The sequence below is a fragment of the Erigeron canadensis genome, chromosome 8 (assembly GCF_010389155.1).
Source record: "Erigeron canadensis isolate Cc75 chromosome 8, C_canadensis_v1, whole genome shotgun sequence".
Classification (NCBI taxonomy): Eukaryota; Viridiplantae; Streptophyta; class Magnoliopsida; order Asterales; family Asteraceae; genus Erigeron; species Erigeron canadensis.
Window position 1 is genome coordinate 24,651,755 of NC_057768.1, and position 288,358 is coordinate 24,940,112.

At 33.8% G+C, this 288,358-nt stretch overlaps 20 protein-coding genes, 1 long non-coding RNA gene and 6 pseudogenes across 25 annotated transcripts; 18 read left to right on the plus strand and 9 right to left on the minus strand.

Annotated features, from left to right (window-relative positions):
• Positions 1 to 8,701: 8,701 nt before the first annotated feature.
• Positions 8,702 to 15,657, minus strand: LOC122610006 (DEAD-box ATP-dependent RNA helicase 14-like). Its single transcript, XM_043782972.1, has 8 exons — positions 15,430 to 15,657; positions 13,732 to 14,554; positions 13,361 to 13,567; positions 12,663 to 12,731; positions 11,927 to 12,196; positions 11,268 to 11,618; positions 10,015 to 10,292; positions 8,702 to 9,931 (listed from the first exon to the last, which is right to left on the minus strand). Exons 2-8 carry the CDS (start codon positions 14,533 to 14,535, stop codon positions 8,875 to 8,877), a joined length of 3,036 nt encoding a protein of 1,011 aa, XP_043638907.1. The 5' UTR covers positions 14,536 to 14,554; positions 15,430 to 15,657; the 3' UTR covers positions 8,702 to 8,874.
• A 1,962-nt stretch (positions 15,658 to 17,619) lies between these two features.
• LOC122579922 (ADP-ribosylation factor 2-like) lies at positions 17,620 to 22,334 on the plus strand. The gene is made up of 7 exons (XM_043752186.1): positions 17,620 to 17,718; positions 18,054 to 18,201; positions 19,076 to 19,146; positions 20,548 to 20,667; positions 20,765 to 20,883; positions 21,676 to 21,757; positions 22,067 to 22,334. The coding sequence occupies exons 2-7, from the start codon at positions 18,054 to 18,056 to the stop codon at positions 22,070 to 22,072; spliced, it is 546 nt and encodes a 181-aa protein (XP_043608121.1). The 5' UTR covers positions 17,620 to 17,718; the 3' UTR covers positions 22,073 to 22,334.
• An 867-nt stretch (positions 22,335 to 23,201) lies between these two features.
• LOC122579919 lies at positions 23,202 to 26,559 on the minus strand (annotated as a pseudogene).
• A 12,125-nt stretch (positions 26,560 to 38,684) lies between these two features.
• On the plus strand, positions 38,685 to 42,103 carry LOC122579921 (pentatricopeptide repeat-containing protein At4g18975, chloroplastic-like). 2 transcript variants are annotated; one of them, XM_043752185.1, is made up of 6 exons: positions 38,685 to 38,882; positions 39,375 to 39,451; positions 40,055 to 40,151; positions 40,322 to 40,465; positions 40,891 to 41,103; positions 41,524 to 41,636. In XM_043752185.1, the coding sequence occupies exons 1-6, from the start codon at positions 38,817 to 38,819 to the stop codon at positions 41,536 to 41,538; spliced, it is 612 nt and encodes a 203-aa protein (XP_043608120.1). In that variant the 5' UTR covers positions 38,685 to 38,816; the 3' UTR covers positions 41,539 to 41,636. The 2 variants fall into 2 exon arrangements, with proteins under 2 accessions (XP_043608120.1, XP_043608119.1); XM_043752184.1 differs by having other exon boundaries at positions 38,694 to 38,882; positions 41,514 to 42,103.
• A 9,057-nt stretch (positions 42,104 to 51,160) lies between these two features.
• LOC122579923 lies at positions 51,161 to 52,108 on the plus strand (annotated as a pseudogene).
• Positions 52,109 to 54,433: 2,325 nt separating this feature from the next.
• LOC122580585 lies at positions 54,434 to 58,957 on the minus strand (annotated as a pseudogene).
• Positions 58,958 to 70,993: 12,036 nt separating this feature from the next.
• On the plus strand, positions 70,994 to 73,284 carry LOC122610476 (annotated as a pseudogene).
• An 11,633-nt stretch (positions 73,285 to 84,917) lies between these two features.
• Positions 84,918 to 85,941, plus strand: LOC122611058 (ADP-ribosylation factor-like). Its single transcript, XM_043784014.1, has 4 exons — positions 84,918 to 85,065; positions 85,230 to 85,300; positions 85,581 to 85,703; positions 85,819 to 85,941. The coding sequence occupies exons 1-4, from the start codon at positions 84,918 to 84,920 to the stop codon at positions 85,939 to 85,941; spliced, it is 465 nt and encodes a 154-aa protein (XP_043639949.1).
• Positions 85,942 to 87,146: 1,205 nt separating this feature from the next.
• Positions 87,147 to 89,501, plus strand: LOC122611059 (ADP-ribosylation factor 2-like). The gene is made up of 7 exons (XM_043784015.1): positions 87,147 to 87,169; positions 88,164 to 88,315; positions 88,484 to 88,554; positions 88,685 to 88,807; positions 88,922 to 89,040; positions 89,129 to 89,210; positions 89,332 to 89,501. Exons 2-7 carry the CDS (start codon positions 88,168 to 88,170, stop codon positions 89,335 to 89,337), a joined length of 549 nt encoding a protein of 182 aa, XP_043639950.1. The 5' UTR covers positions 87,147 to 87,169; positions 88,164 to 88,167; the 3' UTR covers positions 89,338 to 89,501.
• A 1,242-nt stretch (positions 89,502 to 90,743) lies between these two features.
• Positions 90,744 to 93,419, plus strand: LOC122579333 (monothiol glutaredoxin-S15, mitochondrial-like). The gene is made up of 7 exons (XM_043751487.1): positions 90,744 to 90,912; positions 91,226 to 91,325; positions 91,799 to 91,933; positions 92,053 to 92,152; positions 92,820 to 92,886; positions 92,973 to 93,051; positions 93,142 to 93,419. The coding sequence occupies exons 2-7, from the start codon at positions 91,254 to 91,256 to the stop codon at positions 93,196 to 93,198; spliced, it is 510 nt and encodes a 169-aa protein (XP_043607422.1). The 5' UTR covers positions 90,744 to 90,912; positions 91,226 to 91,253; the 3' UTR covers positions 93,199 to 93,419.
• A 1,755-nt stretch (positions 93,420 to 95,174) lies between these two features.
• On the minus strand, positions 95,175 to 97,836 carry LOC122579331. Of its 2 annotated transcripts, XM_043751486.1 has the most exons (5): positions 97,670 to 97,836; positions 96,478 to 97,445; positions 96,288 to 96,360; positions 96,049 to 96,202; positions 95,175 to 95,327 (listed from the first exon to the last, which is right to left on the minus strand). In XM_043751486.1, the coding sequence occupies exons 2-4, from the start codon at positions 97,392 to 97,394 to the stop codon at positions 96,059 to 96,061; spliced, it is 1,134 nt and encodes a 377-aa protein (XP_043607421.1). In that variant the 5' UTR covers positions 97,395 to 97,445; positions 97,670 to 97,836; the 3' UTR covers positions 95,175 to 95,327; positions 96,049 to 96,058. The 2 variants fall into 2 exon arrangements, with proteins under 2 accessions (XP_043607421.1, XP_043607419.1); XM_043751484.1 differs by lacking the exon at positions 95,175 to 95,327 and having other exon boundaries at positions 95,807 to 96,202.
• A 3,092-nt stretch (positions 97,837 to 100,928) lies between these two features.
• Positions 100,929 to 105,490, minus strand: LOC122578824 (replication protein A 70 kDa DNA-binding subunit A). Its single transcript, XM_043750870.1, has 2 exons — positions 105,066 to 105,490; positions 100,929 to 102,702 (listed from the first exon to the last, which is right to left on the minus strand). Exons 1-2 carry the CDS (start codon positions 105,329 to 105,331, stop codon positions 101,082 to 101,084), a joined length of 1,887 nt encoding a protein of 628 aa, XP_043606805.1. The 5' UTR covers positions 105,332 to 105,490; the 3' UTR covers positions 100,929 to 101,081.
• A 1,124-nt stretch (positions 105,491 to 106,614) lies between these two features.
• Positions 106,615 to 107,310, minus strand: LOC122610477 (protein ALP1-like). The gene has a single exon (XM_043783465.1). It carries the CDS (start codon positions 107,308 to 107,310, stop codon positions 106,615 to 106,617), a length of 696 nt encoding a protein of 231 aa, XP_043639400.1.
• Positions 107,311 to 107,379: 69 nt separating this feature from the next.
• LOC122610478 lies at positions 107,380 to 107,799 on the minus strand. The gene has a single exon (XM_043783466.1). The coding sequence runs from the start codon at positions 107,797 to 107,799 to the stop codon at positions 107,380 to 107,382; it is 420 nt and encodes a 139-aa protein (XP_043639401.1).
• Positions 107,800 to 115,549: 7,750 nt separating this feature from the next.
• On the plus strand, positions 115,550 to 126,314 carry LOC122579162 (kinesin-like protein KIN-12C). Its single transcript, XM_043751275.1, has 28 exons — positions 115,550 to 116,029; positions 116,885 to 117,040; positions 117,190 to 117,273; positions 117,360 to 117,479; positions 117,568 to 117,681; positions 117,775 to 117,867; positions 117,975 to 118,135; positions 118,226 to 118,297; positions 119,431 to 119,518; positions 119,597 to 119,655; positions 119,752 to 119,815; positions 119,891 to 119,956; positions 120,043 to 120,126; positions 120,274 to 120,333; positions 120,418 to 120,476; positions 120,609 to 120,675; positions 120,840 to 122,234; positions 122,306 to 123,541; positions 123,634 to 123,741; positions 123,823 to 123,980; positions 124,079 to 124,166; positions 124,264 to 124,338; positions 124,413 to 124,652; positions 124,956 to 125,054; positions 125,135 to 125,209; positions 125,288 to 125,346; positions 125,477 to 125,588; positions 125,661 to 126,314. Exons 1-28 carry the CDS (start codon positions 115,607 to 115,609, stop codon positions 126,012 to 126,014), a joined length of 5,769 nt encoding a protein of 1,922 aa, XP_043607210.1. The 5' UTR covers positions 115,550 to 115,606; the 3' UTR covers positions 126,015 to 126,314.
• Positions 126,315 to 135,561: 9,247 nt separating this feature from the next.
• LOC122609737 lies at positions 135,562 to 135,882 on the minus strand. Of its 2 annotated transcripts, none has more exons than XR_006325378.1 (2): positions 135,747 to 135,882; positions 135,562 to 135,620 (listed from the first exon to the last, which is right to left on the minus strand). It is a non-coding gene; the product is annotated as an uncharacterized LOC122609737 (long non-coding RNA). The 2 variants fall into 2 exon arrangements; XR_006325377.1 differs by having other exon boundaries at positions 135,740 to 135,882.
• Positions 135,883 to 138,568: 2,686 nt separating this feature from the next.
• On the plus strand, positions 138,569 to 141,233 carry LOC122610479 (receptor-like kinase TMK4). The gene is made up of 2 exons (XM_043783467.1): positions 138,569 to 140,612; positions 140,760 to 141,233. The coding sequence occupies exons 1-2, from the start codon at positions 138,569 to 138,571 to the stop codon at positions 141,206 to 141,208; spliced, it is 2,493 nt and encodes an 830-aa protein (XP_043639402.1). The 3' UTR covers positions 141,209 to 141,233.
• Positions 141,234 to 160,223: 18,990 nt separating this feature from the next.
• Positions 160,224 to 162,977, plus strand: LOC122610480 (annotated as a pseudogene).
• Positions 162,978 to 169,074: 6,097 nt separating this feature from the next.
• LOC122610481 (receptor-like kinase TMK4) lies at positions 169,075 to 171,997 on the plus strand. The gene is made up of 2 exons (XM_043783468.1): positions 169,075 to 171,427; positions 171,552 to 171,997. Exons 1-2 carry the CDS (start codon positions 169,075 to 169,077, stop codon positions 171,995 to 171,997), a joined length of 2,799 nt encoding a protein of 932 aa, XP_043639403.1.
• Positions 171,998 to 172,472: 475 nt separating this feature from the next.
• Positions 172,473 to 174,077, plus strand: LOC122610483 (annotated as a pseudogene).
• A 20,155-nt stretch (positions 174,078 to 194,232) lies between these two features.
• On the plus strand, positions 194,233 to 197,165 carry LOC122610484 (receptor-like kinase TMK4). The gene is made up of 3 exons (XM_043783469.1): positions 194,233 to 194,978; positions 195,126 to 196,600; positions 196,720 to 197,165. The coding sequence occupies exons 1-3, from the start codon at positions 194,233 to 194,235 to the stop codon at positions 197,163 to 197,165; spliced, it is 2,667 nt and encodes an 888-aa protein (XP_043639404.1).
• A 7,646-nt stretch (positions 197,166 to 204,811) lies between these two features.
• On the plus strand, positions 204,812 to 218,533 carry LOC122578108 (protein GFS12). Of its 2 annotated transcripts, XM_043749990.1 has the most exons (16): positions 204,824 to 205,044; positions 205,176 to 205,270; positions 206,263 to 208,233; positions 208,311 to 208,638; positions 209,091 to 209,306; positions 209,405 to 209,477; positions 209,559 to 209,764; positions 209,854 to 209,916; positions 209,997 to 210,196; positions 210,295 to 210,406; positions 214,400 to 214,924; positions 214,997 to 215,307; positions 216,033 to 216,276; positions 216,590 to 216,663; positions 216,765 to 216,891; positions 218,237 to 218,533. In XM_043749990.1, exons 1-16 carry the CDS (start codon positions 204,916 to 204,918, stop codon positions 218,384 to 218,386), a joined length of 4,824 nt encoding a protein of 1,607 aa, XP_043605925.1. In that variant the 5' UTR covers positions 204,824 to 204,915; the 3' UTR covers positions 218,387 to 218,533. The 2 variants fall into 2 exon arrangements, 1 of the variants encoding a protein (XP_043605925.1); XR_006320480.1 differs by lacking the exons at positions 216,765 to 216,891; positions 218,237 to 218,533 and having other exon boundaries at positions 204,812 to 205,044; positions 214,997 to 215,285.
• Positions 218,534 to 228,064: 9,531 nt separating this feature from the next.
• Positions 228,065 to 230,248, plus strand: LOC122610094 (S-adenosylmethionine synthase 2). Its single transcript, XM_043783086.1, has 2 exons — positions 228,065 to 228,191; positions 228,817 to 230,248. The coding sequence occupies exon 2, from the start codon at positions 228,826 to 228,828 to the stop codon at positions 229,999 to 230,001; it is 1,176 nt and encodes a 391-aa protein (XP_043639021.1). The 5' UTR covers positions 228,065 to 228,191; positions 228,817 to 228,825; the 3' UTR covers positions 230,002 to 230,248.
• Positions 230,249 to 236,246: 5,998 nt separating this feature from the next.
• On the minus strand, positions 236,247 to 242,360 carry LOC122609854 (squamosa promoter-binding-like protein 1). Its single transcript, XM_043782799.1, has 12 exons — positions 242,100 to 242,360; positions 241,146 to 241,975; positions 240,894 to 241,075; positions 240,649 to 240,803; positions 239,913 to 240,257; positions 239,707 to 239,781; positions 239,506 to 239,613; positions 239,245 to 239,362; positions 239,022 to 239,163; positions 238,306 to 238,456; positions 237,606 to 238,214; positions 236,247 to 236,895 (listed from the first exon to the last, which is right to left on the minus strand). The coding sequence occupies exons 2-12, from the start codon at positions 241,718 to 241,720 to the stop codon at positions 236,461 to 236,463; spliced, it is 2,895 nt and encodes a 964-aa protein (XP_043638734.1). The 5' UTR covers positions 241,721 to 241,975; positions 242,100 to 242,360; the 3' UTR covers positions 236,247 to 236,460.
• Positions 242,361 to 246,085: 3,725 nt separating this feature from the next.
• Positions 246,086 to 246,940, plus strand: LOC122610485. The gene has a single exon (XM_043783470.1). The coding sequence runs from the start codon at positions 246,086 to 246,088 to the stop codon at positions 246,938 to 246,940; it is 855 nt and encodes a 284-aa protein (XP_043639405.1).
• Positions 246,941 to 250,572: 3,632 nt separating this feature from the next.
• LOC122580520 lies at positions 250,573 to 256,783 on the plus strand. The gene is made up of 6 exons (XM_043752794.1): positions 250,573 to 250,670; positions 251,916 to 252,187; positions 253,100 to 253,751; positions 254,378 to 254,577; positions 254,754 to 254,998; positions 255,712 to 256,783. The coding sequence occupies exons 2-6, from the start codon at positions 251,919 to 251,921 to the stop codon at positions 256,506 to 256,508; spliced, it is 2,163 nt and encodes a 720-aa protein (XP_043608729.1). The 5' UTR covers positions 250,573 to 250,670; positions 251,916 to 251,918; the 3' UTR covers positions 256,509 to 256,783.
• Positions 256,784 to 281,635: 24,852 nt separating this feature from the next.
• LOC122578190 (pto-interacting protein 1) lies at positions 281,636 to 287,186 on the plus strand. The gene is made up of 8 exons (XM_043750096.1): positions 281,636 to 281,823; positions 282,678 to 282,783; positions 283,236 to 283,486; positions 283,932 to 284,058; positions 284,224 to 284,497; positions 286,384 to 286,516; positions 286,600 to 286,686; positions 286,806 to 287,186. The coding sequence occupies exons 2-8, from the start codon at positions 282,702 to 282,704 to the stop codon at positions 286,935 to 286,937; spliced, it is 1,086 nt and encodes a 361-aa protein (XP_043606031.1). The 5' UTR covers positions 281,636 to 281,823; positions 282,678 to 282,701; the 3' UTR covers positions 286,938 to 287,186.
• The last annotated feature ends 1,172 nt before the right edge of the window (positions 287,187 to 288,358 follow it).

Below are 288,358 nucleotides of genomic sequence, written 5' to 3' on the forward strand. Positions count from 1 at the left end.
TAACACCAAATTTGACTTCCTACTTTCAATCTTGGCATTTTTTAATTTTTTTTTTTTTGTAAAGTAAGAATATGGCAATATAATATTAATAATAGTATTATAATACTATTTAATATCGATAATCTATAGAACATTTTATTTTAAATGTATAATACTACGGAGTATTTAACTATGAGTAATAACTATTTACTAATAAAAGCAACTCGTTCAGACGGGTAAATTACTGATTTGTTTAGGTAATAAAACCAACTCGTTTAGATATTAGAGGAGAATTCCCTCTGTGAAATAACCAATCAAGAAATACAACACCATACTTAGATTACACTTGCAACATTTCTCCCTTACAAGAACTCTCGATCAACGATTGTGGATCGTAAAGTGGCGTTGTCGTACGAGTTGGGAATCGCCACCGAATCATTTTATCCCTCTGAAAACACCCAAAAAGAGTCCACAACGGAGTCTCCTTTCTAGACGCGGTTTTTGTGTATAATCACTAATTCTGTTAGATCTATATAATTATTAAAACAGTAAGAAACCGAATGATTCTAGAGTATCTTTAACTTAAAACTATCTTATAATATTGCCACATAAGATTAATCCTATGTGTCATCTCCATATTTTTCTCTACAATATTAATCTTTATATTGGAATTAAATATAGAAAAAAAAGTGAAATAAATTTAAAATCATTATAAAACATCATATCTTTTTTATAATTGATTCTACCTTACGACAAAGTTTAGAAAATTAAACTATGAAATTCATTTGATTTGTTAATATACTCCATATTCTTTAATTTGAATGATTTAGATATTTTTAATTACTATATAGATATAGAGGATATATAAATAAAGAAACTAATTAAACATTCAACAAAAACCTAAATTACTTTAATAACAGAATCTTAAATTTATAGGAAATATATATAAATTTCTTACCCAATTCTTAAATCATCTGTCCTAACATATAGATTTTTTCATATATAAATAGATGAATGAATGTAAACAACGTAAATTTTTGTATTGCTTTCTTACGACTCAAAGTGAATGTAGTTATGATTTTTAGGTTTTATATTTTCATGCAAATTAGTTTATTATATTAATATGAATTGGTTGTTTATATAAACAGATTTCAAGCTGGATGTTTTTTTTGGATGTTTTTTAAACCATTGAAATACTATTAAGTTGTTCCTTGAAATCGATGGTTTTTTGTGTATGTTATTTTCGTTAGATTTTCGTTAACTAGACATAGAGGTTGCAGATTCTTGGTGAATAATAATTTTTTAAAACATCATTATACAAAAGAACTAGATATATTCATTTTTGTGAGTAATAAATGTGATTTTTTTTTAAAGTCGATTATTTTATTTTTTAACTTTGTAAACTGTAACAGTTAGATTCTATTTTTTAAAATTTCTATTTACATAGCTAGCAAAATAAACAACACAATAAAATTACGATAACTAGATCACATTTTATTGATTGTCAATGTTAAAAGTTTTGAAAAATAAATTCAACATCCACGCATCACATAACCTAGTACTATATATAACAATTGCAAACGGATAAGAGAAAATAGCTTAGGGCTAATGTGACATATTTTTTTTTGCCACCTCAGCATCTACATCTTAATTAGGTTTAATTGGTTAAGTTAAATGTACGTATATACAGGTGTATAATAAATAGCTTGATTTAAAGGAACTAAAACATAACTAAAAACGTATTAATGTTTCGAAACTTGCTGTATCGGTAAAAAGGAAGGGACATGTATAACTAACATGTGAGATGATTTGTGTTATAATATTGAAAACAAATAATAATAGAGTGACATTTAACTTTCATTATTATCTACGATATACTATTAAAAAACTTAATTATTATATATATTCATAGTTCCTATCTTATAAATTTCCATTATCAATGTAGTAATTTAAAATCTATGACATATTATTATATTTGTCTTCCTATATAATTAGAGGATATGTTTTTTCTTATATGACATTTTTAGTTTTCAGACACATTAGAATTGTTTAATGAGTTTTCATATTTTTCTATTAAATTGTTATATTTATGTTGCCATGTATAATCTTAATCATTAATTTTAATATTAATCATTCATATCTATTTTTCAATTTTCTATATGAGTACAAAGATATTTATACACATTTATACTATGTTTTTTTTATTAATTCAATGATAATTAGTATTTCTTATTATAGCCCAGTGGTTGAGCACCAGCTTTACAATGCTGTAAGTCTCGAGTTCAAAACATGGGAAAGACATTTCAAGAAATTTTACAAATTAAGTCGTGCCTTCGGGCGGTTTAGTTAGAAGTTTCGTCTCTTACTAGTTATTGAGGGTGAGGGGCTCTTTAGCGCAAACCCGGTTAAGACAACATATGTTAGATTTCTTGTTGCAAGCAAATGATCCACAACTTAAAAAAAAAAAATTTATATATTTTTTCAAATGAGATTGTTTAGTATATTATGTTTAATATTTTGAAAAGTATTTATTATATTATATATAATAAATATATATCATAATTTTTTTTATGATTTAAAAATATTTATGTTTCATTAGTCATGCTTAAACATATTTGACGTATCTACCAATAAATTAAAACATGATTGACATGTTCTTGAAACGATACGTGGCGTACTCATTGATCGACACGTGTCCTTTTAATTTATTTAATTTATAAAATTAGCTTTTTTAGTTGTATATACATTCAATTTTCTTATTAGACTTAGAATTAAACTCTAACTTTTGGCTTATTAATACAAAAGACATTATAACCTTATTTGATTGATTGTTTTCTCATTAATAACTTATTAATCATAATAATTTATTAACATGAAAACTTCAAAAATTTGAGTTTACGATTCGTAATTATAAGGCTATTTGTAATCGTCAACTATGCTTACAAGTTCTAATTTTGATGTGGTTCTAAAAATTTAAGGTAAATCCAAAATTCTAACTAAACATATATTATATTTATCAAAACTGTTTATTATAATTTAGCTTCAATCATCGATTTATTTTAACCATAATTTATTTCATCATCATAAATCATGTATGAGGCAAATTCGAATTTTTTTTTTATACAATCTATATAGTTACCATACAATGTACGGGTATTAGGACTAGTATCATATATATTCATAGACTATGATTTTATTGTTTGTATCAGTCGTAATTTGATAGTTTTTTATATTATCATAAATTGTGAATGAAAATATAATTATCAGTTATTCTTTTTTATTTTTTATCTATGTTCTCAGTTAGTCCCACACTACTATGCTCCTATCTTATTTATTTTTCTTCTTCGTTGCACTTCTAGTTTTGTTTTTTAGCTTTTTTAAAATAAAACTTTTAAATAAAGTCAATACACTTTCATTTGTTTCTTGCATTTTATAATTGACGGGTAAATTATACGTGCAATTTACGACGATCTTCCCCATCATTAATAAATTATTATATATTAAGTTGGTACATGATATTGGGGATATACAGTCGATAACGAACAATAATAGGATATGTAATTCAATCTCTGAAGGTGTGTAACACTATCAGATTGAATCAATTCGGTAATTCACTCCAAATTACTCAATCGGATACAATCAGAGATTAAAGAACGTTTTGTATGTTAGTGTTTGACAGAATGTGTGTGAAAAACGAGAGAGAATTCTATGAATTCGTGTTTTTCAGAATGATCAAAAATTCAAGCCCATAACTGCCTTTAAGCAGTTTAAAATCTAAGTTTGCAGGAATGGCAAAATCAATCTCTCAAGTTCTGAAAATTAATTTTCTGAGACGTTTTGTAAGTTTGCCATAGCTCGACCCCAGCTAGGGGCTCTGTCCCTTGGACCTACTACCAGGGGCGCTGCCCCCGTAAATTCATATAAGCGTGCACTCCGCACCACCATACTTATATGATGTATTCTTATGACTAAAAGTACCAATTAACCCAATTACATTAAAATATCCAACATATGATAGTATGTACAAAAAGTTAAGAGAAGGTGATGCAAATTTTGCCGCAAATGAGGCCAATCGAAACGGCAGATGCAACAATTATAGTAAAGTTTTTTTTTCCTGAGTTATATAATAAAAGATTCTCTCATATACAACAATTATTCTTACGTTTCATATTTTTATTTATTTGTATTTTGTTATATGATTATAGTTTTAAAACTAATAGTAAAGGTTTAGGGTAGATAGTTACCCTTTTGGGGGATTAAAGAGGTAATCGTCTTGCTAGCTAAGCAACCTTAACTACTTTGTAGCATATCATATTTGGGTTTATTAGACATTTGTTAGGCCTTCTACGTTATTACATGTATATATGTATGTATGTCTTGCATGATACATATTCTTATCTATTTCTATAACTTTCAAAAGAGAGATAGGAGAGTTTCCTTAATTGGTTTATGGACGTAGTTATATTTACTATGCTCTTATGTAGTTGTTAATATGTTCAAATGGATACTTATATGTTATACTTTGTTAGATATTATCCAAGATTCTAAGGCCGATACTTATACCTGTGTCCTCTCCGCGTCCGACACCTAGGAGCGGGAGGACGCCATTAACACTTCTGCGTCTAAGCTTGTGTCCAACCATTTCTTCTAACAATAGACGTGCGGCTTATGTGTAGTGGGGCCCGATTTGAAGTGTACCGATGCCAAAATAAAATAAAAAAACATTTTTCAAACCCCAAATTCAAAACCAACGGCTACTTTGAAATTTTTCTTTTTTTTCCCCTATTTCTATTTTTTTTTTTTTGAAAAGTAAATTTTATTCATCACTCGCCAACTCCCAAAATTAAGGAGTGGCTAACAATATACATCGACTATTTACACATTTACATCAAACGAAACCCAATCTTGCCAACTAAGTGAATAACATCTAGGCTTATTCTTGTACCATAGGTAACTTGTACTCATGATATCTTGGATAATTTCCTCCACTTTTACCGGTTTACCTTCAAATTTCTTCTCAATCCTCGCCTTCCACAAGCACCAACACGTGACAAATACCACGCCTTTAAACACTTTCCTTGTTCTTCTATCTAGTCCCACGTTCTTGCTAATATCAAAGATATCTTTTATAGAGAAAAAGAAAAGAGGGTTAACCTTACACCACATGCTAATTCTATACCATATATCCATCGCCACCCAGCACGAGCACAGCAAATGCTCGATGGATTCGTCTGCCTCTTGACACAAACCACATGCTAAGCTTCCATATTGACACTTCCTCTCTTTTAAAGCAAGTAACGTTGGAACCCGATTAATCGAAACCCTCCACATGAATACATTACACTTCTTCATCACCCATTTCGACCACTTGAACACAAAATTATTATTTTGAATAGCCTCACTTCTAAGAAATTCTTTCACTCCTTTGACAGAGAATTCCAAATCTTTACTTCCTAATCATTTCCATCTATCTCTTTGTTGATTCAACACGATGCCATCGAGCAAATTTTTTAGACTCTCCCATTCATCCAAAGATTACTTCTATCTATACCACTTACACACTACCATTTCAAATCACAACAATCTAAATATACATATTTCTATCACTTTCAAAGCATTTTATCTTTCTCAAACCATTCCATAAACCATGCATTTTCCATAAACCATTCCATTAACAATGTCTCTACGAGGGTGGACTCAAACAGAAGATCTTTGTTTGTTGAGGTGTTGGATGTTAAGGCGACCGGACCCTGTTACCACAAGGTGCAAAATGGATAATCCCGACGAATCCTTTTGGAACGACGATACTGAGATGTTCAACCCCTACCACTGAACGACCACGAAGTAAGGATCAACTAAGAGGTCACTGGAGCATAATTCGGAAGGAATGTAAGCAATTTGAGGCAATTTGGTCGCACTTGAATGCAAAGCAAAGGCCCAGCTCTGATGAGCAATATTATGCAACGGCGCATCAGCTATACCGGGAGAAGCATGGGAAGGGATTCAGATACGAGCACTGCTTCAGGGAGCTTATCATGGTTTCTTTTTAATTGTTCTGAATTATGAAGTGTTTTTTAGTAGTTTAATTAAGTGTGTTTTAGTAGTTTGAATCATGTTTTGTCTTTTTAGTATTGTAATATCTTTATATCTTTAAGTATTTTAATAAAATACGAGGGAAAGTGCCCGCACATTGCGGCGGTGAGATGGTAGGGGTGATAGGTCATAGGAGATGATAAGTCATAAAGTGTGATAGTCAAATGTTTATCTGTACGGGCTCCGCCCTTGCATTTAAAAATTCGTCGAAAGTATATCGAATGACATCTCTAATGAATGAGCATGAAATTTTAAGAAAACCCATACAATTTTTATAATTTATCTATATACGATTTTTGAGATAAAAGATTTTGAATGAATTATATGAATATAATGATTTATAAAGCAAAGAGAAAAAAATAAGTGGTTAAGATATGAAGAGAGAAAAAAAATCAGTGGTTGAGATTGAAGAGTATTATAGATATATTAGCTAAGGATGTTTAAATTATTGAATAAAGAAGAGTGGTATTTTAGGTACTTCAAGTCATGAATTGAGATTTTCAAAAAGGGCAAAATGCTTTATAAAATAGTATAGATATCTATTTGATAATTAAACAAGAACAGAAGTTTATTCATAATTTTAAAACATTACAAACTTAATAAAGAGAAACATACAATATTTTAGTTCATAGAACACATTATTAAAAGACAAACTTATTTCTTCATCTCATAAACTGCTTTGGCAGTTATGATCAAATGGTCCAAGGGTATGACCGCACAAGCAAGTTGCTCCACAGCAATTTGAATGTTGTCGATCTTCTTCACATTTAGTTTTCGACCAACTACAACAAGTTCCTTTTTGAACAACTGGTGGTCGAGGATATCAGCCATGATACTGTCATCCTTTTGATCGACAATCATTGGTTGTTTTCGGTTAGGGACATTTGATGAAGAAGCCATTGCAGATGTATAAAAGTTTGAGTTTTGATAAGAAAATATCTGATAAGGAGCTAGTATTTATAGCTAAACTAAAAGACGCTCCTACAACGTTCAAAATTCAAAATATTTACACAATTAGTCCCTCCAACGTTTGAATTCAAAATATTTACAATTTCAGTCCCTCAAACGGCCAAGATTTTCAAAAATATTTACACTTCCAGTCCCTTAACGGCTAGCAGGATTTTCACTCTATAAATACCAACCCAGAGCACAATTCAGTTTCATCACCATTACAAATTTCATTATTCTACAAACTCACTCACTCTTTCTAACCAAATGGCGTCCTCATCATTAAAGAAGAATGTTCACCGACTTCGTCTGACCGAAGATGAGATGAAAACATGAATAATGACTGATATCAAAGAGGACACCCTCCTTCAAACTGAAGTCTCTGGGGTCATGGGTTACCTACAGGAGAAAAGGCGACAATGCGAGCAACAGGTTGAGGCAATACAAGCACTAGACCGCAAGGTCTCGAAGCACGAAGAGACATATTCTTTGTTTATGCAAGATGAGATCAAGAGAATAAAGAGGGTGGTCGATAAAGTTTTTAACGTCGGTCACACGTTGGGTGACCAATGCACTTGTGACGAATCGTACCACGACAATTGCGGGGAAGACAAAACAACGGATGAAGTCAAATGCCCGCAATACGACAAGTGGTGCTTGACGAAAGCGCTTACCGTGGCTTAGGAAAAATGTTAATAAAAGATGATGAAGGTGAAAAGTAATCATATCATTATTATGTATTGCGTGTTTTTATTAAGTACTGTTTTTTTTTAATTTGTGTTTTTTTTTCAAGTAATGTAACGTGTTTTAATTATAATAAAATGTGTTTGTTAAATTTTGTGAAAAAAAAAAGAAAATATTAAAATAATGGATGAATAGTGAAAAAAGTGAAGAAGAAGATGGTAGTATAAAGAGGGGGTGTTCTTACAGAAGATAAAACTGATGAATAGTGGGAAAAAAAATGAGAAAGAAGTGAGGAAAAAGTTAATGGTATAAGGAGAGGCCTAAGGTATACTAGGTTGTATGTTTTGCTATTCTAATATATTTCTTAATGTAACTATCCGGTATTCTTGCTTTATTCGTCTCACAAGTATTGGTTACTTTCTTAATCCCTTGTTGGAATATATCAAAGTCGTAACAAAATAAGTAAAAATCTTGCGACATTATTATCGTCTTTGCGTAAATGTGAAGATTGAAATTACTTCGTTATTTAATTCGTTAGTGCACATTGATTTGATAGATAACGCGTCCAAGTAAAACAACCTATTTCCTAGAAATTACACCCCCCAAACAAAAACAATTAAAGGACCAGAATCTTATCCGTTTCTACTTTCTTCATGAAAAAACACGCTTCAATTCCATATGAAAATTACATATACAAAAGATGTTACTTCATTAATACTCACATGCATGTATGAATATGAATATTCGTAAAATACATTTTTGAATAAATAACAGTTTTGTTATAATTACTATAAGAGACGAGTTATATTGTGTTATTTATTCACAGCCGTGGTGGTTACCATCACTTCTATTAGAAAAAGAAAGGAAAAGAAAAATTACCACCCATCAAAGGTTCATAATTTGCGATACTAAATTGCACAACTTGTTGCGTCAAAATATTTTAAGTTAACAAAAATATACGACCTATATGTAAATGACAGACTTCATAACAGAAAACTGCATAAAGAACCAGTCAGTTGATCAGCATTTAGGATCAAAATTGACACCGCAAACATACTCAGATGTATCCAAACAAACATTAACCTTTCTTAGCCATACCTCTAAATGAATGATGTTTAAGCTTCGAACACAACATAAACTGAAAAAATAAACGCAATTACCGTGTACTGTTTAGGATTCAGTAATTTGATTGACAGATTCCGGAGGCGGCAAAGATGGATTGACACTACTGTCGGGCCCTGAGAAGGCAATGTCTTTTTGCATGCCTGGAGACATAAGAGACATCCCCGGTTCAGATTTTAGAGGGGGGACACCAACTACAGGCAAATCAGCTTCTTTCTGATCAAATTTGGACTCACGGCGCCTCACACGCCTTACAGGAGTGCGGCTGCGGCTGCGACTTCGGCTACGCCTAGGGCTACGGCTGCGTGACCAACTACGGCTCCTACTGCGACTCCAGCTACGGCTGCGGCTACGGCTACGGCTACGGCTTCGACTATAACTTCTACCCCTGCTACGATCAGTATCTCTTCTGTTATCAAATCGTCCCCGGCCACGCCCACGACCAGCGCCACGAGAATCCATGAATCTCTCATTCCTATCCCAGCCACCATCTGGACCACCAAATCCAACACCTCTGGGACCACCACGACCACCAAAATTTCCATCTCTCCCTCCACGGTTACCAAAGCCACCGCCATCTCTCATTCCACGACCACCAAAACCACCATCCCTGGGGCCACCACGACCTCCAAAACCTTCATCCCTTGGAGCACCTCTTCCCCCAAAGCCACTACCAAAACCACCGTCCCTTGGGTCACCACGTCCACCAAATCTTCCATCTCTCATGTCAACTCCACCGGGACCACCACGGCCACCAAAGACTCCATCCCTTGAGTCGATACCACGACCCCTAAAACCACCATCTCTACTGCTACCACGGCCACCACCAGAATCCCAACGGCCACCACTACCACCAGAATCAAAGCGGTTTATTCCCCCCCTGTCCTTGCCAAAACCTGGCCCACCACGCGTGGCAATTTCCCGCACCTCATTGGGTACAATCTGATTGGCTCCCTCAAGAACTTTAATTAGATCAGGTGCATGTTTCCAGTCCTGTTCAGAAAAGAAGGTGTAAGCAACCCCTTTAGCCCCTGCCCTCCCGGTCCGACCGATTCTATGTACATAGTCCTCCACACCATTTGGAAAATCATAGTTAATCACCACTCTGCATTTACCATGTGATATATTGAGTCAATAAATTCATGAGAATTTACTAAAAAGATTTCTATTATAATTATTCCATTTTACCTCACGTCCTTAACATCAAGGCCTCGTGCAGCAACATCTGTAGCAACTAATATCGGAGACTTTCCAGAGCGGAATTGATTCAAAACCCAGTCTCTCTCACCCTGAGATTTATCTCCATGAATGGCTGCAGCTCCAAAATTACGACCAATACTACGTGTAAGCTGATCACATAATTTTTTTGTTGAACAGAAAATAATGATTTTAGAGCCCCGCTCTTCAGATCTCAGAATCTGCTCCACACGCCTTTGCTTCTCCAAATGAGGAACCACTTCCACATACTAGAAATCACAAACAACCTTCATGTTAATATGAATCACAAGCGCTACCAAACACTAATAGCATCAATCCATTCAGTGTAAAGTTATACCATCAAATTAAACTATACGTGTATAAAAGATCTAAACAACATTTGTAAAAAGTTCACACTTTACTAAAAAAAACTTGCACAGAATAAACTATGTCATTTAAGGTGTAACTACTAAAAGTTAGCACAGATAAAAATGTAAACAAGAAACAACGATTACTTGTACCTATAACATAGGCTTATTTGTGGTGAGTCACATTGCTGGCACCCTTCATATTTCAGAACAACAGCCTTGGTGAAAGCCAAGTACTATCCTACTATTTTGATAACCATGGTTTTGCATTAGGAATAGTTCTTTTATTCTTCAAGATCTTTAGTTAAAGCTTCACATACAATTTCAGTTGGCATCCCAATCCATTAACCCTTGTTAGCAGAGGTGGAGCTTCACCCATTTGCTTAAAAATTAAGAACATGGTTTAAAAAGCAACTATCTAATAAGACTATCAGATTAAGTTTACATGTAGTTCCAATATCCACAAAAAAAACCTAAGAAAATAGCTCAAGCAGCAATGATAATATTCAAAAAGAATAACTAATATTCAAATAATATAAAGACATAAAGTTAGATCCATATTTCACAGATTAATTATTTATAAGTTGGAAGGTTTCCGACAGAAGTGTAGCAGGCCAATCCAGCCCATTTTGCAGTCTCTATTGATTAAGAAGAAGAAACAGAAAATAAAATAATAAACAAAATAAGGCTTCAATTTTTGAAATTCAGTGCATTTAACTCCATCTACTAGTACATAGTGCATGACGAAATCTAGAGCATAACCTTCTCATCATTCTATGAATTCTATATTCCCTAAAATGATGCCGATCTATGCATACTGCTAGCAGTAAAAAGAATGACATATTATAAAATAGGTCATATGCAACATTGTTATACCTGTGTAATAGACTTGTTTGCAGCAAGCTCATCTGAATTGCCAATATTGACTTGGGCTGGACTTACAAGAAGATCACCAGCTATTTTCCTAACTTCTTTGGGCCAAGTCGCAGTAAACATCAGAGTTTGCCTGCGAGGAGGTATTTCATTGACAATCTTCCTTATTTGAGGTTCAAACCCCATATCAAGCATCCTATCAGCCTCATCAAGCACAAGAAGAGAAACTTGACGAAAGTCAATCTTCTTCATATCAAGGATATCATTAAGCCGCCCGGGAGTAGCTACAACAATATCCGCCCCTCGTTCCAATTCCTTCAATTGTGGGCCCTTAGGTGCGCCACCATACAAACACTGAATGACATCACAAAAGCCAGCTTATCAGCTAATATATATATCCAACCATTAGCTTAAACCCTAGTGGCCAGGGGTATTTTCTAAATCCACTATGTGGGCCCCGGGGGTGAGTTTACCCAAGGTCTCAGGTTCAAGTCTTGGGGTTCTCATCTCAAAGGAATTTTCCATGAGGGGGTTGGAGGTCCAGAATCTCTGGTTAAAATTGCCTCCAACACGTCTGAATCGAAACTCACTTTACAAAAAAAAAGCTAATATATATCCAACACAAGATACAAAAATATAAGATACTGTAACAAAAGACTCACTGTGCAAGAGATTCTAATGGATCGGCCAAACTTGATAGCTTCATCTTGTATTTGTGTAGCAAGTTCTCTGGTGGGAGCTAAAACAACTACTGTAGGTCCATTCAGAGGATTGTGGCGACAGCTTCTGAGCAGCATGAAAGCTGGAATCAGATATCCTAATGTTTTACCAGAACCTGTCTTCGCAATTGCCACTATGTCTCTGTTTTGCATGGCAATAGGCCATGTTTGCGCCTGAATAGGTGTTGGAGACGCAAAACCAGCAGCGTATATCTGAAATAGAATAGAATTGTATTAACAAAACCTCCAGATTTAATAGACGATTTAAAGTATTGTTAAGCATTTTGGTGCAATATTAAAAGGGAAGCCCGACAATCTAATGGATGTTTGAAGTGGAAAAAAAAGTATTTGTTAAATGAAGGCCTATAGATAGAGTTGCTTACTGAAGCAACTCGAGGCAAGAAAAGAGTGCAATTAAGACAAAAGAGGCGGAGCCAACGTCAGAATTTGCAGCCTAACTCAGAATTAATGTTCCATAAATGTGTGAATAGCAGGGCAGCGTACGACATGTGCTCCGTTTCTGGAACAGATATCGCACCTGCGACATGTCACAACTGTTAATCTAAAAAGGTAAAAAATTATGAAAAAGTCGAAAAAGTGCCATGCATACATGATATAGAATACAATGCACAATTAAGAATTGATAAAGGACTTAAAACCGCCCAGGAGAATGACTTACCTCTCTCAATAATTCTGGGGGGAATCCAGTAGACTCAAATGTCATGAACGGAGCAGGAACATTATCACCCTGTGAAATCAAATCCGAGATCAGTAATATACTACAGTATTTAAATTACCAATATCAAAGCAAACTCCAAATCCTGGCTTAAGACACTGTTAGAACAATAACAAGATGCCCAGCCAGGAATCAATCAGCAAATATATACTCTTTTGCATCATTTTAGTAACCAACAATAGATGGATTATTATCTCACAGTACCAATATATATTATACATTTGACTTTTGCACATAAGTTGTGTACCTTCTAGATTATGCATGTCGGTGATATAGTAAACAATATAATAAGTTTGTAATGTTTGGATGACAACATACCACTTTTGAGAATATATAATCAGAAGCATAAGTAATACTGTACCAAATTGTAAATATTATAGCACCATGAGTTGTTCACCATGGTGTTCCAATCAACGATTCCTACCAAAAACTCTTAAACCAACCACTGTTACTCGATCTCATTACCAATATGAATAATTAATTAAGGCTTCCTAATCGATCACCCAATTTTAATACATATATATTCATTTTGATTTTTGAACATGAAAAATGGATAAAACAACTTCTATCAAAGTTATCCGATTACGATAAATGGGTACTAACAGACATTATCATCCATATAGTAGAGACAGTAGACGAACCGTTGTTGTTACATCATGTTTCTGACGGTACATGTCTACAGATGATAGATTATCTGGAGAGGCCATAACTGCTGGATTTGGCCTCATCATAGCATTGTTCATATATGGTGGGCCACCCATAGGTTGTCCATACATGTTATGTGATGGGGGTCCCCCATGGAGACTAGAAGAAGCATTTTGAAGTGGAGGACCGCCAGATTTCATCTCCTGAAACAACACAAACACAAATGAAATTGGGAATCACAAAGCATAGTGGGTTTGCACGCATGCATATAAAAATTTACAAGAACAATACGAATAACAATAACAAGATTTCGCAAAGCACAAATTCTCATGTATAGTTAAAAAAAATTAAAAGGTACAATACTTACCGGCTGGGTTCTTGCCATTGGAATGGCTGCAAGCTTAGGTTGATGAGGGACCATACCGGGGCTGGGGCCAGGACCACCATTTTTAGCATTATAATAATGATCATTCCCAACTCTTCCAGGTGGATTATCTTCAAATCCCATTTTTGATCCAACTGATTGAACATTTGGCTGCTGACCGTGTATCAAAGGTTGACCCATTTGATTCTGGAACTTTGGTCCATGTTGCTGATAATCTATACCACCCTGCTGCATTTGACCAAAAGACGTAGGAGGTTGTTGCATGCTGAACTGAGGGCCACCGTATAGTGGAGCTTTACCAGGTGGACCACCTATATGTGACGTCTGAACGGGATTCAGATTAACATCTGAAGGCGGTCTCTGTTGAGGCATGTTTGGCTGATAGCCCATGTACGGCATCTGTTGATGTGGATACTGGTAGCCTTGTTGCTCCATATTATAACCCTGGTATGACTGGGGCATGTTATTTCCTTGTTGAGGCGGCATTTGTTGTTCTTGGGACGAGAACATTTGATGTGTTTGTTGACCAGGAATACCGTTAGGCTGTTCTACCCTTGTATTTGGTACAGATGCGGGTTTAGGTACAGAAGGTACAGGAGGTGGACCCGATGGAATTGGAGGTGCCACAGCAGCAGGCTTCTCATACTGAGTGACATTAGTTTCCGGGTTCCAATAGTACATTACACCCGTGCTTCCATCAATTAAACCCTTCCAGGGTTCAGGCAAAGTAGGATCAGGTGGGGCATAACGCGGACCCATAGCATCGGTAGCTCCCTCAGCAGCCATAGTTGATAGGAGCTTAAACCTGAAGGTTGATGTAATTATGTGTTAGCTCGTTCCCTTTTACAACGCAACATACATCACTAGTGGTAATTATATCATATTTGTTTAACTTGATTATACGGCTATTCTAAGTATAAGATGTTTGCCATTAAAAAAGAAAGTATAAGATGTTTGGTTGAAGTCAACGGCCACATATAACAAAGGGTGATATTCCAAATGCATACAACTGCTAGTGCAAACTTACATAATACTGTTTACATCACGGTTTGATCAGCTGTAATCGAATAGATAAAGTTGCCAAATTGTAAAATATGAAACACTTTCCAATTCAGGTTCAGCTTTAACTTCGGATGAGGAGTTGTATATAAAATAAGGACATAGCAGAAACCAAAGTAGCATGGAATATTAGCAAATAAAGAAAAAAAACATATGTTTAGCAGATACCGAGCTAAATACATCATCCGAATCACATACAAATAATTACGCGGAAAACTAACTTAATGTGATCCCTCTAGTCATTGATTAACAAACTACCTAAACGGCTACAACTAACCGAAAGTTGTAAATCTATGGCAAAACATGTACCATATCAACTAAATAATTAGTCACATATACTTATGCATACCGAATCATAATCTAGTTAAGTATTTTGATATAACCGGATTCGTTTTCGGTACAGCAGCAGATCCAAACATTATCTCAAGCTACAAATTTATACATATATATATATACACACCCAAGCAAACAACATAAATTCACCTTATAAATCTAAGCGAATAAATATTTAATACAAACTTTAGGTTATAAATCTGGCAAAAAATAAATTAAAAGGAAACAAAACATATGATGAATCAGGTAATAATGGAATATTAGTGATGAGTGTAAATTAGGGTATACCTTTATTTGAATCGATCGAATAATAATTAGAAGTCGACTTATATCTCCAGGACTGGATGGATGTATAGATGTGTATATATAGATATAGATATATTAATTATAATTATAATTTGTTTAGAATTTATTTATAATTATAATTATTATAAGAATCTAGGGTTCAGGAGGAGCAATGAAGGAAGGAGGGAGGGCTGGTTGGTTGGTAACAAACCCTCGGATATTTTTTGCTATGTGGGCGGTTGAGAGGAAGAGTATATGTATACGATGAGTAGTTGGTAGTTATTCACAATTTCTATTTTCTAGTGCCCCGGTTAGGGTTGGAGACAATGTGGTTTGTATGGTCTCCACCCTAGGTCCGATACCGATAATATCGGTCCAGAAAAACTCCAAAATTTGGTACCAATTTCGGTTTCATATGTGTGACGGTACCGGTACTAGTATTGAACTGGGAAAAGATCGAGATATCTGGATTCCAAATCATCTTGATTAAAACCAATGGCTAATACAATAGTTTAAATATATGATATAGACATTATAACACTATTGTTGTAATGGTGTTAATGTTGACAATGGATTGCATAAAAAAAAAATACTACTCCGTATATCTATATTTAAAAATATGTCATATAATACTAGATAATAATGAAGAAAGACATTTCAGATACAATAAAGTGGACCCAAGAGAATCAAGTTACCAATTTTGCTAAGCCTTAACAAAAGTAAGCGCATGTAGACTTTGTTTTTAATTCATTATCATTATCATCCAAACCGCAATCATTTCTATAAACCTCATTAAAAATGTCTTCAAGTCAATTATAATCATCATCAATAAGTCATATGTTTACAACGTTGTATTTTAACTACCAGCATCAAACTTGGAGTGACATGGGTTTGCAAAACACTAGCATTATATATATATAATTATATATTATATATATAGGGAAAAAAGGAATATAAGGTTGTCCGACACCTAAGCTTAGATATGAAACCACCCACATGTTAATATTTTATTATTTCTTGTTTAATGAATAAATGCATAGGCCTCCATGATTTTTATGGATTAAAAAAATAACATGTGAGTGTTCCACACCTAAGCTTAGATATCCGACATCCTTATATTTCCTTTTATAAACGGTCCTGAGGTTTTATAAACACAATCACGCATATACATATGAATAGCAAATAACAAAAGATAAAAATAACAATTCTCTTTACTATTAATCACCTCCATTACAAATTCAACGCATGAATCCGTTTACAATACATCTCAATAATTCTGTTTACAATACATCTCAATAATTCCGAATTATAATCAATTGAGCCGACTTTTGATAATGAATTACATGATAGAGGCGGGGCATAAATTTCTACCCTGGATCCTACAAACAACTTTATGTTACAACTAGAAGCATCAGCTTAAAACCTAAACATATGAAACATATATTTAGCTGACAACATATATGAACTGGGACTGGACAATTTTAAGGGCTTCAAGGTCGTATAAGCAATGTTATATTGACGACGTCGTAATGTAATATACACAACGTAATGTAGACAATTTTCTTTTGTATTATATGGAACTACCCTAATTTTCAATTGATTTACATTTATTGATATGACATTCATCTAACCTATCTATATTAACCTTAAATGCAATTTAGTCTTCAAAAAAATTAAATTTCCACCACATACTTAATATTTAATCTAAACCTAAATGTAAGACATTTATTTTAACCTCTTTGAATCAATGTTATCTATATCATTTTGACTATACTATGTTAACTAAATATGAATCGTATTTACATAGTAATTATATTTCCTTAATTTAGTGTAGTATAAACAATGTATTGTAGATTTTGTATATTGATTTAATGTCACAATTATCATGTATCGCCTATTACCATGAATTATATTGTAATAAAACGTGCACTAACACTATTATTATTAAAGGATAAATATACACCGATACAAATTTTGATTCGGAGATCGATTTCGGAAATGAAAAGGATTGACAATGATGATATGGATGTTAAGAAAAAATTGTTAAAATTAGTGATGACTTCATCTTCGAATGTCTAGTTTTATATATTGATAAGGATAAGGATATTGCTGTTACAATTTGAATAGTTAAAGGGAATTGGTTGCAACAAAATGAAAGTTGAAGGACTCATTCGGGGCCTGGGGGTTTATTTTATTCTAAAATATCAGCCTCTTAAATATTCCTATTGTCTGTCCACTTTGATCGCCTTTCACATTTTGCTGATCCAATCAAAACTTTCCCGTCCGGCTATCGTAAGTCTCATACACACATCTATATCTATATATATATATATTATATGTGTATTTCTATTTAATAAGATTATTACTTGTTAGATTAAAATTGCCATTATAGACCAGATCAGATCCGGATCTACTGTTATTAATATAATTCGTGCTATTATTATTTGCAAGATTTAGTTATAGCAAATATACTAAATATTAAATTTAAAATGTAATGATTACGTTTTTTTAAACTGTGTGTATGTGTGATTTTGTTTAGTGACAATTATTTCGAGACGAGTAGAAAAGTTAATATTTAAATTGTGTTTTTTTTTTTTTGTTTTGTTTTGTTGTTGTTATATTGGTAGATGGGGTTGTCATTTACGAAGTTATTCAGTCGGTTGTTCGCTAAGAGGGAGATGCGAATATTGATGGTCGGTCTCGATGCAGCTGGTAAAACTACGATTTTGTACAAGCTTAAGTTGGGAGAAATTGTCACCACTATTCCTACTATTGGTATGCTTCTATTGTTATTTAAATTTGTTCAAATGTATATGTTTTATGCTAAAGAGTGCTAGTTGTGAATGACCGAATTTTAAACGGAAGAAAGTGGTGTTCTTGGAACGTCGCAAAGTTTATATTTTTATTGATGTGGCCAGTGACATTTAGTAGCCGTTTTGTGATTCTTTCGTATGTGTTAGTTTATTTTCCACTAAGGATGAGTCTGGCAAGAGCTTTTTGGAGCTTCTTTTAGCTTAAAGCTCGTGGCTCTAAAAAGAAAACTTTTTTGAAAAAAAAAGATCTGTTTGGATGTGGCTTTTAGAAGAAAAACTGCAGCTTATAAGAGCCCATAAAAGCTATTGAAAGTAATTTGTTTAAAAGTTCAAGCCCCTTGTGGCTTCTAGTTTCAGCCCCCAGTCGTAGCTCCAATTCCATGTGAACTCTGGCTACTTTTGCCAAACATACCTTATCAATATTTTAGTCACGATAATGGGCACTTTTTACTTGAAATGTTAATTTGACCATTTCAGTTAAAATTGTGTGACAATGTTAATTTTATATTTTATTCTAGAAGTTTGGTAAAAAGTTGTAAGCTTTAGTTAAATAAAATTTAACTTACGAATTTATTTAGTAGTTAACTTACGAATTTATTTAGTAATAGTACTCTTAGTTCTGTACTAATTTAATCAGCATCACATTTCTTCTTAAGAGCCTCGTTTCTTTCCCCATGCATACATCGATGTATTAATCGTAGATTAAGTTCTGGTCCGGCGGCCCGTTAGGCTGTTATACCAGTAGAGATTTTAGTTTATAGACGCATTTTGCAGATTTGACAGAAAATTTTCCATCTTTATGTTATTCATGTTCTTGAACTCATTTATGTATCCAGGATTTAATGTTGAAACCGTTGAATACAAGAACATCAGCTTCACTGTGTGGGATGTTGGGGGTCAAGACAAGGTAAAGCTGTCACCAATTAGTATTTGAATTTGGATCATCCATTGACTTGCATTACTGACCTTATATTAGAAGAGACTGATATATTGGCTATCTGTTGGCTGTCACCCCCAAAAATGAGTAATTTCTAAAACTCTTACGAGTAATTATTAGAAAGTTATAGAATCAAGATAATTCTTCGTGGTGTACTTTTCGTCCCTAAAAAAACATATTCCAAATTAGGTCATTTAAACAAAGAACTTGGTTCTATTTGATCTCTTATTCTGTTACTGCTAGCTTCTGTCTGCTTATTCTGTCATGTATTCATGTGTGATACAAGTGACAAGAGTTTTCCTATTTCTTACTTTTAACCCCTCCATTTGTTTCATGTGCAACTATTAACTTTGAGTGTCCTGGACTAAGGTGGTTTCAGACCTGGGGTATTCGACTCCATAATCGGCCTATCCCACTCAAAAACCGCTCAACCATATCTGCTTATAATCTGTATCCACGTTTGGACCATTTAATCGATAGTGGGTCTAGTTAACAGCTAAACTTAAATTTGAGACGATGAAAAAAAAATAAAAAATGAAAGGAATAAAGGAGCAGAGTTCATAATTTCTTGTAGTCATCAAATTATAAAGGAGTCCATATACTGCGTTCTTTAGTAGCCATGCACAGTCACACGATCCTTTTTAATATAAAGCAGCCACTTTTTACACGAGTACAGAATTGATTGGACTAGATTCTTCTTGTAATCACAGATCTGCTAAAGTGTTTGTTTAAAGACAAAGCCTATAGGATTAAGCAATATTTGTGGATGATTTTTGTGATCCACTGTAGAACTTCTTTCACTAAAAATTCAGTTATTTGGGATAAATATATGTTTATGTCTTTCTTGACTTCTTTCACAATATGTGATGGGTGTATTTTGTTGATATTCTTCATGAGGAAGAGAAGTAGTTTCTACCAAAGGTAGAATACTTATGCAAACAAATTTCCACCTATAGATTTAGCCATTTTACTAATTGTGCTTGTTGACGGTCCGGTGCTGATTAAATTTGCTGTATCAGCCCCTAACATTATCACAAGCTAGATCAAGTTGAGCCCATCATGGTTTTGTCGCAGTCTTTCTTTATTGTGGGTCAAGGCTGGTTATGTTGGTGCTCATATTTTTTGCATTCTTGTAAAGACGATTTCATGATTCTCGTTATATTGGTTAACACGACTAGTGGTATGATAAAACTAGTGATAAGTATGATAAACTGGTGATATATATGTATCCATCATACTTAAACTGGCTTTACAAAGTCGAACTAGTGTTATGATAAATTAGTGATAAATATGATAAGTTGGTGATATATATGTATCCATCTTACTTAAGCTGGGTTTACAAAGTTGAATGCTAATTATAGTTGTTTTCAGATTCGACCTTTGTGGAGGCACTACTTCCAGAACACACAGGGTCTAATCTTCGTGGTTGACAGCAACGATCGTGATCGTGTGGTTGAGGCCAGAGATGAGCTACACAGGATGCTTAATGAGGTATTATAAGGCTCTGAACTTTTATCTTTTGCCAAGCAATTACCAGTGGAAATTGTTTTTCTTTTCTGCATTGTGATTTAGTTTGATTTTGTTACAGGACGAGTTGAGAGATGCAGTGCTACTCGTTTTTGCCAACAAGCAAGATCTTCCAAACGCTATGAATGCTGCTGAGATCACTGACAAGCTTGGTCTGCAATCTCTCCGACAACGACATTGGTAATTGTCTCCAACAATACCACTTTGTCACATGTGTATAAAAATATGCTAGAGGTAATAGCCGGGTTGGGTAACTAGATTTTGTACTGGTCAAAATGGGTCACGTAAGCTTGTGTTGCCATTAACTCTTTACCCAACATCTCTCATTGTGTATAAACAATCTGCTAGTTGAGAATGATTTGAAAAGTTTTTATTTTTTTTCTTTCTAGTAAAATGATTAAGTTGTTATATTTGCTTTAAAAACACACTTTGGGTGATTTTGATCTGTATGCTCGATTCTGTTTCCTCGCTATTTTTTACAAAAAGTTTTCACCTATCGTACGATTAGAAGTAAAACATACCCTGGAGCGACTCCTTCATAAGTGGAGGTGAACTATTGTAAAAAGCATCAAATTCGTGACGGGGCCATTAGATCGAATTCTAATTGTGCATCTTAAATTCGAGCTGTACATCAGAAAAAATGAGTTTTTTGTATCAGAAAACCCTTTGTTTACATAAAAAATTGTTTTGTTCATCACATATGTTGAAAATGTAATGCACGTTAAGATGTTTGGCCAAAAATATGAATTCAGTGAAATGTAGAAAATTACACTGGATTTTTATATATATTGTTTTATCGTGTGAAAACCTTATACAGTCTCTTTTTAAAGAGTTCGCTATCGTTTATCCAAGTGGGAAATTGCCTTCTCAACCTTATAAAATTTGAACTTTTATAGTTTTATTTTTCTACTCTCTCTAAGGAAATGTGTAAATTGCCACCTCTAAGATGTTGTATTGAATGGTATGTATCAGGTATATCCAGAGCACATGTGCCACCTCTGGGGAAGGTCTATATGAGGGGCTTGATTGGCTTTCCAGCAACATTGCCAACAAGGTAAACCATTGGATATACTTTAAGTCTTAACAATGTATTTATTTTTGCGGGTTGAGATAAAAAAATGTTTCAGTATTGGAGGAAATGAAATAATGGTGTTGATTGTTTTTGAGTTGTGAACGAAGTTGTGTCTAAAGTTGGTCTAATTTCCTAAAAGTTGCTACAAAAAGGAAATTATCCAAGTTTTATGTCAATTTTGACTTAATTGGCTTGTAAACCTCTGTTCTGGCTTAAAAGGAGGACTGAAAAAGACCTTTTCCTTTTATAAGTTTATTTCTGAACTGATGTTTCATATGGCTCATATTTCAGGCTTAAGAAGGGACTCATATGAATATGGGGTATACAGCTTAAAACAAGTATTGTTGGCCTTTCATTTATGTTGAGAAGGAATATGTGAAACCTATCAGCTTTCCTAGACAATATACTTCATCACATGTAGAATTTGTATGTCTTTATTTCTGTAATACACTGCTTTGTAATATGCAGACCGGAACATTTGCCTTTGAGTTGACGGAGACTATTTTAATCTATAGTTCTTGCAAGTAGAATTAATATATTATTTTTTTTTTTTGGTAAACCTGCTTTAGATGCTTTTGCTGTTCTGTATGTAGTATACTGCCTCTACCAGATAATTGATATGGTCATTAATAGTTAGGGAACACTGTCTGACTAGTTTGAAGCTGTAATAGAAAAGGGTTTACTTGTTGACAGTTTCGACTTACTGACTAGTGAGGTGATAGCTCGATGACCCTTGTATTTTAATAATTAGTTTTTCCGGGTAAGTGAATCATAGATAGCTATCCTAGTCATAAGAACTCACCATCTAGTTTCCAAAACTAAATTGCACGCTTGAACTGGTGACATATCTTCTTGATAGCTTTAACCACTTCCTTAGTCGCCAAAGCAGGTTTTTTTTTGTTTTTTGTTTTGAACGGAAAGTGTTAGATGTTAATGGTTCGAACCCCAACAATGACATCCAAAGTGAGCAAGCACGCTTGAAGTTGGAACCTGCGCACTCCTGCAGAACAGGAATGATAAAATGTATGTTCATACACTCAAAAGGTAAATGCCTGAAACCACAGAGAATCAAGATTCGATCCTGGGTCTCCAAGTCATTATCCCCTCCGCTAGTTCCTGAGGGCCCCGGGCCACTTGATAAACTATTGAGTGTCGAAAACCAAATGGCATTGTTGAAACAGTGGATCATCGGTTTGATAGCTTTAACTATTGACTCGATGGTCGACTTTCTGAGTTAAGATGGTTTAGAAAAGGGTAATCATATTCTACATATGAAAGTACAGGTACACAAACACAACTCATTTTTGGGTACTCATGTTTTTAACGTCAAAGCTGGTACATCTTATTAAGAACATACAAATTACACATCTTATTAAGACTTTTGCTCATTCCTAGAATCCTAGTATATAGAATAGAATACAACCAATGCAGCAAACTCATATTATTGTACTGACTACATCTTATTAAGAACATACAAATTACACATCTACTTGACCAATTTTATTGGAACACAAAACACTGACTTGATCAATTAGTTCGTTTTCAAGATCTTACTCATTGTTATGGCTACCACAATCAAACATTATAAAGAAGATGGATGGATGATTTTAAGTGTGTCAAAGCGCTACACCACACGACAAGTTGAACTAACGATGCTTGAGGATCATAGAATAGGATGAACGAACAAATAATATCTTTCAACTCTTCTCCAACGTGTGTAAAATGATCTTTATGTTTATATAGAACATCTATCACACGTCCTAAGTTGATGACGCAATTTATTAGACGTATTGGAATATCTTCACACACAAGTGACTCTTTGGATATATTCTTCCATGTATCTTCTATTTGCTTGTTTATTAACCCCTGTGCATGCTCCTCTGTGACATATTCTTTCATATAAGTTTCAACACTAGATGCCACATGCTGCCTTTCTTGTTCATCCTGCAAGTTTGAAGTTTGTTACACAATCCTATATATATATAAACCTTTCATAACCATGCGCGAGGAGCTACATATGTTTGTTACACATGTGTTTGTTATAGTTGCAAGTATAAATTTATATTATGTAGGTTTGTTTAGTACACCCAATTTTTCAATTACAGAACCCATATTTACATACATACAGTATATTTTATGTTTTGAGGCATGTGAACCAACATGATTTACCTTGTGGGTGACAATATCATCCATGAGCCTTGAAATCGCACAAGCATCTTTGCAAAGAAAGGGTTCAGTATTAGCCCATTTGAACGAATCGTCAGTGACTATATCACCCATGCCAACAAAAGCTGTTGTCGTAAGCATGATATTTCCACTCGTTAGAAACCCAATTTTGTTGTGCTCATCCATTGTGGGTTCATACCCTTCGTTTGCCCATTTTGCTTCTATCAAGTAACCTTGAATAAACTCTTTCATCTGTAGGTAACAATATGCATAATCTCAAGAACATTGAGTAACTAGCTACATTCATTACAAATGAAAGGTTTCCAATAATTCAATGATTAAGTAAATCTCCACACTACAAGAATTTGTAAATTTTAAGATGTGGTGTTTTTGAGGCGACAGACTTTTTATCTCATAACGACAAAAAATAGATTATTAGAGGCGACTCTCTGACACTTCAAATAAAAAACCTTTTTTTATTTTTAGTGCCAATACAGCTTAGCGAAAGACCTCTAAAAACTTTAAATGGGTTGACACAAGACAAGCTATCAAAGACATGGGTCAATAAAAAATAAGTGCAAATATAGTGGTTGAAAAAGCTTTTGGCTGTTAAAATAGTACTGTAATATGTAAGGAAAAAAAAGTCTTGGAAAGACTCTAGTCATTAGGGATGCTCTTACATGCTCTTTTGTGTAGTTAAGTAGTTAACATGATTTGCTTTCCCCTCCTTTTCCATGATTTCTTCCATTTCTTGGTAAATATCCAAGAGTGCTTGGTATATTAGTTTCATGTACTCTGGAAGTACATCCAAGCATTCTATAGACCACCTATATATGATTGATAATATATGAGAGTCATATATCTTTTTCTTTATATTCATAAACATAAATGGTGGTTAGTCTGGATACCTTTGAATAGCTTCCGTAAAAATGACAAGCTCTTCATAAGTACCATAAGCATCATAAGTGTCATCAAGAACTGTTCCCATCGAAATCACCTTTGCAAAGAAAATCCTCGAACGAGAATATTGAGGCTCAGAGAATACAGCCAGCAACCAAAAGTAGCATTCAATCACCCTATCTCTTGCGTAAGGCAGATTGTTTGTGTCATCTAGACCTTCCCACCACCTATGATAAAGATAATCAAATACACATGTTTGATAGTAAAAACCATAAAATTTCCAAATTCGATCATATTGATATAAATGTAACTAGAAACGAAATTAAGGAGTCATGAGCATACTTGCAAACTTCACTAAGCTCCTTCTTGTGCAGTGACTGAAGTAAGTTGAACCCTAACTTGGCAAGTTCAACCAAAGACTCGTTACGAGAAGCAAGTTGTTGGTAGAATGGAATGTAGCGTAACGTCTCAAGCCTTTGCAACCTTCTCTGTATAGGCCGCTTTAGTGCCTCCTCTATATGTATAGAAAGTGGAGTAGACTTGTTTTGAAGAGGATCCCTAGCAATATTTTCAAGGCATGATTTTGCATAAACAAGAGCATCATCTAGTACAGTTTCCCCTTCCACCCTCATATAAGTTGCCTCATATAACTCAAGCAAGCCCTCAACGTCGTCGTTTAATGGTTCCTTGAAAGCCCCATTTTGGTCCTTATAGGTATTGGAAAATACCTATAGGTTTCATACACATAAAAGACCATTTCATTTGTAATTAAGAATGTATATAACATATTTATGAATGCATATATATATAAATATATAGACTTTTCTTATTTTGAGAAATATTTTTTTTGTAAAAACTATGAGAACTTTCAAATTATGTATTGGATGACGTGTTTTTTTGTTCATTCACATGTAAAATGATATAAAAAAGTTTGTTGTAGAAGAAACTTTTTTAAAAAACCTTCAAAATAGCCTTTTATGAACTTGTGAATGAATATGTTCATGTTTTCGTTTACATGTTAACAACTAGGTATATATAAGGTTTTGAAAAAAACTTTGTTCTACAACATGTATTTTTATAACGTTTCACGTATGAATGAACAAAAAAAAATGTGATCAAATACATAGTTTAAGAGTTCTCAAGGTTCTTACAAAAAAATGGTTTATATATATATATACTAACCACATGAGATGTAAAAGCCTTGTTGACGCATGAGCCGAAACCAAAGGGAAGAGCTACCACCATTCCAGTATCACCATATGTATCAAATATGTGTTGCAACGCTTTCTCAATCTCTTTTTCGAAATAATAGGCTATGCCAAGACGTTGAATTGCATCTATCAGTTTTAATAGATTAACATGTTCCTTTGGCACATCTAACGCGTTCATCATATCTTTGCTCACTTCTTTTCTTAAAATTTCGACTCTTTGTTCTGCCCCGACTTGCTCTTCTTCCTGCATTATTCACTCTTGGATCATTACCCGATGTCGTTCTAAGCGCGTACACAATTTTAACAACATAGACGTACTAGCATTAATAATGTGTTAGAACTCCACTTTTTAATTTGCTTTGCACAGCCACGTAAGTTTTGAAGTGCCATTTGAGTTTGACTAAGATTGAAAATAAAAGGAAAACAAAGATCATAATTCATAGTAATATTATTACGAGTATTTTGCTATTTGATAATTTGTGGGTTTTAAAAATTGGATTTATAGAAAAGGGTGTTAGGAAATGAAGGTACTTGGATATGAAGAATGAAGAACATGAGGTTGAAGATTTGGAAAGTGACTTTAGATCTGAAAAAGGAAAACAACAAGTAAAAAGAGTTGTTTAGAGGTAAAAAGACCGATGTACCCTCATGTGCATAAACGGAACCATACTAATGTCTGTTAGGGTTAGGGGTGTGTAGTGATACAAAAAGTCATCTTAGGGTGATGTAATGATAAAAAAAAAAGCACGGGGGCGAAAATTGATAAAATGACAAACCACAGGGTGATGTAATAAAATTTTCTCTAGAATTGATTATCTAGCTTTCAAAATATAACCTTCGGGTCCATCCGAAAGACTGTTCAAGTCTTAATTTATATATATATACATACTCCTTCTGTCTTAATTTATATATCTAAAGTTGACTGTTCAAGTCTTTTTATCTCAACTTTGACAATAAATATTAGTGTTTTTGTTTTATAATACTAGATGAAAGTTATGTCATTGTAAACTACATTTAAAACTCAATTGATTCAATATCTTACATCAAGTATTACATAACACAAATGAAAATCGAGACTGTCAAAGTTAAACAACTAAGACGCAAATATCAAAATATGACATTTAAATTAGAACTAAGGGAGTATATCAAATGTAAATATCAAAATAATAAATAACAAATAAACCCTTTTGTAATAAAAGAAGAAGCCATAATCAAACTACAATTTAATATCAAATAGTAATAAATAAATAAACACGAACAAAATTCCAAATATACAATTAAAATGATATAAAAAAACCGTATGTTTTTTTGTTGAGAAATTTACTGAACTTGATTTGTTTACTAAAGATAGGAAGGAGAGGAATAATATGAATGTGACTAATTAATAAAAAGTTAGGTTGTATATATAATAATTTATTAGGAGAGTTTTAAGGATATTATATATTTTTAAAATTTAAATAGATTTCTTTTGATAAAAAAAAAGAGTTATGATAAAGTTTTAAATATAATTATCTATTTAATAAGCAAATAAAATATAAAAAAATATATAAAAAGGAGAGGGTTCTAGAATAATTTAGGGAGGGTTTTAGGTAAAAAAAAAAGGTTTTTAAGTAGTGTCAAGTATACCCTCAATATTTTCTTTTAGTTATATGATAATGATAAATAATAATAACGTGTCATTATCAGTGGATACTTTACTTTCAAAGAAAAGTATAAAAATAAACTTGCGCTATACCCGATTGTTGGTCGGGATAATAAATGTTAACTCTTTTTTATTTGTAGAAAACATTTAGAAAAATCAATACAAATTAATTTACTAATAAATGAAAAACCGAACATCTTATCTTAATATATACTATAAGACAGTTGAACTAATGACTAATTAACCAATCACATCGTTCGATTTCATCAAATTGACTTTTGATGATGTCATCATTTAGATAAACTACAAATTAAAAATCCTAATAATCATTATCCAAATATATTATTATATTAATATTTATATTAATTTGTAGAAAAAGTCTCATTAATTTACACTTTTTTGTTTTCCATCAATAATTTACACTTTTTAACCCTGAATACTTAATTTATATTTATTTTTAGTCATCAACTTAAGAAACTTTTTTAAAACTTACAATCATTTAATTAAATAAAATTTTTTTAACATATATATGAAATATTTTCTACAAAAATATATTTATTTGAAAACCTAATGACTTATTAACAAATATTAGAAGAGTCCTAATTGTTATCAAAAAATATAAAAACAATATTAATTGTTATCATATTATCATAGAACAAGTGATTGAAAATAAACATATGCGTGTTATGAACGCGCATCATGATTAAATACATATACTTGAATGTCAAGTTCGGGATCACAAATATGTTTATATTTCAATTCTTAATTATTTTCCTAATAATATCACATTATGAGTACACCTGTTTCAAAATATATTATAATGGAGAAATTATTATATATAGCATGTGCTTTGTGAAATGACTACGGCAAACAATTCCATCAATATGTCTAGGCTAATAATGACAGTGAGGAACCTATGATTATTGTACTACAACTTGCAAAATATAACACTTAAAACCGTTTTTTTTAAATTGTAAACTTTTGTGACTTAAATGTATGAAGATCTAATATTGTTAATATCGTAAATCCCGTGTCCAGTGTTGGACACGGGTCTAAAATCTAGTATTTATACTTTGTTGTATTGTATAAATGTTTTATTCTATATAAAATAATTTTACTGTAAAATATTGTATAATTTATTTTAACACCATCACATATTTAAACGAAAGCTATGATATGAAATTTAATATCGTCCATCGATTGGGGATTAAGACTAACATATGTCTATCTGTCTATCTCTTTCTCTGCCCCCCTCTTTTCTCTCTCTCTCTTTCTCTCTCTCTCTCTCTCTATATATATATATATATTGTTGAGTCTTGGATTCGCTGACCAGACTTGATTGCTGACGTTTGTCGTCAGCGAGTCCAGTGACTCTTATCAACGGATAATTTCTTTCCAAATTGTAAGTCAAGGCGGGGAGATTTCAAACAAGAAGAAGACAAGAGTCACATGGTGGTTCTTCCAACTGAATATTACCTTGTATGGCAAAGGTACAGTTGGGACCAAATGAAAAGTTTTCTCTTTCATACCCGTTTTGGTAAAGAAGACAAAGGCTCCTTGATCCAAGTACGATGAGCCAATGGGACGTCGACAACCACCATTCACATTTGTGTTTGTCACCACAAGTGTGTGTCACTTTCTTTCCCTTATAAGTGTTTAAGTTTTTAGTTGGTCTAGACTTAGCAATTATTTAGTTCATTTGTATTCTTGTAAGTCAAGTTGTAATATCGATCATGTATTCATCGTTTAATCAATGATACATATATTTAGACTTGCTTAGATCTTTTGCATTTGAACTTGTTCTTGTTCATGTTCTTTACTTTATATTCTTTACTTTCTCGTCTATATTAATTTAACATAAGTATGCAAATTGTGGACTGTTATACACACACACACACACAAGGATTGGGTATGGTTAACTTGATGCACAAAGATTTACGAAGCAATTGATGCACAAATAGGACAAAATCTTGACCCTTAGATTATGGTTAAATTAATGCACAAAGATTTACGAAACAATTGATGAATGATAGTTTTCATGATGCACAATGATTTTCAGTAAAGAAAAACATATTGTTTTATTTGTTTTACTTTAATAATTATTTTATTTTACCAATAACCTATATATATAATTGGTAAAACAGTAATTATTCGAGTATTCTAAGCCTTCCTCTTTAATTTAAAACTATCCTTAAACATTGCTACATAATTTTCCCCCATAAATATCATATATTTGTATTTAGGGAAAATCCATAAAAAAATAACCTTTTTATACAAATTCCCTTATTTAAACTTTCTATATATATTATATATGTCTTATTATAATGTATACCTACCAATAAATTAAAAAAGAATTGTAACCTCCATGTGACGGTATATTAAAATGACATGTGTCATTTCAGTCCTATCATTAAAAAAAAACCTTTTTTAATAAATATGTTATCTTAATCTCATCTATCCATATCATTACTTAAATTAGCATATTTATAAGTTAATAAGTTTACTATTTAAACTAAGATAATCCTGTTTTGATAAGTTTCCTAAAATTTTCGAAGTTCTTAATGTTTCCTGTTGTAGATAAAGTGCATACGTGATTATTTGTTATTATAATTAGGGATGTGCGTGGTCCGGTTTGATCGGTTTTTGCTAAAAATTTCAACCAAACCAATGTAAACGGTTTGACGATTTTTAAAGCCAACTCGTCCAAATTGTTATGTCAAACCAAACCGACCAAAACCAATTAACCGGTTTGGTTTGGTCTGGATAAACGGTTATCATACTTTTGACATTCAATATATAAAAGCTTTTAAAAATACCAAATTGCAAATGTTTCACAAATACTTGAAACACAAAGTATTTTTAAAATAATAATTGGAAATAAATAACTGAAAATAAAATGTGTATATTCAAACAGCAACAAACTTTTGAATCCTTCTTATTAACATCAATCTTTCACAGAGTATCTTGAAAAAGTTAAGATTAGCATTTGAATATTTTCAAGTTAACTAATAATATATTAATTATAATTTCTAATATTTATATATATATATATACATATATTAAACATACTATTAATATAATTAAATGGTCCGGCTTGGTTAAATCGGTTTGATAAAAGTCTAAAACCACTAACCAAACCATAATGGCGGTTTATGAAAAAGGCAAACCGATGGTCTAAGTTTTTTATTTTAACCCGGCCAATCCATCCAATTATTTTGGTTTAAACGGTTTAGCCGGTTTAGACCAAACCGTGCATATCCCTAATTATAATTATAAAGTCTATTCATGCCACTTATCAATACATATGTTATTATTATTATCATTATTATTATTGTTATTGTTGTTAAGTGTACTTTAAGTTAATTGATTTGAGGTTTAAACGAAATTAGTCTTTCGCGTGTTGTTTTTACATATTCCAAACAATTTTTTACTTTATACTAGTCTCAATGCTAGTACGATGTACAGATTATATAATATATGATGATACATTTATATTTATATAGGGAATAGACATATGTGGTTGTTAGATATCAAAATTTAGATATAGATCCCTTTACATATTAGATATGAAACCTCATGAATTGTATATTATATTTGTTTAATTCGATGTTTAAAACTTAGCATATATCTTATGATATATATTATCTTTTAAGATAGTTGTATTAAGTATTGATGTATTAGTTGTTAACATTATTACTTTTTTTTTTATATAAATCATATATATGAAAACTTAGTATAATAATAATAATAATAATAATGAAAATATATATAAAAAATCTAAAGATTAGTATTTGATTACAATTAGGTAATTAAGAATTAAAAAAAAATTTAGTTACACCAAAGTGACACATATAGTGTAAGGAATGGTTCAAGTGTCGATGAAAAACCTTTTTATGCTAAAACTAAAAGTTAGTATTTGATTAAAATTAGGTAATTATGAATTAAAATCTTATTTTAATAACACCAAAAGTGACACAAGTCGTGTAAGGAATTCACCAAGTGTCGATTGAATAAACACACAATCCTGTTTTAGTATATTGGTAGATATCTTTACATATATAATAGTTTTTTTTATATTTCATTAACGATACTTTAAATAATTAATATTCAAATAACTTCATATCGTGTGGGTAAATACGAGTATTTATATATATATAACTCTTATAAAAAAGTAGTTAACCAAGCTTTTTAAAGCTCTCTTGCAATCTAAAACTATATTGAAAAAATGCCACATAAGATTTTATCCATATTTATCCTATGTGTCAACTCCATATTTTTTTCAAAAATAAACTATATATTTAAGAAAAAAATGAACTTATATATATATTAATTAATTATTAATTAATAAATAAATAAATATATTGTAGAAATCTAAGATTTTCTCATTAGATAAAATGATATCTTCTCTTTAACTAAAAAATCACGTCTATACCTAATGATATTTCATTATCTTTTTTATTCAACATTACATAAAGTTCTTTTCCTTTTTTTCTTATGATGATTATATGGAAGTTTTCAAAACTATATGAATATACAAAAATAAAACAAATAAAAAAAGTAGTTAACCAAGCTTTTTAAAACCTTCTTGCAATCTAAAACTATATTGAAAAAATGTCACATAGAATTTTATCCTATGTGTCAACTCCATATTTTTTTCAAAAATAAACTATATATTTAAGAAAAAAATGAACTTATATATAAATTAATTAATTATTAATTAATAAATAAATAAATATATTGTAGAAATCTAAGATCTTCTCATTAGATAAAATGATATATTCTCTTTAACTAAAAAATCACGTCTATACCTAATGATATTTCATTATCTTTTTTATTCAACATTAAATAAAGTTCTTTTCCTTTTTTTCTTATGAAGATAATATGGAAGTTTTCAAAACTATATGAATATACAAAAATAAAACAAATTAAGTGTAAAAAATAGATTTAATTAGTTAAAAGATAACATCAATAAACTATATATTTAGAAAAAAAAATGAACTTATATATATATTAATTAATTATTAATTAATAAATAAATAAATATATTGTAGAAATCTAAGATCTTCTCATTAGATAAAATGATATCTTCTCTTTAACTAAAAAATCACGTCTATACCTAATGATATTTCATTATCTTTTTTTATTCAACATTACATAAAGTTTTTTTCCTTTTTTTCTTATGATGATAATATGGAAGTTTTCAAAACTATATGAATATACAAAAATAAAACAAATAAATAAAACAAATTAAGTGTAAAAAATAGATTTAATTAGTTCAAAGATAACATCGAAACTCATAAATCTTAACATTATATTAACTACACCTTGAATATATGTTCCAAATTTAAACTTTTTGTTTTAATAAACAATATCCTCTTTTAAGTATAAAAACTACCTTGGTGTATACCTTCTTCTTTGCCAATAGCCGGTAAGTACAAATAAGATGGGTTTTATAGTAAACGTACAACTAATTAATACATTTTAACAAAAACCCAAAAAAAATTGAGTCATATAAATTCAAGTAATTGTAAATCACCCGGAGTCCGAGACCTACCCCACCCTTAAACCAAATTCTACATCCTAATTAAGACATAGTCAAATTATACTCTTTGAATTATATATCCAGTCAATTAAAATTTTTCATGTGACTTTTAACTTTTTTGGAGAGAAATGTAGTGAAATTATCATTCTACATTAAGGATCAAATTGTATGTCTTTGAGTTCTGTTGTAACAAAACGACTACATGATACATGTTCTAGATGTAAATCATTTAGTGGCAACAAAAGGCAATTACTAGAATTACTAGAAGAAAAACATATTACTAAATTCTTAATGATAATTTAAAATATAGCTTAATAGCTTAAGTCCTTCTATCTCTTTAAGTTCATATTTTGTCAAGCTTTTGGTTGAATCTATTTCTGTTCAACCATATGTTTATATGTTACTAAACTATCTATATAGTTCACATCACGTAATTCTAATGAAATATGTTCGCTATCGTTTCTTCATATATAAAGTGTATTATATAGTTTTTTATATAGCTCGCGCATTGCACGAATCAAAAACCTAGTATACATATAAAAAAATATAAAAATCCAAATTGGACCCATAACCGGTTACAATGAAGGTGTATTAATGCTTGGGGATAAGTCTAATTATGGGGTCTAAAGGCATCGATGTTTTGACTTTAATATACCTTCATCATTTCTAAAAATAGTAAAGACCCTAAATAGTAAATACCAATATGTCGTCCCAAATCGACTTTATATGACATTTCCTATAACTAAGAGATAATGGTTTTAGACTTATTTGACATAGTATTTTACTGTCACATCATACTTTTTTTTTATTTGTCACATTCTCTTTATTTTATACGTTTTTTAATGATTTAATTAAATAAAATTATTGATTTATTTTTAATGATTTAATTAAATAAATTTTTTGATAGTGTATCTTCATCTTTAATTTAATTTAATTTTTCAATATTTTTTCTTTTCATTAACGACATTTATCAATATTTTATTTTACAACTAGAATAGTCTATTTTTAAAACTTTTTATTATACTCCATCATAAACACATTTTTTTTGTGTTTTTTTTTATAGTAACTTAATCCTTAAATTTACATAATCATCATAAGGCTATCATAATTTATTAAAAGAAACTAAAAGTTTGATTTTTCAGTTTCTTCTATTATCCACTAGAACGGTACTCGCACGATGCGGTGGTGATGCGGTGACAGATGGTGGTGGCGATGTAACGGCGGCGACGGTAGCAGTAACGAATGTTGGCGTGCGGCGGTAGCGTCGACGATGCGGTGACGACGACGATTGGTGGTGGTGGCGGCAGCAAGTAGTGTAAGTTATTGATGTAATGTGATTTTGATGAATTGTGGAATATTAAAACTTAAAATTCAACAAAATGAGTTATGTTTTATAATATAATATAGATGAGATTGATAATTAGATTAGAGTTTGACCGTAGATTTGTGTGGGTTGAAATTGTTAGGGGTATCTTAGGTACATTCAATGGATGAATGAGAAAAATGTTGAATTTGTGGGGGTAAGTTAGATATTTCAAAATCTTAGTTAATTAAGGAGAGGGTTGAGTTTGTTTTATTAGGTATTATCGATAATGTAAATTGTTAGGTCGAAAATCGACCAAGTATAATTTGTTCAGAAATATTGAAGCTCAGAGAAAACACTTGTACGTAAATTATGAGACATCCCTCAGAATTAGTTCTCTGAAGCTTCACCTCAGATCAAGATCAACATATCTGAAGACGTTCATTCTGAAGTCGAAGACTGAAGACGTTCATTCTGAAGTCGAAGGCTGAAGACTGAAGAAGGGAAACTTCTAAGGAGCAGAACTCTGAGAAGATTCCACTTGATTGAAGATCTGAAGGCCCTCAGTGAAAAAGTATTTACAACACTTTTTCACTGATTACGAGGAAGTCTTTTTGCAACCTTTAACTTTCTTTACCCGGTTAATTTCTTTATACCTGGTATTGTGACAGTTTTGGCAAAAGGTTGGGAATAAAGTATGTCAAGTCACCTCAAAGAAACTTACATACTTTACTGATGTGCAAAATCGAGCTTTAAATTTATAATCTAGATTCACCTACAAACTCACTACTACGCACTCACGGGCAGTGGACCCGATCGTTTGTAATATAGTTATAAGGTAAGTCCGTGTTCGTTCGCAGGGATTAGATATGACTAGTTGCTCTATGAAATGGTTTGGAAAACGGGTATTACTTCGAAAATCCTTTTTGCCAAAAAAATAAAAATTGATTTGCAAGACAAATTGCATAAAATTAAAAAGAACTTTAGACAATATAATTTAAAGTCATCAACCTTGACTTCCTTCGACTTCAAATGTGATTGCCATTAATTAAGAACAAATTCTCTAGAGTTTAAAGATAATCGTGACAAGATTAAGGTGCTCACGTGGTACCACAAACCGTGAACAAAATACCAAATCACCTAATTGCTAGTTAAATTACCCAAGCCGGTACCACCAAAACAAAGACAACTCTTCCAACAATTAGTTTTATTGACTATCGAATTATCAATTGCACCTATGTGACAGTAATGTGGTACCACCAACCGCTATCAATCACGTTGACAAAATAATCTTTTCTTAAAATGATATTCACTATCATACCATGAACTAGTGATAATTACTCATAGACAAGTGACCGTTTTAAAATCACATACACATTCAACTGGTACCACCAACGAAGAATTATATGCAACCAATATCAAAATTAATTAATAAAAAGAATTAAAATCATCAAGATCACAGAACAACAATAATTAAATAAACTCTTTTGAATTAAAAATGTTGCAATCACATTATCCGTCTCGTTTCATCCAGGTGGATGATTAAACGTTTAGCCACTCATGATCAATCCACAATAATAATTAAAATAGAAGAGAAACATGATGTACCAATCGTTTGAGAAATAGAAATTGCAAGACAGTAAAAGTAGATACGATCTAGATGGGTGCTCGTGAATCTTCAACGAATCCGCCTAAGAAATTATCTTGATTGAAGATTGAAGAACCCTTGTATAACAGCTCCTAGAAAGATTTTTGATAAGTTTGGAACTAGGGTTTTTTTTTCTATTTATATTCTTCCAAATTCTGATGCAGAAACGATCCAAACCTTCAGCCCCCGTGCACTCACTGCGGCGCAGTGAGGTAGGTTTGACTTTGACTTCTAGCTGACTGCGGTGCAGTGGCTTGTGAAGGCCACCACTGCGGCGCAACTTGTTTCCACGTCTTGGTTACTTGCTTCCTTGACTGCGGCGCAGTCAGACTTGGGTAGCCCCACTGCGGCGCAGTGGGCTTCCATCAATTAACTGGATCCGGACTGCGGCGCAGTGGGCATGCCTAATCCTCCACTGCGGCGCAGTCACTATTATATGAACAAACTCTTTATCGAACTCGAATACTTGCTGAGCTCCGTCGTCTTTTCACTTAAAAACAACTCTCGATTATGAGAACTCACTTCTTGACCATAAGATCACCCGAAAATGTGCCACATGAACGCGTAACCTGTTTAAAGCTTGAAAACACTAACAAACACCATAAACGCGCCATATGCACAATAAATCGACTTAAAACACTTAAATAAATGGTCAATAACGATGTGGGTAATGGGTATAAATTAGTCACATCATTTACCTTAAACAAACATGTTATGGATTTGTCCTACAAATCCATAAATGCACCCAACCATATTTGTACGACATTTGCCATGTCATCAAGACATGTTTGCCTATAAATATAAGACTTCTCACACTTGCTAAAATGCTTGGAACTTTGGCATTGCAACGTGTGATATATACTCTAAGTATTCTTATGAGTATTTCCTTGTTGTTTAGATCATTTGTATTTCTAGGTTGTTTAGATATTTTCACAAGTGTGATTATCTTTGTTCCACAACAACCTTTGTATTTTGTTTATAGCAATAAATAAAATACTTGGAAAAATACATCTTGACTCTTTGCCATAATACTTGATTATACATAGTATTTATATAGTTTCAAGCACTTGTTCTTATTTGTTCATATCCATATCTGGATCGTAATCTAAACTAGTCTTTATCTAGATTAGTATTACTTGCCAGTCGGGTTACTTGATATAACTATTATTATTATTTACACTTATTATATCCTGTATTCAAATAACATCTTGTGTAGGTGGGCTCACATAAATGATTGAAATTAACATTTTTCCCTTTTAAGTTTACCGGTGATAACAACAAAGTATTTAATTAATAAATACAAAATATTATAAGATAAATTGATTATTTTATAGTGTGAGTCCCAAATAAGATGTAGAACAAGTAAACCCGACTGACAAACAATTCTGAACTAGGAAGGTGACCAGTTCAGAATGCGATACAGATATGAATATTAACAAGAAAGTAAATAACTGAAAGTAATTTGCGATAAACTAAAGTGCTGAAACTATATAAATAATATATATAATCAAGTATGTGACATTGAGACACGATGTACTTTTCAATGTATTTGATTTATTGATATAAACAAATACAAAGGTTGTTGCGGAATAAAGATAATCACAAGTGTGAAAATATCTAAACAACCTTGAAATACAAGTGATCTAAATAACTTGGAAATACTCGTAAGAATGACTTAGAGTATATCTCACAAGTTGCAATGTCAAAAGTTCCAACATTTTGCAAGTTTTGAGAAGCCTTGTATTTATAGACAAAGTCAATGCTGATGTGGACTTGGGCGTACAATACTTGGTTGTGATACATTTTAAGGATTTCAAATTGATTCCTTAAAAGTGAGTGTTAAGGTTAAGTGTGAAAGTCATTTGGAGCGGGGTCCAAGGGGAAATTTATGTATTTCCATTAAAATTGCTATGACAAAAACGTCTCAGAAAATTTATTTTCAGAACTTGAGGGACTAATTTTGCCAACTTTACAAAGTTGAATTTAACTGTCATAAAGGCAGTTAATGACCCCGTTTTCACACACAAACCCCGTTTTCACACACAAAACTCAAACACTAATCATACAGAAAATTTTTAATCACTAATTGTATCCAATTGAATAATTTGGGGTGAACCACCGAATTGATTCAATCTAAAAACGTATCGCGCCTTCAGTGATTGCATATTATCCGGTTTTGTTCGTTATTGATTGCATATCCCCAACATCACATGTAACACAAGTATACCTCTTTTACTACCAATACATTGAACAAATCTCTAAGACATTTAATTTGAAACTACCCGTCTATCGGACGAGGTTGAATAGTTTATTGTTCTTATAAAATTAAAAAATAAAAATCATTTTGAAACAAATCCTATTTAGAGGCGAGGGAGCAATTTTTTTCTCGAACTAAGTCGTTAAATATTCTGCAGTAAAACTATATCTTATCTTAAAAAGTTTAAAAAGCACCTAAAAAAGATACAGTAAAATCATTCCAACCTAAGGTGCAACGTTTTTGTCTTGTACCTTATCCCCATTTTCTTCCTAAATTCATTCTACATACGATTACAAAATAATAATAATAATAATCAATTATAATTCTTGAGAAAAATTTTCATTATTATCAGGGTAATGAAATTGAAAGCTGATGACAACTAATCAAATGTTATATTTCCCATTTTCACCTCTTAAACTAACTAATCATCATCATCAGGTCAATCACAACCCTCTCTTCTCTGTTTTTCTATTTTATATTTTTTGCAGCTTAAATCCCTACCTGAATTACCCAAATTAAACACAATATATATATATATCTTGTATGTATTACTTCTATTATTTCCCTGCTCTCAAGTTTTACAGTATAATCAATTGAAAGCTATGCCCCAAATGTGATTTTTTTTAAAAAAAAATGTAGTATATATTGTTTGGAATATATAGCCTTAGGAGTATAATTATATATATATATATATAGGGGGAAGGGAATATGAGGCTGTTAGGCACCCAAGTTGGGTGAAAACCCCTCACATACCTTTTTTTAAAAGGTAAAAATCATGGGGGGCCATGTATTTATTTAAAATATTAAAATATTAGTATGTGAGGGGTTTTTCACCCAAGTTGGGTGCATAACAGCTTCATACTCACTTTTCTCATATATATATATATTGTTATGTTTGTATATATCATCAATACATTCTATTTTTGATAGGTGATATGGCGGCACGTTGTTAAATGTGCTGCCAATCGAACTTCTCGACGATTAATCAAGTTAAACCCCGCTGAAGGGTAAGTGTCATTAATCCCTTTTTCTTGTTCTGAAACATATTATCTTAGACTAGTTTTGACAGGATGTTAAGATAATAGTGTTAAGCAATAAAAAATAAGGTATATAGACTGTGGTATTCGGATTTTAGTTTATTTGTATGTGGTTATGCTTTTTAAGGAGAAAATAAGGTATATACATTATGAGCAGTTGTTAAAAGCTTCCATTAAGATGATACGTTGTTCAGGTGAAAAACAAGCTTAAACACAATAGGCTTATAAGCATCTTTAATGCGCTTAGCGAAACTATATGTTAGAATTGGATAGAGGATAGAGTTTAGAATACTTGTTTTGTTCATATAATTTATTCAGTAATGAGTAATGTATGCATAACGCTTTCTGCTGAAAGAAAAAGTGTACATTGTAGTTTTACTGCAGATTAGGCGTTCTAATAGAAACCACCAAAAGGGTCGATGTTGATTAAATGGTTGTGAAAATAATATAATTTTATTTAATATGAGACATAACAAAAATTCAAAAGGCCCTTTTGTGCCATATAGATCTTAGCTTAGCTTGCCTGTTATAAAGCCTTTTTTTTGGCCATAAGTTTAAGGACGAGTATTGCAGGAAAATTGCTAAAAAGCCAAGTAAGACTGAACATCACTTATGGACTAAGAGAGATTCGGCTGCATCTGGCCAAAAGGCACTTAATCTTGTTCAAATTGTAAGTGCACCTCTAAATTCCCTCAAAATATATTAGGGGTTTCTTTAGTTGGATTGAAATGATATTGGAATGATTTTTGCTCAATTATGACTAATATTTTTTTTTCTTTTCAACTTATCTATTACTTATTGTATGCTTATAGCATGTTGCTTGAAATTACTAACTTTCAGGTTTGTGGATTGCCAAATGAGAAAGAGGTTGTGTATGGGGAACTTGATAAGTGGACAGCATGGGAGTCGGAATTTCCGGTCATAGCAGTAGCCAAGGCTCTTAATATCCTAAAGCAGCGGAAACAATGGAAACGAGTCATTCAAGTATGATAATATATTTTCAGATTTTTTAAAGCTTTTGATTTTAGGGATAAATGTTTGAGCAGTATTCAACTTTAGTGCACCTATACTATCAGCTATCCTACTTATAACATCTTTTTTTGTATGTATTCAAGTATCGAATATTGCTATTGTATGTATACAGTGGTACGGTTTTTGAAGTGACATCTATATAAGTTGTCACCCCAAAAGCACCATCAGGTACATACAATTACAACATTTGAATTTGGATACATAATAAATTTTGGGCTTGATATCATTACAAATTTACAATGCTTCGAATGGATGCTACTGATCCCCTTATAGAGCACATATTGTCAGTCCACGTATTAAATGTGTATGTGTTATACGAATTAATGAATAATATGATGCTGTGGCCATATAGTTTACTATCCATCGATGTTACACAGGTGGCCAAATGGATGTTTGGTAAAGGCCAAGGAATGACAATGGGATCATTTGACACTCTCTTACTTGCATTTGATATGGACCAAAGGGTAGATGAAGCACAATCATTTTGGAACATGATTTTACATACGCATGAAAGATCCATTTCAAGAAGGTTGTTTTCAAGAATGATATCCATTTATGCTCATCATAACATGCCTGAAAATATTATAGAGGTACCTCCAGAACTATCCATAGCTACTTTGATCCATTTACTTAAAAATGGGTTGGGTATTATCTCAAACGGGTTAATTTAAAGATTTAGGTAGTAATGGAATGAAAAGCTGCCCAAAGTCTACTTATAGTGGGATGAAAGCTGCCCAAAGTCTACTTATAGTGGATATGATCTCTAAATTTTTTTCTTTGATTAATTTTAGATTGTTATAATTCTTTGTAAGAAATGGAATGAAAAGTGTATTTGGGTGTTTCAATCCAACTCGTCTCTACTCTGAACTGTAGTAAAGATGATTGGTTTCAACCTGACTCATTAGACCATCCATCTTGCCATCTCATTTTTTCAGGAATATATTCTGTGTAGATGGTAGTAATTAGTAAACTGTAAGTCTGTAACCTTCTAAATGATCAGGTGTTTGCAGACATGGAGGAACTAGGAGTAAAACCAGATGAGGACACTGCACGGAAAGTTGCTCGTGCTTTTGAAAAAGTCGGTGAAATGGAGAAACAAAAGCTAGTCCTTAAGAAATATTTGAGTGAATGGAAATACATCCATTTTAAGGGAGAACGAGTAAGGGTTAAAAGATTTGCATGGAGTGAATAGATTCATTTGAACAAAGTTAGTTTTGGTTCCGGACTATGTTGACCAATTACACAAACCGACTTCGCACCCATCTTGCTCTAAACTGATTACTCAGCACTTTGAAGGGAAATGGGCCGGTCCTTAATGAGAAGTTGAAACTTTACCCCAAGGTAACCTGACACCATCAAACTCATATTAGTGCTTTCTACCTCGGTTCTACGTCACTTGGCTAGTTCTTGTGAGAGACCAACAAAACTGCAACTTTATCCATGTGCTGCACAGTGAAATAGTGCTATAACTATAAATCTTGAATCTGCAATCTTTTATAGGTGACTTCACTTCACTATATGTAGTCTTCATACATTGTATTGTTCTGTATATATCTCATATCAATCGAGGGTCGGTTGATCTATTTATGATGGTTTTGGTACCTGGCACCTTCCCTCTGACTCACCCTTGTCCAGTGGCCTAACCTCTGCACCTAAGTACTAGTATTTTATCAAAATCTTACTTTGTGTCTGCATTCTATTGAAATTTATTTGAGTTATATATTTTTCCTTTAATGCTTCCATGTTTGTCATCTGATTTGGCAAATGCACGAATATTTTACTAGGAGATAAGGCTTTTATGTTTTGTGAGATGGACGTATAACCTCAATAGATGAAATGTGGCAAAGATTCACATAACAGAAGTTATGTCAAGATTCTTAGTCTAAGGTTCTAAGCGTTAGTAGTTCAGGAGATAAGGCTTTTACGTTTTGTGAGATGGACGTATAACCTCAATAGATGAAATGTGGCAAAGATTCACATAACAGAAGTTATGTCAAGATGCTTAGTCTAAGGTTCTAAGCATTAGTAGTTCATATGCTTCATAACTTATGCAATTATCAAGCTGGCTCGGCTTTATTTGATGCTACAACGCAGCTTCTTAAACTATGTTACTCAATATGGCAAGTCATATAGATGCTTTACTCTTTTGTAGGTAAAGACTTTTTCCTTTGGGACATTCGAACAATGAGTCGTTCCTATGAATGCAAGAATGTGACAACCGTTATAAGAAGCATATGTAATTATCCATCCAGGATCTGTGGGGTTTTCTCTATTTCCCCCTTGTCTTTTGGGCACATTAATCAAATGTATATTGCAAGTCCTTTATGCTATGTTAGTATGTTAGGAATTGGAGTGGGTTTGCACTGATGCATTAAGCTCCTTTCTGATCATTAATCATGTTGGCAACCACCTGAACACGTTAAATATTAGGATCAATGCTTTATTATACCAAAGTAGCGGACCATTTAGCCATACTGCTCCGATCTACGTCCAGGAACCGGGATGTTCAACTTATCTTGTTTTTCCCAAGTCCCAACACAGGCCACAACCCAAGAGTGATGCTTGCGATTGTGATGATCATGATAATATCTGAATGCATGTTCTTTGAGGATTTTTAACACATTGGTAAGTGTGGTAAACTGGTAATCTCAACTTAATTACTGTATAATGGGTTATATAGGGTTAGAGATACCTAAAAATGAAGGGAGGTGATTGGTACACCATTTTTATTAAGAACACTTTGAACATGTCTGAAGTTGCCCAACATGTTATTTGAATGATGTCAATAGCTGCATTAACCAAAAAAAATGATGTCAATAGCTGAGTACTACTTTTAGAACCGTAGTCGATAAAAAATGAGTACAACAAGTGCTATGTGGGCTACTCCTACCCACAAAGCACTTTTTGTACTCGCTTTTTAGCCATATTGGTTTGTCATGTCGTATCCATTCATCCTCTCTACAATCTACACACCAGGATTTGCTATCAAATCCTTGTTGGTGAACATACTCTTTGGTTAGAAGAAGATTATATTTCCCACCCCTTTCATATATATGCACAAAAAATAAGTAAAGCTTATCAAGTGTCGCCGTCCTTTCAGACAATTAGCCCTCCTGAGCTCCTCATTTAAGAACGTGTCTTTAACAAAATCCAATCCTGGAGTCTTTGTTGTTACAAGGACTCGTTACCATATTCTACAGATAACCTCTGTATAGAATTCTTGATACCATATTCTACAGGATAACCTGTGTAATTCTCTATATTAAAGATTGTCAGTCGGATTCATTGTAGCTTCCGTTTGTGTGAAAGGAAAATCTGCAGGAACATTAGTTATTAAAACTCATGCTTATAATATAATTGACTTTTAAAAAATGATAATATAGATGTTAAGAAGATTGGTGTAAAGCATGTTACTTATAGCGATATCACATTTTATGGTTTGAAGTTGGGTTGCTGCATAAACACATAACTTTGGACTCAATTTATTACTTCATATGTTATAACATATTCTGAAACCAAAAATCCACAGAACATAATTAATCTAAACAGGCAGATGCTGATGGTTTTTGGTAGTTTCCTCCAGCAGTTTCTAACAGTTAGCCAGCAATCATGTGTGGTTTACGTTGTCGGTTCGAAGTGTTTGACACTAACTAGATGTCACTATAGTAGCATATATTAGGGATAACAAGTGTGATTTATATCATGGATATATAAAAATACTGTGCTTAGACCCCGTGCGATGCACGGACAACCCTAAATAATTTTTCTTAAACTTTATTTTAAGATTGTATCAATGAATAAATATAACTAAGTTGGACATAATAAAACTATTATTATGAGTTGATTAATTTAAAGAAGAAGAATGCTAGATATACCTTGGGATTTATTAATGATACACGAGGGCTTAAAACGCGTACATTGCACGCCAGAGAGAAATTATAAAATGGATTGCCCATAGTAGGCGCATATAAGAAGGATTATGTTGGTTACCTGGATGTGATAGGTATTATGAATTTTCTCCCACTTTGATATATAGACCCACGTGGATGCGCTATAACCTTAAATAATTTCTTTAACATCAGTTCAAGCATGCATGTAGCGAAGTAAATGTACTCCTATTACAACTAATGACCATTTTTAAAAAAATTAATGACTTAAAATGCATAGAAAAGTCTTATTTAGCACTAAAATAAACCAAATATTGTTAGAACCAGTTTCAACCAAACTGGCTAGTCTCCAGTTGCATCTGGAGACCAGAAGATTTGTCCAGAAATATATTGAAGTCTAGTTGCAACGTACAGTTAATGCAACTGAAGATTTCCTCCAGTTGAGATCCGATCAGAACTGAAGACATTCCAATTGACGTCGAAGACAACAAATGGAAGATAGAGAATGACAATGGCAGTGAAGCCCAGTTGGCATTCTACACAGATTAAAACTGGAGAATATCAGTTTAAAGCCTTTACAATGCTTTACACTGTTTACAAGGAAGACCTTTTTGCTTTATGCAGTTTTATACATACAATATCATTTGTCTATGATTAAAGTACAAAAGTGCATAAAGCAGGTTAGATAAAGTAATGTCTTGACTTACCTTATCAAGCATTTCAAAGGAACTCACCTAGTTTCCTTAAATGCTGTCAACCATATCTATACGACAAAGTTGGATTCCCAATGCCAACTTTGTCTATAAATAGAGGTCTTTGCACAACAAGAATACAACTTTTCATATTCAGACCTTTGCAATATTCTTGGTGTACTTGTGCAATATTCTCTCAATCGTAAAAGGGAACAATTCACAACTTTAAGTGTTTCGATTGTTAAAGAGAATTTCCAAGTATAGATCATTTGTATTTCATAGGTTGTTAGGATATTTACATTTATGTATTATCTTGGTTCCTCAACAACCTTGTATTTTATTTAGCATCAATAAATAAAATACATTTGAAAATTACAACTTGGTCTCACCATTTTACTTTGTTATACTTACTTATTGCATTGTCTTTCTTTTTGTCACCTGCTAAGTAATCTATCCAAGGACTTGGTATACAATCACTGTAACTGGTCGTCTCCAGTTCAATGTTTATATTGCAAAGAACTCTCACCATTGACATAGAGGTGTCTTCAGTTAGTACCATCTCTTAAGTTGGGACTTATAAATATACCTCATAATTTTCATCACAAATTTGAGAGGCTGTTCTTTGTATAAGATTTGAAATTTGTTGATCATTCATTTTAACTCCAATAGCACCAGTGGCATCTACAATCCTAACTTGCACATTAAACCTACCAAAAAAAAAAACAGAGATACAATTTTACCACACAACTTAATGATTATAGAGTTTTAATATGAAATATAAATATATACCTAGGATTGATGAGAACTCCTTCCTTGTTACATGAACAACATATCCACATTTTTGTTGTCCCTTAAAGCATCAATAATGTCGACTGCATCCATGTAGAGATCGGTCAACTTAACTTCTTGAGAATAGTTCACACATTCCATTGAATACCATAACTGGTCGGTTGGAATAGAACCGATTGTTGCAACAACAACAACCACTTTATCAAACTGTCAAAATGAAAATGTTTATACATTAGAATGTTAAAAAGCTAGTTATAAATTCGAAAGAAAGTTATGTTAAAAAGTAATATAATCAAAAAAGAAAAATTCACAAACAATGAATACTTACATGTTCGTCCATCAGGATCATCTCAATACTACCTATGTTATTAACATCTCCATATAGAGGTTGCTTCCATAGCCGCAAAATTCTAGCCGTTATCGTACATGGCTTATTATTTGGACGCAAATTTCTAATTGAAACATGGTTTAGTGAAGCCATGCTAAAGTTAATCTGTTATGTGTTTACGTTTTGAAATGCCTTAAAACTGAATGGAAGTGGCCTTATATAGACATAGACATGCAAGGAAGTAACCGCCACAAGCAATACACGAACCGTTACACATTCAAATTTTCGAAAATTTGAACTTCTTGAAAGCATAACTAATCCGTTTTCGAAATTTTGAACTTCTTATAAAAGTAACTAATCCGTAGACCTTCCAAGGAGCAATATTGTAATGATTTTTGGGCTTTCTTGCATTTTTAAGCATGCCACATAGGCAATAACTAACAAATTTTGAAGTGAGATTTATATAATGCAGGGATGACAGACTAGCAATCTAGCATGAATATAAAAAAAACTAGTATCGTGTCTTGTATAATGCCAGCGGCCGGGGTAATTTTTTTCTATTGACGGTGTAGAAATTTTTTGATGATGGTAATCTACCAATATATATATAACAAGGTCCTACATTCATTCCTAAACAAATAAGAACCATTGGATTAATTCCATTTTTGATTTATGACCATTAGATCAAATATAATTATTTCAACTTTCTTAAATGACAATATTAATACTTTTACTTTATATGATTTGTCAAAATATACCCTTTTTAATTAGAGAAACTAGCCTCAATACCCAAATATGGATAAAAATATATCAATTTACCCAACAATTTATGAATTTTCAAAAAATACTTATAAGAATCGCAATAATATGAGATAATCGCAATAAGATTCAGACGATCACAATAAGATTCAGAAGATCGCAACGAGATTTACTATTATCGCAATGAGAGAATGATAATCGCAATGAGATTATCATAATCGCAAGATCTTAATGCGATTATATGTTCTTTACGAGATCTTAGGTTCTTTACGAGATCTTAGGTTCTTTACGAGATCATATGTTCTTTATGAGATCATAGGTTCTTTATGCGATCATAGGTTCTTTATGCGATCATAGGTTCTTTATGCGATCCTTGGTTCTCATTGCGATTCTTCGTTCTCATTGAGATTCTTCTTTCTTATTGCGATTATTTGTCTTTATTGCGATCTTATCAAATTAGGAATTAGAAGTAATCAAGTCAATTCATCAACCCGCGTTTATGGAGATCACAATGTACAACAAGATACCTATTATCATCATCAAAATTTCATGATTCCTTCACAATTAAATCACCAACAATTCTTCGTTCCACCACATGTTTAAACACATACAACTCATATCCAACCTCTTTAATTGTGAAACGGGGTTGAAAAATCAGAAACATCTGATTCATGGACATGGTTTATAGGGCATCTTAGAGGTGGTCGAATTGGATAAGATCGCAATAAAGATAAATAATCACAATAAGAAAAAAGAATCGCAATGAGAACGAAGAATCGCATACAAAACCAAGGATCGCATAAAGAACCTATGATCGCATAAAGAACCTGTGATCTCATAAAGAACCTATGATCTCATAAAGAACCTAAGATCTCGTAAAGAACATATAATCGCATAAAGATCTTGCTATTATGATAATCTCATTGCGATTATCATTCTCTCATTGCGATTAAAGTAAATCTCGTTGCGATCTTATGAATCTTATTGCGATTATCTCATATTATTGCGATTCTTATGGGTATTTTGTGAAAATTCAAAAATTGTTGGGTAAATTGATATATTTTTATCCATATTTGGGTATTGAGGCTCTTTTCTCTTTTAATTATTAGAATATACCATAAATAATAATAATAATAATAATAATAATAATAATAATAATAATAATAATAATAATAATAATTAAACTTCTATATAAAAATTAAGATAATGATACGATCACTTTTACTTTTTTTTTGTAAAGTTAGTTTCGATTCAGACGTGTGGGAGGCGATTTTAACCAACAATTCGCTGGACTTCCAACCCCCTCCTCATGGAAAATACCTTGAGATGAGAAACCCAAGACTCGAACCTGAGACCTTGGGGAAAACTCACCTCCGGGGCCCACATAGTGGATTTAGAAGATACCCCTGGCCAACCCAGCTTAGTGGAGTTGGTTCACATATCATGTTTAAAAACTATTATAAAATTAATATACTTATAATGATACTTGCATTACGTAATTAGATATCGGATTCTTCGAGCTCTTACATTCCCTCTTTTACAAATCAAAATATTATATTATTTACTTTATTATTTACTTTATTATTTTATAAATTACAAGATATCATATATAGATTACTAGATTAAACTCGCGCATTGTACGAGATTAACTGAGAATATAAATAAAAAAAATACAATACCTGATAGTACATTATTATTCATAAGTTATTATAATATAAAAAGTATCAAATTACGATTGATATAAAAAATAAATTTATAAATATATGATATACGTCAAATATGTTAATACATGACTAATGAAACATAAATATTTATAAATAATAAAAATCTTTTTTATGATATATATTTATTAAATATTAATTATTTTCCAATAATTATAAAGAGCCGTGAAAAATGTCATAATGGATCTGAAATTGATAAAAGCAACTTAGGATCTTTACACAATCATATCTCCCAGGTTGTTCATCCTTACCGATTAGTCTAAGTTGACTTCTGATGATATACCCTATACGGAGCTTTAGCTCCGTATCTGAAGCCGATACGAAGATACTTTCGTACATATGAAAATTACTTATTTATATACCCAGGACGGAGCCCAACCTCCGTTCAACATAATCATTCCGGAGCTCTTACGGTAAAAAATACCCAGCTCCGAAATAAAATATATAACAAAGACCGGATATAAATCCTTTCCATTATTATCCGAATAAAATACATATCAAAGTCCGAATAACTCGGACATGGTTTATTAAGAGATTACCACAAATCTCCTCAAAAGGAAATAAGATATTCTCAAAAGAGAAAGAGATTTACCCTAATTCTCTTACCCTCTTCTCCAAGTTTATACCCTCTATATAAATAGTGGAGGAAGCCATACGGCACATCATCATATATATCACATACATTTCTCTCCGAATAAACAATATACATTCGACCCCGAAATTATCACAAACCCTAAACCACTCCATAAACCCTAAGTCGCACGAAACGACTTAAGGACCAACAACAATAGGCGTAAAGCGGTCTTCGACCCTCTGACCGGAAGGGAATCGCCAACAAAACACCTCCAACCCACTCACACCTTCGGTTGAGTCATAGTGCGATTATTTGATCAAACAACTTCTATACCCAACTTTGTCTTCTATCTTTGTTCTTCATCATTAACTTAAATCAAATGCTATAATCTTTATTAATGCATTTTGAAGAATCATTTCTTAAGGTTATTACATCAATACATGTGAATTACGGTTCAACTTAAACATCTAAGTTGATCTAATTTTAGTGAACATAACCTAACTCAACTTACAACTAAAGATTTAAACATTCTTTTACACTGTTTGTTATCAATAAACTTAATTAATTATATTATGACTCGACATGTATATCCTACTAAACAACTTCAATACATTTTAAATATTAATATCATCATATTTCAACATGTCTTATTTAAAACTGCTAATTATATTATTTATGAAAATTTTATATGTTTAACTCGCGTATTACGCGGGAAAATAATCGAGTTACACAGAAGAAAAGCCAAACATTATATTCCTTAAAATGTTAATATTATTAAGGATAACTTATATTATAAATAATTTTAATTTCATATAGGTTATTAATTTTTATAAAGCATATTTATATGTGATTTTCATAACTGGATTGAAAAACATAAACACAAATAAAATAAGTGGGTAAGTAAATGTGTTAATTATCACTATTTGAGTTAAAATATAGACGCAAAGGTTTGGTTGTAAATTTGTAATTATATTTATACTCAACAGTTGTTTATCTCATACTCCCTGATAAAGCAAATCCCCCCCAATTAAATATTTATATCTTTTACGTAACTACCCAAAATCCCTAATAAAGCAGACCGCCTTTCCTATTACTGCCGCCGCATTGCGCTTGTACGATGCTCGTCTATTAAGCAAGTCAACGCCTCGTTTAGGCAGGCATCGCTGTTTTTTTAAATGATATACTCTGCCCACTTTGATTGCTTCCACATTTTGGTGGTGGTGATCGACAAAACTTGGTTTCGGCAACCTTTGTTAACGTTCTGGTTGCCTTTACATGTAAGTCTCGTATATATATGTATGTTTCTTTGTGTTTTTTTTTTAAGTGACAAAATGTTAGTTGTTAGTAAGGTAGTTTTCTTTAAGTTAAGTAATGAAACGTCAATGTCTGGGTTTTAACTTGGACCAGACGAAGCTTCCCCCACTAGACCAAAATCTCATTGGCGTATCTTTCTTTGCGAAGTTGCCATTATCAAAATCAGTATTGTAGCTAGTGTACTACATGATCCACATTTCATTAAGTTGATTTCATTTCAATGTATCATTTTCTCAGTTGGGTTAGAGTTTGTATCGAGTTTTGTTTTCAAGAGAGACAGGGAGTATGCCTGTAAAACTTAGTTTCTTATTTACGTGCCATTTACGAGATGACACTTTTTAAGTAACTAGTTCTGCACACAGCCTGATAACACAAAGGCATGGTCATTGGCGTAACGTGACCAATATGTTTGGGGAGGGATCCTCTCCCATGTGTGTTGTCCCTTGTTTTTTTTAGTTGATAGTGATAATTTTAGCTTTTTCCTCATGAGTTTACTATATGTTTTTCCCGAGGATGATCAATATATACATATATAAATCGCTATAAATCTTTACGAATTGGTGTTTATGCTATAGATACAAACATGGGACAGTCTTTCACCAAGTTAATCAGTGTCTTGTTCGGCAAGAAGGAGATGCGTATTGTGATGGTTGGTCTCGATGCAGCTGGTAAAACCACCATTTTGTACAAGCTCAAATTGGGGAAAATTGTCACCACTATAATCCAGTACTAATTTTACTAATTGTTTTCAGCGGCGGCAAATTATGTGGAGACACTATTTTCAAAACACAAAAGGTCTTATCTATGTGGTTGACAGCAATGATCGTGATCGTATAGATGAGGCCAGAGATGAGCTACACAAGATGCTTAAAGAGGTATAAATGTATATCGAGGCTTTGCTATGCTACACAAAAGAAATTAGCCCTGCAATTTGCAGTGCAAATATGTTTATTATGTTTGTCAATATGATGTATAAATTGTGTTACAGGATCAAGCTAAAGATGTGGAGTTGCTTGTTTTTGCCAACAAGCAAGATCTTCCAAAAGCTATGAATTCGGCTGAGATCACTGACAAGCTTGGCTTGCATTCTCTCCAACACCGAAACTGGTAAAAATCTCAACACTGCACCACATGGATGTATCTATGATGATGTTTCAAATGGGTCATGTATTGGGTATATTGAGAGCACGTCTGCCACATCTGGAGAAGGTCTATATGAAGGACTGGATAGGCTTTCCAACAACCTTTCTAGCAGGGTAAACAAACCATTTGGTGGATAATCGAAGTCGTAAACTGTGTGTGTGTTACCCAGTCTTAGCATAATTTTAATTTTGGTTTTTGGAAAGGCGATTTTGGTCAACTTTGAGCAAATTACCTCTGCTCATTTTCAGAATTAAACTTTTCTTTGACCAAATTCCAGGCTTAAATGGGACTTGTGCAGAAACGGGATATACTTCTTATGAGAAGTTTGTGAGAGTTTTCAGTCCACATTGTCGACATTTTGTTTATGTTGAGAAGGAACTGGTGATACTTCTTGGCAAACACTTGTTTCCATTACATATATAATCTGTATCTATGTATCTCAGCAAATATAATGTTATGTAACTTGTAGATTTGCAAGCCAAAACTTCTTCCATGACTTGGTATATCCTCTTGGGTTTACTGGGACTTCCCAAACCAAGTTTCAACATGTACTAGATAAGTTGTAGTATTCCTTTTTCATTACACTTGCTTATATGCTTTTGTATGCATTCGATTTGGTACATTGTCTCTATCAGGTAAGATGTAGGTTAATGACAAAGTCCGTTTAAACCCATATAAAAGATAATAAGCCATTTGGTATGTATGTCATGATGTATCCATTCATCCTCTCTACAGTCTTTGGTTACAAGAGCATTATATTTCTTATATACTGCCCTTTCTTATACACAAAAATAAGTAAAACTTAACAAGTTTCAAGTAATGAACTAGGACCACCACCCTTTCAAACACTCGCCCTTTTGAGCTCCTCATTTTCAAACATGCCTTTACACATTCCTGGAGTCTTTGCTGTACCAAGGACACGGTGATGTCTTTTTAGCCGACTCCTTGCATATTTTACAATTAAACTATGTATAGAATTCTCGATATTAAAGGTTGTCAGTCGGATTCATTGTAGCTTCCATTTGTATGAAAGGAAAAGCTACAGGAACATTAGTTATAAAACTTATGCTTATTAGATAATTGACTTTGTAAAATGCTAGTGACATACATGGTAAGAAGATTGTTGTAAAGTCTGCTACCGATGATATCAGGTAGTATGGATAAAATTGCTATGAAATATTCAAGTAGAAGAAATTAACAAATGGATTCCATTAGAAAACTTTCTTCAATAACTTAAGCAATGTTTGGATCAAAAGCACAGAAAATATAAACTCATATAAATAGCGATCAGGGGATAAATCTAACTTTAAATAATTGTACGTATATAAATAGTGGTCTATTCATGAAGAAATATCTTATTAAAGGGAGACAAGTTGATCCAAATATATTATCATTTCCTTAGTAAAATACTACGAGTAGTAAATACAGTAATATTATTTCTTTAATATTTCCCCTTTGATTTTGGTTTAACAGGAACACAGGATGATCTTTTATTGATAGTAGTGAGTTATAAGTCTACATTCATATTATGCCTCAAATACATATATTTTCCAATAAAGCTCTGAAAGAAACTCACTTTCTTCATTACAATAAATCGTTAAAAGGTTAGATAGCATATGTGCAAGCTTTACTGCATTCTCCTAAATGTTACACTGCTAAAATCTGGCCAGACTTTTGTTGAAAACTCAAAGTTCAGACCTTCCTCTGTTGTCGCCATCAACACACAATGAACCCATTTTGAACACAATAATATGCCCCGTTATCCAACCTGTCATTCTTCCAACTCTAAAAGAATACATCGGCTTAACGTTAAATCATCTTGTCGCTTGTTCAATTGTCAGTCTTGGTCTCGACCAGCTTATAAGCGAACCCATCAACCAATTTAACTATGCCTCTGTCCGGATGTTATAAAAAGAAATTTGTTTAAAAAACAAAAATTATAAGAATCTAAACTGAAAAAAAATATTGATGTAGTACTTAGTTAAGGTATAAAAGCATAAACAGTAGTTAATTGCTCAGCATGTCTAACAATGATACTCGAATGATTTCAAACAATATCGCGCTGCTAGAGGGAGGTGAGGTAAGAGAAGTAAGAGTTGAATGAAAATAATGAGGCAATTCACTCAAATTACTCCTTTCCCATTACTAGTTCCTTACAATCTTCAATTTAAAGTTAAACCTAAATACAAGAAATTGCTACTTATTTGAGTTTGCATACCATTGAAACTGCAAGAAAGAGTCTGAGCGTTTTCGTCAAAGGTGCATGAAGATCCATGCCATTGATCTGCAGAAACCTTGATAGATTGTTGTCCTCCTTATCTGTAATTGTCATTATTTAGAGGTTAAAATATACGTGTTGACATGATGACATTTGTGATCAAACACAAATCTTTTCTTTTTCTAAAGAAGAAGAATGAAACCCAATAACTTATAAATGGGTCATTCGTGTTATACTTTTCAAGCATCAATTCACATGCATTATTGAAACCATTACTAAATATTACACCTTCACTTGAACCACTCATCCTAAGAAGATCATTTCGAAAAGCAACCCTTGAATATGGAATTCTTTGTTGCTTTCATAAATAATGCCCATATATATACATTACATGAATGCCAATAATTTAAACATTGTTCATATGGGGTTATTGCACATTTTCGAGTGAAAAGGACTTACATTCACATGGAGACTTCAACTGTTATTAGCTGCGTCAGATAATATATGTGCAAGCTTTACTGCATTCTTGTGAATATTACACTGCTAAAATCCTTTTGTTGACAACTCATAGATTGAGACCTTCCTCTGTCCTCGCCATCAAGAGAAAATCAACCCGTTTTGAACCCAACAATATTCTCCTTTTGACCCGTTATCCAACCCGTGATTCTGCCACCTCTTAAAGAGTGCATTGGATTAACTTTAAATCACCTGTGTGATTGTTTGATCTTGGTCTCCCCCAGCTTTTAAGTGGACCCATCAACCCAACTTGACTTTGCTTCTGTCCTGATATTATAAAAATAAAACAGTTAGAAAACAAAAAAATATCTGATGTAGTTACATAATCAAGTTATAAAGCATAAACAGTACTTAGTTGTCCAGCATGTGCAACGATAATACTCGAATGCTTTCAAAGAAAACAGCAGAAAAGCAAGTAATGAAAAGTGTAGGTGTAACAAATAATGAAGTTAGAAAAATGCATTGAGACATTTTGTCAAACTGGAGTGCAATAAACATATATATACATTACAAAAGAAGAGGAGTAAATTCAAATTTAACATTTTTAAAAGATAAAATTCTATATTATAAAATATTCAAGTAAAAATGTAAAAGAATGTCAAAAGAGGAGAGAGAGAGAGAGAGAGACAGAGAGCGCGACCTTTATACATACATATCAATTTTGTAATTCACCGTCAATCTCAATGCGGGGAATGTGGGAGATTTTGGGCCAGTAGGAGCTCTTGAAAGAGAACCCTTCTCTTTTACTTGTCTTTTCTTTCAGTTTTGGGCATTTCTCGATTTCTAAACTCAAGAGTGAAGACAACAGCTTCTCTGGTAGATCTTTTAAGTTTGGGCAATTCCAAAACTGCAAATGTTTGAGGTAGGTGAGGTGTTGGAGTCCCACTGAAACTGTTTCCAATTTCTCAAATCCCCCTAATTTAAGCCAAGTAAGATTTGAAGGAAAAAGATGACGAGGAGACAATTGACTCAAATCCCTTACCTCATTATCATTTGCTCCGCCGATTAATCGTAGTTTAACAAGGGAGGTTGGAAAATTCTGAGGAACCCACTCTGATGTGGGCTTCTTCAATTGAAGAATTGTCAATTTTGGAGGCCAATTCCCACGTGGAAAACAAGCATCTATAATTGGACAATACCCAATTCTAAGATCTGTTAATGAGGTGAGATTTGGCAGATCAAGCTTAGGGAATGACTCCATGTTCTGACAATTCCATATTGCCAAGAAGGTGAGGTGAATGGAGTTCATTGATACATTCATTGATTTCAAATTTGGGCAACCTAATATTTTTACCCATTCAAGCATTGATTTGTTCTTGGCATTTGCTTCCCCATCCAATAACCCGTTCTTTCCAATTACAACTAGTTCTTTACAATATTCAATTGTAAGTGCCTTGAGCTTCTCCATTCCTCCTCCTTTTTCTTCTCTTGCGGGGAAGGAGACACTTGTAATTGAACTACATTTAATTATATTCAATTTCTCAATGCTACTTGGACAACTACAATCCTTCAACTTATCACAGTTTATTAGTCTCAAAAACCTAAGTGATGTTAGCAGATTGCTCCTACAATCCTCATCTTTCTCTCCTAATCTCACAAGTTCTGAACAACCATTCACATCCAACTCTCTTAAATTCACAAGAGCCTTACTTGCCTCTTTCTCTGATTCCCACATGTATCTTATTTCATTACAACACTTGACCCATATATTTTCGACTGCCGCAAGATTCTTTATAACACCTCTCCACACCTCATCACTAAGCCCTGCAATATTATTTATTCCCAAATAATTGACCGATGAAGCTACACGAACCATACTTCTCAACACACCATCACCACATGCATGTATCACTAGCATTCTCAATGAGGGTAGTGATTCAAGTGAGATGTCAACCAATTCAGGACAATCACAAATATAAAGTCTCTTAAGGCGTGGAAGTACAACAACGTCCTCGCTATTGGTCGACCATACAGACCACCCAAACATAGAGTAAAAACCTAGAACTTCAAGAGAAGGAAATGCAACACTACCCGTCCCAAGTAACTCCAAACCTATGACTTTAATTGCATCCATACCTTTGATAAACAACTCCTTTAGTGAGGGTAGCATCCCAAGTGCTGGTAAAGACTTACAGTTGCTACATTCATGTATCCAAACATATACCAACTTGTGAAATGAGGGATCACCTATCCAGTTCGAAAACTTTGTTCCCGGGTATGACTCGATTATGAGATCCTTCAAAGCATCATTCGAAAGCTTGAGTTCACTAAGGACCTCATTTTCAAGTGTTTCATTTCGAGAATCATTAGATGTATCATCCCATACCAGCCCGACCTCAGTAAGCCTTTTTGTCGATAAGTTTGCGTCCCGTGCATGCCCCGCATCTTTCACTTTGTCTAACCCTACAATGTGAATCTTCCCCTCTAGATTCTTTAACTCTTTAAGCTTAGTTATTGTAAATCCATCATCTCCTTCAATGATGATCTTGCTAAGCGTTTGTAAGTTTTTCAACTCACCAATACCCAAGGGCATCTTCTTCAATAATGGAGTGTACCTAATGTCAAGATGTCGTAAATTTTTAAGCTTTGAAAAGCTTTTGGGCAACTTACATAGTTTATCACAACTAAAAACAATAAGTGATTGCAAATTATAAAGATTGCCCACATTTTCTGGTAGTTCTTTGATCTGGGTTTGCGATAAGTTAAGATACCTCAAGAGCTTCAAGTCACCAATGGACTCAGGTACCTCACTTATCTGAAAATCGCTTAAGCAAAGAACCCTCAATAGTGGTAACTTAGGAAGTAGGTCAACCAAAATCTTATTTGATAAATAGAAGTAATTAGAACTTTCTTTCACTCCAGCAGACACTGCCAAACAAGATCTCAAACTCTTGGCATTTTTCAATGCCTCCAGCTTCTGGTAAGCAACATATTCCTCACGAATAAATGACATATGGCGGTATTTTGACAAAGTTTCCGTCTTCATCTCCATCTGAGGAGTCAACTTGAGAAAAAAGTCTTCGGAAACTAATGTAGCCAAGTCATTCAAGAGGTCATGCATTACAAACAATGATTCATCATTAGGTGCATGCTGGAAAAATGACCTCGATAACAGCTCTTCAAAGTAGCCCAAGGATTCTTCTTCTTCGGTTAACACGCTTCCCGTTGATTGTTTAATGAAACCTTCTGCCACCCACAACAGAACCAACTCTCTTTTGTCAAACAAAAAGTCCTTGGGGAAAAAGGAACAATATGCGAACAGTTGTTTCAAACATCCTGAAAGCTCTAGGTAGCTTAGCCTAAGGCCTGGAACAATATTATCACCGGTTTGCCATATCTTGCTGTTTAACATATGTTGCCAATATTGCTCATTTTTCTTTGTATTCAATAGCCTTCCAACCACTTTTAAAGCTAAAGGCAAATACCCACACTTTTTCACGATACCTTCAGCATGAGGTTTCAGATCGGTATGTGAATCAAAGTTATCAACACTCAATGCATGTCGGGCTAGTAAAGACATAGCATCAACATTTGACAAACTTTCTAGCTTATTTAGATCATCAAGACCTATTTGGGTGAGCAATCCCTCCTTTCGGGTAGTGATGATTATCTTACTTCCAGGGGCTCCCGAATGTAACGGCTTTACTAGGTTCTCCCAATCGACATAGTTTTCACTCCAAATGTCATCTAACACTAGTAAAAATCGTTTCTCCTTGAGTTGATCTGAAAGAGCCATTTGAAGCCCATTTAAATCTTTAAACTCCTTGTTTTCACTTGCCATCTCTTTAAAGATGGTTTGAGTTATTTTAAAAACATCAAAATCATCAGAAACACAAACCCATGCATGGAGTTTAAAGTGATCTTTCACCGTTGTTTCATTGTACAAACTTCTAGCTAAAAAGGTCTTACCAACCCCACCCATACCAACTATAGGTACAACACTAAAGTTTTCTTTACATGCCCATCTCCAAACAACTTATGGAGTAATTCCTTTTTTTCTCCTACTCGTCCTATGACTTCAGATGAATCTGGAAAAGCGGTTTCGATTCTTCTACTAGTCATAGTACTTCTGGGCCTTTCATCTTTCACAACCAATCCTAGAAGTTGTGCATCCTTTTCTAGTTGTTGTAACCTAGTGGCAATACTATCTAACTGGTGATGCAGTTTTTTACTTAGTTTGAAAGTAGGGATGAGTTTTCTTACCTTGCTAGTTGTAAACTCACGATGCATGGCTTTGGTTGCCAAACTATCAAGTACATCATCAATATCATAAGCCAGATGTTGGAGTCTGTTGAGCCATTTTTTAACACTTTTATCAGCAATTTCTTTGTCAGAGGCATCAGTAAGGAGATCTTGGATCATGGACAATTTATTGCCTAAATCATCGAGCTCGGACCCAATTCCTTTGGCCCGGACGATGTACTTCACTCCTTCATCTACCAGCTTACCTAAAACAACATTGATGAGTTCAGAAGCAACGATTTCAGCCATACTTTATGTGTATTGTTGCCCTTATCTGTGATATCGTTGTTATAGTTTACACTTTACAGTGAAGATTTAATATGAGAAGGAGCAATTGTTATATGTGTGTATGATAGATGATGATAAACAACGATTCAGTCATAGTTTATAGAGTGATTTCACCCAAATCTCTTGGTCAACCATATTAGTTTATTTAGTTGGCCGGCACTTGACATTTTGACAATACTATATCACATATCTTAGCTGGTAACGTGATTATTGGTATACTATTTTATTGAATTGAATATTCTAGCTGGCAAGCAGGTGTTAACTTGTAGAAAAACCACCTACTACTATTATTATAATTTTCAAGATCTAATTAATCTCAATTTTACAAAGTAATTTATCCGTAAACTTCGGTTTAAGTTGTGTCAATTCAAACCTGTACTTTAGGATGTCACTCTCAAAGTTGTTACAAGTTATTCTGTGTTCCGTTTATCACCGTGTAAAGTTCCGTGAAGTTCCATCGCAGTTCGTAAACCTCGGCCGGGTACACAAAATTGACTCGGAGATTGGTTTCATCAATAAACATGCATGTAATAGTGAAGCATGTGATATACATCATATAACCAACTCACTAAAGATATCTTTCTTTTATATATAATATATACTAAAAGTCAATTGAAACGACCTCAATTGACTAATTGTAAACTTTGATTTCTTAAAATTAATTAAATCAATACATGTCTAAATTAATTTACAATTTTTGGTTTCTTATCACCAATTTTACACTTTAACCAAATTTAAAAATACTTAATTTACATTTTTTGGTTTTTTATAACCAATTTATACTTTAACCCAATTTAAAAATAATATTAATTTAATATTATTGTTATTAGTAATTGTTTCAGACTATAATTATGATAACCATTTGATTTTTTATTACCAATTTACAGTTTGACCCAATTTAAAATATTATTAATTTAATATTATTGTTATTAGTAACTGTAATCGAACTATAAATAGGATAATCATTATTGTTATTATTATTATTATTATTATAAATTGGAATCAAACTATATTTAGGATACAAATTCTTCATATATAAACAGAACCCTATAAATAAAATTATAACACATGAAATCATTGAAAACTCTTGAACCAACTGTTACTTTTATTGTTCTTAACAACCATGACTAACGAAAATAAAAATACTTTTTTTTGCAAGATATCAATGAAAACTCGGCCAATTATGTAATCAAATTTAAGATATTGTTTATCTGGAAGAGTTTGTATTAAGGAAACCCTGCTATATCATCCATCCTTGATATGATTTAGCATTTATTTACATTTAAATATCTAAAAAAAAAAAAAATTAAGTATATTTTTACATTTTAAGGTGCAAGTATTATTTTTTCTTCCATATACTAATTCTTATATTGATAATGTTATAGTACCCGTGTATTTGATACAGGCCTAAAACTTAGTATTATCTATATCTAAAACTAAGAAATAATATAAATATGCATGACAACTTTTTTTAGAAGTATAATTGTCAAACGGTTACTAACATTTTTTTCCAATTAAGTACTTGACAACCTTCAAATGCCTTATATTTTATTTACTATTTTAAAAATTTTCACTTCAAGTATCAATAAAATCTAATTGAAAAATTAACCTATAATACTTTTAGTGAAATTAATTTACAATATATACCCTTAAATTCTAAAATCTTGTAACTACATTATATTTTTTACGTCAATAACTTACACTACGTGTCGCAACCACCGTCTCCATCACTACAGTGTCGCATCACGTGGGTATATAACTAATATTATATCTGTTAATAACATATATATTGGTACCAGCATTAACATCATCTATCACTATACTAAATCTAGGCTTCTTAACCTCTTTTGATAGAGCTTGTCTTTCTATTCAACTTACTTCCAAAATTCCTCCTTTTATTTCAACTATAAACTCTTCAAATTTAGTTTAGACATTTCATGAAACATTTTGAAGGTAATATCCAATAAATTATTACCACTGCTACTTCAGTTTTGACATTTCATGAAACATTTTGAAGGTAATATCCAATAAATTATTACCACTGCTACTTCAGTTTTTGATTATGCCTTATGTGAATCGAAAAGATGAGAGATGGAACGAGCACTATTTTAATATGATTATCAAAATACCATAATACCCCTCTTTTAGTTTATTATAATTTTAATTATGACCATAGATTGTAAATAGATCTAGACTCGTGTCAAATATATGGGTTTTACAACATTATCAATATAAAAATTTATATATGGAATAAAAAAAATACTTAAACATTAAACATAAAATATACTTAAAAAAGAATTAAGATCCTCAAATGTAAATACTGAATGTATTTATTTGTTGGGTTCAAAAAAGTAGCCATTTAAAAAGAAATTGAGATATTTAAGTCATTATCGTAGTTTTCAATTCAAAAAAGAATTTGTAAAAAATTTATTTTCGTTAAGTTGTTGAAAACAACAAAAGTAGAGTTGGTTCGTGGGATTTTGGATTATTTCGTGTTTTGTGATTTTATTTGTAAGATATAGTTATATAAGAAGAATTTGTATCCTAAATATAATTTGATTCTATTTACAATAACAACAATGATTATCTTAATTATAGTTTGATTACAATTACTAATAACAACGATATTAATTACAATTAATAATATAAAATGAATATTGATATAAATATTCCAAATGTTGTAACCTCTCTAACTTTTAGCTATATTTTATTATTAGATAGACATTATGCAATAAAGTAATAATTATTTTTTAATTGGGTTAAAGTGTAAATTGGTGATGAAAAATCAAAAAGTGTAAATTAATTTAGACATGTATTGATTTAATTAATTTTGAGTAATTGAGAGTTGTGGTTGGTCAATTGAGATTAGGTCAGTTGCCTTTTAGTAGAGGTGTAAGAAGCGGTTAACCGATTTCGGTTATTAATTTTAATAATCGGTTTCGGTTATTTTTTGAAACAGTAATAATCGATTACGGTTAACTTGTACCGGTTAATAACCGGTTTTCTAGGTTTTAAAACTGGTACCTATCTAACTGATTTCGATTAATAATAACCGGTTAACCTATTCGGTTTTTTTAACCGCCTATTATAATATTGAGAAAGTGGTGAACAATGTGAAAAAACAATCGTTTCCGACAAGCCTAAGCGACAAACCCATATTCCGAAAAAACTTATATTCCAAATAAACATCATTTTCTAAGCACAACAAATTTCATCATCCCAAATCTCAAAAACAACCAAAATTGATGTTGGATCGGATGAAATAAGCATTAATCTATATATAGTATAGATATATTGAAAGCAAATGAAATAATCTGATGGTGCAATCTTTCTGATTATATATAAGTGTATGTATATAGTATGATTGATATTGATATATATATATATATATATATATATATTTAATTAATAATATGTATATAATATGTGATTAACCGGTTAACCGGTTATTATTTGGAATAATTAACCGGTTATAGGTTAACCGATTAATAATCGGTTTTGGTTTTGAAAAGAGTAATCGGTTAGTAACCTACGGTTTCTGGTAACCTATAATCGGTTTTTACTATTCCGGTTATTAACCGATTTCGGTTACCGGTTACAAATCGATTCGGTTCGGTTAATCGGTTTTTTCTTGTACCTCTACCTTTTAGTATATATTAAGATAAGACTAAGATAAGATTTAAATTAAGATTAAGATTGATTGAAAGGTCCATTACAAGTGCAACCCTCTTAAATAGAATATTTTGAGTTCAAAACCCTTTTCCTAGGGTTCAATAAAGATAATGTTCAGAATCCCGTCATTTAATTATGAGAAATACATTATACATATCTATATCTATATTATCTTATAAAGCATTTTGTCTTTTTTACAAATTTCAATTCATGATTTGAAGTACCTAACATACCTCTCTTTTTTATTCACTAATTTAAACATCCTTAACTAATATACCTATAATACCCTTTAATCCCAACCAATCATTTTCTTCTCTCTCCTCATATCTCAATCACTCATATTTTTCTTCTCTCCTCCATAAATCATTTTATTCATCTAATTCATTCAAACTCTTTTATCTCAAAATTCGTATATCGATAAATTATAAAAATTGTATGGGTGTTCTTAAAATTTCATGCTCTTTCATTAGAGATGTCGTTCGATATACTTTCGATGAATTTTTAAATGCGAGAGCGGAGCCCGTACGGATAAAGCATTTGGCTATCACACTCTATCACTTATCACCTTTTATGACCTATCATCCCTACCATCTCACCAACGCAATGCGCGAACATTTTCCCTCGTGTAAATATAAACAAATATACTCGTTTTAAATCAGTTTATCTGTCTAATATATTTCATCTTCATCATTATTTACATGTAGAAAGAACTTTTATTTCATAACAAATTTATTAGCTTTCATATATCACTCAATTTCAGGGTAAATTATCTTGAAAAATCCCGTCTTAAGTTGTGATAGCAATTTTTTCTCGAACTAAGTCGTTGAATATTTTGCAGTAAACTCCTTCGGATTTAGCCCAACTGGACATTTAATGCCCCTTATGTCTTTCAACCAAATGTTGGCAACGGGTTCAAAACCTTTGAAAGACATATTGGAAGTCTTTGCCAATGAGGTGGAGCATGGGGGTTTTCTCTAGCATTAGCTAGTTTCCTCCATAACGGTAGTGGGACTTCCACAGCCAGTCATGCCCTCGGTTTGACTGTGCTGGTGACGTGGTCAATCTCTACCGGACGATGAAGAGGCATGCCGCTGAGTCCAATCACCACTGCTGTTCAAATATATATATATATATATATATATATATATATATATATATATATATTGCAGTAAAACTATATCTTAAAAAGTTAAAAAGGACCTAAAAAGGATAATCATTTTCTTCCTTATATATTTTGTCTTGTACTTTATCCACCCCTAATCCCCAATTATATATATACTAAAAACGTATGTAAATGTAGAAGTACTTTATGCGTGAAATGTACAAGTATTTAAAACACATACTAATTTTAACCAAATTTCGTTTTAACCCCTAAATTTTAACGAAATTTCATTTTAACCATTAAAATTTCTATAATATACTAAAAACTTATGCAAATGTACAAGTACTTTATGCGTAAAATGTACAAGCATTTAAAGCACATACTAATTTTAACCCCTTAAATTTTAACCAAATTTCGTTTTAACCCTTAAATTTTTCTATTTTTTTAACTTTTATCACACATCAAAGTTTTCGCTTTCATTTTTGTGACACTAAACTTTTAGGTTCTCATGTTTTTATTAAACAACTTTCACACAGTTACGAGTTTACTTTTAAACATTTGGTCTTTGATTATTTTCATTTAAGTACTTTATGCGTGGAATGTACAAGCTTTAACGTTATGCGTAGAATGTACAAGTTCTTATAGCACATAATAATTTTTACCATTTTTCATTTTAACCTCCTAAACTTTCTATCTTTTTAGTTTTTGCCTCATATTAAAGTTTTCGTTTTTATTTTCTTGACATTAAATTTTTGGGTTCTCATGTTTTCATCAACTAACTTTCACTATTTGGTTTTGACTATTTTTATTCGTCTTTTTATATACATAACGTATTTTAATTTGCCCCACATCAAAGTTTCTGTTTTTTCTTTTCTTGACACTGATTTTTTGGGTTCTCATGTTTTCATCAAATAACTTTCACATAATTACGATTTTACTTTTTAAACATTTAGTTTGACTATTTTCATCCATTTTTCTTATATATAACGTTTATAAATTTTCCCCACATCAAAGTTTTCATTTTTAACTTTTGCCCCACATTAAAGTTTTCGATTTTATTTTCTTGACACTAAATTTTTGGGTTCTCATGTTTTCATCAAATAACTTTCACCTGATTACGATTTTACTTTTAAATATTTGGTTTTGACTATTTTTATTCTCTTTTTATATACATAGAGTTTTACATTTGCCCCACATCAAAGTTTTCGTTTTTATTTTCTTGCCACTGAATTTTTGAGTTCTCATGTTTTCATTAAATAACTTTCACATGGTTACAATTTTTCTTTTTTCGTATAAATGTGTATCCCGCGACAACGTACGGGTATTATAACTAGTTTCTTGACTTTCTTCCTAAATTCATTTATATACGATTACAAAAAATAATAATAATCAATTATAATTGTTGAATAACTTTTCATTATTATAAGGGTAATGATATTGAAAGCTGATGACAACTAATCAAATATTATATTTCCCATTTTCACCTCTTAAGCTAACAAATCATCATCATCAGGTATTCAGGTCAATCACAACCCTCTCTTCTCTGTTTTTATATATATATTTTTTGCAGCTTAATTCTTATCCTGAACTACCCGGATTAAATACAATTTATATATATATATATATATATATATAGGAAAGTTATTTTTAGTACAAGGGTTTGAAAAAATACAAAAAGTACAACGTATTTCCTTCTTCTTCTTCCTTCTTCCTTCTATATCCGAACACCACCACCACCACCACCATGATCATCTCCGACCACCACCATGATCCTCCGGCGACGGCGACCATCTCTGGCGAGAGTTACACATGTGTAAGTACAACTTTTTTTTAGCATTTTAGGGTTTAAAATTTCTAGGTTTTTTCCTTCGCGAGACAATCACCACCAACCACCATCATCTCCGACTACCCAGCGACGGCGCCGGCGCCGGCAGCAAGGGCGGAGCCCGTACCGTAGCACACCGCCACCATCTCTTGGATCGCCGCCCATCAAATCCATACGACTCCCATATGCGTCCCTTGACGGTTAAGTTTAGAACGGATGAGAGCCTCTGGCCCGTACCGTATCCACCCGAAAACGAACCTAATTCTCGCCGGAAAGTTAACTAACACATGTGTAAGTTGTAGTTACACATGTGTAACTCTCGCCGGAGATGGTCGCTATCGCCGGAGGATCATGGTGGTGATCGGAAATGGAAGGAAGAAGGAAGAAGAAGTGTGTAAGTTAAGTTACACATGTGTAACATGTACTATAAAAAGTACATGTATTATAAATAACCCACCCATATATATATATATATATATAGTGTTAGGTTATTACGAGAACTAATTTTTTGTCGAGAACTGCGATAACTATTTAGAACCATTGATGATGTTGATCAATGGCTATAAATAGGCAATATTTTAACTAATTATTATATGATTAATGATTAATTTAATAATTAAAGAGGGGCAAAAGGGGAATTAAGATTTAAACAAGGAGACAAAAACGCATATATTTATGGAGTTATGAATCCTTTGACTTTTTAAGGATTCAATATAATTATATTTACTTATTATGATTACGATATAAATTAAACCCATACAATTTATTTAAAAGAGAAATTATCACAAATCGTCCCTGTGGTTTGCTCGATTCGCATTTTCATCCCTGTACTTTTTTTTTATCACTAAGTGTCCCTGAGCTTTTCCAATTCATTGCCAGACGTCCCTACTACAAACGTCCGTCCCTTTTTAGCCGTTATGCCCCTCACGTGCTTGCCACGTGAGGGTAAAATCGTCCACCTACACTAAAAACAAATCACATGGACTATTTCTTGATAGGTTACATTCTTTATAAAAATTAAATACATTCTTTATAAATAAATGATTTCTATTTTCTTCCCTACATTACTTTTTAAATTCACATAACCCTATCCCATTCAATCTAAATATCTATTTCTATCCATACTACCATACTACTATTCTAAAGCTTTAATCACCATCAATATCGCCGTTTTTGTTTTTATGTTCTTTTTCTCAACACATAGATTTGTGTTTTTGTATTGCTTATTTTTCTTCATCTGTTGATTAGAGCTTTAATCATCATCGTCATCTTGTTTTTCTTCTTCTTTTATTTTGGATCTGAGATGTATATATATACGGTGAAGATGATGAAGTGCGGTGGTGGATCTCAGTTTCCGGCGACTTTTCCGGTGGTGCAAGATACCCGACCCGATTCATAACCCATTCCCATATACCTTATTAAACAACCCCTTTATTCCTTTACATGGGAATATGTTTTACTCGTCGGGAAAATACGGTAACCAGGATAGATACATACGTCGGCAGATTGACTTGCCGGGTTTTGGCTCGATATAGCATGGTGTGTTAGTTTAATTTTCACTTGTGGGTCGTTTATGGGTCCGTTTTTTTCTTTCAAAACAAAACGAGTCAGTTGTATACTCGTATAAATTAGTATTTGAGTTTATATAATTGGAAACGTTAGGTAATTGATCGAATTATGGATCATACTTTTTATCCTTAGGTAGGTTTAGTGTTTTATTTCTTTTATAGTTCTCACGTAATGGTGCATACAATATACCTGCTTGAGCCTCATATAATCAATTATTACACCACTGTAAAGTGTAACTTGTGTTTCCAAATATGTATGTGTATTCATTTAATCATTTATTCATTAGTGATGAATCGCTTTATAAGAAATATATGTATATCTGTATGATATAACTGGTGGATTTGTTATCGTATTTGGAAGAAAAGAAAGAATGGTGATGGTGATGGTGGTGGTTGAAAAAAGGGAGAAGAAAGAGGAGGAAGAAGGGTATTTTATATCATTATCACAAATAGTCCCTGTGGTTTGTTTTTAATGTAGGTGGACAATTTTACCCTCACGTGGCAAGCACGTGAGGGACTTAACGGCTAAAAAGGGACGGACGTTTGTAGTAGGGATGTTTGGCAATGAATTGGAAAAGCCTAGGGACACTTAGTGATAAAAAAAAAGTACAGGGACGAAAATGCGAATCGAGCAAACCACAGGGACGATTTGTGATAATTTCTCTATTTAAAATTAAACCCATACATTCATCAGCCAACTACTAGTCTTTTTAAATTAAACCTATACAATTTATTTAAAATTAGCGAATGACGTTTTTATCACCCATAACCATTTCATACATTAACTTTTGCTATTCTGCGAACACATGTATTTTTATAACAATTATATATGAATTGCGTACACACGTAAATATATATTTTATCACATGAAATTGTATATGCATAAGTGTAAATAGATACAAAGACAAAATAGACTTAAACTCGTGAAATCTTAATCTTTTTAGGGTCTACATATTTGTATGCATAGGTGTACACAAATATACATATTTGTATGCATGGATGGACACAAGTGTACATACGTCTACATATTTGCATGCATAGGTGTACACATGTATACATATTTGTATGCATAGGTGTACACAGGTGCATATATTTTATGCATGGGTGTACACAAGTGCACATCTTTTTATGCATATGTATGCAAATTAATATGTGTAGGCGCTTTGTTTACATGTGAATCATCAACGCTCAAAATATAAAAGATTAAACACAACATGGGATGATCGTAAAGATACATGCTCATTAACTAATAAATGAAATAAATGGCGAAATAATTAATTTTGAAAAGACCAACAAAGTAAGCAAATACTATTGAAAATTGAAGAATATGATTCCGAGTATATGTTAATATGGATTTAAGATTAAACATGATTTTCTCCATTATTTCTTAATTAAATACAAAAGTAGATAATGACTAAGGATGACCATGATGTTCGTTATTTTAAAAAAATGATAACCGCTTGTTTTAGTCTATTACATTATGAGAGAAATATGGATTTAATTTAATAAATTTATTAATCAAAAAGCATAAAATATAAAACTACAATAATACCCTTGATGATAAATGGTTCTCGCAGTTCTCGACAAAAATGTAGTTCTCATAATATCTTTTTACTATATATATATATTATATATCTATATATACACTAGATTTTAGACCTTTGTCCGACACTGGACATGGGGTTTATGATATTATCAATATTAGATCTTAATACATTTAATTCATAAAAGCTTATAATTTTGAAAAAAAATTGGTTCTAAGTGTTATACTTTGCAAGTTGTAGTACAATAATCATAGGTTCGTCACTGTCATTATTAGCTGAGCCATATTGATAAAATTGTTTGTAGTAGTCATTCCACCAGGCATGTGCTACAATAATTTCTCTATTATATAATTTTTTGAAACCAAATGTACTCATAATGTCATATTATTATCAAATAAATTAAGAATTACTCGTAAAATATAAACATACTTGTGATTTTATATTTGACATTCAAGTATATGTATTTGATCATGATGTGACCCATAACATGAATATGTTTATTTTCAATCAATGTCTTATGATAATTAGATAACAATTAAGATTGTTTTCATATTCTTTTATAACAATTAGAACTCTTTATTTTAGTGACAATTGTTGTAAGTCCCAACTCAATAGATGGTACTCTACTGGAGACACCTCTTTGTCGATAGTGAAGTTTCTTTGCAATACGTTCACTGAATCTGGACGAGACCAGTTACAGTGAGCAGTATACCAGGTTAATCTGGAAGGTTTACTTATTAAGGTGACAAGTGTAAATAAGTAAATACAATGCAATAAGTAAATAACTTGTAAAGTAAAGGTGAGAATGTATTTTTCACGTGTATTTTATTTATTTCCAAAATGTAAAATGAGATCTTATTACATATTAGCACACTTTGGAACCAGACAACACATGCATGTTGACAATATATTTTTTCATATGTTATAGCAACAAATGTAATAAATAAGTATATAAAACTCTGGATATATGCATGCACAGAGAAGATTGGCCCAAAATGGCAATAAGCCATAAAATTCGCTCAAAAGCGAAGTATCTTTCGGACCTAAAGGCCGCACACCCATAGACATCGAACCAATAGGTTATAAATGGGTGATCGAAATAAAAAGATTGAGATTATATAAGGCACGATTAGTTGCATAAAGTTTCTCTCAAATCCCGGGTAATGAGGAAACATATTCTCCCGTAATATATGCAACAATAAATAGATTTTAATCGGCCTTACAATATCCGAAGGACTTCATATGAAACTACTTGATGTCATTACTACATATTTATACGGGAATGTAGAAAATGACAATTATATAACATGTGTTGGAAGTGCATAGATTCATACTTTGATCCAGTTCGAACCTGTCTTCTAAACTGACAGTAGTATGACTGTTTTGAGCGTGAGTTGAAACATGAAAGAGGTGCATGTGATCAATATAAAGCTTTTATATTATTATGGGACACAAGACTTAGGTCTACTCTATCAAAATAACAAGTCCCAAGTAATCTAATATAACACATATTCGATAAGTGTTTGATGATAAATCACATATTCGATACATGCGAAATTGAATCAATCAAGAAGACCCCGAAGACCATTTATGAAGACAACGTTGCTGGTAGCACGAATCATATTAGAGAAAGCTACATCAAAGGAGAAAGAACAAAATCTAGCAAGCTACATCAAATGAGGGACAAATATACAACTTATCAAGTCAAGTGAGAACCTGACTGGCTATTAACAAAGTCAATAGCTACAAGCAGTTTCAAGCAGTTGTCACACATGATCGGGCTTCGAAGATTCGAAGACCTTTGCTGAATTGAGGGGGAGCATTATACACGTTGCACTTTTTTTCCCTTAACTAAGTTTTATCCCACTAGGTTTCCTTAGTAAGGTTTTTAATGAGGCAACAAAACAACTAGTGTATAATATGTGCTAATATATATTTGAAGGGAGTGTTATCTACAAATATATATTATGCAATTACCATTATACCCTTAGCTTATTCTATAAGTTTTGTATGCACTGTATAAAGGGTGAAACCCTATTGTATAGAAACACAGATTATACAATACTCAATTATTCTCTCTATCTTTTTCCTTTTATCATCTTCTATTATTATTATTGTTATTGTTGATTGTTGTTATCATTGTTGGATCACTCGATTCCTATCATTAATATATGCATAATGCTTTGTGTTTGGTAAATTACCCCGACTAGTTATCTCTGACCTACCACTGAAAGAAAAAAAAGTGTACATTGTAGTACTACGTATTAGGCATTTTAAAAGAAACCACCAAAAGAGACGATGTCGATTGCATGGTTGTTAAAATGAAATAATTTAATTTAATACCAGACATAATGAAAATTTAAAAGGCCCCTTTGTGCCAGATAGATCTTACCTTAGCTTGCTGTTATAAAGCCTTTTTTTTTTTTTTTGTCGTAAATCTAAAGTCAATTATTGCAGGAAAATTGCTAAAAAGTCAAGCAAGACTGAACATCACTTATGGACTAAGAGAGATTCTGCTGGATCTGGCCAAAAGGCACTTAATCTAGGTCAAATCGTAAGTGCACCCCTTAATTTCCTCGAAACAAATTAGGGGTTTCTTTAGTTGGATTAAAATGATATTAGAATGATTTTTAATCATTTATAACTAATATTTCCTTTTTCTTTTCAACTTATCTATTAAATTTTCAAAGTCAAAATATAAATATTTTTATCTATGTTATATAATATTTGATGAAAGTTATATGAATTGATTGTGTTTTAAATGTGTTTTTTATTGGTATAACTTTCATAAACGGTTAATATAACACAAATAAAAATATTTATGGTCAAAGTGAGTTAAATTTGACATTGAAATTTTAAAAGTGGACAAGTTTAGTGGAACAAGAGAGTATTATCAAATACAAATTTTACTTTGCTTGAAATTGCTAACTTGCAGGTTTGTGGATTGCCAAATGAGAAAGAGGTTGTGTATGGAGAATTAGATAAGTGGACTGCATGGGAGTCGGAATTTCCAGTCATAGCGGTAGCCATGGCTCTTGATATCCTAAAGCAGCGGAAACAAATCAAACAATGGAAACGAGTGATTCAAGTATGAAAAAATATTCAACTGTAGTGCAAAATATATTTTTTAATTATCTTATTTATAACACTTCTATTGTATGTATTCAACTTTCAAGTATTGCTATTGTATGTATCCGGTGGTACATTTGTTGAAGTGACATCTGTATAAGTTTTCACCCAAAAAAAGCACCATCAGCTACATACAACTAGTCAACTACAGCATTTCATAATAAATTTTGGGCTCGATTTCATTACAAATTTACAATACTTAGATTGAATGCTACTGAGCCCCTTATAGAGCACATTATTGTCAGCCACATATTATACGTGAATGAATTATAATAATCAATGAATAATATGGTGCCGTGGCCATGTAGTTAACTATCTATCGATGTTACACAGGTGGCCAAATGGATGTTTGGTAAAGGCTAAGGGATGACAATGGGATCATTTGACACTCTCTTACTTGCATTTGATATGGACCAAAGGGTAGATGAAGCACAATCATTTTGGAACATGATTTTGCATACGCATGAAAGATCCATTTCAAGAAGCTTGTTTTCAAGGATGATATCCATTTATGCTCATCATAACATGCCTGAAAATATTATAGAGGTACCTTCAGAATTATCTTTCTTGCAACTATAGCTACTTTGATCCATTTACTTAAGAATGGGTCAGTATGGATTGGGTATTTATCTCATGAGGGTCAAATTAAAGAATTTAGCTAGAAACAGAACTTGTCAAATGGGATGAAAGCTGCCCAAAGTCTACTTATAGTGGATACGATCTCCAAATTATTTTCTTTGATTAATTTCAGATTATTATGATTCTTTGAAAGACATGGAACGAAAAGTGTTCTTGGGTGTTTCAATCCAACTCGTCTCTACTTTGAACTGTAGTAAAGATGATTGGTTTTAACCTGAACTCATTAGACCATCCATCTTGCCATCTATTTTTTTATAAAAGTATTCTGTGTAGATGATAGTAAACTATAACGACCTTTTAAATAATCAGGTTTTTGCAGACATGGAGGAACTGGGAGTAAAACCAGATGAGGACACTGCACGGAAAGTTGCTCGTGCTTTTGAAAAAGTCGGTGAAAAGGAGAAACAAAAGCTAGTCCTTAAGAAATATTTTAGTGAATGGAAAACATCCATTTTAAGGGAGAACGTGTAAGGGTTAAAAGATTTGCATGGAGTGAATGGAACATTTGTACAAAATTAGCTTGGGTTCTGGACTATGTTGACCAATTACACAAACCGACTTTGCACCCAGCTTGCACTAAACTGATTACTTATCACTTTGAAGGGAAATGGGCCGGTCCTTAATGAGAAGTTGAAACTTTACCCCAAGGTAACTCTGACACCATCAAACTCATATTAGTGCTTTCTACCTCGGTTTTACATCACTTGGCCGGTTCTTGTGAGAGACCAACAAAACTGCAACTTTACATGTGCTGTACATTGAAAATTGAAATAGTGCTATAACCATAAGTCTTGAATCTGCAATATCTTTTATAGGTGACTCCCACCTCACTATATATAGACTTCATACATTGTATTGCTCTGTATATATCTCATATCACTCGTGTTGGGTTATATAACAATTTATCAAATCAAATCACAAAGCACGCAGCGGAAGATAAATCTATGTAGTTAATTAATTAACCAAGAAAGAAAACGTGTACCTTAAATTGAAGAGAATAAAGCAAGAAACTTTATAATAAGGTTTAAAATAAAACCTCTCTACGATCGCACACACAACGTTATAATGTATGTATGCTAGTACCTTGATCACGAACTCACAAACCCGTTGTGTATCTCCCTTAATTCGAAACCCCAACACTTCAATCACCAAAACTCCTTGGTATTTGTTGAATACAAGTTGGAAACAAATAAATTTGTTTCTGCCGAACTAAAGATTCCAAACCAATCACAATTAAAGTTAGCAATTGATTATTTAGTTCCATGTGAGAATTCGAAAGACACAAACCGAATACCCTTAAAGGGTTCGGTCGAATGGAAAAGGAAGGGTTCGGTCGAATGGAAAAGGGAAAAGAGAAAGAGAAGGTTTTCTTAGGTTAAGGTATATCAAACCCTTACATTATAATCCTTAATATATAGGGATATATTTAGGGTTTAATAACTTGGTGACCAAGTTTAATCAAAGCCCTAAAAGGCTTCTCAAAACCGCCCCCCTTTAGGGAATTAGGGTCCAACACTAATTTTCTAATTTCACATTTAATCCTCCTTCTAATTAATTTAAATACAATTAATCCTTTAACTTATTTAAATTAATTATTTCGTGATCAAACTAATTAATAAATTACATTTAATATATTAATTAATTATAGTTACATTCTTGTAGAACGTGTGACCCCGTAGGCTTAAATACTTTTCGGACATACGTTCATTTTACGTGATCATATACCTACAGCTCCCACTTGAGCTCGTAATGAATAAAGGTAATAACATTGGTTAACGTCTAGCAACACGCCAATGCTCCCGAAAAAATTTAAGTATAGTTTCTTAAAGTATATTTAAACGGTTAAGACATTTATTATCCCTTTGTTCAAATACCTTGTTAAATATGAATATGGATCAAGGTCATTTCATAATTTAGCGATTATGTTTCTCATTCAATAACTAATTAATGATTACCAAATATAATCGAGAACAATCTGGATCTATTTGGGCACGGCCATGCAAACATCTTAATTAGTCAAATGAGGGCGCCAATGGTATCATGCTTCAACTTTTAAATTGAAGGAACAAATCCCATATTGACTACTCGTGTCAGTCATCATACTTCACGACGCTTTCTGAAAATAGCCCTTTTTTTGTACCCCCTTATTCAGGTGAGTTAGAACTACATCTAGTAAGTGCGATTCATACATGCTGACCTACTTGCATCTCAAGTCAAAGGATCAATAAAAGTAACCATTTACGAATTTCACTTAATGACGTCGATCCATAAAGTGATAATTCGTTAGTGGGGTAGTCCGATATGCATCCGCTATGAATATCATGTGAGTTTGGTGGGAACTATCCATTACATATTCCAAGAATATAACCAATCACTCACATTTGTCTTAGTTTAATTATATTCCCATATAATTAACCGACAATGGACAATTTAGAATATTTAGTAAAATATTTTATATTTAACAAAATATTCAAGGATTAAACATGCAAATATAGGACACAATTTAATATTAAATGAAATCAAACATATCAAGTACTTTATTTCATTATGAAAAATATAAATTGTTTAATATCCCTTATCCAAATACTGAAACAACAGATTTACATGAAATAACTAGCTAATTTAAGTCCTATGCCCTCGGCATGCCTTTCAAGCTTGGGCCTAGACAAAGCTTTTGTGAAAGGATCAGCTAAGTTAAAATCTGTGTGAACTTTGAGTAAATTGATCTCCCCTAGTTCGATCTGCTCACGAACATAGTGATATCGTCTAGCATAATGTCTGACACCTTTCTGAACTCCGGGTTCGTTGGCAATGATTAATGTACCAGTATTATCACAGTACATATCATTGGGTAAGTCATTTGAGGGGATCACGTTTAGCCCGCTAATGAACTTCCTTATCCAGACTGCTTCCATTGTAGCTTCTGAGGCGGCAATGTACTCAGATTCTGTTGTAGACACGGCAACTGTGGTTTTTAGCTCATAGCATTCCACCGTGCCTTCATTTAAATAATGAAGACGTATCCCGACTGATATTTTGAATAATATTTATCAGTCTGAAGTCCAACATCACAAATTCTATTACCATTTGAATTTTTGATCAGGATTTCAACCATACACCAAGAATAATTCTTTAGTAGCACACATGTACTTAAGAATATTCTTTATAGCAATTCAATGATCCTCTACAGAATTTTGCTGATAGTGGCTAACTATATTTTGCGCGAACGCAATATCAGGTCTAGTGCATCTTATCGCATACATAATAGATCCCAAAGCATAAGGGATTTTTTGCATACGCTCCACCTCATTAGGTGTAGAAGCACTGTTCTTGCTAGATAAGTTAAGTCCCTGCATGAGTGTAAACCCACACTTAGAATGCTTCAAGATTCTTATCAATATAAGCACTTTGACTTAATCTAAACAACCGCTTTGATCTATCTCGGTAAATCTTGATTCCAAGAATAAATGTCGCTTCTCCTAAATCTTTCATGGTAAAACACTTTCCAAGATGGGATTTAACATCTTGCAACATTGGAAATGTGTTTTCCTATGATCAATATGTCATTGACATACAAGACAAGGAAAGTAACATTACTCCCACTAGCTTTGCGATATACACATGGCTCATCGGGATTTTGAACAAAACCAAACTTTTTGATTTCTTCATCAAACCGTTTATTCCAACTTCTTGATGCTTGCTTTAGTCCATAAATGGACCTTTGAAGCTTGCATACTTTGTTGGGATGTTTTGGATCAATAAAACCTTCCGGTTGATCCATATAGACTTCTTCATCCAAGTAACCATTTAAGAAGGCAGTCTTAACATCCATTTGCCATATCTCAAAGTCATAGTACGCTGCTATAGCTAAGAGAATCCTAATAGCTCTAATGTCCACAATTGGAGAAAAGGTCTTATCATAATCAACACCGAAACGTTGAGTATAACCTTTCGCTACGAGACGAGCTTTATAGGTGTGTACATTTCCATCCATGTCCGTCTTCTTTTTGAAGATCCACTTACACCCAACAGTTTGAGTATTTTGTGGAAGATCAACCAAACTCCAGACTTGATTGTCTTTCATGGATTTCATTTCCACCTTCGTAGCTTCAAGCCATTTGTCAGATTCCGGATCTGATAATGCAGCTTTGAAATTCAAAGGCTCATCGAGATCTCCAACAACGTCTTCTTCTACCATCAGACATAGTCTTTGAGTAGGACGTCTTGTCCTTTCGGACCTACGAAGTGGAATTGCTTCATTATTATCGACTTGAGGTTCATCACTTTGAACATTTTTCCCCCTAAGTTGATGATTGCTAGTATCTTCAGAAGGTGACACATCTTCCTCTTGAGTCTCATCAAGTTCTACAACCCTCCCATTGTTCTCTTGAACTATTTTCTTTTCAAAGAATTCAGCATATCGAGCAACACGAACAGTGTTTTTGGCGGGATCATAGAAGTCGTAACCCATCATTTCCTTAGGGTATCCGACAAAGATGCACTTAGTAGTTCTGGGTTCAAGTTTGCCAGGCGTATCGCGCTTCACAAGTGCCTCACATCCCCAGACTCTTAAGTAAGACAAATTAGGGACATCTCCATGCCATAATTCGTACGGTGTCTTGTTAACCTTCTTGGTTGGAACCATATTGAGAATGCGTACAGCAGTCTCTAGAGCATAATCCCAAAACGAAAATGGGAGAGTTGTACGGGTCATCATTGATCTTGCCATGTCTAGAAAGGTTCGATTTCTCCTTTCAGATACTCCATTATGCTGAGGAGTATATGGAGGAGTAAGTTGTTGGACAATTCCACATGCTTTAAGATAATCCTTAAACTCTTGGCTTAAGTATTCACCACCTCGATCCAAACGAAGAATCTTGATGGTTTTACCGAGTTGATTTTCTACTTCATTTTTAAACTCTTTGAATGTTTCAAAGACTTCATGTTTATGTTTAAGCAAGTAAACATAACCATAACGACTGAAATCATCCGTAAAAGTTATGAAGTAGCTAACATTTTTCCTTGACATATGTCTAAAAGGGCTACATACATCGATATGTATTAGTCCAAGTAGTTCCTTGGCCCTCTCCGGTTTTATGCGGAAAGGGTATTCTTGTCATCTTGCTGAAAACACAAGACATGCATTTGTCAAATGATTAATCATTTGATTGTAAGATCCCTTCACGTTGAAGTTTTTCAATGCTTTTCTTGCTAATTCGAAAGACACACGTTTATCAAACGATTCATCATTTGATTTGTAAGATCTCTTCACATTGAAGACTTTTAATGCGTTTCTAGCTAATGATAATGTCGAAGACACACATTTATCAAATGATTCATCATTTGATTTGTAAGATATCTTCACATGGAAGTCTTTAAATGCATTTCTTGACAAAAATTAAATAAGATGACCATGTCAAAGATAAAGTCCAAGTTAACTTGACTCTTTTGCTATTGAATTATCATTTGAATCTCATCAACACTTATAATTCACTTAAGAAGATACTTGAAGAACTGGTTAAACCAACTTACTTCTTCTTCTTGTTCAACTCAGCTAGATACTTAGGACAATTCCTCTTCCAGTGTCTCACTTTAGCATAGTGATGACAAGATTGGTCTTTAGCCGTATGCTCCTTTTTCCAAAGGGTCTTTTAAGGTTTTGAGACTAAACACTTTGTTTTCTCTTACCTAAGTTCTTGCCTTTAGCTTTATGGTTGTTTTGCTTTCTAAACCATTCCCCCCTTGATCATAAGATCTTGGGGTATCTCAGATTTCTTGAAAGGTTTTCTTCATACTCAATCAACTTGATATGAAGTCCAACTATGTTATGCATATATGCAATTATCTCTTATGCCAATAAGAATCGGCAGAAGATACGCATAGTTTAAACCTTTCCATAATGCTTAAAGTGACTCTTCATCTTAAGTACATGAGCACTCACCGGTTTCCCATACTCGTGTTCAAGTTATAGAGTGACTCAATTAGCTCAAGTAATTTCATCTTCAACTTGTTTTCCGTACATAGACTTGAGTTATTTGATCATATCACACGGATTTTGCAATCCGAATTGCTTTTTGAAGCTCAGGAGACATGCTTCTAGCATCAAATAAGCAACCTCAATATGTCTATTGTACCGAGTATTTTATGCTTCCAACTGCAAAGTAGTGGCATTCGCATCAGGAATAGCGGTATCTGAGTTTCAATGACATCGGTTTTCTTTTCAACTCTTAGAACAATTCTCTATTGACAAAACAGTCATTGAAATTGGTTTCAGAAAGTTTCTCTTTCTAGCATCGACCTGAAAGTCGATTGGTGTATGTTTTGTGAAGGATTTGTTGCCTTTTACAAAACAGATTCAAGTTCAATTATCGGTATTTTTGATAATAAATCCTTAAGAAATTAATTACCCAATGTTTATAAAATAAACAATTAATTTCATTAAGGCTAGGATCCAATTAACATACAACCATTTCATCAGTTGATCTGCTAGAAATAATTGCACTCAAAAGGTAAGTGACGAGCAATAATTGCATTACAAGTGCAATTCCTAGAAAGTATGGGACCTACGTAAGACACTCGATTCATCAAGTGTTCTTTTGTAGTCATGTTTTGTCCCATCTTTTGCCACGGGTCATGGTCTCACCGCTTAACTCACTTTAAGTCGTCCAACTAAGAACGCGCAAAATTGACCACCACTGTGTACCAATGAATGGGTTTCGCCATGCAATCGTCATTTCACCACTGTGTACCAGTGAGTAAAACAACGACCCCATGTATCCTTGACAAATTGGATGGCAAATGACTTAAGTTTATTGGGTCATTCAATTTGATATGTGATCAAAAAGTTATGTTTCGAAGATTCATGCATATCTTCTAAACATAATATTTAATAAAATCATTTTTATAGTCTTAACAACACAAGAGAGCTCGGTATCTCCATTTGAACGCACAAAGATAAGCAAGGGCAAAGGTTTGCGATGAACGCAATTAAAAACCTGCCCTTTTAGAAGGCTAGCGCACTCTGACTTATACCTCTCTTAGAGTTTGTTCAAATGGGTGAGCCGGTGTATCTCAAGGTTGTAAGACTCCAATTTTATTAAAAAATCTCTATTTCGATATTGCTTAGTCAAGTTTATATTTTCTCAAAAACAATTTTACATCACAATTTATATCATGATAAATATGCAAAATTATAAACTATAACTATTAAGTATGCAACGAGTTATGGTAGGCCACCTAAACATGTCAGTATGGTTTATTCATGTCTAAATCGGCTCCCCCTTCAAAGAAGAGGACCACATACATCAAGTCGCCTTGATTGCGTAAGCCTTAAACACATACAAAATAATTAAGTATCATATAAGCACATAGTTGCTCACTGGAAATTCCAGTAGCTTCACGACCTGTTTAGACCTGTTTCTGGTCCGATTCAGATTTCGACCAGAACTACAAAGTTTTAGCCCTATGTGTTGAGCATCTACAGTTCAAAGCATGACCTCTAACTCATTACGGATTAAAAGATATGAATTTTTTAGTAAATTGTCGAAAAACAGAAAATTTACACGAAAAATTCACATAGTCACACAATTAATTATCCAATTATCTAGCATAATTAACCCTAATGATCAAGATTTCATATCAATATATCTAAGTAAGAATCATGAATGATTTGCATGATAAATTCATGATTTTTACTTCTTTTTAACCATTAAAAATAAAAGGTACACATATGATCACATGCAATTTATCACATAAGCATGCAATTAATCAAAACTTGGATTAGGAACCCTAAAAAAAACTTTTTTTTATTTTCTGGAAATTCGAACCATATATATATATATATATATATATATATTTAAATAAAACCTTTTTCTTATTTAAATAATGTAATTAAATTACAAAATCAATTTAACTATATTCGAAATTTATAAAAATCAAGAACCTTAACCCCCCTTCAAGTTTTGATTTATTGGTAATCAAAAAACATACATAGTAGGCTCGTGATACCACTGTTGGGTTATATAACAATTTATCAAATCAAATCACAAAGCACGCAGCGGAAGATAAATCTATGTAGTGAATTAATTAACCAAGAAATAAAACGTGTACCTTAAATTGAAGAGAATAAAGCAAGAAACTTTATAATAAGGTTTAAAATAAAACCTCTCTCCGATCGCACACACAACGTTATAATGTATGTATGCTAGTACCTTGATCACGAACTCACAAACCCGTTGTGTATCTCCCTTAATTCGAAACCCCAACACTTAAATCACCAAAACTCCTTGGTATTTGTTGAATACAAGTTGGAAACAGATAAATTTGTTTCTGCCGAACTAAAGATTCCAAACCAATCACAATTAAAGTTAGCAATTGATTATTTAGTTCCATGTGAGAATTCGAAAGACACAAACCGAATACCCTTAAAGGGTTCGGTCGAATGGAAAAGGGAAAAGAGAAAGAGAAGGTTTTCTTAGGTGAAGGTATATCAAACCTTTAGATTATAATCCTCAATATATAGGGATATATTTAAGGTTTAATAACTTGGTGACCAAGTTTAATCAAAGCCCTAAAAGGCTTCTCAAAACCGCCCCCCTTTAGGGAATTAGGATCCAACACTAATTTCCTAATTTCACATTTAATCCTCCTTCTAATTAATTTAAATACAATTAATCCTTTAACTTATTTAAATTAATTATTTCGTGATCAAACTAATTAATAAATTACATTTAATATATTAATTAATTATAGTTACATTCGTGTTGAACGTGTGACCCCGTAGGCTTAAATACTTTTCGGACATACGTTCATTTTACGTGATCATATACTTACAACTCGAGGGTCAGTTGATCTTTTCATGATTGTTGTGGTACCTGGCAGTCTGGCACCTTCACTCTGACGCACCCTCGTCTAGTGGCCCAACATCTGCTTCCAACTACTAGTTATTTTTTTTATTCTTCTATCAAAACTTACTTTCTGTCGTTGAAATATATTTGAGTTGTTATATGTTACCCTTTAATGCTTCCGTGTTTGTCATCTGATTTGGCAAATGCACGAGTATTTTACTGTTAGATAAGGCTTCTATGTTTTGTGAGATCATGGACGTGTAACCTCAATAGATGGAAATGTGGGAAAGATTCACATACAGAAGTTATGTCAAGATGCTTAGTCTAAGGTTATAAGGGTTAGTAGTTTATATGTTGCATAACTATGCAAGTATCAAGCTGGCTCGGCTCTATTGATGCTGCAATGCAGCTTCTTAAACTATGTTACGCAACATGGCAAGTCATATAGATGTTTTACTCTTTTACAGGTAAACACTTTTTGTTTTTGGGACATTCGAACAGTCGTTCCTATGAATGCAAGAATCCGACAACCGTTATAAGAAGCATCATTGATTATCCATCCAGGATTCGTGTGGTGTTCTTTTTCCCCCTTATCTTTTGGGCATATTTATCAAATATATATTGCAAAGTTCTATAATTGGAGTGGGTTTGCATGTTCATATAATGCATCAAGCTCCTTGTCATTAATCATGTTGTTAACCACCTGAACATGCTAAATATTAGAATCAATGCTTTATTTTACCCAGTCGCAGACCATTTGGCCATACTGATCTGCTTCCTGGAGCCTGGATGTTCAACTAGTTCCCAACACAGGCGACAAGCCAAGAGCGATGTCTGCGACTGTGAAGATCATGACAATATCTGAATGCTTGTTCTTTGAGGATTTTTAACATATTGGTAAGTGTGATCATAATCTGAACTCAATTACTCTATAATGGGTTTATATAGGGTAAGAGATACCTAAAAAGGAAGAGAGGTGATTGGTACGCCTATTCTATTAAGAACACTCTGAACATGTCGGAAGTTGCCCAACATTGTTATTTGAATGATCTCAATAGCTGATTACCACTACTTTTAGAACCCTAGTTGATAAATTGATCAACTCAAAAAATAAGTACAAGAAGTGCTATGTGGGCTACTATAACCAACAAAGCATTTTTTGTAGCCATTTTGGTCCGTCATGCTGTATCCATTCATCGTCTCTGCAGTCTACACACCAGGATTTGCTATCAAATCCTTGTTGAACATACTATTTGGTTAGAAGGTTATATTTCCCACCCCTTCATACAAGTATTTCCGTCCTTCAGACAATCAGCCCTTCTGAGGTCCTCATTTGTGAACATATCTTTAACACAACCCTGGAGTTTTTGTTGTTCCAAGGACATGATGATGTCTTTTCTTAGCCAACTCGTTACATATTCTACAAATAACCTATGTATGGAATTTTTGTTATTATTGGTTGTCAGTCGGATTTATTGTGGCTTCCATTTGTATGAAAGGAAAATCTGCAGGAACTTTAGTCATATAAATGTATTCTTATTCTATAATTAATTGACTTTAGAAAATGCTAAAATAGATGTTAAGAAGATTAATGTAAAGTATGTTTCATATAACAACTGATGATATCACATTTTATCGATGGAAGATGGATTGCTACATAAACGCGCGTGTACCACTTTGGACTCGATTTATTACCTCATATGTTTATGTTACGATCAAGTTACAACACATTCTGAAACCAAAAATTCACAAAACAAAACTAAACCAAAATGGCAGATGCCTAGATTTTGGTAGTTTCCTTCAGCAGCTTCTAACAGTTATCCAGCAATCATGTGTGGTTTACGTTGTCGGTTCGAAGTGTTTGACAGTAACTAGATGTCACATATAAGAGGGATAACAAGTGTGGTGTATATCAGAGATATATACAATAATGACAGGCACATGATGTTTGATAGCATGAATATGAAAGAAACTAGTATAGCGTCTTGTATAATGCAGCGGCCTAGGCGGACTTACATAGAACCTAGGGGAAACCCGGGATACGGGTCCGCTAGAACTATGTAGTGTAAATTTTTTTGGAAAACGATGTATTATTTATTGGTATTACGGGTCAAACAAATATGAGATACCCTTCAATGTAACTAAATCAAAACTTTCAAAAGATTATCTTAATAATAAAACTCATATAGACGTACTTGGAAACTACCAAAGTGCCAAAAACTATTAACAATCAATAAAAATAGCCAAAAATCTTAAAAAGTCGTAACAATTTAGTCGGTATCGTTATTTTACGTCGATATAAGGCCAATAATAAAATTTGTGCTATACTTCTTCTATACTATAAAAAGAATAGCCTCGTGTTAAAAGTATTGGAAATGTCTAAAATACCCTATATCCTTTAAAATATCTTCATTAACCATTTACATCAATTACTTTTACATCAATTATCTACACCGTTCAACGCCGTCACCACCGCCAACAGTCGTTCCCACCACCACACTGTCGCCGCCACGAATACCGCCGCATTTGCGTGGGTATCGTGCTACTTTTTATAAAACATATTTATGTGATTATCATAACTCGATCGAAAAACATAAGCAAAAATAAAATAAGTGGCTAAGTTAATGTGTTAATTATCACTATGTGAGTTAGCATATAAATAGAAAGGTTAGGTTGTAATAAGATTTATTTAATATAGTCAACGATTGTTTATCTATTAAGCAAGTCAACGCCTCGTTTAGGCGTCGCTGTTTTTTTAAATAATGATTTACTCTGCCCACTTTGATTGTTTCTACATTTTGGTGGTGGTGATCGACAAAACCCGGTTTCAGCAATCTTTGTTAACATTCTGGTTGCCTGTACATGTAGGTCTCGTATATATATATGCATCTTTCTTTGCTTTTTTTCTTTAAATGACAAAATGCTACTGTAGTTGTTAGTAGGTAGTTATCTTTAAGTTAGTAATTAATTAAACGTCAATGTCTGAATTTTAACCCGGGGCCTCCAAGCAAAGCCTCCCTTTCCCTCTAGAACAACAAGACCAAAAGATCATTGGCATATCTTTCATTGCATAGTTGACATTAATCCATTATCGAAACCGGTATTGTAGCTTGTGTACTACATGATCCACATTTCATTCGAGTTGATTTCATTTCAAATGTATTGTTTTCTCAGCTGGGTTGGAATTTGTATTGGGTTTTAAGCAAATAAATATATAATCATTTACTTTTGTTTTCATAACAATGTTTTTTGTATCTCTTTTACGAGTAATATCAAGGGAGTATGCCTGTAATACTTAGTTTCTTACTTACGTGTAGCCATTTACGAGATGGGACTTTTTAAGTAATTAGTTCTGCACGCAGCCTGAAAATACAAAGGCATGGCCATTGGCGGAACGTGACCAATATGTTTGTCGGGCTAGGTCAAAACGTGACCAATATGTTTGTGGTGGGATCCTCTCCCATGGGAGTGGTTGTTTTTTTAGTTAATAGCGATAATTTTAGCTTTTTCCTCGTGAGATTACTAAATATTTTTCCTGAGAATGATCAATACATATATAAATCACTATAAAATCTGTACGAATTCGTGTTTATGCTATAGATACAAACATGGGACAGTCTTTTACCAAGCTATTCAGTGTCTTGTTCGGTAAGAAGGAGATGTGTGTTGTGATGGTTGGTCTCGATGCAGCTGGTAAAACCACCATTTTGTACAAGCTCAAGTTGGGAAAAATTGTCACCACTATCCCTACTATCGGTATGGTTCATTGTCAACAAAGCTTACTTTGTTATGCATAACATCTATACTAGATGCATTCAGTTATCTTGAATCCTAATAGTACAAGTACATAATTTGACATTTTGTAGAATATGTGGGGTTTTATCTTTATCTTTTCATGCCCTTGAACTCATATTTTGCAGGATTTAATATTGAAACTGTTGAATACAACAACATTAACTTTGTTGTATGGGATGTTGGTGCTTATGATATGGTATGTTGTCGATGATTAGTATGTAGATATTGATGCCTTGACTTGTTGTCTGCATAACCAAACCATGTAGTTACGTAAAAAACTAATATTGTAGCATTAACGTAGTGGTATAAGACTATGATTTTGTTTGGTGAGTCTTCTATATATGCTCATATATAGAGACGACAAGGAAACGTATAGTAGAACTTACTTTTACATGATTTTACCACAGAGTAGTCCAGCTTTTAACAAAACTTTAGTAGCCATATAATCCAGTACTAATTTTACTAATTGTTTTCAGCGGCGGCAAATTATGTGGAGACACTATTTTCAAAACACAAAAGGTCTTATCTATGTGGTTGACAGCAATGATCGTGATCGTATAGATGAGGCCAGAGATGAGCTACACAAGATGCTTAAAGAGGTATAAATGTATATTGAGGCTTTGCTATGCTACACAAAAGAAATTAGCCCTGCAATTTGCAGTGCAAATATGTTTATTATGTTTGTCAATGTGATGTAATTTGATTATGTTCAAGGATCAAATTAAAGATGCCGAGTTGCTTGTTTTTGCCAACAAGCAAGATCTTCCAAATGCTATGAATTCGGCTGAGATAACTGACAAGCTTGGCCTGCATTCTCTCCAACACCGAAACTGGTAAAATTCTCAACACTGCACACACATATATATATGCACACAAACATGGATGTATCCATTATGATGACGATGATGATGTTTTAAATGGGTCGTGTATTAGGTATATCCAAAGCACGTCTGCCACCTCTGGGGAAGGTCTCTACGAGGGACTGGATTGGCTTTCCAACAACCTCTCTAACAAGGTAAACCATTTGATGGATAATTAAATTCGTAAACTGTGTTTGTATTGCATAGTTCTAGCATAAACTTAAATTTTGGTTTTTGGAATGGGTGATTTGGGTCAGCAAATAACCTCTGCTCATTTCCGTAGTTGATTTTTTCTTTGACAAAATTTCAGGCTTAAGGGACTTGTACAGAAACCGGATATACTTCTTATACCAAGTTTGTTAGAGTTTTCAATCCTCATTTTTGAAATTTTGCATATGTTAAATAGGAACCGGTGATACTTCCTGGCAAACACTTGTTTCATTACATATATAATCTGTATCTATATATGTATCTAAGCAACACAATGTTTTGTAAATTGTAAATTCGCAAGCCAAAACTTCTTCCCTATCTTGGTGCTTGTGGGGTAATCCTTACCACAAAGTCCGTTTTAACCCGTATAAACGCTAATAAGCCATTTTGGTCTGTCATGTTGTATCCGTTCAACCTCTCTACAGTCTTTGGTTAAAGGAACATTGTATTTATTATTTCATGCCCTTCATATACACAAAAATAAGCAAAATTTAACATGTGATGTCGAGTCATGGACTAGGAACACCATCCTTTCAGACACTCGGCCCTTTTGAGCTCCTCATTTTTGAACATGCATTTACACAGTTATCCAGCAAACATATGTGGATTACATTGTTCGTCCGAAGTGTTTGACAGTAACTAGAAGTCTACAGTGACATATGAGAGGGGTAACAAGTGTGGTTTAAATCATAGCATGTTTACATCTCACCTTCTTCATAAATCTTGGAAGACGGTATTGGGCCTCATAACCGATGAGAAACAATATTGGGTGTTACTTTATTTTACTTTTGAAAATGTCTGATAAAATGTATATAAAGAAATTAGTATAGTGTCCCGTGCAATGCAGCGGGACAAATTTTTTCCGTTGTTGTAACTTAACTCTTGATCTTAAGAAAAATATACATTGTCCAAGCACTTTTAAAAGAAAATACAAGATTAATTAGATTCAGATAACTATAAAATAATACACATAACATAAGCATTCTTTCGTAAATATATGAAAACTGTTGTGCATCATATTCGGTACCTATAAATCATGAAATACATCATTGATTAACAAGTTGTATCCATGATATATCCGTTTTATATATGCTTGTGGTCTGCGGATGTCCAAGTATCAGTTTTATTTATTTTGATGATCATGATTCAATGGTCAAGAACTTTTTTATTTTAATAGTTGTTTTATAATAACTAATCTCATATAATACATTATTTATAGCTATGTGAGTTAAAATATTTATATAAGATCTAGTTGTAATAAAATGAAGGTAAAGTACGTGTTCAATAGTCAACGTTTGTTTCCTTATTAAGCAAGTAAACGCCTTGTTTAGACATCGCTGTTTTTAAAATGATACTCTGCCCGCTTTGACCGCCTCCACATTTTGGTGGTGGTGATTGACAACTCCCTGTTTCAGCAATCTGGTACCTCTAACTGTAAGTCTCTCGTGTGTGTATATATATATATATATATGGGAAAAGGGAATATAAGGCTGTCCGGCACCTAAGCTGTGGAACCCCACATACTAATATTTTATTATTTCTTGTCTAATGAATAAATGTATGGGCCCCATGATTTTGATGGATTAAAAAAACAATATGTGAGTGTTCCACACCTAAGCTTAGATACCCGACAGCCTTATATTCTCATCCCTTATATATATATATATGAAAAAGTTCATGTGAGAACCATTTGAATTGGAGGAACCATAAGAACCTTTATATTATAATTTGATGTTCATATGTGAATGCTCTTTGTGAACATATTCATGCATATATGAATAGATCAAATTATACCTAATATTAACTATGTTCATATGTGAATAGTCCTCGAATGAACCTTACCCTATATATATATTATTTATATGTATCTTTCTTTGCATATATGGTTGACATTATCAAAACCGGTTTGATAGCTAGTGTACTTACTTTATGATCCACATTTCTTTTCTTTTTTTTTTTTTTTTCTGGATGATCAGTACATATATACACAAAGATGGGACTGTCTTTTAGCAAGCTATTCAGTGTCTTGTTCAGTAAGAAGGAGATGCGTATTTTGATGTTTGGTCTCGATGCAGCTGGTAAAACCACCATTCTATACAAACTCAAGTTGGGCAAAATCGTCACCACTATCCCTACTATCGGTATGCTTCATTGTCAACAAGGCTTTACTTTGTACTTTTTCCCCCTCTTATGCATAACATTTATACTAGATATACATTTATTATACATAATTTAATTTAATATTTGTTGGATATGTGGGGTGCTATCTATATATTTTTTTTCATGTCCTTGAACTCATATTTTTGCAGGATTTAATATCGAAACAGTTGAATACAACAAAGTTAACTTCATTGTGTGGGATGCTGGTGCTTCTGATAGGGTATGTTGTCAATGATTAGTAATATATGCATATTGATACCGATATGCCATGAATAGTTGTATAAGAGTAAGAATTTGTTTTGCAAGTCTTCAGTCTTATAAGTAATACTACTAATTTTAGTTGTTTTCAGTGTATTCGGCAATATATGAGCCGCTATTTTCAAAACACAGAAGCTCTTATCTATGTGGTTGACAGCAATGATCGTGCACGTATAGATGAGGCCAGAGATGAGCTACAACAGATGCTTAATCAGGTATATCAAGGCTTTGCTATGTTACTCAAAGAAATTATTAGTCATGCAATTTGCAGTGCAAATATGTTCAATATCTTAATTTGTCAATGTGATGTAATTTAATTGTGTTAAAAGGAATATTCAAGAGATTCAGAGTTGCTTGTTTTTGCCAACAAGCAAGATCTTCCAAATGCTATGAATTCAGCTGAGATCACTGACAAGCTTGGTCTGCATTCTCTCCAACACCGAAACTGGTAACGTTCTCAACATTGCACCACATATATATGCACACGTACAAACATGGATGTATCCATTATGATGTTTCAAATGGTCATGTATTAGGCATATCCAGAGCACATCTGCCACCACTGGGGAAGGTCTATACGAGGGACTGGATTGGCTTTCCAACAACCTCTCTAACAAGGTAAACCAATTGTTGGATAATCGAAGTCGTAAATCTAAGGTTTGGTTTTTGGAAGGACGAATTTTGAGCAAATAACCTCTGCTCATTTTGAGAATTAATTTTTTCTTTGACCAATTTTCAGGCTTAAAGGGGACTTGTACAGAACCCGGATATACTTCTTATGAGAAGTTTGCCAGAGTTTTCAATCTGTTTTCAGCATTTTGTTTTTGTTGAGAAGGAACTGCTGAAATCTTCTTAAAAAAACACTCGTTTCCGTTACATATATAACTTGTATTTATGTATCTTTGTAAAATCACAACCCAAAACTTCTTCCCCAACTTAGTATAATTGCATTGGTTGCCAAGACTTTGCTAACCATGTTTCGACATGTACTACATAACTTACAGTATTCTTTTTTCATTACAATTGTTTACATGCTTTTGTATGCATTTGGTTTAGCACGTTGTCTCTATCAAGTTATTGATGCTGCGGGTTCAAAATTTTGATTCCTTCCAAAGTAAAAAAAAACTTTGAAATAGAAAAGGGTAGAAAGTCCATGTAGTTAGCGGCAATTATATTAGAGATATATTTGTTTATAACTTGTTAAAGATTCTATTTTTTATCGTGTCATCACAACACCAACACCAGTAAAGATGAAACAAAATACCTATTAACTTTGTATTGTATCAACAGATTTCGTGTCAATTTTGTTTGCTCTGATTTATATAGATTGTTTTATAAATTGCAAACTAATAATAATAATAATACCCCTGGAAAATATTTTCGATGAAATGGAAGAAGCATTAGTTCAACGTTTTGCAGATAAATAAGAATCTTCGACAATATCAAACAAGAGATAAAGATTACAAATATACTAGACAAAATTAGATGTTAAAAAACAATAGTCATCAATGAAGATGACGCATTATCAAAAAGAACAAATGACGCCCTCCAACAATAGTCATCTATGTTTGCATGAAACAAGCATGTTATCTTCAAGTTTCAAGAGCTTTTACTAAAAAAATAAAATAACATGATGATAATAATAATAATAATAATAAATTTTAAAAAATATATATCTACAATCTTAAGGTCAATTTCTCATTTTCTTATATCAGGCATCATTATAGCCGTGCAATGCGATAGTGTAATGACGATGACGGATGGTGATGGTGGTGACGACATCAAATTGTGTTAGTAATTGATGTAAAGTGTTTGATTTAAATGAAAAGTAGAAATATTTTATGGAAAAGACTAATTCTCCTAACAAAATAGCCTAAAAATCCTCCTAATACTATAAAAATGTGACATGTGGTATTCATTAATTTTCTTTCTTAATCTTATAATTTTTTCACATGTCATTATACAATAGTTAGGAAGATTTTTTGGTAATTTTTTTAAGAGGATTAATCATTTCCCATATTTTATATGACAAGAAACTAATATAGTATAATATAATATTAGTATTATGGTAATTTATAATTCATTAAAGGAAATTCGTGAACTTTTATTAAAGGTATAGATCATTAAATTCTGATTGACTAAAAGCCAAAGGGACTGTACCCAAGAAAATACCCAATAATAATATAATATTAATAGAAAGAAGAAAATAAGGAAAAGAAAAAGAAACATCTAGCAGAGTTAGAGTAGCAGGTCCGTTGTCGTTGGTTGGAAGAAGAGTCCTTACTACGATCCTCCTCCTTCGGCTGTTTCCATTGTTTTGGTATTATTCATTCACCGCCTTTTAAATCTTCTTTTTCTTATTAAATTAAATCCTTATTTTATTTTATTTATTATTTGTGTGTCCATTTTTATTTGGGTATGTGTTTTGATATCTGCTCATAAAAGCCCCTGATAATTCATTTTACAAGAATAATTCTATTAAAAAAAAATTAATTTCTTATTTTACATGTACTCTGAATTCAAAAAGGTCTGATATATGTACACTTTTAATTAAGTCTATAATAATATAATTAAGACCAATATAACATTTAATCTGCAATAACAGTACACTCTTTTGTATATATTTATTGTAGGTTGTTCTATATAGATTTTGTCTCGAAAATGGCTAAGGCGTTATCGAATATGCTCTTAAAAGGGATCGGATCGTTTAATTCCACTCGTACAACTGCACTGGTATGCCATCATCTTATAATATGATGATATGTTAGTGTAACATTTTCTTTTTATTTCATTTTATTGGTAACTTGTTGGAACAATGAAGAATTATGAGGTTCGGCAAACTTAAAGTGTTTCATATATATGGTTTATGCAAATCCTTTGTCATATGTATCGGAAAATTGCATGTTTGATTAAAAACTTAGAGTATGAAACTTCTAAAAGTTGCCGAGCAGGCAGAATGGTTTGCTCAGTATTTATATAGAAACTTGTTTTAACACTGCAGTTAGTTGGATAATTAGTTATAGAAGTTAAAGGTTTTACTGTCAAAACTGAATTACCATTGGCTTAAAATAATGCTTTTATATTTTAAGAATTGAAATCGTTGGAGGACAAAGTAGTACTCATTGTATCCTAACTATAAAATCATTGCAGCCATGTAAATTTTCTAGTCATCCCAATATTAAAGTTTGTATTTGTTCAATCTGCAGGCTTCTGGATCATCGTATCAACATTTGATGCGTTTCTCAACTACTGCATCCAATGATTCTGATACACATGATGATTTTAAGCCGACAGATAAGCTTGAGAATACAGGAGTTACTCTGAAAGACATCATTGAGCAGGTGGGGTGTTACTCAAAGTCATGCTCCCGTTATCATTTCTTAATTAGTTGTAGTGTACAAGTTATCTAGTTAGTGTGGATATGTTTTCATTTGATTGATTTGCATAATGTGGTGCTAAGGATGTGAAAGAAAACCCCGTGATGCTTTACATGAAAGGGGATCCTAATCGTCCTCTATGTGGGTTCAGCTCTCTGGCAGTTAAAATCTTGCAAGAATACAGTAAGTACTCTGATCATGATATCTTTACCTTTTGTTTTAATATGACCACACATTGATCTGAAATCTTTGTGGATATCCCATTCCAATCTAAATATTACACTTGCTTGATAGGAAGACAAGCTCCCTTCCAAACATACAACTGACTACTTAGAGCGAACGTTAATCGTTTAATGTTAGGCATGTGAACACTTTGCTAATCTGGGTAACAATGGAAATGCTAATGATTTTGATAGCTATATGACTCTTTCAATAGCTTCTATGTATGCAGTCTAGCTTTGCTCATGTCTCTTTATTATACGTTCATTTTTTTGTATTGTTTTTTGAGTGCATAGTAGGATAGAAACTACTGTGTGACTATCATCTTAGCTCTATACTATTGGAACATACTCCTAGAGAAAATATTTCGGAGTCACGTTATAATATTTTATCAGTCTCTTTTAGTTTTCAGCTTGGAGATCTGTTGCATGCATAGGTAAACATTTTACAAAAACGCAAGAATGTTGATTGTTGAATTATTAAAAAAAAAAAAAAAAAAAGTTGAAACTTGTTATGTTTTTTAATGCTGATGCTTGTTGAAATGAAATTTTGGTTCTTCTCCCTGCTTTGTTGAACATTAAACTTGTAATGCCTCTATCGTATGTGAATCTTTTGCCTTCGTTTTCATCAGGAGTTCCTATAAGTTCCAGGAACATATTGGAAGATATTGAGCTTAAGAATGCCGTTAAAGCTTTCAGGTATACTGACCTCGTTCACCAGTCTTGATGTTTATATATTTGGATGAAACCACCAAAACTTTTCTCATATATTACTTGTATTGCAGCACTTGGCCGACGTTTCCCCAGATATTCATAAATGGGGAATTCATTGGAGGGTCAGACATTATCCTTGACATGCATAAGGTAAGCTACCTTCCCTGCGTGACTCTTTCATGTCCCAGTATTAACATTCCTTTCCCGAGAAAGTTACTCAAATTGTTAAACCCTTTGCAGAAGGGTGAACTCGAGGAAAAGCTAAAAGCAGCAGCAGCTGCTGCATCAAGGCAGTGACTGGTCTAGTTAGTGCTCGTAGAGTAGATGTTAAAGTTGTTAGGTTTTGGGTATATACTATCAAATAATAAAGTGCAAGCATGTGGTGTCTGCTATAGATATGGAATTTGTTGGCTATGTATCCGCACTATTACTAAAGCATCCATATTAGCCAGTTTATAAATACAAAATAATGTACTGTCAAAAACCAAAAAGCTAAAACCAGCAACTTGTTCAGTTTTTTTCAAGGTTCCATTTACATTTCTGTAGACATCAAGTAGCTGGAGCAGTTTTGATCAATATGTCAACTTATGTGTGCCTGGTATATGTCGACTGCAGTTACCAAAACTCTGCTGTTTCGTAAAAAGTAAATACATATGAATGGGTCTGGAGATATTCAAATTTGGGTCTTATGTTGGCTGCGAAGAGGTGTAATGAGCTTGATGGTAAATTGGTAATTGTGAAATTTGATGCGATAATCGGGCGGAGTCTGTTGTGGGGTTTGTTTTGTGGATATTTTGCCAACAGTTATGTTCAATTATCGTCTCTGATGGTTGCTTTGATTATTTATTTTTGTCTTGTTGGTTTTGGTTCACCATTATTGTGAATTTCTTAAATTTTTAGTGTTGCAAGTTGCTTGGGTCCCCATATGCTTGTTGTTTGATCTTTGTGTAGCTCTTGATATGGGACTTGCAGATATGTTTATAGGGTGGAGGGTGACGAATACGAGGTTGGGGTGGAACTTTTATAAGTGAATCACTGAAAAACAACACAGTATGTAGAGGGAAAACGCATTAGTGACACAAGGTATCACTAATTGAGGAAAATGCTTCAAGACCTAGGCCGAGAGGGCGTTAGGATATCTTAGACACTCGTCGTCGCCAATCATGCCAGCAAGCACTTGTTGCTATCGCTACTAGTTATCCCTGTCGTTGTCTTCCCTATCATTAAGACGTTTAGTTAACCATTGAATGGCAATTGATTGGGTGTCGATGAGTAGGAGCCACATTCACTATCTATTTACCTTTAATTGATTGCTTTAGATAATTACTGATGATTTAAGAGGGTCTCTAGTGAGGGGCTGAGTTAAATGAACAAATTATAAGCTTGAGATAACCAATGTGATATAGGCCTATAGCTGATGAAAATGAAATTATTGCCATAAAATCACGTCAGGTAATGGCGTTCATGAAAAAAGTTTCAAGCATTCAGTTTATGTTAGCATTTTGGCAAGGGGCTGAGTTATATGAACAAATTATAAGCTTGAGATAACCGATGTTTGCTTACATCTCTTGTTAAAAACTCAACCACTGAATATATCTTATGTTTCACAATTGATACAGGAGCAAGAGATTCTCAGACTGAAGCGACAAATCAATGATTTACATATAGAAAGTGACGGGTGATTCGCTTTCTTATCATTTTAGGATTTTTTGACCAAACTTTGATTCTATGCAAGCACATTCAACAATACATATGAGAATTTAAAATTTGCAAAAGCACATTATGGAAAGAAATTCGAAGGAAGCCTAAATACTTGCTTGTAAGATGAAAAAAGAGCGGTTACAAGGACGGGATCATATGCTGACAGCACAAAACGAAACGCTGAAGGTACAACTATTCTTATAAATCATCAATTAAATAATATCCCCCAGTTTTTTACATCTTTGTTTTTGTGTTCGTGCAGTCAGCTAGATAACATGATCATGAAGCTTCTTGGATAACAACCTACTCAGTCACAATAAGTATCTGAACTGAAGTACCTATGGCTCATATTTCAGGCTTCAGAAGGAAGTCGTACGAATATGGCGTATACAGCTTACAACAAGTATAGTATTGCTGGCATTTTCATCTATGTTGAGAAGGAATATGTGAAATCTATCATCTTTCCTAGCAATATACTTCATCATATGCAGAATTTGTATTTTTCTATTTCTGTAATACACTGCTTTGTAATATGCAGACTGGAACATTTGCCCTTGAGTTGAAAAAGACTATTTTAACCTAGTTCTTGCAAGTAGAGAGCTAATATTCATTTTTTTGGTACATCTGCTTTATATGCTTTTGGGGTTCTGTATGCAGTACACTGCCCCTACCAGATAATAGATGTGGTCATTAATTGGTTGGGAACACCCTCGGCTAGTTTGAAGCTGCAAATACAAAAGGGTTTACTATCAAGATAAGCATATCATATATTTTGAAAGAAACTTTTTTACATAACCCATCTAGATTATTTCTCTGCAACGGGCAATCACAGATGGTCTAAAGACTGTTTAATTAGGGGATACAGAGTTATTCAACAAAAGCTTCTTTGCTGCAATTGTTTTTGACCTCCTCTTTAACGACCATTGTGAACTGCCACATACTTAAACCTCAATTCCCTACACCTATAAATGGAACTTTACAAACCCCCTCTTTGTTTTGAGAATCTACACAACCAATTTGACCTGTTTACAATCTACCCTAGTGCAGCCTAAAGCATGCATCCCATTTAGCATTATTTCTCCTCCTAAAAAGCTGTATATAAGTTAATCTAACACTAACACGGATAAGATGAAAGTGGCAGAATGTATTCCAAATGAAGCAAGTAGCCGATTTCACGAGGATCTAAATAAAACCAACATAAATGTGCGTACAACTAATTAATTACTCGTAGCATAAAACCATCCTTACAAAAATATGTTTGGCTGATATAGTATCCAAAGCAAAACAGAAAAAAAAACCAAATCACCAACTTTATCAACCGAGAAAAGAACAGAGAAGACAAAGCCTTTAACTTAATGTTGTTACAGATTGTCCCCTAAAACCAAAATATACCATATGTGAATCCTAACTAATCATGTTCAAACTATACCAACTAATCTAAATTACCGGTTGTGGCTTATGTGCGTTTTGCAATTTTCCTCCATTTGTCCTTTAGATCAGAAGGGTTGCGACATGGGTCAAATACATGACGCCCAAAGTCCAATATTTTCTTCCAGGGGAGGTTTTTGCCTTTTGATGATGTGAATTTTTGAACTCCTTCCTGCAGGATTCATAGTACTGTTAGCAAAATTTGGGTCAAATCTTTTAATGATTTAAGAGTTCTTGAATGAATAAGAATATCAAACCTTAAGCATATCTTCTTCTTGTTCACTCCATAGTATTCTACGTTTTCCATGTTGCAATAGGTGTCCAACACTCCTATAGATGAACCAATTATACACGAATCAAAACATACAGAGTTGTACTCTACTTAGATACAATAACATACTTAACTTCAATTTAAACCTCCTAGGATAAAACAGAATCAATTCGAACCTGCCAACGGAAGAATCTTTAGATTCTCCTGCATTGTTGATGCTGATATCTTTTGTTGTTGGTGATTCCTTTCTTGCACCATTTGGATCAATCTTGCCATTTGGGTTTGATTGTAATTGGGACCCATTTTGTAAAGATATCAAATTTTCTGCAGCATTTTCATTCACGCACTGTTTTCTCCTTTTGCTTGTTTCATTATCATTGAATGCTACTGAATTGTTTCGTTTTTTGCCAGTAACTTGTTTTCTTACGGGTGGCAAAAGATCTGCACTTTTCAGCTGCACTGCTTCTTCTTCTTCTTCTTCAATAGAAGTAGCATTCTGTTGATTAGCTTTTCGCGTTCCATTGCCAACTTTCACCCTTTTATTAACCACTGAACCACCACGTTGGTCCGCTTTCACCACGTCCCTTTCATCAACTGGATGTGAATTGGGTTTAAAAAGAACCATTATCCGACAAGTATTAACATCAGCTCGTTCTTCATCAACAGATACAAATGTGTCACACGGTAGAGTCGTTTTAGACTGTCGATGTCTCTCTAAACCGACACCACGGTTTTCAACATCACAACCGGAAACAGTTTTATTCACACCCACAACTTTTTGTCTAGACGAAACCCCTTTCAATTTTTTATCAACCAACTCACCCTCTTTCGGTTCTTTTTCCTCTTCCAAAAAATTCGACAACGCTTGCTTTGTCAACAAAACCATTTCCTTTATTTTACGAAACTCTGATACGGATTTCTTATAACGACAATACGGACAGTGAAAGTTGCCGGCATCGTCGAAACGAGCCTTACAACCGATGCAAGTTTGATGTACGGATATAGGGCAACAGCCATCATCATCATCAGCTTTACAAACCAAGAGATGGTTTCCACCTTTGTCACATACTATACACTTTTTTCTCAAATCCATTATAATGATTTTTTTATGCAGCAAAAAGGACTTGTAAATTACTAAAGCTAGCTGACAAGTGACAAATATATGAAAAACAGTCGATTATTATACATACAACTCATATAAAATAATAATAATAAAGATTATATGACTGACATTAATGTATACATATAACAACAACTAAAAGGAAAAAAATTTATCACATTCAGATTCAAAATAAGTCAGATTAATTAATTCGTACTAATATATTAATAATTAATTTTACTCTATTAAGAAGAAGAAGAAGAAGTTACCAGAAGAATCCGGTGGTGATTATACGGAGGAGAATAGAAGAAGCGCTGCCGTAGGTAGGGTAGGGTAGGGTGGGTTATTTGGGGGGTTTCGAGTTGAACCGCCACATATAGTCACACTCACTCAGACTGTTTTGTTCAAAGGTTTTCTTTTTTTGAACATTTTTGGTTTCCAGATCGTCATAATTAATTAATCATCATATAATATTCCGTATAACTGGATAATATCGTCAATTTGGGATTAATTCATTTAGAGGGAATTCTCGATTTTTTTTTAAAAGATAAAAAAAAAAAAACTGGAAAAGTTCTCTATTTTGCATTCTTGAGATTTTTTTTTTAAAAGAAAGGAAATAGGAAGAAAAGAAAACATGGATGATTTTGAAGTAAAAACTTTCCTCCCATTTTTGGGAGAATTTGGATGGAAAACTTTTAAGCTATGTGTATAATTACTAATTTACCCCTATTAATTAATAACAAATTTATAAGAAAAAGGACATAATTGTAAAATTATAACTTTTTTCTTTTTCTTTTCTTTTCTTTCTATCTCAAGAACACTATTAATTTTGTGTTTTCTTTTCTTTTCTTTAGTTTTTCATGTAACTCGAGAATGCCTTTTTGATATATAAATTTTTTTCTTTTCTTTCCTTATCCAATCTTTTCCTTTCATATCATTTAAAAAAAACTCGAGAATACAGTGTTAGGATGGTGTGTCCCAACCAAAGTTTTTGTTATCTCGACCATATCGCTCCAAAATAGTGCGGGCCCCTATGTTTATAATGGCAAATCTGATATAGTAAAAGCGGACCCCCTGTCATTAATAATCTGGTCGGGTTACCAAAAATATGGTCGGGATACCAGGCGTCATTCATTTGATACGAGTATAATTTGGTGAGGTTTTGTCTGACCAGATTTAAAAAAAAATAATAAAACATAAAAAAATTAATTTTTTTAAAACGGCATGTTAGTTGTTTAGTGATTCAAACCCTAGCAGTGACATCCAAGCGGATAGTATGCTAGCGGTTGGAACCCGAATGCACCCTGGAGACCAAGGTTGCGATATCAGCTCGCACGCGTTTGAAGAGGTAAATGCCCGAAATCATAGGGAACTGAGATTCGATCCTTGGTTTTCAAGTCAACATCCCCTCCCAAAACCCTCAAAAAGGACCCCATGTGGCCAATTGATCTAAGACCAAGTGGTCATTACTCATTAATCATCAAATTTAAAACAAGGATGTTTATTGATGTATTTAAATAGATTAATAATAGTTGACAATCTATCTACTATATAAATAAAGAAAAAATGTAATGATATAAGATTTTTTATAAATTGTCTTATGTGATACTTTAACACATCTATTTCAATTTAATTATGATATCATAATACTTTATTAATTTAAAATTCAAAAGATTTCAAAATATCTTTTCTCTTTTTAAATATATATCATTAATATAGAATTTTATTAAATGCTCATAAGATTTTAATCACCTTAATTTTTCGTTATAATAGGTCGAAAACTATGGCGTCTTTCATGATACGATTTTAATTTTTTGTTTTCACCAATTGTATGTGTTTCAATGTGTGTCACAAGTATACAACTTTTGTTTCCGTTTAATTTTGTTTTTTACATAATAACTTATCATAACTTTTCAATTTATTTAACGTTCTTTTTATACATTTTAATATGACAACATTTTTTAAAGCAACCCGGGTATTATTCGGTTTATTTACAAAGCATTTATAAGTTAACCCAGGTTGATTAACTAGTTTTTTATTTAAAAAAAAGATTTATAATAGTTTAGATTTATATGTTCCAAAAAAAAAAAATTTATAATCATGTTTAAGTAAATTAATAAGTGGACTATAGTTAAAAAAAGATATTAGTAATAAAATAAAAATTATTCGTAATTGAATACCCCAATAATTTTATATAACAACATAATCAATCAGAAGAACATGAAAAAGCTTCACACTATTTCATATATATGACAGGCCATATATGTGTTTAATAGCTATTACCAATTATTTAAAATGACAAGTTTGTGAGTTATAATTTTTATATTTATTTCAATAATAATAATAGTAGAATTTTTGTTTTAAAAAGAACCGAACATCTATAAGTAATTAAGTATTAATTCTTCCGCAACCAGATCCATAATCATCAACATATGCATCCGAGAGTACACATCTGTAATTGGGAAGCTAATGGTAGCTGCTGTAGCGTATTTCATATGGCAAGAAAGAAATAACAGGTTGTTTTCCAATAAAAGAACAGTTGATCAGATTTATGAATTAGTAGCACATACAGTTCGCTTAAAGTGGATTACGCTTCGATTCAAGAACACTGCCCAAGTGCAACGTTTTATTGAAGCTTGGAAGCTGCCCAGTCATTTGGTTATTCATGGTTGATCGATGATATTTTTTTGTTGTTACTCATATTAAAATTTGTCTAGATAAAATCTAATATGTAGTAGTAGTGATTGTTTGCTATGTGTCTTGTAGCTTGCTTACATATGTATGGCATGTCATACATATGAACTAGTATGGTACTACAACCATGCTATTTGTTTTGTAATGTTTTAGTGATGGTATATAATTTACAGAGATATACCCATTAACTAAAAAAAGAGAAGATTAGAATTTAGAAACATGTAGTTTGGTAAATAAAATATATACATAGCATGAAAAATACTATAATAACTAAAGAAATTACTAACAATAAATGCAATATATATATAATTTTACATTAATATTGTCCAAATTGTATGAAATATCTTGACAAAACTATATAACCACTCTCTATATAACTAAGAGAAGATATTTTAGGGCTTAGTTGTTTATGTTAGTTAATTGCCACATAAGCTTTTAGCTTAGTTGTCAATTTTTTGACAATTTTTTATTTTATTTCATACCATGTAGGATTTGATTTAAATTTTTGTTGCATGTCCTTATTATCTATAGAAATTATATCTTAATATGCTTGGTTTATTTTAAGAAGTTGTGAGGTTTATTATTATTTATTTTTTTAACATAATATCTAACATGCAACAACTGAACATAAAATGTGCAGCTTCCTTGCTAATATGTGTGCAACTGTGCAATCCTTCTTGGACTGGGCCAACAGTTGGACTTGTACGTCTTCTGGGCTTGTTGGTGGGTCGAGTCACAGACATAGTTGGGCAGTACTTTTCTTTTTCCCTTCATTTATAATTTTGATCAACATAATAACATAATACATATGAAATATGTGCGACTCTCAATCTATTAATAACCTCTTGTAAATGAAAACATAAGAAAAAGTGTATGCAACAATGCATATTATAATAGCCACATTCCAATTAAACTTAAAGTTTTAAATGCAAAAACCTAAATCTAAGAATCAGAAGGTACTTCACTGGCTTTACTGATCAAATAATTTTACCTTGGAAGCTGGTTAGACTTTGGGATTAAATCCAACAGAAATTTGGTGTCAGAAGAGTAATTAACCTTATCAACCTTCATGACAGTTATTTTAACCTTTTGTTCTTCGCCATATAACTCTTCTTTGATTTTCAGCTTCAGTAGTACCTCTGCAAATAGACGGCCTTTGATTACACTTGCAAAACGGTCATCATCATGAGCTTCGTATTTCATCATGTAGAGTTCTTTTGCAGGGCAGCCCAAGATTTCTTCTCCGGTTTCTTGAAAAGCAGTCACTGTTGTCATTCCAGTGTGATCTTGGACTTGACATTGAAGAATATATCTATAATCACATTCCTCAAATTCTTGGTTACAGCGGTCACATTGCCATTTTGAGTTCCCTGACTTTGTTACTTTCTTGTTGCACTGTTTATTATCTCCAATCATCAATGGGCAGGCAGTGTAACAAAAGTTATCCGTTTTGATAAAAGTTACAGTCGCTTTAACAGTGATCCAGTCGGGTTTATCTGATCTCCCAAGCCCTTCATCCTTGATCTGAGAGATGGTTTTACGCATCTCATTTTTCGGGCCGCTTGAAAAATCTCGGGTGATGGACTGAGAATTAATGTCTCTACCCTCTCTATCGAACCATGATCTAAGATTTTTGGCCTCGAATGAATCTGGATCTATGAAAAGTTGAGTGGATGAAACAGTTCCAATGGATTTTCCACTGAAGTCACTAACTTTTGCAGCTTTCACAGCTAAGACAGGAAAATAACCAGAATCAACCATTCCTTGAAGTGTTTGACCTTCCCTATTGCAAAACTCACCCCAAAGTGTAAGCTCTACACTTCTACCAGATTGATCCTTTAGGTTTATAGTCCTTCTTTGGGTTTCCATTCCGTTCTTCCTTAAAATAGGCACAGAAGGCTTGACTGCTATTACAACACCAATGACATCTAGGATTGAATTATTCTCAGCAGTCTCAATCTCACTGATAGGTCTGAAAGAAAATTGCTGTTGTGGTATCGAAGCATCTTCATCGGGGCAAAGATCTATTGTGGAAGACGCCTCCAGGAAAATCTCCCATTCGTTATTCAGATGATTGAAGTTTTTCTTGGCTGGTTTTAAACTGCCTTTCGATATCATGTAAACTTTCCCAACCTCAATGGTATCATAGAAGCGGTCAACAACAGCATTAAAACAGGTCACACGTATTTCCCCTCCATCCGAATCAAGAAGGTCAAATGAGAAGACTTTTCCATCTCCCTTTGCATTGTTGTAGCGACGAAGATCTCCTTTTGCAGTAACTCTTGCCTTAACAGCCCATCTACCTTGGTATGGGTTAAGAGCAGCAATTGGGATAATACGTGCTGGTGCCTCGTTTTTCATGATTGCCCCATGGCTTTTGTACACTGGAGGTGGTTGGTATGCAGGTTGAACAGTTGGTCGGCAAGTTTGAATGTTATTATTCACAGCTGTGGCATTCAAACGATTAGCAGGGGGTATTGCTGCCTCCTGAGAAATCCCATTAGAAACTGGATTGTGAGCCACTGTTTCGGATTCAGCATACATCTTTGGGTTCCCAATTTTTTCACATTCAGGGATAATGATTTCCATATTCAGTATAACTATAACCCTGCAAAGAAAGTACAATGCAATATTGATCAAAAACAGATAATACATTTGCTTATACAATTTCAAAAACTTGCTACCACGGATTCAGCACCCCTGTGTATTTAGAACAATTAAGTTAATGCTTCAGCCAACAGATGATCAGAATACGCTTCTGATTGCGAAATACTATAAACATAAGGATCAATAGGGTGGTGGTGGTCCATGTACAGGCGTACAGCAATACTAGTGAGATATTGTTACTTATATGCATCACTCATAACAAGGAAGGAAACGAATGATAGTTAAACAGTAAACAGCGTTAACGAAAAAAGTTATACAGTAAACTTTACCTATAGAGTATTTGATAATGTAAGTGCTTAATTCTTGGTAAAGAAAGATGATGTGTGACTATTTCAGCTAAAAATAATAACAGATACATATTGCATACATCCCCAACCAAAAACTTGCTGCTAAAAGCCAAGATATACTGAAATAGGAGACACTACTGTTAATGTGCCAATGCTCAGTGCAATATAATTAATTGAGGTTTTTCTAGAAGATCCAACAAAACCTCCCATGTTTGAGCGGGAACAATGAAAAACGCATCTTTCTTGTGTCCTCCTTGTTTCCTTATCAACTTGTATTCAATAAAAGAAATATTGTTCAACTTACTGGAGATATAAAGACATCCAAAAAGCAAAAACCAACTCTGATTGTTGCTAAACCCCCCATCTTACATGCAATGGCCCTTAGAATACATCATTTAGCTTCTTGGTTCTAAACATAAAACACACTCATCCGAACCTAGTGAAATTTTTTTTCAATGTGCTTTATAAAACGTTATCAAATGCTAACTAACGTTGATATTAAGAAAACCAAAATCTATAACGTTAGCTGCTTGTGCATAAGTATCTGGACAGAGTCAACATTTTAGTAGTGGATTGGTTGAATGCTGAGGAATGAGACAAGCTCGGCATTTAATTATTATATTTCAGAAATTCAGGACTAATAGCTTTGACAAACACATGTAACTAAGAGACAATAAACGACATTGACACATATATTATAAAGTTTCAAAGCTATCAAGTGGTTCTGCATCCATTTGAGTGATCAAACTACAGCGAATTTAATAAGAAACACAGACACATATACGGGCTGAACTACAATAAATACATTAGCAGTGTAAATTCATGATATACTGAGGATATAACACAGGTATTAATTTTTTTTTAGCTTCATACACCAAAACACTTATGTGACCAGTAATGTATAGCCAGTTAGCCACATGGCCTAATGGTCATAGATCAGTAACTTCACACAAATACTTCGGTTTACACGGCTAATCGGTCCAACTATATAAATCTAGACCAAAATAGCACATAGAAACAAACACACAGACCAAAATGCTTCTGGACGTCTAATGAGGACTTGATACAATCAACGGCCACTACCATCTTATGTAGGCAAAAAACACAAAGCACATTCAACAGTTACATCATTTAGCTTCTTGGTTCTAGACAAAAAAACATACTCATCCCAACTTAATGATTTTTTTTTCCAATGTGCTATATAAGACGTTATCAAATGCATAACTAAATATTTACAGATTAAATCATACAAACAGTTATATGTAGATCTTATCATTGTTGTTCTTAACTCTTAAAAAAATCAAAAACTATAACATCAGCTGCTTGTGCATGAGCATCTGTACAGGGTCAAATTTTAGTTGTGAGTAGAATGAATGACGAGGAATGAGGCAAGCTCGACATTTAGTTATTATATTATAAACATTCAGGACTAATAGCATTGACAAACAGACGTAACCAAGGGACATTAAACGACACTGACACATATATTTCAAAGTTATCAAGTGATTCTACATCTATTTGGGTGATCAAACTACAGCGAATTTAACAAAAAACGACAGACACATATATGGGCTGAAGTACGATGAATACATTAGCAGTTGCAAATTCATGATATAATGCGGATATAACACAAGTATTAACATGGTTATCACTTCATACACGAAAACGCTCAAGTAACCAGTAATGTATAGTCACATGTCATAAATCAGTAACTCCGCAAAATGTTTCGGTTTACACGGCTAAACGAGGACTTGCTACATTCAACAGTTACTACCATCTTATGTAGGCAAAAAACACAGAGCACAATATCACATATGAGAATTAAAATCTCAATTTCATCAAATAGTTTCAATTTGATTAACAAACAGGTTAAGTTAATCAAATTAACCGCATAATTGCATTTTCACAGAATTAACAAACGCTTATGACATGTAAAACGTATATGTATATATATGTGTGTGTGTGTGTGTGTATCGAATGAAGTAGGAATTAATTAAAAAATTGTGAAGAGGATTACTTGCGATTTTGAGCGTTAGTGCACATGTATTCGAGGAGCTGAACGACGGATCCGTTACGAACGACGCCGTTTTTGACAAGATCGTTAAGCTGAGAAGCGAGAACGGCTTGTTTACACACGACGGAATCGGAGACGAGACACTGATACCTTTCCTTTTGTTGAGAGGTTATCAGAGCGATGTCGAATAGCTGTAGTAACGGTTTTGAATTTAGGTCTCCGGCTATTATTGCCGGAACTCCGTTTGAACTCAGCCTCACAGGCGGCATTTTTATTTTTTTATTTTTTTTTAATATAAATAACGATTGATTTTTGGGAAGGAAGGAGTGAAATTTTGGGGGCGACGGAGGGAGGGAAGTTTATGATGAAATGTATATTGAAGAATCGATGGCGGGTAGAGTAGACACGGTATGAAAACCGGCTTATTGTATCCCACACGCACACCACGCTCGTTTTAGTGATTTTAGGGTCTCAAATGGTTTTACCTTTTTTTTTTTTTTTTTTTCCCAAAACTAGTCTTCAGACCCTTACAATTGACGGATAGTCTAAAAATCTATATATATCAAAAGTAAATATTAAAATAATAAATAACAAAACAGGTAAAAGATAACAGAACATAAACTTAACAAATTTAAAAGAATAAACTCTTTTATAATAGAAGAAGAATTCATAATCAAACTACAATTAATAATAAACTAAAATAAAGAGATGAAAAATAACAATAACATAACAATTTAATATCAAATAATAAAGAAACACGAACAAAATACCAAAAATAAAATTAAAGTGATATTAAAAAAAACACTATGTTTTTCTTTTTGTTGAGAAATTTACTGAACATGATTTGTTTATTAAAGATAGAAATGATAGAAATAATATAAATAAGAATGATTAATGCAAATTTAAGTTGTATATATAATAATTTATTAAGAGAGTTTTAAGGATTTTGTATATCTTTAAAATTTTAAAAAGAAATTGTTTTGATAAAAGAATAAAATTTATGATACATTTTTAAATATAATTATCTATTTAATAAGCAAATGAAAAAAAAATTGACAGAGCTTTAGAGTAATTAGGAGAGAGTATTAGGTCTAAAAAGAATTTTAAGGGGGGTGGGAGTGGTTTCCCCAACCCCAAAGTTTCCCAAATATCCACATCACCATTTTCCAATAAAAACTCTCCACCTCAAACTTCCCCAATTCACCCCAAATCATCCCAAAATGGTGGCGCCACTCACCTCAACCCCAATTTCTTCATCATCTTTTTTATTTCACCATCCTTGATATAGGTTGTTCTCCTGTGCTTCCTATTGGATGTACTCCCATGTAACAAAATGCAGAAGTCATGGGTGATCATTGGTCTGATGCTTCTTTATTTTTACTTAACAAAATCACAAATTATATTAAAATTAAAAAACATACCCTTTTATTATATTAAAACAAAGAAACATTACATAATACTTAAAAAAAATAAACATTACATAATACTTAAAAACAATAAACATTAAATAATACTTAAAAAAAAGAAACATTACATAATACTAAAAAAAAAACTAATCATCGAGATACGCCAAATCTTGAGCCCATACGTGCTCCGTAAGATCATATCGAAGGCGATGGTGAACTTCTTCGTCAATCAACTCCGCATACACACTTTCATCGAACACCGGTTGCACTGGCGGGTCCATTATATGGACCGGTGAGATTGCCCTCCCGTCCCTCTTAATGATCATGTTGTGTAAGATAATACATGTATGAACATACTTTCCAATTTTGTCTTTCGTTAGAGGTCGAAGAGGTCGTTGAAGAATTTTCCATTTACCTTTGAGGACACCAAAAGTTCGCTCGACATCTTTTCTGGCCGCCTCTTGCAATTTCTTGAATCTTTTTTCCTTAGGGTCGGTTGGATACGGGTATGCTTTAACAAGTGTTGACCACTTGTTGTAGATCCCATCACTAAGATAGTAGCCACGTTTATAATCTCGGCCATTCACGCGGAATGAAGAATCCGGAGCCGTTCCGTTACGCGCTATGACATACAAATCGGATTGGTTCAACACGTTGATGTCGTTGTTCGACCCCGGGACACCAAAAAAAGCATGCCAAATCCACAAATCTTGTGACGCGGTGATTTCAAGCATAATAGTTGGACCGTTGTGGTCACCCCTCGTGTATTGCCCTCTCAAACGTCTAGGACATGCCGACCACTCGACATGTGTGCAATCGATGCTACCAAGCATCCCAGGCATATGATGTCGAAGCTCGTGGGCCTCGAAGATGCGTGCAACGTCGTGTGACGTCGGCCTGCGTAGGTACTCTCAGCTATACAACCGAATGATGGCGTCACAAAAATAATCAAGGGTCTCTCGTGTGGTTCTGGCTGCCATGCACAAGTACTCGTCATACTCGTCTGGTGCGTTACCCGTCGCGAGTTGCCTAACGGTGGATGTGCATTTCTGTATCGCCGTAAAACTTTTTCTTCCTCTTGCATCGTAACGTTCTTGGAAATACGGGAAGTTTGCTTCAATGTCGCGCACGATATCTAAAAACATGGTCTTGTCCATTCGAAACTTCTTTCGAAAGTAATCGTCTTCGTATTTTGGTTGTTGAACGAACCAATCGTTCAAAAGAGTGGCAAGACCAATTTCTCGACGCCGGTCCGTATACCGTCGAGTTTGAGGAGCACTAGAAGTTGTCGTATCTTCAAGAAAGTGTAACGCGTTAACAAAGAATTCCATAGAGCTATCGTTTGATTCGTCGGGAGAGTCGCTCGAATTATCCAAAAAGACTGGAAGCCATATTTTTTGGTGTTGAGTGTAAGAAATTAGTGATGAAAAGGTTGGGGTGTTTGAATTTTATAAAAATGTAGTGAAAATAATAGTAGTTGTGTGTTGTTTTGGTAAGAAAAGAGTGTATATATATAGAGAAAGAGGTAAAAGAAAAAAAAAAAAAAAAAAAAAGACCGACGGCTAGCTAGACCCGCTCCCGTCGCCACGTGTCCAGCCACCATTGGTTCCTTTCCTGCGCGCGGGCCCCACTCCGGTTTCTCTTTCCTCAGGCTACCTTCCCCGTTTTCGGCTATCCTTTCCCCACCCCGACCCACCGGCGGCGGTGTTCTCACGCGGGGCCGGGGTTCACCGCGCCTCACCCCACATCCACTCCCACCCCCTAAGGGGTGTCAAGTGTACCCTCAACCTCTTCTTTTAATTATATTATAAATGTTAAAACCCAGGTTTTAGTATTTGAACCGTTAAAAAACAGGTTTTAAACAAAAACTAGGATTTGAATATTCGAGACCCTAAAAGCAAATCGGGTTTTAAAAATTTATACATAAACTAATTACGAGAAATTTTTCTATAACGTTTTATTTTATATATACTATATACTATATACTATATATGACGTTATGGTCGTTCAAGGCTTGTGATTTACATATATCTCTATCAAAAATTTATGAAGACATCAACTTTATATTTAACGTATTTTAATAGGCAATCTTGGTATACTAAGATACTTGAAAGTTGAAAGCATGTAAATGAAGCATACTATAGAGAAAAGAAATTTTGTTATGCTTTCTCATAACGTTTTAAACATGTACTGCTCTATGTATCCAAAAACTAGTCTTTCAGTCCCGTCTGATGGATGAGTAATCTTAAAATATATACATTATAGGGAATCATGTGTTTGGGTTCAAATCTTCAACATAAATCAACGTTGTCTTTTTTTTATCTAACAAAAAATAACAAAATATATGTCATATTCTAAATGCAAAAAGTAAAGATGTAAACAACGAGCAAAATAAATTAATGAACAAAATAAATTTAAAAGAATAAACCTTTTGTAGAAAAATAAGTCATGATCGACCTATAATTAACAACAAAATAATTAAAAGTGTTGAAAAATGATAATAATATAATAATTATTATCTATTTAATAAGAAAAAAAAGAAAAAAAAAATCTAAAAAAAAAAGAGAAAGTTAAATTAATAAGAAGGAGAATTAGGCCTAACAAGAAAGATTAAGAGTATCAAATGTATTCCCTGCTTACTCTTTTAGTTATAATACTAGATTTTAGGTCCGTGTCAAATACACGGATTTTACAAAATTATCAATATAAGAACTAATATATGGAACAAACAAAATATTTATACATTAAATGTAAAAATATACTAAAAAAGGAAAATTGAGATATTCAAATGTTAATATTGAATGCTAAATCATATAAAGGCTGGATGATGTAATAGAATTTCTTCTATACAAACTTTTCAAGAGAAACAATACCTTAATTTTGATTACATAATTGATCGAGTTTTCATTGATGTCTTGCAAAAACGTTATATTATTTTCATTAGCCATGATTGTTAAGAACAATAAAAGTATCCTCTAGTTCGTGGGATTTTCAATGATTTCGTTTGTTATGACTTTATTTGTAGGGTTCAGTTTATATATGAAGAATGTGTATCCTAAATATAGTTTGATTTCACTTAATATTAATAACAATGATTTTTTTAATTATAGTCTGATTACAATTATTGATAACAACAATATTACAATTAGTTTGATTACAATTAATAATATAAAATATAATATTTATATAAATATCAATTCGTATTAATCTAAATGTTGTAACATCTCTAACTTTTAGCTATATTTTGTTATTAGATATACATTGCAATAAAATTATTAATTATTTTTAAATTGGGTTAAAGTGTAAATTGGTGATGTAAAAACAAAAAGTGTAAATTAACTTAGACATGTGTTGATTTAATTTATGTTGAGAAATTGAGGGTTGAGATTGGTCAATTGAGGTTAGGTCAGTTGTATTATAGTATATATAGATTTTTGACCCGTATCAAATACATGCGGCTTACGCAACGTGGCAACACAAAAAAAACTTATTTTAAGTCAGTATGTAAAAGTATATTTAAAAAAATTTGAGAAATTAAAATGTAAATAATGTAAGTTAAATCATAGGGAAAAAAAAAATCACATATCATCGTTAATCTTTTGCTAGACTTCTTTATAGACAACATTTTTTCTTTGGCTTACGAACTTTGTCGCATATCAACACCTTAAGATCCTTTTTCGATTTAACCCTTGAAGGTACAACTTTTCGTGTGTGAAAACCTGGACATTATAGATACAAATCAACTATATATAAAGATTACCCCTGACTTTTGTTTATTGTTATTGCAAATGAAACGACCTTTTGGGAACTTTAGTCTATTAAACTTGAACCTGAATATCTTATGTTACGGTATTAGCTTTATTTTCGGGATATAAGTTTTGTACCTAATGTTGTACCCCGATAACACTTCCGTTTTAATGACATGTTTTCCTAAACATTTTATATTCGGTCTCATTCCATTATATAATCTGTTTGAAAAACATACTTATTTATTCATCCATATATACGTTAGTTAGTGGATATTAAGACAATCACATAAACTATGTGGTGTGAATGTGTTAACTTAATTAAATGTTATTGGTTGTGTAGTTAGCATGAAGCTCTAATAATAATTATTCGTAAGAGTTGTAGTTAATCCCATATATGTTTCCAATTTGGTCTTAAATTACTATTAATTAAACAATTCTATATGTATCTTGTCGATTAAGTTGTAATTTATAACATAAATTTGATCAATTTGTATTTTTATTATTTAAATAATATAATTTAGTCACATTTTTAATAGCTTAATTTAAGAAAACTAAGGGTTTTGATTGGTCAATTGAAGTTAGGTCAGTTGTCTTTTAGTATACATAAAGATATAGATAAATTGTTTCATCAATTATATAATATCGAAAATGTATCATTTAAAAGTAGTTTGTCAAGATTTGTGATTATAATGTCGAGAATTCACGTCCTCTTAGATTATATTTTGGATGGGTGTGACATTTTCTATAAATTAATATTAATATAATTACAACCTGTCTAAAGTTTTTTTGTATGAACAATAACTTAGAAAAAGTTACAACGTCGTTAGTATATATACAACTAGATTATTTTCCCGTGTAATACGCGGGATAAACACATTAAGCGTTTACAATAATAAAATTAGTAGTTATAGAAAAATATGTTGAAATTTGTTGATATTATTACTTGAAAAAATGTTTTGTATCGACCTTTTTTTGACGCTTAGTATGATATGTATGTTATATCTTTGTATAATGATGATAATAATGTAAAGTTAAGTATAGATAATCATGTTGAAAATATATTATTTTTTGAAAATTGTTTGTTGTTATAGATTTTTAATAAGATAATTTTGCTATATTTATGACAATGTAAAATTACAAATATACTAGTTAATGAAACCCGGGTTCAACCCGGGTTTTTTAAGTTAAATTTGTTCTAACCCGAACATTTTCCGTAAATATCGGGAAAAAAATTCGGATCAATATTAGAAAAAAAACTTGAAAAATTCAAAATTTTAATAAAAAAAAGGTTTAATGTTAATGTTGATGACTATTCACTTATTATTATATATATATATATATACTAGGCATTTTCACCCGCGCGATGCGCGGCTTTTGTATTGATTTTTTAAAACTTTCAATGTTGGCATCGATAACCAACAAAATTCGGTTTTGCTAGTGTGGTGTTGTTGCATTGTTTGGTTTTACGGAGACGTGAATAGAAAATATTTATAAGAATTAGACCTAATTCTTGCTATGTACCACTGAAAAAATAGAACAATCGACCAAATAAGAAAATATAAATTATCTAACTTTTGACATGATCAAGAACTGAAAAACAAATTGATGGGCTTAAAATCGCTATGAACAACAAAAGAAGAAATCTTAAGAAAAAATAAAATTAAAATAGGTTAAATAAATCAAACTAAAAACAATAATGATCTTAGTTGGTGAGAGACTTGCAATTGTAAATGAAAATATAATGTCTTATTTAACTCACCCGTAAGACCATGTGTTAATTATACTTGAACCAAAAGTTAAAGAAAATAAATGGAGTACGTAAAAATATAATTGCTATATAATCAAAATAATAATAACAACGAACCTCTTTAACAAATTAAAAAAAGAATAAATAAAGTTGTAGGTTTTAAAAATGTGAATATTGCATAATGATTTTGTGATATGCATAAAATATTTAAAGATTTTATAAAGATTTATTAGAGATATATTTTTTAATAATATAAAATATTATATTGTAAAAATAATATGAAGATGACACATAGGATAAATCCTACGTGGCAATTTATTAGCTTAACTTTAGATTTGAAGAGTGCTTTAGAAGACTCGGTTAACTACTGTTTTAATAGATATATATATATATATTAAAAATTATTTATATGAGGATAGAAAAAAGGATGAAAGTTTGAGATATTTAAAGAAAGTAAACATTGAGTTTAGGATAAAAAAAAGAAATAAGAAAATAAAAATACAAATAATTATGATGTCATATTTTTTTTAGAAATTATGCTAGCAAGGGATGAGAGCTTGTTATTTCATTTCTTTTCTAAAAATAGCTTTTAAAAACAATTTTGTTTTATTAATATAAGAGATATATATTTTTTTAATAGAAAGTTACTTATATTCACATCAGCCCTTGACTACCACCAAATCAGTGGAGAGGCTAACTATACAACAACAAAATTACGATATATTGAATTTACACCATTTTTTATACTACAATAAGCCTATTGCCTTAATTTTTTGAAAAATCTTCTCAATATTAAGCTTTTCATTAGCAAGCCTGGTGCCCTGTTTGATTGAAAAATCTTCTCCATATTAATCTTTTCATTAGCGAACCTCTTCTCGTTTATTATTTTAATAATGGTGAAAAATATGTAGTTGAGTATTTTAAGATTTTAAATTGTTTACAAGTAGAGAAACTTTTATAATTTGACAAAACTTTGATGAAATTTTCAGTCAACATTGATAATAAAAATTTTGATGACCTTTAAGAAAGTTTTATTAAATAGATACCCCAAAAGAACAAAAAGTTAGATAAATAGGTGATAGCATATAACATTATCCATTGTACTCACATACAATTTAACAGATGTCAAAATTAAAGTAATTATTCAATTAATCTCAAATAAAGACGTCGACATACGAGTTTTATTACCTGATCTCTAAATGGCTTTTTCACAAAGTTAAATGACAACTCAAATTTATTGTTTTAATTATTTATCATTTTTTTTACAAGGTATGTAATTAATGAAAATGATAAATGTCATTTAGTAAAAATCTAAAAAAGGAAAATAATGTCAACAAAGTAATCAAAGGTTCTAATTCAATCTTTTTTTCATCAAAAGGGTTGTGATTTTTTTATAAAAGAATTTAGGTTGCTCTATTATCGGGAGATATTAAATATTAAATATTAAATAAGGTGAATATAACAAAAACTTGCATTGCCTGGTTGGTTTATGAGTTACTTTCCACAAACTCGAACTTTATTGGAATCTCCGTTTGGAATTTTTTTTTTCTTCCATGTTTTTTCTATCATAATATTTAAGTTTTTCCCTTCGGTGTTTTTCTAAATGGGGTATTATTATAATGGTGTTATCTTGGGCTTATTACTTAAATAGTGGGCTTATTTTAGTGGTGTACTCTTAGGCTTATTAACTTAAACAATGGGCTGACATTTGTTACATAGCTTTTACACGTATTATTATAGCTTTAATCACTCAACATCTTAAACAATAGACTTGATCGCGTTTGTTTTACAGAATTTGATGAAATCTGATGTAATTGGAATTGAATTCCATTTCTTAGTGCGTTTGGTTGTTCAAAGAAAGAGGAATCTCATTTCGTAGGAATGTTTAATGTAAACATTCCATCATTTGATGAAATCTCCATTCCTTAGGGATGGAGGAAGGAATTTTATTCATTCCGTCACTTGAATTCTCCAAAAATCAAAAACATCCTATCAAATTCCCTTCCTTCAGATTTCAATTCCTCCGAAATATTCCATTTTTTCCAAAAACATTATATGAACCAAATGCGTCTTTATTATCTACACACTGACGTGTTCTTCATTTTTTATCTGCATGTAAAATATGACACTTGTTTTTTTTTAAAAAAAAAACAAACTTCATAAATGTTTTTCTTCAGATTTTTTTTTTGCATGTAAAATATGATACTGGTTTTTCGAAATAACATAACTTCATAAATGTTTTTAATTGGGAATCAGAACCACACCAACTAAAAACACAAGGAAGGGCAACTAATAAAGAATGGAGATTAGAGGATACTAACAAATTCTAAGCTAAAAAGAAAATGAAGATGGAAGAAATTGGTGAGTATGAGAGACATGTAAGGAAACCCAAACATTGTGTGCTTGAGAGGTTGTATTTGGTGTAAATCGAGTTGTACATTCATAGCTCTATTACAGTACTTTCTCCTCTTACCACCAACTTTTATGCTTTGTTGTTTTATAATTACAAAAAGTTGAATTGTATATGAATTTATTATAAATCTACCATTTCAAAGTTTTTGAAAACCATAATTAATGATGTTTTTAGAACGGCTAATCTTTTAGAAAACTCAAATTACATTAAATTTACTTTTATATAAGTGATTTAGCATGTTCTTATTTATATAGTTAATTTGTGATAAGGTTAGTGTTATTGTTAGATATCATTATCATTATTAATTATATAACCTTTGCGTTGATTGGTGGTATTTATGTATACAATCAGCTCTAACTTTTGTCTTTAGCCAAATTGAATTACTTATATCAATGGTTTGATTAATTATTGCGAAAAAAAACACACCAGATATCCGCGAAAGCATGTAAAATATATGTGCTCCAAAGCTGAGTATTTGTAGCTTAAAGTTCAAATAGTATGATTGACATCAAAGCTCAAAATATGATTGCACCTTAACTAAAAGAGTATTAAAATGAATAAAAAAAAATCCAAACAACCTAATAAAATTTCTCATATTAGAAGTCGCGCTACTGGTTTTACCTTTACCCGCTTTTGATAATACCCAATATAGATAAGCTCAGCTATGTCCACCCAAAATAGATTTTGGACATCGTTTTATAGTGCAGAATTGTAAAAGTAGTTCTATCCTTCTATTGTTTTTTTCTTCATTAAAAATCGTTTCGTAAGTTAAAAAATTTAAGTTTTTTTTAACACTTATGAATTATAATTAAACTTTCGAATAAATAAGAAGATTATGATAGATCTATCATTCTGACTGCAAATGTTAAAACTCAAATTAAAGCAAATCTACTTTTAATAGAAAAAAACATAATGAATCATAACCTAACACCTACTTTGTCGGCCATTCTTCTCAAACTCACCCTTAATTTAATCAATCAACAAAAACGTAGGTGTCCATATTTACATCTTTTGAAACTGAAAGGACCAAATGTGAAAACCTTCAACCCTCCAGTGGACCACAATTTAATTTGAAAAATGGGCGGTTCAATTACATTTTCATTGATTTCAATTAATTTATCATCTTTCAACTTTTTTAATTTTTTCAGCAGGAGTTCATTCACTGTCTGAAAAATGAATTAATTTTACTTCATTAAATTAAAATTTTCTTAATCAAATTCAGCTCAAAAATGACAAAAGATAGCTCAAAAATCATCGAAACAGACGGAATCGAGAACCGGTCCGACAAAACCCTAACAATTCCGATCGAAATTCCTCTTTCGAGAACCCCGTTAAACACGATACCAGATCCGTCACAATTCTGTAAAGAATTTCAGTATATTGAATCCGGTTCGAGTTCGAATAGAAGGAAATCGGAATCGGCTCATAGTACACCAGCTAAGAGTGTTTCCAGGACTACTTATGTTGGTCAATTGGGGGCGGTTACGGGTCCGAGGGTTAGTTTGAGTAATACAGATAGAGTAGGGAGTAGTTCTAGGGTTTCGAGAAGGATTTCAGGTGCGAATTGTGAGCCAGTGGTTAAGGATAGTATTGAGGTTAAACATTTTGAGCTAGTCGAAGATCCTTCGTTTTGGAACGATCATAATGTTCAGGTTAATTCGAGAAATTATATTGTTTGTAGTTGTTATTTGATGATACTTTTTTGTACTTGTTAGGATGCATTTTTAAGTTGTGCTTATATAACTTGTGTATGATTGTATTATGAAGCTCGATAATGTGGGAAATGATTATTGCTTTAAGTAAAGTAATTATTACGTCGAGTAAGTGTGTGGCTTAGTTGGTTATCTAGGATTCAATAATTGCCGAAGTTTAGGAATGTTTGACAATGTGTGATGCATTAGGAATTTAGGATTAGGACTAGGATTTTTTACTGTAATTGGCTATCTTAGTTTCTATTGAGTTCGTTTCCTATTATGATTGTCTTACACAATCATTAAGCTTAGCTAAGTCTATTTGTATGATTCTTGTAATTTTGATTTAGTCAAATTAGATATTTAAATAAGATACATTTTTCTTGTGGTTTACGAGGAACCTATTTTATCCGAATTTTTTCTTGGTGAACTACCATCTTGTCAGGAACAGGGAACCCGAGAATTTTTTTAGCTTTTGGGACTTTTTTTTTTTGCTTTTTTTTTTTTTTCCATTTAAGGGCATATAATAAATGGCAAAACAACCACCAAAAAAAGAGCAGTCTGATCATGTATTTTGTAGAAAGAACACACAACCTTCTTAATGCAACTTTTTCTTATTAGATAAAGTAGATAAAGGACGTAGTTGTTTATTTTTTGAAGAGTTAAACTGGATTCCGATTAACTTAAACATAGAAAAAGGGACCTAGAAGCTTATTATTAGTAGATATTACTTTGAAAGAGAGTGTATTGCTTATGGTTCAATGGTTGTCTTGTGGATAGTTTTTTGAAATGGTGTGGTGAACTTTTTATACGCAGGTCTTAATACGGATCAGACCGTTAAGCAATACGGAGAAGATGGCACAAGGGTATGGCAGGTGCTTGAAGCAAGAGAGTTCACAAAACTTAGCTTGGCTTGGTCACCCTGAAGTCAGATTCACATTTGATCACATTGTCAGTGAGACAATATCACAGGTACTGTACTTTCTGTTTTGTTTGCATAGTTGCATACATGACTTATTACATTATTATAGAAAAATCATTATGTTTTTCTTGCTTATCAATAATAAGTTGGTGGTATCTTTGGTTATATAATACTCTATTGCATATTGATTTATTATCAGGAAAAGCTATTCAGGGTTGCTGGATTGCCCATGGTTGATAACTGCATGTCTGGTTATAATAGTTGCATGTTTGCTTATGGTCAGGTATTGTTTGAAACAACCTTCTTCTATGTATAGATGTATTATGAGATCTTTCAGATTATTTAGCTTTCGCTGCTTTATGTATTCAGACTGGTAGTGGCAAAACTTATACAATGATGGGTGAAATAAGTCAGCAGGATGGAAAGCTTGTTGATGACTGTGGAATAACTCCACGGCTTTATGAATATCTATTCATGAGGATTAAATTGGTAAGAGGTTGATGGTACCATGTTAACTAGATTGTATAACACCTTATAACTTTCTTTGATGTAAAACCGTACTGGGTAATATCTGCAGGAGGAAGAGAACGGGAGGGATGAAAGACTAAAGTATAGCTGCAAGTGTTCCTTTTTGGAGATATACAACGAGCAAATAACAGATCTCCTGGAGCCTTCATCCACTAATCTCCAAGTGAGTAAAAGTTCATCTATTGATGCTAGTGTAATCACGGGCAATTTTCCTTCCTTGTCATTTCTTTGAATGTTAGATATGATAAATTTGTAGCTCAGAGAAGGTTTAAAGGAAGGAGTGTATGTTGAGAATCTTACAGAACATACTGTCAATACCGTTGAGGAAGTCCTTAAGCTTTTGTTGCAGGTGTGTCAATATAGTTAAACTTTACACACTGCTACCACTTGCTCACTTGTTAAAGATTAGTCTTGCATATTTATGTCTATTGACTATTAAATAAATGTATCCTACAGGGTGCTGCGAATAGGAAAGTTGCGGGAACCGATATGAATAGTGAAAGCAGCCGATCACATAGTGTTTTCACATGCATTGTTGAAAGTCGCCGGGAAAAGGATTCTGTAATGCATCTTAGGTTTGGGAGGTTACATTTGGTAGATCTAGCTGGCTCTGAAAGGTATTTCAGTCCCAAGATAACCCTAGAGACTTTATTACGTTTAATATTCTCATATTTGACTTACCAAATTTGAATATCACTACCACTTAGGCAGAGAAGCTCTGGACCAGGGGAACGTTTAAAGGAGGCGTCCTATATAAACAAATCACTATCAACTTTGGGGTAGGTGCATCAGAGTCTATTGTAATTCACATTTACTTCTACTGCTTTTGGTGATTATTTTTATTCAGTTTATATCCTTAGTCAAACACTCAAGATTATCAATATAGGTTAATTCATGGCATCCTTGCTGCAGCTAACATTGCTTTATTGTAATGTTTGAAATATTTCAGTATTTAATGAACTGAAATTCTTCTCTAGGTGACATTGTAAAATTTTAGAGTGTGCTGTGAACTTGAGCCTTGAAGGAACGCTGAAAGCTAACTTTTAGGAAATATGGAATTTTCCATAATTTTTTGGAAGTCATATATAACTGTATGTCTGCCCATATTGGATGAATAATTACCTGGTAACAGACCTCCCTCATATAATAGAACTATAGAATGTTGTTAAGACTACAGTGAAAGCATAAACAGAAAGGAAAGAAGCAAGGCAGGCATCATAACAAAATGAGAAATAGATCCATGTATCAAGTTCCCATAAGTTAATATGCACTTAATATACTTAGTTTCTATTATTAGCTTATTATAATACTATAAATAGGGGCATGAGTAATAGTGTTTGTTCCAAAAAAAATCTAGTTTTGAATTTAACACAGAATTAGGCATCTCATGGTGAGCAGCCTTAGCTCTCATAAGCGGGTCAAACCATCAATATTATACTGTTTTTGCTACTCATGTAATCTTGCTGCAAGGTCTTAACAAATGTTAATGGTCTCAATCCGTCGTATAGGATTCTTGATTGGAGCCTCAAGTCTATATCTAGTAACAAATGCATAACATAATAGTCTAACTTAGCTTGAGTGATAAATAGTCTGAGGTACTTGACTAGTTGTCTGTCTATTGATTTATTTTTGGCTCCTTTCTGCTTATCAACTATTCTAGATATGGGAAGCTAGTGCCTAGTAGACAGATATTTGGCAGAAAGATATTTTATTTTCCCCGACAGCGAAGATTCAGTATGGCAGAGAGATCTTACTTGCATCATACATGCATTTTTTAGCCTGAAAAAAGCTGTCAAAGCATGAACTACTGACAAAGACATGGCTTTCACATATTTGAACATAAATAGGAAGGCATAGAATATATATGTCCATGAGCTAGTGTCAAGCTTTTAAACACTTTTTATGATTGCAGTCTGGTAATAATGTCTCTGGTGGATGTTGCACATGGGAAACATAAACATGTACCTTACAGAGACTCGAGACTTACATTTCTTCTTCAGGTCAGAAGCTAAAAGCATATTCATATTTCTGTTTAATTTTCTCTTCAGAGTAGCATCTTATTTTCTATCTGGATGCAGGATTCTCTAGGTGGGAACTCGAAGACGACAATTATAGCAAATGTCAGCCCCTCAATGTGGTAAGTTTTGCTTCTTGTATTTTATGTCAATGTCTTGGTTATTGCTCACATTACTTGTTTATGTGATTTTAAATATGATAACACGTTTGCATGCAGGGCTGCGAATGAGACCCTAAGTACTCTAAAATTTGCTCAGCGTGCCAAGCTAATTCAGAACAATGTATGAACAATAAAGTCTTGTCTCTTCTTATCTTCAGTCCTCGATAAATTGTTTGAATTTTTTCTGTTTCCTTAGGCAAAAGTAAATGAAGACGCATCAGGTGATGTGATAGCTCTGCAACGACAAATTCAAATGTTAAAGGTGTATTGAAATGCAGATCCAAATATGTCTAGTTGTAGCATTATTTTTATAGGCTTTTGACATGTGGTATGTTATTAATATTGCAGGAGCAAATGTCCGTGTTGATGAAGCGTCAAAATACCTCCAAACTTCTGTTACAACCGTCCCAAAGTGAACAGAAAAACCAATTTGTATGTTATGATATCCCCTCATTTTTGGGCTGTACTCTAATATGAATCGATAATGTGTCATTAACTCATTATGCTCCTGATGTTTTCGTGTTCTCTACCAAGAAAAAATTCTTAATTTTGTTTGTTTGTTATGTAATGCTTTTAAAGACACTTGAGGTTGAAGAAAGCTACATGGAGCAAAATTTGCCTATTGAAAGAGAGAATCAGGTCTGTAGTGCTTCTTCTGACAGTACGTAAGTTTTGGGATATCTGCAGTCTGCTTAAGGCTAAATCTAGATTCACTTGATGCAGAATGACAAATCTGCAATGACATTAGAAGAGTACAAGTGTGCGAACTCCAAACTGATTAGGTGCGTTCGATTGAATCAACTTATAGTGGATACACCAGTTTTAGGTTTTTGTAATGTGAAAATAAGTGGAAACATACACTATGTTTTTTGTAACTTGTGGTTAATTATCACGCGTATATTCAACTATTGCAGGAAAGTTGATGAACTGAACAGAGAACTGCACAAATACATGAGTTGTAACCAGACATCAGTATATCCTGTAAGTAAAATACATTCACTTTAACTTGAAGTGGGAATCTTCCAATGAAAATTGTGGTTGTTTACTTTCGTACGCTGCTTCTTCTTCTTTTTTTTATTTTTTTATTTTATTGAAACATCTCCTTTTTTTCTATCTTTTGAATTACACGTTTACTTAATATTCAGGTGGAAAGTGTGTTGAGTAGCATTGCTTTAGGAGATGGGATGGCAGCCTGTAGTCAAGTGGAAGATGGAGTTCTGCTTCATAACAGTGGTCTTGAAACGGCCAGCATGTTGCATTCCAAAATTTCAGAAGAGCTAATGGATACAAGAACTTTATTAGACTCCATGAAATCTCAGCAAACCCGATTGGTCGAAGAGCTACAATATGTACGCCAAGAGAACGATAGACTGGTGGAAACCCTAACCAACAACAAACAACAGATACATCCTATGCTTAATCATGAAAACCATAATTTAGAAAATGGCTCGTTAGAAAGCACAGACCAAAGTATGATCGATTTACAAGCCAGGTTGGATAAGATGACTAAAGGCCTCGAGGATTTGAAATTACTTAATGATCCTCTCAGGGACCAAGTTGATCTAGCTCATGAGGAAGTGGAGAATGAAGCAGCTAAAGCAATTATTAATTTACAAGAAGAATTAGCTTCTTTACAGGTGAAATATCACAAAAGACTATGTACCATGACTGAAGAAAACAAAAAACTAAAAAGAATCATTGCAGCCAAAGAGGATGAAGTGTACACGTTGCATAGTGACTGGGAGAAAGCAAGTTTAGAGTTAACCAGCTTTCTGTTGGATGGTTCTAAATCTCTCAAAGGTGCCTCTGCACAAATAGAAAGTATTGTTTGTTCATATCCACTTCATAATGTTTTGGTTGGTGAACATGTTAAGAAGGCTGTAACAGTTTTTATTGAGAAGGAAAACACAATTTTGCAACTGGAAAAGAATTTAGTGGATGCTCAGAGCACAATACAACAGATGCAGGAGAAATTGAATTCTTTAAGGACTGCAACATTAGCTCTGACAGAAATTCAGTATACAGAACACAATGAAAAGACCAAAGAAACTAATGAAATGGTTGAAGTACTAAGAGGTGCCACTTCACTAGAGATTTCCTCAGATCAAATGCAAGAAAAGCAGTTATTAGTGGGGCATCAGATAATAGATGAACTTGTTTCAATAAATAACAGACTCGATGACATAAAGGCTTATTTTGAAGATTTGGATGGATCAGCAACTGATATTTCTACCTCTAGTTCTATCCTCTCTGATGATGATGATGATGTTAATGATGTGCCCGAAATCATTGTACGCAAACAAACTTCAATCCTTGTGCCAGAAGGAGGCTCAAAATCTTCTTTCAACAATCAAGAATCAGACATGGCACGTTTGTTTTTGAAGAAGCAATTCGTTATGGCTTATGAAGCTTTCATCAAATTGGATGTTCAGTTGGCTGCAATCTTCAAAGATAAAGAATATGGATTTCACTCTCAAGGTGTAGACGGGCTTCAAAACCCAGAGATGCAAGGAGATAAAGCAGGCTTTACAGCCACAAAGGTAAAATTTGTCGATTTTGATTGTTGAACTCGTACACTGAAAATCATAAAGTTTCTCATTTTATTTTGCAGTGTGCTGAAGAAAAGGCTTACAATGCAAGTAGCTTCTTCAGGAAGTTTGAGGAGGCCTGTACAACCATGAATGAGGCTGATAATATGTTAAATGCATTATCAAAAGCAAATGAAGAAGCAAAAAAGTTAAGTGTTAGATGGAAAAAGACCGCAAAGGAAGCAATGGAGGAGAAGGCAAGCTTAGTAGAAGAAATAGACCAACTCAAATCTCACATACAGATGATAGATGAAGAGCATTGTTGCAGTTTGACAGAACATGCAAATTTGTTGTCTATGCTTGAAGGTTCTTTCAGGCTTATGCAAAGAGAGGCTGAGGATCTATGCCACTCAGTGTATTCTGATGCTTTGGCAATGTTCCAAGGTGTCCACCATAGCATTTTTCAATTAAGATCTTCATTACAAGATATTTGTGCTGAAACAATGGAGAAAAGCTTTGCATCTCTTGTGGTACAACAATGTCGCATTGGAGAATATATTAACAAATATGGACTCCATGAAGAGATAATGGAAAATTTTAAAGTTCTTCAGTCTGGACAAAACAATTCAGTGATTAATGATGAAGAGAAGAATTATAGTCCATCGGTGGCAAGAAAAGAAACAGGAGAGTTGGGTGGAAGCGCTGATGACCTGATTGGTGAAAACTTTAAGCTAAAGAAAGAACTGGAACGAAAAAGCACTTTGTTGAATGGCTTACTTTTCGATTTTAGTTTGCTACAAGAATCAACATCTACAAGAAAAGATATCAAAGACGAAGCTGAAAAGTTACTCACAGATTTAAGCCAAGTACAGCATGAGCTAAAGTTGAAAACAAATCAGCTTGACGATGTGATGGTTGGATATGAAAAACTTGAAAGTCGTTTATCTGATGCCGAAGCTGCTTTTTCAGTCTCAAAATCTTCTCTGCAGCATTCTGAAGAAACCGTGGATGCATTGCAATTCCAAAATGCTGAGTTGAGAAGTCTTTTAGAGGATCTATACCTTAAAAAGTCAGAAACTGAAAAGCAACTCGAAGAACAAAAGGAAATTGTCAAAGCTTTGGAAAAAGAAATACATTGTACAACTTCTTCAGCAGAAGAACAGTTCCTATTTTCACTAGAAGGCATTACTGATGATTTCAAGAGGGTCTCTAGCGAGAGGGACGAGTTATATGAACAAATTAAATCTTTGAAAGATAAGCTTGAGATGGCCTATGCTATAGCTGATGAAAATGAAGCTATTGCCGTTGAAGCACGTCAGGTAATAACATCCATGAAAAAGGTTTCAAGTATTTAAATTATGCTATAATTTTTGTGATATTATGTTTGCTTACAACTCTAACCAATTTTCAGACCTCCGAGGCAAGCAAAATATATGCTGAACAAAAGGAAGAGGAGGTTAAGGTTCTTGAAAATTCTGTTGAAGAACTTGACTCAACTGTTAATGTCTTAGAGAAAAAGGTTAGTTTCTGAGAATGTCATATTAAATAGTCAAGAATTTGATGGGTTTTCTTGTTACAAACTTATTCATGATTCTTGTAGGTTAATGAAATGGAAGAGGAGCTTGAGAGACATCACAGGATAAGAGATTCATTGGAAGTGGAACTTCAATCACTGAGTCAAAGGCTATTGACTGTAGAAACTTTTAGAAACAACATTGATAACAATCATGTTAACCAACCTGAGGAGCAAATTTCCAGGTCTGAGCAATCATAGCTTTTTTTTAATTAGTTTTTTTCAGATATCAAGGTTCCTTCCGTTAGAGATTTAATTTGGTAATGGCTTATCTGCACCTCAGGAAACTACATAGCAGATACCTTGAACTTCAGGAGGCACAAGCACGGATAAAGGATCTCGAAGATGAAAGAGTAGAACAAGCTAATGAGGTAAGGGCTGGAGCAACATCAAGATTTAAAATTCTGACCACCATCTGTTATGATTCATTTCCTATCCTGTCTAACACAATTATTGCTATTGTTGCAGATCATGCAATGTAAAGAGTACATTTCAGAACTTGTTATCCATGCAGAAGCTCAAGCTGCCCAGTATCAACAGAAGGTACAAAAGCAACTAAAGATAGACAATTTTACTTTTCTTATTTACATAGTAGCTAATCCAATTGGTTTGAACAGTACAAGTCCTTGGAATCAATGGTTAATGGAATGAGGATAGATTCATCAAAATCTGGATCTGAAGCACCATTACCAGACAAGACAGAAAAAAGCTTGGTAAGAGCAAGGGGTTCTAGCTCGCCATTCAGATGTATAGGGAATTTAGTCCAGCAGATGAATACAGAGAAGGATCAGGAACTATCATTGGCCAAGCTTCATCTAGAAGACCTACAAGCATTAGCATCAAGTCGCCAGAAAGAGGTTAATAATGATTACATACTCTCTCATTCTCTATTGCAAATCATTAGACTTCATTTCCACACATTTGCACTTGTATATATATCCAGTGATAAATGTTAATTGTTTATACTTTATAAAGTTTAATTCATAATTTATAATATAATTCTGTTCTGAAACCACTAATGTTGCTTGCTCTCAATCTTGCTCAGACAAAATGCTAATCTCATTTTATGTTATAATGCTTGAGTCTATGCATTTCTTTATTCTGATGGTGGATTACTCTATTGCAATCTAACTATGCAACATTGCAATTTATAATTACAGATATGTGTGCTAAACACGAAACTGGCTGCAGCAGAGAGTATGACGCATGATGTGATCCGGGATCTTCTTGGTGTGAAATTAGACATGACTAATTATGCAGTAAGTCTGGTTTCCACTTTACGCCTAAACTGTATCAACTTGAAAGCTTAGTTGCTTAATACTCTGTTGGTTCAATGTAGAACTTGATAAACCAAACGCAGCTTCAAAGATTTATAGAGGATGCTGCTCAGCAAACACAGGAGTTTGTAGCAATGGTCAGTCTATTAATTAGTGAGGTACCATTTTTCCAGAAATTGAACTTATATATATTGTATGTTTAACAATTGATTCAGGAGCAAGAGATTCGCAGACTGAATCGACAAATCACTGATTTACATGAAGAAAAAGACAGGTGATTTGATTTCTTGGACATCCATATCATTGTAGGATTTTATGACAAGTTTGATTCTAAGCATGCACATTCAGCAATATGTTCCAAAGTTTAAAAAGTGCCAGGGAAATAACAGTAAAACCTGTAACAGGTACATTTCGGAAATAAATTCGAAGGAAGCCGATATACTTGCTTGTAAGATGAAAATAGTGCAATTGCAAGGGCGGGATCATATGCTGACCGCACAAAACGAAATGCTGAAGGTACAACCATTCTTATAATCACCAATTAAATAATATCCCCCATTTTTTTACCTCGTTCTTGTGTTCATGCAGGCAGACAAAACCAATTTACAGATAAAGGCTGCAGAACTAGATGATATGATTAAGAAGCTTCTTGGAAAACAACCTACTCAGCCACAAGAGAATCATGCGTCAAAAGCATGGACTAGGGAGTTTGGTAAGAGGCTGCCTAACTCAGAGAAGCTGGTTCTAGAAAGGCAACCTACTCAGCCACAAAGTCAGCGGCAAGAGAATCACATGTCAAAAGCATGCACCAATGAGTTTAGTAAGAGGCTGGCTAACTCAGAAAAGTTGCTTCTACGTGTTAATAACGAACTTGCTCAATATTGTAGACCTGATAGCCCTCGGTTGCACCGTATAGGCGATACTGAAAAGAGGCGTAGATGAATGGTAAATATAACTAAGAGAAGTGAATTGGGGATCTCCTACCACTGCTTGGGTACTTACATATTGACTTTGGATTGGTTTGGTTAACAGTATGATGACTGAGTTGTGGGTTCATGAAGGTGGTTATTCGTGAGAGTGTCAATTAATATGCCCCATAAAATTTGATTGCAGTTTTTTTTGCTACAGATCAGAATGCTAATTGTAACTACCTTGCTGCAGCAAAGGAATTATGACTGTATATGATTGATTTGTAATCTGTATAGTGTTTTGGAATGGAAGTTGGTTGGGTTTTTCAGTCAAGAATGTTAGTCTTTGGCCTGATCATGGATAACACATTATAATAACATTTATACTCTGTTGTTATAGTCAGTAGCTTAATTGTGATAGTAACCTCGAACAAGTAACATAAATATAAATTAAACATTTCAAAATAAATAACGTTCAATCTTTCAACAAAAGACTAGCAAAAACTAGCACCACAACCTATCTCAAAAGAGAACGTATTAGTATACAAACGAAACTAATAATTGTTTAAAGATTACAGACAAAATACTACAATTGAATCGCCTAATTAGCAACAGGCAACTAAAGGCTCCATTCTTTGCTTGGAGCTTGGCAGAGTGCTGCAAAAGCTCGCACATAGTAATCTTCCGGAATTTCCTTGAGCCGGTAGGGATAATCTTGATCAGTGTCGAGATGAGTGATAATGGGTAACACCTCTCCTCCTTCGTTTGTACTGGCAAACATGGTCGCGATCAAGGCTGAATGTTCAGTGTAATTGGCCGGGGGGTAAATGCACCTGAAATCAAAACTTTGGTGGGTGTGTGAGACTTTGTACGTCCACCACGGAGATCCATTCTTTTGACGGGTGTTGATTGATGATGTGTCATATTTTATACCATTTCCCACATGACTTTAGAACCAATTATTCGTCATTTTGATAGTTTTATATCCAACTTTCGATGCTTTGAAGGTGTGTTGAGTGTTTTCAGGTTGGAAATTGATTAGACGAATGAATTGGTCGATTTTGATGAGTTAAGGAAGAAACGGGAGAAAGATTCGGGTGAAATCACGCGAAAGATGAAGAAAACGAAATCTGGAAGTTGTAACTGCCGTTAGCCCAGTAACGGCCGTTACATAGGTGGTTTGTGGTTTCTCCTGTAACTGGCAGTTAGGGAACTAACGGTCGTTAGTTATCAACTGAAGAGTAACGGCCGTTACCCCAGTAACCCCCGTTAGACCTCAAGTATAATACTAACGGCCGTTACACGCGTGTTTTGTACAAAGGATTAGTTAGGGTTCTGCACTTTTGGACGATTTGATAACAAAATTTTCATTAGTTTTTCATATTGTTGGAATACTTTGGAGCAAACAAGTGATTAGGGTTTCACCTATTTTCAGCTTGGGATTGTAATCATCATTGCTACCGGATTATCGTCATTCATTTGGTATAATATCATTTCCTTTCTATTTGTTTTTTCTTGTGTTTTTAATATGAATAGCTAAATCTTTAGCACCCGCTTGGGTAGTAAGCATGTCATAGGGTCGAATTGATGTTGCTTGTGAATGTTGAACAAGGTTTATATGTTTAATCGAAGATCCACATTTATTTGGATTTAAATAGTGTTTTCAACTTTTATATTAATTGATTGATAATTGTAATTAGAAGTTCAGGAGAAATCTATATCATTGTCAATTGATTTATGAAATGGTTAATCGGTCTATAATTAACCTGAAATCGTTGGAGTTCGGGAGAAATCAACGATAAAGATTAAAAACAATTAAATTCATTTTGAATGTGTAAACGTCTATGATAGAGGGATCTGATTAGGCGAATAAGCAGTTCGGGAGAAAGCTTTCAAAAGATTAAATCATAAAATCAACTCAGGAATTTAATGCTTAACTGTTTAGAGGAGAAATTAAGTGCGGGAGCAATAATTATCTTTTGAGCAGTTAAAGTTTCAAGTATAACGGGAGTTCATCTTGTCTACTTTTTGAGTCGTTCAACAAAAGCAAGTAATATCTAGACCCGATGATTGGCATGTGAGCTGATCCAAGTAGGTGTTCATTTTTAAATCTGTGTTAAGATTCAATCAATCAAATACTCTTTGCGATTAATCCTACGGGATTACTGACTTTCTTCACTAACTTTGCGACGTGACAATTCGGTCACAAAACCCCCTTTTTAATCTGAATCACTTTACTGTGACAATTCCTTATTAAGTCCTTGTGTTCGACCTCGGTTTACCAAGTCAACTATATTGCATACGAACGGGTTCACTGCCCGCAAGTGTGTAGTAGTCAGTAGCTAGGTATTTCGTGTTCATAAATTTAAGACTAGAAAATACACATCAATTGATTTCATAGGTAACCCAAGTTGTTTCATGATCGGGGTATACGCTTCATATTCGTAACTAGGCCAGACTTGGACTGAGCGGCCTTCATCCTGAGTTCCTTCTGGATAAACAGGGACACAGATAACATGGTTGACAACGTTGGAAGGAGTGAAAACTCCAAGGTTATTAATAGCTTCAGCAAGTGGCAATGGCAGTTCCATTTCCTTTGCCCAAGTGGGACGAGTGTCAAAGCGAGTGACATAGGGCTGACACTGGGTGTGTATGGTACGGAGTTTTGCATATAGCGCAGCCATACAAGCATTAGTGATATTTGGGACAACTTGCTTAACTTCAGCATCTACTTTGGAATTAGGAAGAAAATTAGATTCATAAAGCTTATAGCTTAAATAAGCAGTAACTACTCTCGAGATCGCATTCCTGAAATTGGCAACATTCAAAGTATAGTAACGAATAGTTGGTAACCGCTGGTTGAATGGACGGGCATAACCAAGATGATATCTTGTAAGTAGGCTTTGGATACAGGAGGGATCAATGGGACAAGTAATTCTCGCAAATGAGCAGGACACAAGTTCTTGTTCCAGAGCTGGTTTGGCTTGAGTCTCAATTTTTTCAACTTGTGGGATGGCCGCGAGAATCTGCTCGTCTGGTTCCCCAGCAGAACTCATATGAGTCTTTGGGGTTGCCTTAGCCTTCTTAGAGACCTTATCAATGTTGTCGGAGGGAGCTGGATGTTTTGGGGCCATAGATGAAAATTTTGGCGTTAAATTTAAATTAAACTACCAGCTGCCAAACAAAGAAATTATCGTTATATAATGTCAACATTCACACATAATTCCGTCTGTTTTGCGTGTGCACTCAAAAATTTGTGTAAAACGCTCATTATAAAGCAAAACAGATTGACAAGACTACAAGAATGTATCATCAGGGAAACAGCCTTAAAAACATAACAAAACAGATTACTATTTCTTCATAATTCATCATGAAAACATTTAAACAAGTTATGCTTTATCTATATCATACTACATTATAAAACATTTAGTTTACTTTTTTTTTTCCTAACTAAGTTTTAATCCCAAAATATCTCTCCCTTTTTCTTCACTATTTTAAAAATCTCTACTTGAAATACCAATAATATCTACTTGAAATACCAATCATACCCATAATGAACTTAATTTAAAACATCCATCTTAAATAACTACACTAACATTTTTATATCAATTACTTTTACACTAACAACCACATTGATAGTGCAGCCGGCGCCAACAGCCGGCGCCTCAAACCACCACCACCACTACACTGTTGTATCGCGCGGGCATATGTCTAGTATTCTTTTTAAAGACACCTAAATATATCGCTACCGAATAACGATGCTACACACATTGGTTTGAAATCATAGTTGAATATAAACTCAAACAATAAATCTGAATTAAAATAATAGCAAATCTTAAATTGACAGCAACAACACGTCAACACATACAATTGTTATATAAATATACAAAAGATATTAAGTAGGCAACGTACCTCCAATTCAATTCAAATTGAGAGTTTTGACGAAAGTGAGCCCTAGGATTAAAATATATATATGAATGTAAATCTTTGTTTATGATTGAATCATACAGAGTTGGAATTAAATGAGATGTAGAGAATTTATGTTTGGTGAAAGAGAATTGCAAAGAGGTGTGCTGATGATAGGAGGGAGGGAATGAAATTGCATTCGCAATTGGGAGTGACAGCCAAACACAAATTTACACTTTAAGCGCCAATTTTTAGAAGGGCAAAAAATTGAACTGCAAACCGTACCCAATACGGCACAATCGGTTTGGTAGTTATGATTTAGACATTCTTACCGTAAGGATGGCAAAAAAATCCTACTCAATGGGAAACCGAAACCCGACATTTTTGGGTCGGGCCAGGTCCGGGTATGTGGGTTTTGGGTCAGGTATGAGGATAATTTTAATATTTTTCATGGGTCCGTGGACGGTTTAGATTAAAACCCACATACCTGACCCATATACCGAAAATTCGGCCCAAACCCGTATACCCGATCCTTATATATTACATTATAATAATAATATTGATACTTTTATTTTCAATAGGTATATAAATATATGGATTGCTATTGATCATTGAAGAGTTAATCACAAATATTTATACTTTGGGAAATTATTAACTTGATTGATTGAAAGTGTCAATATATGGCTACTGTCCTCATCTGCAGTGTCTCTAACATTTTCGCAAACACAACTGATTCTTGTAACATTAATTTTAGTTAATCAAATATTGTGACCATTATTATGAAAGTTAAGGTATTGGCTACACGTATAGATATATTTATATGTATATAAATTAATTAACGGATCCCTGATTATCCGTGGTGAAACCTGTTACCCGACGGTTAGTAAGTAAACAGGGACCCGTCGGGTCCAGGTTTGGGACGGGAAATTTTAATCGGGTCCAGGTCCAGGATTACTTAAACCCAGACCATACCCCGCCTGTTGCCATCCATATCTACACGGAGGTAGAAAGTCTGTCTAAAAGGACCCCCGGTCTAAGGTTTTACCATTAATATTTTTTACGACAAAGTGAGACTTAAGCAACAAAAAAAATATTGGGTGATGATCTCAGATTTGGAGTGTAGCGAGAAAAACTTTTCTAGGCTAGAGATAAACCAACAGAATGAGGTGGAATAGAAAAAACGGGAAGTGCTTATCGGGTCGGTTTGGAGGGAGAAACTTGTGAAGAAGGAAGCTCTCTACGGCAAGGAGCTCAGTCGTTCTCTCTTTGCTAACTGAACACCAACCCGATCTAGCATAGGAAAAACTCTAAAAAAACAAAAGAATAGTGATAAAATTATAAAACAAAATTAAGAAAATTGTTAATTCCTCAAGTTTTAAGATAATTTTTAGATTAACTGATTATTCTTTTTTTAAAAAAAAAATACTCAAAGTAGTATTTAATTATAGGGATTATGATATGTGAGTGTAGCTAACTAAACTCAAATGTTTCTGTTTTGTAACGAACTCATAAAATGTTTATATAATATAATTAACTACAAAAGCTGTCAAAAAATATAAGCTACCGGGTGATTAGTAAAATACTCACATGACATTGCTGACACAGGGCTGCTGACATAGCATGCTTGCTCAGATAGATTGGACTGAGTGGATTTTTATTTTTTTTTACCAATATGTTTAAACCCACAAGATACACAGATACACATTCCAAGAAAAAATCATCATCGTCTTCACATATGTTTAATTCTTTCCCATATGTTCAGGAGTTTAGTGTTCATTAATTAAAGATTTATTTTTTTACACAACTTCTAAGAAAAACATCATAAAAACAAGTACAAGTTGTGGAAATGTAAAGAAATTGGTGTGTCATCCGTTCAAGAAAAAAAAAAACTCAGACGGGGCTCCAGCTGCCAGAAATGTGAATACCGTCATAAGAGCAGTGCTACACTGTTACAGCCCACTCCAATGACAAATCCGGCCTTCAATTGTTACCTATTTCTTAGTATACCCAATATACCTATTTCATAGGGTTTTGGGGATTGTCGGGATTCATAATGTTTTTAATAAAATGTTATGGTTTGTATCTATACATCAGTTTAGTGTGTGTATAGAAATAGAAAACACGAGGTTCTACATAAACAAAACAGATGGCCCTATTGTTTTGCCAAAATGTATTCAAGCTGCTTTGTGTGTGTATATGAATGTGTTACGTGTTGTGTCGAGTGGATGATCAAAGTTCAAAAGATTTGTTTTTGGTGGTGTTTGTTGATAAAGTTTGATGATGATAGTAGCAAAATTGTAATTTATTGAATATATAAATATAAATATAAATTGTATATATAAATAGAAATATTGTATATATAAATTGGGTGGCTACGTAAGCAGTTTTTTCCATGTTAGCAGCCATATTTGGTTAAATAGGTAAGTCAACAATGTCATGCAAGTATATTTATCTAGTCATCCGGTGGCTTTATATTTTTTGGACAGATTTTGTAGTCAGTTAACTAGATAAACATTTTGTGAGATCGATACATCACATAAACATCCAGGCTTATTTAGCTACATTTACATGTTATAATCCCTTAAATATAAAACAACAGAGCTTAAAAATCTTTGATATTAGAGGAGCAAGATTTATTCTGCGATTCAAATACATCAATGATCAATTTCTATTATTTATTTTATCTTTTAGTTTTTTTTTTTCTTTTGAAAGATGTGGATTATTTGCTCGCAACAGAGGATCTAGTTTAAGTTAAAACATCCAACTAAACCGCCCGAAGGCAAAACATTTAATTGGGGTAAAACCCTACCCCTCCGCAAAACTCAAATCTGTTTCACTGGAGGACTTTATTTGTGAAAATCTTTTAATTAAATCTAAGTTTTTTGTTTTATAAGCAAATTATGGTCCATATTACAATTAGCTCATAAAATAAACAAGCATATCAACTAAAATTACAAAATGCATGTTTTTTTAATTTTTTTTAATTTTTAATATAGTGTGGTAATAATGTAATACATTCATATCCATTAGTAATTGACAATGAAGGAAGAAACTACACTATAAAATAATTCTTTACAAAATAAGAGAAATTATATACCAAAGGCTCATTTACATATTATATGTTTGTTAGTTTGAGTTGATCCATCAACTATGAGACTATGATTTTAAAGGTATCAGATCAGATATGTTAATGCAATTTACTTTTTCATTTTTATTTTTTTTCTTAGTTTTAGATTACAATTAACCAACTAATAATTATTATAAAGTTTATTCAGGTTAAATTTAAAATACGGCTAAACAGTCTTTCGTTTGTTAACACAGAACATAATCTAGTAAGGTACCGTGATAATCAACCTAATAATCAACTTAAAACCTTTATCATATTACAAGTGTAATCCGTTTATTCTTTTTTCAGTTTTCATTATGTAAGTGACATCATGGTTAGATTAATTTCTTAACTTTATTAATTTGTTAAGTTTAATTAATCATTTCCGTTTTTCTTTCATATAAGTTAGCTAGTAACTCTATAAAATTCATAAACGGACCGCTCTACTAACTCTATGGGATTTATTAGAATACTCAATCATAAAAGGACACTTAACACTTCTATATTTATTTTCATTTTCCTGGTTATATGAAAATTTATTTTCCTTAACTGCAAACTACATTTCAATTTAAGATTTCTCTTTATTTTACAAGATGATAATTAACTTTTGTTACATGCCGCTACCTTGTTGTTGGTGATTACTACACCATTCAGTTTTACCCATACACCACCAAATATTCTTTAAAGTATTGTAGTATAATACTTAACGTATCGGTTAAAAATAAATGGTGTACAGATCATTAGCCGTTGCTTTTTTTTTGAAGTTCTATCAAATTGTAGAAGCTACATATGAACTGTTTTTATATGTTACTAAAGTTAGCAATTAACTTTTGTTACATGATCTTAGATTGTTGCTACCTTTTATTTTTATATGTTCAAGCTTGTATCTGTTATTGTAACTAGTCTTTTATTTCATACCTAACGGTACTTTATTTGATGCATGAAATACATCTTTAGTAACACTTTAATTTTTTTCAACTCATAAATTGACCCCTCTACTAATTCCATAGATGTAATAAACTAAAGACAAATGTTAAATGCATAAACCAATTACAAATAAATATGTACAAACTCATGTGCAAAGTTAAGTGAACCAATCAAATGCAAAATCATTTTTTCTTTTTTCATTCTCTCTCTTTATGTTATTGGTCACTCATGAGTTTGTATAAATGTGTTTGTAATTAGTTTGTCATTGTAACATTGCTCATAAACTAAAAGAAATCGTTTTCTTTGATCTTTTACAATGAAGCTGTACACCTAAAAAAGGGGATTACACGGGTCTGTTTGATTGTATAAAATGTTTTTTAGTTTTCTATTTATAATTTTATAGAAAATGAAAAAAGTTTTTATTTTCTACAAAACAAATAAATATTTTAAAAATGCGTTTTAATTAAAATACTAGAAAATATGTTAGAGATGTGAGGGCAGAGGAAGAGAGAAATTGGAAAATGAAATACAATACAAAGGGAAGCAAAAGTATAACAATACAAAGGATACCACCTTATATGACAACACGTGACCAATGATGTTGATGTTACTCTTAAATTTATAAAGAAGATATACCAATTAACTAACTAAAGAACACTTTTAGGCATTGAATCTGTTCATGTATAATATATAAAAATATTAAGTTAGGATCAAACATAAAAACTATTTATTCAAAAAAAATGTGAGTTTAATGTAATTCTAAAAGATGGGAGTTGGTTTAATGACCCAATGTCACTTTGTTTTGAAAGCAGTTACTAAATAAAACAAGTTAGTAATTTTGAAAAATTAATCCAAAGGAGTTTGTTATAGACAAAAATATTAAAAGGTCATCTACTTCGAATTCATGACATAAAATTTAGGTTGCACTTAGTTGAAGAACCAATTTAAATATGTTGATTGTTAACCGAGAACTAAACCAAGACTCACCCCGTACCCGTCAAGTTCGTTACTTCACTCAATCCCCTTAATTAACTAGTTCCATTACTAAGAGTCTAAGACCAGTATCCCGAGACGCCTTTTATTACTTTCCTAGTCAACTAGCTGTTTTGGTTATTTAGATAACAATTGTGTTTATTGATTGTACCAAATCATTAACCCGTTAACTGTTATTAATTATCTATTAATTGCTTTCTACCGTACCCGTCATAGAACAATCACTTCTAACCAAACAATCAAAATAACTTCTCACAACCTAAGTTACCACTGAGATCCATCCGCAATCAAAAGATAAATAACAAAGAATTAATAAGCTAAGATCTCAATATAACGTTAAATTAAATCAACCTGAATTATAAAATAATGCAACACTTTATATCTTTAGTGGTCATGGGTTTGTAATTCAGAGCCCAAATTAAACCCACAATGCAAAGCCCATCACTTTATCTCGATTCTCAGCCGTGAATTGTTTTTCTCGGTCAAAGTCTTGTAGCCAAAAGTCAAAGCATGGATATTGACTTAAAAATTCAACATGCAATTGTTGATTGTTGATGCTAGCTAGACTCCAACCCACGTACAAGTCAAAGTGTTGAGATTATGGACTTGAGCTTGGCATAAATCTTGAATTGTTTGGCTTCTCTTTTTACTAGTTAAATCTCACTATCTTTTGATCTTCTTTAGTGTACGTTGCTTGATAAATTGAACCTACATTTAAAATAAACACATATTAAACACCAAAGTCTATAATAATAATAATCTTAACATAAAAGAAATGATATCGTGTAAAATAAATATATACAAAGTTGGCGATATCAGATGTATACCACGCACTTTATCTGTCACGCGTTTTCCTTTGAAGACACATTTTCTCTATAATCAAAACACGTAAAGGGATTGAATATAAGTCCGGAATAGTATCCGATTTTGGTTGGACCCTTGGGTCTGTCAAGAACCATTTAAGGATATGTTTCCTTGTATGTTCAAAAAAGACAAAAGACAAAAAATGTTTGGTCATTGACAAATTTGATTTGGTCTCTAAGGAATTTAGTGGGTTAGGAAGTAACGTGTCGAATGGGCTTTCTCTGTTGGAGGTCGAAGAACCGAAAAACTAAAGATGTTATTGGAGAGGAAAGTGTTAACACTAGGGAGAGATATATTCATGGGAATGGATAGGAGGAAAACATAAGGAGTTTATTAGTGTCAAAGGGGTAAAAGAGTTATTTGATAGTAACAAAGATTATAGCAATAGATTCGTGTTCATTTGGTAAAAAAAGTGTAATATATTTATGTGGAGAGTGGAATTGGATCGCCTACCCACGTTAACAGCTTCGAAGAAAGGAATTGTGTGTTCAATTTGTTGCTATGTGGGATGTGCGAAAAGGAGGATGAAAACGTGGAGTATCTTTTTTGCGGTTGTGATGTGTCCAATGCAATATGGCAAAAAATTAGTTTAAGGTGTACGTAAGGTAACACCGTTATATTTCTTCTTTGTGAAAGAATACTATGAAAATGAATAAATGATAAAACTTTGTTAGGGTTAATGTCATTATAAATAACTATTTCTATAGAAATACTAACGTATATTTTATCGTGACTTACATAATAAAATACATAAATTGTCATAATCATAATATCAATTTTTTTTAACACGCAGCATATATAAGTGTTAATGGATGTTGTTTTATTATACATGCGGTTCATTATATTGATTATATATATATATAAAAGTTATCAAAATAACCATACCTACTTAATATATTATATATATATATATATATATGGGGAAAGTGAGTATGAGGTTGTCCCTCATCTAAACTTAGATGAAGAACTCCTCACAATTTGGTTTTTTAATCCATAAATATCATGGGGGTCCCATCATTTGTTTAAAATACGAATATTATTAAAATATTTGTGTGTGAGAGGTTCCCCATCTAAACTTAGATGGGGGACAACCCCATACTCACTTTTCCATATATATATATATATATATTCATAGAATCTATGAAAAACAAAAATAATTATAAAACAAATCTCCCATGTTTACATTTTAAGTTTTAACATTTACTGTCCTAAAATGCCCATATATCAATTCTATATTTACCTAACACCCTTTCTCTCTTCTCAAATCTCAATCAATAATTTTTTTTCTCTCTCCTTCATAAATCATTTATTCCTCCAATTCATTCAAAATCTTTTATCTCAAAAACAGTACATCGATAAATTATAAAAATTATATGGGTGTTCTTAAAATTTCATGCTCTTTAATTAGAGATGTCATTCAATATACTTTTGACGAATTTTTAAATTCGAGGGCGGAGCCCAGACATTTGGCTATCGCACTCTATGACCTATCACCCCACCATCTCACCGCCACAACGCGCGGATACTTGCTCTCGTATATTTTAAAAAGAATCTGGATCTTTAATTAAATCACTATCATATCTTCTATTTTAAAATAGATAACCTAAATAATTTCCATAAATATTTACAAAATTTGTATTGATTATTTGTTTTCTATAAAGATTCATCTATATGTACATGTACGTGTTTTATATTAAGTTACTATAGAAAACGATTTCACAAACTGTCTCTCCGAATGTTTTCTAAACTTTTTCTTTATTAGTTTTCGTTACTCGATCATTTTGTATCTAGTCTAATTAAATATATTATTTATCCATACAGACATGCATGTTGATACTAGTCTAGTTTCTAAGAAGGAGGTAATTAACTACTATACGTACGTACGTACGTACCCCATTTAAGATTTTGAAATCTATATGGGATTTGCTGAATCTTGATAGATTTGCCTACAACTTGTATTGCCTAGCCGAACTCTTCTATAAAAGGGGTGTTTAATTGTAAGTCCAGTACTACACACATATTTGGACATTAGTATTCCATGCTTGCATATGTCCAGTTGTCCACGTACGGCTAAAACCATAGAATTACTGAACTAAGAGTTTGGTGATTAAGGTTTAGCAGCCTCCGGTTATTAATTGTCTGAAGTGTTTGTGTAGATCAAATGTAGAGATATTCATACTATTGAATATTGTTTTTGTCACACGAGATTTTATCTACTTAAAGATATAATTTCTAGTCTATCTATATATTATGACAACTATTACGGTGTAACTGGATTCTGAAGGAAATATTAATTGTGTGCAAGTTTTATAAATAATACAAGTTTGTATTTTTAGTCTTCCGTTGCGTATATATAAACTTTAAAAGGTACACATGAGGGCTATTATTCTTTCCAACAAATGATTATAATTAAGTTTATAACTTTTATTAATATTATTAGATGTAAAACTTTTGAAAAATTAGTTCAATAGTACGTAGTCATGCATGTGTACGTAGTAAACCTAACATATAAGTGCATAGGAAGGATGATATGAAACTACAACTCACGTGGTGACGATAGATATGACATGATGGATGATGTCTCCATCAATTAATGAAACATCATCAGGTAGTACTACTATAAGTCTGGTTTCTAAGAAGGAGGTAACTACGTACGTACGTAACCCATTTTCCACGTTCTTAAAAATCCCCATCATATCATTTAGGCATCCATCAGCTCGATCGATCCCTTAATTATTAGTAATTGACAACCGCTTCTTGAAATTACCTTTACTACCCGGAAACAAAAATATATGGCACGCCAACGCCACCTCCTCCTATTCTTTAGCCTCCTCCTCCTGATCTCTTTCTCGATAGCTGTTGATGACGATGCCGCCGTCATGACTAAGCTTTTGAAGTCCATTTTCAGTCCCCCATCCACTTGGGGAACCGAAAAACACTTCTGTGATTGGGGAGGAATCACGTGTGACTACAACTCATCAAACTACAGTCGTAGTGTTACCTCCATCGATCTTCGTGGTAAATCACTCACAGCAACCCTGCCCTCCGATCTTAACAACCTATCACGTCTCGAAACTCTTAACCTTCGATGTAACAATTTTACAGGCCCCCTGCCTACGTTATCTCATCTCACTCTCCTCCGGGAGGTATACATCAGTAACAATAAGTTCACTTCAATCCCCCCGGATTTCTTTCACGGTCTTATTAATCTCCAGAAGTTTGATATCTCCAACAACCCTTCTTTGGCACCATGGAGTCTCCCCACTGACCTCACTCAACACACTAACTTAAAATCATTTTATGTCAATGGGGCAAACCTAATCGGTTCTATTCCAAACGATTTCGACCGTCTCTCTAATTTGCGGATACTTAATTTGTCTGACAACAACCTCAATGGAAGCCTCCCCTCCCAACTCAACAAGCTCAACGATCTCATCAAAATCGATCTCAGTAACAACTCGTTCTCCGGCGCCTTGCCTACTCTGTCTGACCTCGGTTCACTAGAAACACTATACCTAGACAACAACAACTTCACTTCAATCCCCGGGAATTTCATTTCCGGTCTCTCGGCTCTCAAAGACTTTCGCATCTCTAACAACTCATATCTAGAGCCATGGGCTCTCCCAAACTACTTTGGCGATATTAATCAATTAGAATCATTTGAAGCCGCTAATGCTAGCGTAATAGGTTCCATTCCAGACTATAATAAAGATTATAATAGTTTGGAGACAATCTATTTGTCCTACAATAATCTCACAGGAACCATACCTGCATCTTTTGCCATGTCGCCGATTAGCGATCTTTGGCTTGACAATCAGCTTCAAGGCCTTTCTGGTACGCTTGATGTGATCTCCTCAATGTATCGACTTAAGCACGTTCAGTTAGAAGCTAATAATTTCAGTGGTCCTATTCCTCAAAATTTGACAGGTTTGCCATATCTTCAACTACTTGATGTGTCAAACAATAATAACATTTATGGATATATACCTGAATTGAAACCTAAGGTGACGTTCCTTTATAACAATACTTCAATACTTGAACAAAGTTCTAGAACAGATAATGTTAACAATACTTCAATACGTATACAAAGTTCTAGCAAAGATAACGTTTCATTACGTGTGACTATTGGTAGTGTAATAGCTAGTGTTCTAGCTTTAGCTGGGATTATGTTGTTTTACAAGTATTATGGAGTTTCTAGAAAATCACACTTTCAAATTACGGGAAGTCATGGTGAAATACCTATTTCTGAAAATGGCAATGTAATGATTTCCATGCAACTGCTTGAGCTTGTCACTGATAATTTCAGTAATAACAACGTGTTGGGGAGAGGTGGATTTGGTACGGTTTACAAAGGCGAGTTACTTGACGGAACAAAGATTGCAGTCAAGAAGATGAAATCTGATGTGAACGGAACAAAAGGGATTCAAGAATTTCAAGCTGAAATTGGGGTACTAACAAAAGTGAGGCATAGACATCTTGTTGCTCTTCTTGGTTACTGTATTAATGATAATGAGAGGCTTCTAGTGTATGAATATATGTCACGAGGTACTTTAAGTCAACATTTGTTCAAGTGGAGAGAACATAAAAGTCAACCTCTTAGCTGGAATCAAAGAATTTCAATTGCTTTATATGTGGGAAGAGGAGTTGAATATATGCATAACTTAGCTCAACAAAGCTTTATTCACCGTGACTTAAAGCCTGCTAACATTCTTCTTGATAATGGATTGAGAGCAAAAGTTGCGGATTTTGGTTTGGTTAAGAATGCACCTGATGGGAAGTACTCGATAGAGACAAGATTGGCAGGGACTTTTGGTTACTTGGCCCCAGAATATGCTAGTGAGAACTACCCCTTTATTTCCCAGTTTCTGTTTTTCTTTTATTTTTAATATTTATTTTTTGTCTTTACTATTTTGAACTCGTATTATCTAACAACTAAAATTTGACTATTTTTTTTTAATTTTACTTTTGAGTATGTGAATACAGCTACAGGGAGGGTGACAACGAAAGTGGATGTTTATGCATTCGGGGTAATCTTGATGCAGTTGATTACTGGCCGAAAAGCAATAGATGGAAGTATGCCGGATGGGAGATGTCAGTTGGTTACATGGTTCCGAATGGTCCCTATCTGCCAAGAAAACATGATGAAATTCATTGATCGAGTTCTTAATACTGATGACAATGAAACCCTTGAAAGTATCTTGAAAGTGGCTAAGTTAGCACACCATTGCACTGCACCAGAACCGTTTCAGAGACCTAAAATGGGTTATGTAGTAGGCATATTGGCCCAACTGGTAGAAGATTGGAATCCTTCTCGACACAAAAAAGATATAACGTATGGCCACAAGCACCATATGAGCCTTCCGAAAATTCTGCAAGACAATGAGGCGGATACCTCAAGAATGCTCAATCTCTTTCGACCAAACTCGTTCTAACATATATGGTAACATTCTAAATCTTTGTGTCGTTTATGTTGATTATGTCGTTAGTCAACTTTGACTTTCTTTGTCAAGTCGTTATATGTGGGTTAACGTGCCTAGTTAATATGTTGATAATTTTATATGTAATGCGGACAACATGTGGTAAATATGTGAATTAAAAAGTGTGTCAGTGTAGTGGTTTCATTTATGTGGTTAACGTCATGTGTGTTCCCGTTATAGTGTGTATTTATAAAGTGAAGTTATATGGTCGCTAAATGTGTCAAGATGTCTAATTAATTAAGTGTGTTTATCTTTTCTAACTTTATCTTTTAGTTGGTAGGTTGTCAATTATATGATAATTGTGTGTACGAATATTTATTAGACAAATTTAGAAGGACCTAAAGTGAAACTAAGCAACTCTTATATGGGGTTAGGGCTAATGACACATAAGTAAAAAATATCCCTTTTGATCTTTACGGTCGAGAGGAAAGGAATAAAAAAAGAAAAAAAAAAAGAAGAAGAGTCTCACATAGTGGTCGTTTGTTTGGACGGCAGCCATAACGTGCACAAGAATTTCAAAGGGATTGGGTTTTGTTTTAGACATAAAGAGTTTGAAGTTTTTTTTGTTGTTTATGGAGTTGGTTTTTAACGTGAAGATGATGGTGATATAGTTGTAGTGTTTTGTTAATAAATCATGGCCTTAATCAGTATATAACTATTCTAGTTTAATAATGAAATAAAACTTTAATCTAGATAAAATGGCAGAGTGCTTTTCTGTGTTATGTCAAGTTTCAAGGGGTGGGTTGACATTAGGGGTGAGCAAAAACCGAACCGTAAAACCAAAAACCGAAAAAACCTGATAAAACTGAACTGAAAAAACCGAAAACCGAACGAAATCCATTGGTTTGGTTTTTGTTTTCTAAAAACCGAACGGATCAGTTCGGGTTTTGGTGTCATATGCCAAAAAACCGATCAAAAACCGAACCGAACCGAATCAATTATATATTAATTATTTAATATTTATATCATATTACATTTATATTTATTACTTATAATTTGTAAATATGTTAATATATTTAAACTTTTTATCTTTTTAGTATACAAATCTATATAAATTGTATGTTTTAGATGAAAACGTACAAAAAAATCAATTCGTTTTATAAAAGTTATATCAACTTTAACACCTAAAAAATATAATTAGTCGATAAAAAACATTTTTATATTTTAATTTCTATATCATAATTTTTTTTGTTAACAACTGAAAACTAAATTTAAAACATAATAAACAAAAAAGTTAAAATATATATATATAATATAAATCGAACAAAAACCGAAACCGATCCAAACCGAACAAAAAAACCGACAAACCGAACCGAACAAAAACCAAATCCAATGGATTGGGTTTTCTAAAAACAGAATGGATCGTTTATGGTTTTGGTTTTAGCCAAAAACCGAACCAAAACGATCCATACTCACCCCTAGTTGACATATAATAATGATGTCTTCATTTTCATGATGAGATTAGACCCTCATATATTTTTAAGAATGAAATGCATTTTTGGTCCTTGTGTTATTACACCATTCACAATTTTGGTTCAAACATTTGCAAAATGGTGATTCTAATGCCACAAATGGAAAAGTTTCGTAATTTTGGTCCATTTTTAACTTTCCTTCAATTTGCCTCCGTTATTGGCCCCATGTGTGTATCACATGCGGGGTATATCGTCCATTTAATACCCAAAGGACCATTTATGTAAAGCCATAACAAAAACTAATTCTCACACCTACTCTTTTATATATCTCCATTTTCCCCCAAAATATATATAAAATTATTTATGTAGGTTTATACATTCATTTTTCTCTAAAATACATCCCTAAAGCTTTTCATCTGGACACATTTATATCTACACCTATGTTGTTCAATTCGAATGGAGAATGCTCAGCCAACCCACCTTTTTTTTTTCTTCCCATTCCTCATCTTCAACATCACATCTACCAGATCTATAGATATACTTGACGAAAACACAAAGAAACAAAACCAAAATATCACAACAAACTCCGGTAAGTGTGACTGCCAGTGGGGGGCGATGTTAGTTGTGGTGATGGTTTGTGGCGGTCGACGGTAGTGATGATGATCGAATGATATGGAGGTCTAACCTCCAATTTCACAATCTATTTGTCTCGTACACACACAGTCACACATCCCCACCCACCACACCGTCGGCTATAATCACAGCGCCGGAATTACGACATTAAAAAAGGGACGATTATAATGGGTACACGCATTCGAATAACCGGCACACAATCTATCTTTCTTTTTCTCTCTCTATCTCTCGATCAATCTCTCTGTCTTCGTCTCAATCTCACGAACATTTGAAAGGATCTTGCACCGTGAAGATACATCTGAACGGATTTGAATTGATCTTGTCTTTTATAGTGATTGTCGAAATTTATTTATAAACTGATGGTCGATCTCCAATTGCCTTTATGTTGTAAGTACTTTTGAGTTAAAAATCAAAATTATTGGAAATGGTGTTTTTTATGTGATTGGCTAGGTTCAGAGAAAAAATCAATAATTAAAAAGAGTGTGAGGGTCGCATGTTTTTGATAATAGCAAAATGATGAAGAAGATATGATACAAATTGTTGTATGTTATGGGTAAATACAAAATGAAAGATGGAGAATGAGAGAAGGAAAAATGCTTAAATATGATAAGTCAAGATTTTAATTTGGAGAGTGAAAAAGAAATTGATTGGAATTTTGGGATAAAAAAAGTAAAGGGTTAAGTGGGACAAAAAAGTTTTCGTTTAGTTTTTTGCAAAAATGGTCCATTAACGAACAAATCTATCCCGCACGTGACATGCACATGGGGCCAATAACGGAGGCAAATAGACGGAAAGTTAAAAATGGACCAAAATTGCGAAACTTTTCCATTTGTGGGACCAAAATAGCCACTTTGCAAATGTTTGGACCAAGATTATAAATTGTGTAATAACACAGGGACCAAAAATACATTTCGTTCTTTTTTTAAAGAATATATATATAGTCTACTTATCATCAGACTTGTGATAGATCCAACATGGCTATACGTGTTTCTTTTTAGACATGTTATTTGGTTTTGATATAGTGTTATTATTTATATAATTGTTTAGATAGGCAGACATTTGAAATAACGAGTTACATTTTGTGGCTATCCACGTAAGATAACTACCTTTTGACACAAAGAACACAACGAGAACTTAGTTTCATAATTAACGATGATTAAACTCTCTTTCATACGCTTGTTAAGTTATGAGAACTTCGGGAGGGCTTATTGTTTGAACCTAAATTAATTGGCTCAGTAACAAACAAGATTAAGGGCCACAACCACCGCAACTCCTGAGAATTCAGTGCGAACCTAACAAGTTCTTGACGAACCTAAGGTGGCTATGATTGTGGAATGATTGTGAATTGATTGAATGTGATTGATTGACTTAAATGTGAATTGAATGTGTTGACAAGCATTGAATTGAGCTTTTATAGAAGTATATTTGGAAGAGTGACAAATACTTTCGAAGATTCTAATATTGTAAGTTTCCTTTTCGTCGTAAACATCGATTATCCATATGAATATTTTAGGCTTATATGTCATATGTACAGTTTGTAAACAAGGCTACTTTGTTTAGCTCATGCCATGTTATGTTTAGGTGCTATAAAATATGTACTCAAGCAAGAGGGCAGGTTATCTAAATTCATAACCCATACACCTTCTGGCCTACATAAGCCCATTAAAGAGTCGGCCTATATTAGTTATAAAAGAGACTTTAATCAGCATGTTACCAAGGAGTTCCTGATCAAGGAAACATGTTATATCTCGAGCTCTTGTTATATCTCGAGTATATCTTCATTTATCTCGAGCAAGGCAAATAAATGTGTATAAATGTATCTCCTACCTCTTGTATCTCGAGTGAACCATGTGAGAAATCCAGCCCGGCCATGAGTCTGGCCCATTAGGTTAAATACCACTTGGCCGTTCCTTCTTTATTTATATTAGATCTTGACATATAAAAACTTTGAGGGCGCATCTCGAGCCTACTTTTTGTAAGTCGAGCTCTTTAATATATATATGTTTCAGGCAGCCATCTCTTGCTCGAGCCTTCCTTTCCTTGTCACATCTCGAGCCTTTCTCTAATATATGTAAGTCGAGCCCCTCCAATTGAAATTAAATATATATGCGTATATATATATGTCGAGTATTCTATCTCAGGTATTAGGGATCTCTAATTCGTGTATGTTATATTCCATGCCTTTTTATCTCTAGCATACCTCGAGCTTTCATACCTCGAGTTCTTTGTTAATTGCTATTGTGCAGTGGTTTCTTTGTTAATTGCCATTTTCAATCGTTGGTTTTATGCATGTTATGCCTTAATTAATTTTAGTTATTAATGTAATGCATGTTTAAACTTGTGATGATTGATATGTTTATCTCGATTGCTTATGGTTGATATGTTGTTATGTTTTGCATGGTTGATGTTTAACTGGCCTATACATGTAGTACACTAGACTCATGTAGGATTGCTATGATTCACTGTTGCACGATGGGATCCTAAAATGATGATATTGAAACGATTGATAAAGCATACGATTGAAACGGTTAATAAAATCGAGTATAAACTTACGGTTGAAAAGTGTTAAGCTTAACCCATGCTAGTCCCGGGAGGAGCTGGTATGCTACGGTTGGTCGGACGGGGTAGTCATGATCCCTCTTACGACATGGTCACGATTGCTTGAGTTTGCAAGGTGGTTAGGACCCATCACCATGCTTTGCTAAAAGGCTTGCTCCTGGATTTGGTTATGCTTATCCTTAACGACGCCGATGGACCCATAAAGAACTACCCATCATGTCGGGTGCAAGGTTCATTGAAAGGTCGAATGACCGCCTATGCACAACCGCGATTGATTTACTTGTGACATAAGTCACTACCTAACGATTGAAAATGGCATAAACTATGATTGATGATTGAGATTGAAATTAAGATTGATAACGATGATTATTGAGATGATTTGAGGTTGCTAGGGACATGTAGAAATGTAATCTTCCTATGATGTTTTTTGATTAATATGTGATGATTGTTTGTAATATGCTTGACATGCGTATGAACTAATTAAGATGATGTAATTGGCAACTTCTTTTACAACCGGTGGTTATCTTACTCGACTTTTAAAGCTGACACTTGTTTGTTTAAAATGTTGTGCTTCCCCAGGTTAAACATTGGAGTTTGCTTAGAGTGAGACTGAGTAGATATTTGCTATAGACGATGACATTTTCTTAGCCTCAATTATTTAGATGACATTATATCTTGTCGAAACTTATGACTATGGGCTTTCTTAAATTATTGCTGTGATGCAATAAAGTAACACCATGTTTTGTAGACCATTCCTTTAGGAAATGGTTAAGTTTTTATCGAGACATTTCTGCATTTTAGTTATTTATTTAAAAGTATTTTGAAAACCCATATTTTTAAATGTCGGGTGGTACATTTATAAACACCAAAGTTTGAGAAAGTTTAAGCATATTTGATTTACTAGATTGTGAAGTAGCAAAGAAAAAAGATACGGAGTAGTATGGATATCATATATTGTCAGTACTCTTTATAACAAAAATAAGTTGACATGATATAGCAGGTGAATACTTATGAACACTTGTTTCTTTGAAGTACTACTTACCTTCGTTAATCCTTAATTATTATTATACATACTAGCGAGTATTTGAATGCACAACCCATTAAGTATCTGTTTTTGTGTTTTGTTTATGGGAAATACAATATTCTAACAATTATTGACATTTAACAAAAATCAATTTTATTAGGAAAAAATCTATAAAAAGATGATAATCTTTTTACACAAAATTCATAATAAGGGAACCTATTTAGTTTTCGTATATTAAAAGAATTTCATTTTTAAAAATTCCGCAATAAAGGTAAAAACATTAGTTTTTAACGCTAACCACCGTAACTACCACGTCACCATACAACATCATTGAAAACTGGTTACTGGTACTTTGACTAAATATAAAAATAAAAATACATACGCACATAAAAGTTTTTATATATTAAAATTACGACAGTCTTGTTTTTCTTCAAGTTCTTGAACTTGGTTTCACCTCTGACAATGTAAGCAAGCTGCTTCCCAATTGGTTGAATACTTAGAATGTCAAAACCAGCCATACTAGAAACAATCTCTTCGTGCTTTGCAGAAATCAAAATATCTAAATTAATGCTAAAGTCTTTCTTGTCTTTTGCGACTTAATCAGAAGCAAAAAACTTATTAGAAATTGCGATACATTGTTCAAGATTGACTCAATCATAACCAGAATCATGGTCTCAACCATGGGTATCAAGCACAGGTGAGCTCAGACTGTGAAAAAGGCTCCAAAAATCGAAATCGATAAGCAGGGTTTTCGTTATTGGATGACGGTGGCAAAGAGATGTCTAGTTAATTTAAGAATTGCCATAGGTGCAGGTGATAATATAGCGATTACTTATCGATCGAATTTGAGCATTAAATAATTAAGGTTCATGAGTTTTAGGGGGAAAAAAAGGAGGAGGAAATGAGTGGGGAGAGAAAAAGAGAAAACAAAATGTGTTTTTGTTTATATAAAAACATATATAATTATATATGTGTATTTTTAACTCAGTCATAAGTCCACGTAAGACGTGGCATGATGATGTGACACTTAAATGATAACTGATGTTAAAAACTAACAATGTTATCTTTATTATAAAATTTTTAATAAGAAATGAGATTCTTTTAATAGACAAAAACTAAATAAATTCCTGTTATTAAAAATTATGTATAAAAAGATTATCGTTTTTTGGATTTTTCCCATTTTACTATTCTACTAAATTTTAAGAAAAATACCTACAGGAAAACTTTTATTTACACATGACAAATACATAGAAGCCAAGATCCCCAATCTATCCCAAATTTGAACAAACGCTACACGCTATAAGGTTATTGGCAAATAGATAAACACATGGAAAAAAGGTGAAAATAACAATATATAGAGGGGGAGATAATGATTAATCCTTCTAATATAATAGCCTAAAAATTCTTCTAATTTTTAGATGAGAACATGTGGAGAAATTTCAGGGGGTGAGATTAGGGAAGAGAATTAGTGGTATTCATATGTCACTCTCTAAAGCTATTAGAAGGATTTTTAGGCTAATTTTTTAAGAGAAATAATTTTTCTAAATAAAAGAGGATATATACTCGATGACGAGGAATCGTTGATTTCAAAAGCTAATGGCAATCCATCATTAAGAGTGTATTCTCGATTTTTTTTTTAACGAATAGGAAAAGAAAGGATTGGAAAACTTCTCTATTTTGCATTCTTGAGTTTTTTTTTTAAAAGAAAGGAAAGGGGAAGAAAAGAAAACATGGATGTTTTTGAAGTAAAAACTTTCCTCCAATTTTTGGGAGGATTTGGATGGAAAACTTTTAAGTTATGTGTATAATTACTAATTTACCCCTATTAATTAATAACAACTTTATAGGAAAAAGGACATAATTGTAAAATTATAACTTTTTTCTCTTTCTTTTCTTTTCTTTCTATCTCAAGAACACTATTAATTTTGTGTTTTCTTTTCTTTTTTTTAGTTTTTCATATAACTTGAGAATACCTTTTTGATATATAAATTTTTTTCTTTTATTTCCTTATCCAATCTTTTTCTTTCCTATCATTTAAAAAAAAACTCGAGAATATAGTGTAAGTAAAAACATGTTATTTTCTTATCAAGCGGTCAATATTAAAATTCAAGTCAGATTAATTACTAGTAAAAGAGAAGGATTTGCTCCTACGTCCTAGTGTCCTACAATAGTAGGGGAAACATAAACAATCCATCATTAATTACCTTGCTAAGCAATAACTATCACATATCGTTATTCATGATACATTGTGTTATGTTTTTGTTTGCAATATATTTTTTCCTGGTAAAAAGGATGACCTAGTCAGATTACTACTATTATTTTTTTTTATTTATTATTCTTCACTTTGCTCTTAGAAAAATAAAAATCTAGAACATCAAACGGATAATTATTATATATTTCAAGTGTGCTTTCAAAATAACTTTTTGACTCAAACTTATATGACATTGCACTAAGTCCGCTCATATATATGACCTTTAGTTTTTATGCCCCCATAGTACATGTTCAGACTGCAAAAATAATGGATTAAAGTTTTTATGCCCCCATAGATATCTCTAAAGTTGATCCAACTTTATAGGTAAAGTTGGATCAACTTTAACCATTGAATTAAATCCAATGGTAAAGATTAAAATTTAATGTTTAAATTTTAACCATTGAATTTAATCCAATAATTAAAGTTTATCAAAATTTACATATTAAGTTGTATCAACTTTATAAGATCTCAATCCAAAAATGAATATATATATCTACAGTAAGTAGTAACACCGTGATATTTTTGATGAGTTGCTCAGTAATATCCTTTTCTTCGTAAGATTTTAGATGCCAATTATGTTTGTTCGGACCAATCAGCGAGTGTAACCGACAAGTTTGCAATCCCATCGGGACAATGCATCAAAACATCAACACAAATGTGACTCATAAGAATCACATAAAAGCGGGGATACAATAGAACCCATAATGATTATGCTCACATGGAAAAAATTTGGCGTTTAGTTTTAATCGGCATATATATAGCTAGCATTATTAGTTCCATCTATACCAACTTTAATATAAGAAACAAACATGATGCAAATCAAATATTTAAAAAAACATGATTCAAGACACCATTTGTAGCAAATCTAGCTATCATTCCGACTATCATAAAATGTAAAATATGCTAACCTCACTCTTCTCCGATGAGTAAACGTTGTCAGCAACAAAATTTAGGATATTTTAATTAATTTTAGTTTTTAATTCTAAGTTTATCTTTTCATATTCCATTGAGAAGGTAGAAAATGATTTTAATTACATATGAAACAATCCTATCATGAATGGTTTCAAACACCAATCTTGGAGTGTAAATATGATCCAATGTTCTTGAGAGAAATAATCTACGTGGGAAATATACTACCAAAGTAAGATCTATTTATAACTGTCAGTCATAACATTAGGAGTAGACAGATATCTTTCCTTGTAGCTTAAAGAAAGATTCCTCTCTAATTTCATTATCAAAACAACTCAACAAACACAAGATGTAAAAAGTTACAATAAAGCTAGTCTAAAATATATATGTTAACCAGATCAAGTGAAAACCTTTTTTTTTTGAAAAAAACTTAGTATATAACTCAACTTTTCCTCGTGCGAAAACACTTGTTAATTGTTGTCATTATCCACTTCCTAAGTTCCTTAACTAGCTTGTTTCTTTATCTATCTATGCTACCTAATAAAGCAAATCCTCCCCTATTAATTATTTTTGTCTTTGAAATACCTTATTTGTCATTGGACATTTGTTATTTTCATGATACCCTCTCCACCCTAAAATCAGGAACACTCTAACCACTGTCCCTCTTTTGTAACCCGCAATTTTGTTAACGCTGATATGGAAATTACTACCATCAACCGCTGTCACTTCCACCCACCGCCGCAGTATATGGTCGCTGCATCGCGCGAGTATCCATCTAGTACTACCTAATAAAGAAAATCCCCCCCCCCCCCCCAATTTATTATTTCTGTCATTGAAATATCTTATTCACCACTACAAAAATCCAAATAGACACCCCTCATAGAAACGTGTTTAAATTTTTTTTTAATAAAACTGGTTTCTTAAAAAACTAAGGAGACCCGTTTTGAATAAAAAAGTGGTCTCTATGTATAAAGAGGAGTTTACAGTAAATAACAGGTCTCTTTAAGTTCAAATGGACACCGATTTTAAAGCAATAAACGATATCTTTTCATAAAGACCGGTTTGTGATAATAACACTTCTCTAAACTTATCAAATAGAGAGCGGTCTTAAGAAAACACTTCTCTATACTCTGAAATCAAAACCCGTTATGGAAAAAACACTTTTAAAGTATTTTCCTACCTTTTGTTTCGGCTAAAGTTGTTTGAAGAACGGATATATCATCAGATTAAAAGGATATATACGATGTAAAATTTAGTTATCTCTCTTTCTCAATTCAATCACCAGTATTTGAACACATAAAAAATATTACAGATATAGTACCATCAAATTTCTTAAAACAATACATTATAAAGTTTCAGCTTTTGGAAAAAAAGGTATGTAAATAAACAAATTACTATGTACATGTTCTTATTTACTGAGCTTTTTTAATATATATGTTTAACGTAGATTGTCAATCTTTCTCACCTTTAATTCTCACCTTTAATTTTATGTAATTTTGTTAGTTTTAATTTGACTATGCATGGGTATTAGCTAGCAATTATATGAAAAGGTACAATGATACATGAAATTGATCGTGCATATATATAACATTAATTTGGAAAAACTAGGATGCTTTAAATTATTATTGTGTTTCATTGATTATGATGTAGTTGGTTTGAATCAAGATATTAAATATATCATACCGTATGTTTTAGTAATATCTATTATGGTTTCTTTTAACTTCATCATATTGTAACAGATTAAACTTATATGCATATCCTTAAATACATACTATTATATCATACAAGCATTAACCCCATCTAGTTATATACTTTTTGTACATGGTATCATATAATTGTAATATATGTGTATATATATATATATTTTTTATTTTTATATCAATAATTAAATTTATCATATAGTATATGATACATGCATATGCCATCCTTTATAGGTTAATTAAGTTTAACATATATAATAGTCTTTTTATGTATATATCTAGATGAAACGGAGTGAATGGATGTACGAGATTGGTCGTCATACAAATGAATACCAAAAAAACTTGGCTGATTTTATGGAAGTAGCGGAGGCTGATCGAGTGTTGCAAGGAAATTCTAGAATATCATGTCCTTGTGCAGATTGCAAAAACTGTGTAAAATATGATGAAGCGAGAGAAATATATAGACATTTGGTGGTAAAGGGTTTTGTGCCAGGTTATACTTGTTGGTCATATCATGGGGAGTTATTGGTTGATAGTGGTGTAGACGACATAAATGAAAATGATAATGACCATGCATACCACAACCTCGATCATGATAATTTTACTGAAATGTTTAATGTATTGAGAGAAAAAGCTACTAAAAGTGTTAATGATAATGAAAGTGGTGGAGATGATGTAGATGATAATTATGATGATGCATATGATGATGATGATGCAACTGAAAACGATGAATTTCAACAAGTGTTTGCCGACTCAAAAGAAGATTTGTACAATGGTTGTAAAAAGTACTCAAAACTTTCTGCGGTATTGAATTTGTTTACTTTAAAAGCAGACTATGGTTGGAGTGACGCAAGCTTCAAAAGACTTTTAGAAGTTGTGCATGACATGCTCCCAGAAGATAACGTGTTGCCTGTTTCGTTATATGAAGCAAAGAAAATGTTGTGTCCAATGGAATGGAAGTTGAAAGAATACCAGCATGTCCAAATGATTGTATGTTATATAGAAATGAGCATAGCGACCTCCATGAATGTCTCAAATGTGGTGCGTCTAGGTATGAGCGCAAAAAAAAAAGTCGGGGATGATGTGAAGAAGAATCCCCCCCCAGCTAAAGTTTTGTGGTATTTTCCCATCATACCAAGAGAAAAGACGATTATTTGCGAACCCTAGAGATGCAAATTTGTTGCGTTGGCATGATGAAGAACGTAAAAACGATGGGAAAATTAGACATGTGGCTGATTCCCCTCAATGGAGGAATATAGAAACATTTGACGAATTTGGAGATGAGATCAGAAATTTAAGATTCGGACTTAGTTCAGATGGAATTAATCCCTTTGGAAACATGAGCAGCCGTCACAGCACTTGGCCAGTTATTTTATGCATTTACAATCTTCCACTTTGGTTATGCATGAAACGAAAATATATCATGATGTCTTTATTAATTCAGGGTCCGAAACAACCTGGTAATGAGATTGATGTGTATCTCTCTCCTTTAATTGACGACTTGAAAACATTATGGAGTCCGGGAGTTGTAGGTCATGATGGGTATATGAATGAAAATTTTCGATTACGGACCATGGTTTTTTGCACTATCAGTGATTTTCCGGCCTATGGGAACTGGTTGGGGTATGGTACAAAAGGGTCTAAGGCGTGTCCCATTTGCCAAGATAACACATGTTCAAGATGGTTGAAATATTGCAAGAAAACAGTGTATATGGGCCATTGAAGATCACTTCCACCTAATCACCCATATCGTAACATGGGTAATCTGTTTGATGGCTATAGTGAGTACGAAAGTCTACCCCCACCACCAGATGGAGAAACTGTATTTTCCCGGGTTGAAAACTTCCAAAATGAGTTCGGTAAAAAAAGAAAGCGTGGGAAATCGGATGACATCTGGAAAAAAAAATCTATTTTTTGGGATTTACCATAATGGAAGGATTTACAGGTCCGACATTGTATTGATGTTATGCATATCGAAAAAAATGTTTGTGATAGTTTGATCGGGTTACTATTGAATATTCCAGGGAAAACCAAAGACGGAGTTAATGTTCGAAAAGACATGGTCGATATGAAAATACGACCGGAGCTTGCTCCACAGGAGAATAGTGATGGGACGCGAACATATTTGCCAGCAACCTGTTATACCTTGTCCAAAGATGAAAGAACTTCTTTTTGCAAATGCTTAAATGGTGTTAAGGTCCCATGAGGATATTCTTCGAACGTTACAAGGTTGGTTTTGATGAAAGACAACAAGTTGATTGGTATGAAGTCCCACGATTGCCATGTTTTGATGACACAAATGATTCCTATTGCAATTCGCGGAATACTTCTGGAACATATCCGTTATACAATAATAAAACTATGTTTGTTCTTTAACTCTATCCATTCAAAAGTGATTGATCCCGAAGCGTTGGATACTTTGCAACATGATGTTATCGTCACTCTGTGCCAACTTGAAATGTACTTCCCACCTTCATTTTTTGATGTCATGGTTCACCTCGTATCTCATATTGTATATGAAATTAAGGCTTGCGGTCCGGTCTTTCTACGATACATGTACCCGTTTGAGAGGTATATGGGTACCTTAAAAAAGTATGTAAGGAACAGAGCTCGACCAGAAGGAAGCATTGTTGAAGGTTATGCTTCCGAGGAGATTCTTGAATTTTGTAATGATTACCTAAGAGGCTCAAAAAGTATTGGACTCCCAGAGCGTCGACACGAGGGTAGACTGTCAGGGGCTGGTATAATTGGGAAAAGAAAGGAGTTTCCGTCAAGAGATTATATGCATCAAGCACATTTTACAGTCTTACAACACATGACATGTACTGATACATATGTAAATGAGCATAAGCGGTTTTTAAAACAGACAAACAGGAGCAAGAGTGACAAATTTTTGGCCATTGAACATTACAACACATTTGCATCATGGTTAAAAGATAGAGTAAGTAGGTCAGAAAATATGGATGAAGAAGTGAAATGGTTGGCATATGGTCCGAGTGAGAGGGTTACAAAATATCAAGGTTATGATATAAATGGCTATACATTTTATACGAAACAACAAGATGCAAAGAGTACAATGCAAAACAGTGGAGTGACGCTAATAGCTACAACCACAGGATTCTCCACAAGGTCGTCGATCGCAAAGGATTCCTATTATGGTGTTATCGAAGAAATTGTAGAACTTGATTATAATGCCTTTAGTATACCCATGCTCAAGTGTAAGTGGGTGGAAAACCGACGAGGTGTCAAAGTCGACAATTTTGGTATCACAACAGTAGACCTTTCCACAAATGGCTATGCATCAGAACCGTTCATCTTAGCTAAGCTAGCCACCCAAGTATTCTATATCGAGGACCCGAGTAACTCTAGATGGCATGTCGTTCTCCATGGTAAACGACGTATTCTTGGTGTCGAGAACGTTGTTGATGAAGAAGAATACGATCAACTTGATGAGTTGCCCCCATTTTCTACCGATACTCAATCAACAATTGGTGTGGCAGATAATACCATATACTTGAGATCCGACCACGATGAAGGATTATGGATTGACAATCCTCGCTCTACTTGAAGACAGGTACTAAGGCGTTAAATATGTATTCTTCCAGCTTAGTGTTTTTTATTGTGTATGTTATCAATTAATCAAGTGCAGGTGTAGAATTTACCATGAAGCTACCCGTATCACAACACCTCATATGTGATCATCTGAAAAGCTGGAGTAGTGCAGTACACATAAGAGGTATCGATTGAATTTCTTAAAACATAAGATGATGAATTAAAACATAAGAGGTGGCTGTTTCGACCCATTACTTTATGCGCGGGTCAGTTTGATTTATACCAGATTGTATGGATTGAACGGATTATGCTCATTTATATAAGTGAATATTAGTGTATTTTTATTATTTTCATCTTGAATTTTGTATGCATCAGATCCTTGTTATGTGCTGACGGGTACACCATCTTCATTTAGCACTTGTAGCTCATAGCACTTGTAGCTCATGTGGTTGATGATAGTTTTCAGCCTAGTTCTAAGCGAGAAATCAAACGTCAGAAGAAACTAGTGAAGGAGATTAAGAGGCCAGGTGAAGCGGCCGGAGTTATGATCTTTGTTACTAGTTTACTCTTTTTTCTTTTTAATATACAGAGAGTAAGAGGTTTTGTTCGCTTATACCTGTTCCCTTTTATCAATCCTTTTTTATCATTCGTTATCCCATTGACCTGTTAGAGGTTATAACTTACCTGATTCGCCCCATTCATTAATTAAGGGGGTCGAACTATCCACCTATAGAAAATAGTTCGGGTCAGGAAGTATTAGCCCAGAGGAGCCTCTTCATACTGGAGACCATTGATCATTGGAATTTCTGTCGGGTTTTAAAATAGTCTTTGTCTGTTTCATTACAATTCCAAAGATGAGAACCCTGGATTCAAATTGTGATTTCTGTGATTTATTCTGATTTACAAGAATTCTTGAAGTTAATGATGCTCATTCATACAAAAAGCCTAACATCATCTTTGGCTTTTGCAAAAGCGCACGACCCAAGAAGTGAATGGATCAACAGCAGTTATTCCAGGAGATCATCAGGCGGTAAAAGTTATGCGCATGTGCCGTCAAACAAAACCAATCAGAGATGGTGGTGAAAAGCAAAAGCAGGGGCTCTCAAAGGACCTTTTGGCTGGGGTTAGTGTTTGTATTCATTGTAGGCAGGCTTTGCTATTACCTTAATTGCAAATGAAAGTCAAAATGGGTGGGTTGGGTACGGTGTCAAAACAGGTAAAGTCTAAACAGAACATGGAACCCTCTTTGTCCAAATTTTTATTACTTTACTATATATATATATATATATATATATATATAATTATGTTGATCATTGTTGATAGTTCTATTAACAATAGAGTTTCAACTTAATGTTTTTTTATCTCGCGCCAACTCAAATTTGAATTTTTTTGATAGTAACTGCTATGTAACACGAATGTGTATCTAAATAAAAGAAGTTAGTATCCCATTGTAAATTAAAATATTGACCTTTATCTCGATTTTTGTAGGTACAAGTGCTGACCCATAACGTAGAGCAAAGGCAAAGAAATGAGCTAGCAGATTGAAGCAAAAAAGGAATCCAAAATGCTACAAATGAAAGCCACCATCGCCATTATGATGAAGAATTTACCCAATACTACCTTAACTCTCAAGACTTGTTAGTTTGGATTATTTTGAAATCTTTTAACTTCCAAATGATGTGTATGAATACTTTGTTAGCGGATATACGTGTTTCTTAAATATTTGGATTATTATGCAATTTAGTAACTTTTATATTATTTGATTAATTTTGTGGTTGAATTAGTGTATTTTTAATTACAGGAAGAGGAACAAAAAAGTATTTTTAATTTAAAAAATGACATCCATGGGAAATCCATGGAAAAAAAATTGCCTTCTCGTTATTTACAATTATAATTTAAGTTATGTTTTTTTTAATAACAATGGTGATTGGACTTAGCGCCATTGCATTATCATCGTCCGGTAGAAATCGACCACGTTATAAAGATAGTTAATCCGAGGGCATGACTGCACTAACCAGCTAAATTCTAGAGAAACCCCCATGTCCCAAGTTATGCTTTTCTGTTTATAATCTGATGGATAGTATGTTTTTATAATTTTTATTAACTATTTAAAAAACTGGCAACAAAATACATACAAACAATACGATTAATTCTATATCTTTTTAATAACAAATGACGATATACATCTTTATCCTAAACATAATAGGTGTCACATAACATGAGACTATTACTAAACAAAATACGATTCATACTATGGGACGATCATTAAACTAAACACGATTTAAAATAGAGGGTTACTTGAATATTAAATCTAAATTAGTATGAACTTCATTCAAGACTCATTCTATCTCTCAATAAAAAAGGTATTAAAATTTTCTCCCTTTTTATATCAAATTAGTTTTGCGTATTAATGTTTAAAGTTACAATTGTCACTCAAATCAAGAGTTTTAATTGTTATCAAAAAATATGAAAACAATCCTATTTGTTATCTATTTATCATAGAACAAATGATTGAAAACAGACCTATTCGTGTTACGGGCTCATACCATGAACAAAGACATATATACTTGAACGTCAAGTACATAATCACAATTATGTTTATATTTTAATTATTAATTATCTTTCAAATTAATATCACATTGTTAATATATACTATAACTAAAAAAGAAGGTTGGGGTACACTTGACACCTCTTAAAACTCTTTTTAAGCTTAAAGATTTTTGCTAATTACTCTCTCTGTTTTTGTTTTTACATTTTTTAATTTTTTATGTGCTAATTAAATAGATAATTATATTTAAACTCTATCATAAATACTTTTGTATCAAAACAAATGTTTTTAAATTTTAAAAATATATAATATTCTTAAAGCTCTCCCTATAAATTATTATATATACAAGCTAAATTTTGATTAATATTCTCATTCATATTATTCTTCTCCTCTTATTTTTAATAAATAAATCAAGTTAAGTAAATTTCTCAACAAAAGAATCATACGAGTTTTTTTATACCACTTTAATTTTATTTTTGGATTTTGTTCGTATTTGTTTATTATTTGATACTTGTTAATTTAGTTTGTTGTCAATTATAATTTGATTATGACTTCTACTTCTACTATAAAATGGTTTATTATTTAAAATTTATTTTGTTCATGTTTTGTTATTTTTTACATGTTTTGTTATTTATTACTTCTACGGGCTAGAAGACTAGTTATATACAGTGGCGGGATCAGGATCTTGAGTCTGGGTTGCCAAACAGCTTTTATACTAACAAACTTAATTAAAGGCATGAGATTTTAAGTACATATTTTGTGGGTTTTCCAATTACCTTTAAGCTCAATAAATACATATTTATGGATCATGGAAAAAGTCCTTTTGGAGTGTACAAATTTATAGAACCTAAAGCATGGAACGATTTCCTTATACAAGAAAATACAGATGAAAAAAGAGTAATTTTTTTATCTTTATATATACTCGAGTATTGTATAGGATTATGTTTCATTGATTGTAATAGTTTCATTTCCTACTGTATGCAGGCAAGACGTGAAAAAGGAAGACTTGATGCCCAAGAGAAAAAATTTCCACCTCTTCTAGGCCCAACAGGGTATCATGGCAACGATGAAGTTTGGGATAAAGAGGGAGAGGATGAAAATATAGCAACACCAGCACATTGTTGGGATCCTCGCACAAGGAGTTACATGTTAGCTAGGATGAAAATTTGATCATACACCACCAGAAAGGGTTGCCGACTATCTCCTTCCCCACCAGGCACCACGACCTCCACCTTAGCTAGAGATTCCGATCTAATCTCGTTTGTAGCAAATATATTCATCTGTAACAGATTTCGTTCAGATCTCGTTTGTAGCAGATTCCGATCAAGTTTCGTTTGTAGCATATTTCGATCGAAAAATAGGGTAATTTAAGGGTGAGAGCGTTTTCAATAATATGAAGAAAAGAGATCGATGGTGGTGCGTATTCCGGCGACATGAGTTTTTTCCGGCCATCGATCCACCAATGCATTCAGTTCCTCCACCATCACCCGTAATTACACCAACAACATATAATATTTCAAGAATGGATACACACCATTGGGTGTTTTTTAAAAGCCGTAAAAAAATAAATCATGTGTGTTGATTTTTGAGTGTGTGGTGTATGATAGATGCTAATATGTGAGATGGAAATTGGAGAGTGTAATAAAAATATGTTTGTCAAAAGTGAAAAAATTAACAACTTGAGGTACCAAAAGTGAAAAAATTGACAACTTAAGGTATCAAAAGTATAAATTTCTGAAAAAGACGGTGGCCAAAAGACTAAAATACCCCTCACATGTTTGTCACGTGAGGGCGTTAACGGCAAAATTTAACGCCGTGTAAACGTGGTACCAAAACTGGAAAAAAAAAATACAAAAATACTTGAAGTATGAATGCTACAATTTTTTGAGTTAGAGACTAAAAGTGCAAAAACTGACAACTCAAGATACCAAAAGTGTAATTTTCTCCTTTATTATATTAGTTAGCATATATATACAGTACTATACAATATGTATATGTTAATAACCAATGAAGTCATTAGTCAAATTGTACAGGGTATGAAAAAAAGTTGAATTCATACAGAATGCCAAGCCTCGCGTGGACCGAGCATAATTCCAAACTACAACTCACGCGGTGACGATAGTACACATATGATATGATATATGCATCAATGAAGCATATGAGTGCAGGAAGTCTTAGTTTCTAGAACATCGTTACTACTCCATTTTCTCACATTCCCAAAAAACTCGACATCAGCTCCCTTATTAGTTGTTTACCACAACTCGAAAATCTTCACCACGGAAACAATATATGGCACGTCAACACCACCTCCTCCTCCTCTTCTTTTGCTTCCTCTTCCTTATGATCTCTTTCTCGAAAGCTGTTGACGCCGCCGCCGCCATCATGACTAAGCTTTTGAAGTCCATTTTCAATCCCCCATCCACTTGGGGGGCCGATAAACACTTCTGCAATTGGGAAGGAATCAGCTGTGACAACTCATCATCCAGTCTTCGTGTTACCTCCATCAATCTTTATAACAAATCACTCAGCGGAACCCTCCCATCCGACCTTAACAAGCTCTCACGCCTCAAAACTTTTGACCTTCGACGTAACAATTTTACTGGACCGCTGCCTACATTAGCTAACCTCACTCTTCTCCGTATAGTATACCTAACATTTAATAACTTCACTTCAATTCCTCAAGATTTCTTTTCCGGACTTACAAACCTTCAAAATTTCTCCATCTCTTACCAAAATAATCTTGCTCCATGGGTTCTCCCTAGCAACATCGCTGAATGTACTAGCTTACGTTTATTCGATGCCAGGTGGGCATATATCGGTCGCGGGTTCCATTCCCGAATCTTTCAGCAGCTTACCCAATCTGCAGGATCTCAATTTGTCTTTCAATAACCTCACCGGAAGCCTGCCCTCTCGCTTCAACAACCTATCCAGTCTCGAAACCCTTAACCTTGGATTTAACTCACTCTCAGGTCCCTTGCCTGTTTTATCTAATCTCACTCTCCTCCGGCAAGTATACATCAGTGACAATAAGTTCACTTCAATCCCCCCGAATTTCTTTCACGGTCTTATTAATCTCCAGGATTTTCTTATCTCCGACAACCCTTTTCTGGCACCATGGACTCTCCCTAATGACCTCACTCAATGCACTAACTTAACATCATTTTCTGCCAGCGGGACAAACCTAATCGGTTCTATTCCAGACAATATCGACCGTCTCTCTAATTTGCGGATTCTTGATTTCTCTAACAACCACCTCAATGGAAGCCTCCCCTCGCAACTCAACAACCTTTCCAGTCTCACTTATATTTTTCTTAGTAACAACTCATTCTCTGGCGCCTTGCCCACTCTGTCTGACCTCAGTTCACTTGTATCACTATACCTAGACAATAACAAGTTCACTTCAATCCCCCCGAATTTCATTTCCGGTCTCACTTTTACTCTCACATACTTTTCCATGTCTAACAACTCATATCTAGAGCCATGGGCTCTCCCAAACTACTTTGGCGATATTAATCAATTAGAATCATTTGAAGCCGCTAATGCTAGCGTAATAGGTTCCATTCCAGACTATAATAAAGATTATAATAGTTTGGAGACAATCTATTTGTCCTACAATAATCTCACAGGAACCATACCTGCATCTTTTGCCATGTCGCCGATTAGCGATCTTTGGCTTGACAATCAGCTTCAAGGCCTTTCTGGTACGCTTGATGTAATCTCTTCAATGTATCAACTTAAGCACGTTCAGTTAGAAGCTAATGATTTCAGTGGTCCTATTCCTCAAAACTTGACAGGTTTGCCATATCTTCAACTACTTGATGTGTCAAACAATAATAATATTTCTGGATATATACCTGAATTCAAACCTAAGGTGACGTTCCTTTATAACAATACGTCAATACGTAAACAAAGTTCTAGCAGAAATAATGGTTCAATACGTAAACAAAGTTCTAGCAGAAATAAAGGTTCATTACGTGTGGTTATTGGTAGTGTAATAGTTAGTGGTTTTGTTGTAGCCGGGATTGTGTTGCTCGTGTCTTACAAGTATTATGGAGTTTCTAGAAAGTCACGCATTCAAATTACTGGAAGTCATGGTGAAATACCTATTTCTGCAAATGGCAATGTGATGATTTCCATGCAACTGCTTGAGCTAGTCACTGATAATTTCAGTGATAACAACGTGTTGGGGAGAGGTGGATTCGGTACGGTTTACAAAGGCGAGTTACTTGACGGAACTAAGATTGTAGTCAAGAAGATGCAATCTGATGTGAACGGAACAAAAGGGGTAAAAGAGTTCCAAGTAGAAATCGAGGTACTAACAAAAGTAAGGCATAGACATCTCGTTGCTCTTCTTGGTTATTGCATTAATGATAATGAAAGGCTTCTAGTGTATGAATACATGTCGCAAGGTACTTTAAGTGATCATTTGTTTAAGTGAAGAGAACGTAAAAGTCAACCTCTTAGTTGGAATCAAAGGATTTCAATTGCTTTAGATGTGGGAGGAGGGGTTGAATATATGCATAATTTAGCACAGCAGAGCTTCATTCATCGTGACTTAAAGCCTGCTAACATTCTTCTTGATGACGACATGAGAGCAAAGGTTGCAGATTTTGGTTTGGTAAAGAATGCACCTGATGGAAACTACTCGATAGAGACAAGATTGGCAGGGACTTTTGGTTATTTGGCCCCAAAATATGCTGGTTAGAAAAACTACCCCCTACCCTTCCCAGTTTATATTTTTCTTTTATTTTTTCTCTTTTATATTTTTTTTTATCTAACAACTAAAATTTGAACTTTTTGTTTGTTTATGTCAATACAACTACCGGGAGGGTGACAATGAAGGTGGATGTTTATGCATTTGGGGTAATCTTGATGCAGTTAATTACTGGACGAAAAGCATTAGATGGAAGTAATGAGAGATATCAGTTGGTTACATGGTTCCGAGTATGCAAAGAAAGCATGATGAAATTCATGGATCAGGTTATTGAAATTGATGACAGTGAAACCCTTGAAAGTATTTTGAAAGTGGCTGAGTTAGCACACCACTGCACTGCCCCTGAACCGTTTCAGAGACCTAACATGGGTTATGTAGTGGGCATGTTGGCTCAACTTGTAAAAGAATGGAATCCCTCTTGACACAAAGACATGACAAATGGCCACAAGCTCAATATGAGCCTTCCGGATATGTTGCAAGTCGATGAGGATACCTCAAGAATGCTTAATCTCTTTCGGTTAAGCTCGTTCTATATATATTAACACCAAAGTTTCAGAAAGTGCATGTAAGCACATTTGATTTAATAGATTGTAAAGTAGAAAAAAAAATAGTCTAACTTTAAGAAATATGTAATATCCATTCTCCATATTGCCCAGTATTAATTCTTTATAGCAAAAATAAGTTGAAAATTAATTAGTATAATTGTAAAATCCTTAACTCTAAAAAAATGATATAACACATGAATACTTGTTTCTTTTTATGGATCTTAATTGGTACGTACTTGTAATTTACTTTATTCATTCATTTTGTGTATGTGTTTGCGATATTTTGTGTTGTAATTAAGTTCTTTTTGCCTTCAAGAGTGGAATCAGTTAGGAAAGTTTATAGGATTCAAAATAAAGACATATGTGACATCTATATATCATATCTATCCCCACATTAAATCTTTTCTTTTTTCAAAAGAAAGAAACCCAAGTTTCGTTGTCCTGAATAATATGATAAGTCGTAACATGCTCTTTTTAAGAATTCACAGCTTTTCTAAATTGTTGCTGAACATTGTGAAAATATGAAACAAATTAATTGATACAATTACAAAAGCCAAGATCATATCGCACTGCTATTAGCTAACGATGAAAGTGAGAAATATAGTGAGTCTTATATTGACTTGGTGGGTACCGTTGGCCAAGTTAGAGGTGTTGAAGAACTTATCCGGCCTAGATATCGTTCTTTTTTCTCTTTGTATATCCAGTCATTCTGATGCCACCGGCCGGGAACAAGTCACCATGCCCTTGTACGAGGTGATATATATCAAACTCATACTCATTGAAACTGGACTTGACTAGTTTTCTGTTGTTTTGAAGCATATATTGTTTGTAACCTCGTAAAACTTGAAATTGATTTTAGCTTGATTCTCGTACATGGATAATGGTATGTTATCTTATAAACATGTGGCTTGATACTATGTTCATAAAATGGGAAAAATCTACTGGTGGTTTGGCTTTGGATAGAATAGTCAGACGTGATTTGGTATCGATTAATCACAATGGATGCAATATTGACTTGCACTCTCATAAGTGAGCAATCACATATGTGCCCTGTCGTTAGTCATCATAAAATTTACTGAGCAACCTTCCTTTTTCAGTCTTTGTCATTAGTACACGCAATCGTAGTTGTCAATCTCTATTTAATTAATCACATGTATTTTCAAACTCTACTTTTTTCATGATGGCTTGTGGAGTTGCAACGGGTAATGTTGTATGTGTTAATGTATAATGTGTAATTATGTGAACAGAATTATCTAATGCGTGGTCAGGAGTATCAGATGGCTGGGAAACCACTACATCCATCCTCTTCATCGCACAATTCTGATCCTATGGGTATCGGGAGAGAAATCAAGACTATGAAAAGGCAGAGTGGTTGGATTTTCAACATGAAAGGAAACCTGCAAGGCTGCAATTCGTGATAATAAAGACCAAAAGGAGATGGAAAGTTTGTCAAACAGGAGAGTAGTGAAACGAGGGTAAATTTTTATTGTAATTTTGACTTTTGAAATAGTGGACATTATTTTAGTAATTTAGGGGTGTTTAGTTCAAACCAAGAAATGGTAAAAGGAAAAATAATGGCTATACTAAGGAATGCAAAGGTAAAAGGAATGAATCCATATTTTCATTATATTGACATTATTATATATACTAAAAAGCATGAATCGGTTTGCGTGCGTCACACATTTTCAACACTTTTAGTCCCTGTCATTAAATTTGTTGCAGTAATGGTCCTCATCAATTAACGACTGTTAATTTTTCCTGTAATTATAGTCATTGTTGTTAAATTTGTTACAACAATGGTCCCTATCAGCTAACTCTAACCTTTTAACTTTAGGTTTCTTAATATTTGCCACATAACTTTAACCTTTTAACTTTTGTCACATAACTTTAATTTCTTTTACTTTTAGCGCAAAAGTTTGCTTTTTATTTAATTTTTAAACATATATTTTTCTAACTTTTGTCACGAAAGTTTCATTTTTTTTACTTTTTATGACGGAAACTTTTAACTTTATTTCACTTAAATTTAATTTCTTTTATTTTTGGCATGAAAACTTTGTTTTATTTAGTTTTTAAACTTTTATTTTTCTAATTTCTTCCACGAAAATTCATTCTTTTTACTTTTTATCACAGAAACTTTTAAACTTTTACTTTTTGTCACATAACTTTTATTTCTTGCACGAAAATTTTGTGTTATTTACTTTTTATACATTTGTTTTTCTAACTTTTATCACGAAAGTTTCATTCTCTTTACATTTTATCACATAAATTTACGAAGTTTTCGTCATTTTACTTTTTGGCACATCACTTTTATTTTTTCTACTTTTCACACAAAGTTTGTTCTATCTACTTTTTATACTTTTATTTGTTCAACTTCAGCCACCAACGTTTCATTTTTCTTTACTTTTTATTTTTTAACTTTTGCCACGAAAATTTCATTTTATATAAATTTTCACATGTTTACATGTCACGTAATGTCTTCCGGGGCAACGTCCGGGGACAAAAAACTAGTTATTATCTAATTATAAAGTTGTCGCCCTCGTATTATTATTATTATTATTATTATTATTATTATTATTATAAAAATAACTTTTATTGAAACTTTAAAAAAAATTTACAAGAAATTAGTGAGGAGCCGCGATACTATCTGGGCCCCCACTCCTCTAGCTATAGCAAAACCAATCCTACTAAATATATGAGCAGCCGAACGTGCTCCAACGTCTTGAGTCACGGAGAACTTTCGGATCCGTTTCAGGATAGTAACAACATCCTTTTCAAGTTCCCCTAAAGAGGAGAATGAGAACGGAAGAAATCCATAACCAATATCCGCGCACTTAGACTTATATTTGGCGCGTTTACGTTGTGCAGCCTCAACCACCGCACTGCCAGGCATAAAGTCAACCATACTAGTCTGCGTCAATGGTGATGAACCTGTCAAATCAATACATACATCAAGCCCTCCATCCCACGAGTAAAGCAACATGTCAGCATGACGTAAGGGGATGTCTCTATCTCCCCTAAGACCGATATCAACTTCTTTACGAGCCGAAACTCCAGACCGAGAATAAAAATAACACTTGTATTATTATTATTATTATTATTATTATTATTATTATTATTATTATTATTATTATTATTATTATAAAAATAACACTTGTATTATTATTATTATTATTATTATTATTATTTAGGGGGTGCTTGATTCAAGTTAAGCAATGATAATGGATAAGGTAAAGGCAATACTAAGGAATATAACGAGCATTCCTTTATCATTAATAGTGTTTGATTTATAAAAATATCAATTAAATGCAATAAATTAACGGTTGGTGTATATGTATACTTTCTTGATTTTTGTAAATATATTTACGGTTTTTTACCAAAAAATATAAAGGGAAGTATTTATGAATTTATAAATATTTAACGTATATGTTTAGACATCATAGTAAACATATTTAATTAATTATATTATGACTATAACTAGCTATATTGTATACAAAGTATACTCTATTATACATATTTTAAACATGCAATTTTAGTCATGAAAAATTTAAATGTTGTCATATTTTAAGTTACAAAATAATTGATATGCTTCGTAGAAAATAAATAATTGAAATGGATATAAAAGATAATATATTGTGTAATTAACTGAACGAGAAGATTTTGGAAGCCAACATAACTATGGTTAATTAGTGGGTAATTCGTTACCTAGTTTTATTACCCCAAATCAATAGGTAATGGTGTATTACCCAATAATGAATAATGATTACTCAATGTATAATAAACCAAATGCCTTCAATCCTTAATAGCATTATCTTCATCATTATAAACACCCTTTTTTAATTAATTAAAAGAAAACCAATTAGCCTATCCGCAACAACAAATTTATATTCAATTTCTTTGTATATATTTTTCACAAGTACTTCATAAACCTATTATCAAAAGATAATAATTATTTGAAAAAGGAAATAAACGTCGAAACTTGGAAACATTCATATATATTTCGTAAAACATAAATACATCTCATGGGAGCCTCTTTATACATTTTAATGATGTAATTTCTCATACAACGTTTAATTTACTTAATTGTGTTAAAGATGTATCAACAAAGTCCGAACCTTAAGTTCGTATGCGTTGTTGAATTTTATATTTGATACATGATAATGATGGTGATCAACAATATTAATGATACAATATTTCGTATGGGTTTTGTCATAATACAATGATATGGATAGAAACAATCCAAACAACCATCAACATTACCATGAGTCAAACTATATACACGGTATCTAACAATGTTGAACTAGTTACTTTCACTACAAATAACATTACTGTTATCCATACTTTAAGTTAACGTGAACAAAATACAAAAATATATCACACATTTATGTATGTAAAATTATATTAAACTAAAAGTGTATAGAATTTTATACAAACTAAAAAATGTAAAGTTATAAAAATCCACAATTTCAGGTGTGGACTTTTATATTTAATTTGTCACACCACTTTTGTCCCCACTAACTATAAAAGACATTCAGAAAATCCTCCATCCATAGTTTGTTGGTTAGGTGCATTAAAATTTTTGTGAGATTTGACAAAATGGGTGGATCAGGCATGTTAGGTGTCGGGTTAAAGAGTGCTCGGGTTAATTGGGTTATTGTAATGCAGGTTAAAATGGGCCAGGTTGGATTGGGTTTACCAAAATCACTTTTTGTCCAAGGGTTCTAGCATTTTTATAATCAAGTTCTACCTCATTTATGATTAAAAAAAAAGAAAAACCTTTTGAATAAAATAATTTGGGGGTTTTGCAGTGATAGAATTATCGATGTCATTGTTAGATTTGGTAATGCCATTTTTTAAAGGGCAAATGATACTACACTCTCACATCTCTTCTCTATTTTTCTTCACGTGATCAATTAAACAAAAATCCCTCTGATTTTAATGAATGCAGTTCCGAAATATGCACTCTCACATATTACATCCCTTTTTTAAATGTGAAGAATTGGTTAAGAAGTTGAGTCATTTTTCATAATACTTTAAGCATACCACTTTTTAACATTTAGATGGTCTTTGCGCTTGCATTGACGTCTCCAAGGTGTCTAGGCCCGAGCCTATAAAGAGTTGGAGTTCCTTGGCTCTTATGAATTAGATGGGATTGTGGAGTACTGGAGTTATTGCCAAGTCAGGTGCTTCTGATTATTGGTTAATATATTAGCTAAAAAATCAGTTGTACTCAAAGCAAGTATAAAATTATCTCTATACCCATTCTTTTCATCTAATATGAAAGACTAATCTAATGTCTTATTTGGTCATCTTATATTAATTCCTTTCTTAAACAGTCAAACATATGATTACCTGGTTATTACAACCTCACAAAAACATAAGCATATCCACCTTGTTTGATTACAAGTTACAACTGTTGATCTGGTTATGATTTTTGAATATTACATAATCACTTTCAAAACGCACATTCAATTAAACATCCCCTTACATTCCTTAATTTGTTATGCTTTAGTGGAAGTATACAGAGGAATCTTCTCATAGTGCTGTGAACAATATAAATGCTAAAATATGTTTTTAGAAATCTTAATCAAGGATTTATTTTTGGTACAATATAAGCCAAAACACACATGCAGTCCACCAAGCACTGATGGAAAAATACACCTTTCAGTATTTTATTGTGTAGCTTTATCTTTAGTTTAACATACATGTGAATGTGATGTATGTTTGTCCGCATATAATAACTAATTAAGTCATTGGTCCAATTCTACTCGGTATGAAATAAATAAATAAAAAGTTGAATTCATATATACAGAAGGCCAAGCCAATAGCGAGACCAACAGCTGTTTCTGGAAGAACGTGTAACCACTCTAATTTCCCACCTTCCAAAGAAACTCCATCATTTAGGCATCAACTCCTTAAGTCGAGGGGGTTTAATTAGCTACTGGTCAATTAAACAACTTCACCCCAGAACCAATATATGGCACGTCAACGCCACCTCCTCCTCCTCTTTATCCACCTCCTTCTGTTCTCTTTCTCGATAGCTGCTGACGACGATGCCACCATCATGACTAAGCTTTTGAAGTCCATTTTCAATCCCCCAGCCACTTGGGGGGCCGATAAACATTTCTGTGATTGGGAAGGAATCACATGTGACTACAACTCATCATCCAGTCGTCGTGTTACCTCCATCAATCTTTATAACAAATCACTCAGCGGAACCCTCCCACCCGATCTTAACAACCTCTCACGCCTCGAAACCCTTGACCTTGTGTATAACGAATTTACTGGCCCCCTGCCTACTTTAGCTAACCTCACTCTTCTCCGGCTAGTATACCTTTCGGGCAACTTCTTCACTTCAATCCCTCAAGATTTCTTTTCCGGACTTACAAATCTCCAAAATTTCTCCATCTCTTTTCAAAATAATCTTGCTCCATGGGTTCTCCCAGACAACATCGCTGAATGTACTAGCTTACGCTCATTCGAAGCTAGTTCAGCATCCCTCACGGGTTCCATTCCCGAATCTTTCACCAGCTTACCCAATCTGCAGTATCTCAGTTTGTCTTTCAATGACCTCAGCGGAAGCCTGCCCTTCCGCTTCAACAACCTCTCGCGGCTCGAAAACCTTTACCTTCAAGATAAATCACTCTCAGGTCCCTTGCCTACTTTTTCTAACCTCACTCTCCTCCGGCATGTATTTATCCGTTTCAATAAGTTCACTTCAATCCCCCCCGATTTCTTTCACGGTCTTACTAATCTCCAGGATTTTGATATCTCTGCCAACTCTTTTCTGGCACCATGGTTTCTCCCTAATGACCTCACTCATTGCACAAACTTACAATTATTTTCTGCCCACGGGACAAACGTAATCGGTTCTATTCCATACACTTTCGACGGTCTCTCCAATTTGCAGTTTCTTGATTTGTCCGAAAACAACCTCAATGGAAGCCTCCCCTCCCAACTCAACAAGCTCAACAATCTCATCAAAATTGATCTCAGTAACAACTCATTCTCTGGCGCCTTACCTACTCTATCTGACCTTGATAAACTCGAAACACTAATCATCGACAACAACAAGTTCAATTCAATCCCCGGGAATTTCTTCTCCGGTCTCACTGGTCTCACATATTTTGAAATCTCTAACAATTCAAATCTGGAGCCATGGGATCTCCCAAACAACTTCGGCGAAATTTACGGATTAGAGTCATTCATAGCCGTTAATGCTAGCATAACCGGGCTCATTCCAGAATATTCTAACGGTAGTAGTTTGGAGACAATACATTTGTCCTACAATAATCTCACAGGAGCCATACCTGCATCTTTTGCTATGTCGTCGATTAGCGATCTTCAGCTTGACAATCAGCTTCAAGGCCTTTCTGGTACACTTGATATAATCTCTTCAATGTATCAACTTAGGTATGTTCAGTTAGAAGCTAATGATTTCAGTGGTCCTATTCCTGATAACTTGACACGTTTGCCATATCTTCAACTACTTGATGTGTCACACAATAATATCTCTGGATATATACCTAAATTCGAACATAACGTGACGTTCTTATATAGCAATACATCAATACGTAAACAAAGTTCTAGCAGAAATAATAGTTCATTACGCGTGGTTAGTGTAATAGTTAGTGTTCTTACTTTAGCTGGGATAGTGTTGCTCGTGTTTTACAAGTATCACGTACTTTCTAGAAAATCACGCATTCCAATTACCGGAAGTCATGGTGAAATACCTATTTCTGAAAATGGCAATGTGATGGTTTCCATGCAACTACTTGAGCTAGTCACTGATAACTTTAGTGATAACAACGTCTTGGGGAGAGGCGGATTTGGTACGGTTTACAAAGGTGAGTTACTTGACGGAACTAAGATTGCAGTCAAGAAAATGAAATCTGATGTGAACGGAGCAAAAGGCATTAAAGAGTTCCAAGCAGAAATTGGGGTACTAACGAGAGTTAGGCATAGACATCTCGTTGCTCTTCTTGGTTACTGTATTAATGATAACGAGAGGCTTCTAGTGTATGAATACATGCCGCGAGGCACTTTAAGTCAACATTTGTTTAAGTGGAGAGAACATAAAAGTCAACCTCTCAGCTGGAACCAAAGGGTTTCAATTGCCTTAGATGTGGGAAGAGGGGTTGAATATATGCATAGTTTAGCACAACAGAGCTTCATTCATCGTGACTTAAAGCCTGCTAACATTCTTCTTGATGATGACTTGAGAGCAAAGGTTGCGGATTTTGGTTTGGTTAAGAATGCCCCTGATGGGAAATACTCAATAGAGACAAGATTGGCAGGGACTTTTGGTTATTTGGCCCCAGAATATGCTAGTGAGAACTACCATCTTCACTTCTCAGATTCCATTTCTCTTTTTCATTTTTCCTTTTTGTCCTTACGTTTTTGTATTATGTGACAACTAAATTTTGAACTTGTTATGTATGTATGTCAATACAGTTACCGGGAGGGTGACAACCAAGGTGGATGTTTATGCATTTGGGGTAATCTTGATGCAGTTAATTACTGGCCGAAAAGCAATAGATGGAAGTATGCCGGATGAGAGATATCAGTTGGTTACATGGTTCCGAATGGTCCCTATCTGCAAAGAAAACATGATGAAATTCATTGATCGGGTGTTTGATACCGATTCTTGTGATACCCTTGAAAGTATCTTGAAGGTGGCTGAGTTAGCACATTATTGTACTGCACCTGAACCATTTCAAAGACCTAACATGGGTTATGTAGTAGCCATGTTGGGTCAACTTGTAGAAGAATGGAACCCCTCTCGACACAAAGATGGTATAGCTTATGGCCACAAGCACAATATGAGCCTTCCGGAAATGTTGCAAGACAATGAGGACACCACAAGATTGCTCAACCTCTTTCGGTCAAACTCTTTCTAACAAGCTCGTTTTAGCATATATTAACACCAAAATTTCAAAAAGTTCAAGCACATTTAACATTTGATTTACTAGATTGTAAATATGAAAGAAAAAAAATTCAATTCAAGTTCAAGAATATGGTTTTATGCATATCTTTTTTTCATATTGTCAGTGTTCTTTATGACAAAAATAAGTTGAAATTTATCATATTTAAATTCATGTAAAATCGTTAAGTTTTAATAGCAGTGATATAACAAGTGTATACTTAGTTATTTACTATGCATTGATACACAATAAACTCGTCTCTATTTATTATTTCTTATTTGAGATTAGTGCAACAAAATGTATGTAACTAAATAGTGCGTACGAACTTTCGGAACCTCTATTGTATACACAAACTTAACAAAAATGTTCAAATCACGTAACATGGTATACGTCACGCCTTATATGAGTTGTTACGTACAAGTTTTTGATCGATTGGTAGGCCATTAACGAGAGGCTTCTGGTGTATGAATACATGCCACGAGGTACTTTAAGTCAGCATTTGTTTAAGTGGAAAGAACATTAGAGTCAACCTCTTAGTTGGAATCAAAGGGTTTCAGTTGCTTTAGATGTGGGAAGAGGGGTTGAGTATATGCATAATTAACACAACAGAGCTTTATTCATTGTGACCTAAAGCCTGCTAATTAGGGGTGTTCATCGGTTTGGTTTTCAGTTATTCAATCTATTTGGTTCGGGTTTTTCGATTTTTTTATTTTTATTTTTCAAAACCAAAACCGAACCAAAACCTAATTTAAAATAGAAAAACCAAACCGAAAACCAAATTAGATATCGGTTCGTTTTTGGTTTAAAACCGAAAAAACCATATATGTAAAACACAAATTCACCATTTTTTTTTGTCCAAATTGTGTTAAACCAGAATAAGTTCATAATTTCAATTTTCACCAAAGTAGTGAATTTAGACTTCAAACACAAAAGAAATAAATAAATAACATAGTCATCGGCGAAAAAACTAGTCTTAGAAAGTACTTAAACAACTAAATGCTTTTTTGTTATCATTATTAAAATTCTTCATGAAGCTTTTTTTAATGTCTATCACTTGAAATTTCCTAATTTCAGAAAAAAAAAATTTGAATATAATAAATGAATGGACATGAAAAGTAAAAAAATACATTAATAATTATCCATACAAAAAAATATATGTATTAATATTTTAAAAATACATAATAATATAAGTTATTCGGTTTAACCAAACTGATTATCATATACCCAAAATCAAACCAAAAACTAAAATATATAATTTGGTTTCGGTTACAACCCAAACCCAAAACCAAATTAAAAACGATTTGTTTTTTCGGTTTATTAAACGGTTCAGTTTACGGTTTAACCGGGTAAAAACCAAACCGCAAACACCCCTACTGCTAATATTCTTATTGATGATGACTTAAGAGCAAAGGTTGCAGATTTCGGTTTGGTTAAGAATGCACCTGATGGAAAGTACTAAATAGAAACAAGATTGGCAGAGACTTTTGGTTATTTAGCCGAGAGTATGCTAGTGAGAAAAACTACCTCCTTCACTTTCAAGTTTCAATTTTTCTTTCTCTTTTACATTTTTATATTTTCTAACAATTTAAGTTTGAATTTTCTTTTGTATATGTCAATACAGTTACCAGGAGGGTAACAACGAAAAGTGGATTTTTATGCATTTGGGGTAATCTTGATGCAGTTGATTACGGGCCGCAAAGCATTAGATGGAAGTATGTCTGATGAGAGACATCAGTTGGTTACATGGTTCCAAAGGGTCCCTATCGGCAAAGAATACATGGTGAAATTCATTGATCAAGTTCTTGATACAGATGACAGTGAAACCATTAAAAGTATCTTGAAGGTGGCTGAGTTAGCACACTATTGCATTTCACCTGAACCATTTCAAAAACCTAACATGGGCTATGCAGTGGGTATATTGGCTCAACTTGTAGAAGAATGGAATCCTTCTCGACATAAAGAAGATATACCCTATGGCCAGAAGTACCATATAGCCTTCCAGAAATGTTGCAAGACGATGAGGATACCTCAAAAATGCTCAATCTCTTGCGGTTAAGCTCGTTCTAACATATATTTGATTTAATAGATTGTAAAGTAGCAAAAAAAAAAAAGTCAACTTCAAGAAATATGAATTTTATGCATATTCATTTCCTATATTCTCAGTATTTTTTATAGCAAAACTAAGTTAAAATTTATCATATTGGAATACTTGTAAAATTTTTAACTTTTAAAAAATGATATAACCAATGAATACTTTTATTTCTTTATTTTGCAATGATACACGGTATACTCGCCCCAATTTACGATTTCTTATTTTATGAACACTTCTTTTAAGTTCTACTTAACTTAGTTAATCTTCAATTATTATATATACTAGCTTAGTAATCTGCGTATTACGAGGACAAATCAAGAAAATTTTATTTTGATATATTAAATAATGTTTGTTATATGTCACGTAGTGCAATAATAAAAGAAATATGTGACTTATAAAAAACATGTAACTCATTTGCATATTTATTAATATATATGTGAAGTTCCTCACTCGATGGTTTAACCCACAAGTGTAGAATAACAAGTCAAGTAATCACTAGATAGGACTACTATTAAACGTCAAGTAAGCACTATTGGACTAGTATTACGATAAATATAAATGCAAGAATATATATAACGTAATACGTACTTAAGCAATCTAAAGATAAGCACGTAAGTAAATGGTGAGACACAATGTAATTTTCAAGTGTATTTTATTTATTGATGTTAAATAAAATACAAGGTTGTTGCGGAACAAGATATTACAAAGTAAGTATCTAAACAACCTATGAATTACAAGTGATCTAATCTTTGCTAAATAGGCTCTTTGATCGAAATACTTAAAGTTGTGAACTATGACTGTTTAGATCGAGAGTATTTGAGCAAAGGCACCAAATTGCAAAAGTATGTAATTTGGACGAGGAAGTGACTTGGTATTTATAGGCAAAAAGAATAAATATAATATACTTTTTGCCGTACAAATATGGTTACATGCATTTAAGGAAATTACTTTAATTCTTTAAAAGCATTGATTAAAGTACAAGAATAAAGTCACATGATAGTGACTTGTCTTCTAATTAACCAACCACCTTTACATGCGTGTAAGGCTTTTAACAAAAGACAAATGGATTGTCCGGTTAAAGGCATGTAAAGGCATAAAGTCAATTCCTCGTAATCAGTGTTCAGACTTGTAAGGTCAGTCAGGAGATCTGGTAAGTCTTCCAGTGAGCTCCGCTATTTGTCAGACTTCTTTCTTCAGACTTCAGTCTTCGACTTCAGTGAGAATGTTCTTCAGTGGAAAGATCTTGACTGGAGTGAAGTCTAGTGAACAAATTTGGTGGAATCCAGATTCCTGTACAAGTAAGTTGTTCACTGGTCTTCACATAATTTCTAGACAAATCTTCAGAGGGCTCCAGTAGTCACGTCTGGAGCGAGTCCAGTAAATCTGGACCTAACAAATTCCCCCTATTTGTTTAGAAATTTTGCAAGGATTTTCAAGCTTTTATCTATACAAGTTTGTGCTTGAAGAATCTTTGAAAAATTTGACTAAGTCTAATTTGAGTTTCTGGAGAGCCACTTTATAGATCATTAGTGTTCCCAGTTTGTACATTTTAATTTCTAGACTTAATCTGAATAAGTACTTGTAAAAAAAAAAATAGGAATTGCAACTTATATTTACAGACATCAACTGGAGGAAAGTTACAATTTTATCAACATTAAAATAAATACAAGTACAATATCAGAGTCAGGCCTGTTTCTTTTCAGCATGCCCAGCTGGCTCTTCAGTGGCCTTCCTCTTTACACCTGGAGATGAAGACGAAGTAAGAGAAGTCCTTAGGCCCAGCTCCATCTCCATCAACTCCTTCCTCATCCATTCCTTGCCAATCCTCTTCATAAAGTATTTAACATCCTGGGAGACATCTTTACCCCTGAATGAAAGACCAATCTCTCTTAATTCTGACCACCCAAAAGCCCTGATTGAAGTGTCTTTTCTTTCATCAGTAAAGTTCCCTTCTCTGAAGAGTTTGACATGGAACTTAGAGAAGTTGTCATGATTTTCTGCCAGATGGATCTCAGCACCTAGTATTGATCGGACATCAGCTCTAAATTGTGACAAATGTTCATACTTTTCTTTTATCTGAGCCCTTTTCACCATTTCATCCACTTCCCTGGACACTTTTCTCTGTTCAGCAACTTGCTGAAATTTTTCTTTGTTTATCCTTTCAGTTGTGTTCAAGGGAATGAAGGTGCTAAGATCTGCATCTCTGGCAGCTTTGGATTTTCTGGCTAGTGCCTTGGGCAAACCCTTAATCTTTTTCCTATATTCATGCTCCAGAGCAGTTGCATTACTCCTTACTTGTTGCTGGAGATTTTTCAATTCTTCTCTTCTCTGGGCAATAAGATCCAGTATGCTCACACCATAAATTTCAGAATCATATACTTATTCATCTTGAGCATACATGGATCGAATATAGACGTCATCCAAGGCATCCAGACACTTTTTCAGTCTGGGATCATCCTTCATCTTCTTGTAAACTTCAATTTGTACGCCCAACCTGCCAGCGTTGTAAGAATCCAGAGTCCCATGCCTGGCCATATCTAACTGGTGAGCAATCAAGTCATCTTTTAAGTTTTTCTTGAAAATTTCAATTAAGATGCACTCTTGCTCCAGTCTCTTTGCCTTGGCCTCATCAGCAGACACATATTTCTTTTCTGCTTCATCTGTTGGTTCCCTAGACACCACTTTCTTTCTTTTGGGACTTTTCATTGTGGTTGGGATGTCTGGGAACTCTTCAAATACTAGCTCACTGGCATCAGTACCAGCAGCCTCTTCCTCAACTTGTCCACTGGCTAAAGTACCAGTGACATCTTCTCCAATAACCTTCTTCCAGACTTTGATCTTCTTCCTAAGATCACCAACCTTCTTTGTACCAGAACCTTCCCCCTTGGAAGCATCTCCAGATTGAAGATGATACCACACCTGATCCAGCTTATGTCTGTCAGCAGAGTCAAAAGTTCGACCAGACACTGGAGCAATATTGTTCACAGTTTTCCTCAACTGCATCACTTCTTTTTTAATTATTTCAAGATCCTGAGGAAAGTGGCGAGGCAACTGGGCGTCGATCATCTTCATTACTTCAGGCAACAACCCATCGCGTAGATTTCTAAGGAGAGTTTCAAACACCTCCTCAGTGATTTCTCTTCAACATATCTCCTCTGAACTTTCGAACACCTTCACTGAATTTTTCTCCAGGGTTGGCCTGCTCTCCAGAGAGCTTATTCTGGTGGTCAAATGCTGAACATCACCAGTCAGACTTGCCAGAGGTTGAGCAACTTCAGTTTGAATGGCAGTCTGAACACTTCTCAGCACATCCCCTTTGATTCCCTAGACTGCAACTTGTATTGATTCAGAATTTCTATTTGTTGCCATGATAAGTTCATCCAGCTTCTCAAAGACTATCTTCTCATTTCCAGCAAAAAGGTTCATTTCTGACTTAAGATTATTGGAAATTAGAGTTTTGAAGTCAGAAATAACCTGAGAAGAAGCCTGAAGTGATCTCTCCGGGTCCGCCACCTTATCAAAAAGGCCCTGGACCTCAGTTGAAGAAGAAGAGGAGAGACCACTGGAAGGATTAGTGATTCTGGTGATTGATGATACTGGCAACACCCTTGTGATATTTTCAGTTGGTTGGGTGACTACCAGTGGTTCAGAATGTTGAATTTCTGGTGCAGAAGGTGATTCAAGTGTTGTTGTTGTTTGTTCTGGAAGAGGTGTTGGTGTATTTTCTAGGGGTGGAGGAGGCATATCAGATAGAATTGACTGGGAGACAGAGTGGATGGTGCGATCAATTTCTTCTTCTCCCAGAAAACTCATATTCACATCAAAATCATTATCCTCAGACAGTGGAGAATCAACCATATCCTAATCTGGGCCGGTTCCACCTGCCTGGTCCTCTACTTGTACATTCTCTACCCCAACATTTAAATCAATCTGAGCCACCTGCTCCAGATTATGTCCTTCAACCTGCCTAACTTGTTCCCCCTCAACCTCTTCAACAATTAGAGACCCATCAGCAGCCATGATGTCCCCACTTTCAGCAGTTGCCACTGGAATGACAAGAGATGATCCAGACCCTCTTTCTTCTTCACCACTTCCTTCTACTTGTACTGGGAAGTGGCTGCTGGGGCATTTTCCTGACCAATTTCTCCAGAATCTTGATGAGTTGATTTTGGAAAGGATGATACTAGAACTCCGTCTCTCCTAAGATGACGAGTTCTATTCCTTGGCCTGGTGGGATTAGGTGGAATTTCAACAATATTCACACCAGGCTGCTGAAGATCTGGGGCGATCTGGGAAATAGGTTGCACCCTTTCAGCAGTAACATCATCAGCAATTTCCTCATCGTTATGAGGCTCACCAGCAACCTCCTCATCAGGTGATGATGCAATTGCATCTTCTTGAATTCTGAATTGATAAAGCATCACCGATGGAATGTCGACCTCAGTAGGAGATGAGGTCAACTGGTTGAGGTCCCTCAGATATTCACACATTGAAAAATGAGTTGTATTTACAGAGTACTCATTCTTCAAGGCCCTTTTGAATATGATGGACAGAAATCGAATGTATGGAATGAAGGCCTTCCTGCTCTTGACCCCCAATCTGTCCACCAAATCATTAAAGAAGATCTGGGCAAAGTCCACCCTGTACCCATTTCATAAGCAGTAAGCAATCTGGAGCTGTGTCTGGTTTATCTGATCTAAACCTCCAGAACTGCCACCCAAACACTCAACAAGATGAGTGAAGAAATACCTCCATGAATCTGTCAGCCTGCTCTTATATACAGTGCCCTTCCTGAGCAACTGACCATTCTCATCCACTATTTTTGTGTGCCCCATCAACCTGCACACCTCCCTGGTATTGATTCCAGATGGAATCTCAATGGGCATTTCATTCTTATCGAAGTAATTCATCATCAGGGCATCTTTGAGGGAATCAACAGTAATGGTGAAGTTTTTGGTGCCTTGTTTTAATGTGTAGTGGATGGATTCATCACTTTCCACGTACACAGCAGTATACCAGAATTCACAAAGATAGTCATGATACATTTTGCTCGGATTTAGGGTTAGGGCACCATAGAGTGGACTACTCAAGAAGAAGGTGTTCAACCTTCCAATGATTGAAGTTGCAGTGTGATTTGTTGAGAGTTTTGCCATCCAGTTATTCATGTTTATGCGGATGGCATCGGCAGAAAGAGATATATGATTTGCCTTCTTGACATTATCAGCAGGAGAATAATTTGCGGCTAGAAGATTTTTAGGAGATGGTTTAGGAGCCATTTTAGATATATGAGAATGAAAGTGAAGGAATTTAAGATTGAAAACAGAAATTAATAAGAGAGATGATGATGATTGGAGAGTAAATGAAGAAGGAAATAAATGAAGGAATTTGAAGATATGGGAGTAAATGATTTTCGAGATGAAACTGAAAAAGAAGGTTAATGTGGGTATTTATAGAGGAAAGAGAAAATGGAATTCAAAACGGTAAGTTTGAAAAAGTTCAAAACAGTTTTGATCGGTTTTAACATCCACATTTAATGTTTCCCATCACACATAAATGTATGACGGTTGACAGCCCACAAAAATTACCAACTTGCACTTTTGGTCTTCCCAAGGTACCAAAACCATCATTTAAATTGAGAAAGTCATGCCAAGTAAGGTTGGCACGCACTATCCTTAAGTATTAAAAAAATGATTTGACACAAAAAGACTCATTTTAATGCATCTGGAGGTTGACTGGACACTCCTTTTTCACTGGTGGATTAGGCCAGTAGAACATGCATTAATGGTACACTGAAAGGACACTCCAGTAAGTACCCAAATTTGACCATTCTGGTAATCCTTAAACACGCACATCAACTAATATAAACAAATGAGAGGGACACATTTACAAAGCAACTGAAGTCACTCCAAACATGCACATCAACTTATCCAATATTAATGAGAGGGACACATTTACAAGGTACTAGAAACATTTTTCAGAAAAATTTGTCCAGTGAGAAAATAAATTAATAAATTCCCCCTGAAACTTAGATATATAAAAAAAAATGTGGTCTGAGTCTTTCCCCCTGGAATAGTGATCCATAAATCTATCAGTGCAAAGATAGTATCACAAAGTCGTTCGATAGCTTTACTGGTATAGATTTATAAATCTGGAATCAAAGAACCCTGCCAGTGTCACAAAGGCGTTCATAGTAAGGTTCCAAATTAAGGGTTCAACATTCCCAACTCACTGACAAGATTTTGAAAAGTTTTCTCATCCAAAGGTTTTGTAAAAATGTCAGCAAGTTGTTTATCAGTGGGAATAAAGTAGATTTCAACATCATTCTTCATTACATGATCGCGAATAAAATGATACCTGACATCAATGTGTTTCGTCTTGGAATGCATGACTGGATTGTTTGAGATAGCAATGGCACTGGTATTGTCACAAAAGATAGGAGTCTTTGAATACTTAATACCATAATCAAGCAACTGGTGCTTCATCCAGAGTATCTGAGCACAACAACTGGCTGCAGACACATATTCTGCTTCAGCAGTGGATAAAGAAACTGAAGTTTGCTTTTTACTGGTCCAGCTCACCAGTTTGCCACCAAGAAAATGACATCCACCAGTAGTGGATTTCCTGTCTATCTTACAACCTGCATGATTTGAATCTGAATAACCCATTAGATCTAAGCCTGAGCCTTTGGGATACCAAAGACCCAAACTGGGAGTACCCTTAAGGTACTTCAAAATGCGCTTTACAGCCGCTAGATGAGATTCTTTAGGGTTAGACTAATATCTGGCACAAAGACATGTTGCAAACATTATATCTGGTCTACTGGCAGTTAAATACATTAGTGAACCAATCATGCCTCTATAGGCAGTAGTGTTCACTGGCTTCCCATCAGGGTCTAAATCTATTGTTAAAGGTGCAGAAATTGGAGTTGATTTTGAAGGTGAAGAATTCATATCGAATTTTCTTAAAATATCTCTAACATATTTTTCTTGATTAATAAAAATACAATCACTAGTTTGTTTAATCTGGAGTCCAAGAAAAAATGTTAATTCACCCATTAAACTCATTTCAAATTTGGAAGACATGATTTTTGAAAATTTCTTGCACAAAGATTCATCAGTAGAATCAAAAATAATATCATCAACATAAACTTGTACCAACAGAAGATTACCTCTTTCACGAAGAATAAATAAGGTATTGTTAATTTCACCTCTTTTGAAACCATTTTCTGATAAGTGTTTGGTCAGAGTATCATACCAGGCTCGAGGGGCTTGTCTAAGGCCATACAGTGCCTTGTCCAGACGATATACCCAATGTGGATGCTTTTCATCAATGAAGCCTGGAGGTTGCTTGACAAAAACTTCTTCTTCTAATTCTCCATTCAAAAATGCACTTTTTACGTCCATCAGGTAGACCATGAACTTATGATGAGCAGTAAAGGCTAAAAACATTCTGATGGCTTCTAACCTTGCTACTGGTGCAAATGATTCTTCAAAGTCAAGGTCTGTCTGGACGTACCCTTGTGCCACCAATCTGGCCTTATTTCTGATCACATGACCATCTTCATCAACCTTATTCCTGAAGACCCATCTGGTTCCAATTGGTTCTTTCTTACCAACTGGAGGAGGAACCAGATTCCAAACTTTATTTCGTTCGAACTGGTGAAGCTCTTCTTGCATAGCTATCACCCAGCTTGGGTCATTCATTGCCTCGTCAATCTTCTTCGGTTCAATCAGTGATAAGAAGCTGACATATAAACATTGTTCACTGGAGGCACTTCTGGTCTGAACCCCTCTACTGGAGTCACCAATAATTTAGTTGATTGGGTGAGCTTTTGTCCACTTAGAGTATTGACCAGGATTGTTTCTTACAATAATATCAGTGCAAGAGTTCAATTGATTCTCTGGAGTAGGATCTTGCCAGACAACTTCAGCATCTTCATCAGAATCTGTAAGATCACGATTTGCATCATGAAATTCTTCATTTAAAGGCATTTCTTGGATTACTTGCTCAAAATCAATTGAATCTGATACTGGAGGAGTAGTACGAACATCTGATCCAATAACAAGTTCAGAGGGTATTTTGAAACTTATTGAAGGATAGAATGAAGTATTACTGAAAGGTTTTACAAATTGCACTGGTTCCAAGTTAGGATGATTGGAAACATCTTCAGATGAATCTTTATTGTAGTTGATAGGATCAGATTCACCAAAGATAATTGGACTTTCTGGGGGAGAATTAAGGGTTGGCCTTTTATTGATTGCTTCATTTGACTTATCAAATGTGACATGCATTGACTCCTGGACCTTTTCCAGTCTTTTGTTGTAGACTCTGAAGGCTTTGCGAATGGCTGAATATCCTAAGAAATATCCTTCATCAGCTTTGGCATCAAATTTGCCTAACTGACTGGAGTCGTTCAGGATGTATACTGGACATCCAAAAACGTGAAAATAACCAATATCTGGTTTTCTATTTCTCAATATTTCATATGATGTTTTCTTGTGTCTCTTCAGATATACTGAGCGATTTTGAGTGTGACAGGCAGTTACAATTGCTTCAGCCCAGTACATTTTAGGAAGTCCAGATTCAGCAAGCATACTCCTGGCAGCTTCTATCAACGTTCTGTGCTTTCTTTCTACGACTCCATTCTGCTCTGGAGTGTGTGCTGATGAGAAATTCTGGGAGATGCCAGTGTCAGTGCAGAATTTCTCCAGAGTTGCATTCTGGAATTCTGTTCCATTATCACTTCTTAACTGACACACTTTTCGCTTGTATTTGAGTTCAATTTGCTTGATAAGAGCGATGATTTCAGCAGCAGTTTCATTCTTTGACCTAAGAAATATTACTCAACAAAATCTGGAGTATTCATCAACAACTACCAGGGTATATTTCTTACCAGCACGAGTCTGAACATTCACTAGACCAAAGAGGTCCATATGAAGCATATGAAGAGGTTCAGATATGCTAAAATTCTGTTTTGTCTTGAAACTGGAGCGTTTCTGCTTCCCCATCTCACATCCTGGACATGGCCTTTCCTTTTTGAAGGAGACAGAAGGTATCCCATCTGCAAGTTGTTTTCTGGACAACTTGTTGATATTTTTGAAATTTAAATGGGACAACCTTTTATGCCATAGCCAGTTTGTGTCTTCATCAGCCTTGGTATAGAAACACTGCTCTGAAGGAGAGCTTTCCATATCCATTATGTACACATTCCCTTGTTGAAACACGTTGGATCGTTCAAATCGTGACTAATTCGGGCATTTATTATTATCTTTCTCTGCAGACATGAGAGCAATTTGGGCCTTAAGCTTTTTGTATTTTAATCTGTAGCTATCATCAGGCTTGTTATAAGAAGTTGATGGACCAGATTGTAAGACAAACTTATTGGACTTGCACTCTTTCATGAAATGACCTTTTCTGCCACACTTAAAGCATGTCAGATTGGTCTTATCAGTGGAAGAACTGGTTGCAGTGTGTCTAGTGGGTCTGTTAGCTTTGGTTTTGAAACGGTTAAACGTTTTAGCCATCATAGCCATCAGATCATCACTATCAGTTTCATCATAATCTAGAGAGATATTATTCATGACTCCAGAATCCATTAATTCAGACATCATCTTTTTCATCGAAAATACATTCTTGGAAGACATTAATGCTGCACATGGTGGTTCAGTATGACTAACCACAGGGGAACTACTAGAAGCATGATTAATAGCATCTTTTTCTGCCTCAATTCTCTGGGCTTGATTCTCTTCAGTGAATCTGAAGGCTCCATACAAAGATGACAGAGTATGGGAATGCAAGGTTTTACCTTGTCTCAAGACCACCATCATATGAGACCATTTTGAAGGAAGAATATCACAAAATTTTTCAAGAAGTATGTCCTTGTCCTTTTCTACCCCAAGCTCTCTTAACTGGTTTATGATGGACATAGATCTGGTAAAGGTACCAGTTAATGATTCATTGGGTAGGGCAAAAAATGACTCGTACTTCTTATTTAAAGCCACTTTCCTGGTAACAATAGTATCATCACCACCTTCATACTGGTTCACTAAATCATCCCACATGCTTTTGGTACTGGGATAAAGCACTAGTGTGGGAATAAGAGCTTCAGGACTCGTACTTCTTATTGAAAGGTTCTTTTGATAATACTAAAATATGGATTTGATGATATGACTATATTTGTTTCAAATTAATATTATCTATTTAAAATGTGTCTTTGATTAGTTAAAAGTATCATTTAAATATTTTTATGAGTTAAATGATTTTTGTTATAAAAACTTCTTGTCTATTTTGAATATTACTATATGTATTCCTATATCCGCGCACTGAGCAATTGGCTCAGCCACAGTTTTTCTTTCCCTGCGGCAGGTATTAAGAAAGAGTAGAGAAATAGACTTTTAGCTAGCTTCCGCGCATAATGGATTTGTTGAAGATCAAGGTTAAGGATTACATTAGACTATAAGAGAATTGTAAAAATAATAAGAGAAATTATTGGTATAACATTCCTGTATTTTTGTTTTAAGTTCGAAAATAACATTTCATATTCGAGTTTAGAAGTGAGGTGTTATAGTTTTAAAAAAAGAAAAAGAAGGGTTGTTTCCAAGAATTCTAGTAGACCATACTTGCACAAAGCCACAAATACAAGCTTATTGAAATAAGCCAGTTGTTAATTGAAAAGCTCAATAATTAATAAAAAGCCCAAAACTTATATAAATTATGGGCCTTGGGTTTATGGGGGCCTAAAACGGTTGCCCAACCCAAATAACCTATTGGGCCGACCTTGTAATAGGTGATTAAGTATGAATGTCATGTAAGAAAATAATGGCGTGGTAACAATAAGGTATGCCACATAGGCTATAGGAGATGCAAACTCTTATACATAAAAGAGAATATAAGTATGTATATCCGACAGTGCGACACCGTTAATACACAAAATATTCAAACACATAATACTAACCAAGTGTTCATAGAATCATGCCGTTTTCGAGAATATAATATAGTGTAATTTCTCAAATGCTTTTTGGTTTATGTTGAGCTTAGCGTTAATCAATTTTAACTTTCTGCGTTAAGTCATTATATAACGTGGATTATATATGAACAAAAGTGTGTCAATTAAGTAGATAAAAATGTGTCCATTTTTTTTTCCGGGCATTCAGTCGGAATATGACATGAGAGATTCTCACCGTATAATAGTAAAGTTTTGAACGTACGCTAGACAACGAGATGTCGACTATAGGCCGTTACAAATATTCGAGAGAAAAACCCTAAAACTTGTCATCACTAAGGATAAAACTCAAATAGCTAAAATGTGTCAATTAAATAGCTAAAACCACGTATACTATTTATGGAGAGGTGATGGGATTATGAATTGGAAGTTGGAACAAGATTGGGATTGGGAATGATGAATTGATCCAATACATGTGAAGTCTTTTTCCGTTTCGAATTAGAATCCCTTTAAAGTCTTTTTCGAATCTTGATATTCCATCTGTATCTCTTTGACAAAAATAAATAAATTCGTGGATTAGGATCCCTAACCTCGTATAGAGAACCCCCCAAATCCAACATCTTAAGAGCATCGACATGTTTTGGGGTTCTATAGTCTATACCCATGTTTTTTATTTTTGTTTTTTAATTTTATTACTTTCTTTCTAGTTATTATTAACATCAACATCAACATCATGTTAAATGTTAATATACAATTACAACATTATTGCTAGAATGACTTTGGTCTATGATTATATATATTTAATAAATAAGCTTTTTCTTAAATAATTATATTCTTAACGACCATAGAATTTAACTATTATTAATGGGTTCTTAATTAGTCGTTGCATAACGATTTCACACCAAAATACCTAATTACATTCCATTCAACTTTATTTATTTTGTAAAATTTTTTAAAACAATCTATCTATAATAATATAATTAAAAAAGGAGGTTGGGGTACACTTGGCACCCTAATTTTCCTTTGAGTCTAATTCTCCCTCCTTATTAATCCTATATTTGTTTAATATTTATTTAATAATTATTATAATTATAAGGCCGGCCTATATATTTATAATTAATAAAAAAATTTCTAAAAATTGATAAGCCGGCCTATTATATTTTTAGATATATTGTTATAAAATTTGGTTCATCACACTGTGGTTTCTTTGGGTAACTATATGCTCGGCTACTGTTTGAATTTGCAACTATACTTTTTGTATATATGTATATTGATGCATACATGTGAGCTTCCATCAATCATTTTATGTTTATTTTTTAGGTATTTTAATTTTTCTTCTGTATCTATTTAATATATTTGGATTATAATTTTTTTACCTTTGATTAATATATTTTGAGACTACCCGTCCATTGAACGGGAAAGAGGGGGTTGGGGGTACACTTAACACCCCTAATCTCTCTCCTTTAGCCTAATACTCCCTCCTTGTTAATACTCTATTTTTTAATATTTAGTTAATAAAAAATGGTGTACAGTTTTTGTTTTTCTTTTTATTTAACTAAAGTTGAAAAAAAAAAAGTAAACTGAAATTCAATATTTATATGTAGTTAATTTTCATATGTTTCTTCTTTAGCTTTCATATTGATTAAGATGTTATATTAGTCATACACTTTTTGTTTCTCCTTTTATTTAACTAAAGTTGGAAAAGAAAAATAAAATAAACTGAAATCAATATTTATATGGAGGAGGAGGTTGGGGGTACACTTGACACCCTTAATCCCTCTCCTTTAGCCTAATACTCCCTCCTTAATAATTCTCTATTTTTTAAATATTTATTCAATAAAAAATGGTTTACACTTTTATTTTTCATTTTATTTAACTAAAGTTGAAAAAAAAAGTAATCTGGAAACAATATTTATATGAAGTTATTTACATATGTTTCTTTTTTAGCTTTCGTATTGATTAAGTTGTGATATTGGTCATACACTTTTTTTTTTCTCTTTTTATTTAACTAAAGTTGAAAAAAAAGGTAGATTGTAATCAATATTTATATGATGTTAATTTTCATATATTTTTTCTTTAGTTTTCGTATTCATTAAGTTGTAATATTGGTCATACATTTTATGTTTCACGATTATTATAAGATTTATATATCTTAAAAATACTCGTCCAATGGACGGGCCTAAACACTAGTCTTAATATATATTATAAGACAGTTGAACTAATAACTTATTAACCGATCAAATCGCTCAATTTTATCAAATTGATTTTCGCTTATGTCATCACTTAGATTAACTACAAATTAAAAATCATAATAATCATTATCCAAATAAATTATTATATTAATATTTATATTAATTTATAGAATAAGTCTTATTAATTAACATTTTTTTGTTTTCTATCAATAACTTACACTTTTTAGCCCTGAATACTTAATTTATATCTATTTTTAGCCATCAACTTGAAAGAATTTTTTTAAAATTTACAATCATTTAATTAATTAAGAAAAATTTAACATATGAAATATTGTCTACAAAAATTATTTTAAAACCTAATGACTTATTAACAAATATTAGATTAGATTTTTATAAATTAAAAATATTAATGTTTACGTTTAGTATTTAACAAAAACATAATTTGAACTTTCAATACATATCCTAAACATAATAAGAGATAACGATATACAACATAATTATCCTAAACACAATAGGAATTACTAAACATATGATGACAAAACAAAACACGATTTATAACAGAGGGATACTTAAATACTAAATCCAAATTAATATGAATTTCATTCAAGATGCATTATATCTTTCAATAAAAAAGGTACATAATTTTCTCCTTTTATATTTATTAGTTTTGCGTATTAATATTTAAAGTTACAGTGTCACCCAAATCAAGAGTCCTAATTGTTTAAAGAATATAAAAAGAATCATAATTGTTATCTAATTATCATAGAACCGGTAATTGAAAATAAACCTATGCGTGTTATGGGTCCACATCATGATCAAATACATATACTTGAATGTCAATTACATGATCACAAGTATGTTTATATTTTGATTGTTAATTATCTTTCATTATAATATCACAATATGAGTACAACAGGTTTCAAAATATTCTATAATAGAAAAATTATTATAGCATGTGTCTTGTGGAATGACTACGACAAACAATTCAATCAATATGTCTCGGCTAATAATGACCGTGACGCTATGATTATTGTACTACAACTTGCAAAATATAACACTTAGATCCGTATATTTTCAAAATTATAAGTTTTTATAATTTAAATGTATGAAGATCTAATTAATATTGATAATATCGTAAGCCCCGTGTCCAGTGTTGGACACGGGTCTAAAGTCTAGTTAATATTTAAACGGTTACACATCTAACTTTATATGTATGCAAATCTCATACTTAGAGCATAATTAAAGTTTTAGAGAGATATAGAATCGAAGCTTGTTTGGTGAGTAACTTGGGTACGAGAATAGTGTTTAAGGCTCGAACTTTCCCTGTAACTTAAAGCAAAAATTCTCTCTAATTTCTTTATCGATCAAAATAAACAACTCAAACACGTAGTCAACACTTGAAACAAAAAGTTACAATGAAGCTAGTCTAGAAACATATTAACAAAGTAAAATGCTTTTTTTTTTTTTTTCTATATATACAAAACTAGTTTAGAACTCTATCTTCAGTCATGTGAAAACACGACAGTGATTATTGAAGATGATAGTTTTATTAAGCTACCACTTTTATGAATCATTCATCTGTACGTCTGCTATAATACTTGTACAAAATGTAATAACTTAATAAAAAAATCATAATACTAATATCATCTCCTTTTAATTATAGTCATGATGGACTAGCTTCCTTAACTGGCTTATTTTTTTATACGTGATAATCTTAGCATCGGCCCTCTTTATTATTTTTATTGTTTTTTTACATTTTCACATTCTTTTTCCACTTTTCTAACTTCCTCACACTGACATCATGTGCGATGACAAAGTTCCCATTTTCATTTCCCCTACCCCATCTATGTGGAATTTCATAATAATGGTGATTTGGTTGCTCACTTGCTTGTATATTTCTTTTTAATGACTTCTTGATGTATATGGATTATACGAGTCGAGTATTATAAAATCATCAAACATTTCAAAGAAAATGATCTACTTTCTAATAATTCTTTTAATAGGCAGATTTTATTAAATTTTGAATTGTAAGCTAATAGTGGTCCCAAGTGATGATAGTTGTTAGAATTTACGATAAAAACATATTGATCTATGTCAAAAAGTAATTTTGTCTGATATGCATTTTTTTAATTAAGAATTATATTACTGTATATTATACTATACTAATATGTACTCTAATAATCCAACATCAAAAGCAGGTTACTATATTAATATTGTAGTTTTTCACATTCACACTCTTTATCATATTTTTATATATAAAGAAGAAATTAAGATGATAACAAAATACAACTGGATCACACACGATAGGTTATTAAAATTTAAAACATGATAGATTTAAAAAATGCTTATAAACAATGTTTACAAACATAAATGAATAAATAAAACAAAAAGAAAGAATGAAGAAAGTATTAATATTATGTTATCTTTCGTAAAATTAACCAATTATATGAATTTGGATTTTTGAACATGTATGATCTCACACAATAGAATATCCATGATCTTTAAACATGAAGATACGAAATAATATGATTATTTGCGCATTTAATTAAGTTAGTTCATTAAATAATTTGATTAATTAATGTTTGATTAGATAAATAAACAGGTTATTTGTAATTCGTAATTAAAGTTAGTTAAACTAATTAGACAAATAAATAATAATTAATTGAATGGACTTTAATTAGTTAAAGGTCCAAATTAAATAAAAGATACTAAATAAATTAAGAAAAATCCAACACAGCCTACCCAAAGCCCTTTAGGTCTGACATTCTTCCCTGTTTTGGGAAGGAGGTGGACAAATTCCAAGGGGTGAAATTATTAAGTGTTTTAAGTTTCTAATCTAATTAGGATTCTTGCCTATATAAAAGCTTAAATACCTAGTTAATAAATTTATTCTAAAAACCTTTTAGGTATCCCCGAAATGCATTAACGGTTTAAGATCATTTCAGATCCATAGATCGAGAAATTATGCCAAACTACGAGAGTATGTGTAACTATCGGGGTCTCTCAGTATGGTGTGATATCGGAAACATATCGGGACATTCAGACATCATTCAAAACATTAAAAGAGTTTAATGTACAAAATCTATAGGCGGTATTGGTTTTTCAGCCATGAAGAATGTATTCATACAGTATATCTGGGGGCGTCGTCGTGTTGCTAGACGAACGTTCGGTGTCAGTATACTTGATGTATATTTGGAAATATCCTCAAGTGGGACTGTTATAATTATAAGAATACTTCAATATACATATACGGCTGCATATCTATGAATCATTAGGGTCGCACACATAGAACGAGGAGGACTTAATTGAAATTTATAAATAACAAGAAATTCATTGGAAATGAAATAACTAAAAGTTTCCAAAAATAGATTTGGAAATGATTCGCATGTCGGAAATGCAAATCGGGTCGAAAGCGGGATCAGACATCAAGCACCATGGATCGACCCATTGATCGACAAAGTCGTCCCATGGGGGTCCCACTAGGTCCCCCGCGCAAGGAAGGGGGGGAGGGAGAACACATTAATTCAAATAAGGAAACCTAAGTGTTTTCTATGCCAATATAAAGAACCCTTATTCCTTCTTGAATCCTTGCACCAAAAACCCTTTCTCTCCTATCTCCTTTTCGTGTGGAGCTCGACGCCACCATAGGTGGAGAGCATTCCATTCTAGTTATTTTCCGGTAGGTATTTGTTATGACGTAAAGTTATAGCTAGCACTTAATATAGTGTTGAAGATCCTTTCACGTGTACGAGTCTTTTGAGGGGCGCGGCTTTGGGTCCTATTTCACGACAAGCAAGCTCACGTTATTCTTGCTCAAGAATAACATCTTCGAGAGGTCGTCTAAGAGGTTAGTAGTTCTTGGCTAGGGAATTAAATTGTTTTAATTGTTTTATTACATGTTTCCGCTAGTAGTAATTAACTAGGTTGATTACTTGTTCATTAACTATATTTTAGATAAATTAGTTTGTATTTAAATAATTAAACGTATTTACTTATTTACGTTTTAAATCCTACATTTATAAATGGTTTTAAGTATAACCCTTGATTAATGAACTATGTTTATATTTGGAATAAACATCTTTTTGGTTAATAAAATCCCAACAGATAGGATAATAATTGTCGTGATACATGTGTTCGGATATGCCAAACAAGTCTTTCTTTTAAATTTAATGTTTCTTATTTTTTATATCTAGACTAAACTGGATTTTCAATAGACCAGGTGGTTACGACCTTCCTATTATTCTAATTTTTTAATAGTTTTAAATAGGAAATTATGACAATACAACCACTAGAATTACACATATTATTAAACTAGGTTTGCAAGCGCCGCTGCAAACGATTTTGTATTTATCAATAGTTATACTACACGCGACAAGATTCTCTGCCCGTTAGTGTGTGTTTAGGTTGAGGTAATTACTTGTATAACTTTATAAATTTAAAGCATGTATTATTTTTTAAATTTAAAATACTTTTTTTCACAAATAAAAAGCACATCATGAGGAAGGAAAAATATGTGAAAAAAGTGTGGGGAGAGGATTCACTCTTCACAATTTACTTGAACTATTCCTTTTATAACTTTTTCGTATTTAATAAAACTCAATTTCAATTTTTTTTTTTATCAATGTTACACTAACACCTAAATACCGACAAAAAAGCACGATATTGAGAAGCTACGATACAAAATGTCTTACATCTATCTAAAGATTGAAAGTCTTGTTTTTAAAGAAACCTCCAACCTAAGGTTTTACCATTTGAAAAAAAAAATTTGATGGTAAAGTGAAATCAAAACTCCAAAAAAAAAAAGAATTGAATCTAAAAAGTAATATATAATTAATTTCTGAAAATATTGACTATATTTGAATTTATTCGGTTAGAATTGAATCTACAAAAGCTTAAATATGTAAAATCATAATTAAAATTTAATGATTTTAATTGAAACTTAAATTTCATTTAAAAATACACAATATTTCAATTATTAATTAAGTTTTTTATTTAGTTATTATATATTAAAGATGTAATTTGTTGTTGAAATCTTAATCGAGGATTAATTTCTTCTTGTATACTATAAATCAATTATTTATACTCTTTATATAAACAAACTACCCCTTTCCAAATTAAATACTTTAACTTTAAATTCCCTATTTTACCCTTTTAATTTACACTATCACCAAACACTTTAATCCTGATATATCGAAAATACCCTTAAGAAAAACCTTACGCCCAATTTGTCTCTCTTCTCTTTTCCTGAAACTGCTCACATATTATACCAAAAAACACACTAATACATCTCCAGAACAAAACACACACATACATCCCCTCAGAACCTCCTCCTTCTAAAACACACATAACCCCCCCCCCCCCCCCCCCCCCCCCCCCCCCCCAAAAAAAAAAATTCGTCGTCTCCGCCGTCTAAAACACACATAGCCATAGGTACGGTGATCCGGTAATCGCAGGGGTACCACTAATTAACCAGCGTTTTTTTCCAAAGCCCCGCCGTATCGTGTGGGTACAAGGCTAGTGTAGATTTTTCAATATTTTATTGTATCAATTATGATTTTATTGTATAGCTTTATCTTTATTTAACATACGTGTGATGTATATATTAGATATATAGGAATTCGGCATATATAATACGAGAAAGTGAATATATAGCTTTTTGAAATTTAAATTTAGGCATAAAATTAGTTTTATATTAATTTTATTATATGTTTCGTTTAATAAATAAAGGTTTAAGTCTCATTAATCTTATGAATTGGAAAAATTAGTTGAAGACCGAACTTAAATACCTAACCAACTTATATCCCATTTGCATATGAATAACCAATTAAGTCATTCGTACGTCAAATTCTACTCTGGTATGAAAAAAGTTGAGCATAGTATCCGCGTAATGCGGCGGTGGTAGGGAAGGCAATCTGGTGGTGGTGTTAATAGGGTTTTACTTTGCTAGAGACGAAAATGATTGAAGGGCATAGTTGGTATATTACATGAGAGGGTGCTTAGCAAGGAAGATTATTTAAGGGCATTTTTGTCTTATCAGGTTCTTAATTAAGTTAAGGGAGGAATCCAGTTTGCTTTATAAGGTATTATAGATATAATTATATAAGGATTTTTACCCCACACGATGCGCGGCTCTTGAATTATATTTTCAAAACTTTTAGTATTGAATCAATAAAATCTCTAATAAGCAACGCTTAGATAAAAAATTATATAAAATAATTGAAAATATTTAAAAATCAAATATTCAAAATTTTCTTAATAGTCAAATCCACTGCATAAATGAGTGGACAAACAAAATATTAGAATACATACAAACAATTAGTAAGAACAATTTTGTGAAATAAACTTGTTATATTGATTTAATATAAAACACATATTGATATAGACGCTTCTATATGTTAGTAATTAACAAACTTATATATTGGAAAAAAGGTGTTAGCAATTATTTATTTGGAAACAAATTAAAAATTGATTATTTTATTCATAATATGTTGTGATTTTATTTTATTGATATTGTAACAAAAAAGGAATGTAGTATATATTAAATGGGATAAATTCATAGAAATGACACATAGGAAATATTTTATATGTGGCAAAATCTAAAGATAGGTTTAAGTTGAGTTGGATGACTTTAAAAAGCTAGAATAACTATCGTTTTATTAGATATATAGATATAGATAGATACGGGATATTTTTTTTTCTAAGAATTGTGATAACTATTCTTATCATTATATAAGGATGATTCCAAAACTACAACTTGATCACGCGGTGATGATATATAATACACATATGATGCATGAATGATGCATGATTATTGCAGATATATAGTCTAGTTTCTAGAAGAACGTATAGTATGTAACTCCATCATTTAGGCATCAGCTCCTTAAGTACAGGGGTCACTTAAACAATTAACTTCCCATGGTAATTAGTAGTTTATAATTGACGACCACCACAACTCGATCGATTATCTTCACCCCAGAACCAATATATGGCACGTCAACGCCACCTCCTCCTCCGCTTCTTTTGCCTCCTCTTCCTTATGATCTCTTTCTCCATAGCGGTTGACGACGACGATGCCGCCATCATGACTAAGCTTTTGAAGTCCATTTTGAATCCCCCATCTACTTGGGGAGCCGATAAACACTTCTGTGATTGGGAAGGAATCAGCTGTGACAACTCATCATCCAATCGTCGTGTTACCTCCATCAAACTTTTTACAAAATCATTCAGCGGAACCCTCCCATCCGACCTTAACAAGCTCTCACGCCTCGAAACTCTTGAAGTTCGACATACCTATATTACTGGACCGCTGCCTACATTAGCTAACCTCACTCTTCTCCGACAAGTAGCCTTTGTAAGAAACAACTTCACTTCAATCCCTCAAGATTTCTTCTCCGGACTTATCAGTCTCCAAAATTTTACCATCTCTTACCCATCCAATCTTGCTCCATGGGTTCTCCCTGAAAACATCGCTGGATGTACTAGCTTACGTTTATTCGATGCCAGGTGGGCATCGGTCGCGGGTTCCATTCCCGAATCTTTCAGCAGCTTACCCAATCTGCAGGATCTCAATTTGTCTTTCAATAACCTCACCGGAAGCCTGCCCTCTCGCTTCAACAACCTCTCCAGTCTCGAAATGCTTAACCTTGCAAGAAACACACTCTCAGGTCCCTTGCCTACTTTTTCTAACCTCACTCTCCTCCGGCAAGTATTCATCCGTAACAATAACTTCACTTCAATCCCCTCGGATTTCTTTCATGGTCTTATAAATCTCGAGGTGTTTGACATCACCAACTCTTTACTGGCACCATGGAGTCTCCCTAATGACCTCACTCAATGCACTAACTTAACATCATTTTCTGCCAGCGGGACAAACCTAATCGGTTCTATTCCAGACAATATCGACCATCTCTCTAATTTGATGGAACTTGATTTGACTGACAACCACCTCAATGGAAGCCTCCCCTCGCAACTCAACAACCTTTCCAGTCTCACTTATATTTTTCTTAGTAACAACTCATTCTCTGGCGCCTTGCCCACTCTGTCTGACCTCAGTTCACTCGTATCACTATACCTAGACAATAACAAGTTCACTTCAATCCCCCCGAATTTCATTTCCGGTCTCACTTATAGCCTCACATACTTTCGCATCTCTAACAACTCATATCTAGAGCCATGGGCTCTCCCAAACTACTTTGGCGATATTAATCAATTAGAGTCATTTGAAGCCGCTAATGCTAGCATAATAGGTTCCATTCCAGACTATAATAACGGTAGTAGCATTTTAAAGACAATCCATTTGTCCTACAATAATCTCACAGGAACCATACCTGCATCTTTTGCCATGTCGTCAATTAGCGATCTTCGGCTTGACAATCAGCTTCAAGGCCTTTCTGGTACGCTTGATGTAATCTCTTCAATGTATCAACTTAAGCACGTTCAGTTAGAAGCTAATGATTTCAGTGGTCCTATTCCTCAGAACTTGACACGTTTGCCATATCTTCAACTACTTGATGTGTCAAACAATAATATTTCTGGATATGTACCTCCATTCGAAAAAACGGTGTGGTTCTTATATAACAATACATCAATACGTAAACAAAGTTCTAGCAGAAATAATGGTTCATTACGTGTGGTTATTGGTAGTGTAATAGTTAGTGTTTTTGCTTTAGCTGGGATTGTGTTGCTCGTGTCCTACAAGTATTATGGAGTTTCTAGAAAATCAAGCATTCAAATTATCGGAAGTCATGGTGAAATACCTATTTCCGATAATGACAATTTAATGATTTCCATGCAACTACTTGAGCTAGTCACCGATAATTTTAGTGATAACAATGTGTTGGGAAGAGGTGGATTTGGTACGGTTTACAAAGGTGAGTTACTTGACGGAACTAAGATTGCAGTCAAAAAGATGAAATCTGATGTGAACGAAACAAAAGGGATTAAAGAGTTCCAAGCAGAAATTGGGGTACTAACAAAAGTAAGACATAGACATCTCGTCGCTCTTCTTGGGTATTGCATTAATGATAAAGAGAGGCTTCTGGTGTATGAATACATGTCGCTAGGTACTTTAAGTCAGCATTTGTTTAAGTGGAAAGAACATAAAAGTCAACCTCTTAGCTGGAATCAAAGGGTTTCAATTGCTTTAGATGTGGGAAGAGGGGTTGAGTATATGCATAATTTAGCACAACAGAGCTTCATTCATCGTGACTTAAAGCCTGCTAATATTCTTCTTGATGATAACTTGAGAGCAAAGGTTGCAGATTTCGGTTTGGTTAAGAATGCACCCGATGGAAAGTGCTCAATAGAGACAAGATTGGCAGGGACTTTCGGTTATTTGGCCCCAGAATATGCTAGTGAGAAAAACTACCTCCTTCACTTCTCAGTTTCAAAATATATATATTTTTTTCTCTTTTACATTTTTTGTATTTCCTAACAACTAAAATTTAACTTTCTTTTGTATATGTCAATACAGTTACCGGGAGGCTGACAACAAAAGTGGATGTTTATGCCTTTGGAGTAATCTTGATGCAATTGATTACTGGCCGCAAAGCATTAGATGGAAGTATGTCTGATGAGAGATATCAGTTGGTTACATGGTTCCGAAGGGTCCCTGTCTACAAAGAAAACATGGTGAAATTCATTGATCAAGTTCTTGAGACTTATGACAGTGAAACCCTTCAAAGTATCTTGAAGGTGGCTGAGTTAGCACACTACTGCACTTCACCCGAACCATTTCAGAGACCTAACATGGGTTATGTAGTGGGTATTTTGGCTCAACTTGTAGAAGAATGGAATCCCTCTCGACACAAAGAAGATATAACTTATGGCCACAAGTACCATATGAGCCTTCCAGAAATGTTGCAAGACGATGAGGATACCTCAAAAATGCTCAACCTCTTTCGGTTAAGCTCGTTTTAACATATATCTGATTTAATAAATTGTAAAGTAACAAAAGAAAAAAGGTCAACTTCAAGAAAAATGGATTTTATGCATATCCATTCTCTATATTCCTAGTATTTTTTATTGCAAAATAAGTTAAACTTTATCATATTAGGATGACATTTAAAAAATTTGATACAACCACTGAATACCTTTATTTTTCATTATGCATTGATACACAATATACTCGCCTCTATTTACGATTTCTTATTTTATGAATATTTATTTTAAGTTCTACTTAACTTCGTTAATCTTCAGTTAATATAAATAAGGAAAGTCTATATATGGGACCTTTATTTTCAGAAAACTTTTTTGCAAGAATGTGAAAACTAATTATGTAATGTATTACATGTTTTTAAAGTTCATTCACATGTGAAACGTTATAAAAATATATGTTGAACAAGAAACGTAAATAAATTCATTTACAGGTTCACAAAAAGATATTTTAATGATTTTGAGACGAACTTTCTTCTAAAACGTATATATTTTTTAACGTTTCACATTGTAAGTATTGTTCTTATAATTTTTGATAAATTTTGAAAATATAAAGTGTTAAGTGATGAGGGGATGATAAATACTAGGCTTGGACTCCCAATTTGACTGGAGAAATGAGCTTAGTTTCATGGGCTTTTAAGGAAATATATATAGGCTTAAGGGAAACCTTAGACTATTGGGCTATGTAATGGCTATTATCAATTATAGGTTTGAATTTGTTGTTTTATGTAAAAAAAGAAGAAAAAGGAGTTGTGGTTAAGAGAGAAAAAACCATTTCAATATAGTTGTTTTCTTTCCAACAATCAATTCTTCAAAATTAGTTAGGAAATCTTTCTCATTGAGTCATGTTCTTTCCATTTGGTCAAATAATTTGTTTACTTAGTCATATTTATTGTTATTGTCTTGGTTATATTTGTATTGGTTTGAAAACTTTAAGTTATAATAAAATCATTTGAGCCTTTTGTAAAGTTTATGTTCGTGTTAAATTTGCTCATACTAAAGCATTAATTCAAACTCATGGTGTTTTTTTTTTTACCATTAACCATTTTATTATAAATTATTTATATTATGTGGAACAAGTTGTCATTATTTGTTGAGAATTGGTATCTATATTACAGGTAGTGATATCTAACAAATGTATGCAAAACTGTATTGTACATAATTTTACACAGCTTGTATATTATGATAAAATAATTAAAAGGTAAAGGTACTATTATAACTTCCCACTTGTTTGTACGCATATCATCTTTGCTTATATGTATTAGAATAATAAAACTTTGCTCATTTGAGTTCACGTTTTAAGTTAGATTTGAAGGGGAATGATAAACCTACAACAATTATTAGTCATTCACATCAAAAATTTATGCAATCTGAGACCCCACAAAACCGTGTCATTGAGCTTCTAGTGGAAGACCAATGACACGGTTGGAAACTTTTGTGAAGTTCGCCGATACCTAAGCCTTACCATGTGTGTGTATTTTTGGCTGTCAACAACAACCTTGACTAGTTCATCACCACCCAGTTAGTGTCCATGTTGATTCATGAAGCACCCACAATCTTATCCAACCCATGTGGCTTCGTTATTACACCTTGCGGTTGAACCAACAACATCGTTCCTGGTTCTTGTGGTTAATGGTGAGCGAGTACATTGTCAAGGATGTTGTCCCGCCGTTCGTCTTGCACTCAATCGGTCTTCCTTTCACGTTCCGCTGTTTCTTTTAGCTTTCAAGCTCATTTTGGGTTTTACACGGTTGTGTTATTGGGACCACTCACCGCTGATTTTTCGGTTCAATCTTTAGCTTTCCGTCATGATAACGCAATTGTCACCTTGAGGGCCTTCTATAACACCTGTGAGTTGACCACGAAAACTTTTGAGTCAAACTAAAATTTTAAACTTGAAAATGCGACCTCGTATTTATTTATCGACATCATATTTGAAAATCGGCCTAGTATTTTATAAACGACCTCATATTTAGTCATCGGCATCGTATTTCTGACCTAGCCTCGTTTTTGAGATCGGCATCGTATTTTGGGTCTGACATCGTATTCTTAAGTTGTTTGGAAATTCTCCCATCTTACCCTACATATAAATAGTCTTATTCTTTTTCACAATCTCATTTTCCACCACCTTAGCCTCCTAGCAAAAACACACACAAACCCTTTGCTACCCCATCCTCCTTTACTAACCCATTTTTACTACCTCAAAAACAACAAGTTTTATGGAAATCCAACTTTATTTTGTTTAGATTTAGCTTCAACAATAGAGTTTTTACGTCCAAAACATCATCACAAACATCTATGTTACAGATCTAAGGTATAAAATAAAAACCCATTTTTATGCTCCTCTTTTGGTATTTTTCGGTTTTTCTTTGAATACACATACTACACACACCAAGTATTAAACTTTTTACGTCCAAAACGTTTAGAATCATTTACTACAGCTTTTGTCAAAGTTTCGTGTGATTTCGTTAACAAAATCTTGAGATATAGGAATTTTTGTACACTTTTTATAAACTTTGTTCAAATGGGTCTTTAAGATTTAAGTTCGTTTTCGAGTTTCCGACTTTAGTATTGTTTTCTCATCATATATGTGGGTCTAAAAGTACAATCTGATGATAAAAACACCTTCCAGATCGAAATAAACGATTAGGGTTTTCTAGAATGAATTTTGGAGAAAAACAACCCAGTTTGCGACTTCGTCGATTTGCGACCTCACATTTCACTTATAGCCTCGCATTTTCAGTTTAGCCTCGCATTTCCAATTTAGCCTCTCAACTTAGCCTCTCAATTTCATTTTGTCTTTTACTGAAAGAAGACCCCAAATCGCAAATAAGACCCTAAATCTCAAATAAGACCTCGAATTCAATTTAAGACCCCAAATTTCAATTGAGACCTCGGATTTCGTTTACTACCTCGGTTTAGTCAACCTTAGTCAACTTTGGTCGATTTGGTTAACCTTGGTCAACTTTTGTCGATTTGGTCAACGTAGTCAAACTCGTAACTTGGTCAGACTTGGGCAAACTTGTAAAATTGGGTCAAAGTCAAACTAGTACGTTTTTGGACAACTTAGTCGACACTTGGTGGCACGTTATGTGCACGCTTTCTTATAATGAATACATTACTTAATTGCGATAACTTGAAACAGATTGATTGTTTACTGATTACTTGCTTTCTAATATCCTGCTTAGCTTAAACTTGTTGCTAGCTATCAGGTGAGTTTCCGTAGCCCCTTTTTACTTATGTTTTGGGTGAAAGGAATACAAAATGTGTTTTCATTTATGTCGTAATTGAAGTTTGGGGCTTTCTTGGAGGTGGTGGTGACCGAAATATTAAGGAAGAAAGAGGGGAAGAATTTCAATTTGAAAACCCTAATTCTTTGTCTCTCATTCTTGAGGTATTGATTTCATAACCCTAATTTTATTTGTTATTGAAATTTAGGGTTCTTAACCTTAGAATTTAGGGGTTTTTGTTAATTGAAATTTCCAAGAAGAACCCTAATATTTTGAATTGGGAATTTGTTAGTTTGATTTAAAGAGTTGGTGATAATGGAAAATCCTCCATAATAAGAAATCCATATTTGGTGGTGTTTGGCTAGAAATCATGAAACAAAGTTCTATCATGAAAATTTAGAGTTTGTTGGAAAAGTGTTTAGTAGCCAAACACCATAATCTTAGAGTTGTTGAATGCAACTAGATGTTTGAAAGTAGTTGAGACATGGAACTCATAGATGATATGTGATTATTCTTGTATAGGTGTTGAAGAATAAATTGTTGAACTTGTAGCCTTATTGTGTCAAGTAGCCAAGTTTGAGGTGAGTGTATATGCATATAATCATGTTCTTGTTATTAGAGGTCATAGGTGGGTAAATTCCTATGACCCATTTGATATTTGTTTGTTAGAACTAGTAGGTGGGTAAATTCCTACTAATTTGTTTGTAAGAGCTAGTAGGTGGGTAAATTCCTACTATCCAAATTGTCCATGGCCATGTTGAAAATAAATATATGTTGTTTGATTTGTATGAAAAGGCTAGCTTGCTAGGCTTATATGGTGCTTGATGCACAAAGTTGAAATGACATGATTATGATTATATGTGTATGCATTCACTAAGCGTTGTTTATGTTTTAGTTGTTTAACTCTTTTATTGGAGTTGGTAGTAGTAAAGGCAAGGAAGCTTTAGAGTGAAGTTCAAGTGAAGGTTCTTGTCATCGCTAAGGTTGGCAAGTTGGATAATTTTGAGGGTAGATAGTCCCTTTTGGTATCCGTTGGCTCTTGATACATGATCTTTGGTCAATTATTTTGGATGAACTTCTGAAAAGTTGTGGTTGCGTTGGAAACGCTGGTAATGATAGAATTTGTGACTAAATTAACAATTACCCAAGTAGGGTTATCGACCCGCTTGTGGAATTTTGTAGTCAAAAGTCTTGTAAAAAGGAAGGATTTCAATGTATTGGTGATTTATATGTTAAAAGGTCATGTTTTGGTATTTGGAAATGTTGAAGTTGAAATGGTGTTTTGGTTTTAGCAAATTGAGTCAAGTGCAGGGAAAAATCTGATTTTTGATCAAGCAGTTTGCTGCAAGTAGTCCCACTGCGCCGCAGTGGGAGCCAGTCCTAAATCACTGCACCGCAGTGGGCTAATGCATTTTTGTTGCCGAGTTTATCCACTTCGCCGCAGCGGGTGTGTCATGCCTCACTGTACCGCAGTGAGCTTCCTTTCATTATTTGCCGAGGTTTTCCACTGCGCGCGCAGTGAAGGTGTCTTGCCTCACTGCGCCGCAGTGGGCTCTGTAAAAAAACAAAAAAAACAAAACTTTAATTCGAATTTGATTAAAAGGTTTGGGTTCTTACAGTAGGTCTATTGCCACTTCATACTATTTCGCGTATTCATATTTGACGGCATAAACATACTCATTCAAATGATAGACATTTTCAAGTGATTATTCAAGTAAACGATTTATGATTCAAATGAGGATTTCAAGTATACAAACATGATTTCAAAACCTACGAATTCACCAACCTTTGTGATGACTCTTTTAAGTATTCCTTTTAGGAAATCAAGCAAATCGTGGCTAGGATGGTGGCATGGGACTCGTAGCAGACTTCGGGATTAGGATTTGGAGTTTTGCATGCTTTTTCTATGTGCTAATTGGCATTATGCCTAATCGTTTCCCCTGCCTGGGAACTTATCTTATATTTTATTTGAATGTTAAGGAACCTATGTTTGTGATTTATGTTTGGCGTATTTGAACTATGTATTCGACTATTTATGATTAATCTATGCACTCATTTAGTTTTTCTTATGTAACATCCATGTGCGCGTATGCTTTATCTTGCACCCCGAGTTTTCCGCCTTAGTCGGGGTGTGACAGCTCGGTATGAGAGCAGTGGTTTAAAAAAAAAGGGTAAATGGGTGGGAACCCTCTGGTCCCATGTACCATTTTGGTACTCAGAGCGCACACCGCATAAAACTCATGCCCGGTAAGTCACAATTCTTACACATGAGAGCCGTGGTTATAGTGAATTAGGTGGATTTACCTAGACTATAACTTAGGAACCGCACGTAGCATACATGATAGGAATTATGTGTGCATTCAATCTTTGTGAATCTTATCTATATATGCGATATTCATGTTATTGTACTCATTCATGGGCAGACCTTAGAACCATGCTACCTTGCCACGTGTATTCATACTATTGGTATTCAAACTATGCGATGCGTTAAATTTAAATAATAATAATAAGTTAGCGAGATGACGTGTTGGTAGCAAAGAAGTACGACGATATATCATCACAAAAAAACCTCATCAACTTTTCGCGTATGGTATATATGTCTATGGAATTTTGTTAGCAACATGGATCGTGCCTAAGATGGTTAGAGTGTGGTAGATAAACTGGTATGCTTGATGGGTGTTGGTTGGGTAGAGTATTGAATTTCTTAAAATTAAGCATTTTTTTTCTTCCCAAAATACCCTACTTATACATAAAACCTTTATATATCATCCTTTCCCACATTGTCTCTAATCATTACACGCTCTCTCATCGACCTTTTATCACCTTCCGCCTCCGCCCTCCTTCTCCACCGCCTTCCTCGATCTCCACCACCGTCTTCCTTTTATATTGTCACCACTTTTTAGCCGCTGCAACGCGCGGGCACTATGCTCGTTAAATCCAAAACAAACACTTTTTATTAAGACTAGGAGGAGTGGAGCATTAAGGGAATGCCCCTCCTCCACTCCACACTTGACATGTGTTCAAGCCCAATCATGAGGGGCATTCCACCAATTCCCTTGGGGTGGAGGAATGCCCCTAGGGGCATTCCTAATATTTTATTATTATTATTTTTTTTTGGTTTTTTAAATAAATTATATAAAACATTGTACTTTTTATTAAATAAAAAAAAGATACTACTTTTTATTAAATAAAAAACACATCACACTAAAACAACTAGTCGGCGTATTTGGCAAGAATCTTTCGTTTCCTTTCCTCCAAAACATGTCTTTGGTCAGGTGGGAGATGCGATAAGTCTGTAGCCAAGAAATTCAATTCATTTGTTTCTAGTTCCGCTCTTTTAATTTCAAGCATCTCTTCGGCTATTTCATCCTTAGATTTGCCCTTACGTGACGGCTCCGCACGTGATGACCCTTCGCCTTGTTGACCCGTTAAACTAGAACTCCGCTCACCATCACTACCATTCAAACCTCAATTTTCCACTACTTCCCAGACGGAAGATGTCCTCAAGAACTGCCATTCTTCAAAGAATACAAAATTTTTTAAATTCGTTGCCTCGTATTTCTCGATAGCAAGACCAACTATTCTATCGTCATACGAATCAGTTTGATAATTCGAACCACTCACTTCTTTGTAAATTCGATCAAATTCTTGAGCAGCATTTCGAATTTTGAACCATTTCCCTGTCAACGAATCGACACTTCGATAAGACGCAGTATTTAAAATACTGTGATATTTTTCTAAAACTCCGGGCCAAAAGAATTTTCGTCTATGATACAAGACTACAAAAAAAAAGTTAGAAAAACAATAAATTTTTATAAATATGTATGTAAATGTAAACATACAAAAATATACCATAATTGGGGTCTTCGGATATAGCAACCCAAGCTTGACACAAAGCCAATTCTTCGTTCTTTCTCCAAGGGATTTGATTTTGGTTTTTTTTGGCGCATCGGTTTGTTTCTTCCGATGCTTGCGTCTTGTGGGATTTTGTGACGGTGAAGTATAGCTATGTTCAGGTTGTGTTTCTTCGGAATCAGGGTTGTCTGATGATCCAACGTGCATAATAAAAGACTTGTTCAAAGGATTCATTTTTAAAGATAATGTGTATGTGGTTTGGTTATAAAAAAATTATTATGGATAGTTTTTTAATCAAATTGATACTTACTCAATTTAAGGGACTTAATGGCAATGGCACACCAAACATACCCATGCGCAGGCAAGAAGACAAACAATGAACCGTCGGAGCCTCACGTTCCAAATCCGAATGGGCACGTTAATTAAGTAGGTGGAACGCCCCCGGGACCGAGAGCGGGCGTTCCCGAGCGTTCCACATGAAAAAAGAAAGGGAGAACGGCTACTCCTTTAAACAAACAAGGTAGAAAGTATATGAGCCTGTTTCCCAGAAAGTGATCTGAAATAAAGACAGATCCATTTGAAATTACAGTAGTTGGTTTTTACAATGTTTGTTTACCCCAAATCATCATCATTTCATTAATCATTAAAATATGGAAGATGAATTTTGCTTGGAGTGTCTTGAACGTCAAATTCGAACCGATTTTACTGACAAACTTATTTACAATTATGCCATCTCCGCCGCTTCCCCACTTCCCTTCGCCTCAAACGCCGTCGTTCAGGTCCACTCTTTCTTAAACCCTCCATTCTCTTCTCTCTGTACATATATATGTAATATATATAATTTATATTTCATTTATGTAATTATAATGTGTAGTTATAAAAATGTGAGTGGAGGTGGGTTTTGTTGCAGGTTTCAAGCTCCGAAAAAGAGGGTTTACAACCTCATTTCATATTGATGTATTTGAGAATTAATAATCAACAACACAATTGCTTCATCAACTACATGTATGTATCTATATATTTGTATATATGCCTTTTTCTTTCATATACATTGAGGTTTATTTTACCTTAAATATATAGATAGGGTCGAGTTCCGGTGAGAAAGAACTTAACGAGTAAGTGTAGGAACTAGGAAACAATCTAATCTTGTGCTGTCACGTCTCCCGCACTCATCCAACAGGCCTTGATGCACCTGCTTTTTGCTCTTTCTTGTAGACACTTTGATAGGCAGACGTACGAAAGAGTAAAGTCAGGTGCATTTATTTTAGACCCCTTTTGGGTGGGTGGGGACATGTGGTAACACGAGAAGGATGCTTGCTACTTTATTTCTACTTGATCTTTCAACTATGTTAATATATATATCACTATCATTCAAATTTGTTCGTTTAGTTATGTATACCACACTCTTTGGAAGATCGAGATCCAATGTTTAGTTAGGGAACCTATCTTTTCAAGGTTTTATATGGTGCTTGGGGCGGTTGATGTAGAGATAAGAGGGAGTGTGAAAGTTCAAATTTGGGAGAGTAAGTAGCATGCGGTCATCAGGGTTTCTCAAGAAATCTTGTATCGCCCTAAATACTAGCAACTACTATTCCGGGGTTTGGGTCTCTTTCCGTATGCAGGATGGATGAATAAAAATACTAATAAAATGTGTGAGTATCATCTTCTTAAAAGGAGATCTATAGAACTTGGCAATCAAATTGAGCATACTTGAGTTGATTTTTGTCGTTCTCCTTCATCTATTTTTAAATCCCAAGGGTCGAAAAGTGGCTGAAATGCTGAATATTTAAAATTTATAAAGTTGTAATCTTGACCTATGTTTTCTTTCGATCCTTTGAAATTATTCACATGGAAACATTAATAAATGATGCTAAGCATCCAGATTTAAACATATATCTTATATGCAGTAGGCTTGTCTATTAATCATAGCTACTGCATTTTTTCCTTATAGAGTTGAGTTTATTATCATGTAAATGGACATGTGTTTGTTTATACAGCAACGAGCATCTTCCAGAAGACATCAAACCAACCCCATTAGACAATGAATCAAATGAATCTCAGTTATTGTCGAATGAAGGCGGAAGTTCATGCTTACCTGGATTAGGGTGCAACAATTCAACCTGTGACTTTTCTGCAAGGTATTCTTGCTTGAGGACACTTACAGCCTTGGCCCCAATTTCTCAAATTGGATCCGTATCCTTACCTGCTTTTGAGGATCTGGTTTCAAGCTTCTTATCTGGGAGTATAGAAGATCATGTATTGCATTCGCTTACTCTTCTGTTACAAGGAAAAGCCACGGGACGAGATAACATAAACTTTCTTAACTTAATCGGGGTACCGTCATTTACTGAAACTAGCTTTCCTGGTTGCATAAGACATCCAAACATAGTACCAATTATGAGCATGATGAAATCACCCACCCATATAAATATAATAATACCAAAAACTCCTTATACATTGGAAAACATTCTTCACTATAGCCCTGATGCCTTAAAGTCAAACTGGCATATTAAATTTTTAATGTATCAGATACTCTCTCCTTTGAGATACATGCATGGATTAGGGATTTCCCATGGTAGCATATGTCCATCTAATGTATTACTTTCTGGTTCATTCTGGTGCTGGCTGCATATTGGTGATACACTAAAATCAAATTCCAATGTATCCAAAAAGATTGGCTGTTACACTGAAGGTTGTCACTCAAGTGAACTCTTTGCTGATATGAAGATATCTAATCTTACAGATTGGCATACTGTGTTTATTCGCTGGTGGAGTGGAGAGTTGACCAACTTTGAGTATCTGCTTTTTTTAAACAAATTAGCTGGTAGGAGGTGGGGTGATTATACTTTTCACACGGTAATGCCATGGGTTATTGATTTTAGTGTAAAACCAGATGAGAATAACGAGTTGGGTTGGCGAAATTTGAGTAAAACGAAGTGGCGGTTGGCGAAAGGCGATGAACAGTTGGACTTTACATATTTAACATCAGAAATCCCACATCATGTTTCAGATGAATGTCTCTCAGAGCTAGCTGTCTGTAGTTATAAAGCAAGAAGACTGCCTTTAAGCGTTCTCCGAACAGCTGTCCGCTCGGTCTATGAACCAAACGAGTATCCATCCACAATGTATAGGCTTTACCAATGGACCCCAGATGAATGCATCCCTGAGTTTTATTATGATCCACAAATATTCCGCTCTATACATTCTGGGATGTCTGATTTAGCAGTACCTTCATGGGCAGGTAGCCCGGAGGAGTTTATTCGATTGCATCGGGATGCTTTGGAAAGTGATCGTGTTTCATGTCAAATTCATGATTGGATAGATATTATATTCGGGTACAAAATGTCCGGGGAAGCAGCCATTTCTGCCAAAAATGTCATGTTGCCACCTTCGGAGCCTACAAGCGCCAAATCAGTGGGGCGGCGTCAGCTATTTAGTCTTCCTCATCCTCCTCGTTGGGGTGTTATAAAGAAGAAAGGTCATGGTAAAGAGGATCTGCTTCATGAAATCTCTAATTTACAAGCACTAGAAGAAGCAACTACATTCATTGAACATGCTTCCCATTTGAGTCCTTTGTATAGACATGATCTTGTAAAGGATTCCTCTGGTTTAGAAGAAGTTGTATCTGATACATTTGAATATGTCAAAGATTTGAGGTCGCCATCGATTGTTGATATAAATTTTCTTCTTCAGACTATTGAGACAGATGATAATAGCACTTCAGGGTATCAAGATTTTCTTCTATGGAGGCAGAAAGCGTCTCACTTAACAAATATGTCTGTAAATATAGCGAATGACGTGTTTTCAATTGGTTGCATCTTAGCAGAACTACATTTGAGGAAACCACTTTTTAATCCAACATCCTTGGCCCACTACTTAGACAGTGGTGGTCTGCCCAAATTGATGCACGAACTCCCCCCTCAGGTTAATATTATTGTTGAAGCATGCATTCAGAAGGAGTGGGATAGGTACTCTTTATTACAATGCTGTGTGTTTCTATAAATTTTACTGTATTGTAAGGTTCTTTTTTCCTTCTAATAATCAGGAGACCATCTATCAAGTCTCTATTGGAATCTCCTTATTTCCCTGCAACAGTGAAGTCATCATACTTGTTTCTATCCCCACTTCAACTTCTATCAAATGATGAATCTAAGCTTCATTATGTTGCAAGTTATGCAAAATGTGGAGCTTTGAAATTAATGGGAAGTTTTGCTGCTGAAATGTGTGCACCCCACTGTCTACCTCTTTTACTCACACCTTTATCTGACACTGTAGCAGAGTGGGCTTATATAATGCTCAAGGAGTTCTTGAAGTGTCTGAATCTGCAAGCTTTAAAGACACTGATCTTGCCTGTGATACAGAAAATTCTTCAGGCCAGTTGCTAACTTTGAACTATAGTTTGTTGCTTGGATGCATTAAGGTTTTTGTAAGACTTGGCAAAATGGGTGGGTAAGGCAGGTTAAGTATTGGGTTAAAGAGTGCTCGGGTTAAATTAGGTTATTGTAATGCAGGTTAAAATGCACCAGGTCAGATTGGGTTTACCCAAATCAGTCCAAGGGTTCTAATATTTTTATAACTGATTTCTGCGTCATTTATGGTTAAGAAAATAACCTTTTGAATAAAATGATTTAGGAGGTTTTATGTACTAAAAGTACACCTTGGGCGACTTTTGACCCATTTTAATATAATGTATTTTTGTTTTTATTCGTTTGACCTGTTAGATTAGGACATAACGGTGTAATTCGTGATAGCTAATTCATAAGTAATAGGTCAAAATTGTCACCTCATATTTCTCTCTACTTCTCACAGTTAGACTCTTGTGCAGACAACAGGTTATTCTCACATGAAGGTCTCGCTTCTTCAAGATTCATTTGTACGTGAGTTATGGAGCAAGATTGGTAAACAGTTATACTTGGAGAATATTCATTCTATGGTTCTATTAAATCTATATGTTTCTCCTCATAAAAGTTCATCTGGGGCTGCCTCTGTACTTTTGATTGGCTCAAGTGATGAGCTTGGTGTCCCAGTTACTGTTTATCAGGTTACATAAGCTCAAAACTCCTCAATTTTTTGAGTCAGTTATAAATCACCAAAGTTGAATGGCTATACTGTTTCACTATCTCATCACTCCTTATACAGACAATATTACCTCTGATTCAATGTTTCGGGAAGGGGCTTTGTAGTGATGGAATCGATGTCATTGTTAGAATTGGTAATGCTATCTTATATGTGTCAAGAATTAATTAAGAAGTTGAGGCATTTTTCTTAATACTTAACCTCTTTTAATATTCAGGTGGTCTTTTTGGAGAGGTTTTCATTGTCGAACAGATTCTTCCATTACTGAAAAATGTTGTACGCGCTTGCATTGATGTGTCCAATGTGATTAGGCCCGAGCCTATGCAGAGTTGGAGTTCCTTGGCTCTTATGGATTGTCTAATGACATTAGATGGGATCTTGGAGTTATTGCCAAGTCAGGTGGTTGTCAAAGAGCTGATTGAGGTATAAAATCTACTCTTTTATATTTTACTTTAAGTTGCCACTTGCCAGTATTATAATGATTGCATTTATCACTGATTGAAACATACCAGGATGGAGGTTGCCTATATATTCAGATTCTCATGACAGCCAATTTAGGAATCCCATCACTTCAGGTCTGTTAATGTTTCTTAGTTTTTAGGTTAAACTTTTGCAACAGTTGTTTTTCTTCAAAATATGGCTCTTTGGATGCCAGGTTGCTGCTACAAGCCTTGTTACAATTTCCCAGCAGATTGGACCGGAATTAACGTCATTGTATGTCATGCCTAAACTGAAAGGGCTTTTTGAAAAACTTGCCTTCTCTGAAGAAACTCACAATGGTCCTGGTAGTGCAATTCTTAATGCTAATAAAAATAAAGTCGTTTACGAGCAAATGGAGACCAGGATGGATCTTGTGTAGGTTCTTTTCCACTCTTTAGTTAGGAAATTATTCATGATGGAAGTAACCAAACTGGATTGCTGCATTAATGTTTACCTGTTGGAGCTATTTACAGGTTGCTTCTGTATCCACCTTTTGCATCTCTTCTTGGGATAGAGGCACTTCGCAAGTGTTGTTCTACATGGTTGATTCTTGAAAAGTATCTTCTATGGCATCATAATTGGAAGGTGGGTTATCTTTAATGTTCTTGAATATATCTATAAACTAGTCTCTTTGTCCATTTAGGGAGTGATATAAGTTGCGTTTCAGAACTGATTATATGATTTTGCGACTTGAAATCACTAGAATCAGTTCCTGAGTATATATGTAAACAATCGTGAAATATATATATATATATAGGGGTAGGTTATTTAGAGTACAAGCAATCCAAAAAGTACAAAAGTACAAGGCACCTTTGGATCTTCTTCCTCCTTCCTTCTTCTCCGGCGAGACTGCCGCCGCCAGTGTAACACCCCAACAAGGCGGAATCATGAGAGTTACATACTAAGCACAGCACGACATGGAAATTAAGTAGAGACAAGTCTAAATACATTAAAAGGATTGAACAATCCATACAATTCAACCAAATACAATACCGGACCATACAAAATGCATAAGGAGCACGACCATCAAACGTTTACAAAAGAGAGTACAAAAAATGGCAAATGATCCTAAGCATAACCCATAAGCGGGAACTATGAATCACAGATCCAAGAATAGTCCAAGTCTAATCCTAGCATGCAAACAGTCAAGCAATCATCCAATACGCACCTGAAAAGTGTACTAAAACGTGTCAACATAAAGTTGGTGAGTTCGTAGGTTTAAGTAATGAAAATCAAGTGTCGGGATATCAACCGTTATCGATAAGTGAGGATTAGAATACCTAATCACGTCAAAGCCAATACAATAAACGTCACGTCACAATAATCGTCAATATATATATATATATACACACGTCATAATATGGGCTCAAAGACCCTTATCTGGATTATGATCATGCTGGGTGTGGATTCGTCAATCCACCGTCACGTCATACATAATAATATAATAAACGTCTTTCGTCGTATATAAACGTGTCGGTTTTAAAAATCGTATATCTAATGTCACGTCTCATATCATAACGTTATAAAATCAACCAACAATCATTAATTAGACAAGTACACTTTCCACCCCCAAATATGATAAACGTAGGGGCTACGAGACTCACCTTTGTCGACTACAAGCAAATTAAGAACGTGTTATAAGTATTCAACGACTAACACGCGTATTAATATAGTATGTATAATTATATTCCCATACATACATATATACATATATATATAGAGGGGAAAGATAATTTGAGACCAACTAAAAAAAGTCCAAAAAAGGACCATTGATTTTCGTAACTTACACACCACCATCATCATCTACTACAATATACAAGACTTTTTTGTAAAAACACCAAGACTTTCCAGCGCTGGAAAAATCATGTGTAAGTTAACTTACACATGATTTTTCTGTGGGCCCGTCGCTGGAAAGTCTTGGTGTTTTTACAAAAAAGTCTTGTATATCGTAGTAGATGATCATCTCCAACCACCACCATGATCATCCGGTGACGGCGACCATCTCCGGCGAGACTTACACATGTGTAAGTTACTTACATATGCGTAAGTTACTTACACATGTGTAAGTCGTGGTGGCGGTGGTCGCCGTCGCCAGAGAATCATCATGGTGGTGGTCAGAGATGATCATGGTGGTAGTTGGCGGCGGCAGTCTCGCCGAAGAAGAAGGAAGTAAGCTAACTTACACATGTACTTTTTGTACTAATTTATGCATGTACTATAAATAACCCACCCCACAATATATATATATGTACATATATTAGTTCATGCATACTTATCATTAATTAGGTTTTGGGTTTTCATTAACGTGCACCCTCCCATGAATCGAACACAACTCTCAAAAGAGACAAGAGTGGACCGACGTGAAGCTGGACCAATGCAAGGATCATTAATTCGAAAATAAGAAAACGGAAAACTTTGAAACAGAAGGGACTGTAATTTACAGTGGTTTCACCGTAAAGTTACGAAGGTGCAAAATAGAGTAGCGTAACAGACGGCATGTGCAGCGTATGGGACGGTGGTTCAGGTGAGGCTCGGCATCCTTTACGATGGAAGTCACCGTACCTTACGGTGGCTTCAATAACTGTTTTTCAGCTTCTCATGAAGCAAAAACCAGCGTAAACAGACATTTTTGACCGTAAGGTCTATTTTGATGAAGCAAGCCACCGTCTCATATGGTGGCTAGGCCGTATGAGACGCTATACAGGGGAGGATGGCGTAATGGACGCTAGAAGGTGGCGTAATGGACGGGGGTCCAGAAAGAGGAGGAATCTGGGCTGGGCAAAATGAAGAACACTGTTTGACTTTTAAGTCAAACTCGACCTATGAGACTTTAAACCCTAATTTTTGATATGGAATCGACTTGGGGTGATCTTGTGTAGCAATGTTCGTGATGGACAAGAATAAACACCAATTCTCTTCCAAAAACCGATTTCAATCCATCAAATTTCAATTAAGAACTAGTTTTAATTCTTATATAAAACCCTAATTAGGGTTCCATGGGTTTTTAACCTGAAATTTGTACAAGTTTTATTCCCAACATAACCCATTTCACATTTTCGATCCATGACCTCAAACAAGTAAAAATTTAGTTTTTGACCCATTTCTATTTATAGAAACCCTAAAAACGACCCATAAGGGTTTTGACTCCAATTTGGGCCCAAGGCTACATCATTTTGATTAAAATCATGATTATGGACCTAAAATGATGATAATAAACCAAGTTAAACTTACCAAAAATCCAACCAAAAGTTTGAATCCGAAAATGAGCTATAAAGTGTGATTTCTTGCACAAGAAAGCTTGATCTTTCGATATGAGGATTAGATGAGGATAATGATGATGAATCTTGTACTAATCTAGGTTGAGGCACATAAAATGACCCAAGAATTTGGAGAGAGAGATTGTTCTTGCAATGAATGTGGTGAGAGGGAAAGAGAAGAAGATAGGGTTGTGAATGAATGGATGGGATGGTGTAAGGATGAGTTAGGTCTCTAGTGGTGGTTCATGGGTCATGGGTCGACCCATGGATCACCCGTCATCACTTCAACTAAAATTAAACGTTATCTTACGTCACGAATCCGTTTAAACGTAAATGTAAGCTCGACTAGTATTACACATAGCTTAGAATCGTCAAATAATATTCAATCATATGGTTATTCAAGAATAGATTAAACCTAGTTATACATCAAGTCAACAGGTCAATGATGGATAGAATTTCACTAAGTTGTGGCAATCGAACTACATTTAATCACGTTAATTACAAGTCAACTCAGTCAAAGTTCACAAATGTTACAGCCAGCCACCGCCTTCTTCTCCGGCGACCGCCACACCTCCTCCTTCTTCCTTCTTCTTCGGCGAGACAACCACCGCCACCACCTCTGACGACATCTCCGGCGACTTTTCCGGCGAGAATCCGGTTCGTTTTCGGGTAGATACGGTACGGGCGTTGCCCTCATCCGTTCTAAACTGGTTGTCACGGGACGCGTATGGGAATCTTATGGATTTGATGGGCGGCGATCCAAGAGATCATGGCGGTTTGATACGGTACTGGAGAAGCTCTTGCTGCCGGCGCCGTGGTTGAGGTGGTCAGAGATGATGGTGGTGGCGGTGGTTGTCTCGTCGAAGAAGGAGGTGGTGGTGGCTGGCGGCGGTAGTCTCGCCGGAGAAGAAGGAAGGAGGAAGAAGATATCCCCTTGTACTTTTTGGATTGCTTGTATTATAATTATCTTTCTCGTATATATATATGTATATATATATATATATTATAGAAAACGGTAGCACTAAAACTGGTTATTTAAATTTCAAAGCAAGTAATACTCTTTCTTTTAATACTAATATGAAACACTGCTCTCCTATTTCATAAATGTCTTATTTGGTCATCTTATATTAATTCTTTCCTTAGACTGTCAAACATATGATTATCTGGTTATTACAACCTCAAAAAATCTTATGCATATCCACCTTGTTTTATTACAACTGATGATCTGATTATGATTATTAAATATCACATAATCACTTTCAAAACGCACAATCAAACATCCCCTTACAGGCTAGTGTTCCTTAAATTTTTGATGCTTTAGTGGGAGTACACAGAGGAACCTTCTCGTAGTGCTGTGGACAATATAAATGTGAGAAGGGCAAGTTACAGCAAAAACTCAACATCTGAGCATAATCCTGCTAAAGTCTTGCTTCATGGAGTTGGATGGTCGGTACCACAGTCACAAGTAGATAACGTATCTAAAAAGTCTTTGCCACATAAGAGACTAAATCGCCACAATATTAATTCTGATAGTAAGCATATGGCACCATCAACCCCTAGAGAGCAGGAACCACCCTGGCATTGGTTTCCGAGCCCTGCAACAAGCTGGGATGGGCCTGATTTTCTTGGTCGTATTGGGGCTTCAAGTAATGAAATTCCATGGAAAATTAGTGCATCTGTAATACACTCGGTTCGGGCCCACCATGGAGCCCTCAGATCATTTGGTGTTTGTCAAGACGAGTGTACTTTTTATACAGCCGGGGTTGGACAAGGATTTAAGGGATCTGTCCGAAAGTGGGATTTATCAAGAATTGCTTGTTCATCTGGATATGATGGCCATGAAGAGGTTTGTTATTTTGTTGAATTGTTGTTGGTTTGCTGTTGAATGAAGTTTAATGTTACTTTGTATATTGGTCAGGTTGTGAATGACATATGTGGCTTAGGGTCCTCGGAAAGAACTGCTTCTTGTGATGGCACAATTCATGTCTGGCATAGCCATTCAGGGAAAAATATATCTGTAATTGCTGAAAATTCGGGAAATTCTACACAATATGGGAGTTCATCGACTTCTTTATCCAGAATACACTCTGACCAAGCTAATATGCTTGATTATAGTTCACTTGGTAGTGGGATTTTGAGTAGTGCTTATGATGGGAGTTTGTATACTTGCATGCATCACCTGGAAACTGTAAATCGGCTTGTGGCAGGTACTGGAAATGGTTCTCTCAGGTAAATCACTACCTTCCTGGTAGAGGTGGCATATTGACCATTTACTTGTAACTGGGTCGATTCGAGTCATGGGTAGATCTAGTGTTAGTGAATTACTAAGTGGATCCCAGGAACCATCTTAGAAACAAGATAGTATATTAGGAGCCACCTTGGAAATTTTTATTAAGGAAGTGGAGATAGCCCTTCCTACATTTCTTTTTCATCCTCCTTCTAACGTTTTACAGGTTCCTAAGCTTTCAAAAATAATTTTAAAAAACTCTGTAATCAATGTATGCGGGGCACATTACATTACTTAAACATTATATATATCTTTAGCTTTTTGAAATTACCAGTTTTAGAAATTCTAATGAATGACCCAACCGATCCGACTTGTATGATTTGCTCACTTTGTCTCTTCAACTAAGTTAAGGACACACTTAAGTCCAACTCCTGGATTTACCACTGATTTGAGTTGTGTTATTTATGAAATATCAAAGAATATTTCCGGTAGAAAACTATCGTCTTAGTCAATAGTTCAAACTTCAGATTATTACTGAAATAGTAATGTTTTTCTAATCATAACATGTTAATGATTTATATTTTTTAGAAAATTTGACAACAAAGTGTTGGCGAATACAACCCGACTAACCTGTACACAAAACACCTATCTTGCACCTCTACTTCCTGGATGACTCCCTGTCTACGTTGACTAAATGATCATAAGTTTTTTTGTCCTTGTGATACAGATTCATTGACATCGATGAATGTCAAAAACTTCATCTGTGGAAGAGTGATTCTTCTGAATCCAGTTTTCCTTCTCTAATCTCTTCCATATGCTCATGTGGTTCTACCAAGACTCAAACTAACGGAGCTGTGACACCACCATCATGGATTGCAGCTGGACTAAGCTCTGGTCAGTGCAGATTGCTTGATATGAGGAGTGGTAATCTAATTACCTCATGGCAAGCTCATGATGGATATGTGACAAAGGTATGGTTTTCTTGCCAATGTAGTTACACTACTAAGAATATGTAGAGATGGCGATAATGACGGGGGTTGAAATGAGCCTGACTGAGTTGACCTGAATTTGCACTGTTTTCAGTAATAATTGTTTAGTCCATTTAAGATGGTCGAATAGTGCAAGTGTAAAATCTTCGGGGTAGCTAGGTAAGGAATCGAAAACGGCCGCGGGGTATCACGGTTAAGCGGCGTGAACAGAGAAGACCCCATCCATTTACCCGTTTAGAAAGTTCCAGTGTCTTCATTTCCCAAGACTCACTGATCTCTTAATGTCTGTCTGCAGTTAGCTGCTCCAGAGGACCACTTACTTGTTTCTAGTTCACTTGACAAGACTTTACGTGTTTGGGACCTCAGAAAGTAATCGTTTAGAGTAATATTTTTTTTATGTACATATAACTATCCTTTTGCCTCAAAAAGCTAAGCACTTTCCATGTTTCTTTCTATGCGTGTTTTTTCAGGAATTTGGCATCACCGTTAATCTTATTCAGAGGTCACACTGACGGAGTATCTGGTTTCTCTGTATGGGGACAGGATGTTATTTCAATATCCAGAAGTAAGATTGGACTTTCTTCCTTAACACAACAGGTAAGTGTCCATGACCTTTTTTATTTTCCAGGTGCTACTTGCATTAAAATTACACCTTCCTGTTACAACTGTTTGTATGAATAATGGATTATTTATAATTATTGAAAGGGCCAATTTGCATTCACATGTAGATTTTAATTAGGAGTTCCTTTTCAACATATAATGTCAGAAGTATGTGCTCTAGATGATCTAGACTTTGTTGTAATGTTCAGTTTAAATATATATTGTTTACTTGTATTCATATGTATTCCACATTCATATGCAATTTTTGTGTTTACTCTACACCATTTGCTTAGATCATGGCTTATTGATGCACCATATCCCCTATTTTAAATTGATTTAAATGTATTTGTAGTTTCTGACTAATTATTAAAGTTGATGTAAGAATAAGCATCTAATGTGTGATTGACCGCTTTAGTAAAAGATATCATTTTCTGGATAATTAGGTAAAGGAAGAGGGTTTCAAGGTTTCTGAAGGGCTATTGTCTTCAACTATGTTAAAAGATACCACAACTGTTATTTTTTGGCTTGGATTAGGCTGGGTTGAGCTGAAACGTTTTTTATCTACTTATTTTTGTAGAGTTGGATTTCAAAAGTTATATTATTTTCGGAATGTCAAAGTCAATTCTTTCTGTCTGCCAAATTTTTTGTTTTTTAAACTATGATAAAAATGATTTTGGAGGTACGCATTAAAACTGTACTTTGACCCATAGTTGTCAACTAGTGGCTGGTGTCGTTACATGAAATCCTTGACTCGGTACTTGACAGTAATATTATATAATATATTTAAATTTTAATATATATATATATAGGGGTTGGGTATTGTAAAACAAGTATTAAAGTAAAACAAATAAGACATGATCTTGACCCTTGGATCATGGTTAAATTGATGCACGAAGATTCACAAAGCAATTGATGCACAATGATTTTCATGCTGCACGGTGATCTTCAGTGAAGAAAAACCTATTGTTTTATTTGTTTTACTTTAATACTTGTTTTATATTACCTAAAACCTATATATATATATATATATGACTATCAGATATATGTAAAAGCAAAATATTATATAACTACAATTACCATACAAGCATGATGATCAGGATTATAGACTCGATTCATTTCCATTGAGCATTAGTTCAATGACAATATCTTTTTGTTACAACTTAAAAAAAAATCGACATTTCATATAACATATATTGAAACTTCTAATTGAAAGTACGAAATAATACATTATGTATATACATATGATCTAGTTAAGTTCTTACTGCATCTTTCCTTGGAATCCTTGTGATGTCTCGAACTTATGAGTGGTTCTGGTTTTAATGGAACATATCATGTGACACAGGATGGGCAACAGCGGATCACACCGCAACACCTCTACATGGCTGATCGTGAATCAAGGAACATGTCTGTGTTATCTAATATAGCAATTCTCCCGTTCTCGCGTCTTTTTCTGGTGGGAACAGAAGATGGTTATCTAAAAGTTTGTTGTTAATTTTTCTTGTTTACAGTTTCGTTTATTTCACCTTGTTCAAAGCATATTGTTGTATATTGTATCCGAGAGGGTTGTGTAAGCAAGCAACAAGTGATAATTTGAGAAGACTTCATAAATATAGTCAAAGGTGACAAAGTTGCATTTTAAGAGCCATTTCGGTATAATTATTTGTAGAGTATATTTCGTCATAATAAGATGCAACTAAATATATGGTAGGTAGATTTTATATATATGTAACATGCCCGAGCAATGTAGTGGTGGCGGCAGGTGGCGGTGGCAGTGACGGTAATGGTAATGGTGGTAGTGGCGTTGGTAGGATGGTAATTTAATAGGGAAAATTATTCAAATAAACAAAAGTAAAGGTCCATTTTACAAAATACACATGCTTTTTAAAACTTTTTAATTTAAACAATATACCCGTGAGTTTTTGGTATATTTCACACGGATTCCTTCAGCAAATCAATACCCACCACCTGGCAAATCTTACATACAACTGTTCTCCACCCTGACTTCTCATCTTCTCTTTTCTCTTCACCGGTTCACCCCGAGGCCCAAGCACAGGAATCACCGGAAAAATCACTCCCTTTGGGAATTTCCAAAAATAAAATAAAATCCGAATCCACCTTTGAATGCAGTAATGTGCTTAATTTCAACATCTGTCCGCCACTATGCATCTCATAATTCCATTACCTAAGTTGCCCATTATTATCATTTAAAAGTTCTTGCTCTCAAGTAAATCATCTTGTCAATACAATTCATCATTTTGGCGTCATGACGATACTAATGTTTATGTTATGTTTGGTTAATTCTTTGAATATCAAACATGCCCATCTCTGAATTATAAAGTTTCAGATTAGCATATTTTGGCAATTTGACACCCAAGTTTCATAATTAGCATTATAATGGTATTTTGGTTCATATGAGTTATATTTCATATCCCAAATTTCCAATGGTATGTGGATTCTATCAGTTTTATATGTATCCTAGGCTCGAGCTTTCTCAATTCATATTATACAACTATATTAACATTTCAATCGTGTTAATCATGTAGTAATTTTGTAGCTTTCTAATCATTGATTAATTTGAATTAGTAGGAAACTCAAGTTCGTTGTCTGCACTTTGTAGCTTTTTGATATTGATGGGAGTTAAATTTGTATCAATTTGGTTATGTTTTGGTATTTCTTGTATATATTGGAGTACTTTGTTACCGGTCTCTATTTTCTTTTTGATATTGATGAACAAAAGAAAATCCCCCAAAGCGATGAAAGAAAGTGTAGAACCAAAAATATTGTTTAATTGATTGAAGGAAGAATGGTTGAATTCTAGAGAGGGATCCGGAGAAGGATCGAAGAGGAAAAAAGAACATGGGGTATTGAGGGGAGAGAGTGTAAGTACATGATGAGTTTTGATTGGTTGACACGTACAGTCCGTGTCACTTATACAAGAAATCCACGGGTATTTTGTCTAAATTTACAAGTTTTTAAAAGAGGCGTACTATTGACACCAAAGAATTTGACTATTGACACCATACCTTAAAAGGGACGAAATTCGCCCCTTCTGCTAGTGACGGTCAACCTTTATTCAACGTCATTAATTAATTTTGACTTTTACCTTGGGCAGAAGGAGCGAAATATCTTGGGCAGAAAGGGCGAAATTCGCCCCTTTTGAGTATATATATAAATTCCTAATCCATACACACTAGAGGTGCGCAAAAACCGATCCGAAAAACCAAAAACAGAAATAAAGATAAAACCGAACCAAGAAACCGAAAACCAAATAAAGGATTGGTTTGGTTTTGGTCTTCTAAAAACCGAAATGATCGGTTCGGGTTTCGGTTTTATATATAAAACCGAAACGAACGGAAATCATATATGACTTAACTTATTATATATTTGTGTTCTAGTATTAATATTTAGTACATGGTCTTATGGTTCATTCAAATATTAAAGAAGAAGATGTGGAAGTATCAATATACTCACTGATAATATACTCACATGGAGCTTTAGCTCCGTACCCGAAGCAGAATACGAAGTCATCTTCGTACAGGTAAAAACACTTATACCCATAACGGAGCTCGATCTCCGCTTAACATGACTACCCCGGAGCCCCAAAGGTAACGAATAGCCAGCTCCGAGAAGATATACAAGAAAGATCGGATAAAGATCTTTCCCATGATAATCTTATAAAACATATATCGAAGCTCCGACATACTCGGACACAATTTGGTAACAAGATTACCACAAATCTCCTCAAGAAGGAAACAAGATATTCACAAAGGAGGAAAAGATTTACCCTAATTCTCTTATCATCCTCTCCAAGTTATTTACCCTCTATATAAATAGAGGACGAAGCCTCACGGCAAAAATATAATCAACAATACATTCGATATACAAAACCCTACAAATCATTCATAGTTTATTCGACCTTCGTATAAACCCTAAACAAAACCCACAAACCCTAAGTCGAACATAACAACTTAGGACCAATAAATCATAGGCGTAAAGCGGTCTCCGACCCTCTGACCGTAAGGGAATCGCCGATAAACACCAACAACCACACTCACACATCCGGTTGGACCATAGTGCAATTATTTGATCAAACACTCATTATGTTTGATAACGAGAACATGATTGTAATAATCTTATTCATGCAATCTTCTTTCACTATTGTTAATATCTTTGAAAGTATATTCTGGTTGTTTAGATTAGCGTAGCCATTATGGTTTTTTCATCATCAATACTCTTATTTCTACTATCTCCGATTTGAAAAACCAAAAACTAAATCAACGGATTGGTTTGGTTTTAGTCTTTTAGAAACCAAATGGATCGGTTCCGCTTCAATTTCATATATAAAAACCAATGGTAAAAACCGAACCAACTTAAGTAATACTATATCCTTACGTGTTCTTCTTTAACCGGAGATAAACGTCTAGCAAACGCATGACCATACACATCATCTGTGTCATAATTATGTGTATGATATATCACATTTACTCTCCAATCATATGCCTTTAAATAATGACCATGCAACTTGAAAGGACAATTACATTTTTTCAATAAAACTTATTTTGATGCTCGTCCTCCTCTTACGGTATACTCTACCACCACCACACATGAATAATACCATAGAAATATCATCGACTGCTTCTTTGTTTGATCTACCCTTGACTAGGAAATAAAACAACATTTTATATAGTTATGAGTTATGATACTATTACACAGATGTAAATAGAACACCCTAAATAAAATCCTTTATTCTTATTGACTGGAACATATTAAGGCCACCTAAATAGAACCCCCCCAAATGGAGCCGCTATCCTTATTAATTAGGTCATATTAAGGCCACCTAAATAGAACACCCTAAATATAACCCGTTTTTCTTATTAACCGGGACATATTAAAGGCACCTAAACAATAACCCTAAATAAAATCTTCTTTTTTCAACACCGGTAATATTAAAACCACTTTTAGGAATCCTAATGAAACTCCAAGTTAAATAGAATTTGATTTTTGGTGTAAGACCATGGCCAACGTTCCGCCCTATTTCTTCTTAAATTTTTTAAACATTGGTCTTTCCCTCCCTCAAATTAGATTTTCTCAAAATCAAAATCATACCCTTAAAAAAATCAAAATCATACAGATTAGCTATCTCTATCTTCCTTGACTCCTTTTAACCCCATTGAATTAAAATGTCTCGTTAAGCGTTCTCTCACAATCATGTATGTCTTTTTTTTTATCTTTTTCAAATTAGCCTCCACTTATTATTAAGGCTGATATTGTCAGATAAAAGGGGCGAATCTGTGAATGTCTTTCGTTCTTTCTGCCCTTACATTGTCGGATAAAAGTGACATACAGGTAATAGGGGTATGAGAAAATTGTTGAAATTGTGTGAACTTTCGTTGACCCGACTAACCATATGTCTTCGGATCTGTAAGCCTTTAGGGTCATACACAATTGAACATATATAATATTTAACCATAAAGCTACAGAATGATATTTGATCATTTACGCATTTAATTAAATAGTTTTAATTAATTTATACGTTTATAAATTAACGCGAGTTAATTGAGGATAAACGGATAAAACGACAATCGTTATTTATAGCAATCGATTAAAGTTGGTTTTAATTGATTGATAAATAACTTATTAATTAAATGAGTTTAATTAATTAATTGAGTTAACAGGTTGGATAGTTAATAAATGTCCATATTTAATTAATAATTAATTAATTGTTAATTAATTAAATAAGGAAAGTCCGGTCCGACCCACATATCCCCATGGGGGGTTCTAGATCAATCCTAGGAGGGGGAGGATGAAATTTGCAAGGGATTTTTAGGGTTTTTGGTTTCATAATTTGATTAAAAGACTTCCCTATAAATACATTAAGAAATCCCTAATTAATTCATTTATTCATAAATCCCTAACACACACATAAAGGTGAAAATCTTATTTCTCCATTTTGTGTGTGTCAAACAAAACATCCCAAAATAAGCAAAACCCCAAAATTGTTTTAGCTATAGAGGTTCGAATTCCACTAGGTGGATTTGTAAGGGTTTCGTTTGTTGCGTTCGTAAGCTTCAAGGTGTCTAGCAGACCCTTCGTTAAGACATTGTTCGTGTATGCACTTACGGAGGGTTCTACACTTGGAATCTCGTTTCCGAAATCTTCCACATCATGAGGGATCTTATCTACCGCAACGAGGTCAGTTTTGTATTTATTAAGTTACTTATATTGCATTGCATGGTGATCTTGGTCCGAGATGTTAGAACTATTAAATGTCTCTTAAAATATTACCACACGTTTTTAATAGTTGCTAACAGTTTATTAACACGTTTCCGCTTAGCAATTTGATTTGTATTTTAAAATATGTTTTAAAACTGGGTCGTTACCCGACCCCTTATATGTTAGCCGGTTAATGAAATCCCAACAAAAGTATGGGGTCAGATGGGGCAAATTTCGCCCCTTCTGCTCAAAATTTTGCCCATTCTACTCTGACATATCGGGTTGAAGTGACGTAAAGTTGACAACATTATAATAAAAAATGTCAGGTCAGATGGGGCGAAATTCGCCCCTTCTGCTCCTAAAATTTGCCCCTTCTGAGGGGTGTCAATAGACAAAAAAGGGTGTCAAGCCCCTTTTAAAAAGCATGTCTTGATTGTAAAATAGTCTCTCTTTTTTGTCTATTTAAATAATATTTCCTATTTAATATAGGTTGTAAATAATTTATTGAAGTTATTATTATTATAACTATATTTAGTGAGAATATTTAAATTAATAAATTAAAAAATAATAATAATCCGGGTCCGGGTAAATGTAAACTTAAAAAAATAAAATAATTTTATATAAGGGAAATGGCTAATCCTCCTAACCAAATAGTACAATAATCATCCTAATAATAAGATGATGACACATGAAAAAATTAGGGGGCAATATTAGGAAAAATAATGAGTGGATACCACATGTCAACTTCTTAATATATTAGAAGGATTATTAGACTATTTGGTTAAAAGGATTTATCATATTTTTTTATATAATGATGAGTTATGGGAGTATACATAAAACAAAAGCTTTTAAAAGTCAAAACTCAACGGCATGTAATAAGCCTTCTGTGCAGGTCAACGTTGGTAAGCTTGAAGACTAAAAGTTGATTAAAGAGTTCACCAAACATTAGCTTAGGATTATGAATATCTATATTACTTAATAAAGGGAATATATTATTTTTATTTTTTTATAAGTTTTTAAGCCTTTGAAAAACTTATTATATACTTAATTTTTTAAAGAGATTTCTTTCATAAATAACCTATATACTTAAAATATCATTAATTAAATAATTTACGAAATATATCCTTAAACTCTTGATAACACTATACTACCGTTTCTAATCAATTACCTTTATATTAATAACCACACCACTACAACTACTCGTCGCCTTCAATACCACATAACTACCACCGTTTCTGACTCATCGTGCAAACTTTCGTCTAGTTAGCATTATGTATTGTTACTGAAAAAATAATTATATATATGTGAGATTAAACTTTAGTTTAAAATTACTACGTAGAATCATACTATATTAGTATATTATTATAAGATGGATATGTGTTATGTTTGATAGTGATTACAAAGCCTTAAATAAATAGTTATACTACTTGGTAGAATATAATAATTACAATTTGCAATAAAGTATACTCTTTTAGCAAAAGACATGTCTCAATAGATGAGATGAAGGGTCAACAATGTTGAAAATGGTCTTCATTAACCAGAAACTTGTTACTTAACTTGATGACAGTATCAAATAGTCTCAAAATTACCTACAATTGATAGCTAAAAGTATGGTTTATTTTCATATAGTATAATATACATTATCTTATTAACATATTTTTCCGCTACATCAATTATCAACATTACTCACTGCCACTACCACCACAACCACCACCGGCCGCCTCAACTACCACACCGCCACCTCCACCACTATTGGCTCATTACGCCGGTATCTTCTAGTCACTAGTTAAACTTCATAATCTCTATACTTTTAGCTACCAATGATGACTATATTAAGTTTTTTTAATATATATTTGTGATTTTTTTACCGAAAAATATATTTTTATGATTTTGACCTATTATAATATACAAGTGTCCAACTTTATTAAATTGACTCTTTTTGAGTTTAACTTTTAGACAAAAAAAAAATTTCTTAAAATAAAGTCAATTATAATATCTAGATATTTAGATTCTAATTTAGATATTAAGAGTATCCAAACTAGTAAATCTAAACTATCATATTCACGCTCAATCGAGCAAACCAAACACTTCGTGGTCATTGATGAAAGATGGTGGACATAAATGATAGTATCCAAATCCACCCAAGTACTCTAATAGATCCACCACTAATATTACTCTGTTTCGAAGGCTCGCTTCAACCCCGCCTTTGATGGAAAGTGTACGCCCACCAACTTTCGAACAAGCTTCGAGTAGAGCATGTATACAAGCGTAACTGTATATATATGATGTATGACGCACTCCCTCGCCGACCTCCGTACAGGAGCCGTCACCGATTCGAGGCCAGTTTTTAGATACTTCTTAGTCATTATAAATATCAACCTCAAGTCCTTATTTGACAGCATAACATTTATTCTCAACCAAAATACTTGGTAACGTGAAATAGTTTTCATCACCAGAAGCAAATACTCATATAACCATAATATATTTCAGTTGTTTTATTTATAGAGTTACAATTATACAATGGTTGTATGAAATGAATTATAATGTAAAAAAGTCACAAAACTCTAAGGTGGCGTTTTGCGTTGTGTTTACAAAATTGATTTTGTTTTTTCAACATAGATTTTGCGTTTTTCAAAACTGCATTTTGAAAATGCATATATGTACATATTTTCAAATCTGTCTTTTCATAACAGATAAACACTTTTTTATCCTAACACTTTATTTTGCAAACACAATAATTAAATAATCACTTCGAGATATAATCTTAAACACCCTCTAATATACATATACATATACATAATATATAAATCTATATAATTATTAAAACAATAGGAATCCTAGCCTTCTAAAATTTTTTTCAATTTAAAGCTACTTTTAAAAATTGCCACATAAGTCTTTATCCTATGTGGCTTCTCTATATTTTTTTCACAATATAATAAATCCACTAAATTTTATTATATAAACATAATATTAGATTAAATATAAATAAAATCTATATATACACAAAAGTTAATAGAAAAACAAAAGTAAAAAATCAAATCCTATGTCATAGTAGAAACCGTATGAACTTAAATTTTATTTTTAAAATTGGAAAATATTTTATACTATTGGTTTTTAAAGTGTTCATATCTTATTCTACTATCATATTGTAATTATTTTTTATCCTTTTTTTGGTGGTGATTTTACGTTTTATAAAAACTATTTCAAGACACTTGCATCAATTACATGTTAATTTAACCTAATTTGAATCATAGGTTTGTTCTTAATTAATTGTAATTACCATTGCATCAATTACCTTTATATCAATTACTTTCAAATAAAAAAACACATTATATCAAATATAAAAGAAAAAGGGCATGTTTGTTTTTTTAACCGTTAAGTGACTGAATTGATTTAGTGACTAAATGGATAAATAATGTCTGTATGGATTAAGTCATTACAGTTATTTTTTGTTTATTAAGTCACGAAAACAAACACTTTTGATGACTTAATGGAATAAGTATTTTTTATGAAGTCGTGACTTATTTTATTAAGTCACAAACAAACACCACTTAAGTTTCATGAAACTATATTATTTGAATGAGTGTGATGAAATTCTAAGGGTGGACGGAGCGCCCTGGGGAGGGGAGGGGTACCGGTCCGGTACAGGTTGGCACACCGCGCCGACCCCCCGGTACCGGTGGGGTGGGGAGGGAATTGGGGAGAGCTGTCACGGTTGTGGTGCCGATTGATGAACGTTATATTTGACCGTTGCTTTTGTTTTGTTTTGTTTTTTTTAACTAGCTGCCATCGATGTATATATATAGTGTATATATATAGTTGCAGGTGTGAAGGAGAAGACGACCAAAGGTTCAAAAGGATAAGATTTTATACATATTTACATTTTACACCCTGGAGTATTAAGCTATTTATTAAATTAGCTAAAATTTTTCTTTTTTGTTTTGTTTAATTTTTTTAATAAACTATTATTATTTTTATTATTATTATTTGAATAAAAATAAATAGAAATCAAATTAAATAGAAAAGGATGGGGAGAGGAGGGGAGAGATGGCGAGGTGCTCCTAGCATTAGGGGTGGGGAGGGGAGGAGAAAAAAAATCGGGGAGGGGAGAGGAGGAGTGGGCAAGCTCTCCCCCACCCTAATAGATCACATATCACTTTGAAAAAATAACATATCGTTATGATTTCACATTACATTTACATTTTAACTTAATGTTATGTTTATTAGTATTGCATGAAGTATAATATGTGATATTTAATATGAATATTTTATAATATTTTTTTTGTAAATGCAAACATTTTCATAAATAATAAGAGTTATATTTTGGATTTATCTATTTCAATAAATGTAAAGATTTTCATTTTATGATAATATAGATTTATATGTACATGCTTAAATAATTTATAATTGTTAAAAGTTATTATAAATATTCATATAACTAAAACAACCTTTTTAAATATCTGCACATCGTGCAGGTAAAAGACCTAGTTATATATAATTTCCTATATAATATAATTCATTTATTAGTTACTTCAAAAAAAAATAAAGAATAAAAATAGCATGTCTAATAATTTAAATTTTAAATAGTTTAACAACCTCGATTTTTTTTTTATTTAAAGAAAGACAATTTTCAATTTTTCATAACAATAATAAAACAAGCATAAATAAAATCATGATTCCCAAATCATTATATCGTAAAGCAAAGATATACACAAATATTCTATTTATTTAACATCATTTTCAATCACCAACTCTTCATAGTCCTAGATAATACGAATGAAAATATACATACACAAAATATAAATACAGAAAAAAAAAAAAAAAAAAGGAACGGCCAAGATTAAATCTAAACAAAGATTGATGTAAGATTCTACCAACACAACATACAGAATGAATCTGGCACGTACGCTTTAATCCCTTATTCGCCTATAAATACTCATTCCCTACATCCTTCACTCCTCGCCCTTTCTTTACCTCCTTTTGCCTTCTGAAGAGCTCATTTAGAAGAAGAGGAAAAAAAAAATATATAAACTTAATTTAATTAATTAAACCCTAATTTCCGTCTTCTATTTCTCTTCTTTAAGGTAATTGGACTATACATATATATTCTGTATCTATATATATTTCTATCTTAGTCCTATTTGCCGGAACTTAGCTCCGGTTTGTTCGGTGCTTGTCAAACCCTAGGTCATATTTCATATGTATATACATACTCATATCTATTTCTGTATATATACATGTATATATATATATATTATATATGTATGCATATGAATTTGTAGTATTATGCATTAAGAGGTTGAATTAGGTCTGAAAATGATGTGAAATTGATAGCTAGCTGTTAAAAGTTGTTTACTTTAGGTGAAAAAATGGATGTTAAGTTGAGGTTTAGTTGTTGAAAATTTGTTGAAAATAGGTTGACATTGAATTGATTTGTTAGTAGAAAGATTTATTTTTATGATTTTTGGAATGATAATATTTTGTTAATAAATTAGTTAGATCTGATGTTGAACCTTAATTTTTTTTGCAAATTTGAACTAAAAATGGATACTTTAGTTACAGATCTATCATGCTTATGTCATGCCATATAAGGACCCCATATATATCCAAAAAGTTTTGTAATTTTGAAGTTTGGTTTTGTTAGATGTAACTTGCATGTTAGAGTAATTTATTTGGAGCTGATGTAATGTTAATTTTTTGAATGTATAGCTTTGATTAATGGAGACCTTCTTGTTCACATCTGAATCTGTCAATGAGGGACACCCAGACAAGCTTTGTGATCAGATCTCTGATGCAGTTCTTGATGCCTGCTTAGCACAAGACCCTGACAGCAAGGTTGCTTGTGAAACCTGTACCAAAACCAATATGGTCATGGTTTTTGGTGAAATCACAACCAAAGCTAATGTTGATTATGAAAAGATTGTTCGTGATACTTGCCGTGAAATCGGGTTTGTATCTGATGATGTGGGTTTGGATGCAGACAACTGTAAGGTTTTGGTTAACATTGAGCAACAAAGCCCTGATATTGCTCAAGGTGTTCATGGTCATTTGACTAAGAAGCCTGAGGATATTGGTGCTGGTGATCAAGGTCATATGTTTGGTTATGCTACTGATGAGACCCCTGAACTTATGCCACTTAGCCATGTCCTTGCAACTAAGCTTGGAGCCCGTTTGACTGAAGTCCGCAAGAATGGTACTTGTGCTTGGCTCAGGCCTGATGGAAAGACACAAGTCACTGTTGAGTACCATAATGACAATGGAGCCATGGTCCCTCTTCGTGTTCACACCATTTTGATCTCGACTCAACACGATGAGACTGTTACCAACGATGAAATTGCAGCTGATCTCAAGGAGCATGTGATTAAGCCTGTTGTTCCTGCCAATTACCTTGATGAGAAGACCATCTTCCATCTTAATCCGTCTGGCCGTTTTGTCATTGGTGGACCTCACGGTGATGCTGGACTTACCGGGCGTAAGATCATTATCGATACCTATGGTGGTTGGGGTGCTCACGGTGGTGGTGCTTTCTCCGGAAAAGACCCAACCAAGGTGGACAGGAGTGGTGCTTACATTGTGAGGCAAGCTGCAAAGAGCATTGTGGCTTGCGGGTTAGCCAGGAGAGCCATTGTCCAGGTGTCTTACGCCATTGGTGTCCCTGAGCCTTTGTCGGTGTTCGTTGACACCTATGGAACCGGAAAGATTCATGACAGAGAGATTCTGAAGATTGTCAAGGAAAACTTTGATTTCAGGCCAGGAATGATCTCCATCAACCTTGACCTTAAGAGAGGGGGCAACAAGAGGTTCTTGAAGACGGCTGCATACGGACATTTTGGCAGGACAGACCCCGATTTCACCTGGGAGGTGGTTAAGGAACTCAAATGGGAGAAGGCATAATAAGCTTTGTTTGTTGAAACCATTTGCTGCTAATAACCCTAAACCATATGCCTGTTGGCTTAATGATAAATGTGTGTTCTTTTTTCTTTTCTTCCTTTGTAATTTACAATAGATTTGTTTCTTTTTGTTTAACAAGAAGCTAAAACGGAAGGTAGAAGTTGTAGGGCCTATGTGGTGATATTTTATGTTACTATTTGGGGGCACTGCTACGAATATGAAAGATCTTTAGTTGCATCCATTTTCAATATTTCATTTGTTCCAACAATTTTGAACATCACTTGAAGACCAATCTAGTATCGTTGCAATTAATTCCAATAAACTGAGATTGCAGTTTATATATCCATTTTTTTAGATCAGCTAGCAGTTCTGTGTCTTTGTTATCAAATAATGTGCAAGGATTTTAATATCTTTTTAACTTCAGTTCTGGTGTCATGGATCTTTTACTTGGTTCTCAGGTGATGTGTGGTGTGGTAAGATACGTCAGAAATTTTTTCAGGAGACAAATTTAAAAGTTATTTGTTATATTTATCAGTCATATTTAAAAGTTTATATACAAAGATATCAAAATGGGCCCTTTAAAGATTTTGTTAACATCAAGTTTAATCATATTATCAAAAATCGGTGTTGAGAAAACCAAGTTTAGCTTATGTGAGTGCCGACTATGAAAATGTCTGTTTTTAACATCAACGTCGTTCATTGCAATTTTGGAACATGTGATGACCGATGAGTTGCATATATTAAACAATGAGTTAATTTTATATATATCCTTTCTAAAGCATAAAATATCATATTTACCCAAAACTTGCTTTAAGGCCATTGTACATCATGCTTTAAGCATGAAATAACAAAAGTACTTTTTCAACCTTTTTTATTATTATAAAACTAAAACAACTTAAACTTTTTACTCTACCAATAGAGAAATCTATTTCAAAAGTTAAAAGTAGTGCTTACAAACATAGTTGTCGACTTGTAACTTTTGACTGTGAATTTAAGAACTATGCTTACAAGATTAATGACTTTCGAAAAAGAGACTTATGACAACCAATGTGACATTTGTATTTATTTTTTTATAATAATTTTTTAAGATTAAAATTATAAATATATCTTTATATAAAAAATTTACATTGTACCAAAATTGGAGTGGGTGCACTTGCCCCCAATGCCCTCATTGTGTCTCCGTCCCTGCTAAGGACGCCCTTAGCCGTCTTTGAGCTCTCACATCATATCCTTATACATCCTTATAAATCCTTCAAATTTTATAATTTTATTTCAAACCATACAAACATCCTTACATATCATTTTACCTCCAACTAAAAACAAAAATATATTAGGTAAAGACACCTAATAGTATGCCTTTAGGTAAAGTGGCCAAGGATATCTAAAGACACCTAAGAACACCTTAGGACATCCCCATTGAAGATAACGTAAGACAGTTAATCGAGTTTTGAGATTTTTGGTCCCATTTTTGTGCGACGTAACCTGTAATTTGTATTTAAGAATGTTGGGTGTTATATTAATTGGTATACTCTAATGTTACAAACTTACAAGTCATTGTTAGTATTAGGAGCATGATGTCACTGATGTTTTTTTTTTTTTTGAACAGCAAGGACCGGATCACTGGTATCCAGACTAGATACTGTGGACCTAATACCTGATCCCCCCCCCCCCCCCCCCCCCCCCACCCGGCGAATGCTCCACGAAAGGCCCAAGAAACCTAAAGCCTTGTAAATCCCACGCTTGAGAGTATCAAACCTGAGACCTCTTGGACAAACGTCCGGATGTCTAACCACTGAGGTAATCAGTGAAGGACTTTGATAGTTGATCGTTGAAGCAATGCTCAAAGGTCAATCCGTCGTTATTAATCAATTTACGAGAAAAATGATATAATATCGTCTACCTCTTTAATTTGGTATGTTAAAAAAATGAGAAGTGATATTGCTACAACAAATTTTAGTCATCTACAACTAACAAAACCTGCATAATACAGTTGTACACTACATAATATAGCTTATACCTTTGTTGTGGATGACAAATTTTTATTGTATAAATATCACTACTATCCACTTTAAAATCTACCTTTTTCATTATAATTTATTCAAAGAAAATGTAGGAAATGATATTGGTATCAGTATTGTTATTATTATATTATCACATAATATAATTTTTATAACACATTATATAAGCTATTAAAACAGGTATGTGATAATTATATCAATAAATCATAAATGTGATACCAATATTTTTTTCTTTTCGTTATATTTGATTGTCTGCTATAGAGATGAAAGTATCTATGACTCTCACTTCATAAGTTAGCTACTCAAAATTTTAATAGTTTATGGCTGTTTTAAGTTTCACTTGATATTGAGCGTATGAAAAAGAAAGGTACCATAACCTCAACAATTATATTACACATGTTGAAATTACTATATTTTTTCTTTTACGTCTTTCCAATGTTAGATACTTTTCAAAACACGTTATATTAATAAAAAAAAATAAATCAATCGTTATAACCTATTAACTATAAACTACAAGCTAATTTTTTAAATATGTACATAATATAATATCTATATCTCTATCTACTACATTATATAGCATTTGTTCCTTCATTTTTCAACTTTAAGTAAGTGAAAACCTTAAAATACCTTGTCAATTTATTCACAATACTCTTAAAAAAAAAATCATATTCACTCATTTTTCTCCCTCTCCTTAAAGCTCAACCACTAATTTTTCACTCTCCTCCATAAATCATTTTAAAAATTTTTATCCAAAAACCATACATCGATAAATTATAAAAATTATATGGGTGTTCTTAAAATTCTATGCTCTTTCATTAGAGATGTCATTCGATATACTTTCGACGAATTTTTAAATCCGATGACGGAGTCTGTACGACTAAGGCATTTTGCTATCACACTATATGACTTATCACCGTCACTATCACCCCCACTATCTCCGTCACAACGCGCGGGTACTTTCTCTCGTACATTATAAAACATTTTTTCCCTTCATTTTTTCAACTTTAAGTAATTGAAACCCCAAAATACCCTTGTTATTTATTCATAATAACATTTGAATTTCAACCACTTATTTTTCTTACTTTACTCAAATCTTAAACACTCATTTTTCTCTCTTCTCCATACATTATTTTATTCCTAAATTAATTCAAAATCTTTTATCTTAAAAACTATACATCGATTAATTAGTACATCGATAAATTATAAAAGTTATATGGGTGTATAGAACATTAATTATATATTATGCACGTGTTTAGAATACATGCTAGATAATCCACTGACCACTATCCCAATAATAAAATACGAAAAAAGTTTGGTCATGAATCCTGAATGCGTTGATATTGGATTTGAATGACACGGAATGCATTGCGAGACATTTTGTCCTTTTGAGCTTTTTGGTAGTTGTGGTTAGAAAATCATTTTTGATTAAAGTTGATTGGTTTTGCTAATTTTTTAAAAAGGAAATGATATTGTCTTTTTCGATAATTATTTTCATAATCTAAATCGTAATCCAAATTTATTTATTTATTTACTTATTTTATTTCTATACTCCATTAATAAGCAAACTACCTCATCCCCTTTTAACACCTCTACCTTTAAAATATCTTTTATGCCCTCCTAATTTACACTACCCTATTTTTTCTCCATCACGCTCATTACAAACACATATGTTCATCCGATTTTCAATTTTTTCTCCCTCTCTCCTTCTCTGATTTTCTTCCCCCATAAACACCATCCACCACCTCCCCAAATACCACCATCCACCGCCGCAATCCACCTTCTATGTACGCTATCCCCCATAAACACCATCCACCACCGCTCCAAAAACCACCATCAAACAACCATCCACTGCCACCGGCTTATTTTTTTTTCTTTTTCATCGCCGCCGCCCCACAAACCACCGGCGTTTTTTTCTTATTCCCCGCTGCATCGCGCGGGTACAACGCTAATTATATTTAACATAATTCAGTTTCAACGTTATGAATGTGAGATTAACTTATTATAAAATGTATCGCTACTTTTTCATAACTAAACTTCCAACTAACTCGTCACTTTTTTTTTAACATTTGTGTCACGGAACGGTTAGCCGTTACATCCAATTGGGCAGACAGTAACTAACGACCGATCCACGAGTCACTTAAAACAAGGGATATCGTGAATGACATATTTTAGATAGAAAAAAAATCCCTATTGGATCATAATTTGACCAAACCTTATTTTTCAAAGTAATCAAAACGCTTTGTCAAAAAACTCTTTGAGGGTCCGAAAGTAGAGAAATAAATGTTAATTTAACATATGTACAATAATTCAAAAGTATAACAAATTATGAGTTTCGAGAGATTTCCCTAGGACCGCCACGAGAAACGATGCGAGGATCGCGAAAGTCTACCCAAGGGCTGTTAATATGGATCATTGAACGTATTTGGACAAAAAAGATATATATATATATAAAACCAAAAATTACGGTACATGTTCAGATTTTCATATAAGAAATAAGATCTTATATTCATACCAAACACTCAATTGTCATTTGTGTTTACTTCAAGAGATTTGGTAATGAATGATTTCATCATTTTGTTACTTTATGTTGATGGATGCTAGTTGGTTATATAGACAGTTTTAGAATATATGTTATTCGACCTCGGAGGTATGATAAAACAAAAAAAAAAAAAACAAAAAAAAAACTGTAAAAATTTGAACCTGTACCTTTTTACGCTTCCATAAACTTTGCCTAAATATGCCTATCGTCTCATATTCGCGGCCCTCAGGTGAACTTTTGCGACCCTTGGATATATTTTTGCGGTCCTATGGAATATCTCGCGGACCTAGAATGAGTTGTACCTTTTTATCCTTTTGTACACATGTAAATTCTTATTTGTTACTTCAACTTTTATTGTCTTTAGGGACTTTTTCGAGTAATTCTTAACTACTTTGGACAAAATAAAAAAATTGGTCAATTTCAAGATAGGTTTGAAAAAATATGACCAAATTTTCAGTTGTATTTGTAGGCGGGTAATATAGTCGAAGGTTTTTTGAGATCAAGATTCTGCGTATGATCGTTTGTGTTTACAAGATAAGAATCGTAAGCACGGATTGATATTAAAAGATCTTACATATATAGTCCACTCATGTACTCCATAAATAACATCATTTATCAAATACTAGGTGTGCAGTAAAATCCTGAAATGTTTATACTTTATAGTTAAAACATCATAATACTAGTACTATACCAAAAATATGAATTCAAATTGCTATATTTTGAAGTCAATAGTTTAGTATGAAAACTGATACGGTAGAATTTACTCATAAAAGTCATTTATTGATTAATGTACTAACCAAGTTTAGCTCGTTGGTAAAAAAATTTACAACCTACCTTAAGTCAAGCAAGATTGGATCATATGGAGATCTTATAACCGGGATTGCGATCTTATATGTATCATATGCTTCTGTAGATTCATACAAATCTGAATCGTTTCGTTTAGCAGGATCATAAAATTTTAAGATCAAGATCTAAAACTTGACAGCAATTTTACTCGAGTTTTACAGGTCAAACATGCAAAGCTTCTAAAATTCCATACACACAAACATTGACAAAGTACAAAAACCATTTATAGATATGCTTCCTACCCTGAATTTTCCTTTCCAACGGATTGTAATTTCGCAATTACTTCTAAAATCATGGGGGGTCTCTTTATAATTAGTATACACATGACTATGTGAAATGATGTTTGGTAGTTTTCAACCGGCAGAGATGGCTAGCTGTGGTGTTCAAATAACAGACAGGATGCTAGCGAGTCGTCTGAGTTAGTAGATGCTAGATAGGAAGATAGCGTCTTCGATAATGTGGGTATACAGAATGATGATTTGAAAATTTTGAAATACTGTAAAAATGAATGAACAATTATGAAAAAATGATAAGTTTACACACATTGATAGGTGGTTTTAAAATCTTGATATGAAATGAAGAACCATTAAATTGCCTTTCTATACCAATCACTCATATATACATATACAAATATAAAATATTGAATATCATAAGTAAACATATTGCTGCAACAAATACCAAAAGCAGTTAGTCTTTCTTTTTTTTTTGTGACCATACATAAATACATACATACATACAACAATGGACATTGGACATTACCCAATCGCGACAGGGGTTTTCGGAACATACACTAGTAATCTTCTTGCATCTAAAACTGAAAAAAGAAAAACAGTGGACTGCCAACCTAAGGTAATACAAGTTATAGATTATTTTGGATGAAATAACACCCATATCAACACACATTATACATAAATTTTTCAAGTCAGAATATATATATATATATATATATAGATGATAGATGGATCGATTGATCATTACCATCGCTTTTGATAAATTATATCCAAAAAAAGTGGGAAAAAAAAAGTAGTAACAAAAAGAAACCCTAAACCTCTTATTAGTTTAACTTGCTCCAAACTTGAGTCTTTCCCAAATGAAAGGCTGGAACACATACATAACCTGCGGTGAGCTCTTGAACAGCAGAGCCACACATACGCATACTGCAGCTATGGCTACCATTGACAGCATTGCCGGCTTGTAAAGCGCCAATGATGACCGCCCGCCGCCATAATATGCCAATTTCCGCTCACATTGGCCACATGATTTCTGGAAAACCACTGGTGTTACCACTACAGCTTTCTCGGTTTCAAATCCAGCCACCTTACGAGACGGCTCTTCGGGTGGCATGTCAAGAACAACGTGTCCCTTCTCTGATCTCTTTTTGTTGATCTTTCTTTGAACTAGATGAATATAATTGTAATGGCCTCTTAGTGATGCGTAATCATAAGGAGTTAAACCTGTACCATCACGAGAGCTTCTCCATGCTTCAAGTCCCACCTGAAAAGGGTGAAAACTTAATCAAGTTAAAACTTTTTTTGAGAATGATGACATCCGAGGAACACTTCATCCATGTATGCTAATTCATGTTAGAAGTTCATGTATGGTAAAACATTTCAAGCTTTATGTACTTTAAGTAGGTTTGACAGTTTTTACTTTTAAGGTGTGGCAGTTTTGATCCATTTACTTACGATTGTGTAATTTTGATCTTTTTGTGAAACTCGAATGGAAGAGTTAGATATTTTAGCTAAAACGGGAAGGTACCAAAATGAATCAAATGGGTCCAAATGTGTTCAAAGACTAATTAATGCACTACACGTAAAATTTTCATATATGCATAACTAACAGATTAATTATACATATAATTTCTCTAATTACAAAGAGAAACTGTATATAGGTCAACCCAATCCGTTTCAACGAAAACCAGTAAGCCATATATGATCTGCTTTGAGGCGATTGATGGAATTTTTGGTTTTTCTAATATTTTGATGAAAACCCATGTAGTGATACAAGGAAAACGGTATGAGTTAACTTCAACCTAAATCAACTCGTTGATAAATAAGGCAAAATTGCCACCTGTAAAGTCTTAAGATGATTTTCAAAATTAAATTCTGGGAATACTTGGTTTTTACCGGGTTTTATGGCATTTATAGGTGCAGTTTATGGAATTTGACGGAAACCCAAGAGGCACATATAAGAATAGAAAGTACCTGCTGAGGATCATTAGTTAATGCATCCAACACGCTCTCAGAACCATCTTTACCAGATGCAATATGAAGAGGAGTTAACCCACCAGGGCCTGCAGCATCTGGTCTGAACAAAGCAGACCCAGGTCTGGTTCCATCTGAACTGTTTCCTTCACAATAATTTAAGAGCAATTGAACCATGAGGTTAGAGTTTCGTCTCACGGCTCGATGGAGTAAGCCCACTTCCACCAATGCAAATTCAACGGAACTATGGTCTGTTATGTCTACTGTTCCACTAAAGATAATGCCCAACAGTTTCTTGACCACGGCACACCAATCATGGTCAACAGAGAACTCTATAAGCCACCTGAACCGTTCAAAAGAGAAAAGATCCAAATTGGGATCCATGGAATTTAATCTCACTTTCAGTTGACTTCTATGAAGAAGCCATCCAATTTCGTTTACAAAATCCAATGCCCGTGTTCTTGCTTCTACTTCTTTCATCTCTTTTTCAGTGTTGTCAGAAGTTTCAGTTATGGCTAAATCACTCTCGAGCATACATATTTCTGAACAAACATCCGGTTCTGCTACTATAAATGGAAAGAAGCTGCTGCTGAGACTATCATCCTCGATCTACTCATATAAAGAGCATCCAGAAATCAGATATCTGTTTATTTAATAAGGATCTAAAAAACTGCTTAACTACAAAAATTTAGCAGGCCACCTCTATGAATCCTCTCCCGGAAATGTTAGGGATAGAGCATGAGAAGCTGAGAGACTGGATATCTTCGTAATTAATCGACGAATCTGTTTCCTCCAGTAAATCAGAACAAGTTGTCTGAACAAGGTATTTCCCTTCAAGTACACAGAGCATCCTAAAAAAGTAATTCTCAGTATGCTAAATGATATAAGTGAATAAATGCCAAGGAACTGGATACCTTAAATGGGTTGAAAATTAAATCCTTATTATATTAAATGGGTCGATGCAAATTATTGTTTCTCTCTAATTTCTAAATTAAGAAGAGGTCAAACAGGTTAAGATCGCTGAACTGTACTTTTTGATTTTTCAATGCATAGTAACTCTTATACTTTGATATTCTAGAGATTAATTACTAACGACATGATAGAAATTTTGTAATCAATCATGATTCATGACACGATAAAGACAACTGATGGTATTAGCAAAAGTTGTTTGCTCAATCAAGCCTGATCTGAACATTTATTAATTGGTACAACCAACGCATTTTGCAACCTCCAATTGTGATCATTAAAAGGTTTCTTGTTATTGTTGTGATATCAGTATCACGTAATAGTCATACACTTGTCATCTATTAACGGTATACAAAGACATTACTAACACTATGCCAAAACATTTTATTGGCCAGGTGGAGTGACCACCAAAAATAGAAGAATACAAACTACAAAGAAACTGAAAAATACCTTGAGGTTGACCATGAAATGTTTAAACCTTTAACTGAAAATTTAGCATTCTCGGTAGCGGAAACCGCTATGGGTGATATGTTCAAGATGCTGGAGTCTCTATATCCTTTATGTGGCAAAGCTGTGTTCAAAACAATCTGACCTGTAACACAATCATTCAATACAATGTTTAGAATGATGAAAGGTTAGTAACAAAAATATTTACACAAAGAGAAGAACCCACCATCACAAACAAATGCAACATGATCAAGCACCCTAGTGTAAACCCATCCAGTTCTCCAGAAAGAGTTATTTGAGGCTTCCAAAAGCTTTAGCAAATGGTTGCTCAAATCATAGCAAAGCTGCATCATAACAATAATCATAACCACTTTGTCCAAAGAAATCTTTATAATCTATAGAAATCTTGATTTAAGGTAAAAAGTTGGTTCTTTTTTGCTAATATGGGATTTGAATCTTGATGCATAAAATAGTAGAAAGATTTTACCTCGTCCCAAGAGGAATTGTCCATTCGAAGATATACTGCTAATATGATACATCCAGGTCGAATGTAACCTTCAATATCAGTCGGACTATGTAATAACCAGTCAAGGATCTGAAATTTACACAATTTATTAAATTAAAATTAAGAACTCATCAAGTCCCAATCAGCTGCAACAGAGAGAAAAAAGAGGGAAGGAAGAAAGACCTGGTTCCGGAGGAGAAGAGGCAACTCATTTGGATCTTTCCCAAATAGTTTGAATACGATTCGGTCAGTACGACTCTGAGAAAAGTAACGCAAATGTCACAAAATACACCACAAATTCAAAAGGAACAAGATTAAAATCATGATTTTTCATGCCATTTTTGCTTTATTAAAAGAATAAGCTTTGAATTTAAAAGTGAAAGTCATACCTGTCCTTCTCCACTAGAACTAGATGGTGACTGTGTTGCCGTTGAACCAGAGTTTCCACTTGTTTGAGGTGGACTTGACTTGTGAGGGTGGCTGCGTAACCATAAGGGCACACCGTCGTTATTTTCAGGGGTCTCAAAGCTCTCCATAGTTTCCATACAATCTTGAGAATCATCATAAACCATGTTCAAATCAATGTTGTTCAATTTCGTCTTTCTGACTTCAGTGGGAGATTTGTTATTTGACGGAAATGTTATTTGACAAGTAGCTGCACTTTGTAAAGCTTCTCTATTCATCATTACAGATCCTGAAGGATTCACAGTTTGTCCCACCAGCTGCATAGGCTCCTGTAAAATGGAGAAACATGTTAGATAGTGTTTGGATGCACGTTTTGATAGTATTTATGTGATTGTAACGAGATAAATCAGCTGTAATAAAACAGCTATTGATAATAAAATTTAGATGTGATTCTGCTGGTTTAATTTGTAATAAAATAATAAAATGCTTTTACGCATTTGCCAAAGTGACCAAAATGACATTTTCATTTATAAAAAAAAAAAAGTTTTTCATGAAAAAAAAGGTACAAGTAAAATGGAAATGGGCCTCATAAATTTATGTTAAATGAAAGTCTAAATAACTTTCCATATGAAATTCAGCGTTTTTCTTATGTAATTGATTATACCATAATACAACTACGCAGCAATCCCAAATCCAAACACACCCTTGATCGAGATTTACCTTCTCGGGGGTTGCAACGGATGTACCAGCATCCTGCAAACATTGTGATCCACCGGAAGAATTTTTCTCATTAGCTGTACCCGCGAGACTAGCAAGGTTTCTCAAAAGATGAGAGAGCATATCTTGATCTTTGCTTTGCTCGGACGTATTATTCGCTGCAATTCACAGAAAAAGACTCGTTTGTAGTGTCCCATTATCATTCAACTTAGCTTTCTTTCTTAACAATTGAAGAAGTAGGCGCTTACATTGAACATTTGATAGTATCCTCAAGAGACTAACGAGTAAATAACTAGAGGTGCGTTCATCATTTAGTGAAATTCCATTTGTCGGGTTTTCTGGATGTGTCTTTCTTCTCCGCCTATTATGTCCTGCTAAGCGTCTTCGACAACTTCTCTTTCCTTCATCAAATTCCTCAAGAGCATGAAACCTGCCCAAATATAAAACAAAATTAATTCAACTATATAACTATATATAACAATATTTCTACAAGAACTCACCTGCTGCACTGCTGACAAAACCTTTGCATCACATTCCCTACCAATGCTTTAGTGGCCTTGGAATGGGAATTACAAACCTTATGTCGCCGATGATAATCTTTTGCACCCGTTAGATCAGTATGACAATCATCCACCTGACAAACCGCACGATTAGAAGCACCCCCGCCTACTTTAGATTTCTTCCCATTCCTTCCCTCATACCTCTCCAATTCATCTTCGGTTACAGGATGCACTTGTACTCCAAGATTTAAGTTAAGACCCCCAATTTCTTCATCATCATCGAGAATTACAACCCTTCTCCGCTTTTCCAATTCCCTTTTTCCTCCATCAGAACACGAGGACGAGCTATTAGACACAACAGTATTCGTATTCCCCTCAACACCCGAATCAATTGGAAACAATTGCCTACCTCTACAATCCGACTGAAACCCATTTAACGGAGTAGCAGTAAATAGATCGCCGTCCCATTTCCAATCATTTAAATCCCATTCCATAGTCCTCTTTCCAACAGTCTTTAATTCCGGCACAACTGGCCCATAGTAATGATGAGGGTTTCCCCCAAATTTAGCCTCCATTGATCAATATCACAGCAATCAATCAATCCCCCTATGAAAGTACTTAATTTTTCGGTGATTTCACTACCTTAAGATCAACTCCATCAAAGCATATACAAGATCTACTAAATTAAATCATAAGCTAAAAAGGAATCTTTTTTGGGAAAAATCCAACCCCCACCCAATAAAGATTCTCAATTTCTTATTAATAAATACTAATTCATCATATCTTGGGTTCCGATTACTAAGCCTACAATAAAGATTACACCTTTTTAGCTGCAAAATCAAATTCAGTCACCAAATAAGGATCATTTTAATAACAATTGACCAAAAATAAAAACAACCCACAATCCAAAATCAAAAACCCAGATAGAAATACACTTAAAGATTACAACTTTACCTGAAATCAAGGGAAAAGATTCAAACTTTATGCCATCAAAGATTCAAGAAAACCAGTTGTGTACATATTTTCATCTAAATACTTTTGTGGGTTTTACACAAAAAAGTGTAGATGATAATTACGGTGGGGTATATATATGTATGTATATATATATTTATTTTTATAATTATTTATTTTAGTGATATTAATAAAAGTGGGATGATGATCTTTGAAGATTGATAAGAAGAAAAGAAAAATCACAGGCGAGAGTTGTGGGGGAAGGTAGAGAAAAGGTGGGAATTAGGAGGGTGAGAAATGAAAAAAGTGAGTTAGAGATGATGGATGATCAAGGACATATGTGTCCAAAGAAAACTGGTTGTAGGACATATTGATTGAGACCATTCCAATATGGTATGAGGGCATATCACATAGTGGCATTGTCCTTGTGAACAAACAAGACATATGATTATATATCTATTCATCTTTATTTTATATATCTGTTTATATATACTCATATAATATATATTTGTTGGACAAAATGTTAGATACATGACACAATACATGTGAAAACAATGTTAGGAATCTTTTCTTTTACTTGTTGTGTCTGTAGTTTCAAAGGTTTGTTTATATGATAAAGTATAAAGTAGTAGATTTAATACATAATGATGGAGATGGACTACTTTCTTAATGTGAAACTGGAAACCAGTATAATAGAATCTCTACAAAAGTAAAACAAAAACAACATGAATCTTTATGATTATTTCACCCGACTTGCTCTCCCATATATTTAATTTTATTTATGAATAAATTGGTTTATGTAGGTTTTGTTTTCTCCCGGATAATTTCGTTCAAGCCTTTGGTCATTTCATGTGGCATAAAGACGAAATTGGGAAATATAGCACATCCAGAATATTCATCTTAAATGGGCAGATTTAGAACGTTGGCCTTGTGTTTTGTATGTATTTATTATGTTTAACTTTTTTCCTTTTTTTTTACAGGTAAAACTCAAAATCCTTTAAAATAATTTTTTTTTTTTACATTGTATCAAAATATGGATGGAGGTAGTTGTTCACATTGCCCCCAAATTAGCTTTGTCCCTAAAAATACGTGTATATAATTCATGAAAAAGATGATTTCAAATATAAGAAACCACATAAATAGTTTGTGTGATTTACCCTTATTCTTATTTTAATGGAGTTTTATTGATTATTTGAAAACAAAATAAGAAAAGTTATTATTTTATGAATAAAAATTAAGTAGAAAGCTTATTAGTTTGTGTATACAACTATATATAATCAATGAGTCATTTTGTTATATATATATATATTTTTTTGGTATCTTATAATTTTAAGTTTTAAGTATAAAATGATTATTATAATGAACTTAATATGTTTCGATTTATATATTTAATTTTTTAATATTTTTGTTTTTAAATTTCTCTTTCCTGATAAATTTTAGAAATGCATTTTTTTTATGGTACAAAGTTTCTTTGGCAAAACCATCCCAAACCCGAGAACTCTTTCAGGTACATGAGGACCTCGAAATCAAACCAAATAAAACCAAGTTCTTCAGCTTAATAATGCTCGTTTATATGTGTATTATTTGAAAAATACGGTATGAAAAGATTTTCAAGAAAATGACCCTGCTAGTTTTGTAAAATGTTGATGTCATAGCAATCTTCTTTTATTTAATATAAATATTTTCATTCTAAAAACCATATTTCTCAACTTATACTACATATTCGAAAACTCATTAAGTTTACTTGGTTGAGCACCAGCTTTTCATGTTGCAGGTTTCGAGTTTGAGACATGGGAAGAACATTTCAAAGGTATTTCACAAATAAAGTCCTCCAGTGAAACAGATTTGAGTTATGCAGAGGGGACATGGTTTTACCCCAATTAAATGTCGTGCCTTCGGATGATTTAGTTAGGGGTTTCTCCTTCTACTAGGTATTGAGGGCGAGGGGACTCTCTAGCGCGGAACCGGTTAAGACAACGATAGCTAGATCCTCTTTTCCGAACAAATGATCCACACCTTTCAAAAAAAAGGTTTTCTAGATAATTTTTCCTATAATTCTTTGATTTTCTCAAACTTGCAACTAAAAGTGTTTCTCAAACTCCTTAAGGGCTCTCTTTTCAAAAAATAAAAAAGTTTTAGCACAAATTTTAAGGGCTCTTTAGACATTTAAAAAATAAAAATAAATTACAAACCCTTCTTATTTTCTCAAAAATGGAAACATAAAATTAGGAAAATTTTTTTGTAAGTTTCTAACTAAACACATCGTACTGATAACACATCCACTCATATACACGATGATAAATTAATAATAAGTCGGATCTCCTCAAAAATAAAATTGAGTCTTCTCAATTCTCCTATCATTGGCCCTAAATATTTGGCTAGTTATGCTAAACATCATTTTCACCATTTGCTCATCTAATAATCTTTCCCAAGATGTTGGAAATGAAATCTACTAAGTTCTAAATTAGCATATGACGTTCTAAAATATCTAGTTACAATTAAACTTTTAAATTAGAACTTAGAAAATTTCAATACCAAAGGCATGATTAAAAAAATGTAATTTGTCATAAGTTGTTCGAATAATAAAGGGAATTTACATCATAATCTAACAAATGCATGTTTAATGCTTTTCTAGACCACTAACAAAGCTGCTACTACAAAAGGGTCACTTAATGTAATTGTCTACTCCGTATTTGAGCCTTTTTTTAGTTTATTTTATTTTATTCCAAGTTCTTGTATGAATTCCCCAACAAAGTCCATCTTCGAATATTATATTTGTGCCAAAGTCTTGAACGGGTCAAACGTCCCTAAAGACCCCATGACATGTTGCCCATAAAACATCACATGCAACATTGCAACGCATTTTTTTTATTTACGCGTGAATTTTGAGTTTTGTTTGCAGATTAAAAAGGGACTCATATAACAAAAAAGATGTATATACAATAATTGCTATAAACGTATAAAAATAGGTAATAATTTTTTATAAGAGTTCACGGAAAAAAAATATGCTTTTATCATATGAATAATTAGAACTTACCATTTTACGTTGAATATTGTTCTTAGACTCGTCTTTACAGCAACATAATTGATCAAACTTTTATATACAATACAATTAAATAAATCATTCTCAATTTCTATTAATGTTAATATACTCCAAAAGTTAAAACGTGTAAATATTATTATTATTTTTATTAATCTTTTAATTTATATTGTAGATTTGTGGTTTATGTAATTTTAGGATCGACTTTAATATTAGTCTTCTTTTAAGAAATTCCATTTAAGCTTAAAACTAATATTTACAAATCCCTAAAATAATGGTTTTATACTAAATGTTTAGATTATATTAAAAAATATATAACAAAGAACTTTTAAAAATCGGGGACCTGTCTTAAAGTCGGACACCGTGTGATAGCTTATATAACATTTGCCTAAATCCTCTCCACTGACTTTTAAAAGTATAAAATTTACATAAACATACATACTTTCTTTCTTTAGGTGGCAAAAAACGTTAATTAGTTTTTTTCAACTAAGTTTTTAAACGTTATATCCAAATTTGAACATGAAATTTCTTAGAAATACAAAGTTTTCCATTTTTTTTTTTTGAATCACGAGACTAAGGGGGGTGGGAGTCGATGCGGTGTGAGAGGCGGTGAACCCCGGCCCCGCGTGGGAACACCGCCGCCGGTGGGTCGGGGTGGGGAAGAGGAGGAAGAAAACGGGGAAGCTTCACCGAGGAGAGAGAAATTGGAGTGGGGCCCGTGCGCAGGAAAAGAGCCAGTGGTGGCTGGACACGTGGCGAGGGGAGCGTGTTTGTAGCCGTTGCTTTTTTTTTTTTTTCTTTCTTTCTTTTTTTTACCTCTTTCTCTATATATATACACTCTTTTCTTCTTTAAACAACACACAACTACTCTCATTTTCACTACATTTTTATAAAATTCAAACACCCCAACCTTTTCATCACTAATTTCTTACACCCAACACCAAAAAATATGGCTTCCGATATTTTGGATAATTCGAGCGACTCTCCCGACGAGTCAAACGATAGCTCTATGGAATTCTTTGTTAACGCGTTACACTTTCTTGAAGATACGACAACTTCTAGTGCTCCTCAAACTCGACGGTATACGGACCGGCATCGGGAAATTGGTCTTGATACTCTTTTGAACGATTGGTTCGTTCAACAACCAAAATACGAAGACGATTACTTTCGAAAGAAGTTTCGAATGGACAAGACCATGTTTTTAGATATCGTGCGTGACATTGAAGCAAACTTCCCGTATTTCCAAGAACGTTACGATGCAAGAGGAAGAAAAAGTTTTACGGCGATACAAAAATGCACATCCGCCGTTAGGCAACTCACGACGGGTAACGCACCAGACGAGTATGACGAGTATTTGTGCATGGCAGCCAGAACCGCACGAGAGACCCTTGATTATTTTTGTGACGCCATCATTCGGTTGTATAGCCGAGAGTACCTACGCAGGCCGACGTCACACGACGTTGCACGCATCTTCGAGGCCCACGAGCTTCGTCATCATATGCCTGGGATGCTTGGTAGCATCGATTGCACACATGTCGAGTGGTCGGCATGTCCTAGACGTTTGAGAGGGCAATACACAAGGGGTGACCACAACGGTCCAACTATTATGCTTGAAATCACCGCGTCACATGATTTGTGGATTTGGCATGCTTTTTTCGGTGTCCCGGGGTCGAACAACGACATCAACGTGTTGAACCAATCCGATTTGTATGTCACAGCGCGTAACGGAACGGCTCCGGATTCTTCATTCCACGTGAATGGGCGAGATTATAAACGTGGCTACTATCTTAGTGATGGGATCTAAAACAAGTGGTCAACACTTGTTAAAGCATACCCGTATCCAACCGACCCTAAGGAAAAAAGATTCAAGAAATTGCAAGAGGCGGCCAGAAAAGATGTCGAGCGAGCTTTTGGTGTCCTCAAAGGTAAATGGAAAATTCTTCAACGACCTCTTCGACCTCTAACGAAAGACAAAATTGGAAAGTATGTTCATACATGTATTATCTTACACAACATGATCATTAAGAGGGACGGGAGGGCAATCTCACCGGTCCATATAATGGACCCGCCAGTGCAACCGGTGTTCGATGAAAGTGTGTATGCGGAGTTGATTGACGAAGAAGTTCACCATCGCCTTCGATATGATCTTACGGAGCACGTATGGGCTCAAGATTTGGTGTATCTCGATGATTAGTTTTTTTTTTAGTATTATGTTATGTTTCTTTTTTTTTTAAGTATTTATTTAATGTTTATTGTTTTTAAGTATTATGTAATGTTTATTTTTTTTTAAGTATTATGTAATGTTTCTTTGTTTTAATATAATAAAAGGGTATGTTTTTTAATTTTAAAATAATTTATGATTTTGTTAAGTAAAAATAAATGGAAATAAAAAAGATGATGTGGAAATTGGGGTTGGGGTGAGTAGCGCCACCATTTTGGGATGATTTGGGGTGAATTGGGGAAGTTTGAGGTGGAGAGTTTTTATTGGAAGATGGTGATGTGGATATTTGGGAAACTTTGGGGTTGGGGAAACCACTCCCACCCCCCTAAGTGACCAAGTGCTACAAAAGAGATTAGTTTCCTGGAATGTAACTATCTTTGACCGAATGTCTATAGTAGGAAAAAACTAAAATTGTGTGTATTATATGTAAGCAACTCGAAAAAATGTTTATTGTATGTAAGAAAACATACGTGACAACCATATACAGGTGCCACTTGTCAGATTTTAATTGGTTGAAATGAAATTCTTACATACAATAAATATTATTTTCGAGTTGTTTATATACAATACACACAACTTTAGTTATTTCCTACTATATACATTCGTTCAAAATTTTTTACATTTCAGGAAACTAATCCGAGAATATAGCTTCTAGAGGATGATATGATTGGTATACTCAGTTGGTACTTATGTTTGGCCATTTAGGACCTAAGAAACGAGCTACTATATCGTCTGTTTTATAATATTTTCGCAGTACTAACATAAATGATAAATCTACAACCAAAGGATAAATATGTAATTACATTGCTTTGGTAAAATGCCGTCCAAATCATATTCCACAAGAAGGGACCATAGGCTGCATGTGGGTTGAATTTAAAGCACTCAATTTGTCTCCTATTCTCAGTACCATTTAATTAATTTAGTATTAATTGAGCCATTGTTAAATTATCAAATCATATTTCATGAAGAATTATATGTAAAAATCCAAAAACATACAATATTGTCAGTTTTTTATATTTGACCGACAATGATTAGATTAGTTTGACAAGTTAAGATTCAATAACAGCTTTATAGGTGGTTATGTTAGTAAATGACATAACATGTCGAATACATAAGATTATACGGTACATAGTATACTTCATACAAACTGTATCCAAGAATATGTAACATGTGATTTTGAAATATCTTTACAAAAACTAATAAATACAATGTGGCTGATAAAAAGACAAGGGCCACTTTAACTAATTAAATTTTGTTATGTATATGTCGTTAAAAAAATGATTTTGAATTGAAAGTGAATGCAAATTTTTTTCTTTTAAAGAGTTGTATGTCTCAACTCTCAAGTGTTTCACCCCTTTGGCAATAGCGGTTGATTAATTATTGGGTAGTTACTAATATAAGTTTATTGATTTTTATTCCATGTAATATGTGATGCTTAACAAGAATTTCTTGTTTTAAAATTAGTTAAGTGATTGACTTTAAACATTGTTACATAGCCATGGATATACTTTAGATTCCGGTTTGGGAATGGTTGGTAGTTTCAAATTCCACATTGTCAAGTCTTTTCTTAGGTAGTAGTATCTACATATTTTGTAGATTAAAATCATAAATTTAGGGAAAGGGATAGTGCAGGAAAATTAAAAGACAAAGAGGAGATCCAAATAATGTGATACTTACGGAGTTACCTAAGGTTGGAGGATCAATGGTGGTAGATCATGAGATCGAGTTGGAATCGGGTTCCATATACATTTGTTAAGGCCATCACTAAAGTTAAAAAGAGACAACAATGAGTTTTGAGATGCATGATGGTAAATAATGTATAATATATTTGTTTTGAATTCTATATCAATATTTTATTACATTTCTTTGTAATAATTTTATTTTGAGTTATTGAACTTCAGTTGTAAATATATTCATTTATACTTTTATATATATATATATATATAACTCATTAGTTTTTAATCTATATTATAATTTTATCATACATGATTAGTTATACATGAAAGAAAAATTAGTTTTTACATAAGATCTATAGAACTTAGTGTGATATTTCATGTTGAACTTCAAAAGTATTTATCATTGTAACCCGCAGCGAGGCAGAGATGACTAAGTGACATATGGAATATGGCGACGACAACAGCATTTATACATTTTACTACTGATCGATAACTTTTGGGCTTATATTTTATGTTGGAGCCAGGTCTCGTATTTTTTTTTAACTTTTTCGGAGACGGCACTGAGTGGAGATATTACACAATCCAATTTTAAATTTCTCTTATTTACACAAAGTTTAGCTCTTTAATACGACTATCCCTCTTGATATGTTTTTTTTTTCATTTGAAAAAGGGAAAAATTCAAAATTTATGCGGTAATTATCATATCTATCATGAATTTTGCTAACTTTTTGCTTTTCAATGTGTTATATTACGTATTTATTTTGAATACTTGAAAGCTTTAAAATGTTACTTAAAATTATGTGTTAATGTTAGACATGTAAAACGAACTAACTTATTTGCTTGAAATTATGGTTACACTCGAATACAAGTATAGTTTCATTTGATCGATCATCTTTCTCAAATTAAGTTGATTTAGAAGCATCCACAATTCCACATATACCTAGATCACTAGATGGTTTTAAATAGAAAATATTTTAAATCTATAATATATAACCCTTTATAAAGTGTATTGATCTATCCTATTTTAAGAAATTTAATACTTTTTTATATCAAAAATACACTTATTTCTTAATCTTAATTCCCCTATATACCTAATCAATACCTTTATAATATTTAATAAATAAAACAACTCTTTCTTTAAAAGTGATGGATGAATTATCTAAAATATCATTAATGATTAAATTATAATATCTGTCTTTTATTCAAAATATCTTGATTAACCTTTTACATCAATTACCTCTACATCAATTATCTACACCACTCGACACCGTGTCCACCACCAACAATCGCTCCCACCACCACACTGTTGCTGTCACAATAACCGCATTATACGAATAACGTGCTAGTACAATACATGATTGTATAAATAATTTAGATAAGACAAAATAAATTAGTCAAAATCCGCTTAAATATATTGAAAACCTAGTTTTATCTAATACAATTTCAAGTGAATTTTGTTTTAGTGAGTAATAAAAAACTGGACCTTAAAAACCATTTTATCCAAAAAGGCAAAAACCCCATTTTAGCTATCATAAACCCCTCTGCCTCCTTAAACCATTTTTATTTTGCTCCACCGCCTCTCTTTCTCTCTATCACTGGCTGACTTTCCCACCCTCGACTCATTTTCTGTCTGATCGGTACTCCTCTTCTATATCCATATATATCCTATATATATATGTTTCATATAATAATATAATATTTAGGTATGTTTTCTTGGATTGTATATGTATTCACTAAAAATGCTTACTTTTATATACTTTTATATATGTGTGTGTTTATGTATAGATGTATATGCCCCTTTTTATTTAGTGAATCAAGAATCCATTTTGAAGCCTTTAAATTGGTTTTAAAAAAAAAAAAGGTTGTATAATATACAAAACCCTAGTGTTAAGAAGTCGAAAAACTGATATTGAGTTATGTATTAACATAGAAAAGGTTGATTCTTTATGATGTCATACTAAGTTTAGGTTAACGTTGTGTATTAGAAGGCGTTTGGATTGTGTTTAGGAGGAGATTTATATGATTATGGTATATGGGAAATGCAAATATTTTTACATAAATGGGATTTTGACGTCATAGCTTGAACGCCGCCTTTGTGGTGGTGGCTAGACATGGAACCTGCTAAGGCCTCTAAAAGAGTATTCGAGAACTTGTATTCCATGTGAATTTTTTTTTTCAAGTACCTGTTTAGTAACATAAGATCATACCACATCCCATGAAGTTAGTAATAGATGTCGAGAGAAAGGACTGAGCTTGAAATGCTAACGGATGTGTTTTGTTGAATCCAGTCGAGTAACCTCGTTGGTAAGGCCTTTTAGCTGCGTGGGATCGAAGCATTGTGGTGTAGCAATAACTCAAGAAGAGTGATATATGGTGTTTCTTTTTCAAAAAGATGGACGAGTCTTTGAGAAATTTCATTAGTAAGGATTTCATAGGCGTAGCTAGACAGTTGGGTTTAAGGAATTTGTGAAAGGAGAAAGGCAACCTGGCTTCTTTTCATACCAATTCTTACAACCATAGTCACAAGAAACTAAATGCTATTATAGGTTTTGTCTTGTTCTCAATAGATCGGTATAAATAAGTACCAAAAATAGTTATTAAACGGATTTAAACCTGAACTTATGTTGGGCAGAAGGTTGCTTCCAACTTCCTGTAATTTTATCATAGCATACAAGATATGCAATCCCACAATAGGGTTCCATGTAATTCTTGCCTCTTTTTTTATGCTTGTTTCTGTACTTGATTAATCCGAGTTATAAGTTATAAATTGTCATTTTGGTATTTCTTAAGCTCTTTGCTCTGTCTAGCTAAGACTTGTATAGTTATATTCTTCAATTCCTTTCTGTGCTAAAGTTACTATCTCTTCTCTTTTTATGTTATAGCATATGGACTTGATTGAATCCATCGATGACATCCCAGTACAAAACCCGTCAGCAGAAGATTTTTCTGCTGCTGACTTAAAATGGTTTAAATATGGCACTCCAGAACATCATGATGATGTGGCCCTAGTTCCTTATGCTAGAGTTGAAGATTTCATTTTTGGCGAGTGTTCCAATGCAGAAGCTCCAACCCGTTTCCACATTCAGAGAAGGAGGAAACGTTTGCGAGGCAGCTTGATGGAGTTGAAGAATGATGAATATCTAGACAAAAGGCAGTAAGTTGTTTACAGTTTCCATTTAATCTAATTGCAATCTGCTAATCTGTCTCATATTTTTATTGTTTAATAGTTTGTGTCAATCTTTTTCTTTAAATATTGCTTATACATTTAGTGTCACCGTGTCACTATTAAATTTAGTGTTCTAAATGCTGTTATAGAGAAGTGTTTAGATATTAATGTTACTTGACGATGTGTTTTCCTTTTGATTTATGAATGGATGCTGTAACCTTTTAATGTTCTGCTGGTTATACTAAGGTAGTTATTGATTTCCTTAAAAGATAACCATGTTACGTTTATTGGCAACTCGTGTACGATTGAATATGTTGCTTAAATATCACGATCTTGTTTTTTTTCAGAAAGCTTACAAGGCTAACTGTTATGCTACTTTTTTTTATAAATGAGAACTTCAAACCAAGGTTACTTTATTGGATCTTATACTAAGCATTAGATAGACTGAAACAACAAAAATATGATTTGGGAGCGGAGTTACGTATTGTTGACGAATATACTTGAACATCAAAGCAAGACTTTCAAGGATAATCTGAATTACTTTCCACGTACCATTGGTTGTTTAATAGGACCCAAATAATACACAAAATATTCTAAATACTAAGTACAAAATTGGTCTGATTTTGAGATGAAACCTTCTCTTTGAGTGATGATCTATTAAACTCTAATTCAATAATAAAACCCAACATAATACTCAACTTCTAACCTTTGTCTATAAAATTACTTCATTATGGATATAATATTCTTGCTTATTTTTTTTTTAAGTTTACAAAAACCCAACATAATACTCTAATACTCGACTTCTAACCTTTCACTAATTAAGTGTATACAATGCAAAGCGACAATGTTGAGCTTTAGAAAGTTCCTAATCTTATGTCTGTTTATTTTCTTTTTGTAAAGCTACTGGTGCTCCTTCGGTCCTGAAAATTACGGGGATGATGGAGTTGTATTACCTAGCAGAAAGTATCGACTCAACACTCGAAATCGTGCAGCTAGACCTCAATCAATGCGAGGTTGCCAATGCCATTTTGTGGTCAAACGTTTATATGTCCGTCCATCTCTTGCACTTTTAATTTACAATGACCGACGCCATGTGAATAAGTCAGGATTTATCTGCCATGGTCCACTTGACCGGGATGCTATTGGCCCGGGAGCCAAGAAAATTCCATATGTAGGAAATGAGATTCAGCAACAAACAATGTCAATGATTTATCTTGGCATCCCTGAGGAGAATGTTCTAGAGAAACACATAGAAGAGATTCAACGTTATGGTGGGTCAGATGCGAAAGTCAATGCTCTTGCTTCTCAGTATGTTCATAAACTCGGAATGATAATAAAGCGGTCTACGCACGAACTGGATTTAGATGACCAAGCTAGTATACGAATATGGGCTGATCGTAATAAGAGACTCACTTTTTATTTTCAAGATTCTTCTGAAAATGAACCGTTTATTCTTGGGATCCAAACTGAATGGCAGTTGCAGCAAATGCTTCGTTTTGGACATCACAGCTTTATAGCAGTTGACTCGACGTTTGGAATCAAGAGGTTAAAGGTGCATAATAGTAGCTCGTTAAGGTTTCTTTAGGGTCTAGAAATCTATTATCAGAAGTAGGAGTATACCCTTTTACTGATAAGATGGATTGATATGGGTTGTGTATCATCTCAGGTGGGTCAATCGAAAAGTTAAGCTAAAAGGGTAACGGGCAAACGAGATGGAAGTTGACCAAAGTCTATTATTATGCCTAGAATCCAGTAAACTGTCCTATTCAGCGATTTCTTATTATGAATGCTGTTATGGGCAGGTCAGCTGGGTTAACATGTCAAAATGAGTATTTTTTTAGTACTGGTTGACCTGGAATGTTTTTGTTCAAATTTTCTGGTTTTTTTCCCACAAATAGTTAAATCTGTCAAAAATAATGTCTTGAATTATGTTGTCTAAATAATACTCGCATTTTTATAGAAACATTTTAAGAGGTTTATATATTGGATGTCACATTGAGTGACATGTGACCCTTTTGACCAATTTCCTTTCAGGCTAATAATATTTTTACCGATTTGACTCACTTGAGATGAAAATGTAACCTTAATTGACCTATTCGTAAGCATATGGGCCAAAGTTGCCACCTCTACCGATAATATTGGCAGTTCCTTTTCTTAATTTTAGTTTTCTGATGGCAGTATCCTCTGTGTACGCTTCTGGTATTTGATTCGAGACAACATGCACTCCCTGTAGCATGGGTCATTACTCGGAGTGTTGCTAAATCTGATATCTCTAAATGGATGAAAGCTCTAATTGACCGTGTTCGTGCTATTGACCCCACATGGAAGGCAAATGGGTTTTTAATTGATGATGCAGCGGGAGAGACTGATCCCATAAGGTCGGCCAATCACTCATCAAACTAATGTTTCGTCTCCCTTGTTTTTTTATTTGTATAATGTCTGCATTTGTTTCCAGGGAGATATATTCATGTCCTATATTATTTTCTTTATGGCGTGTTCCTCAGCCATGGCCGGGAGCCTGAGACATATAGTTAACATCTGCATTTGTTTCCAGGGAGATATTTTCATGTCCTATATTATTTTCTTTATGGCGTGTTCGTCGGTCATGGCTGAGACATATAGTCAAGAACTGTAGGAACATTGAAGTTCAAAGAGAAATTTTCAAGCGCCTGGGGGAAATAGCTTACAGCATTTGGGGCGGGGTAAATCCGTTAGCAGTCCTGGAGAAATTCACCCTTGATTTTGTTGATCAAACAGACTTCATGCAGTATTTCACTGCTACATGGGTGCCCAAGATTGGTTAGCCATTGTTACTTTTTCTTGCTTCTTTTACGTGTTGAATTCTTTTAGGAGTGGCACAATGGCGGGTTGGGTAGGTTAGATGACAAGACAAAACGATTACGACTTACAGGGTAAAGTGGCTTTTTTTTTTTTTGAAACTAGCCAGTCGGGTTGAGTTGTGCCTCGTTACTTTCTTCTGTCTAATTGTTAAGATATATATATATATATATATATAGAGAGAGAGAGAGAGAGAGAGAGAAAAGTGAATATTGGAGTTGTTCCCCATCTAAGCTTAGATGGGGAACCCCTCACATTCAACTATTTTAAATTTGTTTTGTATTTTTAATAAATCTATGCGCCCCCATGAATTTTATGATTAAAAAACAAAATGTGAGGTGTTCCCCATCTAAGCTTAGATGGGGGACAACCCCATATTCACTTCCCCCATATATATATTACAAAAAAGTAGTACTTCGTATTACTACCATAATTGAACAAATAATCTAGGAGTCTACACGCTTTGCGATTTTCAACGTCATTATATTCACATGCATTAGCTATGTTTCCCTTCACCTCAACTTTTTTTAGCTGATCATTTTGAGATAAACCAACCCAAATTCTCCCTTTACTGTGTTAACAGATTAAATTTGCCACCTTAAGATTCTTACCATCTTTTTAGCTATTTCTTGTTCGTAGAATTTTAATAGATACACCTGTGTTTTTTGATTCAGAAATGTGGTTAACAACAATGAAAACTTTCCCTATTGCAAGTCAAGAAGCGTCTGGTGCAATTGAAGCTTATCATGTGAAGTTAAAAATGAAACTTTTTGATGATTCACATCTTGGTTCACTCCAAAGAGTTGATTGGTTGGTGCACAAGTTAACATCTGAGTTGCACTCTAGTTACTGGCTGGATCGCCGTGCAGACGAAAGTGATTCGTTCCTACCAGTGAAGGAGGAATACATTAATTCTACATCATGGCACCGTGCGTTACAAATTCCCGATGCGGATGTAACCTTAGACAACGAAAACCACCTTTTTGCTAAAGTGGTTGGTCAAAAGGATAGAAACTGTATGCATCTAGTGTGGAATCCCGGGTCTGAGTTTGCCTTTTGTGATTGTGAATGGTCATTACATGGCAATCTCTGTAAGCATGTTCTCAAAGTCAATATGATATGTGAGAATCAACAAGGGTATCCAAGTTCAATGTCCTTTCAGTCATATCAAGAGATACTTGTAAACATGCTCAAAAAACCACCTGATGATTCACTTGAACTCGATTTATCAACAGCCTGGTTGCATCGGATTTTGGATCAAATTCAGAAACTCGTTGAATTGAACAAGTCAACTGATATTGGCACTGTAGTGAATAATCTTCCTTTGAAGTGGGGTGAGAAGAAAAAGAGAATATCATTAGGCAAGCCAGCAACCGTGAGGCTTACTTTGGGACCGACCTCTCCAAAGAACAATATTATTCGTAAGAAGAATCGTAAGAGGAAAAGATTGTCATGTATAAGAGATCCTTAAATGACGGCCATCTTAAATGCTGTTTTTTTCAAATCCGTAATCCCATAATACAGAAATTAGTTAGTTTAGCGAGCACACCATTTGATGCCCGTCTTGGTTGTTTTGTGGTTGAAAGTGGAAGAGTACAATAAAGTTACCAGAGTTGTACATAGCATTATTTTGTTTTTTGTTTTTATCCTGGAGCAAATACTTAACATTTTTTTGCTCTACGCTGTATAAATCTCGCCAGTTTTTTCATCTATTTGATTGCTGTATCTACAGGTAAGGTTCCTATCTATTTGAATCTTAATTAGTAGTATCGAACATACCTATTTACGTTTAATTTGAATGGTATACTAGTCTTGAAAGTGGAAATTTAAGCCTGAGCGTATACATCATGTTGAATTTCTGTTTATATAGCTGTGGTTTAACACAGGAATTGGTATTTAATGGATTGAAACCCTGGATGTATTGGAGTTTATGTTTGAGATTTTCAAAGTTGAGTTTTGTGTATGCGAGTGTAAGAACTTAAGGTGTTGTATGTATATACATAAACGATAAACATAGGAAGGTTTTCCTTCCAAGTTATTTAGGGAGAGCAAGTCTTTGACTCAAATTTTTGTGTGGTATCTATGGTATGTCCTTGACCTTTTCCGAACCCTAATATATGTCTAGATATAACACAAAAAAGTACACCATCTTTTTTAGTCGTATCCCATCCAACATGTTTCAGAGTATGACATTATACAACACCGTAAAACACATTTGTTGCCTCATAAAAATCAGTTACACTTGAATGCTAGAGCAAAATACCTATAGCTATCATCCAACCCGAACATCATAATTCATAACCCACGTAATTCAACACAAAAATATAGCAGTAGCTAAAGCAAAATCTCATGCACTTCGACTCTAGCTTAAACTTTCCAAGGGCTTATTCACCACTCAATCCAATTTGGGATGTAAATTTTCGATCTATTTGAAATTCAAAAATGCAGAGGCTGTTATTGCTATTTTTGAATTTGCACTGCATTACAAACTTTAGCAAAGGCTGTTATTGCTATTTTTTAAACACCTTGTTACATGCTTCCGATGTAACATATAAATTATAGACCAAACACCCAAACTTCAAATTTTAAGATTGAATTTTTTTAAAATTACGAGGATCACTATGGTTGATCAGTTCTTCAATGAACACATATCAAATTCGTTCATCTTTTATTGTCCATCCTCTTTTGACTCTTCCTTGTGTAACAAAACAAGCATCAAGAGTTTCAATTGGATCGTCACAAAGAACAGAATATAGGTCGACCCCAAAGTAATCCTCTAAACATAATCTCACTGGGATCTTCAATGGTTGAATACTCCTAACTTGTTCCAAATTGTTTCAGTTTCCCACTAAACCCAAGTCGTTGTACCAAAAAAATCATTTTCTAATCGCTTTCAAGTTTTTTAACGCACCAGTGACAAGCAGTAAAGTGGTGAACACTGAGCACAACGAACCACTTGACTAGTATTAGACGACCACCGAAGGAGGTGTTACCTTTCCACACAAACAACTTTTTTCCGATACGTATCTTCGGACACTTCCCATTCCTAATATTATTCTTATTAACATGGTTTGAGTGTTGGCTCTAACGATTTGTGTGATGATTCATTAACCTATGGCTCTTGCGATTTGGATGAACTGTTTAGTGGCCTTTCTATAAATAATTTTTTTCTAAAATAAACGACACTTATTGGGCGACCCAGATGTGGGCATTGGATTGGAACCGATGGAACCAGTTCGGAACCGGAACCGGATCCGGTTTTAGTCAAACTGGAACCGGTTCTTGGTCAACGTTTGACCATGTTTTTTCGGTTTTTATCGGTCCAGAAACGGAAAGGAACCGATTTTTGGATCCAAAAGTGGAACCGGTCCCGAACCGATCGGAACCGATTCCAATCGGTTTCGGTTCCTAGATAATCCAAATCGGTTTTTTTGGAACAGGATATTTTGCCCACCTCTAGGGCGACCCAAATAGGAAAACGGGGAAGGCCCATCAACACAACCCATTGTATTCTGCATTTTTTCTTGTCAACATTTTCAAGAATTGATAACCCCATCAAAAATAAAACGAGCATAAACAAAGAATTTTGTTTATCGCCAATCATAATAAGTTTGGGTTTATTTTTCTAAATATATAGCCCTTTGACTTGAATAAGCGAGGCTTGCTTTTGGCTATCAAACTTGTATATCAGAGTTAGGACCCGTTTTTTCTTTAATAATTAAGTATTAAGTGGTTGAATGCATAAATAATGTATGTAGATATTAAGTAAAATATAGATAATTGAAGGTTTTCTTGTTTAAGTCAAAAAAGAAAGGGATTATGACCTGGGAATGTAAGTAACTATGCCAAAATGGCTATGTTATGTAACTAACTACAAAAACGTTTATGAAATGGAACAAACTACCTATTTTCGTCTATAGCATGTAAATTACCGGTTACCACTGAAATATAACCGGTTGTGCCTAAAATTATCCAGGTCAGCTGCCACGTAATACCTTATATTCCCTATAAAATCAGTATTCCCCCCCCCCCCCCCCCCCCCCCCCCCCCGGCTTTTCACACTATAATACTCCTGCTTCTTTCTTTCTTTTTTTTCCCTCCCACTTTTCTTCCCCCTTTCCCCCCATTTTCTTCTTCCTCCCTCCTTCAATAACTGCTTCATCTTCTTCTTCATCAATCAACAAAGTTGTTTCATATATGCACTGTAAATGTGGTGAGAAGATGCCCATCCTAACATCTTGGACTAGGAAAAATCCTGGTAGGAGATTCGTAAAATGCCCTAAAGTAAGTCTTTTCCTTTAACATTTTGCTTTTCTACTCGTAATTGAAATCATTCACAGATTTCTAGTAATACTAACCGATTCAGGTGAAAAGTTCTTCTTGTACAAGTTTTTTCTTTATTGATGAAGAGATAACAAGTGTATACTATAAGGACTTGTTGTTTAATCTCCATTCACAAGGAAATCGATTGGATTTTGAAGAAGGTGATTCAAGAAATGAATTGTTGCAAGTGAAGAATGAGTTGACTAGTTTGAAGTCAAAATTGAATGTCTTTGATAAAGTCTTTTATTTGTTGATTGGGGTTGTGTCATTGCTATGTGTTGTAATATTTGTACTTGTTAATTTGTTGATTGCAAATGAAGAATGAGTACACTACTTTGTAGTTTGTTTCTCATCATGATTTGTAATGTTTTGGTTTCAGAAACCTTTGTACTGGTTTGTCTAATGGAATAATATACCAAGTTTGTTTCATGAATTGTAATGTTTTGGTTTCATTAACCTTTTTACACATGACATTGGCAAAAAAAAACTGGCCAAAAGACTACATATACTGACAGTCATAACTGCATATGATATTTGATAGCAATGCATACAATGCATACCAAATGATACAAGTTTTCACCAAAAGACTATTGTCACTGCCCACACATAACTAAATTCTCTACTTATCTAGTTTCACTACACATACAATGTGCTCCCAAAAGACCATAATCTGGACATATTTAACTAGTGTCACTGCACATATATAATTAAACTAGTTTTCATCAAAAAAACAAATTTTACTTAACAATACCGACCATAATAACAGATTATTCAATCACCATGACATCATCAGGTGTTTCCCCTGGTCCGTTGACATGTTTTGCTAGTCTGTATCTCAATATCCTCTCACTGGGAACCCTTCTCTTCATGTTTTTGTATATGCTCACTTTATTCTTCTTGGGTGTTTCATTGACAGATTCTTGTGTCCCAACCACAGGTGGTGCAGACATTGAAATGGTCTCATCCATTTGTGTCATTCTTGGTTGATCTCTTATCAGCATCCTAGATGAGCCAACACCACTTCTTAGCCAGTTCATTGTCTTCCCAAACCTTACCTTGGCATTGGCCTTCATCATAACAGGCTTCAATTTTGAACTTGAACCACCTAAATCTGCAACAATTAACAAATTAAACAAAATATACACAACACATTTGATATTAAAGAATCAAATCAAAAGGCTTTACATACCCATACTTGGGACCCCAAACTTGAAACCTCAATTGGTCACTCCAAATCTCTTTCCAAGACTTAGTGGTATACTTGTTTGACATGTAGGGACACTGTCTTGGGCACTAGTTTGAGTTGCAGTCACTCTGGTTTGAGTTGCAGTAACATTATCCTGATTTGGTTGACTTGTATGGGCACTGGTTTGAGTTGCAGTTTCATGATCATCATGGGGAGCCTTGGTTTGAGTTGTGATATGTCGTATTTTATACCCATTTCCCACGATTTATATTGTTAAGTTAGCATGTTTGTTGAGTCGTTTTTGTATACAATTGTTGCGTTTATGGTATTTGTTAGTGTTACAGGTGACTGACAGGTATGTAAGCGTAAATCTGGAGAAAATGACTTTCTGGAGCTAAAACGATTGATAACGGATGAATTCTGGAACGTTTGGATGAAGAAATAAGCTGGTCAACAAAAGTCAACGGCCATTGAGCCGTAATCACTTGTTGCGCCGCAACAGAAATCTCAGAAAATCTAGTTGCCCCGCAATGAAGTCTATTGAGCCGCAATGCCTCAAGTCTTCAGTAAGTACAAAGTCAACGAAAGTCAAAGTCAACATGAAAGTCAAACCTCATTGAGCCGCAACTAGCTGTTGCACCGCAATGAGTGTCGAATCTACAATTTTTTTGGAAACATATATAAAGCATGTTTCATTATTCCAAAACCCTAACTTTTACTTCCAGTCGATTTTTAAGCACTTTTTGAAGGTTTTTCTTGTATTCAACCATTCTTAAGGATCTCAAGCTCGATTGGATCAATTCCGTTATTCGTTTTCAATTCCTTGTATTCGGTAACGATGAATTCTCTATATTTGATTTGTTATTCGTATTTTAATATGAGTGGTGATGTGACTAATTTATACCCATTACCCACATTATTATTGGTCATTTATTTATATGTTTTAAGTCTATTTTGTGTGCATTTGGCGCGTTTATGGTGTTTGTTAGTGGTTTCAGGCGTTTAGCAGGTTACGTGGTCATTTGGCTCACATTTGGAAGACTATTGGCTAATACAATAATCCATGAAGTCGAGAGTTGATTTATGCAAAAGAAATGATGAAAGTGGCGAGTTGAAAGTTGAAAATGAAGTTATCGAAACCTTAGTGTTGATTGCGACGCAGTGGGCTATGTCACTGTACCACTGCGCCGCAGTGGTTACTTATGCATGAACAAGTTTGAGGCAGAGATATTTGGCTGCGCAGCAGTGGTCGTAAACGAGGGCGACTGCGACGCAGTGTATGTTGGTCAACGGAGACGAGTCAAGAACTATGACTGCGCCGCAGTGGATGGCATGCACGAGCCCACTGCGCCGCAGTCATCCATGTTGCATACGAAGGGAATTCCAGTGATATTTGGCTGCGACGCAGTGGAGGCCTTCACATGACCACTGCGCCGCAGTGGGGGGGTTGGTCAACAAAAGTCAACGGCCGACTAAAAGCCTTATTTTTCAAGAGGTATAAAATATAAACCCTAGGCACGAATTTCAAGGTATTCAAACTCTTTCTAGGAGCTGCTCTATCAGGATTCTTCCTTCTCCAATAAAGTGTTTCACTTAGGCGGCCTCATCGAATCTATTACGGGCACCCATCTAGATCGTATCTACATTACTGTCTTGCAATTTATTTTCTTCAACAATTGGTACTTCATGTTTCTTTTCTATTTATTTGATTATTGTGAATTGGTCATGAGCGGCTAACTGTTTAATCATCCACCTTGATGAAACTAGACGGATAATGTGATTGCTATATTTTTAATTCAAAAGGTTTATTTAATTATCGTTGTTCCGTGATCTTGATGGTTTTAATTCTTTTCATTTAATTAAATCGATATTGGTTGCATATGATTCTTCGTTGGTGGTACCAGTCGAATGTGTATGTGATTTTAAAACGGTTACTTGTCTATAAGTAATTATCACTAGTTCATGGTATGATAGTGAATATCATTTTAAGGAAAGATTAAATTTGTCAACGTGATTGATATCGGTTGGTGGTACCACGTTATTGTCACATAGGTTCAATTGATAATTTGATAAGTAAATAAAAACTGATTGTTAGGAGAATTGTCTTGGTCTTGGTGGTACCGGCTTGGGTAATTCAACTAGTAGTTAGGTGATTCGATAAATTATTCATGAATGGTGGTACCACGTGAGTAGTTTAATCGTGTCACGACTCCCTTTCAAACTCTAAAGAATTTGTTCCTCATCAAATGCAATAACATTTGAAGTCAAGGGAAGTCAAGGTGGGTGACTTTTAATTATTTCGTCTGAATCTTTCTTTAATTTTATGCAATCAATTGGCAAATCAATTTGTTTAATTGTCAAAGGGAATTTCGAGCAACACCTGTTTTCCAAACCATTTAACAAGCAACTAATCATTTCACAGTCTCTGAGAACGAACTCAGACTTACCTCTTTGCTATATTACAAACGATCGGGTCCACTGCCCGTGAGTGCGTAGTAGTTAGTCCTTTGGTAGTTTTAGTTTACAAATATTAAAGCTCGATTTTGCACATCAAGTTTTTGGCGCCGCTGCCGGGGATTGTGTGCCTAATTAGTTGTTTATTTAGTGGTTTGATCCTTCCTCACGCGTGAGGAAGTTTATTGCTTTATTAGTTTAGACTTGTTTATTTGAATTATCACAGGTGCATTTGACGCGTGGTGTTAGTTGTGTTTTGCAGGATACTGCAATAGTTGATGATTTTGCGTTCTTCGGGGAGACCTCTTTTTAGTCCACTAAAAACTCCACCTAGACGTAGGATCAACTACACGACACCACCAGATTGGGACGAAGAAGGCTTCTTTCTTGAGGAATTCTTTGACCTTGCACTTGTAAAAGAAGAGATGGCTGACAATCCGCCAATTGATCCGAATGATGTCAAGTATGGAGACCGAACCCGAAATATCCCTTCGGCTCGTGGTTCCGCCGTTAGAACACCAGCGGTCGATCAGAACTTTAATTGGAAACCAAATCATTTAAAGAGCATTGAGGAACAAAAGTTTGATGGAAAGAAGAAGTGGGATCCATATAAGCACTTGGAGAGGTTTGAGAAGTTGGCACGGCTATACCAATATGGTCAAAACCAAATGAATGCCGTGAAACTTGAAACTTTTCCTATCACTCTTACCGGGGAAGCCGAGGATTGGTTTAATGATCTTCCCAAAAATTCAATTACAACTTGGGATCAACTCAAGGAAACTTTTATCGGAGAGTTCTACTCGGTTAGGACTCAAAGGCAATTGGAAAACTTGATTAGGTCTTTCATGCAAGAAGAAGGGGAAGATGTGGTAGATGCATGGATCCGTTTTAAAGAAATGTTGAGGAATTGTCCGGGTCATGATTTGACCAAGGAGAATATGTTGAATTGTTCTTCGATGGATTGACCAAGGTTTCAAAAAGAGAGATGGGATATGCTTTTGGTGGAAGTTTTAGCAAGATCACTCCAAATGAAGGTTTTGACATTTTGGAGAGGATGGTGAAGGATAATGCGGCCATGGATGATAAGAGGTTTATGAAGAATGAGAGCCGATTCAAGCAAAACAAGGTTGCAAGGGCCGATGGAAGCAATAGTTCTAGTGTAATTGATGAGATTCAAGCTTTATCGACAAGGATGGATAAAGGTTTTGCTAACCAAGAAGCGAGGTTTGGGTATCTAGAACGAGATGTGAAGGTGCTAGCTGATGGATGTGACCATTGTGGAGACATACACTATTCAGAAGAGTGCCCCAACCGGGGACCTGAAGATGTCAACTTTGTTCAGAATCAGCAAGGAGGTTTTCAGAGGAACACCGGTTTTCAGAATCGGACATCAGGTAACAATTCCTATAACTCTTCTTTTCCTGCTAATAGTTCTCGTTTTTCTGGTAACAGGTGGCAAAAGAGCAACTATCAAAGTCAGCCACAGCAGCAGGAGATTAGGCAAGGCCAAGGATCGAGTTCTTCCTCTTCTATTACCGATCCTAATGCCGAGCTGAGAGAGATGATGAAGCAAATGATGAGTAATCAGATCGAGACGAATACAAGTATCCAGAACATAAGGGAGGATACTCGGGAGTTGAGTGAGAGGATAGATAGGATTAATGGCAAGGTGGAGATGAATGCCAAGAATCAAGATATTAACTTCAAGGATCTTGAAAGTAGGATGGCTGATCTAACTAGGCCCCAGGGTTCTTTACCTAGTAATACTCAGCAGAATCCAAAACAGAATCAAGGATCTAGCAGTAATCAGAAGTACACTCCACCACCTGTTCGTCAGGAGCAAGCGAAGGCCATTACTACTCGTACAGGTAGATCCTATGCCCCTCCTCCTAATCTTAATGTTGTTGTCTCAGATGTGCAGGATACAGGAAATGAAGAAGCTGAAGATGTGGACGAGGAGATTGTGATGGAAGATCAACCGACTGTGAAGACTTCGGTTACCCAACCGGAACCGGCGGTGACACCCGAGGCTAAGCCATATAAGCCTAAGGTTCCATTTCCACAGCGGTTCAGGAAGGCCAAATTAAAGGAACAATATGATAAATTTGTTAACATGATTAAAAATGTTCATATTAATGTGCCTTTAGTTGATTTGATACAGGGAATGCCCAACTATGCGAAGTTTATCAAGGAACTCGTTACGGACAAGGGAAAGATGGATGAGGTGAAGGCGACATATCTAAATGCTGAGTGTTCTGCTATCTTGTAGAATCAACAGATTTCGCCTAAACTTGAGGATCCAGGAAGTTTTCTTATAACTTGTTCAATTCGTACTTTGACTTGTAAGGCTTTAGCAGATTTAGGTGCAAGTATTAATTTGATGCCTTACTCGGTTTGGAGTAAGTTGGCTTCCGGTATCTTGAGACCCACTCGTATGAGTATAAGACTAGCTGACCACTCTTTTCAGTATTCCATTGGGATTGCTGAGAACATGACTGTCCAAGTAGGTCATATAGTCTTTCTTGTTGATTTTGTGATCCTGGAAATGGAAGAAGACACTAAGGTACCCTTGATTTTAGGTAGACCATTCCTTAACACCGCGGATGCTATCATCCGGGTGAAGGATAAGGAAATTTCATTGGGTGTGGGTACAGATAGAATAGTGTTTAATGTTGAACGATCTATTAAGCATTCCTACTCAACTGATGAATCTTGTTTCAGGATTGACGTCATCGATGATGCTTTGGATCAGGAGTTTCAGGATTTCATGGAGACAGAAGTTGATGAGGAGCTAGTTTGCTTGGGAGCTGGGGACATTGATGATGATGACTTGTTTGCAGAGGTGATGGCGCTTGATGTGGATGAGACACCTCCAGAAAATGAGAGTTTTGAAAAAGTTGTCGCTGATGGGAGCTCAAGGGTACCAAACTCGGTTGATGTACCCCCTACTGATCTGGAGCTCAAGCCATTGCCTACCCACTTGGAGTATGCCTATTTGGCAGGTAAATCCTCTTTACCCGTTGTCATCTCGTCCGCACTTTCGAGTGACGAGAAGAATCTTCTTTTAGCCGTGCTTAGAGCTCATAAGCGGGCTTTTGCTTGGAAAACCACCGACATTCCAGATATTAGTCCTGAATTTTGCATGCATAAGATAGATTTTGTTGATGATGCTAAGCCCGTTATCCAGAGACAAAGGAGGCTTAACCCGAATATGAAGGAGGTGGTTAAGAAGGAAGTGATTAAGCTTTTAGATGCGGGGATCATTTTCCCGATAGCTGATAGTTCTTGGGTAAGTCCCGTCCACTGTGTTCCCAAAAAAGGGGGCATGACGGTCATTGAAAATGAAAATAATGAACTTTTGGCCACTAGGACTGTCACGGGTTGGCGGGTTTGCATAGATTACCGCAAGTTGAATGATGCCACCCGTAAGGATCATTTTCCCCTCCCTTTTATTGATCAAATGTTGGAAAGACTTGCTGGAAATGCATATTTTTGTTTCTTGGATGGGTTCTCCGAGTATTTTCAAATACCCATTGACCCGAAAGACCAAGAAAAGACCACTTTCACATGCCCATTTGGCACCTTTGCTTACCAGCGAATGCCGTTTGGTTTGTGTAATGCCCCGGGCACCTTCCAAAGGTGCATGATCGCTATTTTCCAGGACATGCTTGAAACCTCAATGGAGGTTTTCATGGATGATTTCTCGGTTTTCGGGGATTCCTTTAGGTCTTGTTTGCATAACCTAGATAAGATGTTGACTAGGTGTGAAAAGGCTCGTCTAGTTTTGAATTGGGAGAAGTGTCACTTCATGGTGACCGAGGGAATCGTTCTAGGTCATAAGGTGTCGAGGGCCGGAATAGAAGTGGATAGGTCTAAGATTGATGTGATAGCCAAGTTACCCCCACCTTCAAATGTGAAAGGGGTACGTAGTTTCCTTGGCCATGCCAGTTTCTACCGGAGATTCATTAAAGATTTCTCTAAGATTACTCGTCCGATGACCCACTTATTGGAGAAGGACGTCCCTTTTGTTTTTGATGAATCTTGTTTGAGTGCTTTTCAGGTGTTGAAGGATAAGTTGACCAATTCTCCCATTATGGTTGGACCGGATTGGAATTTACCGTTTGAGCTGATGTGTGACGCTAGTGACTATGCGGTTGGAGCTGTGCTTGGGCAAAGGGATGATAAGCATTTCAAGCCGATTTACTATGCTAGTAAAACCTTGAATCCCGCCCAGCAAAACTACACCACTACAGAGAAGGAGTTACTAGCGGTAGTCTTTGCATTTGATAAGTTTCGGTCATATCTTGTACTAAGTAAAACTGTTGTTTTCACTGACCACTCTGCTTTGAAGTATTGGTTTCTAAGCAAGATGCAAAGCCTAGATTGATTCGATGGGTTCTGTTGTTGCAAGAATTTGATATCGAAATCAAGGATAAGAAAGGTGCCGAGAACTTAGCTGCTGATCATTTGAGCCGGTTAGAAGACCCGGACCGGGAGGAGCTTCAAGATGGGGAAATTAAGGATCACTTTCCCGATGAATATTTGAATGTGATTTCTAGTTCTGATGAAGCCCCTTGGTTTGCTGATATTGCTAATTATTTGGTTGCAGGTGAAATACCAAATGATTTTTCGGGTCAACAAAAAAAGAAGCTCATATCGGACGCTAGGCATTATTACTGGGATAACCCATATCTGTTCAGAATTTGTGCAGATGGTATGGTCAGGAGATGCGTTGCAGGAGCTGAGACTAGAGAGATTTTGGATGCTTGCCATTACGGGCCAACCGGAGGCCACTATGGTCCGTCAGTTACAGGTAGAAAGGTTTTTGATGCAGATTTCTATTGGCCGACGGTCTTCAAAGAGGCCCAAACGTTGGTTGAAACTTGTGACATTTGCCAACGCCAAGGAAGCATCACAAAAAGGGATGAAATGCCACAGCAAGGGATTCAGGTATGTGAAGTTTTCGATATTTGGGGCATCGACTTCATGGGACCATTCCCACCGTCTAACAAGTCCCAGTACATTCTAGTTGCTGTTGACTACGTGTCTAAGTGGGCTGAAGCCAAGGCTTTACCTACAAACGATGCGCGGGTAGTCATAGATTTTTTAAAACAGTTGTTCAGTAGGTTTGGTTGCCCTAGAGCCTTAATTAGTGATCGTGGGACGCATTTTGCTAATCATCAATTAGATAAGGTTCTTAAACGTTATGGTGTTCATCATTACTTCTCAACTTCTTATCACCCACAGACCAGTGGTCAAGTGGAGAACACCAACAGGGCTTTGAAAAGAATTTTGGAAAAAACGGTCGGGGATTACCCCAAGGTTTGGTCAAAAAAGTTAGATGACGCCTTGTGGGCATTTAGGACCGCTTTTAAGACGCCTATTGGCACGACGCCATATAAGTTGCTCTACGGTAAGAATTGTCATTTACCGATTGAATTAGAGCATAAGGCGTATTGGGCTTTGCGAAATTTGAATCTGGACATGATGGAGGCCGGAGAACTTAGGTTGTTGCAACTCCATGAGCTCGATGAGCTTAGATTGGGAGCTTATGAAAATTCCCGACTTTACAAAGAAAAGACCAAAATTTATCATGACAAAAGGATCCGTAGGAAGGAATTTAAGGTTGGTGCAAAAGTGTTGTTGTTTTTGTCAAAGTTTAAAATTAAACAACCGAAATTGACTTCTAGGTGGATAGGTCATTTTGTGATTAAACATGTGTATCCGTCCGGTTATGTTGAATTGTTTAAAAGAGATGGGAATGGATCTTTTATTGTGAATGGTCATCGTTTGAAATTGTATGTGGAAGAAGAACGGGAGGAAGGGACGATTGAGGAGGTCCCCATTTTTGAATCAGAAACTTAGAAGTTGGTCGAGTCTAGCTCTAGACTCGTAAATAAATTAAGCGCTTCTCAGGAGGCAACCCGTGTTTGCCTTTGGTTCATTTTCTTTTTTTTCTTAGTTAGTTTTAACTTGTTTTGTCTAGAAAAGTGCAGGTGCAAAATTTGAGGTGAAACTGATAAAGGTATGTAAGTTAGAAAAAAATTTTGTAAGTGAAAAGGTTGGTTTCAGAACAGTAATATTTGGCTGCGCCGCAGTGGTCAAGGTAACTAGGCCACTGCGCCGCAGTCATACTAATCGTAATGGGATTTTTGCCAAAACCCTCACTGCGCCGTACTGAGGGTGTGAACGGGGTCACTGCGCCGCAGTCCCCACCTTTTGTGTTCGAAGTGCTTTGTGACCCACTACGCCGCAGTGGGTGATGGCCGAAGCCCACTGCGCCGCAGTGGGCACGTTTGACTGGTCAAGGGGTTGGGTAATAAAGTAAGGAAAGAGGATAAGTTTTTTTTTTTACCACAAAATTCAAGGCTTCCCTTTTCTCTCAAACAAAAGAAACGTACGGGTATACAGTAAATTCCTTAAAAGCCTCCGAAAAACCCTCTAATCCACCCTCAAATCCACCCTCAAATCTACTAGTTTGATTCTTCATATCTTAGATTATCATACATTCTCATCTATCATGGCAAGAGAGGTAAGATTTCTTGACTTTTCTTTTTCTTTTCTTTTATTTTCGTTTTTATTTAAGTTTTAGCTTTGTAATTGTAAATTTGATTGATGGTTTTGGTTAGTTTGATAGTTAGTAAAGCCAATGGGATGGTTAATCTCTCTTTGAAAACACTTGTTGTTCCAGATTTGATTTTAAATTAGAGACTAGGGTTTTGAAAATTTGGGGATTTTTGATAAACAAGTGTGGGGGAGGATTACTAACTGAATAAGTGTTTTGGCAAAGGATTAATGATATTGGATAGATAATAGATTACCCGGGAAAATTGATTTTGTGTCATTTGAATGTCGAATTTGCCCTGAACATCCACACCACTGAGCCGCAGTGGTGGGTGTGCCTAAACCACTGCGCCGCAGTGGTTGTTTGTTTTACTTGAACGTATTTTAGACCTCACTACGCCGCAGTGAGGGGTGATGTGAGCTCACTGCGCCGCAGTGGGATGAAATTGTTTGTATTTTTTTTTAGTTTTTTCGGTTTTGTTGAAATATGGTCTTGCGTTACACTTCTCTTATGTTTCTTTGTTTAATTGGTATATTTGCAGACCGCCGAAGAACGCCGTCAAGCACAAGAAGGTCAAGGGAGCCGTCCCGCTCCTAAGAGATCTCGAAAGCAAGTTCAAACGCCGGCTTTGCTTTGTTTTGACGAGATAAATGAAAGGCATGCATACTTGAATTTCGAACAGATACCTCAGCCCCACAAGAACAATTATTTGAACAAGTTGTACAAGATCTTTAGGCACAAGGTGTGCCCACCAAAGTTTTTGTCTCAATTTTACATTCAGTACTTTGGGCTTGCGGATGATTTTAAGGAGTGGTTTTCGCTTGGAATGCGAGTGAGCAATAGAGTTGTCAACTGTAATATTTGGGATAACGTTTTCTTGAATCGAGAACCGGTTTATCGGGAACTTTGCTTGGAGTTTTATTCCACGTTGAGATTGACTAAGGAGTTAAGTAAAGTTAGAGATATTTTCGAGGAAAGGATCGTTATGTTTATGTGCGGGGGAGTTCAAAGGAGGGCTTCAATAGCCGAGTTTGGAGCATATGTGGGCATGTATACTATGCAGGAGCTTGGTACCCCAGCTTTTAGGGAATTGTTGAGGAAGGGGTATCGTGTAAAAGTGGATTTGGAAGATGGTGAGTCTATTCCGACGTATTGGTCTCGGATCTCAGGTGGTGATCAATGGGTTTCGGGAGGTTATGTTAGTGTGAATAAGATTCAAAGTGTAAGATTGCGCTTGTTGCATCGGATCTTGGTGACCTCATTCATTCAGAGGTCATCACATTGGGATAAGGCGTACATGTTAGATTTATGGTTGATGAAGTTGTTCACGGAAGGTTCTCCCCGGAAGTTTGCTCTTCCCCCTATGGTTTTGTTGGATCGGATGTGTAATCATTCTGATTCCGATCTTGTGTTGGGGCACTTTATTACTCGGATCTACAAGTATATGGGGATTTTCGATTCGGAGGATTGTCAGACCTATTTGTCCATTCCAGTGTATCAGGTTGAGTTTACTCGTCAGGATTTGCTTAGGGCGAGGATTCTTATATGAGCAGGCCTTAGTTTCTCTTGTTTTTTGCATGTCCTGGTATTATGACCTTCTTTCCAACACTTGTGACAAGTCATTACACTTCCATGCTTTGTCACTCTGCTTTGGCCAACTCTTGGTTCATGTGATGCCCTGTAACTATTCTTTTTGGGCCTACCTAGCATCTTTCTAGGTTTAGGGGGCAAAGGTATACTAAGATTGGGATCAGTAGCTGGCCATGTCTCCATACCTTCTACAGGGTTCAAATACTTGTTATAAGCTTGTCTATAAAAGTCCAGCCTAAACCAAGATGATATGAAGTCTTCTGGTTCTCTGTTCAACCTATAGATTGCATTCTACATTCACAGCATGCACACAAAGGATGCCACTTAGCTCTCACATCCTACAACTACATGACATTGCTTCTATATCTACACTGTGAGCATTTGAATAGTTCCTAACTTCAAACTTATTCCCACCTGCATTAATGACCATCCACTCACTTCTAGTATTCTTAATCCCAGCTAACTTTTTCCTTATATTTGGACAAACATCATTTTCCCAATTCTCAGATTTCTCCCTAATGGTCTCTAGTCTAATCATCACAATAACCCTCAAAGCTTCTAACAAAGTCATAATTGGCTTGTTCCTGACCTTTAGAAGGACTGAGTTCTAACACTCACTAAAGCCATTCTCCACTGCCACACATCCAGTATGCAACCAGAAAAATGACCTAGACCAGGAATTGGGATTTCTTTCCATTAAATAGTTGTAGGCATTAGGGTTTGCTAACCTGATTTCTTTCATTGCAACTTCAAACTGTGCTGGATATGAAGCCTTTGAAGCCGTCCAGAAAAGATCTCTGAACTCCACACCACTCTTGAATCCTTCCTTTAATCCAAACAAACATACATAAAACCTTTCAAAGTATGACTTTTCATCTGGATTGTTAGTCATACCTAGTTGGACTGTAGACCCTGGGTTGCTTCTTAACAATGCTTGACCATATGACCATAGCAGTGCATAATGTTCTTCAAGTGTTTTCTCAAACTTAGTTAGTGCCCAAATTTTTGCCCTTCTAGCCTGTTGGTGTGAAATCACACACTTGTATTTTTTTCATCACCAGCTCTTGAATTACACACAGCTTGATATCTGGTTGGGACCTAATTCTTTCAACAAAGTTCTTTCCTATCCATTTATAATTAATCAGACTCCCATATTTGAAGTTCCTGCAGCATGTATGTTTTTTTCCCATTGTTTTAATCTGAAATGATTGTTCAGCTTTCATCCAAGTAGCATAACACATAAATGTACGTTTTTGAGGAACTACTGGAAATCTCTTAGCCTTCCTCTGTTTTCCTAAAGATGGATCCTTAGGTGGTCTACCTGGCCTACTGCCACATCTAGCTATCATGCTTTCCTTGGAAGACCTTTCAAACCAGATTGAGTACCCATTGGCAAGCCCATAATAAGATAAGCATTCCCTTAACTAATGATGTGATTTAAACAACTGACCAACCTACACATTATGTTTTGTACTAATAAATAACATAGAACCAATATTGAAATTAAATAAAATCAAATTAGTAATTAAGTTAGGACTCATACCTCTGGTTTTCTTTGTCTCCAATGAGTGGCAGTGTCATAAACTTTGAACTTGGGCACTTCTGGTTTTGGTGGCTGCAATGGATCTTCATCATTGTCCTTCATAGATAGTACTTGAAGCAGATCCTTAATGTACTCATCATGCTCATGATACACTTTTTCCTTGATATCCACTTCCTCTCCATCTTCTCTATGGTTACCAAGCTCTGGTAACTGAATTTCTGTTGGAATCCTTGTAATAGGGTTGCCCATCCTTACTTCTCTTAATTCATCCTCTCCATCAGTTAAATGGTCTAATGAAGCAACATCCTCATAGAAATCTCGACACAGGTTACCATTATCATCCCCTTCAACATCCTCACCCTCATCATCATCCAATGGGGTATGGTGGGCGTAGCTACTTAAGTCCAAACTATGATGGTCTACATAAACATTCAATGTACCATAAGTATGTAGACACTCATAGAAATCTCAACAATCCTTATCACACCGTATCTTCATCATGTTCTCCACTCCACAACCATGAAAAGCAAAATAAAGACCAGTAAGTGGACAACCTGTGTCAGTCTCTATATAGTGAGCTAACTCTTCATACCCTATTTCTGGGGCCCACAAAGTCCTTAGCTGGTATCCCTCATAGCGAAAAGGATGAAACGTGAACTTCCCATCATAATACAGGATGAATTATTTAGCTTCTCTCATTTGTACAAAATAAATTCAACAAAAATAAAGGTTTGATGATGAACAAACCCTAAAAAAACAGTGATAAAAAAAGGAAAACCTTAAAAAAACACGAATCACAATGAAAAAAGCATGACATACCTTCATAAAGTGTAGATGATGAAGAAACCCTAAAAAAGGTGGATTTACGTTGGGTTTTTGGTTGATTTTGAGGTGGAGAAGACGGTGGGTCGGGTGCAGTGCTGTAAATAATGGCCTTAACGGCCGTTATAACGGTAACGGAGGTCCAGCGTTACGTTAAGGGGGTTGTGTGACAACCGCCAAATTTCAGGTCCATTATAATTAGAAAATAAATTATTAGATGCATCCATTTAAATAAATATACATTATGTGTACATCCATTTTTAGTATGAACCCATTCAGTCCATATACTAATTGAACACATTAATTATATGTCAATAAGTCACAAACACTTTAGCCATTCACATCTCCTGGACATGTTAATTAATTTCTTTGCATAAGAAATATTACTAGACGTTGAACAACGAAATTATTTTAGAAGTGGCTTACATGCAGACTTTTATAAATGTGACAATATTAGTATTAGGGTACAAAAAGAATAAATGATTTATACAAATATATAATAATACAATGAATAATAACAATGACCACTCAACCTATTAATCTACTAGTCTATAACTCTATAAACTTGCGGCCCATACTTCTACCTATACGTACCCAAAGCCACATAATCATTTTGAGGCTAAATATGAAGGGTTGATGTTGTAAATGTAAATATATATATATATAACAGCTAGGGGTGAGTAAAAACCGAACCGGAAAACCAAAAACCGAAAAAACCCGACAAAACCAAACTCAAAAAACCGAAAACCGAACGAAATCCATTGGTTTGGTTTTCGTTTTCTAAAAACCGAACGGATCGGTTCGGTTTTCGGTTTCATATGCCAAAAAACCGATCAAAACCGAACCGAACGTCACTATTAATGTGTTTCGACCAGCCATACACCACCGTCTGATCACATCGACCAGCCATACACCACCGTCTGATCACATCGACGCCTCGTCGGAAAAACTTATCACACCAAAGCACCACGTAAAAATGAGTCCCAACGTCACTACTCCTAAGTTATTTATGATTTATAACAAAACCCACCTAAAAGAAAAATAAGTAAAAATAAAATAAAAATAAAGCCATCTTCTCCTTTTGCTCAATATAGGAATTGGTTTTTTTTTAAGCACGTGAAACTTGGTAAAAACATGGACACAAAGTGTTCACAAATTTATCTCATCAAGTATTTATTTTATTTATAGTTTGATTTCATCATCCAAGAAATGATTTCAAAGAAAAAGGTTTTTGTTATTATTATAGTAGATATAAATTTCAATCAGCCCTTCTTTATATATATATATAGGTGTATCTATATATGTTAGTGCTGATAAAGAGTTTTCGAAGGAATAAAAGTACGTGGGTTTTGGTCTCATTTTTGGAACATATAGTAGTATTGAAAAGTTGTAAGATAGTTGTATGAAATCACTCAAATGCTTTTTGGTCCATATCATATATGGTGGCTGTGAGGTGTTGGGATACTACCATAAAATGAGAATGAAAATTTTCTAAATTAAGTTGGTCAAGGCCATAATACTAGTACATATCTCTTTAATTTAGAAACATGAGCAGAAAAAAATTATGCCATATTTTAGTTCGTATAATTCGAAACTCATTTTTTTTAAAGAATGGGGTTGGACTTGTAATCCTTTTGTTGAAAGTAAAACGACGACAGGGTTAGGATTTGCATATACAAAAACAACTTAGTGTACATAAGGATAATCCAACACTTGCTATCAAAAATCCCTAACTAGCTAATAGGGGTCCATACGCAACCGTCAGGGCTCGAGTACACGCGTGTATTTTTATACATGACATACCTACTCCGTAGTATCGAAAATCGATACTCATGTATTGGTCTCGTGGATATAAAATATTCGTATATGCATTTAAATAATTTTCCTACAAATAATAAAAATGATATATTATTATCATCTATAGTTTTATATCAGTATTATTTTTACAACTTCATTGAATACAAAATACAACTAAAACTTTTTACCACAAAAATGCATCATCGCAGTCACGTTTCCAAAGACCCCGAAATTCTCGAAACATAGAAAAATACAAAGTGTATTCTTATACTGCTCATAAGGTTTTATATTTTTATAAATGAGGGGTTATTTAAAATAGAAATATTCTAATAAAAGTTATTTTATCAACTTTAATAGTTTATTGTGACTACGGATATAATTTTTTTTACAATTCATCTTGACAATAAGTATACCAGCTTGGATGATGAAAAACTTTCTAAACTAATAACTTTTATTAATACATATTATTAAAAGAAAATACATATTCTTTGTACATTAGGTTAACGTCACGCTTCGGGTATCTTTTGCATTTTATCACATTCACTACTTCTCACGGTGAGTTTTCATAGTCCCATTTTAATTAATTTATTTTTGGGGTGATATGCATGCTCTTTACTTTTACGATGTATGCAAGTATTTTAAAAACCGTATACATAGATTGTACTAAGTTGCACTGTTCACTTAAGGCCTCACCATCATGAAACGATTAGTTATGGACTTAAACGTAGATATATTGAATAGTACTATTTGGGATTGACACTCCCCATCCGGGTTGGTAGCTCCAACTTGACCTGCACGGTCGAACGGATGTTATATATTTAGAAAACTTGAGTACTCTGAACAAGTACTTACTTGAGGCACACCACTGTCGAGTTTCGTTTCGTGAGCTTAGTTCAATGTATATGTACTTTCCTTTAGTATTGTATTTAGACAATGGCTATGAAAATCCTTGTGGTTCATGATACTTGTCTTTATATAAAAACCTATGGAACTCACCAACTTTATGTTGACACTCTTTAGCATGTATTTCAGGTAATTAGACGATTTGCTATGACTTGGAAAGCTTTCTATATGCATGCATTATGGGAAGCTGCCCCATATCTCATACCTTAGGAATTGAATTATCAATTTGCTAAAGTCTCTATTTTTATTATATTGTTTAATAACAATCTGATGTTTTCAAATAATGAATTTCGTTTCAAGTATTGTATTATCAACTTTGTCAAAACAATTTTATTTCTAAATGTATTTCAAAAATGACGCGTTTTGTGGTCGTTTACTATATCTTGTGTTGTGATCTCATAAACGTCACGCTCCCGGATTTAGGGGTGTGACAGGTTGGAGGGTAAATTTAAAGGTCTGGGGATTTAACGGCCTCAATGGCCTTTATAACTGGATTTAACGGTCAAATAACGGAATTTAACGATCAAATAATGGATTTAACGGAGCTTAACGGTCAAAAGACATTTTTTTGACTAATTTTGTTAGGATATTGCTAATATATATATATATATATATATATATATAAATTCTTTTATATTTTATAGTCTCCGTTATAACGCCGTTATAACTCCGCGAAATGAGATTTAACCTTAAAGGTGGTCAACCGCTGAGCGTTATTTACAACCTTGGTCGGGTGGGTTTAGAAAGTCGATACGTATGAATCCCAATGAAAAGTATGTATATATAAAGACGATTGGATTATATACAGATCCCAATAAATCTATATTTTTTTAATAAATAATTTTATAAGTATTAAAATATACACGTGGGTTAAGTCAAACGATATTGAAGTCAAATTGCCATGTGTACAACCTTTTTAAAGGATTAAGCATGTGAGTGACCGACTAAGTGTTAAACGGTAAACCTTTAGATGCTATAGACGAAAATAGATAGTTTGTTACATTTCATAAACGTTTTTGTAGTTAGTAACATAACATAGCCATTTTGGCATATTTACTTACATTCTCAGGTCATAATCCCAAAAATAAACATGAAACTTGACTGAATGATTAAGTTATTAATTATTAAGTTTATTAAGTAAAAAATTATTAAAATAAACTTAAATCTGAAATTTAAATGTTAAATTTTTTTGGATTAATTATGTCACTGCATACGAGTATAGTGAACTTTGACGGAATTTTTATTGTATATCCGACTTTCAAAACGTTCATTTGATGTAAATCACCTATAAATTTTTTTAAGTTTGGTCTAAAAGTTAATGAAAATTCGGTAAGTTTGTAATGTGATACCCATTTTGGAAAAGTCGAACTATATTCCAAGTGATCTCGCCATGCTAATACTGATTAGTAGTTTACTTAGAAAGAAAGCCCATCTCGATGGTTACTCACTTACTTGAGTTTGAAAGTAGTCTAAGGCCGCTCGTAGTAATGCTTTTCGTGAGCTCTTTCCATCTTCTCTTCCATCATGAAGTTAGTGTTGTGGCCCTCGTCGAGAAGGTCTTCGTCCACCTTTTTGAAATTTGGGGGGGTAGAGAGGTGAGGAAGTATTGTATGTGGTAATTCTTGGGTGTGTTCAGCAGAGGAAAAACTTGATGTAGTATAAGAGTTAATGAGATTTATTTTATGCATGTGGTAGTTTGTTTTTTTTTATAAATAATATAACAGCAATAGTTTTTTCTTTTACTCTCTTAAGAAAAAAATTCATAATTTTTTTTTTTCTTCATATTCTCTCTTTACATATTGAGTGTGTTTGTGTATGCATTTGGGGCTTAAACTTACAAAAAAATCAATAAGATAATGTGTAACGTTGATTCTGTTTTTCGTTTTTGTGTTTGAAATTTTCATGTTTTGAAATCAGATATCATGTTGATCTTTGAGTTGTTTTTGACAACTATGTTGGTGTCATTGTTGGCTTTTGGGTTTGTGTATTGATTGTGAAAGATGATATGCTTATGAACACCTTTTCCGATCAAAACCATCTGGGCCATACAACGTACCGGCCTACAATATATATTAGATTAAAAGATTGTTCAGATCCATTAAATTGTATGCTAATCGATCATTAAGTTGTAAGCTAAATATTTATTATAAGAAAAATACAAATTTGTAAAACGATTTTCATACACATGGGCCATGGCTATGACAAAAAAAGTCAAGACCAAACTAAAAAATTGTTTATTGAGAAAAGCTTTTTAGAAAAGTTTATTGAGGAATAAATGCTTTTTAGAAAAAAATAATTGAGGAATAGATGCAAATACAGGGCATGTTCTTCATTGACCATATATTCCCACCTTTCAAATCGAAAGATGATTGATCGGTTAGATTTTCAGCTGTTGAGAATATATCATTTGGGCAACGTTTATCATTTTTGTATCATACTATCATAGAATATAGTCTTGCATAGGTCAAACCTAATGAATACGAATAAAACTTTATTCATTTTCGTTTGATTAACTAGAAGGGATAAACGAACATATAAATTGTTCACGTTTGTTCATTAAACAAATTAGTTTGTTGATACTCCTTCATTTGTCTCCATGAACGAACATAAACGAACCTAAATGAATGAACATAAACAAAACAAATGAACATACATATATAGTAACATTACGATTGACTTTCAACATTACTAAATTTCCATCTCTTGAAAATACTAATCCGATTGTGGGGGTGGAATTAAGTTGAAAACAAAAACCAAATACTAGTAGAATTTAACAATTAAAGTGTCTATTTATATATTAACCAATTTTACTTCTTTTACATATGGATATAGAATACAATTACAAATAAAATAAGAAAGTTTATCTCTTTATAGGCAAGGAAAACATAAGAAAGTTTAGATTATTGAATGAATGCTCACGATCATAAATGGTCAAATGGAATTATGTAAATGTTTATTCATCTAACAAAGTCAATGATTTTTCTCCTTTTATACTCGTTTATTTAATTTGATGAATGAACTTTCCATCAAGTTATTCTTCAAATGTTGAGTTCTTTTACGGACCTAGCTTTCATAATCTAAGCTCACAAAATGCAAACTAGTTAGGGCGGAGGACGTGGACAAGAAATGAAAGTCATATGGGAAAAAGTTACGTAGACATTTAACTAGACTTTGGTTTTGTTTGATTTCTGTAATTGGTTTAGCCAAGAGAAAAGAAGTGGGCCTAAACTGAGGGGGGAGTTACTCTAGTGGTAATTTTTCTCTGCAAAGTGTTTTGCCTGTCAGAGAACATGACCAATTAGAAGATTCTTAGAGGATTAGGATTAGTTTAATGAATTTTGGAAGATAAGTGAGAGGATTCGTAGAGGGCCTTAGAGGTAGTGCCCCTACTAGCTAAGCCTAATCTACTTTGTGTCATAGGTTGATAAGCAACCGTTATTTTTCTTGGACTCATTGGCCCAGGACTTCTTAATTGATTTTTACTTATATGTATGTTTACATGGTTGCTTTCATCCCACGGGATAGGCTTTATATAGTAGGTTATGTTTGTTTTTTTTTTTTTTTAATGTTTTTATGTTGTTTAATATATTTAAATGAGTTTCTATTTTACATGTATTGTTGGAAAATATGTTAGGCTACATGTTTGTTATTCTTCTCTACTCTTAATGTAACCAGGTAATATTCGGTCGACATGTTTGGTAACTAAACTCTTTACACTTCCTGCTTTCTCCTATTTTGGTCCAAGGTTCTTATGGAAACATTCTCTCTACTTTTAAGTAGAGAGAAGACTATCTACGTCCGACCTTCCTCATACCCCACAACCAAACCAAACCAAGATCACGCCTAATATGTATTAATCGAAAATATCATTATCTTTTCAAAAGAAAAAGATATCTATAAATACACTTTTATTAACCCTTTTAAGCATATTTAATACAAGACAAATTTTCACTTTTTAATAACAAGGAATATAATATATAACTTTAATCATATTCATTTATTAAAAAAGTTATATAATTATATTATTTATATTGTCATCAATTTTACTTATTATCATTATTTGACGGTGCAATCTATCAATGTTCATACTCCTAAACTACACGAATTTTTGGGAGATAACTTTGAACTTCCTGGAAAACCATCAAATAATCCAACACCGCAATTATGGAGAGTAAGACTAAAACACAAAGTCAAACACTAATATGTAATACAATAAATCATTCTATCAAAATTTTGAAACCATTTTACGGTATTTAACTTAATTTCCATCTGTATAGAACCTTTTTTTACTGTAGCTGAAGTTATAAAGAGGATAATAACATATAAGATACGAAATATAAATCCTATCATCTTTTAGAATTTGAATCTAACTTCACGAGACATCTATTTTGTCTACTATGATTGGAAAATGAGCCAAGAATCGAAATAGGTAATGAAGAATTGAAGATAGATGAACGGGAAAGTACATGAATAAATCTTTGGTTCTTACGAGCTTTATTAATATTGTTAAGCTCTTTTTCTACTCATAACTTGTTTATTTTTCATTTTTATTACATTAAATAATTAACAAAAAAGACATTGCTCAATTTAAAAAAGCAATTGAACTGTTTAATTGCATTTCGCCTACTTCAATATCAGGATCCAGTTTCAATATTATTAACTAAAACAAAACTGAGTATAGTTTTATAGTTTATGTTTAAAACCAAACATCTCCTAATTCTTTGCTCTACTGAAACTAATAATTTGAGCTTAGTTGATGGATTAACGATGGAATTAAGATTTGATGTGTGTATTTGGTGTGTTTGGATGAGAGGTTGGGAATGATGTAAAAGAGAGAGAAATAATTAAGCTGTATGATTATTATTCCAAGGGTTAATTACAAATGTATTGTAAAGGGGTATTTATACATTAAGACCAATTAATACTAATACCTCTTACATTCTTAGAATTTATAATTTAACACCATATTTACCATATTTAGATTTCTAACATCTACATATATGACAACATATATCGGCCAATTGGACCATTGGCATTTCTAATCAATAAGATGCTAGAAATGAAAAACAAATACTATAAATTTAATATCCTAGTAGATCATTAAAATATTATGTTTTTTTGTCAACCATTTGGGTATTTTTCTCATTTTAACTCTATACTACAGTAGTTACAAACAATATATGCCATTATCATATATATAATAAAATATAAAAACTTTACTTTTATTATAACTTGTACAACTACAAAAACATCAAAACACTTCTTAATAAAGACTTTTCAAAGGTAGACACTTTCAATTCAACTTATTAAACAAAAGAACTAAAAAATGTTGACTATAAAAACAACTCACTTTTTACTCCATTCAAGATATTTTCATTTGTATGTATTTCCTCTATTTGCTCCAATTTGCATGCCTTTTCTAACCTACGCGCTTTACTCATCCGGTGCACATTAGCCATCTTCTCCCACTAGTTATCTATACAACGCCTTAAGACAACACACATACACTGCGTGTTCACATTTTCTGTTTACATTATTTTCTTCAGTTTACTCAAAGTTTAGCAAAACCCTTTTCTTGATTGCCAAAAAAGATAAGATCTTTGGTAAGTTTTCTTGATTTTGATTAACCCCTTTTGAGGAAATTAGATCTTTTATCATAAAGTTGTGATCTTTTTTTTTTATATATAATTGTTTTGTAGTTGGTTTGCTTGATTATGGTTATTCTTGATAAAGGGTGTGTTTTGATCCATGTTTTATTGTAAGTAGATCAAGTAAAATTTGAAATTATTTAGTCAACTATGTGTTATTTGCACACATAATAATTGGTTAATTGGAATATTGAATAATTTGTGTTTTTGTTAATTTAATGATGATTTAAGTTATATTTTTTAGTTTTTATTTGGTTTATGTTTAGTCATCAAAGCTATTAAAGATGTCCTTGAATAATAATATTTTAGTTCATTTTGCTATTTTAGTTTGTTCCAAAAATATTGTGTGCTGCTAAGAATGGATTGCATATAATTGATTTAAGTTATCCATAGGGGAGTTGAAATTAGTTTCACAAAATTTAATGAAGAGTTAAATCAATAGTAAATTGGAAAATTGTCATTTATTGTAAAAAGTAAGCTACAATAATTGCACTCAGTTATATACTGTGTGTTTTTGCCGGTGGACATTTAATTTGGGACGGAGGGAATACAATTGTGTGTAAGGAAATATGTTTTTAAGTCATTTTTCGGTTTTCATTTTCTGCCACTGGATGTGTGAAGTAGAGCATATTGTATTTAGACGATTTTGATGTTAGTTAATGTCATGTAAGGCATTGGATAGACTTTTTTGAATGATCTTTTTCTGTTTAGCATATATAAAATAGTTGGTTGCATTGTTTTTAATAAGTAACTGCTCAGAAGCCATTCCGCTAGAATTATATATGACTGAAGATATGTCTTTTGTGCAGAGTGTTCATTAGAGGAAAGTGATCATGAGTTGCTTCAGTTGTTGTGGAGAAGATGATATGCACAAGTCTTATGATAATGGACCATACATGACGAATAATGCAGCAGGTGATTCTTTATCCCAAACTTTGACTTATATGCTTTTTGCAAAAATGTTACTGTTGAAGCCATTAGTGCAGTGAATCTCTGACTTTTAGCTATATCCATTTGAGCTTTTTAATTTTATATAACTTCTGTTTTGTTCATGTGAATCATCAGAAAGTAAGTCAAACAGTGATGCTATTGAACGGCTGATTTCCTACCTTTTATTATGTAAAGAATTGCAATTAGATTATTAAACAATCGAGGCTGTGTAAAGAAATGCAATTAGATTTTTAAACAATCAAGGCTAGAATTTTTATTAGTTCTGCACTTCTGCTACCAAAAGGGAACAATCAACAACAAATTTTCTTGCATTATTTATAATACAATTTTTAATTTCACTGTGATAATTGAATGTGCTGGTTCAAAGAGTCGGCCACTAATAGAACCATGGACTAATAATAAGCATTTGGGTTCAGGACACAATGCAGGTTATCGTGCCACAGAAGTGGCTCCAAAGGACACACAAGCTGTACCCCCCCAACCTATTGCTGTCTCTGCTCTTCAAGTGGATGAATTGAAAGAAATAACCGATAATTTTGGTACGAAATCTTTAATTGGTGAGGGATCATATGGACGAGTCTACCATGGTGTTCTAAGAAGTGGGCAGGCAGCAGCAATCAAAAAGTTAGACTCCAGTAAGCAACCAGACCAAGAATTTTTAGCCCAGGTATGTCATGACTAACCTTTAAGAAGAAATTTACTAGGATGAAAATGGACAATTGACTAGATGATAAAATTAACAAAAAATGTTGCAATTTACGTGGGCCTGAAGAGACTAAACGTTAGAAGCTTAAAAGTTTTAGGATGATTAGATTTGCGTTCTGCGCATGATTGATACTTGCTACTTGAAATCGTGACACTCATTTTTAATTTTGGGAGACGTTATTTCCATTTCACAATGTTCCTTTTGGTCATTGTATCAGTCAGTTCTTCATTACTCAAATTAGCCAATGCCTTCCCATAACCATAAACTAAAAGTCATATTTGCCAATAAATTACAACTTCTAACAACAGCAGCACATGTAATAGTTGATTAATTTAATCAGTTTTAAAATGCACATTTTAAACCCCCTTGATTGTGCGTTTATAATGGTTGGAACGTATTGTGGCAGGTTTCTATGGTATCAAGGCTTAAACATGATAATGTTGTTGGGCTACTTGGGTATTGCATTGATGGTGGTCTAAGAGTTCTAGCTTATGAGTATGCTTCAAATGGATCTCTACATGATATTCTTCATGGTAAGTCTTTTTGTTCTATGCTAGTAATGCTCTATTATATACTATATGTATAAATGAAAACTGGTATAGTTCTAAATATGTTTCCATTTACTTATAACCTTGTGAACATGTAATTATAGGCAGTTTATGTAAAAGTGTTAATATGTCATTTGTTTATGAATGCAGGAAGAAAAGGTGTTAAAGGTGCACAGCCAGGTCCAGTTCTATCGTGGTCTCAAAGAGTTAAAATTGCTGTGGGTGCTGCAAAAGGACTTGAATATTTGCATGAAAAGGCGCAGCCTCATATAATCCATCGTGATATAAAATCTAGTAATGTTCTGCTTTTTGATGATGATGTCGCTAAAATTGCTGATTTTGATCTATCGAATCAAGCACCTGACATGGCTGCACGTCTTCATTCCACCCGTGTCCTTGGTACCTTTGGTTATCATGCACCTGAGTAAGTTATTATATGAATCTTTAAAAGTTTAAAGTCTTTTTTCTTTTAACTTTTGGATTAGATACTTGAGGGTTTACCGATCTTCAATATGGAACTAGATTATTATAATAATTTAGTAAATTATTTATACTTTTATGAACTTATCTCAAAGTTTCATTCAATCTTTATTTTGAAAAGAGGCTGAACACGATTTTGAGGTCATATGAACTAGTTTTCAACTTCAAAGCTAAAGTAAACTCTTCTAACTTTATAAAGGAAGTTAGATACGAACATTAGTTTTGACTTTGCAGTCTGCAGTGAAGGGGCGAAGCCCAAAACTTGAATTTTGTGTCCTTTTTGCTTTTCAGTACAGATCAAGTTAGGGTGGTTGACCAGCAAACAGTTTCTCATCAATATTTTCTGTTTAAGAATCTATTATGATTGGTTACCAAAAAGATATCATTCCAATAATATTCTAAATCATTGAGTCAAACCACTTAGGAGATTTTTATGCATTAGAATAGACATTGGACAACTTTCAACCCATTCCCTTTTAACCAAAAGTTTGATTTGATTCATCTGACCCATTTGAGGTAAATGGCAATACAAATCATACCATTCCTAAGTAAATGGGTCGAACTTGCCACCTATAAGGATGATCATTGAATGATCTACTTTAAATAGGAAAGGTTAACTATGCATGTTCTTCTATCTTCAGTGATAGTTTATGCTGTTGAACATTCTTTTGCTTAGTAGGTGTACAGTGCTTCTAATTTATAGTAGAAGTGTAAGCTTTAAATTGGGGTGTTGCATGTCGTCTTGTTAGGTATCCATTTTTAATTTCTTTTAGTGCATGCATGTTTAGTACATCACTTCCTTTCTTGTTTTCAAAATGTAATGTTGTTTGGTTCTTGGTTTGTAGACTAGTAGTAAATAGACATCTGGAAGTCAGGTAAAAGATATAGTAGCCCGCTTGTAGCCTAACATGATTCTTGATGAAAATGAGCCATCTCATGATGTGCAACATGTTTCTAAAAGCAGACAAAATGGAAGATATGATTATAGTCATGCAGGTCTATTTCATTAAAAAAACTTTAGAAAACCGAATATTTCTAAATAGAAACTTTTAGGTAACCATAAGCAACTGAAAGATATGCCTAATAGGAAATCATAAGCTAGTGACTTTAAAAGTAAAAACCATCTAACTTTGATAAACAAAAGTCATGGTTCTTTTACAGCCAAAAATATTTTAAAATAGAAATGAACATCACACAATCAAGAAAGTATTTTTCTTATCGAATACGGGGTAAATGAAAAAGAGAAGGCGAGCGTAGATAAAAAAAAAAAGCCAGATGAAAGGAACCGATTATAATTAGAGAAAGCTTATTGCCTACAATATAGATCTGAACATATGATTTTGATGAATGGCATGAAAGAATTCTTGCAAAAAGAAGATATTCCGATTCATAACTAGAAAGTTTCTGTGGTCCTTCTTAATCAGAGCTAAAAATCCCGAAGTCAAACTTACTAAAATAGGAATAAGACTTAATATCATCAGAAATACCCAAAAAAAATTGCGTACTTGTGAAGCAAAAACATAAATTCACTCCTATGGACGTGGAAATATATGGGTTAGAGAATTTGACTTGAAATTGTTACGTCGTTCATAACTTTTAGTTAAAGTAAGAATTGCCTTCAGTCGACCATCTAATTGTTGTTGGGTAAAAGGGATTTACCATGGTTAGAATAAACCATCTAATTTTTATGTAGGAATTTTATGTTTCCTACTACTTTCAAATTCTGTGACTATTGATTCTAAATTTCTAATAGAATGCAGTGAGAAGAAGGAAATTTTGAATTGCATTAAATACACTTCACTTTTTTAACTTTGATTCTCTTTTTTACAGATATGCCATGACTGGACAGTTGAGTTCAAAGAGTGATGTTTACAGTTTTGGTGTGGTTCTCCTAGAATTGTTGACAGGCCGTAAGCCAGTAGACCATACTTTGCCTCGTGGTCAGCAGAGTCTAGTCACTTGGGTATGATGCATAGTTCTATAACTTTTCCTGTTTATAGTCTTGTATAACTTTAACTATCTGCTAATAATGTATTATTATGGCAGGCCACTCCTAAACTCAGTGAAGATAAGGTGAAGCAGTGCGTTGACACTAGACTAAATGGGGAATACCCGCCCAAGGCCGTCGCCAAGGTATTTATAGAGAACATGCGGCTTTCATTTTTATTGGTTGGTTATTTTTTTTATTATTGAGTTTAAATGGAAGAAATGTGTCTTACTAACTTATCGATTGGTGATATAAATGGTGATAGATGGCCGCTGTTGCAGCCTTATGTGTGCAATATGAAGCAGATTTCAGGCCAAACATGAGCATTGTGGTTAAAGCACTGCAACCATTGTTGAACGCTCGTCCTGGACCCCAATCAGAAGCACCACACTTGTGAATTTCAAGGCTCGGTCTCTACTACTGCTTAATCGCGTCATTCCCGATCATGACAGACAAAACTAGCAGATATATTTATGTTTGTTATCAGCAGATACGCATTCTTTTGTTTGACTTTGTATCAAAAAGGTTTTCAAGATTTTATTGCTAATTTGGCGTAAATAGTGGAGGAATTTAGGTGCAAAGAAACTCTTATGTACCGCTGAATCAAGTATATTTGCTTTCTGGAAATGTGGTTTTCCTCGTGAAATGATGAAGTGTTTTTCATTTTGCATTTACAATTTCCCCACATTGATGAATTGTTATTGTTTGTTGATGTGTCAAGTTTGTGTAAGGGTAGCGATGATGTACATCGTTTTATTCGTACACCACCAGTTCATGTTTTACATCACTATAGCACAAATTGGTAATATATGGATAAAAGTGATATTCTACACGAAACAACAAAAATATTCGGGAATCTCAAATCTCGAAGTGTAAGAGGCGTTATGTATATGCTTTATGGCAAAATCCAACTAATAAAAGCTTTTTGTGCTCTGTACTTGACTAAAAATACTTGTATTGCTTGGACTAGAAGCCTAAAAAGTTAGTGTTTTCTCGGGAAAAAATTTGAGGAAACACACCGTATAACAGGATTTATAGGTGTTTGCTGAGCGTCAAAAAAGGGCCCATAGGCTAAGCGCAACAAATTACGTGTATATATTTTTTTGAATAACAAGTTTATATTATATAAGTTAATCTTTAAAAACGATGATAAATGTTTTATCAATAAACATAACAAAAGTTATTCTTCAAGAAACTTTAAAAAAAATACAAAATCATAAAATAAAAGTTTGCAATTAATCGTTATCTACATAAAATATAAACAAAGAAAAAAAGTATGACCTGCAAATTAAAAGAAATGTGAGGACAAGGACAATTTGTGATCACTTTGACACAATGAGAGCATTGTTTAACTTCGATTATTATTATGACTGTTTAGACTTTTTTCCCCTTTATAAGACGGTAAATTTTTAATTTTATATTTATATAACATTTGCAATGAAAAAAAAAATCGGGCCCCATAAAAAAAAAAGACCTCGGCCCGTCGCCCACTTTTTTTTACGTAAAATAAACATGTGATCCAGTAATTTTTAACATAAAAAATCTATGAATAATAAGAAGAAAAAAAAAATAACCCTAACTCGGTATGTCACATGAGTTTCCCATTACTTTCCCATTCCACCACTTGTATCAGTATCACTATTTTGATGCAGGACGATCCATGCATCTTTTATTTAATTACATTTAATGTGTGGGTGAGAGGAGAAAATAAAATATATATATATATATATATACACACATATAAAGGGAAGTGAGTATGGGGTTGTCCCTCATCTAAGCTTAGATGGAGAACACCTCACAATTTATTTTTTTAATCCA

What these genes read in the sequence shown, in the direction of transcription:
- LOC122610006 (XM_043782972.1), bottom strand. Translation starts at nt 14,535, where the DNA reads ATGGCTGCTGAGGGAGCTACCGATGCTATGGGTCCGCGTTATGCCCCA. An exon ending in CCCCAGAATTATTGAGAGAG is followed by an intron (nt 12,197 to 12,662) that starts GTAAGTCATTCT and finishes ATTCTATTTCAG; the next exon opens with ATATACGCTGCTGGTTTTGC. An exon ending in CCATTAGAATCTCTTGCACA is followed by an intron (nt 11,619 to 11,926) that starts GTGAGTCTTTTG and finishes GATGTCATTCAG; the next exon opens with TGTTTGTATGGTGGCGCACC.
- LOC122579922 (XM_043752186.1), top strand. Translation starts at nt 18,054, where the DNA reads ATGGGGTTGTCATTTACGAAGTTATTCAGTCGGTTGTTCGCTAAGAGG. An exon ending in TACACAGGATGCTTAATGAG is followed by an intron (nt 20,668 to 20,764) that starts GTATTATAAGGC and finishes ATTTTGTTACAG; the next exon opens with GACGAGTTGAGAGATGCAGT. An exon ending in TCTCTCCGACAACGACATTG is followed by an intron (nt 20,884 to 21,675) that starts GTAATTGTCTCC and finishes GGTATGTATCAG; the next exon opens with GTATATCCAGAGCACATGTG.
- LOC122579921 (XM_043752184.1), top strand. Translation starts at nt 38,817, where the DNA reads ATGACAACTAATCAAATGTTATATTTCCCATTTTCACCTCTTAAACTA. An exon ending in TAACTAATCATCATCATCAG is followed by an intron (nt 38,883 to 39,374) that starts GTCAATCACAAC and finishes TATTTTTGATAG; the next exon opens with GTGATATGGCGGCACGTTGT. An exon ending in CACTTAATCTTGTTCAAATT is followed by an intron (nt 40,152 to 40,321) that starts GTAAGTGCACCT and finishes ACTAACTTTCAG; the next exon opens with GTTTGTGGATTGCCAAATGA.
- LOC122611058 (XM_043784014.1), top strand. Translation starts at nt 84,918, where the DNA reads ATGGGACAGTCTTTTACCAAGCTATTCAGTGTCTTGTTCGGTAAGAAG. An exon ending in CACCACTATCCCTACTATCG is followed by an intron (nt 85,066 to 85,229) that starts GTATGGTTCATT and finishes CATATTTTGCAG; the next exon opens with GATTTAATATTGAAACTGTT. An exon ending in ATGTTGGTGCTTATGATATG is followed by an intron (nt 85,301 to 85,580) that starts GTATGTTGTCGA and finishes AATTGTTTTCAG; the next exon opens with CGGCGGCAAATTATGTGGAG.
- LOC122611059 (XM_043784015.1), top strand. Translation starts at nt 88,168, where the DNA reads ATGGGACTGTCTTTTAGCAAGCTATTCAGTGTCTTGTTCAGTAAGAAG. An exon ending in ATGCTGGTGCTTCTGATAGG is followed by an intron (nt 88,555 to 88,684) that starts GTATGTTGTCAA and finishes AGTTGTTTTCAG; the next exon opens with TGTATTCGGCAATATATGAG. An exon ending in TCTCTCCAACACCGAAACTG is followed by an intron (nt 89,041 to 89,128) that starts GTAACGTTCTCA and finishes GTCATGTATTAG; the next exon opens with GCATATCCAGAGCACATCTG.
- LOC122579333 (XM_043751487.1), top strand. Translation starts at nt 91,254, where the DNA reads ATGGCTAAGGCGTTATCGAATATGCTCTTAAAAGGGATCGGATCGTTT. An exon ending in TGAAAGACATCATTGAGCAG is followed by an intron (nt 91,934 to 92,052) that starts GTGGGGTGTTAC and finishes TGTGGTGCTAAG; the next exon opens with GATGTGAAAGAAAACCCCGT. An exon ending in TTATCCTTGACATGCATAAG is followed by an intron (nt 93,052 to 93,141) that starts GTAAGCTACCTT and finishes AACCCTTTGCAG; the next exon opens with AAGGGTGAACTCGAGGAAAA.
- LOC122579331 (XM_043751486.1), bottom strand. Translation starts at nt 97,394, where the DNA reads ATGGATTTGAGAAAAAAGTGTATAGTATGTGACAAAGGTGGAAACCAT. An exon ending in AAAGATTCTTCCGTTGGCAG is followed by an intron (nt 96,361 to 96,477) that starts GTTCGAATTGAT and finishes GTTCATCTATAG; the next exon opens with GAGTGTTGGACACCTATTGC. An exon ending in AAGAAGAAGATATGCTTAAG is followed by an intron (nt 96,203 to 96,287) that starts GTTTGATATTCT and finishes TGAATCCTGCAG; the next exon opens with GAAGGAGTTCAAAAATTCAC.
- LOC122578824 (XM_043750870.1), bottom strand. Translation starts at nt 105,331, where the DNA reads ATGCCGCCTGTGAGGCTGAGTTCAAACGGAGTTCCGGCAATAATAGCC. An exon ending in ACTAACGCTCAAAATCGCAA is followed by an intron (nt 102,703 to 105,065) that starts GTAATCCTCTTC and finishes CTTTCTTTGCAG; the next exon opens with GGTTATAGTTATACTGAATA.
- LOC122610477 (XM_043783465.1), bottom strand. Translation starts at nt 107,310, where the DNA reads ATGCCTGGGATGCTTGGTAGCATCGATTGCACACATGTCGAGTGGTCG.
- LOC122610478 (XM_043783466.1), bottom strand. Translation starts at nt 107,799, where the DNA reads ATGGAATTCTTTGTTAACGCGTTACACTTTCTTGAAGATACGACAACT.
- LOC122579162 (XM_043751275.1), top strand. Translation starts at nt 115,607, where the DNA reads ATGACAAAAGATAGCTCAAAAATCATCGAAACAGACGGAATCGAGAAC. An exon ending in CCAAGCTAATTCAGAACAAT is followed by an intron (nt 119,816 to 119,890) that starts GTATGAACAATA and finishes CTGTTTCCTTAG; the next exon opens with GCAAAAGTAAATGAAGACGC. An exon ending in ACCAGACATCAGTATATCCT is followed by an intron (nt 120,676 to 120,839) that starts GTAAGTAAAATA and finishes CTTAATATTCAG; the next exon opens with GTGGAAAGTGTGTTGAGTAG.
- LOC122610479 (XM_043783467.1), top strand. Translation starts at nt 138,569, where the DNA reads ATGGCACGCCAACGCCACCTCCTCCTATTCTTTAGCCTCCTCCTCCTG. An exon ending in CTTGGCCCCAGAATATGCTA is followed by an intron (nt 140,613 to 140,759) that starts GTGAGAACTACC and finishes ATGTGAATACAG; the next exon opens with CTACAGGGAGGGTGACAACG.
- LOC122610481 (XM_043783468.1), top strand. Translation starts at nt 169,075, where the DNA reads ATGGCACGTCAACGCCACCTCCTCCTCCTCTTTATCCACCTCCTTCTG. An exon ending in TTTGGCCCCAGAATATGCTA is followed by an intron (nt 171,428 to 171,551) that starts GTGAGAACTACC and finishes ATGTCAATACAG; the next exon opens with TTACCGGGAGGGTGACAACC.
- LOC122610484 (XM_043783469.1), top strand. Translation starts at nt 194,233, where the DNA reads ATGGCACGTCAACGCCACCTCCTCCTCCGCTTCTTTTGCCTCCTCTTC. An exon ending in ATCCGTAACAATAACTTCAC is followed by an intron (nt 194,979 to 195,125) that starts TTCAATCCCCTC and finishes GACAAACCTAAT; the next exon opens with CGGTTCTATTCCAGACAATA. An exon ending in TTTGGCCCCAGAATATGCTA is followed by an intron (nt 196,601 to 196,719) that starts GTGAGAAAAACT and finishes ATGTCAATACAG; the next exon opens with TTACCGGGAGGCTGACAACA.
- LOC122578108 (XM_043749990.1), top strand. Translation starts at nt 204,916, where the DNA reads ATGGAAGATGAATTTTGCTTGGAGTGTCTTGAACGTCAAATTCGAACC. An exon ending in AATTGCTTCATCAACTACAT is followed by an intron (nt 205,271 to 206,262) that starts GTATGTATCTAT and finishes TTGTTTATACAG; the next exon opens with CAACGAGCATCTTCCAGAAG. An exon ending in CGATGTCATTGTTAGAATTG is followed by an intron (nt 209,478 to 209,558) that starts GTAATGCTATCT and finishes TTTAATATTCAG; the next exon opens with GTGGTCTTTTTGGAGAGGTT.
- LOC122610094 (XM_043783086.1), top strand. Translation starts at nt 228,826, where the DNA reads ATGGAGACCTTCTTGTTCACATCTGAATCTGTCAATGAGGGACACCCA.
- LOC122609854 (XM_043782799.1), bottom strand. Translation starts at nt 241,720, where the DNA reads ATGGAGGCTAAATTTGGGGGAAACCCTCATCATTACTATGGGCCAGTT. An exon ending in GATACTATCAAATGTTCAAT is followed by an intron (nt 240,804 to 240,893) that starts GTAAGCGCCTAC and finishes TGTGAATTGCAG; the next exon opens with CGAATAATACGTCCGAGCAA. An exon ending in TAACTAATGATCCTCAGCAG is followed by an intron (nt 236,896 to 237,605) that starts GTACTTTCTATT and finishes CACCCTTTTCAG; the next exon opens with GTGGGACTTGAAGCATGGAG.
- LOC122610485 (XM_043783470.1), top strand. Translation starts at nt 246,086, where the DNA reads ATGGCTTCCGATATTTTGGATAATTCGAGCGACTCTCCCGACGAGTCA.
- LOC122580520 (XM_043752794.1), top strand. Translation starts at nt 251,919, where the DNA reads ATGGACTTGATTGAATCCATCGATGACATCCCAGTACAAAACCCGTCA. An exon ending in TTGGAATCAAGAGGTTAAAG is followed by an intron (nt 253,752 to 254,377) that starts GTGCATAATAGT and finishes TTCTGATGGCAG; the next exon opens with TATCCTCTGTGTACGCTTCT. An exon ending in TACATGGGTGCCCAAGATTG is followed by an intron (nt 254,999 to 255,711) that starts GTTAGCCATTGT and finishes TTTTTGATTCAG; the next exon opens with AAATGTGGTTAACAACAATG.
- LOC122578190 (XM_043750096.1), top strand. Translation starts at nt 282,702, where the DNA reads ATGAGTTGCTTCAGTTGTTGTGGAGAAGATGATATGCACAAGTCTTAT. An exon ending in TTTGGTTATCATGCACCTGA is followed by an intron (nt 284,498 to 286,383) that starts GTAAGTTATTAT and finishes TCTTTTTTACAG; the next exon opens with ATATGCCATGACTGGACAGT. An exon ending in CGCCCAAGGCCGTCGCCAAG is followed by an intron (nt 286,687 to 286,805) that starts GTATTTATAGAG and finishes AAATGGTGATAG; the next exon opens with ATGGCCGCTGTTGCAGCCTT.